The sequence below is a fragment of the Alexandromys fortis genome, unplaced genomic scaffold (assembly GCF_014885135.2).
Source record: "Alexandromys fortis isolate MF-2015 unplaced genomic scaffold, M_Fortis_MF-2015_v1.1 scaffold_81, whole genome shotgun sequence".
Lineage (NCBI taxonomy): Eukaryota > Metazoa > Chordata > Mammalia > Rodentia > Cricetidae > Alexandromys > Alexandromys fortis.
The window spans coordinates 8,173,456-8,390,204 of NW_026067960.1; the positions used below are offsets into that span (position 1 = coordinate 8,173,456).

At 48.4% G+C, this 216,749-nt stretch overlaps 7 protein-coding genes and 1 long non-coding RNA gene across 71 annotated transcripts; 6 read left to right on the top strand and 2 right to left on the bottom strand.

The window, feature by feature from the left end:
- Positions 1-22,582: 22,582 nt before the first annotated feature.
- Positions 22,583-26,045, top strand: Mrgbp (MRG domain binding protein). 4 transcript variants are annotated; one of them, XM_050153051.1, is made up of 5 exons: positions 22,583-22,818; positions 23,224-23,345; positions 24,202-24,283; positions 24,593-24,667; positions 25,180-26,045. In XM_050153051.1, the coding sequence occupies exons 1-5, from the start codon at positions 22,671-22,673 to the stop codon at positions 25,323-25,325; spliced, it is 573 nt and encodes a 190-aa protein (XP_050009008.1). In that variant the 5' UTR covers positions 22,583-22,670; the 3' UTR covers positions 25,326-26,045. The 4 variants fall into 4 exon arrangements, 2 of the variants coding, with proteins under 2 accessions (XP_050009008.1, XP_050009007.1); XM_050153050.1 differs by having other exon boundaries at positions 22,588-22,818; positions 25,035-26,045; XR_007593709.1 differs by having other exon boundaries at positions 22,585-22,818; positions 24,202-24,667; positions 25,180-25,253.
- A 4,080-nt stretch (positions 26,046-30,125) lies between these two features.
- On the top strand, positions 30,126-37,039 carry Ogfr (opioid growth factor receptor). Of its 50 annotated transcripts, none has more exons than XM_050153002.1 (9): positions 30,126-30,319; positions 31,780-31,848; positions 32,287-32,365; positions 33,666-33,744; positions 34,379-34,445; positions 34,770-34,918; positions 35,469-36,381; positions 36,436-36,489; positions 36,571-37,039. In XM_050153002.1, exons 1-9 carry the CDS (start codon positions 30,179-30,181, stop codon positions 36,745-36,747), a joined length of 1,728 nt encoding a protein of 575 aa, XP_050008959.1. In that variant the 5' UTR covers positions 30,126-30,178; the 3' UTR covers positions 36,748-37,039. The 50 variants fall into 50 exon arrangements, with proteins under 50 accessions (XP_050008959.1, XP_050008961.1, XP_050008946.1 ...); XM_050153004.1 differs by having other exon boundaries at positions 35,469-36,354; positions 36,409-36,489; XM_050152989.1 differs by having other exon boundaries at positions 35,469-36,354; positions 36,409-36,462; positions 36,517-37,039.
- A 2,405-nt stretch (positions 37,040-39,444) lies between these two features.
- Col9a3 (collagen type IX alpha 3 chain) lies at positions 39,445-63,843 on the top strand. The gene is made up of 32 exons (XM_050152953.1): positions 39,445-39,512; positions 40,045-40,113; positions 41,183-41,218; positions 41,755-41,826; positions 42,545-42,598; positions 43,620-43,655; positions 43,855-43,878; positions 44,103-44,156; positions 44,925-44,978; positions 45,240-45,281; positions 46,262-46,318; positions 46,750-46,803; positions 47,991-48,044; positions 48,290-48,343; positions 48,569-48,622; positions 49,084-49,137; positions 49,834-49,887; positions 51,001-51,054; positions 51,165-51,218; positions 51,627-51,671; positions 51,773-51,826; positions 52,199-52,252; positions 52,790-52,843; positions 52,965-53,036; positions 54,812-54,847; positions 55,403-55,447; positions 56,491-56,523; positions 56,707-56,853; positions 57,014-57,068; positions 57,560-57,742; positions 61,658-61,735; positions 63,151-63,843. Exons 1-32 carry the CDS (start codon positions 39,447-39,449, stop codon positions 63,339-63,341), a joined length of 2,043 nt encoding a protein of 680 aa, XP_050008910.1. The 5' UTR covers positions 39,445-39,446; the 3' UTR covers positions 63,342-63,843.
- Positions 63,844-63,979: 136 nt separating this feature from the next.
- Tcfl5 (transcription factor like 5) lies at positions 63,980-89,588 on the bottom strand. 3 transcript variants are annotated; one of them, XM_050152950.1, is made up of 6 exons: positions 88,984-89,588; positions 87,974-88,157; positions 87,399-87,561; positions 78,898-79,141; positions 75,746-75,887; positions 63,980-64,603 (listed from the first exon to the last, which is right to left on the bottom strand). In XM_050152950.1, exons 1-6 carry the CDS (start codon positions 89,586-89,588, stop codon positions 64,481-64,483), a joined length of 1,461 nt encoding a protein of 486 aa, XP_050008907.1. In that variant the 3' UTR covers positions 63,980-64,480. The 3 variants fall into 3 exon arrangements, with proteins under 3 accessions (XP_050008907.1, XP_050008908.1, XP_050008909.1); XM_050152951.1 differs by having other exon boundaries at positions 78,898-79,144; XM_050152952.1 differs by lacking the exon at positions 88,984-89,588 and having other exon boundaries at positions 87,974-88,370.
- Positions 89,589-104,347: 14,759 nt separating this feature from the next.
- Positions 104,348-158,344, bottom strand: Dido1 (death inducer-obliterator 1). Of its 7 annotated transcripts, none has more exons than XM_050153083.1 (17): positions 158,200-158,344; positions 136,686-136,811; positions 135,333-135,444; positions 133,782-134,613; positions 132,622-132,943; positions 130,740-130,952; positions 129,550-129,778; positions 121,289-121,715; positions 121,012-121,171; positions 119,818-119,934; positions 119,571-119,675; positions 118,587-118,722; positions 117,856-118,384; positions 117,327-117,480; positions 116,872-116,961; positions 116,086-116,281; positions 104,348-108,985 (listed from the first exon to the last, which is right to left on the bottom strand). In XM_050153083.1, the coding sequence occupies exons 4-17, from the start codon at positions 134,609-134,611 to the stop codon at positions 105,720-105,722; spliced, it is 6,774 nt and encodes a 2,257-aa protein (XP_050009040.1). In that variant the 5' UTR covers positions 134,612-134,613; positions 135,333-135,444; positions 136,686-136,811; positions 158,200-158,344; the 3' UTR covers positions 104,348-105,719. The 7 variants fall into 7 exon arrangements, with proteins under 7 accessions (XP_050009040.1, XP_050009036.1, XP_050009037.1 ...); XM_050153079.1 differs by having other exon boundaries at positions 136,626-136,811; XM_050153080.1 differs by lacking the exon at positions 158,200-158,344 and adding an exon at positions 157,842-158,107 and having other exon boundaries at positions 136,626-136,811.
- Positions 147,364-149,848, top strand: LOC126508104 (uncharacterized). Its single transcript, XR_007593712.1, has 2 exons — positions 147,364-148,228; positions 148,330-149,848. It is a non-coding gene; the product is annotated as an uncharacterized lncRNA (long non-coding RNA).
- Positions 158,345-158,475: 131 nt separating the features above from the next.
- On the top strand, positions 158,476-165,411 carry Gid8 (GID complex subunit 8 homolog). Of its 2 annotated transcripts, none has more exons than XM_050153086.1 (5): positions 158,476-158,641; positions 161,605-161,734; positions 162,782-162,978; positions 163,478-163,675; positions 164,495-165,411. In XM_050153086.1, the coding sequence occupies exons 2-5, from the start codon at positions 161,617-161,619 to the stop codon at positions 164,666-164,668; spliced, it is 687 nt and encodes a 228-aa protein (XP_050009043.1). In that variant the 5' UTR covers positions 158,476-158,641; positions 161,605-161,616; the 3' UTR covers positions 164,669-165,411. The 2 variants fall into 2 exon arrangements, with proteins under 2 accessions (XP_050009043.1, XP_050009044.1); XM_050153087.1 differs by lacking the exon at positions 158,476-158,641 and adding an exon at positions 158,716-158,932.
- A 6,431-nt stretch (positions 165,412-171,842) lies between these two features.
- On the top strand, positions 171,843-186,340 carry Slc17a9 (solute carrier family 17 member 9). 3 transcript variants are annotated; one of them, XM_050153033.1, is made up of 13 exons: positions 171,843-172,011; positions 176,568-176,765; positions 177,116-177,255; positions 178,440-178,539; positions 180,421-180,551; positions 181,338-181,434; positions 181,601-181,697; positions 182,235-182,322; positions 182,996-183,030; positions 183,832-183,947; positions 184,501-184,556; positions 184,666-184,695; positions 185,276-186,340. In XM_050153033.1, the coding sequence occupies exons 1-13, from the start codon at positions 171,944-171,946 to the stop codon at positions 185,437-185,439; spliced, it is 1,320 nt and encodes a 439-aa protein (XP_050008990.1). In that variant the 5' UTR covers positions 171,843-171,943; the 3' UTR covers positions 185,440-186,340. The 3 variants fall into 3 exon arrangements, with proteins under 3 accessions (XP_050008990.1, XP_050008992.1, XP_050008993.1); XM_050153035.1 differs by having other exon boundaries at positions 171,854-172,011; positions 176,568-176,695; XM_050153036.1 differs by lacking the exon at positions 171,843-172,011 and having other exon boundaries at positions 176,623-177,255; positions 177,521-178,539.
- The last annotated feature ends 30,409 nt before the right edge of the window (positions 186,341-216,749 follow it).

Here is a 216,749-nt window from a genome sequence, read left to right on the forward strand (position 1 = left end):
CCCCCCCCCCCCCCGGGATAATCACCACTAACAGATGGGTGAGCATGCTGCCTGGCGTTCTACACAGCTGCAGAAATGTATATATATATCTATACACACATATATATCTAACTTGGAAGCAGCTCACACACTTGCTTGCCGAGGCTCAGACTCTTCCTGCCAACAGCCCCGTCGCGGTAACACGCAAGGCACGCTCCTTCCCGGTGTGCACAATCACAAACCCTCATTCAGATCCTGGATAAAATGACTTGGTGACATCTGAAAGCAAAATAACCTGTCTTGCCAGGCGGGGTGGTGCACACCCTTAATCCTAGCACTTAGGAGGCAGGGTAGATGGATTTCTGTGAGTTTGAGGCCATCCTGGTTTACATAGCAAGTTCCAGGTTACATATTGAGACTCTAGTCTAAAAACAAAATAAAACAAAAAGCCTGTCTCAAAGATCTCTGTAATCTAATACAGAAAGGCTTCCTGTCCCCACAACATCTAAGCAGAGAACCACGCCTCTTTATTTGGGACATAATTTGGGGACACAATTGAGCAGCAGGGGCACTCCATCATGGTAGTTTGTGCATTAAAGAGCCACAGGGAAGGCTGGGGAGATAGCGGAGTGGGAGGAAAACCCTTGCTATACATGTGTAAGGACCTGGGAGAAAATCTGTAATCTCAGTGCTAGGATAGATGGGAAGCAGGATTTCAGGAGGATCCCCAGAAGCTTGTGGCCCAGCGTCAGCGAGACTGACAGGCACAATGGTGAAAATATCAAGGTGGAAGGTGAGGACCACAGTACCTGAGGTTGTCCTCTGGCCTCCACATGTGCACTATGGCATGCATACGTCTACATTCACATACAAGCACATACACAGGCATGCATGCATATACATCACACACACACACACACACACACACACACACACACACACACCACTACCACAACCACTACCAAATAAAAAGGAGGTGAAGAAGGAGGGGCCATCGAGATGGCTCTGTGGGTAAAGGCTCTTGCCTCCACCCGTACTATTGATAAAGTGTTTGGCTAGTGTGATCATAAACCAGGCACGGTGGCCCGTGCCTTGGGAGGAGGATCAGGAGGATCAGAAGCTAAAGGTCACCTTCAGATATACAGGGAATTGAGGGCCAACCTGGGCTGCAAGATACTCTGCTCCCTATTTTTTTTAAATTTCATAAAGTTACAAATGTAGCTGGGTGTAGTGGTGCACCCCTTTAATTCCAGCACTCAGGAGACAGAGACAAGCAGATCTCTGAGCTGTTGGCCAGCCCGGTCTGCAGAATGAGTTCCAGGACAGTCAGAGAAGCCCTGACTGTCTTGAAAAAACAAAAATAAATAAATCAATAAAAAATAAAGTAAAAATGTAACTATCCAGTCAGCAAGGTGACCAGACTTCCCATTCTTTACCCTTCCCCTCTGACAATCCTGGAAGACAAGGTCTTGCGGTCAGTGTGAGGTCACCGCCTCTGCCCGTACACCACTTTTCTTTTGTGTGTGTGTTGTTTATTTGTTGAGATGTTGAGACAGGATTGCGCTCTGTAGCCCAGACCCGCCTCGAGCTTGCCGTTTGGCCCAGACTGGGCTCAAACTCATGAGTATCCTTGTTCTTCACTCCCTGGGTTCCAGGGTTACTGGTCTAAGCAACCCTGCCCAGCTCACTCTAATTTTAACTTTGTTTCATTACGAGGCTGCAGACCGTGGGAAGTACCGGGCTCTCACTCACTTGCTCAGTCATCCGCTCCCCTCAGTCCTGTTACCTAGACCACAGCTTCCTCTTCCTTTCAGAGGAAGAGACGCCCTGATTGTCCACTGGTCTGCTCGGCACTAGATCCTAGGGATCATGAATGAGCCACAGTCCGAAGGTGTCCTCTGAAATCCAAGTCCTACCCCACACACCTGAGACGGGGGTCTCGTTAGAGAAAAGGCTTTGCAAATAAGAAGGGCTGGGATATCAGGATGAGTTCCCCATGGTTGCGGTGGCCCCTAAGTCAGAAGACAGACATTACTAGAAGACTAGAGGACACAGACTTCGAGCACGTGGGGGCAGCAGCAGGAGAGCTGCACCCTCCAGCCCGGAAGCAAGGATTGTGGCACCTGAAGTGGAGAGAGGGAGGAAGAGACACCCTGTTTCTTCCCTGGCTCGCCAAAGAAACTGACCTCACCGGAACCTTATTAGAGATTGTTGACCTTCTGAACTTTAAAACTGTAGTAGTAGGGCCTGTAGAGATTGTAGTGATATTTTGTTCATAATCTAACAAGTAAAGCTTGCCTGAAGGTCAGAGGGCAGAGCTAAGACTCTAGTCACCCATAGAGAGGCCAGGCAGTGGTGGCACATACCTATGGTCCCAGCACTCGGGAGTCAGAGATAAGACAGATCTCTGAGTTAAAGGCCATCTGGGCCACCCAAAATTGATCCAGTCTAAAAGAGAAACAGAGCCAGGCAGTGGTGGCTCACACCTTTAATCCCAGCACTAGGGAGGTGAAGACAGGAAGGGATATGGCTGGACGGAGAGAGGAATACAAGGCAGGAGGAGACAGGAGCTCAAATGCCATCTGGGGATGCTGTGCATGGGGAGGCAGTCTGAGGACAGGATCACCCTTTTGGTCTAAGGATTCGGTAGACAAAAAAGGTCTCTCTAGTGGCTGCACTGCTTCTCTAGTCTCTCAGCTTTCACCCCCTAATATCTGACTCTGGGTTTTTATTTAAGACCAATTAGAATTCGTGTTACAAGAGATGGCTCAGTTATTAAGAGCACTTGCTCTTTCGGAGGACTGGGGTTGGGTTCTCAGCAGCCAGATGGTGGTTCACAACCATCCTTAGCTCCAACTCAGGGGATTGGGATCTGATGACCTCCACTGACTTCCATAGGCACCAAGCATGCATGTGGTGTTTGTACCTGAATGTAGGCAAAACACTTACATATAAAATAAAATAAATCTAAAACAGAAGAAAGGAAAACTAACATATTTCTGTTGTTTCAAGGCTCCTAATTGGTGATGCTGTATCTCACAACACCAAAAACCTCAGCCAAGGTTCAAAGACTCATGAATTCACTGTACCGTCGGCATGGACATGATCTGCCTGGGCCTGGCCATAACCGCTTCAAGAGCTGCTGACACCCAACCTAGGTCACCGCTGACCAGGCTGGGGCCACAGTCTCCTTGAGACAAGCCAGACACCTCCCTAACTGGTTCACACTGGCTTCATTTGTCATCCAGGAGCCAACCTCTCAGGCTTCCATGGCCCATGATGTTCTCCATGGCCGGTGGACACTGGCCCTCTGGTCAGCAATGCCTTTTCCTGGTCACAGGCTCCATCATCCACCAAAGTAAAGCCCTGTCTGTGTGTTCTGGGACCAGCTCTGAGGCCGACCTGGGCTCTTCCTGGTGTATCACAGAGGCCTCTTTCCTCCATTGACAAAGCACATTGTAGGTGTTGAAGCCACCAGGTGCATTATGGGCTGATGGATATAACACTTTTTTGTTTTGTTTTGTTTTTTTGTTTTTGTTTTTTGAAACAGGGTTTCTCTGTGTAGCTTTGGAGCCTGTCCTAGAACTCGCTCTGTAGACCTGGCTGGCCTCAAACTCACAGAGACCCGCCTTCCTCTGGCTCCCGAGTGCTGGGACTCTGGTTTAACTCTCTGAGCCTGATTCCTACTGCTCTTTGCTCAGCTAATTCTATGCTCTGAAGACTGCAGGGCTATAACCTGCAGCTAGTGTTGGCACAGAAACATCCTCTGCACCTTGATCAACAGATGCCAGACAGACAGCATTCTCCAGGACCCTGGAGCAGGAGTCAGAACACAGTCCCAGATGCACCTGCTCCTCAGAACTACGGAAGACATTGGTTTTCAGACCTAAGGCAGCTTGGCCTAGCATCATGGCACATGCCTGTCATGCCTGCACTCAGAAGGGTGAACCCAGAAGACTGTGAGTTTGAGGCCAGTCTGGGAGTACAGGACTGTCTTTGGCCCACCCCCTGTGCCTCCCCCTTACATAACCCAGGCTGGCCTCAAGCTCAGGAGCTAAAGAGACCCTTTTGCCCTGGCTTCCTGAATGCTGAGATGTCAGGCATGCACTACCTATAGGCTTTGTTTTTATTTAAATCTTCTTTTGGGTTACATCCCTACAGGTGCAATGCTCCCAGGTGTGCATTCAGCAGACGGCCTTTAAATCACACGTGTAATTAATTTATATGTCTCCATTTGAGGCCAGCAAGATGGCTCAGTGGGTTAAAGCACCTGGTGACTGCTGATAAGACAAACAGCCTGCATTACAATTTCAAGAATAAAAAAAAGGCTCAATAATAATAGACCAAGAATAAAAAGACACTGGTAGAATTCTATTGACCCCTTTATTATTTTAACTAGGGATTTTTTTTTACTTACAAAATAACAGGTTTTCATTTTGACCTTTTTTTCAATATTTTATGTATTTGCATAGATGTATGTGCACCATATGCATGCAGTGCCCACGGAGGCCAGAAGAGGGCGTCATGTCTCTGGCGCTGGAGTTGCAGAAGGTTGTGAACCACCCAATATGGGGCTAGAAGCTGAGCTCAGGTTCTCAAATCCACTGAACCGTCACTCTAGCCTCCACATTACGGTATTTTTGTTTGTTTGAGATTAAAAGTGTGTGCCACCATGGCCTGGCTTCAGTATGGCAGCTTCATACACACATTTGATAATATATTTCATCTAGCCTGATGCATCCAAAGTGTTAGTCCTTTGACATAGACTAGGAATAAGAAATGTCTATTTTCCTACAGAGTCTGAAATCCATCATGTATTTTATTCTCCCACACACTCAATTTAGACGTGAAATTTGCATTGGTAATACTCGATCCGTATTTAAGGATTTGTAAACTGCATAGCTCAGAAGATAAACTCACATATGTTGTTCCAAACAACAGTAGTTTACTGAAGTTTTCCAGTTACTGGATGAAGTATGAATTCTTTATTTAAATGTTTACTCTTATTTAGTGATGTGAGATGTCCAGCTGTGTATGTGTTGTTTTATTGGTTGATGAATAAAGCTGTTTTGACCAACAGCTTAGCAGAGTAAAGCCAGGCAAGAAATCGAAACAGAGATATATAGAGAGAGTAGGCAGAGTCAGAGAAATGCCATGCAGCTGCCTAAGGAAAAAGACACCAGAACATTATCTGGTAAGCCACAGCTTTATGGTGATACACAGATTAATAGAAATGGATTAATTTAAGATGTAAGAGTTAGCTTAAATTATGCCTAAACTATTGGCCTGTTGCGGTAGTTTGAATGTAATTGGCCCCATAATCTCCTAGGGCGTGGCACTATTAGGAGGTTGTTGGGGTGGATATGGCCTTGTTAGAGGAAATGCGTCACTGTGGGGGATGAACTTTGTGGTTTCCCGTGCTCAGGAGTCTGCCCATTGTCCTAATTAGCTTCCTGTTGCCTGTGAGATGTAGGACTCTCAGCTACTACTCCAGAACCATGTCTGCCTGCATGCCACCATGGTAATGGACAAACTTCTGAGACTGTAAGCAAGCCAGCCTAATTAAGTATCTTCTTTATAAAACTTGTGGTCATGGTGTCTCTTCACAGCAATACAAACCCTAACTAAGACACCTGTATATACGCCATGTACCATGTTAATGTGCTGTCCACAGAGGTAAGAAGATGGTATTGGATCCCTGAGACTAGGGTTACAGATGGTCGTGAGGTGCTGAGAAACAAACCTTGGTCCTCTGGAAGAGCAGCCAGTACACTTAACCACTGAGTCATCATCTCTCCAGTCCTGGCTTTTTGTTCGTTTTCATTTATTTGTTTGTTTGTTCATTTTGGTTCTTGACACAGGGATTCAATCTGTAGCCTTGGCTACCCCAGAATTCGCTCTGTAAACCAGGCTGACCTCAAATTCACAGAGATCCTCCTGCCTCTGCCTCGCAAGTGCTGAGATTAAAGGCGTGTGTTAAGACTGCGCAGCTTTGTTTTTCTTTTAAGTTAATTTATTTAAAATAATAGTTTAGGGCCAGGCATGGTGGTGCACACCTTTAATCTTAGCACTTGGGAGACAGAGGCAGGTACATCTCTGTGAGTTCCAGGCCAGACAGGGTTACACAGAGAGACTCTTGTCTCAAAAAGAATACAATCTGGGGAGATGGTTCAAAGGTTAAGAGCACCTTTGTTCTAAAGAGGACTCGGGTTTAGTTTCACGGGGTTCACAGTTGCCTGTAACTGCAGTTCCAGGGGATCTAGTACCCTCTTTTAGCCTCTGCAGGAACTGCATACATGTGGTGCACATACAGACAAGCAAGCACACACACATATACATAAATACAAATAAATTTTAAAATTTAAAGAATATGAGACCCGCTGCTCTCGGGCCGACCAATTTGGCTATTATCTGGGCCCAGATCCAGCACTTTGAGTCAGTGCACCCAACATCTCCATCGACTACTGATGGAACAAGCAGAGGACCTGGTGCTGCAGAACCAGACCCAGGAACAAGTTATCACCATCAAGGAGGAAAGCCTGAAGCATGGCTGCTGATGAAACTGCTGCAGCCACCGCAGAGCACCTCCGAGGAGCCTGGGACATCCCGGAGGCTCCGAAGGGAGGTGAGGCGGCGGCAGAGGAGTTTGCAGAGCCCACACTGTCCCCGGAAACACTAGAGAAGGACAGGTCCATGGGAAGACGCTTTTAAAAACTGGACTCATGAAACTGGAAGGAAAGATGGCGGACAGAGCGGATGCACAGGGGAGAATGGCAAAACTACAGACGGTGATGCCAGCGATCCAGACCGTAGCCGGAAACCTTGCAAAAGTCCACGATCCGTGCAGCCGGTCACTACAAGGGGCGAGTAAGCTTCCTTAGCGTGGTGTGGTTGACGGCAGACTCAAAGTTGAGAATGAGAGACACAGAGGCTTCTGTGACAACCTCTCCCCCCCAACCCCCCCACAAAAGAACCAGTCTAGGCAGGAAGCCATTCAAGAGAACTCTTAAAAATCGCAATAAGGATGCTGAAGTGTAGCGCTTCACAGTTGATGGCTTCTGGCGGTAGGGGGGGAAGGGGGTTGGAGGGAGGACTCACTAATCTTTAAAGCACTGGCCACTGTGAGTTTGACCATGCTACAGTGAGCATATGGGCAACACAAACTAGACTTGATATTCTTTTCTATTCGTCTTTTGTTTGCGGGGAGGTCGTAAGGGTTGGGGGGTGGACCTGAGAGGACTGGGAAGTGAATGGGATCAGGTGCATTCAGTAAAATTTTCAAATAATCAATTAAAACATTAAGTTAAATAAAAAAATTTAAAGAACAAAATAAAATGTTAAAGTCTAGCCCCTCAGCTGCACAGGCCCCGTTTCAAAGGATCTTCACAAGGCTGGTTGTGGATTAGGAGCTGGCCTGAGGAGGAGGCCTGTCATCCTAGCTTCTTGGGATGCTGAGGTAGGGGAATTGCAAGACCAAGGTCAGCCTGGGCAATTTAGCAAGCTCCTATCTCAAAATAAACAAACAAACCAAAGAAACCAAAGCAATTTGTCAAAAAGTGAAAAGGAGGATGGGGGATATAGATCAGTGTAACAGCCTCAGCCTGGCATTCATAAAGTCCTGGTTTTGATTCCCAAGACTGGCACAGAAAATCAAAATAAGACAAATAAACAATGACAACAACAACAACAAAAAAAACCCACAACTAAAGAGGTTGTCTTTAATCCCAACATTTGGGAGGCAGACCCAGGCAGGTCTCTGAAGTTTAAGGCTGGACTGGTCTACAGAGCGAGTTCTAGGGCGGCCAGGGGATACACAGAGAAACACTGCCTTGGAAACAAACAAACAAACAAAAAGATTATGGATGACTTGAAGCCTCCTGAAGTGGAGCGAAGCCCCACAGAGCAGAGCAGCTCCCTCCTGGGGCATTTCTAGCGCTGCACAGGAAGCCTGCTGCTTCTCACTGCCGTCCGGTTCACTGGCCATGCTTAGTCTACTTCTCTCTATACGTACTCTGGACTCTTCCGGGTGCCTCTGGATGTCTCCTATCTACAATAAAAGCTTTCCCTTGCCAGGCATGGTGTCTCACACCTTTAATCCCAGCCCTCAGGAGGCAGAGGGAGGTGGATTTCTGTGAGTTCAAGGCCAGCCTGGTCTACATAGTGGACAGCCAGAGCTACACAGTGAGACTATGCCTCGAAAAAAAAACAAAAAGAAACAAACAACAGCAACAACACTTTTCCTTCCCCTTAGCCATACCACGGAGTGATCACATCAGTTTTTACACTAGGCAAATGTGGACGGGGGATGAACGCACACCACGCAGCCCCTTACCCCAAGAGCCACCTCTACCCCCAGTTACCCTGGCCCAACAAAAGGGATTCTGACGTTACACACGGAGCCGGTCAGTGTGGCAGCCAGTGTCACTGGCTGTTTGTCCGAGCCGGTCATTTCTCTTAAGCTCAAATTGCCTTTAATCGCCTCATTCTCTGTCCGGCAGTCTGGCTCCTCCAAGTGGCCCGGTCATTCATCTGCATTAGAGAACCACGCTTCCAGCAGCGCAAGAGGATAGAGAAAAGCACCCATTCGTCAGCTCGCCGGTTCTGCAGGGCCACACTTCTAACTGATGCAGAGTGGACAGCCAGTGCTGTCCCGTGGTGTGGTCCCTAGCCTGTCTCTGCCTGATGATGTAGATCATGACTTGTCTGGTAGACCTGGCCAGTCTGACGGACCTAGGATAGCACAGACCCTGAGCTCCTGGATAGTGTGAATTCTAGCACGTCCCATGGTACACAGCCTGCCAGAGGAGACACCAGTGCTGAAGGGAGCAGCATGTCCCTCCTCTGGCCACCATGAATTCATATATACCTGTTCCTGATATATTCTCCTGGGTCTCCCTACCTGTGCCCACAGCCCTACATCTGCAGATCTGCTCACATCACTCAGCACACATTTAATGAGTTCCTACCATGTGTGCAAAGTCAGGCACTGGACAAATGAAGAGGTCATGGGGGCAGGGAGGCAGCAGGAACCCTCAGTGCAGGTAATGCCGTGTGTCTCTCTGAGAGGTAGCCTAGCAGCCCTCACTACACCAGAGGCTCTGGCAGCTCTAGGGGCTGTGTGCCCTGTCATCCCTTTGTAAAAAAAAAAAAAAAAAAAAAAAAAGGAGGACTCCCATCCCCTGAGCTCTTGTTCCCCAGGACCCAACTGCTGCAGAAGGAAGGAGACTCAGCCAGGGTCTCCCACCTAGACAGAGCATCTGGGGTCACAGGAGACCTGACCTTATGTGAGGCAGCGTCTGTGGCCAGGAGAAATGGTCACACATAGTCACATCATGAAGTTTCTTGTTTTGACCCTGGCCTTGTCCTGCATGCTCTTCCGCCCCTTCAGCCTGCCTCTACCTGAAGTCCCACTCACTATCCCCGGGTCACTCACCTCATATGCCAACTTCTGTAGGCTCCAGGGAGATCTGGTGTTGGCATTCTGCAAGTGTAACCAGGAAGTATGATAAAAACACAAGAGAAATCAGAAAAGAGAGAGATTAACTTCCCTGCTTCAAAAAGGGAGAGGCTTGCCTTCTTCAGCTTTTACTTTGAATTTGTAATTGAGATGTACTTGACATGTGTGTAGACCTTCTTAAACGCTAACTAAGCCTCTAGCGGGCATTCAAGCTGGGAGTCTTTCGGGAGAGTGGGGAGCCGTCCATCTCTTTGAAATTAACACCAGGGAAGACTGTGGCGCCTACCCCACAGTCCCTGCCTGAGGAGGGGGAGCCTGACTGCCTCCTGTCTGAGAAACACCCGGAAGTTTTGCTTCCCAATTAGCAAGCACAGATGGGCCCCACAATCTCCAGGTGGGTTTGGGATGACATGCCCGTGACAAATGGTGCTGTCAAGTCCTCCCACTAGAGGAGCTGGTAACTGTTTACTCTGAAGACATGTTTGTGATGCCTTGTCTGCGGGGATGAAGGCAGAGAGATGCTCTGTCATTGCAGGCTGTCAGCCGTCGCCTGGGATGCACTTTGCAGACTGGACTAATAGTCATCGGTCATCGCCTGCTGTAACTGGTTTCTTCCTTCTGCCTCATGCACAGGGGTCTCTGTGGAACTGGAGGGTTTGTTTTTTTTTTTTTTAATTATATTCAACATGCACAAGCCTCCTCAGCTCCATGTGACTTGAAGAGCCCTGTAGAGACTATTGGATACCATCAGATGCCCCTCCCGACAGGTTTCTAGCTTTGTGCCATGGACAAGGCACCTTCAAGCACCACTGAGCAAGGGAGATGCTGGATCCCAAGGTACTGTGCTTGTCAAAAAGGCAGTTGGCCCTTTTAGTGTCCACACCCATCCCAGCAGCCAGACACGCTGCCTTCTACCCACCAGCTAAATGTATCTGTGATTCTGCTCCCTTCCAATCAGAAGACCAGATTGATCCATAATTTAAGGAACAACTGCTGGATTCCGTGATTAAGAGCAGGCAGTGCTCTTCTAGAAATCCTGAGTTCAGTTCCCAGCACCCATGTTGGATGTCAGGTCCAAAGGAAACTCCAGTTCCCCAAACTCCAAAAGGCAGTCCATATATTCAGAAATGGGCTCAAACTGGACTACAGGAGGATTCCTGGCAGTTAGATAAAAGCCAGCATTGCTCAGGAACTTGTGAAACCAGTTCCCATCTGCCAAAAGAGTCATTTCCCTTACTTCTGGCAGAAGGGACATATGGTTCCATTGACATGTACCTGTGGCTGCGTGTCAAAGCCCATGACAGTCTCTAGGCTCCCCATGACAGTCTCCAGGCTCCCCATGACAGTCTCCAGGCTCCCCATGACAGTCTCCAGGCTCCCTCGGTGCTTGTTATACATTTCAAAGTCCATGCTACCCTCCCCGGGCTTCCCTCCTCCCACATACTCCGTGTGTGTGTGTGTGTGTGTGTGTGTGTGTGTGTGTGTGTGTGTGTGTTGTTTACAACGGCAAGGTTTTTCCCTGCCCTCGCTATCTCTTGCTACCCCCCCCTACTCTGAATATTCTCCCTTCTCTTACAGGTAGCCCTGGCCATGTCCAGTCTGCTCTCTTTTCTCTCTGCTCTGGACCCCTTCTAGATGCCTCTAGGCCTCTCTCTCTCTCTCTCTCTCTCTCTCTCTCTCTCTCTCTCTCTCTCTCACACACACACACACACACACACACACACAATAAAAACTTTCCCTTAACCACACCATGGGGCGATGTCTTAGTCTCCTGGCCATTTTGAATCCTTGGGCTATTTTGTGCTGAGTCAGCACCCCAATCGCCTATTTACTTTTATCCTGGGTGTGTGTACTCGCGCTGCAGGGTGAGGGTGGCATGTGCACGCCACCGCGTGTGTGGAGCTCAGATGACAACTTGCTCTCTGACGTTGTTGAGTCAGGATCTCTCTTGTTGGAGGCCGTGAGAGAGTGACAGCCGGTGACAACTCGTGCTCAGACGTCCTCCGGCCAGAGGAGTGGCTCTGGATGGAGGTCAGTCCTGTCCAGGAAAAGCCTGCCGACTCTGGGAACTGCTGCTCACACTTGCTAAAGCAGCCTGGGGTCTCCCCATACCTGCGCTGTAGCGTGTAATCTCCTGCGATGTGTAGTAGGTGGCCTCTTGTTTGTTCCCTGCTGCCCAGAACCGGAATAATCACACAGAAGCTGCATTAATTACAGCACTGCTTGGCCTATTAGCTTATGCATATTTCTAGCTCACTCTTATCTCTTAAGTTAACCCATTTCTATTATTTTATATTTTACTAAGAGGCTCAGGGCCTACTGGCAAGGTTCCAGCTGGCTGCTTGTGTCTTTCTCCTCTGGAGGCTCCATGGAGTCTCACTGACTCCGCCTTCTTTCTCCCAGCATTCACTTTAGTTTTCCTCTTTTCTGCCCTGCTATAGGCTCAAAGCAGTTTCTTTATTCATTAACCAATAAAAGCAACACACCGACAAAAGGACTTCCCACATCAGCGATGTGTATATGTAATCTTATGATTACATCTCAGTCGTATAGGCACGCATATTTGTAGGTGGTCAGGAAGATGACTTTTCATTGAGATGTATAATTTTGAAATATAGAAAATATACCAGGACATGCTTCATAACTAGATCTATTGTCCTATGAGGACTATGACACTTAAAAGCTGCTTTGTTCCTTTTGGTCAGGCTGACTGCCCACAGTTAGCTCACTTTCACCTCAGAGCAAGTTCAAACTGGACTAAAGGTTTTTTGTAAATAGATCATAAGTTTAAAACCTTACAGCTAGGCACAAGGTCAGAGTCACAGGTGTCCAACCAAGGTCGCTACACAAACCACCCTAAGAAAAGCATGCCAGCTCTTTGCTTGCCAAGCCTAGCTGACAAAAGACCTATGTCTCAAAGTTTGCCACTGAGTACTGTGCCATTGGACTCTGATTACTGTCTTACTACCAAAACCTTGAAATCCGTGTTGCCACGGCAAATGGCTCAGCTCCTTATCACCCTAGGAATGTGCTTTTGTGGTTACCTGAGACTAGAGCCGTCCTAGGTTCCCTGTGCTCTGTGGCTTCTCACCAGACTCTGGAAGGCAGTCTTGTGAAGCAGGCCTCCCAGACAGCCAGTACCTTCTGTCGTTCTACCATGTTACATACTCCAGGCTAAGTAGCCCAAAACTCCTGTGTCCACCTCCCCTCTCCCTGTAGGCAGGCTGGAACAGGGAGTTCTGGATTTTTTAATTTGTATTTGTATAGGTGCTTGGCTTGTATTATAACTGTGTACTACATATGATGGTGCCCCAGGACGGCAGAAGAAGACACTGGAGAGTCCCTGGCACATGGAGCTGCCATGTGGGTGCTGGGAATGAACCTGGGCCATCTGGAAAAGCAGCCAGTGTTCTTAACTACTGAGCCATCTCTCCAGCCCTCCACATCTGGTTTTTGTTGTTGTTGTTGTTGTTGTTTTTTAAGACAGGGTTTCTCTATGTAACAGTCCTGGTTGTCCTGAAACTAGCTCTGTAGCCCAGGCTGGCCTCCAACTCAGAGATCTACCTGCCTCTGCCTCTCAAGTGTTAGGATTAAAGGCATGCAACCACCTCCCGGCATTTTCTGGCTTTATAAAATACATTTTGGTTCCAAATTCAGATCTTCAGGCTTGCTACTTAGCCTACCTAGTACCCCAATTTTGAAATCTAAAGACTATCTGGGTGGTGGTGGGAATCCAGAATGGAAAGAAACATCTTAAACATTGAAAGTCACCTTGGGTGTTGCCTGGTCTCGGGTTTTTACTGAAGAAACACTCCCAACAGTCAAAGGTGATGCTGTCTGTAGTGTAGATGATGTTTGTAACCATGCAGCCATATTGTGGAGACAGAAAAGTTTCGGGAGGCAGCACCAGGGATCACGCCTCCATCACCCAGGACTTAAGGAAGCTGGCCTTGGGATCAGCAAAGACCTGAACGGTCGCTATGAGTTTGTTAGTGACACCCACCATGATGCTGTCTTTGGCCGAGACCTCCTTGACTTGGATGTTGAAGATCTGATTTTGAGATTTTGGGGTCTGGATCCCCAGTAGTTACTGATGAGCCACTACTGGTCTCTGGGGCTCCCAGAGCAGTGAAAGTGGTTGAAGTCAACAATGGCCTAGGGGGTGTGGTACCCAAAATTACCTGTGGCTGCAGGACCAGAGGATCCAACAGCCTCTTCTGGCCTCTGTGGCTCACACACATAAACTAAACTTCTTCCCCTCTTAACGGGCTCCCTACCGGGACCGTATCTGTATCTCTAACAGACTTCTTGGAGCCAGGATTTCTCATGGAGACAAGAGGGTTCACATCAAAGAAGGTGTTTGTGGCCACACACCCTGCTTCCCACCCTCTGATTCCTGCCTGAGAATCAGAGAGCCTAGCTACAGGCTTGTGCTGTGGATTCCCTCATCTTCAAAGAGGCATAAATAGAGACCCCACTTCTGCCATAAAAGCCCCGATTTCCTCTTCTCAGAGCTCCTGCTGTGCTGCCTGTCTCTGGTGCTGGGGCCTGAACTCCTCAGAGCCTCTGCCATGCTGTTGTCTGTCAGACTGTCCATGAGGGACTTAACTCTGCTAATAAACTCCTTGCCCCCAACAATCCATCCCAGCATCCTCTTGAGCCCGTATCAAAGGACCTTTACCTACGTCTGAGCTGTGACCCCAGGGACACACTGTGCTCTGGAGGGTTTCTGCTCAGTGACCAACAGAAAGCTGGAAACTGGAGGTGGGCTTCCTCCTAGTCAGAGTTCACAGGAACTCTGTCCAAAGGATCCTTGAGGCTTCATCATCGCACATGTGGTCTCCACAGGAAGAGACTGGTGTTTGCCGCCTCGAAAGCCACGGGCATACGTGTGGGAACAGGTTTGGTAGCCTTCGGGGTGAGAATGGGAAAGAGTGGGCAGCAGCTTTGGTACCTACCCTAAGCAGGGTAAGGAGACAGGAGGCCAGGAGCCAACGGCTGTGTTCAAAGGCAGCTTACTCTCCCCCGGGGCTCAGGCTGGCCCCGCGCCCACACTTGCTGCTGACACTGGGCCTGAGACTCCTGCTTGCCAGCCTTTCCCCACCCCCAGCCTGCTCAGCCTCAGGGAGCTGAGAATATGTCAGCTGTCTGTTGAGATTTCATAAGCAATTGCAATGTGTCAAGCTTTGAGGGAAAACATGATAAATACTTGCAATTTTCCTTAGTCAAAGAGAGAAAGCACACACCCAAGGAAGAAAAAAAAAAGGGCCTCAAGTCTCCTGCACCCACACTCCTCAAGCTTGGGAATCTAGAGAGCGTGAGAGAGCCTCTTGCCTGAGACCCCAAAGCTGGCAAAAGGCCAAGCCCTAACAAGGCAGCCAGCTAGTTAACATCAGCCAAGCAGAGAAACCTGGGACAGCTCACTGCCAAGAACAAAAGAAATTCCTGGGGCCTCTCAGTGAACCAGCTAGTCAGCCCCATTTCCCCATGTTCACCGCAGCCCTGAGGGAACCAAGCAACAGCAGCCTTGTGTAGCATTCCCCTCTGTACTCTGTGAATGTGTTTTGTTACTATTGGTTAATGGGTTAATTTGAGATGTAAGAGTTAGTTAAAAGAAGCCTGAGCTAATAAGCCAAGCAGTGTTTTAAATAATACAGTTTCTGTGGGATTATTTCGGGTCTGGGCAACCAGAAAACAAGCAAGCAGCCTCTGCCTACAGCAGCCTCAAGTGACGAGAAACTTCAAAGAAAGAAAAGCCCACTAAGGGGACTGGCCTCGAGTCCCTAGACAAGACAGACCAAGACAGTGCTTTTCTCAAAGCTCACAGCAAGCTCTGTTCTCTAACTGTCTCACGTCTGGAAGCTGTGAGAACCTTGTGGCTCTTGGAATTAGTTTGGCCACAGCCTAGGCAGGTGCAGTAACAGGCATGTTGGGTAACAGGCATGTTTGAGCTTTATCAGACATATCTTTGCTCTGGTTACCAAGAGACAGATGAGCAGCCTGTGTTACAGTGGGTTGGACAAGTGAGGAAGGCCCCTCCTCCCTGTAGGAGCCCAGGTGCCAGGGATTGTTTACACACACACATACACACACACATACATACACACACATACACATACTCACACACATACACACACTCACACCACACTCTGAGACCCAGATGATCTGTGGTTCTGAGAGTATAGCCCTGAGCCCCTGGCTCTCAGCCCAGGAGGGAGGGAAGGGCTTATAAGGCTGAGTATAAACTGGATTGATCAAGGACAAGAGGTCTCTCACTCTGAGAGAATGCTAGCCTACATCCCTGGCTTAGAGTTTGTCTGTCTGTCCTCTCTCAGCCTGCTGTGCAGGGGTCACCATAGCCTGACCACACAGACCCTAGAAAGATAAACTAGTGGGGTGCTTATCCTAGCAGGTGGCAGAGTGTCTGCCCCAGGTCCATATGGGTCATTCCAATGGACCAAGATAGGATGGCAGGATAGGGCACAGTGACCAAACAAGACCCTAACCTTCATAGCGTGGAGTCACAATTCCTGTGCAAAGTCAAGGGTAGGGGAGTCCCAGATACACACTCCAGAGAGCTGAGCCAGGGATATCTGCTCCCAACAATCTGGGATTGTCAGGGTTCAGTTTGGGAGCCCCAGCTACAGGCAAAGCGGCCATGAGCTCACAGCTCCTAGTCTCCGTATTTGCCATCCACACCCTGTTTTCACCAGACACTATCTCTATCCTGTGAGCCAGTGTGGAGCCAACCAGGTTAGGTCCACATCCTCCATGGGGTGTTTAGCATTGTTTGGTGAGTCATGGATCCTTCTTCTCCCTAGAAGCACCTCATCTTACTTGATACATGATTCCTTTCTCCCTGAGAACCATTGGCTGAGCCGATGGCCCCTTATGGAGAGTATAGATTACACCTAAATATTCCTACACAGGGATATGGTCCATGCCAGCCCCCTGGGGCCCCTGCCTACACCTACACCCGTTCAAGGCCGTAAATTCTTTTTGTTCATTTATTTATTTATTTAAGATTTCTGTCTCTTCCCCACCGCCGCCTCCCCTTTCCCTCCCCCTCCCCCAATCAAGTCCCCCTCCCTCGTCAGCCCAAAGAGCGATCAGGGTTCCCTGCCCTGTGGGAAGTCCAAGGACCACCCACCTCCATCCAGGTCTAGTAAGGTGAGCATCCACGAAACTGCCTAGGCTCCCACGAAACCAATAGGTACAGTAGGATCAAAAACCCATTGCCATTGTTCTTGAGGTCTCAGTAGTCCTCATTGTCCGCAATGTTCAGCGAGACCGGTTTTAACCCAGGCTTTTTCATACTCAGGCCAGCTGGCCTTGGTGAGTTTCCGATAGAACATGCAAACTTGTGCAACCACTCTGGAAAGCAGTGTGGAGGTTCCTCAGGAAATTCGGGATCAACCTACCCATGGACCCAGCAATACCACTCTTGGGAATATACCCAAGAGAGGCCTTATCATACAACAAAAGTATATGCTCCACTATGTTTATAGCAGCATTGTTTGTAATAGCCAGAACCTGGAGACAACCTCAGCAAGAGTCTGGGAGGAAACAGTGCTCTCCAGGTATAAAAAGGCGGATACACACGTGAACTCACAGAGCCTGGGAGAACACACACAGAACCGGACAAATCCCAGCACGGAGAATGGGAAGTGAGCAGGAAGTCACTGCTTTATAATTGACAGCTGCTTGGAGAGAGAAAATCAGCTTTTTTTTTTTTTTTTTTTTTTTTTTTTTTTTTTTTTGCACTGGGGTGATGTTGGGTGCATCAAGCACTCTCCAGGGCAGGCCCAATGCTCAGCATTGTTGGCCAACACAAGACAGACTCCATGTTTGGTGTGTGTGTGCGTGCATTGTCTTTGTTGCATGTGTGTTTCCTTTGTTTTCTTTTCATTTTTTTTTTATAGACAGAGAGAATGAAGTTGGGTGGGGGAGGAAATCTGAGAAGAGCTGAGGAAAGGTAAAGAATATGGTCAAAAATTCACTGCAAGAAATCGGGAGCATGAGGGTCACAGGAGAGGGGAGGAAGGACAGGGGGCAGAGGGAAATGTATAGTACAATTAAAAACAGTAAAGAAAGAAAACCATTTTAAACAGTATTTAAATTATTTTACATATTAACCCTGTAACTACACTTTCAGATGACAAAAGACATTTACTAGGATAGAGAGGAACATGCAGGTTCAAAATTGACCCAGAAAAGCAATTTGTTTTCTCTCTGATCCCAACCTCAAATATACCGAGGGCTCCCAGTGGGACCCATTAAAAAGAAACACTTGATTCCCTGAGTTTTTGTCAAAAGACATGAGAGGTACTATTTTGTTTTCTGTTCCCTTTTCCATGAAGATATTCCCTTTTAAACGTCCCTTTCCCCCACTTTTATAATGTTTGCCCTCTCCTTTCTCTCTGGAATCTTTCTCCTCCATTGGTCCCATTGAGAGTCCCTTGATGACCTGGACCTTAAATTCATGAGTCTTTGGTTTACCCTCACTGCTTGGTTTAGAGTCGCTAATATTGTCTTTGCCAGAGGCACCAGATCCCCCTAGAACAGGAGTTACAGGCAGTTGGGAGCTGCATGACCTGGTGCTGGGAACTGAGTTCAGGTCCCTTGAACAAGCAGTGTGTTCTCTTAACCACTGAGCCATCCCTGGTGCTGGGAACTGAGTTCAGGTCCCTTGAACAAGCAGTGTGTTCTCTTAACCCCTGAGCCATCCCTGGTGCTGGGTACTGAGTTCAGGTCCCTTGGACAGGCAGCGTGTTCTCTTAACCACTGAGGTATCCCTGGTGCTGGGAACTGAGTTCAGGTCCCTTGGACAAGCAGCATGTGCTCTTAACCCCTGAGCCATCCCTCTGGCCCCTTTGTTCTTCTTTTTCTTCATCTCTTTTTATGTAGACCAGATTCTGGGCCTCTCTCAATAACTCTTCTTTCTGTTCCTCCAGCCTTCAGTCATAAGATTATTTCTCACTGTGTCTGTCCAGCTATTAGTTATAAAACATAATTTTAGCGTCCCTCCTCTCAAGGGTTCTTCTTCTAATCCAGGGCACTTTCTCATCTGCTCCTTCAACCTTTCTAGGAAGCCTGCAGGCCTTTCTTCCTGTCCTTATTGTACACCAAAGGCTCTATTCATATTCCGGGACTGGGGTGCTGATTCTCTAACCCCCACCCCCATGGTTGAGTCTCAAAGATCCTGCATGTAGCCTCCATGAGACCTGCTTCATTGTCATCCATATGGGCTGGGGGTTGGAGAGTTTTCAGCTGAGCCTCAACTACACCCCCACTTAACCTTCAGAACAACACTGCCAAGGGGTAGCATGTCCCAGAGTGGTCCTGAATTCTCACCCCCCAAAACAAGCCAAACCCTTCTGGGTATCATGGCAATCCCTCGTGGACCCCTTCTGAAGAGCTGGGTTCTGTTAAAAACGCCCAACGAGCCCCCTCCCTTGGGTTCTGCTGGCAGATTTCAAAGCGAGAACGGAGGTTTGCATCCAAAGAGTTGGTGGACAGCGCCCCCTACAGGCAAGACTCGGCAGCCTGACTGCAGCAGGTCCTCGCCTGACGGCTTTGTAGGTCCAGGGAAGCCATGACTTTCAAAGACCGCAAACAGCTTTGAGAAGAATGGAAGTAATCACATAGGTCCTTAATTACATCAACTTACCATGGACAGGAAGATAGCAGAGATGGAGCTGAGCTGTGCTCATCAGACCATGGGTTTCCTTCCTGGCTGCAATCCCTATAGGAAAGAACTGGGACTGAACTGGAAAGTCCAGGTCCTAGCTGATGGCCGCTTAGCTCTAGGTTCCCTGCTCCCAGAGCTCCACAGCCTGCAGAAAACAGCACTGCTGTTCAGGCGAGGCCCAGAGAACAGTCCATGGTCATCAGATGAACTCGTGTGAATAGCATCCACAGGTAGATTGTCTCCAATGCAGAACTGTCCTCTAGAGTCCTGAGTCTCCAGAATTCTGTAAGGGAGCAGAATGGGGCCAGCCATGCTGTGGGAAATTTCACTACTGCAGAAATGCAGTCTGCAGGGAGATAGTGTGGCCAAAGACAGGTGGACAAAAGGCTTCATCTGCCCCGAGCTTTTACAAATATTCCTCCCTCTGGATCCTAGAGCTAAATGTTCCTTTGGGAGTGGGGGCAGGCTCCTTCTTGTTAGCAGTGACCACCACCATCAGATCCTCAGACCAGAAATGTCATTTGGGGTAGATGACATCCGTTAGTAGACTGCATGAAGCCCCGAACTCGGTCCCCAACGTATGTATCAGTACAACCTGTTAGCCTCCACTTAGGAGGTGGAAGAATGAGGACCCAAGTGCATGGCAATCTCTGGCCATTTAGTGAGTTCGAGGTCAATCTGGGACACGTAAGAATTTGAATGAATAAATAGAAAGAGATGATACTGGGTTGAAATCCAAAGGTAATCTGGAGAGTAGTCCACACTGGTCAAGCTTATACAAGACTGGCGTATAAACTGTAAGGCTGGCATACTCATCAAACAAGGTAGCGCCTTCTTAGGGACTTTGTTTCTCATCCGGGCCCAGTCTGAACCCTCCATCCCTGGGATCAAGAATCCCAGCGCTCATATCCACCTTGAGCAGCAGGGACCTCAACAAATGAGGAAAGGGCTGACCAAATGGCTAGGGAACCCATCAGCAGATATCACTGTCCACTTTAAATGCTGACACCCTCTGGGGAGTAGAGAGCCATGCAACGAAGCCAGTCACACTCCTGAGCAGACAAACGTAAGCAAAGCACACCAGGGATTTCCACAGTGGGTGAAGTGCAGCCCAGACACATGCTCCGGGCCAAAGGGACTCGTCTACAGACTCGGAGGAGCCTCCCGGCTCCCCACAGGTACGAGTTCACCTTGAAGTTACTTACTGTATTGGGATGACTCGCTGGACACCCAGGAACCCAGGCTGCAGGAGCGCACACACAGCCAAGGGCTAGAAGTTTCTCTGCAGCTCCTTGTTAGAAAGCAACCACGGGAGAGCTACAAAATGAACAAGTACGGCTTCCTCTTAAACTTATGGGATTGGATACAATCCTACATGTGTCTGGCTCCAGCTGTCTCTTCTGTTCATGAAAATAGGAAAGCCAGATGGCTCATGAGACAGTAGGCAGAGTCCTAACAGCTGACCTCAGTACTCAGCTTCTTCCTATTACCTGGCATGGGGTCTGTTCTGCAGAGACCTACTGCGGCTTCTTCTCCCCCACAGCATCCACCCTGTCTACAGGCATCAAGTCTGATCGTCAGTCACACATTCCAGGTATGGCTGGATGACAGTCAAGTGTTTGCAGATGCCATGTCTACTAGGCTATGGTCTGAGTGCAGTGGCAGACATGGGCCACACAGAATGGAGGACCAGCTAGGACAGAGGACGTTGAGGGTTACACAAAGGAAGCTCCCTGTGGAAGGAGGTGCTCCAGATTGAAAGAGGATCCTACCTGGGGGAGAGACTATGGTGAACCACAGCCAGAAGCTGTCAGCAGCAGGGTCCCCCACGCCCCAGGCATTCAGAGAATAACCAGGATGTTATTCTGAACACCTGCTCCTGGGCATTTAATGTGTGTGGGGAGTCTCAGGCTGGGAACCTGTTTAAGGCGGGTCACAGTGATAACTATGCTTCACCCAAGCCTTAAAACAATTAAGTTAAATTCTGCATGCCAGGCAGACAGAGGCAAGGGAGCAGGCTCTGTGTGGACTTAGACTCCCAGGTGCATTACAGCTCCACACAGCAGCACTGACCCCAGGCCCCCAATGAAGTTTCATTGGGCCATATTCCCCCATGGCATTGTGGGGGCTCTTCTCCCAGCCGCACCTCCACAGTGGGAAAGCTGAGACCTGGCTATGGACTGCTGGTTGGCTCTGAGTCCTGAGCTGTCCCAGACAATGAGGCTGGTCAGAGCCTGCACCCTCCACGGTACCCTGCACACTATCGTGAACATTGTCTAGTTTCAGGCCTGAATGAAGGGCAGGTACAGGGCCAGGACTGGATTCCAAGGCCAGTGGCAACCAGAAGACGATTCTTATCAGTACTGAGAGTCCGGGAATACTCCTGGCACAAAGGAAACGGTCTTACAAAGGTCTCAGTGTCTCACTCACACTGCTGAGAGGCAGCAGCCTGAAGCCTGAACGTGGAGGGTATAGCCAAGGGATGAGAGACACCCTATGGGTGTCAGGGAGGGCCCATGCACAGCTGACTGGGGTGACTCGGACCTCAAGGAGGGACCACATTCTTAAGGCTACTCGGCCCAGCCCTTGGCCCCGCCCAATCCTGTGTAGAGCTGTGACCAGACCAGCAACTCATGCCTGCCTGAAATCTGACAGTCTGAATTAATCAACCAACCCATCTCTGCAGAAGTAGATAACAAGGCTGGCAGGACCCAGATTTCCGATGCCAGGAAGCACTGAACTCCTGGGTTGTCACGCACACCCAGGCCAGGGTCACTCAAAGATAAGCAGAACCTCACTTCTACAAGGTTTGGTTGTCAGGCTTTTATTTTTATTTATGGTGTGGGTGTGGGTGGGTGTGTGGGTGTGTGCACAAGTGTGCACATACCGTGGTATAGATATAGAGGTTAGTGTACAGCTCTCGGGAGTTGGTTCTCTCCTGCCCCTCCAGGATCCAGGGGTGGAGCTCCAGATATCAGCCCTGGGTTATAAGCATCTCTATTGAATGAGCCATCTCACTAGCCTCTAACTTGTTTTTTTTTTTGTTTTTTTTTAAACTGTTTAATTGAGATGTAACTTACATACTGTATAATTTATCACTGGCGGGGGAGACACAGCCTGTAGTCACTTTTGGCTATGTAACCAACTTGAGTTCTTTTCCAAGTCATCATCTCAGGTGAAGCGGGATCTTTTCCATCTTTTAACATATTTAACTTTGGGGCCTGTGTATCACACTATGCAGATCTGGCTGGCTTGGAACTCTCAGAGACCCTCCTGTCTCTGCCTCCCGAGTGCTGGGATTAAGGGACTGTGCCACCATGCCCAGCTGGTGCCCTCTCCCTCGCTAGAGGAGTCGAAGGCAGGGAAAGGATTGGACACCAGAGGGCGGTGCCGGCACCGGAAGCCCGCCTCTGTTGCGCCTGCGCGGACGCGGGTGCCCGGCGTTCCCGAGCCCGGCAAGTGCGCGCCCTCGGCATCGAGTGCGCCTGCGCGGAGCCTGTAGCAAGCCTCCTTTCGCCGGGAGCTCGTTGCTCGCCGGCGGCCATGGGGGAGGCCGAGGTGGGCGGCACGGGCGCCCCAGGTGACAAGGGCCCAGGCGAGGCAGCCCCGAGCCCTGCTGAAGAAACGGTAGTGTGGAGCCCTGAGGTGGAGGTGTGCCTCTTCCACGCCATGCTGGGCCACAAGCCTGTCGGTGAGCGCCGCGCGGCGCCGCGCACCCGCGTGGGGGTGGGGCGGGCGGGCAGGCGGGCGGGCGGAGCCTCGACCTCTCCCGGGATGGGAACTCCCATTTCGGGGTGCCCTGCTAATCCGAGACCCCATGACTTTCCTGTCGCCCTGGGGACACTCCTGTCCTTGAGACACTCCTTCCCCAGGGAATGCCTCCACTCTCCCCGCTTCTGCAGCCCCCTTGACCGGGACCCGCCTGCTGTACACCCTTGTCCCTGGAACACCCACTTGCCGTGGAACACCTCTATCCCCTTTGACACCTCTGAGTCCTGCAACTTCCCCCCACCTGCCATCTCCTATTGCCCCTCCGGCATCCATGCTCTGCACAGAGGTGCCGCCCTGTCCCTTAACCCACTGTCCTGCCTGGCAGGAGTGAATCGGCACTTCCACATGATTTGTATTCGAGACAAGTTCAGCCAGAACATTGGGCGCCAGGTGCCATCCAAGGTCATCTGGGACCATCTGAGCACTATGTACGACATGCAGGCACTGGTGAGTTGGACCGTGGCCCACCCATTTGGGGGCTGAAGTGAAGACAAGCCCCGCGTTCCTGTCTTCCTAGGATCAGCTGCGGTACAGGACAGAGCCCACTGCTCACTTGGGGGTTTGCTATGCAGAGCAGATGTGACCTCAGTAGCCGAGGTCCCTCCTTCAGGAAAGCTCAGGCCCTGCTGTGAAAAGCACTAACTAGGAACCTGCTTTAGATTTGGGGTGGTCCAGGGAGATAGGTAGGTGCAGAGAGAAGCATCAGCCATAGTGAAAAAATACTAAGTACTTTAGGTGGAGGGTGACTGTTCCTGAGTCCCACGGAGGTGAATTTGATATCTCTGTGGGGGCCAGACACAGTCCTTCTCATAGAGCTTAGAGGTAGCTGTGTCTGTGGGAACCTAGGTAGCCAGTTTGGAGAGCTGGCAATGTGTGACAGGTATGCAGGGTAACTGGTAGCCGGGCTGGTCAGATTTGTCTATAGTGTCTGACAGGCGGTGTAACTAGGTACCAGGATGGGTGGAGCTGGAGGCGCCTGTGGTCACGGTGCCCCTGGAGAACACTGTCCTGGTGCGATGCTACCATGGTGAGCCAGGTCAGGTCCTGGTGTGCATATCAGCAGGGCTGCCGTGTCTTCAGGGTCCTCTCGGCTGCATGAACCTGATCCTGTCCTCTGGTTTCACTGGGCTGATGCTAGCCCGGGCCTCCCTAATCATTCGAAAAGCCCAGCTGAGGTGGACTCTGCAAACCAAAGGATGGAGCCCCTCAGCAACCAGCCTCCAGCCTGCTCCTCCCGTGCGTCTTAGTGCGCTGACATCCTGTTTTCTGTTTCTTGAAAATACAAAATGCTTTGTGCCGGCAGCACGAGTCTGAGATTCTTCCATTCCCAAACCCAGAGAGGAACTTTGTCCTTCCCGATGAGATCATTCAGGAGGTCCGAGAAGGTGAGACGCGGCCACCATCAGGGCTGGGAATAAAAAAAGCCGGACCAGGCCAAAGGTGGGGAGGTCTGGGGCCTCCAGGGAGGTGGAAGGATCCTGCTCAGACCCTGCCTCCAGTGGCACCTGGGAGGTTTTGGGAGCCCAGGGCTGGGGAGAGCGGTGCTCAAAGGCAGTCTCCTGATGGATGCCATCTCGTGATGGACGCCGAGGCCTGTGTGGGCAGCGAGAATCGGAAGCAGTCATGGCCAGACCGTCCCCCAGCGCTGGCCACCACCGTGGGTTTCCAGTGAACGGCAGCTGTCTCCTCCACAGGAAAAGTGGTCATTGAAGAGGAAATGAAGGAGGAGATGAAGGAGGATGTGGACCCCCACAGTGGGGCTGACGATGGTAAGTGTGGAATGCCCTTAGGAGCACAGCCTCCGATCTCCTCACTCCTGAAACCTGCCTCGGGCAGAGTGAGATCAAGAAGCCGTGGGATCTGAGGGATGGAGGATCCACTTAAAGATGAACTCAGTGCGGATCCCCTTAGGCAGGAGGGGCCAACTGTTCAGACTAAGGCCAAACCGGGTAGCATCAGGGTGTGCTCAGGAGACCCCTCGGGAGACTAGGTTTCTCTTGCAGCCCAGCTGTGCAGGCCTCCTCCCTAGGGGACATGAGGAGCAAAGAGCCTGATGTGCATCTGATCCCCTAGCTGAACAGGAAAACGGAAGGAGTTTCTGTATATTGTTTTCAGCCAAATGATTTTGTTTCTCAGTTTTTTCATCTTCAGGGAGCTTGGGGAGAGCATTAGAAAAATCCAGCAAAGACAAGGAGAGGAACTCCTCAGACTTGGGGTGCAAAGAAGGGGCAGACAAGCGGAAACGCAGCCGGGTCACTGACAAGGTCCTGACTGCCAACAGCAATCCTTCCAGCCCCAGTGCTGCCAAGAGGCGCCGGACATAGACACCTCAGCCCCAGGCGGCCACAGCGATGCTCCAATGCTACAAGCCCTCACTGCCTGTTCTCAGGGCCCTGGGTGAATGTGACCATCCCGCAGAGATGCTAGTGGGGGCTTCTCCTGTGTCAGCAGACCGTCAGAGCACCTGATGGGTCCAGCGTCCACTCTGCTTGGATGGTGAAGCCTCTGAGCCAGCCTCTTGCTTTCTCCTGGTTGGTTCCCTCTGTGTCCACAGTGTGTGGAGAGGAGCAGGTGCATCGGACCAGAGGACCGAGAGTCAGCAAGCAATAAGCAGCCACCCTCACTGCCCTTTGATGAGGGAGCCACTCATCTTCCCTGGATGCCCACTCTGCATCCGCTTGTCCTGTGCGGTTCCAGTGTGCACCAGCATCAGGAAAAGGTGTCTTTGGAGTTCACCCAGCACACACTGTGCACAGAAGGCCTCCCCCATCTGGGAAACAGAACTGGATATTTTGCCTCATTCACTTGTACTGTAACAATGTATATAATTTGGTTGGTATTTCACTATTTAATTTTTAAGAAGCCTATTTTACTAGTGTTTTGTATGAAGAAAAATACTGCAGAAGTTAAACTTGTGATGTGTTTTTTCTGAGATGTTTTGTTTTAAGGTAACTACTGAGATACCTCTGGCCCCATTTTTATATGCCAGATACAGAATTTTTAGCGGTTATTTTTGTAATTTTAGTAACTTGGAAAAGACCAATTAAGGACATGGAATAAAGGCATAGCCATCAGACTGAAGAGCCACTGGCCTGATGGTTGAAGTACACTTTCTTTGCAAAACATTAAATCATTTTAAAAAAATCATCTTGGCAGTTGTGTGATTTGCTACTAAAATAGATGTTTTCTACAGAGGAAAGGACTCCCCACAGGATTCATAGCTGTAGAGTGCACTTAGCTTCCCGGCATCACAGACTAGCGGGACACCCACCCCTAGCCCCAGCCCCCACCACTGCCTGCCCAGCTGCTGCCTGTACCAGCCCACTACCACTCCCAGTCAGGACAGGTGGGTCACCAGGAATAAACCACTAGTCCCTCCCTGGCGCTGAAAGCATCTTGAGAGGATACAGAGGAGTTCATCTAGGCTCCTGTCCTGTCCTCTCTTCTGTAGGGCCTGGACAAGGTCATAACAGTTTCCTGCCTCCTGGGATAGGGCGGAAGAGGAGCCTACTGAAATGACGCCCTGATACTATAGACTGCTCGGACCTGGAGCGGTGACATATATGTCCCAGTGCAAGAGACAGGGAAAGCAGTGTTACAGCATGTTTGGGGAACTGGCTTGGGGCCACTCCATGCCCAGTGTTCACACTACTGGAGTCTTATTTGGTGGGAGAAGCCTTGCTGTTGAATCCACCACTAGCAGGACAAATGGGGAGCAGATAGTGCCCCTGAGGAGCACTGGGTTATGAGCAAGAAGGCAGTCTTCTCTCCTGTCGGGTTCATCCTTCTAAAACCACCTGAGAACAATCTAGGGGCACGAGAGCAGCAGGAGGGTCAGGTCAAGACATTTGTCCTGAGTCGTTTTCAGACTGCACCCAATGACTCAATGTCCCATTCTGGCCATGTTGTCTCAAACCTGTTGCCCTCCTGAGTCCCTGTGTCCCTTAAGAGAGATAGATCTAGGTAGCTGGGCAGTGGTGGCACACGCCTTTAATCCCAGCACTCAGGAGGCAGAGGCAGACAGATCTCTTGTGAGTTTGAGGCCAGCCTAGTTTACAAAGTGAGTTCCAGGACAGCCAGAGCTGTTACACAGAGAAACCCTGTTTTGAAAGAACAGATCACACACACACACACACGACGGGGAGGGGTCTAGGTCATGCTGCTGGCATGAAGTATGTCACAGCCTGGCAGTATAACCTGGAGTTCTGCTTACCCTTCCCTGGCCTAGGCTGGGATCTGTGCACCCCTAACCAAGAATAAGCTACCAACAAGAGCTGAGAAGGAAACCAGAGTGCAAAGGAGGCAAGGGTGCCACGTACAGATACAAGAGTGCTACAAGCTGTAAAACAAAAGGAAATGGCTGAACAAACGTTCAGACTTTTAATAACCGAAAAGCCACACTGGTGCTGAGACTGACGACCTCCACCATAGATGGCATCCTTGGTTGAGGACACACGGGACCACAAGGACACCTATTCTGTAAAGCATAGGGAGGCATTTTCTTTCTCTGCTCTGGAGAGAATTCAGTATGGATCCTTCAGGTAGGTGTGGTCCTACCTCTCCCAGTCTGGCTCAGAGGTGGTGGAGAAGGGAACCAGGAGCGAGTTCTGCACAGAAAACAATGAAGAACACTGAGTAGCAACAGCAGGCTACAAAGTGTTTGTGGCAGTGGGGGAATCAGAAAGGGCAAAATAAGAGGGCTGTAACTTGTTATTCCCTGACTTCTAACCTGAGCTCACCCCAGCCAGACACCTGTGAAGCTCAAGGCAAGCAGTACTACCTCCTATGTGGACAGAAGTCTCCTTTTCTTCATGACTCGGGGAAATATTTTGACTCTCCTTGTAGGTGAGGCAGCACTGAGCCACCCTGGGCATTTTCAGACCAAAGACACTCAAGGAAAGAGCAGCATGTGGCAGACTCTCTAAAGCAGCTAACAGGCTATTCAACATGGCTACAACAGAAACACTGGTGTCAGTATCTTTAACACTGACAGCACAGGCCTGCAGCTGCTGCACTGGCACCTGCCTTGTGCAGGCAGCCACTGCCTTGTGCAGATATTATTATCAGCCCATGGCATGTCGATCTTTGAACTTTCTGGGGCAGTTAGGGGTGGGTGTTGTCCATCCAAGGGATGGCCAAACCTTGAGGAGATGTCCCCAGCACCCACTAACACCCCACCTTTAGCTTCCCTATCTAAAGACATGTTTTGTTTTTGTTGTTTCAGTTTGGTTTTTCGAGACAGGATTCCCTGCGTAGCTTTGGAGCCTGTCCTGGAACTCGCTCTGTAGACCAGGCTGGCCTTGAACTCTCAGAGATGCGCCTGCCTCTGCCTTCCTAGTGCTGAGATTAAAGTTTAACAAGGTCCAGCCTGAGCAGGGCTGGTATCAGAAACAGTGGAGCAGAGGTCAGACACAGCTCTATGCCGCCACCTACAGCACTGGAAATGTGTTGGTTTTTTTTTTATTACATTTTTATTTACTTACTGTGCGTTTGTATTTGTGTGGGAGTACATGAGGAGGTCAGGGACAACTTTCAGCAGTCAGTTCTTGTCTTTGACCATGTGGGTCCCTTGGAGTGAGTTCAGGTTCCCAGGTTTGATGGCAAGTTAGTGCCTTTACCCATTGATCGTTCTACTGGTCCATGAGTTCTTTCAGAGATCACTCAGATAAAGCCAGGATTCTTGACTTCCCAGGGTGAGTCGGTGTGAGGCACATGGGTCGATAGAGGTGTTTGGGAAAAGCAGAGCACATCCAAGTGGACGAGCTTCTCAAGAGAAAATGGCATATGCGTCTCTACAGTCGTCAGTCTGATTGTGGTGGTTTCTGAAGTTTAACTCAAGGAGTTGCTAGAGAACTTAACAGATCATTCCACAGTCTCTACTGTGTACTGGGCAGTCGCTAGAGACAATGTATTTTTACTGTGAGATTCCCAGATAATTACAGATTCACATCTGGTCAAGGAGTAAGGCCACACTTTAAGGTTATATACACATAAGCCTGAAGTACAATCATTACTATTTTAATATTGGGGGGCGGGCTGGAGAGATGGCTCAGCACTGGCTGCTCTTCCAGGGGTCCTGAGTTCAATTCCCAGCCCCCCACATGGTGGCTCACAACCATTTTTAATGAGATCTGGCACCCTCTTCTGGCCTGCAGGCATACATGCAGACAGAACACTATATACATAATAAACAGTGTGCCACACCTGGCTTTAAATATATATATTTAATATATATAACATATATATTATTTGGGATATGGTTATATAANGTTATATAAAAGGAATATTTTCTCTATGTAGGTAGTCTTCAAAAAAATTTTATTAACTGTCCTAGAATTCCTAACTCTCAACTGGTGAGAAACTTCAACCATACTGGAATGAGGGTCCTTTCCCCTGCATCCCATTCATGTCCCCTTAATTTTCCCTATCTTGTCTCAAACAGTATGTTACTTAATGAGGTCAGACTCGTGGCCACAATCGGCAGTGGAATTCCAACTAACATCCAAGGGCTACCTATCCACATGATCCCAGGAAATTTGCAATGGACATAGCGGGTTTCCAGAACTCCCATAGCTTCAGGCGTTCACTATTGTTCTTTCAGAAAGTAGAGGGTGTACGGACATGGCTCAAATGGTTTTGTTGTTGTTATTGTTTTTAAATGCCTGCCTTACAAGCATAAGATTACCTGCCTTTGAGCACAATCTAGAAGCTGGAGTTGGTGGCATATACTTGTAATGCCAGTAGGGGAGGCAGAGACAGTAGGATCCCTGGAATTTGCTGGATAGCAAGCCTCACGGAATCTGTGAGCTCCAAGTGAAAGAGCCCCTGTCTCAAAACAATAGGGTGGACAACGCTACTGAGAAGCTATTCTCAACACCGATGTCTGGTGTCTATGTGCATCCAAATACAAATACGTACAGAGTGAGCTATTATGGACACAGAATCCAGACAGAGGATACCGCAGTTAGACACCTCAACCAAGATTAGAGACCAGCACCCAGCAGCCCTCACAGCAGGCGGAGAGGCACTTCCCGCAGGACTGGGGAGAAGCCTCCCTCTATCCTCCGGGAGACGGTGGGGGGCAGGGATCCCCGGTGCACAGCCTTCAGGGGTTGCCCTTCGCCGGGATCGCCTCCTCTTCGCCCCCAGCTCCCAGGGAGGCTGGGTACCTCGCGTAACGGCGGAAACTGGGCGGTGGGCGGGACCTGGCGCCGCCCCGCCTCCGCGCTTCCTCCTCTTTCACTTTCCTTTCCCCGGAAAGCGGGTCCTGCCTCTCGAGCATGGACGACCTGAATTGCGATTCCACTTGGGAGGACGAGAGCGAGGAGGATGGCGAGGACGGCCAGGAGGATGATACGGGCGATGCGGACACGGGCGACGAGGACGACGACGCGGAGGAGACACGGCCAGGCGTGTTCCAGGTGCAGGAGGGCGGCAGGGCGGCACCAGGCCGGCAGCGCCTGGCCCTGGCCGCTGTCCCGAGGGGGCGCCGGGCCCAGGCCGTGTGGTGACGTCAGGGCAGCGACTGATGGGGGGGGGGTCGTGCGTGGTTGACGTCAGAGAGCGCCCCAGGTCCCCGTCCTGCGTGGGTGGCCTTTCCTCTGGTTGTCCTTCCTCCGCCCCACGTTCGGGCCCCGACTGCAGACGGACTCCACGGGCTCGGAAGCGACCCCGGCCTAGGAGACCTGGGGCAGGGGGCTGTCTTGTCTGCCTCTAGCTCTGGTAACTTTTGTTGCCATCAAGAGCTTGTCTCCGGGTATAGTTTTGTAGCAACCAGCAAATAAGTCGCAGTGTCATTCTGTAAGATGCGCTGTCCTAGTTATAAATAAATGTGGTTTCAGGTTTGGTGGTAAGCCTAGAAAATGAGAGTAAGGACTATCACCATTCTCTCCGCTGCTACAATCTCTGGGTGTCTGCTATTTTGGGAAGGTGGCCCAGAATCTGGAGAGGCAGGCTCTCAGGCCGGCCTTCCAGGCAGGCCAGCGCAGGCCTCTGCCTGACTACAATGGAACAAAGCTGAGGCTGGGTAAAGTCCAAAGGCCCTGACAGGAATTGTTTCCCCCTGCGAGCTCTTGGATCATATCTGAAGGGGTAGTCACCAAAAGCCAGGCCCACCAGGCGGTGGTGGCACATGCCTTTAATCCCAGCAGCAATTGGGAGGCAGAGGCCGGTGGATCTTTGTGAGTTCAAGACCAGCCTGGTCTACCAGAGGTAGTTCCAGGACAGCTAGGACCTGTCTCCAAAAACCAACCAAACAAAACAAAACAGCCAGCCCCAGCTTGGAGGCATAGTGTCTTCCAATACGTTAAGCCAGGGAGGAGCATGGGTGTGCAGGGAAGGGGCCTCATTCATCCCCCCCATCAGACCCATCCAGAGGCATCTGGGTTTTCTCTTGAGACTGTGGCTGGCAAAGTAGCTGCCCTTGGGGATACAGCCCAGTGACCATTCATAGCATAATGTGGGGGAAAATACTATAGTACTCAGGGAAGGGGGACACACATAGGACTTAGACCCAAACAAGGTTGGCCAACAGACCAGAGAGGACATGCACCTGGGGCTGGGGACAGAAAAGCACCAGCCATGCACACCTTGGAAGTATGCAGGCTAGCCTGGGCCAGAGCACCCTAAGGAGAAAGGGGAGTCCTGAGAGAGGCAGGAGTGGTAGTTGAGGCTACTCCAGTTCCTCTGTGTTGACATGGTGTGTTTCTCTAGTGTCTGGATCGGCCTTCTCAGAACCCCTAACATGGATGGGTGGGGACCAGAAGAAAAAACCAGAAATACCCATTCCTCTTGCCTAGAGCTCAATGGTGGTTGGCCCAAACCCTGCTGCCTTCATCCTGGACACTTTCCAGGTCACTTACTCCTTTTATTCTCTCTCCAGCCCAAGATGATGGGGTACCGAAACTGGCGAGCTATGCAGGACATGCAAAGGTACCGACACCGCTATCCGGTAGGTACACATGGCCCCTACCCAAGTAGAGTAACCCCTGGCCTGCTAAAACTCCAGCTTTGGGTTCTGGGGTGTGTGCTTCATTGCCAGTGCAGATCCGTGCCCTTCCCCTAGTCATGGGTGATAGAGCATGTTGTCTTAGCTGAGCCTCAGAGAGTAGCTTTAAAATGAGGGACCGTCTTCTGACAGAACACGTGACTCAGTGCTCACACGGGCTCCCTGGCTGGTACAGGGGATCTCCTCAGTCTCTCCTCTGAACCCATGAGTACTGGCAACCCCTGTGGTATTTTTGAGGTACAGAAGGGGAGTAGGGGGCTGAAGGTAGTGCTGTCCTCTAAACCTACCCTTGCTACCCTTTGGGGTCTGCATGAGTTGGGGGGCCCTCAGAGACAGCTCGTTTCTCATGAATCCTCACTCATCCTTTCTCTGGCTCTTCAGGATTTGGCAGATCAAGACTGTAATGGCGACATGTCCAACCTCAGTTTCTACAAGAATGAGATCTGCTTCCAGCCAAACGGTACCTCCTCACTCGGCTCCAGCCCTTCTGCCCTTGGCCAGTTGTCCATTCTGTTAGGCTGTCTGTGTCCTTAGTCCAATTTTGGCTTTTTTTTTTTTTTTTAATTTTCAAAACAGGGTTTCTCTGTCGCTTGGGAGCCTGTCCTGGAACTAGTTCTTGTAGACCAGACTGGCCTCGAACTCACAGAAATCCGCCTGCCTCTGCCTCCTGAGTGTTGGGATTAATGGCCGTCGCCACCACTGCCCAGCCAATTTTGGCTTTCAATGTCTCTGCAGTGCCCCCTTGAAGCTGCCAAGGGGATTGGAGCTTAGGTTGAGGGGCCAGAGAGTAAGCTTTCGGGGTTTTAAAATGGTCTTTCTATGTATCCCAGGCTGGTCTCAAACTCAAGATTTTCCCACCTCAGCCTCCCAAGTGCTAAAATTATAGACTTGAGGTGCCATATCTGTTGTGTGACATAAGCGTTATTTGAAACTAAACGGTAGAAGTAAAGTTTTGTGGTGCCTGCTCACACCCATCCATTTACACGGTTACTCTTTCACTGTAGCATGGAAAAGGCCATGCAGCTACATAGCTAAGGTGTCTGCTGTCTGGCCTTCAAAGACACCTTCCCTAGACCATGTTCCGGTTTCTATGGGGATTTCTTCCTAGCTGATAGTAAATATATATACACACACATACACACACACACACACACACACACACACGCATGCATGCATGCATGCATACATACATATGCATACATACACACATACACATACATATACACATACATACACACATATATACATGCATACCTATATATGTGCACATACATATACACATACACATGTATACACACATACACACATGTACATATACACACACACACATACATGCCCACCCCAGAGAGGAAGTAGTGCACCCCTCACATACAGAAGTAGGCTGAGGGCTGGAGAGATGGCTCAGAGGTTAAGAGCATTGCCTGCTCTTCCAAAGGTCCTGAGTTCAATTCCCAGCAACCACATGGTGGCTCACAACCATCCGGAATGAGGTCTGGTGCCCTCTTCTAGCCGGCAGACACACACAGACAGAATATTGTATACATAATAAATAAATAAATATAAAAAAATCATAAAAAAAAAGAAGTAGGCCGAGTTACCTAAAACTAGCACATTTTATATTTGATAAGCTATGGGTAGCTCCACTGAGTCCTGTGAACCCTACAGCAATTGAGGGTAGGCAGTGATTTTTGACATAACTCTGGCCCCTGAGCTGTGTCACAGAGACCTCTGTAGCTGACTTTTCCCCATGGGACTTCCAGGTTCTTTCATTGAGGAAATTCTTCAGAAATGGAAAGACAACTATGAGCTCCTTGAAGAGAATCACTCCTACATCCAGTGGTGAGTGGAACCCAGGGAGAGGGGGGCCTGGTCTCCTGGGTGGGAGCTGTTGTGTGGTGTGTAGGCTTAGGTGTGTCTGAAGCACTCCTTCCTTCCGTAAGCCTGTATGTATGTGACAGGGATCCTAGTCAGTGTCCCTGTTGTTGGGCTCTGTGGGGGCGTTGTGTGCAGGTCTGTGGGCAGCTGGAGCGACCTGCCTTGGTTTCAGCAGGGCTCGAGTGAGGTGCCACATAGCAGCCATTTCCTGGCAAGTACACATCCCTTGCCTGAGGATCTCTCCCATGACTGCTCCCAGTGCCCTCTTGGCATGGTGTACACTGTGGCAGTAACTCTACAGGACTGAGGACGAGAAAGACCAAAATAGGAAGGCATAGGAAAGAAAGCGCTGCTCCCCGGAGGTGACAGACACACTGGTCTTGCCCATTTTGACTTTACACTACACAGCCCATGAGCACAAAGGCTGAGGCTCCAAGCGGGCACCTTAACTGCTCTCAGCTGACTGTCATCCTTACCCAGTTCCTTGGATAAGACAGATGCCAGCCAACGCCCCCCAGGGATGAGAGGGAGGCACTGAATTCAGGACAAGGAGTTGCTGCCTGATACTAAAGTACCTGTTTCCTCACCGTCTTCACAGGCTGTTTCCTCTGAGGGAACCGGGAGTGAACTGGCACGCCAAGCCCCTCACACTCAAGGAGATTGACGTAAGTTCCCTTCCTGGGCCCAGCTGGAGCGTTAGGAGAGCTACCTCCGCCAGCAGAGAGGTCACGGACAAAGGTGCCCCTTTGGCATATAGAAGTCTGCCTGATAGGAATGATGCCGCCCATTGGGGACATCACAGAAAGGGGGCATCCCTTAGAGGCTGAGTAGTAGAAAGAAGGGTCGGGAGGCCCTGGACAGGGACAGCAAGGAATGCCTTGTGCCAGGTGACAGCTTTCCTGGAGGTGGAGGCTGAGTCGGCCTAAGGGAAGGCCTGTGGCCTAGTGACCAGTGAGGGTCACCTGAGCCCCCAGGGGGTTGTTTTCTAGGCATTCAAAAGCTCCATGGAGGTCAAAGAGCGTCTTGTCCAGGCCTATGAGCTCATGCTGGGCTTTTATGGGATCCAACTTAAGGACCGGGACACAGGTGCAGTCTGCCGTGCACAGAACTTCAAGTCACGCTTTGACAACCTGAACAGGTGAGCGCAGGGCCCTGCTGGCATCCTCCCATCCCTGCTGCTCCCCTTTAGTATCTGGGACTGGGCTTCCAGCAGAGAAGCTTAATACAGCCACAGTGTACAGGTCCGCCATGTGGCGGGGATTGTGGGATTATAAGGAACCATTCCCTTGGTTTGGGAGTTTTCATCCCCTCCATCCATGCAGACATCTCAGTCACTCTGGTCTGCCGTCAGCCCCTTCTAGCTTTCAGCTGTGTACACAGTCCAATTTCCCAGGTGGGGGCCTGAGAAGACCCTGAAATTTGAGATGAAGCCAGCTGGGGATGCCTTGACCAAATCTGTATCCCCCAGGTCCAGTTCCATCCAACCTCCTGTCACCACCAGGGGTGGTGGCGCACACGTTTAATCCCAGCACTCAGGAGGCAGAGGCAGGTGGATCTCTGTGAATTCGAGGCCAGCCTGGTCTACAGAGTGAGTTCCAGGATAGGCTCCAAAAATACAGAGAAACCCTGTCTCAAAAACAAAACAAAACAAAAAAGAAACCAAAACCTTTTGTCACCCACTTTGACAGACACAGCCACAACAACCTGCGTATTACGCGCATCCTCAAGTCACTGGGTGAGCTGGGCCTGGAGCACTACCAGGCACCGCTGGTCCGCTTCTTCCTGGAGGAGACACTAGTGGAGAACAAATTACCCAGCGTGCGCCAGAGTGCCCTGGACTACTTCCTGTTCGCCGTGCGCTGCCGGCACCAGCGCCGAGAGCTGGTGCACTTTGCTTGGAAGCACTTCAAGCCACGCTGCCAGTTTGTCTGGGGGCCCCATGACAAGCTGCGGAGATTCAGGCCCCAGCCACTCTGGGCACTAGGGCAGGCAGATAAGGATGAGGGCTCCAGAAACCCCTCCCAAGAGGCTGGCACACGGGGTCGGACCTATGGATCTGGAAGGAACCTGGGTGGGGACAGGGGAACAACTGAGGATCCCCGGCTGCTGAGCACAAAGACCCAAGATGATGTGGGAACCTTGGATGGGGACCAGAGGGGTGAGGCTGAGTCCCTGAGCCCCAAAGAGAGCAAGAAGAGAAAGTTGGAGGGAAACAGGCAGGAGCAGAGCCCATGGGAGGCAGATCCTCAGGTAGAGAAAATTGTCCACAACCTTGAGGGGTGTGCCCTCAGCCCCAGCAGCCAGAAACCTAGGGAGGCTGAACAGCCCTGTCCTGTTACCCACGGGGCCGAGGTGACTGATGAGGTAAGAAAACGTAGGAAGTTGGAGGAAGGGACTGGGGGTGATGGAGTAGCCAGTAACCATAGCACTGATACGTTATGCCCTGCCCTGCCTCCTACACCTTCAGAGTGTCCTGAGGCCCAAAAAGATGAGAATGGGCCAGAGGACCCAGAAAGCCAGGTGGGGACAGAGGACCCAGAAAGCCAGGTGGAGTCAGAGGACCCAGAAAGCCAGGTGGAGTCAGAGGACCCAGAAAGCCAGGTGGGGACAGAGGACCCAGGAAGCCAGGTGGGGACAGAGGACCCAGGAAGCCAGGTGGAGTCAGAGGACCCAGAAAGCCAGGTGGGGGTAGAGTACCCAGAAAGCCAGGTGGGGGCAGAGGACCCAGAAAGCCAGGTGGGGGTAGAGTACCCAGAAAGCCAGGTGGAGTCAGAGGACCCAGAAAGCCAGGTGGGGGTAGAGTACCCAGAAAGCCAGGTGGGGGTAGAGTACCCAGAAAGCCAGGTGGGAGTAGAGCAAGGTACCTTTGGGAACTTGGTGGAACACCCTGACACCACAGAAGTCTCAGTGGGTGAGTCAGAGAGGTTGGCAGGGATGGGGACTTCTGCTGAACCCCCAAAGCCTTAGAGGTGCATCTCAGTCCTGCTCCACCCACTGCAGGGGTTGTCTTGTGTCCTAGAGCCCTGTTGTTAGCTCTTCTTGGTGCCCCACAGTGCTGGCCTCTCCCTGGTGGCCACTGAAGCAGCCACCAGGGGGACTGAGGCTCTGCCTTCAGAACCCTCCTTACCTCACTGTGTCCTCCCCCACTGCCCTCTGAGCCCCGTGTTTGTGAACAGACCCTAAGGGTCTCGGGGGAGGGGCCTCTTTTCTTAATCTGGTGCCAAGTGAGGCCTTTTCTGAATAAACTCTTTGGACTTTGTTTTTTGGTTGCCTGTGGGTTCTGTGAGTTTTTCCTCCAGACTGCCCTCTTCCCCCAAGTTGAGAGCAGCCTGGCCAGTGCCACACACATGCCGCTTAGCCGGTACAGAGCCTGGCAGATACTGGCTGCACAGCTCTTTCTGGGCACAGGCGCCTATCCTAAAATTGCATACAGCCCTCCTGAATACAGGGTTTGATCATCAGCACTTTACCTGCGGCTTGTCACCTGGTACATCGCTCTCTTGGGTTGGCTGGGGACCGTGCTGGGTGTCATGCCCCTCTCCGCTGATCTTCAGGGGCTAGATGTGGCCTATCAGACCAGCATTCCACTGCAGCTTCTCTCTGCTGGGGCTCTTCCTCCTTCTAGCTCCCTAGTGCCTATCTCTCACGTAAGGAGTTTTGTGAACCTTGAGGACAGGGCCACACACGTCTCGGTGCAAGTGAGTTGGCAACCAAGTCCAGTCCTGGGTGTTCTGGGGGAGAGGATTACAGTTCTCCCTGAGTTGAACATAGGAGTCAGGTGCCATTTCTTAACAAGGTCACTGTATGATGCTGTGGACAGTGCCCTCCCAAGGTTAGCTCCAGGCTGTGGGCCTCCGGACCTTCAGCTGTGGTTTGGCTCATTGGTGAGGCTTCCACCATGAAATGGAAATAGATGTTCTGAGATGGAGAGACGGCATCTCGTTACTCCAGCTGGGGTCCCTCTTGGAGTGCCCAGGCATCTTTTACTAAATGGCCGAGACTCAGGTCAGATGGGGAATATCAATACTTGAAAGTGAGGAGAGGCTCTAGGAGTGGCTGGCTGTTTTGACTCACTTGACTTTCAGGACAATAGTGTTCCAAAACAGGTAGATAAAGCTTCAGCTCTGCACAGCTCCAAGGCAAGTGCTGGGCGGTCTGGACCCTCTCAGGGTCTAGGATGTGAGGCTGGGGGTGTGAGGGTGCTGAAGACAAACCCTGCTTCAAGTGCCAAAAATGCTCCCCAGGCCCAACCCAAAGGTCAGCTTGCCACATGTTGGAAGCTGAGGGGGCAGGAAGACCTAGACTGTGGTGCCCCGAGGAACCTGGGTTAGGTAGGAGGTCCTTTACAGGAGCCATGACATCCTAGTCTCAGGCCATGTGGGTGGGCCGTTCACGGTCCTCCAGTGCCTGAGTTGCTCTCTCCCCTTGTCAAGGCTTCCTCAGTTTATGTTCATTCACAAACTCCCACTGCAGGGCTGAGAAGGCAGTGGGGTGCCTGTTACTGGAAGGAGAATCTCCTGTTACCTCACTTGGCAGGTGAAAGCCACAGCTTCTGTTGGGGCCATTTTTCTCTCCCTCCCTCCCTTGTCCGCTCTATTCTTGTTCATTTCTGTCACGTGATCCCTGCCTGCTGCTGGAGCTTCTGCCATGTCCTGTAAACCCAGGGCAGTGTTACTCAGGAAATTCAGATTCCCAGAAAAGGACAGGTAGGCTGGGATCCTGCAGCTTTGGCAAACCCCATAGGTGATTTAGATGTCTGAAAGATGAAGGAAGGGGCTGGAGAGTTAGCCCAGCTAGCAGTTAAGAGCACTCGCTACTTTTGTAGAGGGCTCAGGTTCCATTCCCCGCATCCACATGGAGGTTCACAAACATCTGTATCTTCCTACCTCTGGACACCAGACACGCACATGACACACATGCATACACCATACATGCAGGCAAAACACTCATACATAATTTAGTAAAATAATCTGAAGTTAGGTTAAAGGACAGACCACCAATGTGGAGACCTGTTTCCAGGCGTGCCCTAACACTGGGTCCTTCTCTCTGCAGCCCTGATCGCCTTGATCTTCAGGCTGCCGCTTTCCTCTTCCTTCTTGCTCCCTCCTGGGGAACGGGGTGCAGCATAATTATGAGGCTTTCCAGTGGTGGCTGAAATGAACTGGCCCACCCCTACCCCAACTAGAGCCTGGATCCAAGCTAAAGAGAGAGGGCAGGGATGGCTAGCCAGAAGTGCTGGGCTGTCTGCCGTGGTAGGCATCCTCAAGGGAGATTTACCCACCGTGATCCTCTTAGGATTTGGGAAGCTTGGGCGTGCCCTTCGCAGTTCTCAAAAGATGCCCTTTACTGTGGCGCTTCTTCCCGGCCACGATCTGGCAGAGGAGTGGGAGAGAAAAGAGTCTTTCTTGTGCGCTGAAAGGTGCGTGTGTGTAACGCGCTGTCCTAGGATAATTTTAACTCAGAGGAGGGCCGGAAAATGTTTCTGGGTTTTTTTTTTTCTTTCCAGCCCATGTGGCGCCCCGCCGGCCCAGGTGGGCCCAGTTGAATGGGGGTCTTGTGCGCGGGCGGGGCGGGGCAGGGCGGGGCGCTCGGCCTCGCACCGCCCCCAGCCCCTCTCCCCACCCTGCTGCCTGGCGCCAGCCGCTCAGAGCGCCCGCCAGCCAGCCATGACCGGAGCTCCCGTCCTAGCCCTGCTGCTGTTGGGGCAGCTTCTGACGGCCCCCTCCGCGCAGGTGAGCGCGAGCCCACGGGTGCCGACCGGGTCGGGGATAGGGCTGTACGTCGAACGTCATTACCTGGGCCAGCTCGAGCCTCCTGGGCCAAACCCTGAATTCCGCTGCCGCGGACCTTCGAGGATATCTCTGGCAGCCTCCTCGCCGCCTCGCTCTTGCGAGCGACTTCTAGAGATGCAGCTGAGCCTCCTGGACATTAGAACAAGAGGACCATGAACCTGGACTCCCACTGTCTTCGCCCAACCGGGTCAGGCTGCTGCCGGCGCTACCACCTAGCTCAGGACAATGTTGCCTTTGTTCCTGGAGACTCTCTGCGGGCCCGCAGCCACTCGGAGCTAGCGGGGATAAACTGTACCTCCGCGCCAGGCGACTTTGGAGACTTTGGGATTTTCTAGCGGGCAGGAATGGAGGTCAAGGGCCACTGTCACAGGCCCCAGAATTACTTGGGCTGGGGAAGATGAGACGGGGGGCGGGGAGGGGGAGGCTGACATGGTGGAAAGGAGGGCTACCTAATAACTTATCTTAATTTCAGAAAGTGGGACCTCGAGGCCCCCCTGGTCCACAAGGGCCTCCTGGGAAGCCCGGCAAGGATGGCATCGATGTGAGTTGGGAGAGGAATGGGGAAGGTGCCCTGAGACTCATGGCCTTGTGAACACAAATGCAAGCCCCTCCTCTAAGAGCTAGGGTGATACAGGGTACCCCTAGTGGAGCTAAAAAGACCTCATTTGTCTTTGGGGTAGATCCTGGGGTACCGATAGCAGGGTGGCCCTTGGCTAAAAGTATGGGCCCTACGGTGCATGTGCTCCCGTATTCTAGGGTTTACTCTGGGGGACCTGGGGTTGTTATTGGGACTGAGAATAGAGCTAGTCTTGGATGGGGCTGGGAGCCAGCTTAGGCTCCGAGATGGTTCCAGTTACCGCCCAAACAGTTTGGGGAGACAACTGAAATCGTCCACCCCACATCCTCCCATCATCTGGCATGAAAAGCTTCTCATAGGGTCTTCTCCAGGAAGGACAGCCATGTTATTCTCCTGGGGACGCCATAGAGGGGTATAGGAAGCTTCACTACGAGTGCCCTGAGCTTTTCTCAGTATCCCCAAGAGTCCCAGTATCTAGCTCAACCAAAATGACCATGGGCTCCCTCACACCCTTCCTGGCCCGCCATGTTGGACCTGGGTTGCCTAGGACCGTACCCTCTGAACCCCCTCTGTTGTAGCTGAGCATCCAGGCTTTAAGGCTCCTACTTAAAATAGTCATAAAGTCTCAGTTGAAAGATTCAGCCACCCTAGTAGGTATCCACAGGCGATGAGGCTCCCGGGGACACTGGAAAATGGGGGAGGAACTGCTACCTCCCAGACAGATGGAGTCAAAGACGCTTAGCTGCCTTATCTCTAAGGCCGTTAGGTCAGTGCAGAGGAGCCCTGTGGAGTGTTTCCTCCCAAGTGATTCTCAAATGCTGTGTGGCTGAGCCTGTTTCTAGCTCATCCCATCCTTGCCTGCCTGCAGAGGAGAGTCCTCCAGATATAAACGAGAGGGTCTGGGGATCCCCTCCCCATAATGTCTCCAGGGGTCCAGCTTCCAATACTGGATTGGAGAATGGCCCAGCTCTATCTAGGTGGGTTTTCTATTCTTGGGAGTTACATGTGGTGTTTTTTTTTTTTATTTTTGCAGGGAGAAGCTGGCCCCCCAGGTCTGCCTGGCCCTCCAGTAAGTGTCCCTGGTTGGAAAAGGGAGGCTTTTCCAGTTTGCGAGGAAGAGATGAACACAGAAAACAGAAGGGCATTGATGCCCTGCCCTCATTGCTATAAGCCTGTGTTGCCCCAGGAGAGACCTGAGAGCAGAGCCTGGCAGTGTGTGTGGGGGGGGGAGCATAGGGGACTCTGTGCTGGGTCTGGCTGGAAGCTTTCTTTGTGCCAGTGTCCAGATAAACCAGGGAAAGGAGATAGTACAGCCCCATAGGTCTCTCTCCACTGTGTCTGGGTAGGTTGAAGATTCTGAGCCCATTGGCGTTCCTATATGGTGACCTGCTGGTCTTTTGCTGGGGAGGCTGGATCCAGTCGGTGAATATTCAGTAGATGCTATGGGAGTGGGGCAACCTCCCAGGGCCCAGTGGAGCAGCAGAGCGAGGAGCCCATCGCCGTGGCTGGGCAGCAGCTGACACAGAGAGGACTTGACTTCCTTGATGGAGGCTAGAGCTTAGAGCCAGGTACTTCCTGCATAACTCTGTCCTTTCCTCCTACCAGGGGCCCAAAGGGACCTCAGGGAAGCCGGGGAAGCCAGGAGAGGCAGGACTGCCAGGACTGCCTGGTGTGGATGTGAGTGTTACCCCCTACTGCATCCCTACCTCACCTCACCCCTGTCACAGCCCAAACAAGGGTCAGGCTTTCCTTGCTGTTCTGCAGCTGGGCTTATTCAAGCAGGAAACCTTGTCCTGACAGAAGTTGCAGTAGTTCCCAATAGGGGTCCCTGGCCTTCATCCCAGAAGCTGCCAGCTCCTGGCTTGGACAGACCCAGCTCCCAGTGACTGGAAGTCGCATCAGGTCTTACTGATCCAAGAACAAGCGCCCATTGTCAGGCTTCTTGCTCCGTGTTGGCCGCACGGGTGTTCCTCCAAGCCCCCCTGACGTCTTGATGGATAGTGGTGTACTCAAGGCCCTGGCTCTGGGACTAGCCAAGCAGGATCTGAGAGCTGGGCTGCTGGACCTATTTGTTTTGTCATCTTGGGATTTGGTAGCAGTACTGGCCCCACGCCCTCCTCACGCCCTGGGTGCATCATGTGCACCGGGGACCATTAAAAGTGGTCTCTGCCTTCTGGATTCATAGTTAAGAATCCAGCACTCCAGAGGCAAAGGCAGGTGGATCTCTGTGAGTTCATGGTCAACCTGGTCTACAGAGTGAGTTCTGGGACCGCCAGGGATACACAGAAATCATATCTTTAAAAAATAAAAAGTGTCTGTGGCTCACTCTTCCTGGGCATGGCATGTGCTTCTCATTTGGTGGTTTCTTGAGCCCACCCCCTCCCTACCTCTCCAGGGCCTGACCGGGAGGGATGGACCCCCAGGACCCAAAGGTGCCCCTGGAGAACGGGTAAGTGTTTGAGTTCCAATGGCTGCAGCCCAGAGGTAAGGTTCCCAGATGGTCCTCAAGGGCCATCAGGATGAAGGTTCTGCGGAGGACGTCCGTGACTGCACTGGCCCGGCCCTATCCCGTTAACTCCACTTCAGGGGAGGATGCCGAGTGGACAGCCCCTAGCTCCCCGTCTCCAGCAACCCCACAGCCCCTGGTTAGAGTCATCATGGCATTCAGACCCTGGCAGGGAGAGCTGGTGTAGTGTTGGGGGCACAGGTGTGGATGAGCCCCAGATGTCCCTCCTCTCAGTGTCTCTGGACGCCAGGACCCTGGGTGAATCAGCCCAAGAGGAGCCGCTACACATCCCCTGAGTCTGACCGCCTTCACCGAATCCCCCATTTACTAGCAAATTGGCTCTCTTTTCCCGGTGCTTCTGAGGGCAGATCCGTTCACAAGTTCTTCACCTCGGGAGAGGGAGCCATGGGCACAGAGCTCAGAGAACTGGAGGTGTGGGTGGGACACGCGCCCATAGCTAGCATAGGGTACTCAGATGTGTGGGTACCTGAATGAAAGCTAGTGGCCACCTAGGCTGCGACTGCGGGTCAGCGGGGGTGGGCTGGTGCCAGGCTGTCTGGGGGAGCACTTTGACTGCAACGTGAGGAACAGAGTGTACCCCACTCTTGACAAACCAGTCTTTTTAGACCCTCTCTGCCCAGCTCGTGATCTCAGCAGCTTTGCAATCTAGTGTTGGTTCAGCTTCCCAGAAGACAGTCCAGGGGACTAACTGTGGCTCACACCTGTCTTTGTGTCTTACCCTCCTGTTGGTTCTGCCCACCCACTAGCAACTTTCTTGGCCGTGCTTTTCCTCCACACTCACCCGGGTTCTAGGACAGCAGAACCCTTCTTTCTATGCAGGTTTCCCTCCCTGCTCCCCACCTCGTGAGAGTTATGACTTAGGCTCCAGAGAGGGGAAAATGGGTCTGCAAACAAAGGCCAGAGTTTCTTCCCTGTGTATTCAGACCCCTATTTTCCTCTTCAGGGAAGTCTGGGACCCCCAGGGCCACCAGGACTTGGGGTAAGTACCAACCCCTCTGTATATAGTCATTGTGAGGTGGCATCTTTGGGGGTCTCTTGCAGCCTCCCCTGGGCTTTATCTAGGCTATGGCCTCTGCGTTAGTGGGTGTGGTTCTCCCAAATCAGGTACCTCCCTCTCTCTAGACCTCAAAATTGCCTTGGGGGTGGCAGGGCCAACATGTGCATTCTTGGCTTTGCAGGGCAAAGGCCTCCCTGGACCTCCTGTGAGTATTCATTGCCCCCTTAGCCCCTCCCAAGAATGTAAGTTCCCAGAGCAGCCCTTGCTGAAGCCCACCTTGGGATATCCCAGATCTCGGCACAGTGGTCTTCTTAGGGCGCGACCTGACCACTTCACACTTCCTGGTCTTTCAAAGGGCATACAGCCCTGGTGGGATTCCCTCCATCAGGGTCACAGGCTGCCCATCTCTCTCTTCTTTACCTCCTCCAGGGAGAGGCAGGAGTGAGTGGCCTCCCAGGTGGAGCTGGTCTGCGAGGTCCCCCGGTGAGTGACTGCTCCCTGTGTAACTACTGCATGAATGCATATAGCCTTAGTGCCCACACTTAACCAGAGGCTCCCTGTTACCCCTACTTACCTTCACCCTGTCCCTCCATTTTTCCTGTACACTCTCTCCTCTCTGTTACCTTCCCCGCCCCCGCCCCCGCCCCCCATACTTGGTGGGCACTGGCTGAAGATCAGGCAGAGAGGCACCCATGACTCAGGGCTGCAAACAGACAGATGGATACCAACACAGGCTTCATCCACGGAGGATAAAGGGAGCTTGGGCTGGAGAGTTGGTTCAATGGTTAAGAGCACTGCCTGCTCTTCCAGAGGTCCTGAGTTCAATTCCCACCAACCACATGGTGGCTCACAACCATCTGTAATGAGATCTGGTGCCCTCTTCTGGCCTGCAGGGATACATGCAGGCAGAACACTGTATACATAATAAATAAATAAAATCTTTTAAAAAAAATACGGGTGGGGGGACGGGGCTGGAGAGATGGCTCAGCAGTTAAGAGCACTGGCTGCTCTTCCAGAGGTCCTGAGTTCAATTCCCAGCAGCCATATGGTGGCTCACAACTATCTATAATGAGATCTGGTGCCCTCTTCCGGCGTGCAGGCATATATGCAGGCAAAATGTTGTATACATAATAAATAAATCAATAAATCTTTTTTTTAAAAAAAGGGGGGGAGCTGTAGTATCCTCTACTTTGGGTGAAGCTGGTGCCCTCAGTGGGGCAGGCTCTGCTCTGAGCCATGAATCCTCTGCAGGGACCCTCGGGACTCCCAGGCCTGCCTGGTCCCCCAGGACCTCCTGGACCTCCTGTAAGTACTGAGGAGGGGTGTGTCTCTGTCAGGTAGCCTAGACTAACTAGGCTGGACCCCACCTTCATCCCTGCCCAGGGTCTGTGCCACTCCCCAGAAGCAAGTGAGAGGTGGGCTGTACAGCATTCAAGGTCACCTTGCCCCAAGGAGAGATGGTTTCTGTTGTCACCTACTCTGCAGCGGGGTCAGCAGTGCATCGCACTGGGGAGACAGAGTGGGTGGGGGGTGGATGGACACCGACTGCTTCTTTGTATGTTCAAGGGAAACCCTGGAGTCCTCCCTGAAGGTGCTACTGATCTTCAAGTAAGCTTTGGGGTAACTATGGGGGTTGTGAGGGATGGTTCTGCTTTGGAGGAGGAGCCTTGCTGGAAGCCACTGCTAGGGGGCGGGGTTCCAAGACAGCTTTCCTATCCAGAAAGGGACCTGCTTCCCTCCCTATCAGTAAAGCCCCAGAGAGAGTTCCCTGGGGACTCTCTGCCGATGGCTCCAGGCACAAGCCTGGCCTCATCTTCTCTGCTTACCATCTGCACCTGTGTGGTCCCCCACAAAGCTAATAGTCACGGGGAGGTGACAGCTAGGCAATACAGTTCCATCGGGTGGCAGCTCTGCGTCCTCTCAGCTCCTCTCAGTTATATGTGGTAAGTAGCCACTGCCCTGGGGAGCTAACAGGACTCGTCGGCTGCAGGGCGTTTCTAGTCCCTAGGAGGTGGTTTGTGTCTGGTTTCATCCTCATCCGATGCAGTTTCGCTTGACCCTGATGGTCACCTGCCCTCTGTTCTTCGCCCTCACTCAGCATCCCCTAGAAGGGGAAAGGAGGGTTCTTCTAGATGAGGACAGTGTTGAGCCTCTGAGATGGGCTGGAAGTCAGTACCACTGTATACCCAGGCTTGCCCTGGCCAGTTCAGCGTGAAGTGAGCTAGAAAACTCCAACAGTGTCTTGGTATCTGGCGCAGGATTTGCTGTCAAACCAGAGCGGTGGTGCTACTGGTTGGGTTCACGCAGCATCCCTGGTCACATGAAGGCCCCTTTGTGGAGCCTACAGCCAGGATGTAAATAGCTGCTTTGAATCCGAGAGTCTGTCTGTAGGGAGTGAGGGAAGGTGACTGGCTGCCCTCCAGCCCTCCACACTCACTCACCACACCTCATGCCCAGCACTGAATGGGGCCCTGTTGAGGCTCGTCCACGGTCCCCCTCACTGAAAAGGTCCTTTTCAGCTCCCCCACCCCCTGCCACTGGTGTCCTGCCCCAGTTGTCTTGGGTCTAACCCTTCTGTTTTTCAACAGTGTCCTGCCATCTGCCCTCCAGGCCCTCCTGGACCCCCAGGAATGCCAGGGTTCAAGGTGAGTGGGAAGCTGTAGGCAGAGCACACTTCTCCACTGACAGAGGCCATTGGGTCCCCTCATGCTGTGGAGTTTGGGGTTTTAGGAAGTCTGAGCCTAGTCTCAGCCTTGTTGTGGGGGGAATATACTCATCAGCTCATCCTGTCTTCTCTACCCAAATGACACACTGGAAGCTGGGGTGACCAGGCTGGGCCTGGTCTGAGAGGTCAGAAGAGGCAAAGAGAGAGATGAGCGAGGGCTAATCCTAACCCTACTCCTTGGGGGTCCTGGGAAGCATAGTCACAAACCCTCCCGGGCCTCAGTTTCCCTGTCTGGTTCTGGCCTTGGATTCTGAATCTCACGCCTGACTGGCCATATAGTCCTTGGTTCTGCATAGGCAGATCGGGGGCATCCACGGGTCTAGGGACGGTGACTTCCATGCTTGTTTTCAGGGGCCTACTGGCTACAAAGGGGAACAAGGAGAAGTTGGCAAAGACGGTGAGAAGGTAAGATGCTGTCCACACAGGTTTACTGACCTAGAGGTGGCAGCCATAGGAGGAAGAGGAGGGGAGTTGAGTTGGTGGCTTGTGGTCCTGAAAAGCGAAGGGGAAGGTGCTGGAACCTTTGGGAAGCTGGTATATCCTCGGTGGGGCCTGACTAGTCAGAACTGGGTGGCCTGGAACAGAGTCCTTTCACATAAACAAATCCTTCCCTATCTGACCTCACAAAGAAACTCCTGGTGTGCTGAGAGTCCCTGAGAGTACTTGGCTCTGGGCCTAAAGTGTTTATAGGAGCTTCTGCCACTCTGACGCAGTAGCCACTGTCCTAGAAGGCCCCTGCCTATTCTTACTGCATGCTGGGAAGAGACCTGAGATGCTCTTCTGGTGGCCGGAGTGGCTGACTACAGACAGCTGGGTGTGCAGTGTGCAGACTGCTGGGTGTGCAGTGGGCAGAATGCTGGGTGTGCAGTGGGCAGAATGCTGGGTGTGCAGTGGGCAGACAGTTGGGTGTGCAGTGTGCAGACAGCTGGGTGTGCAGTGTGCAGACTGCTGGGTGTGCAGTGTGCAGACTGCTGGGTGTGCAGTGTGCAGACAGCTGGGTGTGCAGTGGGCAGACAGTTGGGTGTGCAGTGGGCAGACAGCTGGGTGTGCAGTGGGCAGACAGTTGGGTTTGCAGTGTGCAGACAGCTGGGTGTGCAGTGGGCAGACAGCTGGGTGTGCAGTGGGCAGACTGCTGGGTGTGCAGTGTGCAGACTGCTGGGTGTGCAGTGTGCAGACAGCTGGGTGTGCAGTGTGCAGACAGCTGGGTGTGCAGTGTGCAGACAGCTGGGTGTGCAGTGGGCAGACAGCTGGGTGCAGTGTGCAGACTGCTGGGTGCAGTGTGCAGACTGCTGGGTGTGCAGTGGGCACTTCCCTCACTTGACCAGGAGGGAGACGCCTAAGAAGGTCTGGGGACTTTGCTTGATCACAGACCCCTGGTCCTTCCCAGGGGGTGTTGAGGCCACCATGACTTATGTGGCCTATTTCCAGCTGTAAGCAAGCACCGCCCCCCACTTCACTCAATATCCGTGGCTCAGCTGTGAAGGAGGAGTGGTGCCCCTCATGGCTCAGACTCATGGGAGAGGACCAGTGGACAATCAAAGATGCTAGAAGAACTGGGGTGAACTAGCTGACTACTGTTTTCTCTGTTGTAGGGTAATCCCGGCCCCCCTGGGCCTCCTGGCATCCCAGGCACCGTGGGGCTGCAGGTGAGGCTAGGAAGGGAGCAGGGTGGTGAGGTGGAAGCCCCTTTGATGGTCTCCAAGGGAAGTCAGTTTAGACTCCAGGGACTGTTAAACCAGCTCTTGAGAGAGGTCCTATCCAGGCTGACACCAAGGCTAGTGTTGCTTGGTGAGAGACACCAAGGCCTTGCGGGACTCAGAGGCCAGGCCTATGGTGACTGTTGGGGTAGGTGTGCCATCTGGCCCCTGTAGCTCTGGTTCTGTTCTCTCAGGGCCCACGAGGATTACAAGGACTTCCAGGGCCACTTGGGCCACCTGGGGACCGGGTAAGTGCTGCTGGCTCCATGAAGGGCTGTGGCTCAGCTGAGGTCAGTCCTGGTAGTTGAGTGGCTGGGGTTGTCCTATCCCGACTCTACTAGGGTTCAAGATGAAAGAGCCTAACCTCCAGGATCTCAGGCTCTTCCTGGCTGGCAACTTGAGGCTGGGTTGGAGCTTCCCTCTGGGTGTATGTTTCTGTGGAAGGACTGCAAATGCCTTCTCTCTTCTAACAGGGTCCCATTGGGTTCCGGGGCCCCCCTGGGATCCCAGGAGCACCTGGGAAAGTGGTATGTATCTGTCTGGGCTTGAAGGTTGACCTCACACCAGCCCAGACCATTTGACTCTCGACCCCACCATCCTGCTACTAATTCACTCAAATGCTACCCTCTGTCCACTGGGTTTCCCAGAGCCCCGTCCCAGGATACATGGGGCATCCAGGACATACCAAGGGGTGGGTGTATCTGTGAGGTCCAGGACATGTGAGAAGTAGCATGTGGCATGCCTGAGTGCCTGCACAGCTGGAGCATGGGGCATCCGACCTTCGTGGGAGATCTGCCTCCTTCACCGTCTGGCTGTGAGCTAGGGATGGGGGTGTGTCGCTGTCCCATGGGACCTTCTGCAGCAGCAGGCAGCCTCTGCCTAGGTCTAGAGGCCTAAACCAGGCAAAACCTGGAAGGGGCTCAGCCGCTATTGACAGCTTCTTAGCCTTCTCTGTGTTGCTAACACTGGCCCTACCCCCTTTTTATAGGGTGACAGAGGCGAAAGGGGTCCAGAAGGGTTCCGAGGCCCTAAAGGTGACCTGGTAAGTGAGAAGGAGCTTGGTTCTTTGGACCTGTCTGCGAAAGAGCCCAATCTAGTTCCTAACTAGAGTTGGGGGTGGAGGACACTTAGAGAGCCCCTGCCAGGAGCACGGGGGCTCCTCATGCTAGACCCTCTTCTGAAAAGGGGTGTGATGCTAGAAACGTAGACATGAAGGGTCCTAGCCCTCCTCCTGCCCCCTATGGGAGACTCCAGAGCAGCTGGTGGTGAGAAGCTCTGGACAGAGGCTGGGGCATGGACCACTGAACTCAGATCCTGGCTCCAGTCCAGCCTAGGAGCTAGGCAGGTAGCTTCCTCCCTCCACTTTACTAATCTCAGACTGCCCAGCTACAGAAGGAGACTCTGTAGTGAGGCCTGTGGACAGGAGCTATGGGGAGACCCAGGCTTTGCCTGAACAGAAGGGGCTGTCAGCACACATTGGCCTCTGGAAGCCTCCAAACCTCTTCTTCCCCACCTAAGACCTCCAAATTCTAAGGGTACCCCTTGTCTCCAGAAGCCCTGGTAATGGAGCCTCTCTACAGTGACTGGGATGAGCCATGGCACTTGCCAGTGGAAGCGTATTCTATCTGATGTCCTGAAAGCTGGCGTGTGTGGCTGAGCCTCTGGGGACATCGTGAGGCAGGATAGGATGTTCCTCAGGGTCCCAACTTCAGCTGTTTCTATCCCATGTTTCCTTTAGGGCAGGCCTGGTCCCAAAGGAATCCCTGGAGTGGCCGGACCGGGCGGAGAACCAGTGAGTACCTCAGGTATTCATGGCATCAGGATGGTGTCATGGCCACATAAACTGCCCTAATGTTGCGACTCCTCTCAGGTTCTCTTTCCACAGTCCCTTCCATACACAGGGCCCGGCCTCACAGGTGAAGAGTACCTGTACTGTATGTAGACTAACCTGCCACGCAGGACCTCCTTGCCATTTAAACTGCTGTGCTTCGGCAATTCCCAGCAGCCCCAGAAGCTCCCAGAGACCCACAGCAGCACCTAACCATCCCCAACAGCTCTAGCACCCACCAACTACTCTGCAGGAGAAGGGAGCTGCTTGTTTGTCCCGGCCACTCAGCCCCAAAATAATCACACAGAAACTGTATTCATTAAATCATTGCTTGGCCCATTAGCTCTAGCTTCTTATTGGCTAACTCTTACATCTTGGTTTAACCCATCTCCATTAATCCGTGCATCACCACGAGGTCGTGGCCTACCAGGAAAGTTTCAGCACGCCTGTCTCTGGCAGTGGATCCATGACTTTTCTCCCTGGTTCCGCTCTTCTTTCTCCCAGCATTCAGTTCTGTCTTCCCTGCCTACCTAAGTTCTGTCCTATCAACAGGCCAAGGCAGTTTCTCTATTCACTAATGGTAATCACAGCACACAGAGGGGAGGGGACTCCCACATCACTACTCTAGCAGCCCTAGACACCTGTAACCTCTCCAGAAGACCTCCCAACATTTCCAGTAGCCCCAACAGCTCCCAGAAACCTTCAGCAACACCTCACAGCTCCCAGCAGCCTGAAACACCTCCCCACAACAGCCCACGTCTTCCTCTTGCTCCAGCCTGTAGTTCTGCAGCTGCAATAGCCCTACAGAAGGTGGTAGTCTAGGGTCAGGCTTACCTGACACTAAGAAGGAAGGATGGTAGACTAGGGCCAGTAAACATGTATGTTGAGGGCTCTGGGCACACCGTCTACCCACTCCCTTGCAAGGTCTCTGAGGATAGCCTATAGCCACCTAGCCAGGAAAACAAAGCCACTCTTGGGGGCTCGAGAGACATTTTTAGTTTAGAGGGTAAAGAAGGGGTTTCTCCATGGGACAAGGTGGTTCTGTCTGAAGTGCCTAACCCTGTCATCTGTCCTTAGGGCATGCCAGGCAAGGATGGCCAGGATGGCGTGCCAGGGCTTGATGGCGAGAAGGTTGGTGCCTGGTGGGATGCTTGCTGGGAGGAGGTGGGAGAGGAGGTCAGCTTCCCCAGGCCTGGGCATCATTATCGTTTTCTCTCATACCCCACTCACTATCTTTGCAGGGAGAGGCTGGTCGCAACGGTGCCCCAGGAGAGAAGGGCCCCAATGGGCTGCCGGTGAGTGCCCAAGCTGGGGAGCTTAGCTGTTCTGGGATTAGCTCCTGTGAGGCTCTGGCACAACGCTGGTGCAGGAGGACAGGGACCACTTGAGCTTATCTGTACTCTTGTGTGGGGGACAAGTGCAAACAAGCCTGTATTCATCCTGGATATTGTGGGGCCAGCCTTGTGGACCCTGCCTGGGAGTGCCGGCAGGGGCTCTGCATCAGACTTTACCCTTGGGGGCACTTTGTCTGGCCTGTGCACACTGCCCAAACATTCTCTGCACGCATGCCCTCCCTGGGCTCAGCAGTCTTGGCTCTGACCCTATCCCTAGAGCTATCCCTATCCCAGATCCAAACTCCAGCCTTGACCTAGACTGTTACCTTAACTTCAACCCTGAGCCTGACCCTGATCTCTGTCCTGCAGGGGCTCCCTGGCCGAGCTGGGTCCAAAGGCGAGAAGGGAGAACCGGTGAGTGGCTCCTTTCCCCAGAGAAGGGAGGAACAGCAGGCAGTGCTCCGGTGGTGATGGAGGGAGGGGACATAGCATTCTCTGACTCCTCACTTCTACAGGGTAGAGCTGGGGAGCTGGGTGAAGCTGGCCCCTCTGGAGAGCCAGGAATCCCCGTGAGTATCCAGAGCCCTTCCCTGTGTACATAGGAGGACCATGCCCTCTCTCCTCCCCTCCTCTCCCTCTCCCTATGTTGACACAAGAATTCTACCCCTTCGGTGTGTGCACAGTGAAACCACGCCCCCTCTACGTTTGTGCAGGGGACCTTGCTCTTTCCACCATGTGTACACAAGGCCCCTGTGTATATGGAGTTTCTGCCTTGTCTGTGCACGCTGGGGACCTGTCCTTCCTTCCACGTGTACACAGGAACTCTGCCATTTTTCTATACGTACCTGGGGACTCTGCTCCTCTCTCCATGTGGACACAGGGGTCTTGTCTCTTCTCACACATGTCAAAGGATCCTGCCCTAACCTTTTCTTTCCTGGCAGGGAGATGTTGGTGTTCCAGGGGAGCGTGGTGAGGCTGGTCACAGGGGCTCAGTGGTGAGTGACGGGCACAGAGAGACATAGTTTATGGGCAAGAAGGGGTAGGGTAGCGTTTGGATATATAAATGCCCAAGTCCATGAAAGCTGAGAACGGTTGGAGAGGAGGCACTCTTTCTTTATCCCTCACCCTTTGGAAAAATGGTGCGTTCCTGGTTTAGCCTCAGATTCTTCAAGCCACAGTGCAGCTGAGATCCTGGCAAGTTTAGATGGAAATTCCCAAGCCTTGTACTGTAACCTGTGGACTCGACCTTCTCTTGGGCCCTGTGGAAGGCACAGGGCATTGGTACCTAACACTGAGCCAGCCTGACAATTTGGGTAGAAACTGTGTACAAGCCTGAGATCTGCTGCCCACACTTGATTGCCCCAGAAGGCAGCTGTGCTTGTGCCCTTCAAACCTCATAACTCAGTGACATGGCTCAAGACTCATTCGCTGTCCACACAACACCCTAGGGAGGCATAGCTTGGTTTTCAGGGCTGCAAAGGCTGCTAGGGCCTCCATGGACCTCACAATATCCATTATACTTGATCTTTTAGGGAGCCCTTGGCCCACAAGGTCCTCCTGGGGCCCCTGGCGTGCGTGGCTTCCAGGTGGGTAAAGCTGGAGTAAGGGTTTGAGCCAGGGCAGTGAGCCCTGGTTGACTGGGCGGAGGTGGGATCCTGACTGGGTTCTAACAGGTGCTGACCAGCTGGGCTGTTATCCAATCCACAGGGCCAGAAGGGCAACGTAGGAGACCCTGGCCTTCCAGGCCCTCAAGGCCTACGGGGAGATGTGGGTGACCGGGTAAGTGTCTTTGTCTTGTGCCTCCCTGCTCTAACCAGTCTCTACCCCTTCCACACGGGTGGCAGGGACAGTACCATCAAGTCTGTGAAGAGGTGCCCCTCGTCCTTTTATTGCTCATTCTTTTGGTGTTCTTCTTGGGCAAGAGGGGATCTAGAACACTCACCGCTCTGTTGCAAGCTTCACATGCAGGCTTAGAAGAACTAATAATTGGGGCAAGGGTAGAGGCGGCGACTTGTGACTCTAGGTCCCAGGCTGTTGGGTATGAGCAGAGACCTGAATGACCCCAGTGTTTGACACATGTAACTTTCTAAGACTCTGTGCTGCTGGTTCTAAAGGCAGCCAGTGAGTAACCTCAGTGTTCTACAGGGTCAGGGCCCAGGGGAGTTGTGTCTTACTCAGGTCCTCATTGGTTAGTAGGTAAGGACTGGGATCTCCTGGGAGGAGGTTAGGAGTCTGGGCTGGGGCCATACACCAAGTCCTTAGGAGCAATATGATTGCTTTCTTGGTCCCTACTGGGCAGAGCCAAGCACTCTGAGTATGTATATATTCAGGCATTGGAGGTTCCCGGGCACCTCTACAGACACAGGGAGTCACAGAAACCACCACCACACAGCAGGCACAAGAGGTGCTTTGTTAACATCCAGACAGGAAATTCCAGGGCTTAGGGAGCTTGCCAGCAACTCCAAGGACCCGAAGCTGATGCTAAGTGATAGCAGTGCTAATGCCTGCCCAGTCCTGGGAGGTTGGGGTGCATCTTTCTGACTTCCTCTTCCTTGGATAGCTCTTGCCTTTCATGTTTGAATTCTCCTTTTAAAAAAGTTTTATTTTTATTTTATGTGTATGGGTGTCTGCCCACATATGTGTATTGTGTGAGTGCAGGAGCCCAAGGAGATCAGAGGTGGGTGTCTGATTCCCTGGAGCTGTGCTGTGGGATGGTGCTTTGAACACTATAAAGATTTGTCACTCATATTAGTTTAATAAGACACTGATTGGCCAGTCACCAGGCAGGAAGTATAGGCGGGGCAACCAGACTAAGAAAATTCTGGGAAGAGGAAAAGCAGAAACACAGTCACCAGCTAGACTCAGAAAGCAAGATGAGAATGCTGCACTGAGAAAAGGTACCAAGCCAAGTGGCTACACACAGACAAGAATTATGGGTTAATTTAGTTGTAAGAGCCAGTTAATAATAAGCCTGAGCTAGTAGGCCAGTTTATAATTAATATAAGCCTCTGTATGCTTCTTTGGGAGTGAACAGCTGCGGGACCAGGCAGGACAGAAACTTCCATGCTACAGAGCTACCTGTACCTGTGGTTCTGGGGACTAAACCCAGGCTTCCTACAAGAGCAGCCAGTGCTCTTAACAGCTGAGCCATTGTTCCAGTCTTTACCTTTAGATCTTGAGGAAGCCTCATGCTTTTTGCCCACTAAGCACATACTCCACCATTTAAGCAAATCGCTGTGGTGAGAGAATACCTGTACAAGTCACAGGCATTAATAGCTGATTTAAAGGATTCGCTGTTTACTGGGAGTGACAGGCAGTGGCTATCCTGAGAAAACTGGCCCTTGAAGGACCTGTGAGGCATGGGGGTCTGTGTGCTGCTGTTACCTGTGGACTTGGGCTTGGCAGCTGGGGCTGGGGTCTGGTTCTGAGCCCCCTGCCTGAGGATAAATTTTTATGCCTACTCTAGGTGAGATTCCTGCCTCTGCTCTGCAGGGCAGTGACACCCTGTAGGCATCCCCAGGGGTCCTCTAATCTAGAACCTTCTCTCTGCCCAGGGTCCAGGAGGTGCCGCAGGCCCTAAAGGAGACCAGGTGAGCAGCAGACCTAAGCCATCTGGCTGTGGATTCACTTTCTAAACCCTTGAAATGCTCCTTGAGTTCTTTTTCTCTCCATCCCTGCTTAGCACAGCCCTGGGCATGAGAAGGGACAAAGTCAGCTGCTTTACTGGGTACAAGTAGTTGTCTAGATGATCACTATAGAACCCTAGGTGGGGAAAAAAAGTTACCTTTGATTAAGGAAACTGACTTTTTAAAAGGGGTGAAGAGAAGTGAAGTCTGGGCTCTAAGACTTGTGTTGCAAAAGCAGGCTAGAGCTGTGTGGCTTCTCTGAAGCCCTTTTCCTCCCTGAAACAGCTCAGAGGACAGGCTGTGGTGGCTGCTGCAATCCATCCTTGCAGCAACTGCTTCCTCTTCTCTGGGTGATCCAGGGCTTCTCCATACAACACCCTGGAAGTGCTACCTAGCAGGAAGCCTCTCTTTGTTGCTTTGGGAGCTCCTTCGATCCCGGCCTGGACTCCAGCCTCAGTCTTAGGATCAGTGGCTTCAGGTGGGGAGGAGCCAAGAGTAACTTTAGTGTGTCGTCCTCAGGGCATTGCAGGTTCTGATGGCCTTCCAGGGGACAAAGGAGAGCTGGTGAGTATGTCTGAACCCCTTACTGCCACCTAAGAGCCACCTGATCAGTTTGGGTGGGAACTGTCCTGTGGATGAGGTATCTGAAGAGGTCAGAATAGCCAGGCCTTGCCATCCCATTAGAGTATATGTGGTGGGGGTAGGGGTCCAGGCACAGCCAGAGAGGTCAGGACTCTCCAGGGGCCTTGTTACATTCTGCCTAGGAAAGTCACCCTTGCCAGAATCAGCCACTGCTAAGGTCTAAGTGAGAAAACCCCACTGTGATAGCTGGAACTTGAACCAGCTTTGACCAAGTCACTCACAGCTCTCCTGGAGGCACCAGGAATAGAACTGCCTTGGAACTCAAATGGAAAGGCCTTTCTGGCTTCAAGGTGGTCAGGGATTTCAGCTCTGAAGTGACGTCTTTCCTTGTGGTCCAAGTGAGACACAGAAAGCCTAGATCCGGGGATCCTGCCTTCAGGTCACAGTCACTGGTCACTGTGAACCTCTTATGCCTTTACAAACAGTCCCAGTTGATTGTACTTTGTTTTGGCAAATTCTTGACAGAGCCTTAGAATCAGCCCCACCTGATCACTCTTAAACTGATGGAGTGGTACGCAGAGCCCCCGGCAGCTAGAAACCTCTGCGTGGTGAGCCAGGTGGGGACCTCACCCTCTGTCCTTCCCTGCTTCAGCTGTGGACAGTCAGTTCACAGCTGTGAGCAGAGTCAATAGATGGGCCCAGTCAGTCGTTTCTGAGGCCCCAGCTAGGGAAAGGCCCAGCGTTCCAGGGAGGAGATGGCCCGCTCAGCATTTTTAAGACTGTAGTAAAGAGATGGAGGAAGCAAGCCAGACTAAGCAGATACCACGCAGCCACTAAAATCAAATGTCAGGGAAAAGAGGTGTTAAAGTAGCATCGGTAGGCGAAGGGGACGTAGTGCCGGTGTGTTCATGTGTGGGGGGCCTGAGTGTTAGTTTGAGTACTGTTCTCCACTGACCATGATTAGGTCAGTTTTTAGAGCCACTCCCAGATACCCCACAGTTAAAGCATACACTTCCTCTTTACAGGGTCCCAGTGGCCCTGTCGGACAAAAAGGAGAGGTGAGTACCTGGCAGATACTTCAACAACGAATCCAAGGAGCCCACAGGCTCCCATCCACCTCCGGGTAGGTAGTTGCCTGTAAGGTACTGCCTACATCTGAGATCTGGTGGCCACTTGCTCCTGAGGTTCAGGCCTTCCCAAGGAGGGCTCACTCTGACCCCCTTCCTCTTGTTTTTCTGCAGTCTGGCAGCCGAGGGGAACTGGGCCCTAAAGGTATCCAGGGCCCCAATGGCACCAGTGGAGTCCAGGGCGTACCTGGTCCCCCAGGTCCACTGGGCCTCCAAGGCCTGCAGGGTGTCCCAGGCATCACAGGAAAGCCCGGAGTTCCGGTTTGTGGCTTTTCCTTTCTCTTGTGTTATGGGTGTTGGACTTGTGCTGTGTTTAGATCATGTTCTTTGTGAACTATCAGTTATTTTGGGGGTGAGGTGTTGGGTATGTCAGGGCTACTGGTGCACTGCCCCACCTGCTGATAACCTGGGTGAATTTCAGGGCAAGGAAGCCAGCGAACAGCACATCAGGGAGCTCTGTGGGGGGATGATCAGTGGTGAGTCTCCTGTGCTTCCTCCACCCCTCACAGCTTCTGCCCTTGGCCGCTGTCCTCCCACCTCAGGGAGGGCTACCCACTTCCCAGGGCTTAACACGACGTAGGGTACTCAGAAAAGCCCCAACTAACTATTGAGAGCAACAGTTACAAGGAAGAAGTTGGGTGGTGGTGGTGGTGGCGCACACCTTTAATCCCAGCACTGGGGAGGCAGAGGCAGGCAGATCTCTGAGCTCAAGGCCAGCCTGGTCTAAGAGAGTTCCAAGACAGACAGGGGAATACAGAGAAACCCTGTCTTAAAAGCAAGAACCAAAAAACAATTACAAGGAAGAAACAAACCACTGTGCCCTTTGGCTGGGAGGTACGCTTCCTTCCCTGACTGGCTTTGAGCTTCTCATCCCAGCATGTGAGGTGTTCCGGGAGAAAGGGGCTCTCGTGAAGATATTTTGATAATCCTCTCTCAAGTACTTACTTGGTACTCTGTTTTCCGAAAGAGCAAATCGCACAGTTGGCTGCACACCTGAGGAAGCCATTAGCACCAGGCTCCATCGGCAGGCCTGGTCCAGCTGGCCCCCCAGGGCCCCCAGGCCCTCCAGGATCCATCGGCCACCCTGGTGCTCGGGGTCCCCCTGGATACCGGGGTCCCACTGGGGAGCTGGGAGATCCTGGACCTAGAGGTAAGTAGAGCAAGACATGGCCCTGCCTCAGCCACTTGAGGAAACCCCAGCTTCCTACAGCACTGAACAGCACAGCCCTGACCTCCCATGCTTCGATGTCTCTCTCCTGGGGTCCAGGGAGACGTCCACTGTCACCTGAATGAGAGACTGCCATTTCTGCCCTTGATTGGTCTCACGGTTGTGACACCCGAGAGCAACGCACACTTATGCTGGCCTGGTGCTCCCCAGTTCTACTGTCTACATGGCTCACCTAGAAATGCTAAGAAGACACCAGGACCCATTCAGGGAGACTCTGAGAGGGCTGGGCCTTTGTGCTTTTGAGGCCACCACAGATAATTTCTTACTATTCTGTGGGAAGCACAGTAATCTGAAATGTGATATTTTTCTCAGACACCACCAGGACAAAATGTGTTGGAGATGTGAGCAATAAATAATAGGAATCCATTTCCACTCACGGGTTCAGACTTTAATGAAGACTGACTGGCAGGACATAACAATGTCAGTTGCAGAAGTTAAAAAAAAAACTCACTCACTGTATTTAAGATGATATGAATCAGGGACCCTTTGAAAGGAAGAGACAGGCCAGTCTCTGCTTGTCCGCCGGTGTCACAGCTGTAGCACACACTGTAGACATCTTGAAGAAAGCTGGGGCACCAGAGGCGAACTGGGGGTTGTGATGACACACTGACCTGACCGATGGACACCAGCCTTCCCCAAAACCCTTTGGGATTTGTGTATTTTAAAATGAAGACCTCTCAAGCCTCACCTCACCCTGGTGACAAATTTGAAGCCTGATTCCACCTGGTTCTGACTGATTGGTCAATAGCTTCCTGCTTCCCAAAAGAAGTTTTTTTTTTTTAATTGATATTTATTGAGCTCTGCATTTTTTCTCTGCTCCCCTCCCTGCCTCTCCCTTGCCTCCTTCAATCCTCCCCCAAGGTCCCCATGCTCCCAATTTACTCAGGAGATCTTGTCTTTTTCTACTTTCTACTTTCCATGTAAATTATATCTATGTAAGTCTCTCCTAGTGTCCTCATTGTTGCCTAAGTTCTCTGGGATTGTGGTTTGTAGGCTGGCTTTCTTTGCTTTATGTTTAAAAACCACCTATGAGTGAGTACATGTGATAATTGTCTTTCTGTGTCTGGGTCACCTCACTCAAAATAATGTTTTCTAGTTCTATCCATTTTCCTGCAAAATTCAAGCTGTCGTTATTTTTTTCTGCTGTGTAGTACTCCATTGTGTAAATGTACCATATTTTCCTTATCCATTCTTTGGTCAAGGGGCATTTAGGTTGTTTCCAGGTTCTGGCTATGACAAACAATGCTGCTATGAACATAGTTGAACACATGTCCTTGTGGCACAATTGAGCATCCTTTGGATATATACCCTAAAGTGGTATGCTTGAGTCTTGAGGAAGGTTGTTTCCTAATTTTCTGAGAAAGCGCCACACTGACATCCAAAGGGCTTGTACCAGCTTGCATTCCCACCAGCAATGCAGGAGTGTTCCCTTTATCCCACAACCTCTCCAGCATAAGTTGTCATCAATGCTTTTGATTTTGGCCGTTTTTTACAGGTGTAAGATTTCTCAGAGTTCTTTTGATTTGCATTTCTCTGATGACTAAGGATGTTGAACATTTCCTTAAGTGTCTTTCAGCCATTTTAGATTTGTCTGTTGAGAGTTCTCTGTTTAGGTCTGTACTCCATTTTTTTAAATTGGATTAGGTGATCTTTTGGTGTCCAATTTCTTGAGTTCTTTGTATATTTTAGAGATCAGACCTCTGTCTGATGTGGGGTTAGTGAAGATCTTTTCCCATTCTGTAGGCTGTCATTTTATCTTGTTGACTGTGTCCTTTGCTTTCCAGAAGCTTTTCAGTTTCAGGAAGTCCCATTTATTGTTTCTCTCAGTATGTGTGCTGCTGGGGTTCTATTTAGGAAGTGGTTCCCTGTGCCAATGCGTTCAAGTGTACTTCCCACTTTCTCTTCTATAAGGTTCAGTGTGGCTGGCTTTATGTTGAGGTCATTGATCCATTTGGACTTGAGTTTTGTGCATGGTAATAGATATGGGTCTATTTTCATTCTTCTACATGTTGATATCCAGTTATGCCAGCACCACTTGTTAAATATGCTTTCTTTTTTCCATTTGATATTTTTTGCTTCTTTATCAAAGGTCAGGTGTTCGAAGATGTGTGGATTGATAGCCGGGTCTTCTAGTCAGTTCCATTTGTCCTCCTGTCTGTTTTTATGCCAGTACCAGGCTGCTTTCAGTACTGCAGCTCTGTAGTAGAGTTTGAAGCCAGGGATTATGATGCCTCCAGAAGTTCTTTTATTGCCCAGGATTGTTTTGGCCATCCTGAGTTTTTTGCTTTTCCAAATGAAGCTGAGTACCGTTCTTTCGAGGTCTTTGAAGAATTTTGCTGGGACTTTGATGGGCCCCAAAAGAAGTTTAAGAAAATAATCTGTATGGGAAATAAGTGTGGGCCCCTCGTCATCTCCAAGGTTATGCTTAAAACTTTGGTAGGTGGATGGACTCGGTGTAATTTGCATATCATTTTTACCTGTTTTCAAACTCTTGGAGATTGAGGAACTCCAACACTGGAGAGCAAGCATGGAGAACTCATCTTGTCTCGGTACAGTGTCTGTCCAATCAACTTCAAGTGACTGTTTTCTTGGCCATGCCTCCAGAGTGTGGCCTTCTCAGGCAGTCTATGCCATCTGGTGTCATGTGACTGCCATCTTTAAAAGCACATAGGATTTCCTCCAAATAGAGATCTGAATTCCTTCTAGACCGAAAATAAAATTTAGAGCATTATGTGCCTGTATAGATGATCTGAGTAAAACAGTTGGACATTAAAGGCCATGACTGAGACACACAGGTCCCAGGAAGCCTGCTGGGACGGCCACACAAACCTGTTTTCTATTTGAAAGTGAACATGTCACACTGCCCACTCTGTGTGAGGCACTGGGCACCTTCAATCCTAGGTGTGCACCAGATCCATGAGCCCACTGTAGAGAATGTACATACCTGATTAGGCCCTCACAGACACCAAGCTCAGGCCATGGTCACTGCTGTACCTGTTCTTCCCTCCCTGAAAACACTGCTGAGCCCTCTGTTGAGGTTCATCATATGGAACCAGTGGGTGTCCCAAGGCATTAAAGCCCTTCCAGGTCACTAGCGACTGCAACCACAGCACCACTCTAACTGCTGTAGTATAAAATAGTCCAGCAAGCAGCAACAGCTTTAAACCTGCACCATAATCACACCTGCATGGGTGTCTGGTCCTAGAATCAAGCAAGATACAACCAGTGCTGTATCTGTGTCCCTGGAGGCTGTTTGCCTTTTGTTGTTCCTGAGGTGCTAATGGGCCCTGTGCATGCTGGGTAAGTGATTTACTATGGCACTGTTGCCCCAGCCCTGTGTGACCATGACCAGACCAAAACAGAGATGAAAGATTTGAGGAACACTTAGGTGATATTTTAACACTTGAACACCAGATGTCTTCCCAGCCCTGAAGCAGGAGGATCACTGTGAGCTGGAAGTCAGTATGGGCTGCACAGTGAGTTTCAGACCTGGATCACAGACTAAAACCTTGTTTCATTTAAAATAAAATGAAAACAAAGTGTCCATTGATAAACCGTGGACCAAAACTGATATTGAAAACAGGAACACACAATAACACAAACGTTTCAAACAAAACTAAATTCCACTAGTGATTTGGAGGGAAGGATAGTGTCAGCTGATGTGCTGGGGATGCAGGTGTGCTTCCCTGATCAGACTTCCCCTAAGCTGCACCTTGGTGAGCAACCTCACTTCAGGAAGTGCTTAAAAGCAGCAAGCTCTGTGGAAACACGGTGGAAAAGGCCATCACTGTGGATAGGAAGCTGTTCTAACATGCCTGTGTCTTTTCCTCACTGCAGGAAGCCAGGGTGACAGAGGAGACAAGGGTTCAACAGGCACAGGGCTGGATGGGCCTGCTGGGGACCAGGGGCCCCAAGGTAGGCCGCTGTCATTTCACAGGTCTGGGGGGGAGGGGAGGACTAGAAATGTTTTTCAAAGGCAAAGCATTAAGGACCTGGCTAGTGACTGCTTTTATAATCTCTTTAGTATATAGAAATAATGAATAATCAATAATGAATAATTTTCTGTATCTAAGTAGGTTTGGTTAACTTCTTTCTTACCAAATATATGTCTATTCCAGAAAATCATCTCTTACTGACCACATATGCATTGATTTTCTTTTTACTTTGTGTGAGTGCATGTGCCTGTGTGCATCTGTATGCACATATATGCATGCATAAACACGTACCACAACACACACGTAGATACCAGAGTCCATTCTCCTCGACTTTTACATGAGTTCTGGGCATTAATTTCAAGTTACCAGCTTATAGGCAAATACTTCTACCTGCTGAGTCATGCTGACTGTCATGCTCCAGTGTCTTAATGTACAAAAACTGAATGCTGGGGGCTAGGTGTGGTGGCATACACTTGTGGTCTCAGCGTGGAGGCGGCTGAGGTAGGAGGATGAATTCATCCATCTGCAGGCCCCCTGAGGAATTTCATCTACAACTGTGTATCCACTCTGGGTTCCTCTACCAGACCTGCGCTTGGGTGACCCTCCCTGCCTCCTCTACGAGGCACAACCCCTCTCCCTTATAGGGTGCCCCCACCTCAGAAGGCTCCTTACCCTCCTCCCTGAGGGACAACCTCCCTTCTCTTCGTGGGACCCTTGTCCTGACTGTTTAATTGCTGTCCTGACTAGCCTGTTGGCAACCCCAGGCTACCGTTCCTCCTACGTGGTCTTAAGTATTAGCTCTCAGCTGCCACTCCCAGCTGTGCCCTCACATTTGGGTCATATCATGTTGGCAAATGGCTATGGTCTACCACCTCTAGTTAAAGCTCCCCAACTTCCTCCTAGGCTGCCTGCCAACCCCAAATATGCTTTTTTCTTTTTTAAGATTTATTTTATGTATGGAGGTGCTTTTGTCTGCATGTGTACCTTCACACCAGAAAAAAGGCATCATTTCCCAAGACTATAGTTATAGACTGTTGTGAGCCACCATGTGAGTGCTGGGAATTGAACTCAGGACATGTTCTTAACCTCTGAGCCATCTCTCCAGCCCCTCCAAATATGTTCTTGACATACACCCTACAAGCCCTCCTGAGACCACGTGCATCATGTCTTCAGGACACGAGATTATCTGTGGCTAGCCTGGCCTCGGCTGTATCTGCCCACCTCCTGCCCAGCCACCAGTCCTTGCCTCTGTTCTTCTAGACTTTGCCCAAGTGTCCCATCTCTGACCTTTTGAAGGGTTCAGAAGTAAGCCAGTAGATACTCTTCCAAGTCGATTGTGAGTGGCTGCTGCTTTGGAGTTCTCATGGCCTCTAACTGCACTCTCCTGGTTTCTAGGGCCTCAAGGTGTGCCTGGCGTCAGCAAAGATGGTCAAGATGGTGCTCATGGCGAGCCTGGCCTTCCTGGTGATCCTGGCCTTCCTGGAGCTGTTGGTGCTCAGGGAACCCCAGGGATTTGTGACACCTCAGCCTGCCAAGGAGCTGTGTTAGGAGGGGGTGGGGAAAAGTCAGGTCCTCGGAGTTCATAAACAACAACTTTAGGAACTGACTGAAAACGCACTCCAGCAGGCAGCAGTCATATGGTTACTAGAAATGGACAGTACGGCTAGCTACAGTCAGCTAGTCCTTCCCGGCCTGCTGCCTGGACCCCCAAGAGCATCTGCAGGATTAATGGCAACCCATTCATCTGTGACAGCATACCTCAGGCACAGGCCCTAGGGATGGGGACTTAAAACCAAGCATCTGGAAGGGATGGTGTACCTAAGAGGTTTTGTTTTGTTTTTTGTACAATTCCATGAGATAAAAACACTCAAGAGACTTGTTTACATAACATTTATATAAAGCCTATGACAGAGTACCAATAAAGCAACCTGCTAACCTTCAGATGAGCACTGGCTACAGTGATGAAGGTGAGGAACTCGATGTCTGTTTCACCTGCCTTCTATTGCAAACGGAACATCTGACTCCCAGTATTTATTGAAGGAACTACACTGCACCGTCTGTACAATAAATAAAGCTACTCACTGGAAACCTGTGTTCCAAACATGCAGTTTATTACACGAAAAGCAATGACTCACAATATGGAAATGTGGGCATTGAAGCAATCTACCGAGAAAATGTTTATGGGCAAAAGGAGCTTTAAAAGAAGTCCCTGGAAAATTCTTAGCAAAAAGTTTTAAAATGGCACTGCATCTTCCAACACAGAGTACCATGAGACTGGAAGGGGGGAGACAGAACAAATGAAATAAAGTTTCCAAACCTCGTCTAGTTAAGAACAATTTACCTTCTTCCAATTGCTAAAGGGGCATATTTAAAATGTAAACAAAATAAATAAACGGCAATGGTTTCTTCAGTCTTGAGACTCAAGAAATTACCAAGGATGTTAATTTTTTTTATGTTATCATGTTAAGAACACATGATGGTGTTGGAAAGGTAATTGAAAAATTACTAATTATCAAGATGTCTTCATCCTCAAATGTTCATCCGGACATAGTGGGTATTTTGTTTAGATAATACTTTCGCAAAATGTGCTCTCAAAGTCCTTACTGGAGTCCCACCAACTGGAGCCACATCCCTCTCGAGGACTCAGAGCTGAGCTCTGGGATGGCAGGCATGTGTACGATGCCGAAAGAACAGCAGTTCTTTCCCAGGTCTTGGGTCAGTCCAGTCACTTGATCTCCATGGCGGGGCTGCTCTGCAGACTGCCCTGTGCAGGGCAGGTCACCAGGGATTCGGGTCTGGTCAGCTTTAGCCTTCTGCCAGTCTTACCGCAAAACACGCTCTCAAATTCCTAAAGTCAAGAAGTGATCATTAATGCACTGAGTTCAAAGATGTGAATGCTGCTAGTTTCAAAAGCACAAGAGGCTGAAATTAGGAGCCATGTGGTTTCTCAAAGTACGAGGTATGTGAGAAAACAGGAAAAAAAAAGTCCTAATATCAGTTATACTGTTTTTTTTTAGATTTTCCAAAAAAATTCTCAGTGTCTGAGTATGTGCCAAAAATGGCGTTTTTATGGTAAAAAAAAAAAAAAACATAAAATATACCATTTTCATCATTTGTTAAATGTCCAGGTCAGTGTTGTCCCTTCACACACACTGGTGAGGATCCTTGCTTGGTTAGTCAAGGACTAGGTACAGTCCCTGAGGTTGCTCTGCACACAGTGAGACCAAGAGCAACTCCCTGCAGGTGGCTAGTCTCTGCTTATTCACCCAGCTTTCCCTGCCCTGTAAAAGGCCATAGGACCAAAGTCTAGACAATGCTGGCCCCCTAAACACAGAGTTGGCATCAATGTCACCAGATAGCTACCAAGTCTGATGGCCAAGCATTGTGTGAGGGAGAGCCACTCAGGAAGGCTAGTCTAGAAGATGCAGGAAACAAGTAGTTACCCATTTCCATGAATTTGTGAGATTCAGAATGTGGGAATTCCTACAAGGTAAGTGATCTTGAGAGGAAAGGGACCAGTATTTGGTTTTCAACTCAAATACACAAGCTTAGAGACCTGTGAGTGCAGAGACAGACATTGGGATGGCTGTCTACAATGAAAGAAAATAGCTGGAAGTGCTCTAACTCACTAAAGTGGGAGGAGGCTAGGCTCAGGGCCTTCACTGTTCTATTGTTTTTGTTCATATTTAGAAATTTAAATATATATAAATATGAATATATATAGTGTTCTAGATTAATAAATCTGGGTTTGTAAGTCCCTGCTTTGGTAAATATGTATAGTAAAATTTGGTGTTTTCATCACTTGCAAGTTTACAATTCCATGACATTAAATACTGTGTCTGTCACCAGAAGCTTCTTCCAAATGTCTCTTATCATTCCAAAGAGCAATTCTGTCCTCATTAACCATGGGATCCCACTGCCTGCTCTGACATACACCAGTAAGTTTCCATCTTTGAGTTTGATCTATTCAGGGACCTCACACTGGGGACTGGCCTATCTCACTCAGCTTGTCAAGGAGTGTCCACAGCAGGTGCCAGAATGCTGAACATTGCTGTGTGTCCACAAAATATTCTGCTCATCCACTCTCTGCTGATGAGCACTGGGACTGCTCAGCCAAATGTCAATTTGATTCTAGTTTTGTGGAACTGCTGGGTCATATGGTGATTCTGGGAATGTTCTGAGAACTACCGTACTGTTCTCCAGGGGCTATACCACTTCACATTTCACCATCAGGGCACAAACAAGTGTTAAAATTTCTCCAGATCTTTCCTAACTCTGGCTATTTTCATTTTTTTTTTTGTTTTCCTGATTGATATTGAAGTGGTACCTCACTGTTCTGTTTTTGTTTTGCAGCACTGAAAATCAAACCAAGGACCTTGCAAGTACTCTACCAATGAGTCACATCCTTGGTCCCAGGAGGGTGATGTCCTAGAACCCAGTGCAGAAAGCCAAGGGATGTCTTGAGGGCCCACATGGGCCCATCTTTGGCTGAGCACTATGGGAGTGGCAACTAAATGCTTCTGGGAGACCTGAGAGGGTGGAGCTGAGAGGGTACTCATGCCCTGGGTTCAATCCCCAGCATACACTGGGCACTTGAGGGGGAAAGGCAGGAAGACCAGAAGTTCAAGATCAACCTGAGCTACACAGAGTCTGAGGCCAGCCTGGGCTAGCTACATGAGCTATGTATGAGGACTTGTTTCATAATCCTAATACAAAGAAAAAAATGCTTTAAATGCACTTATTAGGAAGAGACTTAAAGACATAAAATTTTAATTAGAGGACAGAGGAAGGATGGGTATTCAATTAATAAAAAGCAAACATGACCAAAAAATACTAATGCATACAGAATAATCAAGGAAGCTAGAGCATGGCCCTCAACAAGGGGGGCCCAGAATGGCCAATGTGCAAGGCAAGCATAGAGCAGAACAAGGAATACAGTTATTTTGTGCAAGACACTTTATTTTTAGAACAGAGCATTGCACAGTTTTGGCCACTCAGTGACACACAAGTCACAGGTACTTGCTGGATGGCTGACAGGTACTTCTGGTGGCATGTTCTAGAGAGGGAAAGAACCTCTACAACAGCAGCTTCCCTGGAATCTGAGAGTATTTGAGAAGTGTGACTCTACCTCTTGGCTTCCTACTGCTCCCTGTGCCAACCATGCTCTCATGAGGACATTTAGAAACTTGCAGTCATCAAGCTACAAGTTCCAACCCTGAGGCCCCTGAACATAGGCTATGCTGTCGCAAATGGACCTATGTCAGCCTCAGCAAAACCTCTAGCTGTTGGGTTCGTCATCCACACTACAGAGCCCATCCAGGGCTAGTGGCAGTCTTCTCTGGGAAGCTGTGTTTACTGCCTGCTGTATCAGCTCCACATTGAACCCCAGTTCAGGTGAAGTCAGTGGTAGAGAGGATACAGCTTCCCAGGGCACCAGGCAGATCCACCCCACAGGCTGCATGAATGACACCTACCTGGTATGGGCTGTACTTGGATGAGAGCATAAAGGATGCAGTTTAATGGATCACATTATCCATCATATATACAATACAGCTTCTGGTTTATGCATATCAGCATGGGACACTGCAGTACTGGTAGGCCAAGGGCTGCAGTTATCAGTGGCAGGCACAGATCCCCAAGAGTTTTGCCATGAACCTCTGCACGGAAGATGGTACTCAAAATGACTGAGCGCAGTCTCTGCAAGGGGCATCTTCTCTACCCTGAGAGCAAAAGGCTGAGTCTAGGTTAGAAAGGATGATGGAGGGTTCTGGACTCAAGAAGGCACACCACTGTCTAGGTTAGAAAGGATGGATGGTTCTAGACTCAGGAAGGTGCGCCACTGTCTAGGTTAGAAAGGATGATGAAGGGTTCTGGACTCAGGAAGGCGCACCACTGTCTAGGTTAGAAAGGATGATGAAGGGTTCTGGACTCAGGAAGGCGCACCACTGTCTAGGTTAGAAAGGATGATGGAGGGTTCTGGATTCAGGAAGGCGCACTACTGTTTAGGATAGAAAGGATGATGGATGGTTCTGGACTCAGGAAGGCACACTACTGTTTAGGATAGAAAGGATGATGGAGGGTTCTGGACTCAGGAAGGCGCACCACTGTCTAGGTTAGAAAGGATGATGGAGGGTTCTGGATTCAGGAAGGCACACCACTGTCTAAACAGTGAACACTGTATATCAAAGGGCAGATACTTCACCTGCCTCGGCTGCTTAGCTGTAGGCTCCCACACTGAGCCAGGGGAACCCCATAATTAGGAAGCTGGAAAAAAAAGACTCAGAGGAGTGGACCCCCAGGAAGGTGATGTCCTAGAAGCCACTGTAGAAAGCCAAGGGATTTTTCCAGGGCCCCCCAAACTCCTCTCTGGCTGAACACTGTGGGGGCAGCAATTAAAGGCTTCTGGAAGGAGACCTGAGAGGAGGGTGGACTTTAGAGAACTCATATGGTCTCTGAGCTAGCAATAAGGAAGACAGCGCTAGCAGGGGACAACGAAACCAAGGAATTCCCTAACACCAGGAGAAATAACAGCAGTTTTCATTAAATTGGGGGAGAAGGCCTGGGGCTGAGACCTATGTGTCCAGGAGAGGGTCTGGGAGTACTCAAGTGAAGGTAGGACTTCATAGCAAAGAGGACCCCTCCCTTGGTAACAAGAGGAAGGCAAAGCAGATGAGCATGGGATGGAAGTAGGGCTCAGCAGCCTTGAGCACCTTGCTGAAATCCACAGCCACGAATCCCTAATAGCCTTTCACACCATAATGAAATGTTACCAGTGACCCTGGACTGGATTCCAACCAGGGAAATAGCTGTGGAGATGGGCATTACTGGGAGGAGAAAAATGTAGACATTAATTGTTCTAGGTAACAGTGCCCACCAATGTTTCACACACAAATCTTGACGTGTTTTGCTTATCTAAGACAATGCACAAAAAGCAAACACTGGAGAACTAAGGTATAAAATGGCATCTGTAATTCACTACCAAATCATTCAGACATAAGCAACCTGGGACACTGAGCAAGTCCAGATTGGTTCTTATGATATCTATGTCTGAAATTACTTTACAATTAAAAAATCATCACCAATAATCCAAATCAAGAAGGGGACATTCCACAGACCACTGGCCAGATCTCTTCAAACCTCAATGCTACTATAAATGGGGGGTGGGGTGGGATTTTAGTTGCTTGGTTTGAAGGGCAAGGCAGAATCAAACATGACCAATCAAAAAGTTATGAGCCACGGCTGGATAGTGAGGTGAGAGGGAGAAACAGGATGAACAAAACAAAACTCCAAGTCAGGTGATGATAATATGCAACATGAAACCCAGCACTTGGGAGGCAGAGGCAGGCAGTCTCTGAGTGTGAAGTCAGCCTGGTCTACACAGTAAGTTCCAGGACAGCCAGGGCTACACAGAGAAACCCTGTCTTGAAAAACTTAAAAGAATCCTTACATGCCGGGCGGTGGTGGCGCACGCCTTTAATCCCAGCACTCGGGAGGCAGAGGCAGGCGGATCTCTGTGAGTTCGAGGCCAGCCTGGTCTAGAAGAGCTAGTTCCAGGACAGGAACCAAAAGCTATGGAGAAACCCTGTCTCGAAAATCAAAAAAAAAAAAAAAAAAGAATCCTTACAGAAATTTAGAAGGTGGTGGTGCACGCCTTTAATCCCAGCACTCGGGAGGCAGAGGCAGGCGGATCTCTGTGAGTTCGAGGCCAGCCTGGTCTAGAAGAGCTAGTTCCAGGACAGGAACCAAAAGCTATGGAGAAACCCTGTCTCGAAAATCAAAAAAAAAAAAAAAAAGAATCCTTACAGAAATTTAAGACACTGCCACCAGCTTTGTGGGGATGACATGGGTAGAGATCAGTCTTTTGGAGCCTGTATAGAAATCTTTCTAGAAGCTCTCTTTTCCATCTTCCTCTCGGAGAGGCAGCTTCGCTACTGCCTCTCTCCCCACTTCTCCGCTTCCCCCTTCTCTGTCTCTCTATCTCTCTCTCTCTCTCTCTCTCTCTCTCTCTGTCCTCCCTTCACCCTTCCTCCTCCATAACCCCCTGAATAAACAGTCAACCTCACCCTGAAAAAAAAAAAGAAATCATTCTAGAGGAAGATACAAACCTGTAATTGTCTGGGGGGGGCGGCTCAGTGGTTAAGAGCACTGCCTATTCTTCCAGGACCAGGTTCAATTCCCAGCACCAATATTGCTGTTCCCAAACATATTAACTCCAGTCTCAGGGGATCCAATGCTCTCTCTTGGCCTCCATGGGCACCACGCTCACACATGGTTCACAGACATACATACAGGCAAAACACTCCTACATATAAAATGTAAAATGTTTTTAATTAAATATGTGCATGGATGAAGTACTAGCATATCAGCTGAGAGGTTAGGTGATGGCCACACATGTATTCCTGGTTCTACACGTCTGGCTAGAACACTGCTATGTAATGATCATCTACCTATATCATACTCTCTTCTGCCAATACCGCTGCATCTCCAGACCCGAGAGCTCAGCATGCCCAGCTAAAGATGGGCTGTGAGCCGTCCCTGCACCTTCCCACTGTGCCCCACACTCAGTACACCACAGCAATGCTGAATTGGGGCCATTCCCTCCACTGCCTTCTGACTGAGTCTGTTTCCAGGGCTATAGCTGCAGCCTCCTCAATAGCAAGTAATGAATATAAAATGTGCTCTGACCATGTATCTCCCAGCCAAAGTCCATTCAGGGGTTCTGATTCTTAGGAAGGTCCCATAACCACTGCACTCTGGGCAGACAATCGTGTGTCCCCTCCAGCCCCAGCAGTGAGGCTGCGGACACTGCTGGCCTCAGTCATGATATGTGTGTGGCGCCTCCACTTGACAATCTGTGGAACTGCAGCTCCCAGCCTCTACATTCTGACTCAAATCCACTGGCCTCGAGCGGCTTCTATCCTGAGCAGATCTGACTGCCACTCCTTGTCTGTTGTTCCCTTTCTCCCTGGGAAGCCTGTTACGTTAGGACAGATCTGAATGAAATTGGTACTAACAAAATTGGAGGGGGGGGACATTTAAAATCTCATTACTGAATCCTAAAGAACAAGAATATACATGCAAATAAGAGGGGGAAAGTTACTATCGAAATAATCAAACCTGAATATGTTTAGGCAATGATAGCCCAATAACCTGGCCAAGAAATCATTTATAAATTTAGTGAGACAGAATTTCAAAAATAGCCTAGAAATGTAATAGTCTCCCCAGGGAAAAGGACATCAATTGGTTATCCAATACCAAATGGCCAGCCCTGAAAACATATATATAAATAACATTATAAAGATTAAGCAAGTTATATACTTAGAAATGTATATATTATACACACACATGTAACAATTAACAAATAAAAGAGGCCATGAATTTGAAAGAGAGCAAAGAGGGGTATATAGGAGGGTTTAGAAGGAAAGGTAAGGGGGAAATGATAACCTCAAAAGGGGGATATTATAACCTCAAAAAGAAAAGAAAAAATTTAGTTTTAAAAGCCTCATCTTTTTAGTATATTCTAAAATTTTACTTCAAAAATTTTAAATACTTTTTTGAACTAGACTATATCGATAATTCACCACGAATAGGTACACAGAGGCAAAGACTAAATCTTTTTAACAAATAGTAAAGCTTTATTTTAAGACAGACCAGTGGTCTATTCTAGCAAACAATGTTACCAATAACCATAATGATCCAATTAGAGTAAACAGCAGCGCTCTAAGTCACTCCAGGTGTACTTAGAAACAGTTCACAATGCTGCATTACACCAATGTAAACGCCACTCGGACACAGGTGCTAGAAAGGGACAAGGGTAAGCATGGCAAGGTCCAGTCCAGTGTGACTGGGTCCTGGGCAGGCACTCACGAAGTCCAGTCCAGTGTGACTGGGTCCTGAGAAGGCTCTCACAAGGCCCTTGCCAAGGTTCCAGGTTTGCTGTACCACCTGAACCCATTCCCCAGGACACTCCTGATAGGCTCCGCGGAACATGGGTCCAAAATCAGTACCCAGGTGTTTTTTTTTTTTTTTTAAGATTTATTTATTTATTATGTATACAGTGTTCTGCCTGCAGGCCAGAAGAGGGCACCAGGTCTCATTACAGATATCTGGTTGCTGAGAACTGAACTCAGAATTGAGCAGCCAGTGCTCTTAACTGCTGAGCCGTCTCTCCAGCTCCTGTGGTTATTCTTGATTGTCAACTTGACTACACTTGTAATTAACTAAATCGAAGCAGCTGGGTACACTTGTGAAGGCTTTTCCCTTAAATCATTCAATATGGGAAGACCCACTTTTAATCTGGATCTTTTGCGGGGAGAAGGTACACCTTTAACCTAGACCACACCTCTGCTGGCAGCCTATACAAAGGACACTGAAGAAGGAAGCTTCATCTCTTCGCCTGCTGGCTCTTACCCTTGCTGACAAGTCCATTCTTCATGGGCATTACAGCCTACTTGTTGGGGACTTCAGTGTGTACTGGAGACTAGCTGAGACCTCATGGACTGAACGACTACTGGATTCTTGGACCTTACGCTGGTAGACAGCTATTGTTGGACTAGCTGGACCACAGACAGTAGGCCATTCTAATACATCCCCTTTATAGCTTTAGAGTGTGTGTGTGTGTGTGTGTGTGTGTGTGTGTGTGTGTGTGTGTGTGTGTGTGTGAAGACTCATTCTATCAGTTCTGTGCCTCTAGAAAACCCTATTACAGATTTTGATGTCAAAAGTGGTTCTAGACCCTGATTGCTCTTTGGGCTGACGAGGAAGGGGGACTTGATTGGGGGAGGGGGAGGGAAAGGGGAGGCGGCAGTGGGGAAGAGACAGAAATCTTTAATAAATATATATATTTAAAAAGTGGTTCTAGAGCAACAGAAGTATAAGGATGAATTTTTAAAGTATCTGGAAATCTGGAATATGTTTTCCAATTTGTCAACACCTACAGTTACTGAAGTCTCTCCAGATACTGAAGCCTCTTCTGGAAATTTGGAGAGTACTGAAAGCCCACCGTGTGACTTATTTTGCAAACTTAAGGAGACAAATGCATTTGATTATCCTGAATCACCAACTGGGAGAGGTAACAGATTTGTGGAAAATAAGGAAAATGATGATGGTGGTTGGTTGTTCCTAGCATCTCTGGATAAACTGACGAAGAAAAAGAATGAGCTCTGTGACAAAATTAGCCAACTGCTAGCATCTCAGAATACGGTGAGAGACAAGGAACTCAGCGAGAGAACTGACCTGCTCCAGACGTGCATATGCCTACAGGTTTCTAAGGAGCCCAGAAAGGAATCTTCTCTAGCAGTCACAGAACTTAAGATGTGGCTGAATTTCAGAGAAAATCAAATCCCAGCCTCAGACAGTGTCGGTGTTTGGAGAGCATTAAGTGGTACAGAATGGAACTCTGTAACCTGGAATGGGGATTGGTGGGGGAGAACTCTGAGCCTTCAGGTTCTCAAGGGTTTATCTCATTTGAGGAAGTAGTTTCTCCACCCTCTGCAGAAGACAACATACACCCCCACCCCGAGACACACTGCCTTTTCCACCTTTGACTAAGGAAATCAATCCTTCATCGTCTGTTAAACCAGCAGTAACTTTTTCTGAAGGAAATGCCAGGCAAGATAATGATGTCCTCCAGGGCCCACCAATGGGTGCCTCTAGACCCATAACCAGACTGAAGGCTAAAGGCCCCCGGTAGAGAGTATAGTCCATGAGAAGGTACACTAGACTACTAAAGAGCTTCCTACTAGTGAGTTTCCTAGTTCATTCAAGCAGAAGTCTGGGGATATCTGGGGATATGGGGAAATGGATTCTTAGAGTGTGGTATAATGGTGGAAGGAACATGAAACTGGATCAGGCTGAGTTGAATGATATGGGCCCTCTGAGTGAAGAGTCTAGGTCTAATAGGGAAGCTCACAAAATTGAAAAAAAAAAAAAGGTGTTGGGTGGTGGTGGCACATGCCTTTAATCCCAGCACTTGGAAAGCAGAGGCAGGTGGATCTCTATGAGTTCAAAACCAACCTGGTCTACATAGGGAGTTCCAGGACAGGCTTCAAAGCTACACAGAGAAACCCTGTCTCGAAAAACTAAGAGAATATCAGTTGCTATCGTATTTGAGATATCAAAAAATGTCCCTCAAGGAACATTGCCACCTATTCTAAATTTATAATGCATTTGTGGTTATATGAGGATAAATTGTATCAGGCTAGGCATAATTATGACCTGGTTAAATATATGATGCACTTGCAATTATACTTGGGAATAGTTATATCACGTTAGGTCTAGTTATGACCTGGTTGTTTTCATTTGGAAATTAAGCATGACATAACGAGATATGGTTGTGTGTCAAGCTGACAAGAGGAGGATCTGTGATGGCTGTTCTTGGTTGTCAACCTGACTACATCTGGAATCAACTAAAACCCAAGCAGATGGGTACACCTGTGAGGGATTTTTTTTAACTAAACCCACTTTGAATCTGAATCTTTGGGAAGATCCACCTTTAACGTGGGTCACACTGCCTGCTGGCACTCTACAGCAAGAACATAAAAGAAGAAAGTGTGCTCTTTGCCTACTTGCTGTTGCTGGCAATTCCATTTCCTCCCTGACATTAGAGTCTATTTCTTCAGGAGTCCAGCATGTACTGAAGATTCTGTCTTCCATTGGTAGACAGCTATTGTTGGATTAGCTGGACCACAGCCTGTATGGTGGTTTGAAAGAAAATGGCCCCCAAAGGGAGTAGCACTATTAGGAGGTGTGGCCTTGTTGGAGGCAGTGTGTCACTGTGGGAATGGGCTTTGAGGTCTCTTACTCAAGCTTCCCTCAGTATGACAGTCTGTTGATTTTCCTGCTGCCTGCAAGATACGGACTCTCCACTATTCCTCCAGCACCATGTCTACCTGCATGCCGTCATGCTCCCTGCCATGATGATAATGAACTGAACCTCTGAAACTGTAAGTGAGTGACCTCAATTAAATGTTTTCCTTATAAGAGTTGTGTGGTCATGGTGTCTCTTCACAGACAAAAAACAAAAAAAAAAAAACAAAAAAAAAAACCCTAAGACAGCCTGTAAGTCATTCTAATAAATCTCCCTTTCATTCTTTCAGTTCTGTTCCTAGAGAGAACCCTAATACACTAGGACTTCACTATCCCTCAAGGACAAAGGCCATATATAGGTGTGACCACCAGAACTCTGCGGTCAAAATCTAGCACAGGAGTCTCCCAAGCCCAGCACAGAACCCACCACAATTGCTCCCCTTCTTCCACCAGCCCATTCCAGGACTAAGACAACTCCCAAACCAAGCATCAGTCCTTGCAGAACCAAGAAGACTGGCCAGCTACTACAGCCCACGTGTAGAAAGGAAGGAACAAAGTGCCAGCAGCCCCCAAGGAACAGGAAGTGTGTGAGCATCAAAGGCTTAGCCTGCACTGTTTACAACACACAGAAATCTAATAATCTGCCTTTCAACCCACCTGAAGGCGGAAGTCCAGACTACTGATTGGGCATTTATCTACTTCTTGTAGCCCCACTTCAATTGTTGCTATTACTTTAATTTCTTTCAAAGCTTTCATTTTCGCCCCTCCCCAGGTCTTAACAAACACTAGGCTTGTACCCGACACTGAGCTAATGAGAGGAAAATATCATGTCCTGGATGCCATTCAGACCCAACACAATATACTGAACATAACAAGTACTCAATTTGGTATCTGACAATTGATACTTGACAATCATCCATATTTCATAAACAAATCTGGGCTGTGATTATTACTTTAGTAAGTGACATCAACAGGCAGAACTCCCTTCATACTGGACTTCATATCTGACCTCAGAGTCCAGGATACCCAGAGCAGTCTAAAAAGAAGGGATCAGAGGCAACACTGACAACTGCAACAGAAAATTCTCAAGTTTCTGCCCCCTTTTCAGTCACTACATCAAGAAGACGCCCATCTTCACTGAGCACAATTTAGGAACACTGAAGTCTACTTCATGAATACTTACCTTTTTAAGAGAATCCCCATGTCTTTCCTGAATGTACTTCAGGAACGCTGTGGTCCACTGAAGGGTTGTTGCTTTATCTGTCTCCGCATTGCAGAACGGAACTAAAAGATTCAGCTCATCACAGCAAATGCGGATTCTGCGCCTGCAGTCAAAATCCACAGTAATCACACAGGATGGCTGGTGAAGTACAGGAGCAACAGAGTTGCTCATTCAAAGAAAGCGGAATACACAGAGCTGACCCTGAAAGCTAGGAGGTATGTCCCACCTGGAAGCCTCAGGTAAGCTAGTGGGCCCTTTGCCGCTGCTGCCCATGGCCACCAGAGAACCTGTAGTGGCCCAGCGGTCTCCAGATCCCTACACCTTCTCTATTTACTTCTCATGGGTCAGCTCTCCATAGTAGGGATAGCTGCAAATCCCTGAACTCAAGAACAAAATTTCTGGGCAAGTATTTTTTGTTGTTGTTCACTGTTTTCTCTTTTTCCTGCAGTGCTGGGCACTGAACTCCAGAGCCATCCCCAAACTGTTATTTAGGAATCATGACTTGCTTTCGACACACAGAAATACGTGCTCAGGCACAAGCATAGCTTTCAGACTGAGAGGGGTGTGATGAGACACACCTCTAATAAAGCACCTCAGAGACGGAGGTAGAATTATCATGAATTCGAGGTCAGTCTAAGCTGTGTAATGAGACCCTGTCTCATAAAAACAAACTTGTCCATTTTTAGAGAATTTAGGGCTAGGGCTGGGGATGACGCTCAGAGGTAGAGTGCTTGCCTATTATTCCATCACCAGCACTGAAAAAAAAATCTTGAGAGAATTAAGCACACCTGTTTTAAGCTTTACACATTATATCCAGCATAAGCAAAGCCCTCACTGTGCCGACACAAACAGTCTCACGGCACGGCACACTCCACACAGCTTCACACCCACACCTAAAGTCAAGGGGCAGCTGGCGCTTTCTGCATGTGCTCTAATTTCTAGTTGAGAGTCTAAACTCCTTCCCTATCAGCTCAAGTAGTTCTGACTCAAGTCTGTGCTATAGGGAGCAACCATATCCTATAAGTGAGAAACTCAAGAAGCACAGAATTCATTGGAAGCCATTAAACTAGGAGGTATTGAGAATTCCGCAGAGCAGCAATCCCATACGTCTCATTAGCACACATCAGGGGAGCAGTACTCCATTTACAATTCACAGTAGACTAAACAAGTCCCTCAGGTACACCATGATCTGCGTACAAAAGTATAAGAAAATGTCTGGGAAACCCTGCCTCAAAAAAAGAGAATGCCTTTAATCCCAGCATTCAGGAGAAACAGGCAGATCTCTGTGAGTTCAAGGCCAGCCTGACCTATAGAGCAAGTTCCAGGACAGGCTCCAAAGCTACAGAAAAACCCTGTCTTGAAAAAAACAAAACCAAACGAGAGAGAGAATGAATGCTGAATGCAATGAGGCTGGAGAGATATCTCAGTAGTAAAAAGCATGTTTTTTTTAATGATGTTTTCTTTTTTAAAATTATTTATTTTTTATGTATACAATATTCTGCCTGAATGTCTGCCTACAGGCCAGAAGAGGGCACAAGACCTCATTACAGATGGTTGTGAGCCACCATGTGGTTGCTGGGAATTGAACTCAGGACCTTGGGAAGAGCAGGCAATGCTCTTAATCTCTGAGCCATCTCTCCAGCACCCCCCCAAAAGCATGTTTTGCTCTTGCAGAAGACCCAAATTCAATAACCAGCACCCACATGGTGGCTCACAACCACCTGTAACTCCAACTCCAGGGATCTTCTGACACAGCAGTCACCAAGCGCGCACTTAAGCAACTCATCAACAAAGAACACAGCTGGAGAGAACGCTCAGTGGCTGCTCTTCCAGAGGACAGAGATTCAACTCCCAGCATCGCATGGTGGGCCACAACCATCTGTAACTCTAGGCTTAGAACCCAATGCCTTCTTCTGGCATCCACAAGCACACAAGTAATGAAAAGACATATTTTTTTTTTTTGATAAAATGAAGAAGAAATCCCAGCACTTGGGAAGCAGAGGTAGGCAGATCTCCATGAGTTTGAGGTCAGCCTGGCCTTAAAAAAAAAAAAAAAAAAAAAAAAAAAAAAGAAAAAAAAAAGGAAGGAAGGAAGATAGGTAGGTAGATATCTACTTAGTTTTAACACATCCCTCTAAAAAGCAATAAATCACCTTGGCTTATTAAATAATAGAACTTCAATACACAATACTATTTCATTAAATACTATTATTCCTGAGCGGAAAACATACATGAAATACTCATAAATGACCAAATTGATTATTACTATTAAATAATGTAATAAAAACCCAATCTCAATACAGAAAAATTACCCTTTTATACTACCTAGAGGAGCACATATAAAATCCACAGGCAAACTCATTTCAGTAACAGTTTAACCTCCTCTTTCCCAACATTGTTTTTTTCTTTTTCCTCCCTGTTCTTTTCTCTCTCTCCCTCTCTCTCTCTCTCTCTCTCGACTAATCTATAATTCACTGTATACCCCAGACTGTCCTCAACTGGAAGCAATCCTCCTACCTCAGCCTCCTGAATACCCCAATCACAAATGTATGCCACTATACCTGGCTTCCCCAAATAAAACAGAAGCCTATGATGTTACCTACTGTGCAGTTAACCTGAAACCCAATACTCACCTTAAGGACCTGCTGACAAGTGATCTTCTAGTGTCTGGAAACTTGGGCTTGGGGAGATTAGTGAATAATAGCCCACAGAACCTCAACTCTGCAAGCAACACGGCTCACAATGGGAGCCTGGTATTTAGAGTGTGCCTGATAAACAGTCATGTGATGGGCACCAACACAGTCTCTGAGCCTCTGATGAGCCCTCCTGTTTGGTGGCACCTTGTTGGTGCCCGGAGAACACAACACTGCAGTCATCAATTAGGAGGTCCTGTGTACCCTTCTGGGAGAAGACACTGGGGATTGTGCTCCCTAGGTCTTCCCACACACCTTGGGTCATTTTGCCTTGTACCCTGCCACTGTAGTCAGTCAGAGCATGAGTCCGCCAGAGATCACTGAGTCTCCAGATAGAGGGTGAACTATCACACAAAGAGCCAGCACACCTAGGACAACTGCATGGGTGTGGGTGGAGCCCACGGTCCATCACCCTATTACCTTCTATCTCTTTCCATTCGGTTATGCCTCTCCCGACGCTGAGACCTTCCTCCCTGGGGTCCGCTTTGCGTCTGCTCCCCCAGGTTTGACTGTGAGGACTCAGAAGACTGCCAGGTACCCTGTGAAGCTGTAGAGCCGTCACCCACATTCTGAATCTCTCCAAGGGCTCTTCGCTCCACACTTGTGTCCAACTGGCGGATTCTACTCCGATTCCTCTTGTTGATTGCTTGTTTACATAGCGCTTCTTCTTTGCAAAAGAAGAAAAAAAGCCGTCATTTAGTATTTTTATTCTTGTTTTTCAAAACAGGGTTTCTCTGTAGCTTTGGAGCCTGTCCTGGAGCTCACTCTGTAGACCTGGCTAGACTTGAACTCAACAGAGATCCACCTGCCTCTGCCTCCCAAGTGCTGGGGATTAAGGTGTGAGCCATCACCGCCCATCTAGTTTTTATTCTTAACTCATACCCATTAATGTGGAATATTTTTGTTGGGTGTCTTTTTTTTTTTTTTCCTGAGAAACCCAGTACTGCCTTAACTCACATTGTAGCTGAGGATGTCTGTGAATTTCTGACCCTCCTAGTACTGGGACTAAGGTGAGCATCACTATGGGTCATTTTTCTTTTCTCTTTTGACTGTGTGCACCTGTGCACTCACCCATGCATACGCGTGTTTTGCATTTCAATCACCATCAAGTAGGAATTAGAGAAACAAGGAGCTATGACGACAGAGACTCTGGGCACTAAGCAGTGACTCTAATCCTACAGCACAATTAAATTACCCCCTTCTGACTGGGCGGTTAGTGGTATATGCCTTTAATCCCCACAGAGACAGGTGGATCTCTGAATTCAAGACCAGCCTGGCCTAAAGAGTGAGTTCCAGGAGAGCCAAGGATACACAGAGAAACCCTGTTCCAAACAACAACAAAAAAGCCAACCCACAAACCAAACCAAACCAAACCACCCCACCCCTTCTGAGTGCAACTAACAACAACTAGGTCAGCTGCTCCCTCTTTTTCATGGAGCTACAGGGAGCTCAGAGCCTTAAGTCCTTTAGCACCGACCAACACTGAACCTAAACACCCCACTCCTCCCTTTTAATCAACAGCTGTTACTACCCATGAATGGAGAAACTAAGACATTGTTTTCTTTTTCTAGAATTTAGGATGAAAATATTTTTTCTTTATATCCATTCTAATGAGTATAAAATTCTAATATGAAAATTGATACTTTACCACACGTGAGAATAAAACTTAAGTGGTTCAGTTAAATGTTTTCATGTTAAAGTGATTCCACAAAAAAGCAAAGAATAAAACCATAGATTTTGCACTTTATTGTGCACACATTGTACACACAGTACAGAAATACGTCAACTTCAATCAGATAAAAGAGTGGGCCGGTGAAGTGTTCTCCCACTTGTCACAAAAAGTCAACTGTCCTTGACACCAATTCTGGACAATACTTAAGAGAGACAGAGGAAGAAATTCAGAAGTTCTGGTGCTTCTTCCTTAGCCTGAGCAGTGGGCACAGGCCATCTTAGTGTTCACCTATATTCACTCACACAACAAAACTGAGGGCTGACAGGAAGCAGCAGTGTCCATCTCATCCTGCCTCAGCAGCTCCGAAAGCTTCAGGAGCAACAGCAGCAGCAGCAGCTTCCAGCAGTGGTTACAGAAGCTATCCTAAGACGTTCCTCTGGAAAAGGGCACCTGTGCCCCAGCCAGCATCCACTGCCTTTCTCGATATGAGCTATCCCGCTGCTGCAGTGGCCACCAGAACCTCAGCCCCACCTACGTCTAGAGGAGCAATCACCAGAACGTCAGCCCCACCTCCACCTGCATCTCAAGGAGCAACCACCAGAGCCTTGGGCCTGTGTGCACCTAGAGAAATGATCGCCAATGGAGCCACAGCCCCCAACAACACCAATTGGAGGAAGAGGGACCTTCTGAAGCACAGGCTTCACCTACACCAACTGGAGCAAGAGATGGGTAGATAACAAGGTAAGAATACACTCAACAACATAAAGAGCAATACAGCACCACCAGACACTAGTTGCTCTACAACAGCAAGACCTGAACACCTCAACACAGAAGATGCAGAAGAAAACCTTAAAAATAATTTTATCAAGATGATTAAGATGAAAAATTCCCTTAAAGTGTAAGAAAACACAACAAAATTGGAAGAAATCAACAAGCCCCATAAAGAAAATCAAGAAAAAGCAATCAAACAGGTGAAGGAAACAATTCAAGACTTAAAGACTGAAATAGAGGCAATAAAGAAAACACAAACTGAGAGAATTCTGGAAATGGAAAATTTGGGTACACGATCAGGAACCACAAATGCAAGCATAAACAACAGAATCCAAGAGATATAAGAGAGAATCTTAGGTGTTGAAAATAGAGGAAATAGATTCATCGGTCAAATAAAATGTTAAATCCAACAAATCCTTAACAAAAACTAGTCAGGAAATCTGGGACACCATGAAAAGACCAGACCTAAGAATAACAGGGCTAGATGAAAGAGAAATCCAACTCAAAGGCACAGAAAATATATTCAACAAAATTATAGAAGAAAACTTTCCCAACCTAAAGAAGGACATGCCTATGAAAGTACAAGAAGCTTACAGAACACCAAATAGAATGAGCCGAAAAAGTCCCCTTGCCACTTAATAATCAAAACACTCAACAAATAGAAGAAAGAATCTTAAAAGTTGCAAAGGAAAAGGCCAAGTAACATATAAAGACAGACCTATCAAAATTACACCCAGTTTCTCAATGGAAACAATGAAAGCCAGAAGGTCCTGGACAGGCATTATACAGACACTAAGAGACTACAAATGCCAGCCCAGACTATACTATATCCAGCAAAACTTTCAATCACTATAGATGGAGAAAAAAGATATTCCATGACAAACCAGACTTAACCAATACCTAGCCACATATCCAGCCCTACACAAAGTACTAGAAGGAAAACTCCAACCCAAGAAAGACAGCTATATCCACAAAAAAAAAATAGATGATCTCATAGCAACAAATCCCAAAGAAGGGAAAAGCACATACAATGGCACCGCCACTACCAAAAATAAAAATAACAGGAACTAGTAATCACTGGTCATTAATATCCCTTAATATAAATGGACTCAATTTGCCTATAAAAATACACAGGCTATGAGTTCGAGACCAGCCTGGTCTACAAGAGCTAGTTCTAGGACAGGCTCCAAAACCACAGAGAAACCCTGTCTCGAAAAACCAAAAACCAAAACAAAACAAAAATACACAGGCTAACAGATTGGATACAAAGCAGAAACCACCCTACTGCTGCATACAAGAAACACCTCGACCTCAAAGACAGACCTCACCTCAGAGTAAAGGGTTGGGAAAAAATTCCAATCAAATGGACCTAAGAAATAAGCCGGTATAGCTATCCTAATATCTAACAAAACACATTAAACCCCACATACTAATAGTGGGAGACTTCAACACCCCACTCTCACCACTGGACAGGACTGCCAGACAGAAACTTAACAGAGAAATAAGGGAACTAACATATGTTATGACTTAAATGGACTTAACAGAGATCTACAGAACATTTCATCCAAACAAAAGAACATACCTTCTCAGCACATCATGGAACCATCTCAAAAACTGACCACATACTCGGTAACAGAGCAAACCTCAACAGCTACAAAAAAATTGGAATAACCCCATATATCTTATCGGGTTACCACGGCTTAAAGTTAAAATTCAACAGCAACACTAATTTCAGAAAGCCCACAAACACATGGAAATTAAACAAAGCTCAACTAAATCACCACCGTATCAAGGAAGAAATAAATTAAAGACTTCCAAAAATGTAATGAAATTGATTGCACAACATACCCAAACTTCTGGGACACAATGAAAGCAGTGCTAAGAGGAAAGTTCACAGCACTAAATGCCTACATAAAAATCCCACACTAGTGAATTAACAGAACACCTGAAAGCTCTAGAACAAAAAGTAGTAGTCAGGAAAGAATAAAATTGAGGGCTGAAATGAAGAAAATAGAAACAAAGAAAACAATACAAAGAATCAATGAGACAAAGAGCTGGTTCTTTGAGAAAATCAACAAGGTTGATAAACCTTTATCCAAACTAACCAAAAGACAGAGAGAGAATATCCAAGCTAACAAAATTAGAAAAGAACAACATAACAACAGAAACTGAGGAAATTCAGAGAGTCATCAGGTCATATTTCAAAAACCTGTACTATACAAAATTAGAAATTTTAGGGAAATGGTCAATTTCTGAATAAGTACCACATACCAAATTTAAATCAAGACCACATAAACAAATAGATCTATAACACATAAAGAAATAGAAACAATCACCAAAAGCCTCCCAACCAAAAAAAAGGGGCCAGGGTCAGATGGTTTCAGTGCAGAATTCTACCAGAATTTCAAAGAAGAGCTAATACCGATACTTCTCAAATTGTTCCACACCATAGAAACAGAAGGAACACTACCAAATTCTTTTTTTGAGGCTACAGTTACCTTAATACCCAAACCACACAAAGATGCAACTAAGAAAGAGAATTACAGATCAGTCTCCCTCATGAACATCAATGCAAAAATATTCAATAAAATACTGGCAAATTGAACCCAAGAACACATCAGAAAAATCATCTACCCTGATCAAGTAGGCTTCATTCCAGAGACGCAGGGATGGTTCAACATACGAAAATTCATCAATGTAACACACCATATAAACAAACTGAAAGAAAAAAACCACATGGTCATTTCATTAGATGCTAAAAAGGCTTTGACAAAATCCAACACCCCTTCATGATAAAGGTCTTAGAGAGATCAAGGATACAAAAACCATTCCTAAACATAACAAAAGGCTGGGTGGTGGTAGCGCAAGCCTTTAATCCCAGCACTCGGGAGGCAGAGGCAGGCAGATCTCTGTGAGTTTGCGGCCAGCCTGGTGTAAGAGCTAGTTCCAGGCCAGGCACCAAAGCTACAGAGAAACCCTGACTTGAAAAAACCCTAAAAAATAAAATAAACATAACAAAAGGAGATCAAGGGGATACAATTTGGAAAGGAAGAAGTCAAACTTTTGCTATTTGCTGATGATATGATAGTGTACATAAGTGACCCAAAAATTCTACCAGGATCTCCTACAGCTGATAAACACCTTCAGTGATGTGGCAGGATACAAGATTAACTAAAAAAAAATCAGTAACCCTCCTATATACAGATGATAAATGGGCTGAAATCAGAGAAACATCATCCTTCACAACAGTCACAAACAACATAAAATATTTTGGGGTAACTCTAACCAAACAAGTGAAAGACCTGTATGACAAGAACTTTAAGTCTTTGAAGAACAAAACTGAAGAGGATATCAGAAAATGGAAAGATCTCCCATGCTCATGGATAGGCAGGATTATAATAAAAATGGCAACCTTACCAGGCAGTGGTGGCACATGCCTTTAATCCCAGCATTAAAAAAATTAAAAATAGGGAGGCAGAGGCAAGCGGATCTCTTTGAGTTCGAGGCCAGCCTGGTCTACCAGAGTTAGTTACAGGACAGGCTCCAAAGTTACAGAGAAACCCTGTCTTGGAAAAAAAAATGGCAACCTTACCAAAAGCAATCTACAGAGTCAATGTAACACCCATCAAAATCCCAGTACAATTCTTCACAGACCTCTAAAGAACAATACTCAAGTTCATGTGAAGAAACAAAAAACTCACAATAGCCAAAACAACCTGTGCAATTAAGGAAAACCTGAAGGCATCACCATCCCTGATTTCAAGCATATTATAAAGCTACAGTAATGAAAACAGCTTGTATTGGCATAAAAACAGACAGGTGGACCAATGGAATCGAATTGAAGACCCTGACATTAACCCACACACCTATGAACGCCTGATTTTTTGACGAAGAAGCTAAAAATACAAAATGGAGCCCGGCGGTGGGGGCGCACGCCTTTAATCCCAGCACTTGGGAGGCAGAGGCAGGCGGATCTCAGTGAGTTCGAGACCAGCCTAGTCTACAAGAGCTAGTTCTAGGACAGGCTCCAAAACCACAGAGAAACCCTGTCTCGAAAAACCAAAAAAAAGAAAAAAAATAGAAAAAAGAAAGCATCTTCAACAAATGGTACTGATATAACTGGATGTCAACATGTACACGGATGCGAATAGATCCATATATATCGCCGTGCACAAACTCAAGTACAAATGGATCAAAGACATCAACAGAAATCCATTTACACTAAACCTCACAGACAAGAGTGGGAAGTACCCTTGAACGCATTGGCGCAGAAGACCACTTCCTGATTATAACACCAATAGCACAGACACTGAGAGCAACAGTTAGTAAGCAGGACCTCCTGAAACTGAGATGCTTCTGTAAGGAAAAAGACACAGTCATAAGACAAAATGGCAGCCTACAGAATGGAAAAAGACCATCACTAACCCCACATCGGACAGAGGACTGATCTCCAAAATATATAAAGAACTCAAGAAACGGGGCTGGAGAGATGGCTCAGTGGTTAAGAGCACTGACTGCTCTTCTAGAGGTCCTGAGTTCAATTCCCAGCAACCACATGGTGGCTCACAGCCATCTATAATGAGACCTGGTGCCCCCTTCTGGCTTGCGGGCACACATGGAAGGAATGCTGTACACATAATAAATAAATAAATATTTTTGAAAAAAAAAAAAGAACTCAAGAAACCAGACCACCAAACTTCCAAATAATCCAATTAAAAAATGGGGTAGAGATCTAAACAGAAGTCTCAACAGAAGAATCACAAACAGACAAAATCACAAACACTAATGACAGCTCATACTGGAGTGGATGTAGTAAGGGGTACACTCCTTCATTCCTGGTGGGAATGCAAACTTGTACAGCCGCTGTGGAACTCAATATGACAATTTCTCAAAAAATTAAGAATCAATCTACCTCAAGACCCAGCAATATCACTTTTGGGCATATACCCAAAGGAGGCACACTCACAACACATGAACATGTGCTCAACAATGTTCATAGCAGCATTATTCATAATAGCCAAAACCTGGAAACAAATTAGATGACCCTCAAGCAAAGAATGGATGAAGAAAATGTGGTCCATTTACACAATGGAGTACTACTCAACAATAAAAAACAATGACATCTTGAAATTTGCAGGCAAATGGATGGAACTAGAAAAAACATCATCCTGAGTGAGGAAACCCAGATCCAGGAAGACAAATATATACTCACTCCTAAGTGGATACCAGACATAAGGCAAAGGATAACCAGCCTGCAATCCACAACCCCAGGGAAGCTAGCTCCCTCTTCCAGAAACAGATGGAAGCAGATACAGAGATCCACAGCTAAGCACTGGGCTGAGCTCCCGGAGTACAAAGAGTGGGAGGAACGATAATATGAGCAAAGGGGTCAAGACCATGATGGGGAAACCACAGAATCAGCTGACCCAAGCTAGGGGGAGATCACTGGCTCCAGACTGACAGCTGGGGAACCTGCACAGGACAGAAGGAGGCCCCTGAAGGCAGGGGACAGTGGCAGGGCAGTAATGGGGTCACTGGCAGTGGACCAGGACCTAATTCTAATGCATAAACTGATGTTGTGGAACCCATTCTCTATGGAGAGATACCTTGATCAGTCAGTCTCAGGGTGTGGGAGCGTTGGTCCTGCCTTAATGAGGTGATGGGACAGACTTAGTTGACATCCCAGGAGAGGTCCTACCCTCTCTGAGGAATGGATGAGGGTTGGAGGAGTTGGAGGAGAGGAGGGTTGAGGACTGGGAATGGTGTGTAAAAACTAAATAAAATTAGAGCTGGAGAGATGGCCCAGTGGTTAAGACTACTCTTCCAGAGGACCTGGGTTCAATTCCCAGCAACCACATGGCAGCTAACAACAGTCTGTAACTCCAGTTCCAGGGCACCCAACACCCACGGCAAAACACCAATGTATATAAAGTAAGAATAAATAAATTGGAAAAAACTAGATAAAATTAATTTAAAAAAAAGATAACCTTTTCCAAGGAGGGAGAGGCTGAACTGACCATCAAGGAAGCAATCTGCTGATGGTAGCTTCTTTACCCCAGACCTCTGCTCACTCAGTGGCCTCTGCTGAGTCCTGCCACCCCCACGACACAGTGTTATTTCTATCTCTCTGGAGCTTTCAGCTGATTTTAGGCTCCATCATCACCCACAAAGTATGAAATAAAATAAACTACAAAGTACTTACAGGGTTACGGCACCTTGTGGTGTGTCTGTCGTTATTTTACGGTTAAGAAAAAGCTTCCAAATTTAAAGTGTCCAAATTTGAGTAAACCATGATGTTCAAAACTCAGAAGGAAGTTCAAAGAGGAGACTACTGAGGATGGGAAGTGTAGAGTAAACCCCTAAGACCTCTTAGGCGTACAGAAAGGGCCTCTCCTGTCCGCACCACCAAAGCCTAAACACTCTGCAGCTACAGACTGTCAAGCGTACACACACAGCCACCACCTGATTTATCACCTACCTCCCACCTTAATCCAAACCTGCTCGGGTAAGGCTTTGTTTCTACTACCACCTGTCTGTTTGGTAGACTCAATCTCTTGCTGGTAACAGAAAGAAAATGCTCTAGGCAATCCAATATCCTGGTGCTTGGCAGCTTCCAGTATAGAACATGAATTACTAGAACTCTGGAAAATATTAAGTAACAGGAATTTTATCAATACAGGTAGCTGTGTCAGCTCTTTACAGAACAAGTAAACTGTACTCAATAGAATTATGCTCAGACTTCTGAAAAACTTCCCTTTTTAAAAGATTTTCACTGTGTATATGTGTGGGTTGTGCACATGACTGTAGGTGTTCTGGATGCCAGAGGGATCCCCTCCTAAAGCTGGATATAACAGGCAGAACCAATCTTGGATCCAATACACTCTTAACCACTGAATCATCTCTCCAGCCCTTTCACTAGGCTTCTTAATAACGCTCAACAATACAAATATTTCAACCTTAAGAAGGTCACCAGTTCTATTTAAAAATAAAAATCCTGGGACAAGGTGGCACTAAACTACGAACTCTGCATTTAGCACAAATGAAAGGCTTTACCTGTGTCTGTGCAAGGCTGGCATTCCCACCAGTGGAGCAGGCACTTGTAAACAGCGGGTAGGTGAACTGCAAAGCAGTAGTGGCAGCAGCAGTTTTATTTTTCACTAAGGTCGTACATTTGTTTTGTTGCTGGTGAAGAGGAACATTCATTAATTCAGATGGATGCCGAATAAGAGTTACCAAACTGCCAAGACAAAAGAAAAACCCAGAAACCTGAGGAATAGGTGGTGGAGAGGCTCCCAAAACACTGCCATCACCCACTCCACCTCTATCAGGTCACGCTAGACTCCGCCCTGCTTCTCAAGCGGTCCTGGACATGGCCAGTATGATCCACTGGCCAGCGGTGATGGTGGAGTTCACTTGCCTCCTCCCCGCCTGCAGCACTCCCTGACACCAATCTCTGTCATCCTCCAAATCTGGCAAGGATAGGCAAGACCAGGACAGCCAGAGCCTGAGTGAGTGGAAAACTGCCGAGTCCGTGTCTTCAACAACTACCTGGAAGGGCACTAAGTGGGCCAGGAACTGCCACAGGTTTCAGCTTAATCTTACAACTCCTGCCTTTCCCTTCCACAGGTCCAAGTCTGCACCGGAGGTCAGAGCAGCTAGCTTTCCATGGTACTCAGGAAGGAGACAGGAGAGCAAAGGGAACCGTCCCCAAACTCTTCCTCTCCTTTTGGGAGTGCAGCCCCAAGGTACTCCTTAGAATTGTCACTCAGCGCGTGTATGGTGTGCAGCTTTCAGAATCACCCTCAGGTGAAGTGAGAGCAGGCGGGCATAAGACCTCTCTTGCACCCAGAGTGCCTGCCCCTTTGCACTGAACTTCCCAGAGATCTTTGGGGAAAGCTGGTGTCCACGCAGCCACGGCAAGTAGCCCTGTGGATCCCGTCCAGGTATCCTCCCAGACCCAAGAGGTGGTCCTGAAGGAGCCCCTTCCAGGTACCACCCAGACCCTGCAGGCGCCCAGAAGGACCCCTCAGACGGCTCTGTGAGCCGGCCCCTCCCGCACGCACTTGTTGAGCGCCACGCCCGACTCGCCGGGCTCGGCACCGCGAGGCGCAGGCGGCTCGGCTGGCATGCTGTTGAAGCGGTCCTCCAGGCGGACGCGGACGGTCGGCTTGGCCCGGCCCTCGGGCGCGCCGTCGGGCCCCGCGCCCTCCTTGACCGCGCCGTCCGTCCGCGTCCGCGTCCCGTCCGCGCCACCGGGCGTCTTCTCAGCGGCGCCCGCCTCGCCCAGCAGCATCATGCGCAGCTCCTGGAAGTCGACGTGGCCCAAGCACGGCGCGTCGGTCGCCAGCGGCGGGCAGAGGACTGGGTACACGGGCGGCGCCGGCGCCAGCGAGCCCGCCGCGCCCGAGCCCGCGCCCGGGCCGGCTAGCAGCGCGGAGCCCAGGCGTGCCTCGAGCTCGCCGTCCGCCGCCTCCATGTGCGAGTAGAGGATGTGCTGCAGCTGCGTGTACTCCACTTCCGTCATCTCCACCAGACTCAGGTCGGTGGTCGTGAAGCTCAGTCCCGGCTCGCCCAGCGCCGCGTCCCCGCCGCCCGCGCCCTCGGGGCCCGCCTCGCCGCCTGTCGTGCCCGCCTCAAGCGGCGGCTCCCGCGGCCCCGGGCCCGACATGCCGGCGCGGCGCGGCCCAACGGCGGGGCGCGGGCGCGGGGACGGCGACGCAGACGCGGGCGGGCGGCGAGGCGGGGTCGCGGCCTCCGCAGACGACGCGCCGGCCACCGCGGGCGCGCCGTTGGGGGAGGGAAACCGCTTAACACTGCCAGAGCAGCGCGCCTGCGCAGTCCCGCCCACAACGGTAACCCCACCCCCTTTTAGCCACGCCCCTCCGTTACCCGCCGCCCCCTGCCAACTGCCCGCCCGCTTGCCCCGCCCCCCCAGGTCCTGGGTGCCCTGCACCTTTGTGCTCAGACCCTGGCCAAATGTCATGCCCCGTGTGGCCACGCCCAGTTTTGAGCCCTCCCTCTTAAGACACGCCCATTGGCCCAATGTCTGGCTCAGGCTCGTCCCCGCCCCCCCTCCCCCACTGTCAAGGCGCTAGCTACTTGGTGCCAGCTCCTGCAGGCATGCTTGCACCAGTTAACCCTGTGGACCCAATCATGCCCCTTCCTAGTCATGCTTCTGTAGTGCGCCCAGTCTAGGCCTTGGAGTCCACCTACTTTGGGTGCTTTATATGCAGTACCATGCCACATACACTCCAGTTTTTTATTTTTTAGTCAAGTTGAGGATTAAGAGCTTGGGCCTCTTACCTGCTGAGCTACTACTCTTTTATACCCAGCAAAGATTGCATCACTGTATTCTATACCCAGTATCTTAGTTAGGGTTTCTATTGCTGTGGTAAAACAGCATGGCCAAAATCAGCTTATGGAGGAAAGGATTTAATTTCATGCTTCTAGATAACCATCAATGAGGGAGATCAGAGTAACTTAAGGGAGCTGGGATCACCCACATCAATTGTCAATCAAGGAAGTGCACCACAGGCTTGCCCACAAAGTTATAGCATCACCTCTAGTTCTATGCCTAGCAAAGCTATCTCTTGAGAAACAAAGTTAAAGTAATCCTTCCTTTCCTATTTCTTGTTTCATTTTTAAAAACAAGATTGACACTGTACCCAGACTGGCCTCAAACTTAGTGTGATCCCCCTGCCTCACACTCTGGATACTGGCTTTAGAGACATGTGCTACCACACTTAACACAATGATGACTTTTTCTAATATATATAATTTTTAAAAATGTAAGCCAGGCAGTGGTGGCACACACCTCTTTGATTTCAGCACTTGGGAGACAAAAGCAGGCAGATCTCTGTGAGTTCGAGGCCAGCCTGGTCTACAGAGCTAGTTCCAGGACAGCCAGAGCTGCTACACAGAGAAACTCTATCTTGAAAAAACAAAACGAAAAAAAAAAAGTAAATGTAAATAGGGCTGGATTAGAGTTCAGTGATAGATGTATAAGGGCCCAGGTTTGATCTCTAGCACTGGAAGAAAAATGTTAAATAACCATCTATTACTAGTAGACTTGAATTACAGGAGAAGTTAAGGCAATCCATATCGTATACAGGGAAGGTATAAATTTGGATCTACACAACTCAAGAAAGACCTGGATAGGTTAAAAATGTTCAACAAAAGCCTTAAAGCACCACTGACAAGAAAATGACAGAAAGAGCATGGGATTGTAGTGTAAAGAGGCATAAGAGGAAACTAGAAAGATGGGCACAGGAGACAAATGTGGAATAAACAGATGGAAGGTTTATTTCCAACAAGATCACACAAAACAGAAATGGCTTAAATGTGGAAAAGCAGACTGGAGAGATGGCTCAGCAGCTAAAAGCACTTGTTGCTCTTGCAGAGGACCTGGGTTTGGTTCCTAGTACCTACATGATAGTTCATGTCATCCATAACTTGAGTTTTGGAAATCCGGTGCTCTCTTTAGAATCCCACAGGCACCAGGTATGCACATGGTATATGTTCTTCACATGCAGGCAAAACACATACGTGACTAAATCAAAAAACCACTAAATTTGGAAAAGCAGTGATTACCAAGATGGACACAAAGCCAAGCCCTAGGGTGCCTATGTATAAAATCCTCTAGGCTGTTGTGTGATGGCACATGCCTTTAATTCCAGCATTTAGGTGCAGAGGCAGATGGATATCTATGAGTATGAGGCCCGCTGATCTCCATAACGAGTTCCATAGACTCTGTGTCAAAAACTACCCCTCTAGGGACAGACATATCTTACATCTGTCATCTCAGCACTTAAGGTTGCAGGGAGGTTGTTAGGAACTTCAAGACAGCCTGGGTTACAGAGTTCCAGGTACGCTTGACTACAGAGTTAACTTTTCCCTCAAAAACAAAACAAAGAAAGTAAAGGTTTGTTCACTCCAATTAGAGGGGTATCAGCAACAGACCTGTGAGACCAGTCCTCTCTCCATGAGGGAATGCCCAATTTTGGGAGACTCTCACATGGTGGTCACAGCTGCTCTGCATCTGTACAGGAATGGTCATGTCAAGCTTAGAGAAAATAGTTATACTACACATTAAGATGCAGGGTGGAAACAGCACCTGGTCTGTGTAAACAATTCCATGGAATCTGTTAAAGGAAAAAAAAAAAAAAAACAGGAAACCCAACCAGGTTGCAGAATCCAAGGACATGGAAATACCAGTATATTTCTATATTCCAACAACAAACTTGTAGATGCTGAATTTAAATTCCATAACATGTATAACTTTTCAAAAATGCACTTAACTATAAATCTAGAAATATGCATTAGGAACAAGGATGTTGGAAGTTACTCTTAGAAACTGGGGATCTAAGCCGGGTGGTGGTGGTGCACGCCTTTAATCCCAGCACTCGGGAGGCAGAGGCAGGTGGATCTCTGTGAGTTCGAGACCAGCCTGGTCTACAAGAGTTAGTTCCAGGACAGGCTCCAAAACCACAGAGAAACCCTGTCTCGAAAAAAAAAAAAAAAAAAAAAAAAAAAAAAAAAAAAAAAAAAAAAAAAAAGAAAGGGAGGGAGGGAGGGAAGGAGGAAGGAAGGAAGAAAAGAAAGAAAGAAAGAAAGAAAGAAAGAAAGAAAGAAAGAAAGAAACTGGAGATCTAGACAGTTACTGTAGAAAAACCCAACAGTAACCATACAGTCTTCCTGAAGTAATAGATCTGATGAATTTATTAAAACCCAGCAAAGTTTGTTGTAGATACAAACTTTATTCTACATTTAATGGAAAGACAAACTTGAATAGCTATGAGTTCGGTAAGAGGCTGTCAGCAGGAAAGGTGCCTGCCAGCAAGTCTGATGACCAAATTCAATCTCTACGTTCCATCTGGCAGAAGGAGAAAACTGATTGCCACACTGGTCCTCTGACTGCCATACATGCCCAGGGTACATGCATACTGACAAACACTCACACCAAATAAATATATTTTATGTTTGATAAAAGACTGTGTAGCATTAGAGAAGAACTAGGTATGAGATCAAGGAAACAGCAGAGCTCTACGACCCGTCTTCCACAGGCAGGACCAGTTGACTACAAAAGGTGCAAAACCAGCTCAGTGGAGAAAGAGTGGGCAGCAAAAGGAAATCGCTACATCAACCTTGAGTCTTAACTCAAAAGGAAGACTGAAAGCTTCATTTATAGGAGAATGAAGGTAAGTTAGAGGTGGTGCCACATGCCTTTTCAAGGAGGAGGAGGAGAAGGGGGGAGAAGGGGAACGAGGAGGAGGAAGAAGAGGAGGAGGAGGAAGAAGAAGAAATAATAAAAGTGAAGGCAAACCCCTTCAGAACCTAGGGCTAGGTTCTTAGGCATGATACTGATATCCAGACCTACTTTTAAAAATAGTGATCTGGGGACTTAGAGATATGGCTCAATGGCTAAGAGCACATATTGCATTTCCACAGAACCTGAGTTTGGATCCCAGTATCTATGTCAGGTGGCTCCCAAACACCCCTAACTACAGCTTTAGGGGGGTCTGATGTCCTCTGGCCTCTGCAGACAGGTACCACCATGTCTGGTTTTCTACTGAAAGGAGATGCACCAAGTGTGATGGTTTTATTCTCAGTGTGAGATGACGTTGGGAAGGGCAAACAGCACCCAGACCTGTCGGAAGCTGTGAATCCCCAGATCCTGAATTTCTTGTAAACAACTTGTTTTCCTCTGCTGTGAGACAGCCTGCAGCTGCTCTGAGCACGAGACCCTCAGGAGTTCCTCACGGCAGGAGAGTGGTTTCTGGTGGGTTTGGCTGGGGCGTGGCTCAGTTAAGGATCCATATATAAGCGGCTCTGGTACACAGTAAAGGGAGCATTCTCTGCCTGTGAGTCCCCTTGCCCGGTTCACGAGCTGTATGGCAGCGCATAGAGCGCAGACGGGCATGGTGCACCGCACAGAGCAGCAGGATAGAAGGATGGAGAAATCATCTGACGTGAGAAGGGAAAAGGACTTCTCACCTCTGCGTGAGTAAAACCTCTCTCTCACTGCTGGGCATACGTCACATTCCTTTAGTCCCAGCACTTGGGAGGCAAGTGGATCTCTGAGTTTGAAGCTAGCCTGGTCTACTACAGAGGGTGTTCTAGGCTATCCAGAGCTACATAGTGAAACCCTGTCTAAAAAACAAAATAGGAAGCCGGGCGGTGATGGCGCACGCCTTTAATCCCAGCACTTGGGAGGCAGAGGCAGGCGGATCTCTGTGAGTTCGAGACCAGCCTGGTCTACAAGAGCTAGTTCCAGGACAGGCTCCAAAGCTGCAGAGAAACCCTGTCTCAAAAAATCAAAAAAAAAAAAAAAAAAAAAAGGAAACTCTGATGACCAAGAATCAAGAATTCCAGCATCATAAATCACATTTGCTATGAAAACAGCCAACATAGAGGAAACACTCCTTCCAGATAAGTATTGTATGTTAAAGAAGTGATAACCCAGGGTTGAGGCTTGACTGTGTATGACCTTGGGCAGTGCCTCATTTCTTTCTAGAGAATCTTAAACAAAACTTTCCTACATCAACTTTTACCTCGTCAAATGTACTCCAGACAGATGCCCCTCAGAAACCTAAGTGACAGGGGCTGGAGAGATGGCTCAGAAGTTAAGAGCATTGCCTGCTCTTCCAAAGGTCCTGAGTTCAATTCCCAGCAACCACATGGTGGCTCACAGCCATCTGTAATGGGGTCTGGTGCCCTCTTCTGGCCTGCAGGCATACACACAGACAGAATATTGTATACATCATAAATGAATAAAAAAAGAATGTTTTTAAAAAAAAAACCTAAGTGACATTACTAAGAAAGAGAATTACAGACCAATCTCACTCATGAACATTGATGCAAAAATACTAAATAAAATACTGGCAAGAACACATCAGAACCATCATCCACCATGATCAAGATGGCTTCATCCCAGAGATGCAGGGATAGTTCAACATATGTAAATCTGTCAATGTAATCCACCATATAAACAAGCTGAAAAATAAAAGCCACATGATCATCTCATTAGATGCCTAAATGCTTTTGACAAAATACAATACCCCTTCATGATAAAGGTCTTGGAGAGAGCAGGGATACAAGGAACATAAAGGAAATATACAGCAAGCCATCAGCCAACATCAAACTAAATGGAAAAAAACTCACAGCGATCCCACTGAAATCAGGAACAAGACAAGGTTGTCCACTCTCTCCATATCTATTCAATATAGTTCTTGAGGTCCTAGGTAGAGCAATAAGACACCAAAAGGAGATCAAGGGGATACAAATTGAAAAAGAAGAAGTCAAACTCTCACTGTTTGCTATGATATGATAGTTTACATAAGTGATCCCAAAAATTCTACCAAAGAACTTCTACAACTCATAAACACTTTTAGCAATGTAGCAGGATACAAGATTAACTCCAAAAACTCAGTAGCCCTCCTATACACAGGTGATAAGAGGGCTGAGGAAGAAATCAGAGAATCAACACCCTTCACAATAGCCACAAATAGCATAAAATACCTCAGAGTAACTCTAACCAAGCAAGTGGAAGACATGTATAACAAGAACTTTAAATCTTTGAAGAAAGAAATTGAAGAAGACACCAGAAAGTGGAAAAATCTCCCATGCTCTTGGGTAGGCAGAATTAACATAGTAAAATGGCAATTTTACCAAAAGCAATCTACAGATTCAACGCAATGCCCATCAAAATACCAGAAAAATTCTTCAAAGACCTCGAAAGAATGGTACTCAACTTCATATGGAAAAGCAAAAATTCCAAGATAGCCAAAACAATCCTGTACAATAAAAGAATGTCTGGAGGCATCACAATCCCTGACTTACAGTACTGAAAACAGCCTGGTATTGGCATAAGAACAGACAGGAGGACCAATGGAACCAAACAGAAGGCCTGGATATCAATCCACACATCTTCGAACACCTGATATTGGACAAGAAAGCAAAATTATCAAATGGAAAAAGAAAGCATATTTAACAAGTGGTGCTGGCATAACTGGATATCAACATGTAGAAAAATGAAAATAGACCCATATCTATCACCATGCACAAAACTCAAGTCCAAATGGATCAAAGACTTCAACATAAAGCCAGCCACACTGAACCTTATAGAAGAGAAAGTGGGAAGTACACTTGAACGCATTGGCACAGGGAACCACTTCCTAAATAGAACCCCAGCAGCACAGACACTGAGAGAAACAATAAATGGAACTTCCTGAAACTGAAAAGCTTCTGGAAAGCAAAGGACACAGTCAACAAGACAAAATGACAGCCTACAGAATGGGAAAAGATCTTCACTAACCCCACATCAGACAGAGGTCTGAACTCAAAAATATACAAAGAAATCAAGAAATTGGACATCAAAAGATCACATAATCCAACAAAAAATGGAGTACAGACCTAAACAGAGAACTCTCAACGAGACAAATCTAAAATGGCTGAAAGACACTTAAGGAAATGTTTGACATCCTTAGTCATCAGAGAAATGCAAATCAAAAGAACTCTGAGATTCCATCTTACACCTGTAAGAATGGCCAAGATAAAAAAAAAAAAACACTGATGACAACTTATGCTGGAGAGGTTGTGGGATAAAGGGAACACTCCTGCATTGCTGGTGGGAATGCAAGCTGGTACAAGCCCTTTGGATGTCAGTGTGGCGCTTTCTCAGAAAATTAGGAAACAACCTTCCTCAAGACTCAAGCATACCACTTTAGGGTATATATCCAAAGGATGCTCAATTGTGCCACAAGGACATGTGCTCAACTATGTTCATAGCAGCATTGTTTGTCATACCAAAACCTGGAAACAGCCTAAATGCCCCTTGACTGAAGAATGGATAAGAAAAATGTGGTACATTTACACAATGAAGTACTACACAGCAGAAAAAAAATAACGACAGCTTGAATTTTGCAGGAAAATGGAGCTAGAAAACATTATTTTCAGAGAGGTAACCCAGACACAGAAAGACAATTATCACATGTACTCACTAATAGGTGGTTTTTAAACATAAAGCAAAGAAAGCCAGCCTACAAACCACAATCCCAGAAAACTTAGACAACAATGCGGACACTAAGAGAGACCTTACATAGAGTTAAACTACATGGGAAGTAGAAAGTAGAAAAAGACTTAGGGGCTGGAGAGATGGCTCAGAGGTTAAGAGCACTGAGTCCTCTTCCAGAGGTCCTGAGTTCTATTCCCAGCTTCCACATGGTGGCTCACATTCATCTGTAATGAGATCTGGTGCCCTCTTCTGGCATGTAGGCACACATGCAGGCACAATACTGTAACAATAATAAGTAAATCTTTAAAAAAAAAAAAAGCGGAAAAAAAGAAAAAGAAAAAGAAAAGATCTCCTGAATAAATTGGGAGTATGAGGACCTTGGGGGAGGACTGAAGGGAGGATGGGAGAGGCAGGGAGGGGAGCAGAGAAAAATGTAGAGCTCAATAAATATCAATTAAAAAATCATTAGGAAACATTTTATTGTTTATTTTTTCTACCATTGGTCTCTGGGCTACCCAGCCTCCTGTGGCTGGTTATCCAGGCAGTGTAGGGCATGGGCTCCTTTTGCCGTGGGCCTCAAACTAGACCAGTCATTGGTTGGTCACTCCTACAAGTTCTGCACCTCTATTGCCCCAACACATCTTGAAGGTGGGATAGATTACAGGTTGTAAGTTGAACCTGCAGAAGAGAAAGTGAGGAATACCCTTGGATGCATTGGTGCAGGAGACAACTTCCTGGAGAGAACACCGGTAGCACAGACGCTAAGACCAACAGTTGATAAACCGAACCTCACGAAGCTGAAAAGTTTCTGTAAGATAAAGGGCATAGTCAATAGGGCAAAGCAACAACCTGCACATTGGGGAAAGATTTTCATCAACGCCACAGCTGATAGATAACATCCAGAATATATAAAGAACTCAAGAAACTAGATATCAAGAAAACAAATGATCCGATTTAAAATGGGGGTACAGGGGCTGGAGAGATGGCTCAGTGGTTAAGAGCACTGACTGGTCCTGAGTTCAATTCCCAGGAACCACATGGTGGCTCACAGCCATCTATGATGAGATCTGGTGCCCTCTTCTGGCATGCAAGCATACATGGAAGGACTGTTGTATACATAATAAATAAATAAATCTTTTAAAAAAAATAAAAAATTAAATGGGGGTACAGATTTAAACAGAATTCCCAGTGGAGAACCAGTTCCCACAAGCTGTCCCCTGACCCTTGACGTAGACATACCATGACAGTACATAGCTGCAGCACAGATGTTCACCAATGTGTGTGCGAGTGAATAAGTCAAATACAATAAGGAATTTAAAAATATACAACACTCCTGAAATCCTTTGTAGCCTAGAAGCCATCAATCCCAGTTGCGAACGCCTTCTGTAGCCTGCCGTGATGTCTCCTGGCAGGACAGATGGGCTGTGCCTAGGCTCTCCGTGTTGTCTTAGTCCTGCTTTTGCTGCTGCCTGGGAAGGTTTGGCTGTGCCATCCCTGGACCTGCTCAGGTTCTCTGCCTTAGTGTCTGTGCCTAGGTATGAACACGTGTGGGCGGGTACGCACTTGTTTGGAGTTGGGACTCCACTCTGACGTGGACCGCGTGGCAGCCACTGCTGCTTGACCAAGTTCTTACATTTTGATCTTGTGGATCCCAATTCTCCAATAACAGATTTCTGTGCCAAAGCAGTACTCCAGATCAAGCGGAATTGAAAACATATAACAACAGGTTTGTTTGAGCAAAGCAAATCCCTCCTAGGGGATCTCCAGTCCCAGAGATAGAGACTGGAGAAGCTGTGTGCCTGAACTAAAGGAGATTATATAGGTTAGAGACGAGGTGTGGCAATGTGTCTCCACAAACTGGGTCAGCAGCTGACTGCTTTAGGTGGGGACTTGGGTGGCTGGCAACTGCAGGGAAGGAAGCTGCCTTAGCTGCTAAGGACGCCTTTGTTTGGAGCTACACTGAGTGGGCGGGGTTTATTTGGAGAGATAGGACTGGGACTTCCCAGATGGTGCAGGAGGGAGTTGGAGGTTCCAACTGAACCCTCACCATTTTGCCTTTCCCGTGGGCTTCAATGGAGGGTGAGGATGTATACAATGGTAATTGCTTTAAACAAAATAATTATTCTGTCTATTGGGAAAAAGTCCCGGTCACCATGGAACCATATAGCGTGATAACTCTGCCTGCTCCCCACAAGTGAACACCGAGCTGCTAGAAAATCTAGGTAAGCAACAGAAGCTTGATAAATAAGGTGCACACGATAATCAAGACTTATGAATTCTAAGGTCTATGCAGGCTCACGGTGATATTTCTCTAGCTTCATCTTTGCTCACTTTTAAGCTTCAGCTATTTGGATAAACTAAGCCACGTAAGAAACTGCAATGTTCTGTGATGGAGTGGCTGATTCCCCCCAGGAAGTCCCTTTTCCCCAGGCCAGGCATTTAGATTAAAACAAACAAACAAACAAACAAGAGATGTTCCTATCTCCAGCAAGAGGAACTTGTGGCCCTTCTTCCTTTAGCACAAAGGACTGGAGCCTATTAACTTGTTAAGGTCAATGCTAACTCCTCAATACCCGGTCACAAGCCACACCTCATCTCACGTGCCCCCTTTCTCCCACTTAACCTTTGTGCAATTACAGAGTGGAAATAGATGTAGCCTTTTTTCTATAAAAGAGCAGCCATTCCAATCCACCCTCAGACTGTGTGGAAGAGCCCAGGAATATGAAGACTTGTATGCCTATAGCCTATAAGCACATTCTAGAGATCTTGGGGCTGATCGCTGCTGTAAACAAGCTACCCGACCCTTTGCTCTACATTCTCCCCAGAGATGGGAAAAGCAGTTAAAACAGACCCACAGCTATGTAAACATCTTGAACTAATACCCTGTAATCAGAGGTTGTAAATCTCTACTTCAACTTGGGGGTGCACTCCCCAGTGGTCATAAATCCGGACCACAGGAATGCATTCTCCAGAGACTGTAAATCCCATCTCCAGGGATGGACCCCCCTGCTGCTTACTGTCTTTTGTCATAAAAAGACACTTATGGTCCCTTCTTGGGGTCACAGAGCCAGATACCTACCTATGACCCTAACTAGTTAAAAGTTTTTGTACCCTGTGATTATGAAATAAAGTTGCTTCTGGTTAATAGACTTGGGTGTTATAGAATATTATCCAAAGATGTGTTACATTTGTTTACGCTGTGGAACATTTGTTTAATGATGCAAAGATGTATTGCATTCTTTTATGTTGCATTTGTTTAACTCTGTGAAGCTGTGATCCTTTGCCTGCCTAAAACACCTGATGGTCTAATAAAGAGCTGAATGGCCAATAGTGAGGCAGGAGAGAGGATGGGCGGGGCTGGCAGACAGAATAAATAGGAGGAGAAACTGGGAGGAGAGGAGGCCATCAGGGGCCAGTCACCCAGCTACACAGCAAGCCATGGAGAAAGAAGCAAAGAAAGGTATATAGAAATAGAGAAAGACAAAAACCCAGAGGCAGGGGGCTGGGGAGATGGCTCAGAGGTTAAGAGCACTGGCTGCTCTTCCGGAGGTCCTGAGTTCAATTCCCAGAAACCACATGATGGCTCACAACCATCTGTACTGAGATCTGGTGCCTTCCTTCCTGACTGTAGGCATCCAAGCAGACAGAATAGTGTATACATAATAAATAAATAAATCTTAAAAAAAAACCCAGAGGCAAAAGATAGATGGGATAATTTAAGAAAAACTAGCTAGAAACAAGCCAAGCTAAGGCCAGACATTTCTAATTAAGAATAAACCTCCACATGTGATTTATTTGGGAGCTCGGTGGTGGGCCCTCCTAAAGAGCCAAAAGAGTAAAAATCAACATTTTGGCATTCCAGCATGAGGCTAGAGTAAAAGAAAATCCAACAACACTCCAGTGGTCTGATTCCTGTTATTTGTGCATCCCCAGGACCTAACAGCGCCAGTCTCCTCCTTCCCCTCGCGGACTCCATCCTCCTGAAGCCTGCAGGAGCTGCCACCCACTACTAGATGGATGTTCATGTCTGGAGCCTTTTCTTCGTCACATGATACAGAGCAGTCCCAGTTCCCCAGGCTGTTCCCTGTGCTGTCCTTTATCCTTGTCCCAGCCCGGCCACCCTGATCTTCCTTCTGTTCTCAAAGTATCACCTTACAGAGCCACTCCCTGACAGACTCAGGTGGGTCCTGGCCTCACAAACGTGGCTGTCACCCAGCTGTGATCATGAACAGATGTAGTGACCTCGGGACTTGAGGCCATTCCTGGGCCGGGCAGATCTGAATGAATCCACATCATTCCCTCAGGGCCGTGCTTCTCAGAGCCTACCTTCTTGCTTTCCCCAGTCTCCATCTCTTCATAGCTCAATCTCTGCTCCCAGGAGCCCTTACCCCCTCAGAGGAAGCTGGCTCTGGTTGTTGCAGGGTGAGTGGTGACTGTACGGGTCATCCGAGGAGGGAATAGGTGTTTTGCTTGCTACCTGTTGCGTCTTCATGGCCCAGGACTCTACAGCACTGGTACAGACTGTAGAACAACACACTACACTCAGGTTTTCCTGTCCTCTTAGGCTCTGACTTGCTCAGGGACAAAGAAGCCAGGCAGCCTTGCTTCTCTTGTGTCCGGGTTGTCAGGCTTCACAGAGCTAAGAGACGGCCACAAGTCTCCTGAGGGGCATGGTGCAGCAAAATGCCTACGAGGCCTATTCTCTCTGTCTCTCTCTGTCTCTGTCTCTGTCTCTGTCTCTCTCTCTCTCAGCTTTATCCAACAATGGTACAAAGCCTGGAGCTCAGTCTTCTGACAGTTGTGAGGGCAAAGGTATAGCAGTAGCCAGCCTGAGCACCGCACACTGACAGAGGCCAGACCCTTTATTGCACCAGGCTTGCATGGAGCCACACACAAAGCCCCCAGCCAGTAATAACAGCAGGCAAACCATTACAGTGCTGTCCCAGGCAGTGCACTGTAGCTTTGGGCTTTCACACACACTTCACTTCCCATTTTCCCTGCCAGGAGCGTCAGGGACTTCACGAACCTACAAGGAACATCTATTTTATTTTATTATTTTTTAGCTGTTTCACTATGTAGCCCAGGCTAGTTTTGAATTCCTGTCTTCCTACCACACTCAAGCTCCCAAGTGCTGGGATTACAGGTACACCAGCACACCATGCATGGTGTGAGCTTGTACCCTGTTAACTTTTCCTGGGAAGACATGAATATGTCTGTCCACTCCAGATAGGGTGCTGGCGACAGAACAAAGAAGTAATTCCACCAAAGTCATGGTCAGCCCATGGAGGTGATGAGGCCTGCTTGGCACAGGAGTGACCCCTGAATGGCTGCAGCATGGTGGATGGGGACCTCACAGAAGCTACCATGGGAGCCCCACTTGTAGCAGGGAGTGTCCAGCAGGGAGTGCAGCACCATCACCACACACCTGCTATTCTTGCATTGTCCTGCTTAGTTTAGTTTGCCATGGCGACCAGGCCAAGTTAATCTGTTCTCTCAGATGGCTTCATGCTTATGCCAAAAAGAAAAAGACCTAATATAGCTCCTTTAAAAAAAAAAAAAAAAAGTAGATACAAACCTTTCAAACAATGCAAAAATGCAAACAGAACTGGTTTTGAGGTAACCTGGCCTTAAACTCACAGATCTCTGCCTGCCTGTGGAAGCACAGGCCACCAAGCCCTCCTGTAAACGAGAGTTCTGGTGAATGTGTGATGCCATTCGGAATTATCCAGTTTACTGACAAAAAACAACAACAACAACAACAAAAAAACCCATACCAATAAATGCATGATACCATACGATCCAAATTTTATTAATAAAAAAAAGATAAGCCAGGCAATGGTGGTGCACACCTTTAATCCCAGCACTCAGGTTCTGAGTTCAATTCCAATCACCCACATGTTAGCTCACAACCTTATGTAATGAGATCTGGTGCCCTCTTCTGGCCTGTAGGCAGACATTCAGGCAGAACAATGTATACATAATAAATCTTCAAAGAAAAAAAGATTAAATATGGTTGGGTCTGAAATGTCCCCCACAGGTCCAAGTGTTTGAATACTTGGTCCTCAGTTGGCGGTGCTGTTCTGGGAGCTAATAAAACCTTTAAGACTGTGGACCTGGCTGGAAGACACACAGTCACCAAGTGTGGGGGGATGGGGGCTTTGAGGGTTACAGCTTTAGGTTCTGAGCAAAGCTTCTTGACTCATTAAGATGTGAACAGGATACATGACAGCTGCTCCAGGCTCCATGATGGACTGACTCCCCCAAAAACTGCTACTTAGGATAAATCCTTCCTTGTTTTTGTTAAGTATCCTGTCTCAGCAACGAGGAAGCAAACATCTGAGGGTATATGAAGCATTACTAGTTGTTTGTTGGGTGTAAAACTATGGCTGGGACACCCCCCCCCACACACACACACATGCACTTTTACCAAGAGCCATACAGATCTATGTTGCTGCTGTAGGGAGCAGGTATGAGATCAAGTTACCTTCCCAGTGACTGCGGCCCTTGGTTTGACTGTGGACAGCTCCCCTCTAGGCTCTACAGGTTAGGCCCTTCCTGGGCTGCAGTGTCTACTGCTTTCCAGGGGACACAGATACTATTGCTTGCTTGCTACTGGACTTGGTAATGCATGTCCTGGCTGATGTTGCCAGGGCTCTAGAATGGGTGGGAGGCCCTGACATCTCTTTTCCTTTCCCTGTAATCTGCCCTTTCTGGTGTCACATGACCCTGCAGTAGGTTTCAGAGTTGTGAAGACAAGTGACATTAACTCAGGAGGCTGAAGGAGAATTGCTGTGAACGCGAGGCTTTATCGCAGGACTATCTCAAAACAAAAAGATGCTATGGGCTGTCAGAGGCTTTTTTGGTGAGGGAGTTGCAGTCAGCCTCCAAGCCCCAGCTGGGTCCGGATCAGAATCTTCCTGCCAAGTTGGCTTTTTTTTTTTTTTTTTATTTTGCCTCCTGAGTGCTGGGATTAAAGCATCCCACCATTGCCCGGCCCTGCCAAGTTATTGCTGCACTGGGTACGTACGTGGAGATACAGCACCCAGATTTAGGTTCAATTCTGACCAGCAGGTGGCAGTCAAGGGCAGGGCCACAGGCAGGCAACCTGGGCCACAGACTCCGCTCCTTTTAAAAAGCTAGCAATGAAGGGCTGGACTCTATCCAGGACACCTGGGCATTCCTGATTCACTACTTCCTGCTCCAACACAGGCTGCCTTCAGGGACACCCTCAGGCTTCCTGCAAGGCCATACATTGCAGTCTGGGTTCTACATAGGATACCAGCCAGCACATTACTCTCTGGGTCCTGACACCATGCAGCAGGCAGCATCCAACACAGGGACTAGGGCTGCTAGCTGGGAATGGGGGATGGGGTGGTGTGATGTGTGTGTCAAGGCTGAGTGAAGAGAGAAACAAGAACTCTGTAGATATTTATTCTACTTCAAGTAACAAAACCTATGAAGTCCTGTGTTTAAATGGACAGTGATATAACACTCTGCAATACAAAATACAATGTACAGAAATTTCTACCAAGTAAACTTAAAAGAAACACACTTGATTTGTATGCTTGTGCATTTAAGTTAGAAAATTTTACTTTATGTTAAAAAAACTTCACATCTTATTAGATGTTGAAACTGACAGTTATGTAATTTAACCTACTGATATTTGGTTTATAATAGCAAATATCCCAAACTGCTATTTTTCCATGTCTTCTCAACTTAAAAAATTTGTGCTATAAAGTGAAAAAAAAAAATCTGTAGTGATGTACAATGAAATAAAAGACTCCAAAGAACAAATGAAGCTCTCCAATTCTCTATCTGAAAAAGGAAGTTTATGAAAATATAAAAGGAACTATCAAACATATTTGCACAGTCAAATAAGTTAGCCGGCCTTCTCGGCATCTTCAGAGGGCCTATGTGGCAGCAGGGGAGTAGCCTTTCTCGAAGCTGTCTGTTTCACCACCATCCTCCTCTCTTCCAGATTTGGTACAAACACTGCCCCACCCCACTGAAGTTCCCAACCCCATCACCTGTCCGGAGTCCGGGGTCTGTGACTCTGCGGACAGCCACTCAGAGGACAGCATTGGGCAATTGACTCCTGCCTCCTTTCTCTTAAGCTACTCTGAACTGCTTTGCTTCTTTCTTTAGGCTGATAAATTTGAGCATTTAAAAATAAACTGTTATTTAAAATGTAACAATTTCCACTAGGACGAATTATTTCTAATTATGTTCTGAAAAAAAAAACTTGTAAAGTGATGCGTTGTGGGGAGCCGGCTGTAAGCACACCCCCCAGCTCACCCCTTGACAGTGCTTTCCACCCAGGACAGCACCGAGAGGCCCTGGGCAGGTCTGGGTCTGCGGAAGCAGAGATGACAGTACAGGGAAAGCTAGCTCTACAGTCCACTGAAATCCCCTTAAAACTTACACCAGTCAAATTATTGGAAAAGATAACTTTATAATCTGAAAAAAAGCAATATGCTTTTGTAGATATTTTCCCATTTCTGTAATTTTAAATGGAAATATTAAGTTATTAAAAAACATCAGAATTGTAAAGTTGGGAAATTTTGTAACAAACCATTATACACAAAATTACAGTAATTCCTGAAGTCCAGAATATTATATCCCGTTTCTAATTTCATAGCTATTTCAAAAACTCTTTGCTCAACACATTTTATGCACTTGGCTTTTAAAGGGGTCTTTGCCAGGCTGAGCCTATATTAACAATAGCGGACACGAGGTCGTTGTCCTCACCAGTGTCTGTCTTGTCACCAGCCCTGGGTGCAATGGCCTCTAGGCCTGGGCTGCAGCAGGGCCCGCATCAGAGGTCCTAGCCTCAGACTTCAGGTCCCGTGGGCTCTCTCTGCTCTTGCTGCGGTCTTTCCGGTCCCGACCTCGGTCCCGATCTCTGTCTCGGGTTCTCTCACGGTCCCTGTCCCGGTCTCTGCTCCGGGACCTGTCTCGGTCTCGGTCTCGCCGCCTTTCCCGGTCACGGTCGCGATTCCTGCTTCTCTCCCGGTTCCGATCCCACTCCTTAGCCCGGTCGGCATCTCGCTCCCTGTCCCTGTTGGAGCCTCTATCCCTGCCTTTGTCCCACTCCCGATGTCTGTCCCACTCCCGGCTCCTCTCCCAGTCTCTTTCTCGACTCCAGTTTCTGCCTCTCTCTCGCTCTCGCCTCCGATCCTCAAATGCCCGGCCCTGCCGATTCTCTAACCCTTGAGCTTCAGGCTCATCCAGAGGCTTTTCTTTAGGTCCTGATTCAAACCGCTCCCTCTGTCTCCCTTCAAAAGCCGGGTTCCTATACTCATGGCCTTTGCCTTCTCGGAACTCTGATGTGGCCCACTGTCCATCAGTCTCAGGGCCCTGCCCAGGTCCAGCATTGGAAGGCAAGGCAGTGGCTGGGCCTGCCTCATCCCATCGGTCCTTCCTATGCTGAGGGTGGTGGCTTGGCAGCTCCAGCAGGGGCCGAGGGGGAGGCTTCACAGGCTGTGAAGATGGGCCTTGAAAGTGAAATCGAGGTGGCTGTTCATTTTTCTCAGCAAAGGGTGCAGGACCCCTTGGTCCTCCATATGGCAGGGGTGCAAGTGCCCTCTGACCCGCAAACCGTGGTGGTGAATTCACCCTCTGCTCTTCGAACTGTTGGGGCTGAACACCCCGGGGGCCAGGCATGAAACCCGGTGCTTGGCCCCTGGGCCCTTCAAATTGGCCAGGGTGAGGGCCCCGGGAAGTTTCGAACTGACTAGGATGGGGCCCACGGGGGCCCACAAAATGGCCAGGAGGTGGACCCCTTTGACCTCCAAACTGAGATGGTGGAGGTCCTCCACGGGGCCCTTTCATCTGAGTCAGAAGTGGCCGTCTCTGGCCTCCAAACTGGAAGGGTGCCCTGTTCCCCATGAACGGAGCCTGATCTGGCCCTTCACACTGAGCAGGGGCCCCCGTCATCTCATTGTATGAAGCGTCCTGGAATTCCCTGTTCTCCCCATGTGGATCCTTGCGTTCTTCAAATTGGGCCGGTGCTCCTCCTCTGGGCCCACCGAGATAGGAAGGTGAAAGTCCCCTGTTGTCACCATAGGGAGGTGGCCCATGTTGCCCAGAGAATAAGGAAGGGATTGGTGGTTTCTGGGCCCCAAATTTGGCAGGTGAAGGGCCTCTTGGTCCATCATTGTTAGGAACAATATTCTCTTCTGAAAATGGAGGGACTGGCCCCCTAGGTCCTGGGAAACCAGGGCCATGATGCCCTGACATCCCAAAAGTGCGTGGTAAAGGTTCACGCTGGCCAGGAAACTGGGGCTGAGGGCCCCCTCCCCTCTGCCCAGATTGGGGGAATGGAGTAGTGCCCTCACCAGGCCTGGGCTGCGGCTCTCTGCTGTCCTCATTATCAGCTACTGGGCTCTCACTCCTCCCAGCAGACTGTGCACCCCGAGGGTCCTCGAATTGGGATGAGCCAAGAGATGTTTCCTGAGACAGAAACACGGGTCCTGAAAAAGGCTCCCTGCCTCCAGAACTAAAATTCTGGGCTTCTTCAGGGTGCAAAGGGAAGCTGGGTGGAAAGGCGGTGCTTGGGGGTGTGGGCAGGAGCACTCTGCGGGGTGCTGCTGGCCTGGCTGTGCCATCCCCAGCAGTAGGAAGGTGACTGCTGTCCAGGGACAATGAGACAGGGTTACCAGGGTGCTCACACTTCTGAATGTCATGTTCAGGTCTCAACACAGTGTTTTCGCCTGGAGCCCAGGGAACAGCCACTGGTTCCTTGGCTTCTGGAGCCAGCCCAGGCCCCTGGGCTGCTGCAGTCCCAGCAACAGTAGTCTCCCTGGCAGGCAGGGTACCTTGTGGGCCAGGTGTGCTTCCTGTGGGGGCCCTGGGGAGAGGTTCATTCTCAATGTTCTCAGCAGCCAATCTCCTGGCCTGCCTTGGATCCCTACTCTGTCTTGAGTCTAAGCTGTGGTTGGCACCCAAGGCCCCATGACTTGGGTCTGGGGCCTGTTGTTCCTGGGAGAACAGGTCTGTCTTGGCCAGCGAAGACTTGGGAGGTGGTGACATCAATGCATCTGACACAGAGAAGTGTGCCATGGAGACACCAACAGCAGCCCTCTGCTGCCGAAGGGCTTCTTCTTGTTCCTCCAGCTGCCTCTTTTGCTCCTCAATCTGCTTATTTAGCTCCTCTAACATTTTCTGTTGCTCTACCAGAGAGGCATTTGTGGCATCTGTGGTAAAGTCAGCAGGCCTCTCCGCGGAGCTGGCTTTCACGCACATCCGGTTGGGCAGGTCATCAATGGTCACCTTAGCTTCTTCTAAGATGGTCTCATCTTCTGGATCATAGGCCACCTCTTCCTTCTCAGCTGTCTCAGGAACATTTTCCACGTCATGGTGCCTCCCTGGCTCAGCAATCAGGGTGTGAAAGGCTCGCTCGGGGTTGTACTCTTCCTCTGGGTCGTAGGGCCTGTCATCTTCCTCCTCCTCCTCCAGAGCCTTGTCTTTTGAGAACTGACCAAACTGTTGAACAATTGGATCCAACAAAGGAGCTGCTGACACGGCATCCTCCCCCTTGGCCTTGGAATCCTGGTGTGATGTGGAATCCTGGGACACAGACCCAAAAGATTCTTTTGTGGAGGGTTCAAATGATTTCTTTTTCCCAAACAGAGTCTGCAGGATGTGCTCCAGAGGCGAGGCTGTTTTTGAAGTGGCAGAAACAACAGGGGAAGCTGTGGTGGTCATCACTGCTGATGTGGTCGGTGCTGTGACAGTGCTGGTGGACCCTGGCTTGAGGGAAGACAGTATTTTCAGTACTGGGGGTTCAGGAAGAGGAGGAGGGGGTGGAGGAGAACCAGGGGGTGTAGTGCTGCTGGCAGCTGTGTCTGCAGAGTGCAGGTGGTATTTGGGAGTCTTCTTCTCAGATGGCAAAGTTGCAGTTACTTTGGGATACACTGAAGTTTCTACCTCTTCTTGTTGGAGTCGAGTCCGTTTCTCATCTATTTTGTCTAACTCTCCAGCATTTGAAGGACGTTTGACTTTCTGACATATTACTAACCCAAGTATTATATTTGGACGTGGTGATTCAAGACCTGGAAAACAAAATATTTATACAAACTTTAGAATCTAAGCCTAGCTTCCACCCTTCAGAGGAACTTTCACTAATGGGGAACTTCAAAAGAGATTCTGTGGCAAAATAAAATCCCACGTTTAAGAAGCTTATTGTAGAAAGCTAAGGGACTGTAGTCTTTGAATGTACCAGCATATCCACCTAGTTCCAGCTCTAGTGGTCTGAAAAGGACCCATAACAGCCCAATACCCATCAGAAACCACAAAACAATACCGTAAGCCATGAGCAAACCCACCCCACATCAGAAAGCATGATGTCTTTCCAGTTGCTAAAATGCCAAAGCTACAGAAGGTGAAGAGACAGGCATCTACTGGTTGTTGGAACATTTGACTGGCAGGGTTGGCACACAATGGTGTTTTTGAGACAGGGTTTCTTTGTGTAACTGTGGCTGTCCTGGAACTCACTCTACAGATCAGGCTGGTCTTGAACTCAGGGATCCACCTGTCTCGGCTTCCTGAGGGCAAACAGTGTTTAAAAGTTTCAGCTGTGCTCTCTCATTTGCCCCCACAGCACACCAGGGGGTTAACATACAAGCTGCACAGGTTAAGTTAAATATACTAAGTTAGCAAATAGTTAGGGACCAATTCAACTCAAACTAAAATGAACAATGACAGTGAATTTAGTGTCAGAATTATAGTAATGAGAAAATAAAGCTCAATTAAAAAAATTCACTGGGCATTGACATATCACATTCCTACTGGGCCGTGGATGGTGGCACAACTGCTGGCCTGGAACTTGAGAGGCACCAGCAGCAGCAGGATTGTGAGTTTAGGGTCACCTACTGCTCAAGTCTTCATAAAGACTCCTAAAGACTCCCGTGAATCAGTGAAGCACAGGGCATCTGCAAATGGTGGTAAGGAACACACCCCAGGGACGAAGCACTAGGGAGACTCAAGGCACACTGCTCTTAAAGGCAAGGACCTCTCTAAGACAGTGTGGCCAAGTCAGCTCAGGAATGCCAGTTTTCATTGCTGCTTCCCAATCCTCTGTATGTAGAACAAAACAATGAAAAGTCTAGTCCCCAAACTAGTAGCGTGGGCAGGGGTGCTGGGCACGGGTGGGGGGAAGAGTACAAAAGGTAAAATGAAGCCGGGCGGTGGTGGCGCACATCTTTAATCCCAGCACTTGGGAGGCAGAGGCAGGCGGATCTCTGTGAGTTCGAGACCAGCCTGGTCTACAAGAGCTAGTTCCAGGACAGGCTCCAAAACCACAGAGAAACCCTGTCTCGAAAAACCAAAAACCAAAACAAAACAAAACAAAAAGGTAAAATGAAACAAGCTATCAATCTGACCACACTATTCAATTTATTGTTATAAAAATACAATCGTATGATTTTTAAGCAATTTTTAATCACTACCAAAGATTTTACTTGTTTTAAGCTACTGTAAACAACTGCTTCTAGACACTTATATAGTTAGTTTGAAGGGTGTTACAAATCCTAAATTCCAGTAAGGCTTAGCACACAATGGGGGATGGAGGTCAGACTGGGCCAGCCACTGAGAGCTGACCACCCAGCCCCCACACCTAGACCTCCTCCCTCTTTTCAGGAATCTCTGCGCCAGTCCCCTGCTTCTTGGAGGGTTGCATAAAAACTAAATAGTGCTGTAACTACCTAGTGTTTCAGGGAAAAGAGCTACGCAGTAGGGGAAGAAAAAAAAAAGGCGCAAGCAGATTCCACCGAGCACTCAGAATGTGTGGAAGGCTATCAAGTTCTAAGGAAAAATTAAGGGGCTTTTAAACTTAAAACGGCAGCTGCTAGCTGCTTCCTGGATACTATAAAGCTTAACATCTATAGTTTGGATTAATTGCTAAAACAGGGTTTTAGGCTTTCTGGAAGAACCTGTAGAAAATGGCCAGAGCTTACAAGTTTGAGCCACAAGCTGAAGTTTTATTGGACAGCTCTGTGAACCAGGCTCTTTTCAGAATCTGACACTAGGAAACTGGCTGGGGGTGTGGGGTTGCAGAGGAACGCGGTGCTAAAGGCTGGGGGTCCTGGTGTGAGGAGGCAGGGTTGACAGAGGACTTTCTGCCTCACTCCAGAAAGGACTTCCAGACCACCCAATTGCAGATGGGTCCTCTACTGTATTAGACTCCTGCTTCCACTGCAACCAAAACTCGGGTGGTCCAGGGTACTGTGTCCCAGCACAGCAGGGAGCTGTTCAAGCAACTCACGTGCTGGCTGTGCGCTCAGTAGGCTGCCTAGAACGGCATCTCACTAGCAGCTGTTTCTAATCACCTGGTTATCCATGTGCATACTGCAGGGCTCCAAGACTGGTCCGTGTTCTCTAAATTTTTGGCTTACCTCCCCAGAATACACAGCCCTATTCTGAAACAACCTTTATTGCCTGTCTCAAGTATACCTACAACTACATAAATATCCACGAGGAATGGTGGCTCATATGTATGAGGGCAGTCAGATCTTCATGAGTTCAAGGCCAACTTAAGACTATTTGGTGAGTTCCAGGACAGCCTGAGCCAAAACCAAGCCAAAACAAAATAAGACAAAGAAGAAAAAAAAAACAAAACAAAAAACCACCCACCCAAATCCAACCATAGCTAGTACCCTGGAAGCAGCAGCATCTTATGAACAATCAAATTCAATTATCCGTCATAGGTCTTGGAAGTATCTTCGCTGAGGAGTGAGGGGCATGTCCCAAAGTTAATGATGCTGCTCCATTGTGTTTGCAAGGTATGTCATGTAACAGGAAATGTCAACGAAGGTCAGATGCCTCTAGGAGGGGCAGTGGAGATCCAGGTTTCTTGGGGTCCACTTTCCAGGCTTGCTGCATTTTGTCAGCCATCAGGTTAAGAATTCAGCTCCCCAGAGTGTGGGATGTATGGTCTGAGAAGCAATGGTCACCCCAGCTGCAGTGCTGACAGGGGTTCCACAAGAGCCAGCACTAGACAGAATGGCAGTTGCTTACACACCACCCTCTCTGGGGCTCTTAAGAGGCTGTCGATTCACACAGACACAAAACAAGCAGTGGGAATCTGACATAGCAGATGGCAGTTAAAATGTGCTCTTCAACTACAAGGGATACACTGTTTAGTGTGTATGAAGGCAAGCTCTTTAAGCTCCACCTCTGTCCCCGTTTTTAAGGTGCAAATGCCTACTTAGCCTTTGGACTCAGTGGGTATCAGACAGAAGATAAACCAGACTGAAAAGGTGTGCCAGTTAATCTCTTGGGACCGGTACCCAGACTTGTTAGCAACAGAGTCTGCAGATGTGGCTGAAGACAACCACCTGCTTCTACAGATATGGGAGGTGGTGCTGTGAACGGTGTGCATGTTAGTGCTCCCATTTATTAACAGAATCTCCCCAAAGTAGACTCCTGCTGATCTCACACCTATCAGACCAACAACTCTATTCCCCAGTCTAACAGTATGTTCAACATGTTCAAGATGAAAACTCTTTTATGGTTTGAATCTGTCAAAACAAAATGTACACACTTGCTGGATCAGAAACTGTGTTTTTAGGTATGACTTGGACACACTTGGCAACTATGAGGGGAACTGAATACTTCCCAGCCCACTTAACACACACACACTCACGCACATGTCCTCCCTCTTCAACTCTGAAGCTGTAAGACTAGGGTAAAGCCACTGCACCCAGTGCATGCTTGGGGTAACAAGGGCGCTGTCCATCTTCTTCCAGGTGCCCGAGTACAAAGAACACCATGGAGCATGTCAGTCTGCATGCCCTCTGCTGTGCACCACTTGGCAGGACAATGGGAGCCCCTGTACTACCAGAAGAGTTATTATGCTGGCTTACAAGAAGCAGAGGTAGAACTAGGGCAAGTGGCCCTAGCTATCGCATGGTTCCAAGTCAAACAAACAATGACCAGTTTCCATGACATATTTTTATTGATTTAAGATAGACAAAGTAGTACATTCCATTCAATACTGTATTTGACTTTGATTACAGTTTCTATGCAAAGCTTTGATACATACACAAGAAAACTGGAGTGCTTACCTGCTAATATTTCAAAGCATAGAACTTGCCAGCTAATTGAACTGTTTTTGTGTAAACACAGACACTGGAGTGTGACACTCCCTGAGGGCGGTTTGGAGAGGAGACTGGCTGCATGCTGCTGTGAGTGCAACAGGCACCAAAACCAAATGAAGTGCCTTGGTTTTCTTCAACCTGGCAGTTGGCCCTGATGAGTATGAGGTAGGTACATGGGTTTCAGACTCAGTGTTGTCAGGGCCAGGCAGAAGGGAAGTTTATTTCCTGTAAATAAACTAGGCTCGCTCCCTTGATTAAGGTCACAAGTTGCCTGAGAACCTGTTGGTGGATTTAAAATAGCATCTAAACTAGTGTGGAGAGGATGGACAGTGGGGTCAGAAGGATCTAGGCTTTTTAGCTGTCCTTTGAAGTAATCATAGTATAAACAGTGTCTAACAGACCAACAGTATTTTTGTGTAAAATCATTACAAAAGACAAGGGCACTAGAGTCAATAAAAAACACAGCAGTTCAAGATGTACTGACTGGGTCTGTGAATTTTACACATGCTAAGCCAAGAATCAAATGCTGGCAGTAGGTGTTCTCAAGTTGTGGCCTAAATACTTTTGAGGTCTTGTCATTCTTAAAGTCAGACTAGAGTTCAAAAGGCCAATGTCAGAAAGTTCTGGGCTCTGAGTCGGGTGGAGAGGAGCTCCTTGTGTAACGTCCTCTCCACTCCCATCAGGATCTGCACCACACTACCTGGGGCTGACTTTACCTGAGCCTATGAGGACAGCATCTCAAGGTGAATGCTGTACCAATCTTACAGAGACTACAGGCAAAGCCTTTGTATTGAGAGAAAGGCTTTGGGAATGCAGGCCCTAGGTATGTGGAGAGACCCCCAGCTTGTTGGGTAGCTGGTACTCAGATGGGGCCATTGGTTGACTGAGGGGGCCCAAGGTGTCCAAGGCTTTTGGGAAGATTACATGCTATGGGTACTGGGGGGAAAAATAAATAAGACAGGAACAAGGCTCCAGCCCAGTCTTACACACATAAAGCACACATAAGCATAAACACACACACTCACACGCCTACACCTAGAAAATGCCAAGTCAAACCATCAGTATGTAAGGCAGGTCCAGCCACAAGCCTGGCCTAGGCCAAGGCTGTATGCACTGATAGTGTGCAAACACCACACATGTAATTGTGGCAACAATATCATTAAAAACTGTATTTTTCAGTCCTTAAGTTAAAAAAAAAATCTTTAGGAGTCTATAGGTAATACTTCATTACTTTTCTAATTTCTTATTTTAACAAGACATACTTATGACTTCTGTGGAGGAAAATTTGCCTGTCTTTTGAGCGCAGCCTTCAGTGCCACGGCCTCAGCGAGTGTGGCCACCTGGCCAGCCACTGCACATGAGTCTGGATGGGCAGTGCCTATCTCTTAGTGGGATACAATATGTCAACCCCCAACCCCTGTCAGCTTGGAAGCCCAGTGTGGCCTTATCCTGTCCTGGCTGGCTATCCCAAGACCCTGCATCTAAATGATTATGTAGCCACAATGGATGGTACCATTCCTTTGGTTGTCTCCTTCCTGGCCCTGGCCACTGGGAACCTCCCCCAAGTCCTATTTGGGAAAGGGCTTCATGTACCCCAATGCCCATGTACTCTGCAGGTTTCTCAACACTGGCCTCATTTGGTAATGCTGACGAAGATGGGGAGAGAGAGTACAAAGGATGAAGCACTGCTTTTTCTAATAAGCAAACTGGAGGCAAGGGATCTAACTCACACTTCTGCAATAAATGGTATGCTTTTCTGCCGGAGAGGAGGGCGCCCAGGGGCAATTCCTGCCCTCACTTCAGGCACCACCCATAGACACTAATCCCTACCCGCGAGCTGAGACAAATCTAAGCGACTGGGCGCTCTTCACACAGGTGCCAAGGGTCAGCTTCTGGATCTTCACTTCCAGGAGAAATGGAGCCTCTTTCCCCTTGGTCATGGAAGATGCTGGCCAGAGCTCTTCACATGGCTGTCATCGAGCACTTCCAGGGCACTCTCTGCCACCCACAGTGGTATTTTCTTTTTCTTATCCCCAATATGGCTTCACAGAACACACTAATACACTTTGCTTTTGAAATGTGCTGGGCACTACAATTACCTACCGCATCACGCCCATTAACATTTAACCCCTGTATTATGACACCAACCAATACCTTAATGTGTATGTATGTTGAAACTGTGGGTACAGGTAGGAACTCAAGCCATGAACTAGGAACAGGCTGTAGTTGGCAGAGGGCTGTCCTTCAGCATCCCAGCCAGTTTAGATGCAGTGCAAGTGGTGTGGGGTCCAGGGCTTGGGGCATTCATCAGCTACTGCTATGACAGCATTTTAAAGAATGTTTAGCAATGTCAAACCCACTGGAATTTAGGTAAGATTAATCCACTGGGGAAAAGAGACCAATTTAGGCAACTAGTGCCAATTCCCTAATTGAAGCCATGAGAACTCCTTGAAGGTGCTTAGCAGAGCAGGATATCACTGGACCAGAGCCCTCCATGTCATCTGAAGTCCAGTTTGTGTTTCTTTATGTGTAATCTGCTAAGTAATACTTCCAAGGAAAGAGCAAATCTAAATAGTTTGAAAAGGTAAAAGAACTTACTACAGTGTGCAGTGATTGAAAAGTAGTCATTTTGAGATGCTTCTCCACGGCACTGTTACAAGACCCCTTAGGAATCAGTTCCTATGGAGAAGCACCTTAGAATGGAAAAGGTCAGTTCACCTTGAGCAGAGCAGAAACAGTAATAATCCCCTGGATCCAGGCAAACCCTGTCCTCCCTCTCTGGGTCTGGTTCTTGGTCCTGGCATTTGAACAATGCCCTGCCCTGAGGCAGCAAACAATCTGCTTGTAAGGAGCGAGTCAATTTTCACATGAACTGAGATACTTTTAGAGCCGTGAGCCTATATCTCCTGCCATGCTTGGTTCCATTGGTTGTCCTAATCTAGATCCGGGGCCAGGTGGCAGATGTTCCTGTGACAACCTGAGAGGACTGTGTCAGTGTAGAGGACCGTGTGAGATTGGCTGGGCCTACACCTCCCAGAAACTGGGTGCTTGCTTACCTGGGCCCTCAAAGGGCAAGAGTTTGGACGGCACAGGGTCCTTAGCACTCAGTGGAATCAGGTACAGGTCCTTGACATGCCTGTTGTTATTCGCTACAACCCCAAACCGGCCACGGCTGCTAAAATAGGAGTAGAGGGAGATGTAGGCAACCTCCTCCTCCTCTGTGGCAGGGTGGAAGCGAATCAGACAGAGCTCCTGAAAGACAAACAGAGCACAGGGAAGCTGTACCTAGGCTGCCCTAACGGCCCCGCTTCAGATGCAGACCCTGAGACATGCTGCCTAGAGTTCTGTGACATCTACTGCCTGCACTAATTCACATCAAGTGTGAAGGACACAGGTTTTGGTCAGGCTGCTGGGCTCTGCCACTTCCATTCCCAGGACTTTGAGATGATGGAGATCACAGCACACAGCAGCAGCAGGTGCCATCTGGGTGTCTCCACACTAGAAGGCCAGTCTATATGGTCTACTCCTCTTGTGAGTGGTACAAATTATGGACCATTTTCAGTAGAAACCTCACACATCACCTGCAGATAACTTGAGGGATTTTTAGGAAGCAAAGCCTGTGTATTTACTAAAATCTGAATACATCCACACCATTCTAAATCAGAAGCAAACGGCTACCAGGTATAGCTTCACACCTTGATGTGTTTCTCAACACTCTTAACATCTAGGAAGTTATAGCTGATGTTTCAAACCTTAGCCCAATAAAGTGAGAAATTAAATTAAAAAAGGTTTCAGCAAACACAATTGCCCACTGTTGAAGAGACCACATTGTGAGCAGGTACCTTAGACACGGATGACTTGAGCTTGCCAACATAATCCCAAACTGTCTTTGGAGCAATCCTTCCACCGATGTGGATGGTGTCTGGCAAATCCTACACAAGAAGAACATGCAGTCAACACCAGAGCTGCAGATTGACACAATTAATCCCAAAACACCAGATCACACAACAGAAACAGCACCACTTTAGAAGTGTCCCCTAAAGTCGGGTGGAAGGAAAAAACTGTCCTCCCAAAGATATTATGTTCAGAAGCTGAAACAGGCCAAATACATGGAAATAGCACACCTAAGCGGGGAACTGGGATGCCCGATTGCTGGTACACATTTCTGTCTCTGGCCATACAACAGAGGAACAGCATGAACCTGACTCCTCTAAGACACACTCACACACCCACTCACACACGGAGGAAGAGAGGAGAGGAGAAAGGGAGCGGGAGAGATTGATTTCTTGGTTCTAACCTCACTGAGATAATCCAAACACCCAGAGACAGGATATGCCTTAGTGACAAATTTTGCTACACTCTGCATATTAATAAATCCTTTCCAAATCGTGTTGAGCCGAGACAAAAAGAGGGTTGTGTCTCCTTCTGGCGGGGATCGTGATTCTGAAATGCTGTAAAACCAAACCATAAAAAGTGTTAATTTCTTTTTGTACAATAGATATTTCAAACCATGATGACTTCATACTTGGGAGCAAAAGAGAAGCCCAAGGTTAGTGGCTTCCTTTACCAAGCAACTATTTAAGACATAATGACTTAGATATTTGGTCAAGAAAATAAGTTGTTCAGGCAACAAATCAATGGCCATTAAGTTAATTAAAAACTTTGTACTCAAGATCTGAATGAGACCAAAATATTAATTAGGCATCCAAGAGATGGAGCATCTTAAGGATAATGAAGCTGGTTTCTGATAAATCTAATCACCAGACTTCCTTGTCAGTCTAAAGCAAGAGTTTGAGGTTTGCTCAGGCCCCATGCTAAACACACACCTCGTATTTGGTGATGGTGGTACTGACAGGTATCTTGGGTCAGGAGAGGAGGATGGCTTTGCCAGTATGGACTTAGGCACCACTGCAGGAGTCAAAGCAGGCTTTATCATGTCCGGTTTGGCTTCTGAAGTATGAGAGTTATCCAGGTGGGCTGCCATGGAGGTTGTGACTGTGCATGACCCACTCAGGGCGGTCCTGGGGTCTCGGCCAGACACAGTGACTGTGGTGACTACCCCATTGCCACCAGTGGCAGAGCAGGGAGAGAGGCCATCCAGTGGGGAGGGGTCAGGCTGGCCGTCACCTGGAGGCCCAGGGAAACCTTTTCTCTCCTGGTTCAGACTAGATATACTCTCCAGGTCTGGCTCACAGGCATTTTCAGGCAGTGTCTCTGCAATTCCTTCATCAGCAGGGGTAGGAACTGGATCGGATGGGGAACTGTCATGCCTGGGCTTCAAGTCTTCTTTCTTAGCAGACGCTGAAAGCTTTTGCTTTTTAGGAGCTGGTTCATCCTCCAGTGATGGAACCTGACCTGAAGAGTATGAGGTACGAGGAAGACACATTCAAGGCAATGCCTTATGTTAATCAAAAGATATTGGGACCAGGCTACATAAGCACCAGAAAGCCACCCTTGTCTAAACTGGGCTGGAACACTGCTACCTTTACAAGAGTGACTTTAGACAAAGCCCAGTCTTGTCTCATTGCCAAAGTTTCAGGCCCTAGATTATGCTCACCTGTACAAATTTTACAGTTTAGATCAAAAAGATGAGCCCGATGCTGACTTGTGGTGTCCTTTAGCATGCTGCTGAAGACATCTAGAAGAGGAGCCGTGTTCTTTTCAGGGGCAGCTCTCACTGACTCCTGCTGTTCCTACAATTGAAAGCAAGCAAGTCTTACCTTTGTTGTTTTCTTGAGACAATGTCTCAAAATGTAGTAGAGGATGACCCCAAAATTGATTCTCCAGCCTCCATCTAGCACAGAGGTTCTCAACCCTCCTAAGCCGCCATCCTTTAATAAGGGTCCTCATGCTGTGGTGACCCTTAATCATAAAATTATTTTTTGGCGTTACTTTGTAACTGTAATTTTGTTCCTGTTATGAATTCTAACGTAAATATCTGATACGCAGGATATCTAATCTAATGACCCCTGTGAACGGGGTGCCCTACCCTCCTTAAAAGACTCACAACCCACAAGTTGAGAAAAAACATATTTAGTAAGTGCTGGGATTACAGGTAAGTGAGAACATGCTTGGCTCAAGTAGATAATTTCCTTCCCAAATTCAATCTATCTCTAAGTTAATAGCACAAACCAATGGAGAGTCAGGTGTGGTGGCCAAGGCACTTGGAAGTGGAGGCAGGTGAATCTCTGAGTTCAAGGCCACCCAGATCTACATAACAAATTCCAAAACCCTGTCTCAAAAAACAAAACAAAAAAAAATTAATGGAGAAAAAGCCCACCAAGACAGGTCTATAATCTATAATCCCCAGATTCCAGAGGTGACATATTTTAGGCCAGATGAAGAGAGATTATCTCAAAAAACTAAAGGAACCCAAATAGTCCCAATGAAGAGAAGCACTTGGGAAATACTACACCAGGTATATGTATATGCTTATTCAAAGGTCAGTGACTTGCTCAGTGACTTAAGACACCTGAAAGCAGGTAAGTAAGAGATGTTAGACTTAGTCTCTGTGTAAACACTGGACACCCCAAATGCTCACTTCTGAATCTGACACTGGTGGAGAGTCTTCCATGTCAGGAATAGTTTCTGGCTTAGCAGTGTTCTTCTTGCTTTCAGTAAGCAACTTAGTCCTGGACTCCATTACCTACAACAAGAAGGACAGATACGAAGGCTTCAGCCTCGGGTTCTAGGTAGAAAGAATATTCATCCAGCCTATAAATAGCTCAATTGATTCTAGAAAAATGAAACCTTCAGGGCCTCAGGCAGTCACCCTCCTCAGCACTCACAGATTTTGTAGGCTTCTCTGTCCACATGGAAAGTTCTTTAGATACAAGTTCTTCAGGTTTCATTCTGACAAGTTTTGCCAAGGAGATTTCTTCTCTAAGAACTCGATGGAAAAGCCCCTAATGGAAAAAAAAAAAAAAAAGCCCCTTTCACTTCCTCACCCCTAAGTCTTTAGTGTTATCTTTACTCTGGGTCAGTACGAAGAAACAAAGCAGCACAGTGGAGAGCGGAGGGACAGACCCTGAGTCTCCAACAACTTTTACCACACACCCTGCAGAAGCGTGCCCTCCACCCACTATCAAATAGGCAACAGTACAAGTGAGAGCCGGCTTCAAGATCATCTGCAGAGTCTATGCCTTCTCAGGATTACAAATCACGTACTTGAAATCCAGTTTAAAAAGTTGGAAGCCAGTAGAGGTGATACACACCTGGGAAGCAGAAGCACAAGACTGCCTCAAAAACAGTAGTTAGAAGGCCAGATAGTACATGCCTTTAATGCCAGCACTGGGATCTGAGCTTGAGGCCAGCCAGAGCTACACAGTGTGGCTGTTTGCCCCGCAAAAAAAGTTAGAAATAAAGGCAGGAATATGTATCACTTCTACCATGGGATTGCAGAGCATGCGATGCAGCCAAGACACTTGATTCTGGTCCTAGAACTCAGAATTGTGTGTGCTTAGAGTCTAGAGAACACTATAAACAATCCCAGCAGTAGAAAGGAGAGGCATCATTGAGAACTGCAGGGTGCCTCATATCATGTGGCTGAGGAAGAGAGGGTAAGGCAAAAAAGGTTGCTTGAACCTTTAATCCCAGCACCTTAGGCAGAAACAAGTGGATCTCATAAGAGTTTGGGGCTAGCCTGGTCTACAAAGCAAGACCCAGGGCAGCCAAAGCTACAGTGAGGCCTTGTCCCAAAACAATCAAACTAAACCAAACAAGGTCCACCAGATATCCCTGAAAACTGGGATGGAAAACTTTTAATCTTAGGGCAATGGGCATGTGATTTTTGCAGCAATTTAGGCTAACCTAGTAAAATGGAAGGTGAGGAGTTATAAAATCTTTTCTAGCAGAGATGACCCACAAAGACGGAAAGGATGCTCCAAATGTGATGTGGTATGTTACCGTGAAGCTAAGAGAAAAGAAGGCAGGGCTCTATTCTGGGTCAAAAAGTCCCAACATCTAGTTGGGGGCACACAGACCTGATTCTTAGGATCCTTAAGGTTGAACATGATGCTGCGATATTTGCTCTTATAACGATTATCAGTAACCTGGAACAAGTTAAACATCTCCTTCTCAATGTGGAGGGCAATTTTTCCTACTTCATTTTCTGTCATTATTAAGTCATCGCTGTCATTGACTCTGAATAGAATGAAAAGAGGGATTATATAAATCGGGGGGCACTTGCCTAGTGGGGAAATCCAGAATACTATCACCAATGCTTTCTCTGCGAAAGGTATGACATGTACAACAGCCCACCTTTTCCACAAAATCTCTTTCAAGGAGCGCCTTATGTTTTGCCGAATTTGTGAATTGGGCTGTGCCGGGGCTGGAGAGGCTGCAGAGACATTGGCAGCCACTGGCTTCCTCATCACTCCCATCACAGCAGCAGCACCAGGCAACTTTTTGGAAACAGCTGTCATAGGTGTTGGTCCTGCCTGCCTGGAAGTGCCTGAAGGGGTGGCCGAGGGCCATGGCCTCTTGGGGATGGTACCCTTGAAGCCTGAGGGCAGCTTCTTAATGGCTGGTTTGGCTCCTGCCATGTTAGCATAAGGAGGAAGCTTCTTTGGTACTGGATTTCTAGGTGAAGTCTGTCTGCCCATCAAGGAACCTGGAGGAACTGTCTTTTTCGGGGCTGCAGCTGCTGCCACCATTCTGTCCTCCATCCTTCTGTCGTCCTTCATGGCTGGAAGGCAGAATGCAGAGAGTAAGACACGGGCAACACATACAAACCAGGTCGACATTGTATCATGGCCACCCTGGAAAGAGCCACTGCAACCTAGGCATTAGTCAGACACATTTGCAGATAAGGTTTTAAAATCTTGAAATTCAGAAAGATTTCCAACAGTATTTCATGGTGGTGATTATTATTTAGAAAGAAAAGGCTTTGGTGTCTCATTACATTAAACCTTTTACTTAAGTCAATTATCAAAGGCTCCAATTAATCAAACTAGCTAAGCTCTAAAACTAAAGTACAGGCTTCCCATCAAAATAGAGCAGATTTACAAGATAATTTTTATTAACAAGTCAAGGTATTTTTGTATAAACTTGAATTAAAAAAAATCTCAAGAGGAGTATCAAACTCTTGCCACGAACAGTCACCCCTTAGTGCCCTGGAGACTGACACCTTCCTTTAGCACAGGGAACACATATTACTTCATCATCCCTCTGCAGGAGTCCCCCGGAGACACAATTGATAAAAAATACAGACCAGTGACGTCTGCAATACAGGGAACATCAACCTATTTTCACACCACAAGTCAGAAACCAAAACAGAAGACTCCAGTGGCTGTCTATTCCTAACAACTCTCAGCTCCCAGGGTATTTAGCATTTCACCTGCATGTCTGCACAGAGGTCACATGAAATGAAATCAGAACTGACTCCTTTTCTTGAGAGAAGGAAGCAATGAACATCAGATGCCAAACCTCCAACCCCCTCTCCTCAATTCAGTCAGCATGGAATAAGATAACCTGGTGTTTGTCCAGCACGATAACCAGTGGCACAGGGGTCAGAAAGGCAAAGAAACGTCTGTGAACATGTGGCTCAGGGCTGGTCTTGTCAGGCAAGGAACTATGAGATGGCCATTTAGACAGGCAATCTAAACAGTGTGTGCTGGCAAAACGCACACTACACAGGCAGTTCCAGCTATCCCTGAAGCATGATTTCAAGATACTTCCCATCTTCTGTTCCCAGGAAGCCCAGAGAGCTCAGGAAGAGTGGAGACCCCACATACAAGGAAAGCTCATTTCAACGAACTACTCTAGGTTCTAGGGGCCCCACCAAACCCTGCCAGACCTGGCTACCACCCTATCATTGGTAGCCTGTACCACTGCCATATGGCCAATTACAAAGCGGCACTAAAAAACCTAGAAGACTCAAGTCTTGCATTTCATCTGAAATCCTTCCAGTTTCACCCCAATGGCCCTTTGTTGCAAGTGTTCTCAGGATGACACCAAACCCCAGCCTTAAAGCACTTTAGGGGCTCTGCAGAGTGAAGTCACATCTACCAAAACTGCATTTTTCTAGATGAGGACAGAAAATATCCAGAGGCAGATCTGTACAAAACAGAAATTAGGAGCACACTCTCAACAAAGGAATATACTATTTTTTTTTTGGTCAAGAACCTGTTTGTATAATACAGTGTGTAAGACAACTGGTTTATTAGAAAAGAGCACATTCTTAGCCAAGTTTCCCATAGATCAAGGTCAAAATCCAAGGACTCAGCAGTGGATGTCTTATTTCTAACTCTCAGCTCCAGGGGGTCCAGCAATTCACCTGCATGTCTGGCTGCTGTGTTACATGGAGGAAAATATAACAAGTGCAGATTCCTTTGAGAACAGTAAGGACCAAGTGCTACATAAGGCACTGACACTGGGCAGGGGTATAATAAACGTGTATTAGATTGCCAGCCATCTAACACCACAACAGTGAAGTGGTAACAAAAGCGGGACCTAAAGCCAGCTGTCTTCCCCTCTGTAAAAGGCACTGCCAGCTCAACCAAGCCTCTCCAGTCTCAAACACCTGATAGCATTTTCTTGCTTCTGGTTACAAATGTGAACCTCAAAGCCACAGATCCGATCTCTCTGTCTGACTGCATTCTAGCTATTTCTAATACTTCCAGGACGTACTTGGTGACCTAAGAACAGGGATACATAAATGTCACTCATCACTAACCATCACTGCAGACTTACAGGTCGTTTTTGCCCATTTAAGGTCAAAAAGTCAAGACCCTTTAGTGATACTTCCAGCAGTGTGTAAAAGGCCATGTTATATAATTATAGATTGGCAAATATGTCGCACAAACGATGGGTGTCACTAGTCATCTGCCAATCAGCATCTTGACACTTTCGGAGGGGGTCAAACCTGGCAACAGTCATGTTCTGCCACTGCTCAAGGAACTGACATGCTCCTCTATCCCTAGAGACAGAAAAAGCAGTGACGCTGATTTAGAGCAGCAACTGCTACAATGCCAGCAGCAGAGACTCACTTTCATTTCTAAGTAGAGCAATAAATTTGTAAATCCTTGTTCCATTCCCTTCCCCAACTCCTGGGTTTAAAACCAGTGCCTTATTCAAGTCACTTCCTCAGCCCCAGACTCACTTTTAGCTATATACTGTATAAAAAGTGGTTGTTACAACTTCTGTGTGTTTTCTCTGCTGGCAAGCAAAGAGCCATACCTGGTGCTGAGTTCCCATTCACATGCCCATCCTGCTAGCTGAGACATTCTAACATCCTTCTCTGCCCTCTTGTGGGGTAAGAAGGCGCTGAATAACAGAGTAGCAGGAAGGTTGTTTGTTTCCAGTGCTGTTGTTGACCACTATCTTAGGGGAACCGCTGCTAAGGCCAGTTCTTTGTATTGGAAACTCAGTTGTTTCGAGTTTGATGGAGTACCGGCGGATGCTCTGCCCAGGCTCACAACAGCTGTACTCTCATCACACCATGGGTTCATTAGCAAGGCTATAGCACTGCTGGCCACCAGATGGCAATAGTGACCCACAGTGGAGGTAAGGATAAAGGAATCGGGGAACAAACTCTGGGCTTATGTCCTCCCCAGGCAGAACCTTGGAACAGTATGTTGAAGCCTAACAGGGAGTAGGGTCCACACACAGGGAAGGTGTGTCAAATCTACAGAGTGCCAACCACCCCCCAGACACCCTGTCTGGTGACTGTCCTTGCAGGAGGCTGCTAAGCTTGTCCCTATGCAGGTATTTCACCTCCAGCACCTTAAGAGAACTGCTTTGTGGAGTGACCATAAGCAGCACCAAGTTGAATTCTGCTCCTTAGCTGTGGATTTCCCATTGTGTCATTGCACCTCTTCCAGGCAAGATGGCAGTAACAAGTGGAAATGTTTCTGCTGTTGCTCCCTAACATGTTGAAGTATCTTCAAATTAACACCCTTTATAGAGGCTGAGGCAGGACCGAGGGAGAGGTGACCAGGGGTATTGAAACCATCTCCAAAACAAATTATCTTTTTAAAAGCAGGTACTTTTATATAAGATCTGGACAAAAGCAGGTGCTATGTCAGAGATGCTCCTTGGTTGCCCACTGTGACTACAATGACCCTGTAGAGGTCCACATCCAGCTGCTATGTTCGGGAGAATGAAAACCAAATTTTTATTTCTTACTGATGTCCAGTATTTAACTTCCATCTTAATGCAGAGATCAAATCTAAGAAACTTGCAAATTATCTTAATCATTTCACTTAGTATCTTGAAAATTTTAACTTAAATCACATTGGCATGGTAATGTTATATATTAAGTCACTGGAATGCAGTTGGTGAAGGCCGTGTAGGTGTTGTCTTGCCCAGCTATGTGGAAACTGAGTTGTTTCTCAGATTTCTCCAAACACTGGCACAGATGACTTCAATAAAGTCCATTTTAACCATTATATCTTTGTACCTATTGTTTACTGAATCCAGTAAGACAGGAACATGTTAAAAATAGTCCATGTGCCTTCCTCGGACCCCTACACCTTAAGGGTCCAAAGCTGGAGGCGCAGCTGAGGACAGGTGAAGAGTGTGCAACATCACCTTAGGTTCTTGCCAAACTCGTCCAGGTTTGTGGCAAATCAATGTTGCCCAAACCCTCATTAAAGCAGCAAAGAATCTCATCTTTCACGTTCACTCTCTAACTTTTGGACCCTAACATAGCAACTACGTGCATGTCGGTGTGTAGCAAAGGCATTTTACCACTCTATACAGACTAAGAATATACTAATGATGAGTCGTGGCAGGCTTCTTCAGAGGTGACCTTTGTACTCTTGACAGCAGCAATGCAATCAAAAGGATTTTCTTGGAGTGTTACCCCTGGGATCCACAGGAAGGTAATTCAGAGAGGTGAAGGACACACACAGGGATAGTTGCAGGACAGACGTGTTATTCGGAGGGGCTCATTTGGCAGGTTCAGGTTAGTGCTATGATCCAATTTTTAATAGTAGGCTTTTAAAAGATTTATAAAAAAATGATTTAAAATACCAAAAGAATTTAACTGACAACCTAGTAAGTTTCTGCTCTCTGTATATTATAAAATGGCTGCCAAGTTTAACCCCTTTGGTACAAATTTTGTTTTGGGAGGGGCTTTTAGACATGAAAGCTGCCTCCCTAATCCCCATTTTATTGCCATTAACAACTCTGGAGGAGACAAATAAACGGCTCATACAGCTGATAAAACACAGGTTTCCAGTTTCCTCCATACACTAGAGAATTAGTCCTTCATGATCTTATCACATGTGCTTCTGGAGCCCACACCTTGAGACAACCTGGTAAAAACCTACTTCTCCCTGCTCCACCCACTGCCCTACCTAGTCGCCCGTGCAGGATGCAGGCGTCAACAAGAAAAATGTTTCCACATGGGTAGGATGCAGTCAATCTCCAAGATGTGGGTTTATAGGCGGCTGGGGTTTTCTATTAATCCCCCAGCCAGATGCAGTGTTGTCAAGACCTATGCAAACACCCAGTGTTTTAAGTCACTTGATGAGCCATTTAATGAATCCAAAATATTAATTGTGCATAAGTATAAATGCCAAATTCTGTTTCAAAACTAATAAGCCAAGAATATTTTAGGCAAGTGTTTAGCCCATTTCCCTCCCCTGACAATGGGAGGTGTCAGTGAAAATAAGAAACAGAAGGAAACAAAGGAGGGTAACAGCAATATCAGGATCTTTAGGTATTTTAAAAATGACAACTGTTTCTATAATTGTACAGATATCCTAGAAAAAAAATTAGAGGAACAACTGTGCGTGAAATGGAATCACCTGCATGTGGAGGAGTGGCTTCCTGTGCAGGGCAGCATGCTGCCTGCCTGCATTCACCTAGAGGGCGGCGGCAGCAGGGCTCGGCTCTGCCATGCAGTCTTCTCAGTCAGTGAACATGGTGAGCATCCATTCAGCAGATTGGAGGATGTGTTCCCAGCACTGGTTTCACTTTGTACCCCACCCCCCAGTCCCTCCCCATCCCCTCATATGTGTTCTGCACACAGGCAGTGGGAGACAGGGCCAGAGTCCTTGAAACACGTGCGGACTGTGTGATGGTGCCTTACCACTGTGCAGGCAGGGCAAGAGGGGTCAAAAGGGGCCAGGCCCTGTTTGACAGCAAGAGGCAGAAGGGACATTGCTCCCCACTGATGACACCACTCTTCTTCTTAATGTTTGGAAGATAATATTTGTGGAATACAGGGGACGGGGGCGGGGGAGCAGGGGCGGGGGACAGGCAACTGGTTCAGAAACATGTCCCTAATGCATGCTGTATTTTGAATGCCGGTCAACTTTGAGATGCTGGTTTGTTGGAAAGAGTAATCGGTTGTTAACTTGTCCCACCTTCCTGCACCTGGAGCTTATCAGCTCTACTAAAGTGCCAATGTGGAAGACAAGGCAAGACAGGACAGAGAAGAACCTGAGAACAGAAACTGGTAACCAGCTGGGCAGTGGTGGCACACACCTTTAGTCCCAGCACTCGGGAGAGGCAGGTAGATCTCTTGAGTTCGAGGCCAGCCTGGTGTACTAAGTTCCAGGACAGCCAAGGCTACATAAAGAAACCCTGTCTCAAAACAAAAATAAACTGGTCACCTTGTCGACCCCTGGGAAGCCTTCCATCTCTCCCAATGTCGCGGAAAGGAGAAAGAAGACAGCACTCTCTTAGGTCCACTATTCTCCATCTCCCTCACCAATATACTCTCTCTCCAGGACACAGGAACTTCTATGATGTCACACAGGCAATATACTTACCAGGGTCTGAAACTGAAACTAGAGGTTTAATTGCTTCTAAAGTGAGACCCTGAGCCAGAATTTCAAGAGCAGCTTTCCCATTCCGGGCTCACAATAAAGGTGAACCGAGTTGTTATCACTCTTCAGGCCCCAGGTTTCTGTCCTTTATTGTTAGGTCGACAGACACTTAAGAAGCACGTGAGCCCTACAGGTGACGGGCCTTTCCCTGTCTGAGAGGGATGCTTGGCTCTAAGTCTACTACTCACTGGCTCACCATGCTGCTGCTGTAGAGATGCTGTAACTCAACACCTGAGACCAGACATGTCCTCTGCAAACATAAAAACTCACTACTGGATTGCCTGAAGTGCACAGGGGCTGCCATAAAACAGCGGGGTGCGCCAATTTACTCCTGTTCTTGGATCTCTCACATTCCTTTCCCTCCTCCTTGCCCTAGAGACTGGTTTTCACTCTGCAACCTAGACTCAACATTCTCATCTCAACTCTGGACCCACAACTCCATGCAAAGCTGCATTCTCATTTTGTGAACCTACCTGCAAGAGGTCCCTCCCTTAGTGAACTTGCTATAAGAAATGTAGCACGTTTATACATGTGAAATTCAGAGTGTGGTACTTTTTAAAGGTTACAAATGCACTAATGGGTTAGGGTACAGACTGGTCAGTAGCACTTACCTAGTCATGCATGAAGTCCTGGGTTTGACCCCCAGCACCACATGCCTGTAATCCCAGCACTCAGGAAGTGAATACAGGAAGATCATGAGCTAGGAATGTGGCTCAGCTGGTAGACTGCTTCACTAATATGCCCCAAGTTCACGCCCCAGAACATAAATCAGGTGCGTGCCTGTATATCCCAACACTCTTTACAGGTGGAGGCAGGAAGATCACAAGTTCCAAGTCATCCTCAGCTTCACAACAAATTTACGGCTAGCCTGGGCTATAAGAGCCCCTATCTTGGGCTGAGGGTGGGCAAAGATGGAACAAACACTATCAAGAACACAACTGAGAATTCACTTGAAACCATTGCACAGTGTACCTTGTAGAGCAGGGGGCTATGAACCAAGAATGGCTTCAAATTCTGTGATCTAATCCAGGGTTTCCAAAAATTTACTCAAACTATTGGCATTACAATTATTTGAAATCTTGGGGCAGACTACTAATCTAAACATCTATAAAAGGAACCTGGAAGCCACTACCCACAATTCTCCCTTTGATGAGGACACTCCCTCAGTATAAAGGTCAACATAATTGCTCACATTAGGGTCTGAGCAGCAATGATGAATGACCTTCAAACTGTGAACCTGTTTGTCATGTAGGTATGTAGTGTGTGAAACAGACATAAGCAAATTATCTACCTGTCCTTTCAAATGTCCTAGCTCCTGGAAAAAAAAAAGTTTTTGCTATAGACAAGCAATGATGCCTGCGTGTGCAGAAAATAGGTAATGTGCAGATTGTGCAGAGCCGTCCTAGGAGACATTGGTGTCTGCACAGCACTGAGCCTGGAATCTGAAAAGTGTACTGATGTAGTCCCATCTTGAGAGCAGTGAAAATACTTACCAAAACCTGAAACTGAAATGAAGAATTGCCTCCAATGTGAGACCTACACAGCTCTTTAGGAAACACCCAGAGAAGCTCCACAGGCTAGACAGGAATACCTGGGGTCCAAAGGCAAATTGGCATTTGTTTCTGGCTGGCCATGAGCAGCTAGCTACCAGTTTACCCATGATTCCATTCCTAGACAGCCCCAAGCAGCCATCCAGACGATGGGAGGGGCCTGTGAAGCCAGCCTTTGGGTGATACGTACATTTACTCAATAGGGTGGGTGAGAGTGCAGTGGGCTTCTCAGGCTTCTCGGGCTTCTCGGGCTTCACAGCATTGTAGTTGTGGTCACTCGCCCAGGATGGGGTGGTGCTTTCGCAGGTTATCTCTTTCCCTGAAGCTTCACTCCTAGGAGCCACCATCACTTTCTTCACTGGGTTTTCTTTTTTTTCTGAAGCTAGTCTCTTGTGCACAGAAGAGATTTTAATCCCCACCTGGATAATCAGTGAAATCCCAATTATTAAGGTCTGAAGTGACACCTCTGCTTCAGTGACCAATTAAGAGACATGATGCTGCTTTTTATTTTTATTTTGGCACCCGAAGGCCCTTCACCCAAGCTGAAGCAGACTCTAGAATCTTGTGGTTCCATATGGCTATGTCTACACACCCAATAACCCTTAGCACTCCCACCTAACATCTGGGTAAGGTCGTGGTCCTGACCCAGACTGGTCTGTAACCCAGTGGAGGCATGAACCCCTCTCGGCAAAACAGCAAAATAAGCTAAAAACAAATTGAAAAGGGTCTGCACGTGGGCATGAGGACGTGTAGAGGAGAGATGGCATTGGCATTCCCTGTGGCCAGACTCCAGTGCTCTGCACTATTGCCCCCCCTTCCCCCCCCCCGCACTGTATAGAGCAACTACTTTTCTGGGAGTTCAAAGATGCAAGGTGACAGACAGCCTTGAAAAACAAACTAAAACAAAAAAACCTAGTCAGGCTTGATGGCACAGGACTGTAATCCCAGCTGAGTGGGGGGCTAAGGAAAGAAAACCAAGTTCAAGGCCTGCCTGGCTACAGAACTGCCTTTAAAACAAAAGAAACACTCTCCCCATTGGATATGTAGAAATCCTAGGACTGGCCAGGCACCAGTGGTACACGCCTTTAGTCCCAAGCACTCAGTAGGCAGAAGCAGGAGGATCTCTGTGAGTTTGAGGACAGCCTGGTCTACACAGTGAGACCCTGGCTTGAAAAACAAAACAAAAAAACAACAGCCACATGCTCGTTTTACTATATTCATGTCCTCAGCAAATGGGAAGATAGATAAGAAAAATGTGATCTAGATTTTGTTGACATCTCTTGTTCCCTGCACTCCTCATGCAAACACCAACAAATCTATGAAGAGTTCTTTCAAATACTTTCTGTTTCAATTGTCCTGAAGGTAACTTCGTCAGCTTACCTGAACACTGCACTTTGGAAGATTGAACTTTTCTGGCTTCATCTTGACCTTCTCCTTGGGTTTTTGTTTTTGTTCTTTACCTGAACTTAGAAATTTCATAGTAGCTGCAGCGTGTTTGAGAATGCAATCATTACTGCAGTACACTGAGTCAGGCTGTGCTACACTGGAACACCCAGGGCCAATGCATTTAGCAGCACCAGGAGCCTCTACGACCTGCAGAATGAAACAGGTGACTTCAGACAATATACGCGCCAACACTAGTATTGAGCACTGTGACAGCTCTATTGATGGTATTGATGGCTACTGTGATCAAGACACTAGTAGTGTTTTTTTTCTTTTTCTTTTCTTGAGAGGATGTCTCACTAACTCTGGCTGGCCCAGAACTCAAGAGAACTACCTGTTTATGCCTCCCAGTGCTAGGACTAAAGGCACAACAAAGTCTATACCGCTATGACTGGCTCTAACAATATTTTTTTAATATTTATTTATTTATTATGTATACAATATTCTGTGTGTATGCCTGCAGGCCAGAAGAGGGCACCAGACCTCATTACAGATGGTTGTGAGCCACCATGTGGTTGCTGGGAATTGAACTCAGGACCTTTGGAAGAGCAGGCAATGCTCTTAACCTCTGAGCCATTTCTCCAGCCCCTCTAACAATATTTTTGATATGAATAAAACATATTTTTTTCTTCGTAAGCTATGCATGGTGACATCTTTAATACAATTCTAATACTTGGAAAAGGAAGGCAGCAGATTCTCAAATTCTAGGCCAGCACAGGCTACATAGTAAGACCCTGTCTTTGTTTATGTGAACTACACAAACCCATTTCCCCCTTAACTACTGTCCTGACAAACTCTGTATACATGGGAGCTTCAGATCAACATGCCTCCTACAGAAAACATGTGCAGGTCCCAAATGATAACTAGAGTTAGAACGGGGCTGGAAATATGGCCTAGAATGCTTTTACAGAAGACCATGTCAGGCAGCTCACCACTTGTAACTTAGACTTCTGACCTCTGAGGGCACTGTATACATTTCCCCCTCCCGACAAATACCTTAAAATAAAACATAAAAAAGGTCAAAATGTCTACTTAATGAGGCACAAATTATGTCCTTAAATGCTTATTTTGTGCGTTTTGTGTGTGTAGAGGTGCACACACGTGTACAGATGGGAGTCAGCTCCCTCTTTTTATCACATGGGATCTGAAGATCAAACTAAGGTCATTAGTTTTGTGACAGGCGCCTTTACTCAATGAGCCACCTCAGAGGCCCAGGTAGAAACTCCTTTATGAGCATGAGTGTTTTGCCACCGAAGTCAGAGTGGGCATTCAATTCCCTGATGCCTGAGTTACTTGAGATGGCAGTGAGACATCATGTGGGTGCTATGAACTGAACCCAGATCCTCTGGAAGAACAATTAATGTTTTTAGTCACTGAGTTACCTCTCCAGGCCCCCAGGAGAAAGAAAAAGGTCTCCTAAGGTAGTCTTCTTTCTTGCCTGGCCTGGAACTGACTGTATAGACCAGGTTATGCCAGCACTCAAAACATGAAACACAACATGTGAAAAGGCTAGCCCCCCCCCCCCCCCCCCCCAGTCAACAGCAGCACGGAGAATTTTTCCCTCTAAGGACCATTCGAGTGTGGTGTTGGTGGTACAGATCTGTACTCCTAGTACTAAGTAGGCTAAGGCAGAGGGGTCACAAACTGGAGGCCAACCAGAGTGACACAGACACACGTGAGCTGAGCTAAGACGGAAGCAGTAGCAAGATGCCCCCTCAAAAACCTAACCACTGCACAGGAACACCTTCCTAGTCTTGGTGTTTTCACCAGCAGTGAGTCTGACATTTGTGCTTGTCATAACAGACAGATAGATACTTACAGGCTGGAATATCTTGAGTTTTTTCTTGCCGCTGGGGTTTGCCGCCTTTTCAATTCTACCCTTTATCCCCTGGTCTTCACCAGACTTCTGTTCTACTACCCCTATACTTGTACAGTCTGTGCCGTCAGCACCTAGAGGCCTGCACCCAGTGTCCTGCTCATCAGTGGCACCGGCACTTGTCTCATCCTGCACCTGCAGAATGGTGCAGTTTGGGCAGATGTAGTCTTCCCCATTCCTCTCCAGCAGTCGCCCTCGGGCCTCAGAAATACCCACACAGTCACCATGAAACCACTCCTCACATCGATCACAGCAGATCATAAACCTGAAATTGGAAGATTATGTGGTCACTGTCTAACATATTACCAAGTCAAACTTTTTAATATTCTATTATAAAAACATGCAAATAAAGAAAAACGTGAGATCAGAACTAAAACATCCATGTACCCTTCCTTCTGTTACCAGTGTTCCAAATCTGATTCCTATTTTTTTCTATTTACTTATTTATTTTTTGAGACAAGGTTTCTTGTGTCTCAAACTTCCTAGGTAGCCAAGGATGATCTTGAATTTTTGATCTTCCTGCCTCTACTGAAAGCTGAGATTACAGGTATACGCCACCACACCACTTTATGAGGTACTGGGGATCAAACCCAGAGCTTCTACCCATTGCGCTACTCCTTAGCTCTTCATCTTTTGGCCGGACCACTTTAAGAGTGAACTAGAGGCTTCAGAGCATCTCTACGCAGCAGGAGCAACAACTTCATCCCCTAAGAATCCCACAAGGATGCCCATCACCACCTGGCAGCCAACTCAAGCAAAGGACCACACTGGATGCAGTCATGTCCTGAGTAACACTCTCCCATAGGATCTTTGGAACAACAGCTGGCTCTCACCTATCTAGTGTCCACTGGCTGCACATGGCTTGTCTCATGCTGGACATTTTGTGTCTGCCACAGTGGAAAGGGTGGCTGCTCTAGGTAGTCCACATGGATCCACTCCTTTTGTCTCTTTTTTCACAGGACTCATTCATCCTTTTTCAATAAACCACTGCCTGGCAAGCCCAGCTTTAAGCTCTTTGGCATCAAAGCAATGGGAGTCCTCTCGCTGTCTCCATCCCTTGGCTCTTTCTGAAAATGGGCACAGGCCTCCCTCCCTCCACCTACCTGTTGTTGTGAGGCTGGCGGCAGATGCAGTACAGGGCATTGGGGTCGTAAACCTCACACTCAGGCTTTGGTTTGCCCGCATCCCTGGGGCCTTCCTCTTTACTTCCCTGAGTTGCTTTCCCCTCTGACTGATTTTCTCTGTCATCTTTCTCTGACTGGGACACTGGTCCCTGACTAGCCTCAGGCTCCTGCTTACAGAGAGGTGCATTCTCATCAGCACTGCCCGCTAGGGCACTCCCAGTTTCAGCAGGGTCCTCCTCTCGGCGTTTCTTCCTTAGGCGATTCTGAGCGCCTCTCAGGGACCTCTCCACGGGTTCTTGTTCTCGCTTCCTTCGAAGGCGGTTCTGAAGTTCCTTCAAAGTTAGGCCATCACTGTCACTGTCAGAGGTGTCTTCTTCCTCATCACCTCCTTTTGCCTTTTCAGAAGAGGCAGGATGTTCTTTTCCTGAGGAGCCCGGTGCAGGGCCACTTCTGATCTCAGAACTACTCTCCACACTCCCCTCTGAGGCTGTTTCCACATCAGTGACTGTGGAAGATGTGGGTTCACTGGAATCCTCCAGGGAGACTGGCACATTCTTTCTCCCTCGGCGGCGAACTGTGGTTAGGAACTCTTCTACTCTCTCGGTGCGCTTTGGCTGCCGTCCACTGCGGCGCAGAGAGAGGCTATGCTGTTGTGGTGGCTGCTCACTGGGGTCCACCTCGGTGTCTCCTGCACCCTCACGTTTGGCAATCGTGGTTCTTCGAAACCCCCAGGTTTTTCTGAACTCTTTACTGGTGGGTTTGATAGCCTTGGGTGCTTCCTCATTGCTCAGGTGCCCTTTATCATCCATACCTAATGATAAAAGGCAATTACACCGTGACCAGCAGACTACCAAGCCACCACACCATGTAGTCCTGGATGGCAAGCTAAGGCATTTTCTAGAGGAGCAGAACTGCTCTGATCACTGTTTCCCATGGTGTGTGAGACGACGTGAAGTAACTTATAAAGAGATTCTAAGTTATGCAGCAAATGTCGAAGAGTGAACATAAACAAACACGGTAGGAAACTAACAAGGGAGGGCAGTCCAAGCAGCATGAAAACACATTCAACCAGTGAGGCCAACAGAGCCAGACTATTCTCAAGCCTTCTGTGTAGAGTCAGGCTGCTCATGCTGTGTGTCACTTCTGGGCCCAGTCTGACTGGGGCTTTGGCCCTGACTTTTTTATTCTCATGCAGGGCCTAGACTGGGAGGGACAGTGTCTTGAACACTGTAGCCAACTGAGCATGGAGTAACTCTTGTGGACACCAAGTTAAGAACAACTACTGCCCAGATCCTTGACCTACTGGTACAAGCAACAAGCTTTAAGGTATATTACTGACTGCCCAAGCATTGCCATGTGTGCATCCCTCCCTACGGTCTTTAAACTTGTGGCAGCCCTCATGCCTTAGCATCCCAAGCGCTGGGATTATAGCATGTACCACCACACACTCAGGTCTTTCACTTTCTTTCTAACAGATGAAATTTTTATTTATTCTTGTTTAAAATTGATAAAATTGGAAAAGGTATATACCTTGAGAATTCTTTTTCTAGCTGTCCAAACTTCAATAGCATTTAAATGCTAGTGATGAATGATTTTATCACATGCTCCATCTTAGGGAAAGGATTGGTATTAAACGAAAACCCTAAAAATGCAAACACAGAAAATTTAAAGTTATCAGTATCCTAAATAATGTTTCCCTTCCTAGCAGTTTAGTAGATAACTGTCACAGGCTGCCTAGCACTAATCTTCCATCACCCTGTAACCTTGGCCTTCAGGTCACGTGAAGCTGCTGAATGAAGGAAGAATCAATTCTTTAGCCACCTTAGGTGTCTTCTTCCCAAAAATGGTAAAAGCCAGAAGTCAACTAAGTCAGGTGCCAACCCCTCACCTGGACACCAAGAGCAGAAACAATGGCATTAAACTGATGTCACTCAGAGGTGGGGCTGGCCTCCTAAGGCAGAGGTGTGCTCCCTTCTTTATCCTTTTGGAGACTGGGTCTCACCACGTAATGACTGGCCTAGAACTCAGAGATCCACCCACCTCTGCCTCCCCATTGCTGGAATTAAAGACATCATCACCAGGCCCACCTAATGTATTCCTTTTAAATACACATAGCTAGGGCCAGAGAGATGCTCAGCAGTTGGAGCTAAACTCGAGTCCCAGTACCCACAGAGAGCTAATAACTTATTCTACTCTCAGCCCCTCTGGCTCTGTGGGTACTGCATACACATGGTGCAGTCACGCACACAGACAAAATAAAATGTCTATACACATAAAAGTAAAACATTTTTAAATGTAGAAAAAAAAACCCTAAATATACACAGCCAAGTAAATATCAAACTATCTAATACAATGGCTTGTTCATTCTAGTTAGAAAATCTCGGGGAGAGAAGTATGGTCTTTCCATTTAGGCAACAAAACATTTTTTACAGTAAGCTCTTCTATTTTACCACTGAGGGACACTCCAGACAAGCTGAAGCAAGACAGCTGCATCCTAATTTCAAGCAACAATGCATCTCTACTCAGAGTGCAGTTTAGAGGCCAGCCTGCCTTCCTAAGTCGTCTTCCTGCTCAGAACCCAAGAGGCAAGGCCACTTTTTCTCTACAAAACTGTTTTTTTTTTTTTCCATTTAACAGAAACTACACAATTAAGGCTTACAACCTGATAACATAGTCAAAATGAAAAAGAAACAGTAAAATTCTTAAAAATGGCCATTCATTGAACACAGCTGTGAAGGGTCTAAAATCTGGTAGTTTAGATTATTAAAAATACATACAAATGCTACATTATACTCTTTTATTTATACAAATAATGCCACTTACCCGTCCCCAAACTGAAAGCTTGGAAATCTTTGGCTGAAAATCCTACATATAACAACGAACCTGGGAACCAGGTCCAGCAGACAGCCAGGCCTCACCACACCTCTGTCAGCCTCAGTCCATCAGTGAGAAGATTCTGGAGCTTCCAACAACCAAAGGGACAATGTGGACTGCTTCCCGGGCAAGCTCCTATAGGAGGGAAAACATATTACAGATCTTAAGCAACAGTGACTAAACCACGCACCAACAACCAAGAAAAAAAGCAAATTCTACCTAACCTATTCTGAGTGACCTACAAAGATATCTGAAGAACAGAGAAGTAGTGATACTGGTATAGGCTGAAAGACGGGGCCATGCAGGCAAGAGTCAAAGGCAAGGTGAGAAGAAGGCTCAGGGTATCAACCGCTTTGGAATTCAATTAAGAACCTATCATGAAGCAGACCCAGCACAGAGAAGAAACATCGAGAGAGAAAAAAAAAAAAAAGTTATGGGCCTGAATAAAAAAAAATTACATGTTTTTCTTTAAAATTTAGTAATGTAGAAGTTAATTTAAAATCTAAGCAATTTAGAGAACTAAATTCATATTTGCTAAAAAAAAAAATCAATGTGATGTGGGCATCTATGTATATTTGGGAGCCAGGCAAGGTGGTACCTATCTATAATCCCAGCACACAGAGGCTGAAGTCTGGAATATACAAGGAGACTGTATATTCCAAAATAAGTAAGTAAACAAATAATCATTTTGATTTTGCCCAGTCTTCCTGGTAAGGTCCTAATGACACTGTTCTCAGGCTCTATCTCAGAAAAGCAAAATACCTTCCATCCTCAGCCCCTAACAAAAACCAGCCCCCTCCTTTCCTCTTTCATACAATCATAATCTAAACACCCTCTCCAGATGTCTTTGTTTCTAGACAGGTCTTTTAAACCATAAGGGCCAAAGCCAGCAATTCTGAGCAGAACCCACCTCTTACCTCCTCTCTCTGCCTGGCTCCAACTGCTTTCCAGCTAACTGTGGTCTCCCTAGTAACTAAAGACAAAGGGCAAACATTCCATGTACCCTTAAAGTGACAATAACCTTTTAGACCTCATGTTCAATCCATGTAGCTACAGGGAGTGTCATTACAGTTTCTGTCACATGGAGAGCTAGCCACAAAAAGTCAACTTCAAGAGTTCAGAAACTACTGGCTGGACCAGGTCACAGGACCTGGGTTGGATTTATAGCACCCCCAAAATTAAACAGACAACAAGAAGCTGAAACTATTTCTTAGGAATGAAAAGCATAAAAAACAAACCAACCAACAAACAAAAACACTTATAGGGATTAGAGGGATGGCTGCTAAGATCATTTGTTGCTTTTGCAGAGGACCCGGGTTTGGTCCCCAGCATCCATAATTCCAGTTCCAGAGTATCCCCAGAAAATCCAACACACTTATCTGACCTACACAGGCAACAGGCACATGTGTGGTGCACTGACATACTTGCAGAAAAAACACGAGTTAATTAATCAAGGAGACTGTAGCTCACTGGTAGGGTGCCCGCAAAGCACGGACTGGATCCACAATATGGGTAAAAAGTACAGGTTAAGATGAAAAAAGAAACGTGTTTCTAAGGATTTAGAATAATCCTGAATACTAAGAAGTAAACATGCAGTGATTTCTGCTAAGAGATAGAGGTCATTTGTAATAAATTGTGGAAATCTATATTTCCAAGATTTTTCATAACTCTGACAATGCAGAAAACTATTGAAAATTCAGTTTGTGAATAAATGCACATAAATGTATCAAGATAAAAGTACAAACAAAATGAAACATTCATAAGCTATAAGTAAAAAAGTTATTACATGACAACAGGCATGTAAATCTCAGTACTGAGGCGATAGGGAGAACAGAAGAATGGCTAGTTCGCGGCCAACCTCAGTTATATAAGACCATTTTATAAAACTAGGTAAGAGCTGGGCTGTAGCACAGTAGTGAACTCTTGAAGTCCAGCTTCAATAAAGAATAAGTAAAAAATTATATTACATTTCTATCCCAAATTAGTATATAATTCCACACATATATAGCACAGTCCATATAAAAAGTAGTCATGAAATTGTAATCACATTAACAATTCCTCCCCAAAGAAGAAAAAGTGGCCATTTTCTGAGTGTGCTAAAGTTACAATTAACTTTGCACATTTCTAAGTGTGTGCATGATCTGTCAGTCTCTGAACAGGGTCTGATTTTAGGCCAAAATGCCCTGGAGCCTGTGGAAGTCCTACTGACTTTAGTCTCCTCCTGAATGCTAGAACTAAAGGTGTGCAACACTAAACCAGATCCTATAAAGGGCACCCCCCTCCTCAGTTAAAACCCACTGTTTCCTATTAGCCAGAAGTACAGATTATACAGTGAAATTACAGTATTAAAATATTATGTAGGGGGCTGGGGAGATGACTCAATGGGACTCAAGTTCAAATCCCCAGCACCCACATATGAAGCTTATATAGCTCCATGCACTACACTGATAACTACATTAGAAAAGTGCTCAGAAAGGCAGATCCTGAACACTTGAAGGCCACCATCAGTCCAGCTAAAATGCCAAGCTTCCAGTTCAGTGAGACCCTGTCTGAACAAGTAATGTAGAAAGCAACAGATTAAGAGACAGAATGCCAAGTACACAGACATGCACACTCACATGTACACACCATATACATACAACACACACACACACAACTAAGCCAGTAAGGTGTGATGGCATCCACTTGTAATCTCAGTACTCAGGGAGCAGACAGGAGGACTGTAGCAAATTCAAGACACGGGCTATACTAGTGTCCTAAAAAGAGCTACCATCTCTCAGCAGTGCTGTAAAGGACAGAGAGTCTCCAGAGATTCAATGCCAAGTACATGCTGAAGAGTGAGAAACAGGTTATATGGCTGACCAGCATTCTTAGGTGGTAGGTTTCAAAGCTTTTGGTCTCAGCGAAGTATACACTGAAGACTCCAATATTTTTTTTAATGTGGAACACAATACTTAATATCACTCTTAGTTATTTCCAAAACCATACAAGTATTAAGAATGGTAATTCTCTGGTTTAACAAAAGCTAACAGGATTTCCAAACATGCATCTATCATGTATGGTTTTGTGTGAACTCTATGAAGAAAGCCCATGCCTTACAGAGGCATGTCATTCATTTCACATAGTTGTGGATATTCTTTGAAACTGCATCAAATCAACAGCAGCAGTTTCAAAAGTCAGCAGCGCTGTGGACTGTAACCCAATCAAGGTCTCTTTCTTGCATTAATCCACTGTCTTGTCTGGCATTATGTGAGTCTTTTACCCAAATTGCATCTTCTGACCCATTAGAAAACACTGGAGCACAGAAGACAGGCAGAGTTGAAGACAGGTACCTGTTAATTACTGGAAATCTGTCAAGCTCACGCTGACAGATACCAGTTTCCAAAATTCTAATTTTCTCTTGGAAGTGCAAATTTTATGTTTTGCAAGAAATCCTCAGTTGCTTTTCTTGAGACTTACATCATTTGTATTGGAGAACTGACAGCTGCAGTGCCTTATCATCCAAGGAGACATTCTACAGGAATTACAAGTATCAGCTCCTCACAGGAAAGTGATATAGTGTGCACCTGAGGACTAGGCCTAATATAAGCGGCATGTAGATGTACATTTTGTTTGAGGATATTAAAATGTTTTAAATTACACTTATTTTCTCTGTATGCACATACACATGTCAGAGGACACCTGGCAGAGTCCTTATCTCCTTTCTCCATACAGGTCTCAAGATCAAACTCGGGCTAATTAGGCTTGGCAGCAAACACTCTTACCCACTGAGCGAGCCATCTTCCTTGGCTTCAAAGATATTCTAAAGGGAAATGTGTATTTTACAAACCCAGTCCACAGGGGGAGCACAGGGCCCTTTATGCATGAGTGCACAAATCAGCTGTCAGGAAAACTCAGCATGTGTCTCTATTATTTCAGAAAGTTTTGACCACGCAAACGCAAGTCCAAGGCAGGTTTCAGGCATCCCACAGAAGCCCACGGAGCAGAAAAAGAACTTTAGCTCTGTGCCATTTCTACTAATTAAGATCATGCTGGACAGTGCAAGGCAGTGAGAAGCAGCATCTACAATGCATCACCTTTCATCCTATGTGCCCCACAACAACCTCTAAAATCCCTTCCCATTTCCTGACTCAGCAAAACATCATTACCACTGCAAAGGAGAAATTAAGCAAGACCTACTCTCCCAAAATGTTAAATATCACTTTTAAAAATTTTAGAAGATTCGATTATCACTATTCGAACAGCTGTGCACTTAAAGCTATCTACAGTCACAGACACAAAACCTAATTCTTAGCTCTCAGCAGGAAGCACTTTAAAGTGTGACAGACGGTCACATGAAGCTCCTACACACATGCCACTGCAATTCTAGAAAAACAGTCATGACAATACCCAAGTGTACATGCACGTTCTGCCCGACTGAAACACAAAATGTTTGCAAACTTCAGTTTTTCTTGAAATGATATTCAAAACTATTTTATTTTAGACAGGCTCTCATGTAGTCTAGACTGATCTCCAACTCCCTATGCAGCTAAGGATGACCCTGACTCTACCTCCTGAGTACTGTTAGGATTGCTGAGAAGACTCGGGCAATGCTGGGGGGTGCTGGGGCTGAGCACTCTGCAGAACACCAGCAAGAGTCGAGTTGTGAAGCAATTCTAACTTGTTAGGAATTAGATGGTTTGGCTCTAAGAATTTGTTAATGCTAACAGGTCAGGACAGTTTATCATTACTGATATTTTCTATTTTTAATGATTTTTTATCTGGGCAATCTCTTGTTAAGTAAATGGGGCTTTAGAAGGTGCTAACCCAGTTTATGAAAAAAAAAATAAAGATTATCCAAGAAAAGGCTCTTTTTAAACTCAGTTTTAATCCCATAAAGCAAATTAATAATTAGAATGTGCCTAGAAAATTCAGCTTGTTCAGAAAAGGGAAAACTTCCTCTCCTCTTGGCCTCAGTGGGAGCAGCTTGCTGTCCATAGATTCTTACCCAGCAGGCTGCAGGGTCTGGTTCTTGTTATTGAGCTCCAAGGTTGCAAGCTGCAAAAAATTTTCTAGCACACATGTTGATGCTGGGGCCCATGAAGAAGCCCAGGTTTTATTTCTCTCAGTATCTATTACTCAACAATACAAATGATATTTACCAAATTACATGTTATTAAATTATTCTGGTTAGGTGAAAGAAAACTATGAGGAAATCATTAGAAAAAGCTGGGAATTGGTGGCACATACCTTTAATCCCAGCACTTGGGAGGCAGAGGCAGATGGATCTCTGAGTTCGAAGCCAACCTGGTCTAGAGTTCATCAGGACAGTCAAGGCTACACACAGAAACCACGTCTCAAAACAACAAACAAACAAAAAAAAAAATCCTTCACAGCTATTACTGCTTTATAAAAACGCGGAGACAAACAGCAACACTTGTCAAGAGAAAAGCAACTTTGAGAATTGTTGAAACTAATCCTCCAGTGTATTCTACATTCACCCCTTCCAATATCTAGTTTTAAAAAAATTACACACACACACACACTTTTAAGTTTGGTAGAAATTCAGGGAGGAAATTTCAACTCTTCTAGTGGTGGCTAGGAACAAGAAACTGTGGCAGTTCTGCCTTGGTTGGAGCAGGACGCCATGTTTCTTAAAACAACTACATAGAGGGTGGGCTCCCCTCCTACCTCTTTCCATTCCCAGAGACAGTGGGACTCTTTATAGGTAACTGTTGCTCTTATGGTCACCACCACGTGTCGTTTCTTGGGCTCATCAGGAAACCTAGCAGCATCCACACTGCACTCCGAGGCTGACTACCCGCTTGGAGGCCCTCTTTTAGTGTTTCCAGGACAATCCTACAACCTGGAGCTGGTAATACTCCCTTCCAAAGCCCCAGATGAAGGTTAGTTTTACCATCTTATGTCCCACTGCCTACAATGAAAGCATATTACATTCTGTGGTAAATGCAAAGGGCTGGTCAGACACAACCCAGGTTTCCTTTCCCATGCTGACACCTTCAGCTGAATGTGGTGCTGTCCTAAGTGTCGTAGCAATGGCAGTTCCTAACTCACATCTCTTTGGAGAAGCATGAACTGAACGAAAGCACAAGAAAATCATTTGTTTCACACCTTCCCCCAAAGAGAAGAACCTAGTTGAGACAATAAAAATAGTTCAAATTGTCTAACAGTATAAAGGTGATCTGTTTTTCTAGGTGTTTAGAGTCAACTATTCTTTGAACTCATTTCAATAACAAGAGCACCCTTTTTGAGAGAGCTTCTCTGTGTAGCCCTGGCTGTCCTAGAACTTGCTCTATAATCCAGGCTGTCCTCGAAGTCACAGAGATCCGCCTGCCTTTGCCTCCAGAATGCTGTGCCGCCTCATCTGGCAATAAGGAGGCATAGGCAGGCTAGCCTGGTCTACACAGGGATTAACAGAACAGCCAGAGCCACATAGCAGACTCTTGGAAAACTGAAACAAAACAAAAAACCAAAATGAACACTTTTAATTGTTATGAACAGTAATGGTCACAATGGCTAGTTGGACCCCCAGATCCAAGCTATCTGCACAGCAGTAAGGTATCATATGCCCTCTTTATTGTCACTGAGAACTAATTCACACTTTTTCAGAAGCTCAGTGATGTGCCACTTGAAGTAGAAACAGATGGAAGAAACCAGTCGCTGTGAGATAAACAATTTACAAAAAGCATAATCTTTACTTTTCTCATGAAGTGGTCTTAGACTCAGAAATCAGTTCCACGATATATTTATTAGCATAAAGGCAGGTGAGTTTAAGGATTTTAAAATGACTAAAATGTTTAAATGTATCAGTTGTAAAATCAAACAATCAGGATCAACAAAGCCTAAATCAAAAGTTCTTTAGTGTAAAGACCCTGGAGTCTGGGCTGAGCACAGAGCCCCCACACTGGCTGCTACCCATAGAAAGCACCCTTTCTATCTAGCCAGGATTCACAAGGACAGTAACTACATCCAATCTGATTCCACCTCTTTCCCTCCTCGCTGAGGTTCTGTTATTATGCTGAGGAGGCGGTAAGGCTTGGGAAACTCCTGCTGGAATCTTCCTTTCCTCCTGAGACTAGGGGGAAACAATGCATGGGGTTTTCTTCCCTTTGGTTTTATGGGGGGGGGGGGAAGGATATTGAAGTCTGGCACTGATAAAGCAGAGTTTCCTGTATTGTCTTGTGCAGATCCATGCACAGCTGAACTCCATTCAAGCCAGTTAAGAGCAACAGCCAGTACTCACTCAACATTAGCACAAGTAAAAACAGATAAAAAGAAGGCTCTACCAATTCAAAGATACATGACTTTCTTAAGTTACAATCTAACAAATCCTGACAGTCCCTGGCTATCAGGCTTCTCAGGGGATAGCTCTCTAGATATAGGCTCCCAATTCCTGCTCCTATCCCAATAGCCAGTACTTTTTATCCTCAACAGTTAGAGAATGATTCCCTTGTAAGACATTTGGGGGTTAGGGTTAGCTAAGTGTGGGTGGGGTAGAGGCTCAGGAATAACCAAGTGTGAAAAGGAACTTGGCTGCAAATTGTGGACTTTGCACTGGGCTGTTACCACCTCCTTCCTGAAGTGGGGTCAACACAGATCTCAAGTTTCCTAAAATCCTTTCTGAAGTCCTACCAGGTCAGCACCCCACTTGGCAAATGTGCAAGAGATGGTCAACGTCACCTACCAAATGACAAGTGTCCACGTTTCCTGAAGGATGTAGGGAGGTATTTAGCCAAGAGCACCAAAGCAGTATTATCATGCCTATGCTCATGCTGGGAGTCTGCCTCCATTTAACTCAGTAAACTAATGTAAGAGTACACACAGCCCTGTGGTCACAAGAGGTAACTAATTTGAAATTTCAAGACATGGAAAGTGCCACTGAGCGGGTCTCCACAGCACTGGGGAAGAGCACCAGCAAACAGCCGCACTTCTGAACACACAAACAGCTTTAACATAAGCTACTCGCAGTGTTTCCACTTTTTCTGTACTGTTTTACGATTTTTCTATATAAATATTATCCTTAAAATTTTTATGAGGCCGGAGAGATGAATGATTGCTGAATGCTGTTCCAGAGAACCAGTGTTTGATAACCAGCACCCACATAACAACTTATAACCACCTGTAACTCCAGTTCCAGGGCATTAGTTACCCTTTTCTTGACATCTGAGGGCACCAGGGACAGGTGGCACAGAGACACACATTCAGACAAAACACCCATGCATAAAACAAATTATTCTGAAAATTACTTATTTTTGTTTTAAATTTTGTATATGTGCATTTGTATGGGCACAAGTGCAGGTGCCCATGGAGGCCAGATGTGTCAGATCCCTGAAGCTGGCGTTATATGCTGCTGCGAGCTGCCTGGCATGGGTACTGGGAAATGAACTCTGTAAAGCACACATGCTCCTAACACCTGAGCCATCTCTCTAGCCCACTCTGAAGTATTACACCTCCTAACCCATGCACAATAAAGCCACCTTCATTTTGGAAGAAACTGGCGTACCCTTCATGGTATATTGTATTACATACCACTTCAGTTTTATTAGCACATGAAAAACATACCCCTAGCACTCTGACCCACAGAAAGAAGTATACGCCCTACAAACAGTGCAGAATTATCAACTCCTAGGGATAGATTGTATAGAAACAAGCGCAGAATCATTCTTCTAAGAGGGCATAGGATTTCCTGGAACTGGGGTTACAGGTAGTTGTGAGTCCTCCAGATGACACAGATGCTTGGGAACCCAGCTCTGGCCCCCTAGAAGAGAAACAGGAGCTCCTAATAGTTGACCCACCTCTCCAGCCTCAACTGCCTACTCACCTCCCCTATCAACTTCTCGAAATGACTGCTCAGAAAATAAACTAAAGTCTGGTCAATAAGGTCTGTCTCACAGGTGAGCTTGCACACTCAGATCAAAAAAGGACAACTTAGACTTTGGGCTTTGACCTCTTTCCTAAGAGCACTGTATCACTGTCTGTTAATCATATAACCTTCGTAACTGAACCAACACACATCATTTGATACAATCATAGAAACTAATGGGCTTTTGTCTACATAGGACCCAGTCATCTAATTAAGATTCAAAAGAGACTCTGTTTCGGGACAATTTATTAATTGAGACTTGAGCATGAGAAACTGATCCTAAGACATGGGACACTGTGCAGGGATCTAAGAGCAAGGTGAAACAGGCTGGTTTACATATGGACATCTGACATTGTCGTACAGGTGTATAACACGGTAAGACAAGTCCTGCTGACAGATGTGTAAAGCCTGGCACAGCACCTACACACTGAGAAGTCATTCCTTGAGCTGCTCACCACTGACTGAGGAATTAAGACTCTAGCCTATTAAGGCAGTACCTTCCAGAGGCCCAGAGAGCTTTAATGGCAATAGAAAACTCCGGCGAATGAACTGCCTCACAGGAAGACATGCCACCTCACCTTCAAGACCGACCTGGGCCTCCCTCAGCCCCCTAGCACAAAGTCTCAGCAAGCCATTGTGATGCTACTCACGCCCTGAATGCCAGGAGGAAAGTGCTGGTCATGGGTGCTGGCAGGGGCAATCAGTTGCACAACCTTTTTTGTGTGCTGTTTCTCTTCTGTACACAACTGAGTTTGCCTGACAGAATCTCCAGCTGATATAATAAGAAACCTTTTTGTGGAAAATTAAACATACACTCCCAATCAAAACCAGGGTCTTTTACTCAGTCACTTAAGATCCATCTACATTAACACGCACCTGGCCACCAATATCGGTACGAGGTAATGCGGGGGGGGGGGGGCAACGCCCAGGCGCTAAGTCACACACGAGACCGGGACTAAATCTTCCTCAAAGCACCCCTCACCGGCCCGCACACCCGCGGACGCGCGTCCAGGCCCAGTTCCGTCCCCGTCTCACACAGTGCTCGACCATAGTGCCGAGGACCTGCGGCCGCGGGCGGGCGGGCCCGCAACTCCGACTCGCACTCATGGGCTCCACAGCCTCCGAGGCCCGGACCGGTCTGGACCACACAATTCAACCAGACGCAGACCGCCCGGCCGGCCTCGCGCGCTCCTCTGCGACTCCTCTGTCAGGGGCCGGAAAGGGCCCCGCGGGCCGCGACGCCATTTTCTCGGCGCGGTAATGCCGCTCGCAGGAATTGGGCTGCGGGCAAGAGGCCGCTCCGACTAGTCCCGATTCCAAGTGCCGTCCGGGTTCACACGGCTCCCACCCTCCTTCGTTGCACAGAGCCACTTACCGCGGCCGCCGGGGTCCCGCAGCCATTTCCAGAGCAGCCGCGGAACTAGAGCGGAGGAGGCCAGCGAGACTGCCGGCCTAGAGCGGCAAGCCGCACAGCAAGCGGAAGAAATCAACCGGCCACCGAGACGCCGCGAGGATAGAGTGCCTATGCCGTCCTGACCGCACGCATGCGCCACTGCTGCTACCCAGGTTCCCGGGAGCGCCCGCCTGGTCCTGTGTCCTAGACACGCTAGACATTTTCCCGCGTCTCGAACCAAGGGGCTAAACTGGGATCCAAAGCCACCGAGAGATTCCTCGGGCTATCCTGAGGCAGTACTCGCCGAGCATTTCAAAAGCTGTAAAAGCTCACTGCGCCAGCGGGGATGGGTGCTTGGGGTGAACCTGCGTCCGATTCCGTTGGGGGCGGAGCCAGGAAGAAAAGACCCCAAAGTCCTTCCGCAGGGGCACGGCTCACTTGGCCTCTGGCAGGGTGTGTGCAGGGCAGGGAGCGGCGTCCGCCCAGCAGGAATTCCCTAGGACTTGACCCGCTTCACTTCTGTACTAGAAGCACCACTGCCCCGTGACCGTTCCTTCCTGGAATTAGTTCTCAATGCCTGGGTGTACGTGAATACGAGGGTCGGACCCCCAGCCCAACATTACGTATTTTCCCCTAGTGCTAACTAGAGTGACATTCCTTCACTGTACCCGAAATACTTCAGGAAAGCGGAGGTAGGTCGTTATTCCCTCGCAGGACCATGAACACTAGCCGCTCGTCCTGAGAGCAGTGAACACCAGGGTCTATACAGCTAGTTTTAAATTTACGTTTGCACACAGGCACGTCGCTTGGAAGTCAGAGTCTTCTGCCCTCTCGAAGAACCAAGATGTGTCCTTGTCTAGTAAAGCCTCACCCACACTGCGGAGCGCTCCAATGCCCCATCCAGAAGCCCAGGACTTAAGTAGGTTTGTTTTCTAACAGTTTCAAGGTTACATGCTAACTCCTGGGAATTCCAGTGAAGTAGGAAGCTGGGATCCTTCAAGACCACTTTTCTGACTCTTGTCAAAGAGTCTACTCTGGTTTCTCAACTCTGCCCTTGAGTTGAAGGAGGCTTCTACCCTCAGACACGACACAGAACCAGACAGGGTTGAATCCAGTGTGAGCCTGTGCAAGCGGCAGAATGGGGGCACTCACATCACAGGCCACAGCAAAGGCCCAGATATCACAGAACAGGAGAGAAGCAGGAACTCAGCCCCAGTGGACCACCCTGCAGTGTGCTCGGGGAGCTGTGCCGGAGTGACCATCTACACTATCAGCTCACTGTTCCTGTCATTTCCAGTAAGTCCTTGGTGAAAAACATCTGTAGTTTGAGTGTTTTTTTTTTTAATATTTATTTACTTATTATGTATACAATATTCTGTTTGTGTGTATGCCTGCAGGCCAGAAGAGGGCACCAGACCTCATTATGTGGTTGCTGGGAATTGAACGCAGGACCTTTGGAAGAGCAGGCAACGCTCTTAACCACTGAGCCATCTCTCCAGCCCTAGTTTGAGTGTTTTTAAGTTGGATTCTACTAACCAAATAATCATTCCTATTTTTTTTTTTTTTTGGTTTTTCGAGACAGGGTTTCTCTGTGGCTTTGGAGCCTGTCCTGGCACTAGCTCTGTAGACCAGGCTGGTCTCGAACTCACAGAGATCCGCCTGCCTCTGCCTCTCGAGTGCTGGGATTAAAGGCGTGCGCCACCATCACCCGGCATTCATTCCTATTTTTTAAAAGTAAAAACCAGAAGACAGAAGAACAGTCACCAGTTAAGATCTTGTTCCAATCACGAGCACCCACATAACAAGATGGCATCCTGGCAAATGTCTGTAACCCTGGCTCCAAGACGGGAGGATCCTACCGCTTTCTGGCTTCTAGCCTAAGAGGACACACCACCCACCATGCTTATGTGCGTACACAGACGAATTTAATTAAAAAGGAAAGGAAAGGAATAGCAGGCCTGGCAAGATAGCTCAACAAGACCCAAGTTTGATTCCCAGAATCCATGTAGCAAAAAGAGAGATCCCACTCCGAGTTGTCCTCTGATAACATCCACACAGACACCTTGGCAACACATACAATAGAGTGCAATACAAAAGTTAAATCCTATGGACAGTGCCACTTAAAATTCTGCTCTGAAACCCCCAATCCAAAATTTCAAGACCCTGGAGATTTGCAGCAAACATTGGAAACTTGGTAGGTAGGACCACTTTCCAACTCAGCCCATGCCTGGGACGGAGAAGGCAGAAAGATGGCAGTTTCAGGACTGCCCAGACTACTCACCCAGCAAGATCTTATCTCATAACAATATGAGATCCAGACTTAAGGAGTCTGGGCCCAAAGCACTGCTGGCCTTCCAAGTAGGCAAGAATAAACCATCCCAAGGGTGTATGGACCCTGAGACAAATCAGGGTTTGAAAGGAGGGAAGGGGGGGGGGGGATAAGGCAAACCAGGCTGGCTTGACTTGCTTCCTCTTGTCCCCTGCGCCCTAACCTACCCTCAGATAGGGTTTGTTTATGCTCCCTTTGGAGAGTCCCTGCCTACACTGCTGACAGGTCATGCACAAGGGTGGTGGTGCTGTGCACCTGCACTTGGCCAGCTACACCTGTGGCACACTCTCATCCACAGAAACTAACAAGTGTACAGACTGATTTATGACACAACTCCTGTTCTACAGAGACAGAACGCAGACTCCCAGAAGAGAAACCTGGCATAGCCCTCCCTCCTCAGGGTGATAACATTCATAGACCCTCAAGTCCTTTATATCAATTATTTCCTTAGAACCTGCACACACAAGTCTCTGAATGACTTACACCAGATACGATGCAAATACTACATAAATGGTATGCTGTACTGTCTAGGGACCAAGGACAAGAAACGAGTCGGTACTTGTTCAGTGCAGCTGCACCCCCCCCCCCAGCGCCACACACAATCTGTCTATGTAGCCAACCATCCTAAAACTTAAGCTCCTCTGCTTCAGCCTCCAAACTGTTAACATCACAAGCTTGTGCCACCAAGCCTGGCTCCAGAGCACTACTGACCCTAAGCAGCTGAGTCTACATGTCCAGAACATGCAGATACACTGGTGACTGAGGGGAGGGAGAGGGCATGCAAAGATGATGAATTTTCTTATTTCTAAGAAAAGCCTAAATCACTGAGTGTTTCTTTTTTTATTTTGCTTTTTGAGAAACTAATAAATCCTATATAAAAACAACTGGAGAGATGGTTCAGTGGTTATAAGAGCACTTGTTGCTCTTACAGAGGACTTAAGTTCTCAGCATTCCAAAAGAGGCAAATAACTACCCTTAACTCCAGTTCCAGGGGATTCACTACCCTCTTCTGGTCTCCTTGGGCACCAGGCACCCACTGCATGTGCACATACATACAAGCAGAACACTCATACACATAAAACAAAAATTAAAAAAACTGAAAATCAACAGTTAGCTTCTAGTTCATTTTATTATGTGCAGTACTAGGGATTGAACCCAGAGCCAACCTAGAAAGATGCCAGACATGAGTGATCTGGTAGCCCCAACAGTTAACTTTAGATACAACACATTTATTTACACAGCACCAAACAATCCATTAACAAATCACCAGCTACTTTGCACAAAGCAGAGCAAAGTAAAGCAGAAGCCTTTGGTTCTTCTTTAAAGACAACAGGAGATTCAGATTTGCAGCAAATCTTTCTCTGGTAAGGCTACATCCATACACAACTGAGAACCAGCATCACCAGCCATCACAGTAAAGAGCATAGGGTAATGGCAGAACAGAAGAGCCAAGAAAACAATTCACAGACTTTGTAGACATGTGTGGTAACATTTGTATTGCCAGCACAGAAGAGACTGCCGCAGGAAGGAGTGAGTTTCAGTCTAGCTTTGGCTACATACTGAAACACTGTCTTTAAAAGCAAAACAAAACAAAAAAACCTTGGTAGTGCACACCTTTAATCACAGCATTGGTGAGGCAGAAGCAAGTGGAACTAAGTTTTAAGCCAGCCTGTTCTACAGAGTGAATTCCAGGGCAGACAGGGCTAGAGAAACCCTGTCTTTTAAGATAGATGATAGATAGATAGATAGATAGATAGATAGATAGATAGATAGATAGATAGATAGATAGATATCAAAAAACCAACCAACCAAACAACAATAACAACAACAAAACCAGCCAGGGAAACACTGTGAGACCCTATCTCAAAAACAAACACACACCAAAGCTTGTACGTGTGTTACAAACTAATGTGTCCAAAGGAAAACAGAATCTATGCAAAAATACCTATAGAAGGTGAAAGGTCGGGCGGGGCTGGAGAGATGGCTCAGCAGTTAAAAGTACTGGCTGCTCTTCCAGAGGTCTTAAGTTCAATTACCAGTACATACATGGTGGTTCACAACCATTCATAATGGGATCTGATGCTCTATTCTGATATAAAGTCCACAAAGTACTCACATACATTAAATAAATAAATCTTTTGTTTTTTAAAGGGTGAAAGGCCAATCATAGTCTCCTTTTGGGATTTATTTTATGTATAGAAGTGTTCTGATTGCATATATGTATGTGCACCATGTGTGTGCCTAGGGCCCCCAAATAAGTCAGAAGAGGGAGTCAGATCCCCTGGAACTGGAAGGAAAAGTTCCTTCCTTCCAACAGGAAAAAAAATTTTTTTTTTGAAGAGTAAATGTGAAGCTGTTTTGCAGATTCTTTTTTTTTTTTTTTTTTTTTTTTGGTTTTTCGAGACAGGGTTTCTCTGTGGTTTTGGAGCCTGTCCTGGAACTAGCTCTTGTAGACCAGGATGGTCTCGAACTCACAGAAATCCGCCTGCCTCTGCCTCCAGAGTGCTGGGATTAAAGGCGTGCGCCACCACCGCCCAGCTTGTTTTGCAGATTCTACAAAAGCCAAAGACTCCAGAAGTCAGGGTTTATGCTTTTGTTGAGAGTAAAAGTATATACAGGGACAATGTAGTTCTGGCCATGCCTGGTGGCACACACATTTAATCCCAGAATTTGAAAAGCAGAGAGGCAGGATAGTCTCTGCGTTCAAGATTAGCCTGTCTACAGTTACACCCTGTCTCAAGGTGGGAAAAACGCCATTCTGTACAACATGGCTAGCATCCCAGCATCTGAACATTAACCTACTGGAAGTGTTCTGTATTTTATCCTCAGAATGCTTTTCCCTCTTATAAAAAAGCTCTATGATATTTGATTATTCAGCGCAGGGACCGAATCCACTATGGTTTGTCTGTGCTAGACATTTGCTCTACCACTGAGCACCACCTCAGACCCTTGATAACGTTTTTTCAAATTTTATTTAAAATTGTTTATTATTGTGCTATGTGTATAGCCATACCACCACCAGCACAGGTGTGGTGGAATCTTCTGTCCTTCCACCTTTACATGGGTTCCCAGGGACTAGAACACGGGCCATCAGGCTCACAGCATCATGCAGCTAGCACAAACACCTTTTACCTGTTGAGCTACCTTACCGGTCAGTTCTTTCAAGCCCATATACTTTTAGTTCTCTCCAGAGCTGCTACTGTTTCTTTTTCTTTTCCTAAGACAGGGTTTCTCTGTGTTGCCTTGGTTGTACTGGAACTCACTATGTAGACCAGTCTGAGCTCAAACTGGGGAGATTCACCTGTCTCTGCCTCCCAAGTGCTGGTATTAAAGCTATGTATCACCAACACCAGGCTTGAGAACTGCTACTCTTTAACAATGAAACAATTTCAAATCCCTTCCTGTCTTGGCTTGCAGAACAGTGGCATCTTTGACCACAGGGTAGCCCCTCCTACTTTAGGGCCAAATCTTATGGCTTTTCTCCCTTAGGTCCACCTAGTACACACACGAAGTTTGGTTAGTTACTGATTCCACCAGGCCGATGATATTCCTGTCGATTTGGCAGCTGTCTCTGGACATGCCCACCTATTTCCTACACTCCGACAGCCTTAGTACCACTGCACATAGGTCTTCATTGCTCTCCTCCACTCTCCTATCTGTTCCAGGCGTACTGCAGAAATCCACCTCTACTCATCTAGATCTACCCTTTCACCTGCTCCCCAGAACCTTCTCTTGTATACCTCAAACTCAAAAGCATTTCAAAGCCTAACACACAAAAATTGGCTCACAGGGGTTGGAAGATAGCTCAGTGGGTAAGGGCATCTGAGTTACCCCTAGCACCCACATAAAAAAAGCCAGAGTTAAGCATGTGCCTGTAACCTTAGCACTGTGTGGGTGGTGGTGAGGGGGCAGACAGGATTGCTGGCTACAAGTCTAGCTTTAGGTTTAGTGAGAGACCTTGTCTTGAAGAAATAGGTGAAGTGACAGAAAACACAGGCCATCTCCTCTGGCCCTTATGCATTCCTCAATGTACCTATCCCGACACAAAGAAAAAAATGAGCTATTATCTTCAAACCCTCTCCCCTTTGCTAGTATTCATCCTGGGGAAGGACCTCAGTAGTATTCACTCATTTATTTCCCCATCTACTCAACAGATTCATATAAAGTACCTAAAATGTACTGAATACTTTCATTAACTGAGATGCCCAATACACAAAAGCCTTACTTGTCTTTGTGTGTGCTCACGTGTGTATGTGTGTTAAGATGCACATGTATACTCAGGCAGGTAGCAGGCTAGGTCAGTGTCAGTTAGATGTCTTCCTCAATCTCTGTCTTACTTTTGAGAATGACCCTCATTGAACTGGGAACTCCAGTTCAGATAGGTGGGCTTGCCAGAGAGTCTAGGGGATTCTCGAGTCTGCCTCCTAGCACTGGGATTACAGAGAGAAGCTCCAGTGTCAGTTTTCAGGTTCTTATGTCCATGTAGTGAGCACTTCACTAAGTCATCTCCCCAGCACAGTGAACCTTATGGATTTAGGGACTCATGATATAAGGCACTAGCAATATGAGGGTAGAATGTCGAGACCAAGAAAAAAAAAAATAGTAGTTCCCCTCTTTTTTCTTTGAGACAAGGTCCCTATACATAACCCTGGTTGACCTAGAACTCACTATGTAGATCGGGCTGGCCTCAAACTCCTCTGCCTCTAAGTGCTGAGATTAAAGGTATGCACCACCATGCTTATGTGTATGAGTGTCTTGCCTGCATAGACAGGTTTATGATAACATTATATTACATGTATTATTATTCTAGACACTTTATTTATGAGTGTCTTGCCTGTATCTATATGTATATGCACCATATGCATGAACAGTGCTCATGGAGGTCAGAAGAGGGAACCAAATTCCTTGAAGTGGGAGTTACAAGCAGTAAGTGCTCTTAGTCCTGAGCCACCTTTCTCAGACTGGGAGTTGCCATCCTCTATGGGGTCACATAACTGAAATGGGAAGAGTAGACCATGAAAAATTTGGTAGCCACTATGGGTTTCTAAGCGTGCAACAAATAAATCAAAATCAAACATATACTGAATCCGAGATGTTTCTAGCAAGGTTCACCCTTCACCCATGCTGCACTGATCAACTGCTTTCTGGGTTCTTTTTAATGTTTTGTTTTTTTGAGACAACGTTTCTCTGTAGCTTTTAGAGTCTGTCCTGGAAATAGGTCTTATAGCCCAGGCTGGCCTGGAACTCATAGAGATCCGCCTGCCTCTGCCTCCTGAGTGCTGGGATTAAAGGCGTGCAGCATCACTGCCCGGCTAAAAATGTTTTTCATTATTTTAAAATTATGTGTGTGAGAGACTATGTATGTGTCTGTGCACACAGATGCAGATGCCTGCAGAATTTAGAAGAGGATACCAGAGCCAGGTGGTAGTGACACATTCCTTTAATTTCAGCACTTGGGAGGAAGAGGCAGGCGGATCTCTGTTAGTCTGAAGTCAACCTGGTCTACAGAGTGAGTGCCAGGACGTGTTCCAAAGCTACAGAGAAAAACACTGTCTCAAACAAACAAAACAAAACAAAAAAGAAAAAAAAAAAAAAAGGAAGAGAGGAGAAGATCACATCCCCTGGAGTTGGAGTTGCAAGCAGTTATAAGCCATCAGATGTGGGGGCTGGGAATCAAAATGCCAAGCAAGATCAGCAAATACTGAGCTATTTCTCTGGGCCCTGCAGTCTTGGTTCTGAATACAAAACATGAATACTTTATATGCCACGAAATACCTACAAAAGCACCTTGCTCAAGACTATTACTTGATATGAACTGCAGTGTTTTTGCTTTACAGTTTATTTATGCTCTTAAACACAACAGAATCCAGATACAGTGGTATACACCTTTAATCCCAGTACTTGGGAAGCAGAGGCAGATAGATTTTGACCCTGTCTCCAAAAAAAAACAAAAAACAAAAAACAAAAAAAAAAAAACCGTTAGCCGGTGGTGGCACCCGCCTTTAATCCCAGCACTCTGGAGGCAGAGGCAGGCGGATCTCTGTGAGTTTGAGGCCAGCCTGGTCTAGCTCCAGCTAGTTCCAGGACAGGAACTAAAAGCTGCAGAGAAACCCTGTCTCGAAAATCAAAAAAAAAAAAAAAAAAAGTTAGTAATTTTGAAAACACTCTCGTATGGTCATTCTTCAGCATTTTAATTTGAGTGTTAAATTAGGAACTTTGGATTGTGTATTAGAATATTAATTTTAAAAGTTGCTGTTGAATTTATTTACTTGAGTTTTGTCAATAAATAGATCAGAATTGGGCTGTTGTTAGCTGGTAGACTGCTTGCCTAGTCAGCACTAAGCTCCAAGCTCACACCCCAGCACCATATAAACTAGGTGTAGCGGCCTATCTATGTTATGGAATAGAATATTTGTTTAACTATGTAAAGATGTGTTGCCACTTTACCTTGCCTGCCTAAGGCACCTGATTGGCTTATTAAAGAGTTGAACAGCCAATAGGTGGGGGGGGGGGTTGTCAGGCAGAAACTAAAGGGAAGCCAGTCAAGACATAGAGGAAACAGAAAAGCAGGAAAGACAGTACGTAAATGAAGTAAGCGAGCCTCAGGGCAGCAAACAGATTAATAGAAATGGGTTAAATTAAAAAAAATTCTAGCTAGAAATAGGCAGTGGTGGTGCAAGTCTTTAATCCTAATACTTGGGAAGCAGAGGCAGGCTGATCTCTGTGAGTTAATTCTAGCACTTAAGGTCAAGACAGGAGATCATAAAGTCACTGTCATTCTTGCCTACACATACATTTAAAGCCAGCATAGACTACACAAGACCTTGTCTTTCAAAAAATAAAACCCCAGGCTGAACTAAGGGGCTCAGATCACTTGTTCTTTCAGAAACAGAGTTTGGCTCTTACAACCTCTGCTACCAGGGTTCTGATGGTCTCTTCTGGCCTCCAGACCCACATGCTCAGGCATGCACACACAAAAATAAAATAAATCATGGAAAAAAAACTCAGACTTTTTTGACACAGGGTCTCTCTATGTAGGCCTGTCTGACCTGGAACTCTCTATGTAGATCAGGTTAACCTTCAACTCAAATACTGAGTCTGTGCCACTTCATCCACCCAAATTTCTTTCTTTAAAAAAAAAAAAAGAAAAAAAAAAAACCAAAAATAAATAAATAAATAAATAAATAAATAAATAAATAAATAAAAAAAAAAGATTTATCGGCGGGGCGGTGGTGGCGCACGCCTTTAATCCCAGTACTCAGGAGGCAGAGGCAGGCAGATCTCTGTAAGTTCCATGACCAGCCTGGTCTACGGAATAAGGCCTCGAGTTCCAGAACAGCCAGGGATACAGAGAAACTCATTATCTGGAAAATCCAAAATAAAAAAAAAAAAAAAATAATCACCCGAGCAAAAGACATAGACAGAACCTACTGGTTTTAGGAAAAACGGCCCAGGAAGTCCAAGCAGCTGAGGGGAAGCGTTTCGCATGGGAGTTAGGATGAAAGGAGTAAGAGATTTTTAGCTGGGCTTACAATAGGCAATCAACTGAAGAATGAATGCCTTACCTAAAGGAGGCCAGGTAAGAGAAATAATGTAAGTGAACAGGCCTGTCACATTAGGAAAGACGCTGGTGGCTGAGGAACAGTGTGGAGGAAGGACTGCAGAGAAGAGAGCCCTTGGCACTGGCCGGCTGCTTGGGAAGACACTGAACTTCCAAGTGAATCATTCTCTTTAGGATACTGGCCTCTTTCCCTTGCACTTTAACCAGGGTTAAGCAGTACAAAGTGTTTACTGCAGTACTTCCTCAACAGCTTTGGTCAGAACTTTGGGGCAGCAGCTTTAGCGCAGGTAATAAAACATTCACAGCCCGCGAAGTCATTATCCAACATAATCTGCTAAATTGGATTTACTTTCGGTGATTCAGTAAGTTGCTTTCTCTATAGACTCAGTTTTTGGTTCCCCCCCCCCTTCTTCTTTTAAAAGTCACAGCTTGCTGTGCTCGGTCTTTTTGGTTTTCCGAAACAGAGTTTCTCAGAGTAATAGCCCTGGCGGCTGTCCCCGAACTCACAGAAGTACGCCTACCTCTGCCTCCCGAGTGCTGGGATTAAAGGTTCACGCCACCATCACCTAGCTAACTCAGTTCATTTTTAAGCAAGTACACTCAACCACCTCAAAGCAGGCTGTCCAACATTCCAACCAGAAGCATTCCAGAATACATTTGCATTGCAATGACCGAATTTGCATTCTCCTCGGGTAGACAATAAGCATATAAACATGCAAATACCTATCTACAAACTACAGCGAGACAGTTTTCTAGGGCCTCCAGCTACCCCCAGCCCTTACCGCGAGCACTAAGGACCCATCCCCAAGGCAAGGAAGAAGTAACCGCGTCTCCCAGGGCATGGGGGTCCCTTCTCCGGCGGCAGGGATTCCCTCCGCCGGAGTCTCGAGCAGGGTCCCCACCATACGCAGTTACACTCCGTGAACGCCCCAGACGTAGGAAGTCTCTCTGTGCCCGGGAGAAAGGAGTCCCCACCGTGAGCGTTTCTGAAGCATGGATGCGCTCCGCTCCATGAGTACCTTAGAAGCCGGGAGTCACTTCCGTGCATGCTCCCATTCCTGCGAGTCCCAACACTAAGGAGTCACCTTCGAGGATGCCCAGAAACGAGGCGTCCCTGCCCAAAAAACAGGAACCTCGTGGTCCACTCCCGAGCTCCAGGCAGTGCTGTCCCTGACGCTGGTCGGGACTCGGTTATAACGTTCGCCGAGTAAAATCCGGAGGCCTTGCCTTTGGGACCAGAGCCCGGTGGACTACAGGCCGGAGAACGTCCTTCCCTTCTCGCGCATTCCCGCGGTCCCACACACCTATTCCCCTCCCCCAGCTTCACACACACACGCAAAAAAAAAACAAAACCAAAACCAAGAAGAGACCCGGAACCTTTGCCTCGAACTCCGTCTACAGGTCTCCATTCCGGTGCTAGCACTCAGGACGCAGACGCCCCCGCAGCAGCCATCTTGCGCAGGAGGGGCATAGCTCTTTTGACTCTCGCGCCAACCCGTAGAGCTAGGGCACCGCCGCAGAGTTATGCGCAAGAACGGAAGTCGCGATCCAAGCGTCCGGTGACCGTCCGCCCAGCCCCTTCGCGAAAGGATTCCATTGGTTGCCGGTTCGCATCGCGAGATCTCGCGAGAGGTGTCTGAGAGGCGGACGCCGGTGTGTCTACCTCCGCTTCGCGCCCCGCCCCCGCCGCCGCCGCCGCCTCCACCTCCCCGTGCTTCTCCTCCCTATCTCCCGCTATCACCGCCGCTCCTCCCCGTCCCCGGGAGCGGCCGCGGAGCCGCCGCCCAGACCGTGTCGCGCGGGAGGCGGGGTCCGCACGGTAAGATGGCCGCAGCAGGCCCCGGCGGCCGTGCCGAGCGTCTCCATGGGGCTCCGGGGTGGGCCGAGGTGCGGAGGTCAGAGGTCGGGGGCCTTAGCTGACCCGCCCCGGGTATGCTGAGCCTGCAGCGGGAGCCGGGGTCAGGGAAGTCGGTCCTGCCCTGCACGGCCTTGCCTCGGACCGGGAGGTCCGGAGGCTGCGCTCGGCTAGGGTGCTGCCGGGACCGGAATAGTTACTGCAAATGTTCACGTGTGTCTGTGAGGAAAGCCGCTGTAAATCGGAGACTGGAAGGTGAAGATGCAGTTGCTTCGTTGAAAGTCATCTTCAGGGCTTAGGATGCTCCCCTGTCGCCTGTGTAATCGCTGGATTTGGGATCCCCGAGTCCTACAGAAACGTTGTCGCCGGGTCTCTGTCCGCAGTCCGCTTTGGGCTGCAGAGTGGAAATCGAGAGGAAGGGGCACCAATCAGGGAACATCTTCCCAGACTTGCTTATGTATCCAGAATAAAAGTTGAATAAGAGTAAATTCTGCTGTTACCCTGTGGCTGTGGAGAGGCACAGCCCTATGACAACCCTGTTTAATTTCACTTCCCTCCTCCGCTGCTACTTTTCAGGCTGCTGGGGCCTCCAAGTCTGCCAGAACTGGAGGTCCTCCTATGCCTCAAGTTCAAAGCGCCTCCTCATTCCCTGCACACATTCTCCGAAAGTGGGCTTTGAAACTTTAATATCTTGTGGTTTTTATTCTTGGACACTCTTGCTTAAATAACTTTCCTCCTTCAGGCGTGTGCAAATGTGTGTTTCCCTAATTGCTGTTTCCAGCGTGGGTCCCAGGACCTGTAATCCAGAGGCCTACCACACCTCTCTCACTGCCTGAGTCCTCTGCACCCAGACTTGCCCTGCTCCTCCAACCTGTTCTACTCATCCCTCCCACGGTGTTGTGGTCCCATTTCTAAGGCTTGACACCTGAAATCTCTGGTTGCCCCGTGCCAGACTTTTCTCCCTTCATGTTCAGTCCAGCGACAGCTGCCATTGGTATGGAGGCTAGAGCGTGACGTCCCCTGTAAAAGTCCTAGGATGTCTCTTTGTTGGACTGCTTAGCTCTCTCCACCCAGTGTGCATTCCGGTCAGCCCAGAAACCAGAGCTATCTTTCAGTTTTATGATCCATGAGGTATATGTTGGTAACAAAGTGTGAAAAACGGTCCAGCTGGTGCTCCCAGAGCTACCCCAGCTGCCTTACTGTGGCTCTGCCATCCTGCCTTCCTCCCACATGAAACAATTCCTGTCAGATTCCATGTCATTACTTTAAAGTACTCAATGTTTAGTGCTAAAGACTTGCCATGTAGTTCGTTTCATGTTGGATTTTGCAAATCTCAGCTCACAGTTGGACTTTTAGCCCCCCCCCCCATTCAGTGTTGTTTATAAGTGATACACAGCCATATTTCCTTCTAAGGTCTAAATGCTCTGAATGTAGAAGCAGTTTTTTTAACTTTAATTTTGTTTTTTGTTTGTTTGTTTGGTTTTGGTTTTTTGAGACAGGGTTTCGCTGTAGTTTTAGAGCCTGTCCTGGAACTAGCTCTTGTAGACCAGGCTGGCCCTGAACTCACAGAGATCCGCCTGCCTCTGCCTCCCGAGTGCTGGGATTAAAGGCATGCGCCACCACCGCCCGGCCTGAATTTTGTTTATTTTTAAGACAAGGTCTGACCATGTAACTCTGGCTGGCCCAGAACTTGATCTGTAGACCAGAATCAGTTTAGAGAGATGAGATCTTTCTGTCTCTGCCTCACAAATGCTGGGATTAAAGTTGTGTGCTGCCACACCCAGCCAAAACAATTTTCTAAAAGCTATTTGTTGGCAAAACTTGATAACATGTTTCAGCTTCCTTTCCACTGAATGTGAATATGCATGCCTCACCAAATGATGTATGCTTGTCCCATGCTCCCGAGTCTCTGGGGAGGCTGTGATGCATAGAGCAGACCAGAGTGTGTGCCATCTTATCTGTGCCAGCTGCAGAACACACCTACCCAGGGGTTTGGGCATGTCATCTATATCTCAGAGTTCCTTTATTCAGACTGGAGAATGAACGTTTTGGGGAGTAGTGTCCATCCTTTTGCTATTTCAAGGTGTGCATTGGAGAACAGCACATCTTGAGTGCATGTTAGACACTTTCTGGGATGCAGGAGGCATCGTGTGTCCTTATAAGGAGTGTTTTCACCATGTGTGTTCCAACAAAACAGTTGGAGAAGACTCCATTCTTCACTAAGACTTGTCTTCATTTTGCCTGTATGATTGGTGTCTGTTTTTTTACATCATAGCATGTAATTTTTAGTATAGAATTCTCCAATGACTGCCCTCTATACCTAGCTTCAAAACTAACCACCTCCTTCAAAGTCTGATGACTTTTCTGTCTGATACAGTCTGATGTCTTGGCCTCTTCATTCTAAGACTTTAGACTCTTTGCTTCATTAACCAGACTTCCTGCTGGAGGTGGAAGTTTCTGTCCTGCCCAGTCCCATTGAGTCCCAAAGAAACACACAGGCTTATTATCAACTAAGTCTTCTAACTTAAATTAACCCATAATTCTTGTCTGTGTTTAACTGCATGGCTTGGTACCTTTTCTCAATGAGGCATTCTCATCTTGCTTCCTCTGCATCTCTGCCTTTTCTCTTCCCAGAATTCTTAGTCTGGTTGTCCCGCCTATATTTCCTGCCTGGCTACTGGTCAATCAACATTTTATTAAACCAGTATAAGTGACAAATCTTTGCAGTGTGCAAAAGCATTATCCCACAGCATCCTACCCTTGACCGTGTTACCTGGACATGTTTTTCTCAGATCTGTTTTGCCTGTCAGTTTTATGATTAAAAGTATCCTCCTATTCTTCCACTTCTTACTATATTGCTATGTTTATTTTCTGAAATGATTATGATGGGCATATAATTCTTCCTCAATTGTATCTTTTTCCTGTAGAAGTAAATCATAATGAGTTATGCAGAAAAACCCGATGAAATAACCAAAGATGAATGGATGGAAAAGCTCAATAATTTACATGTTCAGCGAGCAGACATGAACCGTCTCATCATGAACTACCTAGTCACAGGTAAGGCTGGCTGTGACCATAGCTCTCCCGTAAGTAAGTAGCCCTTTACCCGGGAAGCATTATGATAATGTTAGGTTATGCTGAGAAATCATAAAAACACAAAATTAACTTAATGCTTGTAAATCAAATAGATTTGTTAAAGATGATCTTTTTCTAGCCCTGGGTGGTATGGGTCACACCCATGATCCCCACTTGGGAGCCTGGACTGTCATGTGAATGTGATACGTTTTCTCCACTTTCCTATTCCCTAAAAAAATATTTTTCCTGTTAATAAAATAATTGCTCCAGATCTCTGAGCCCTTAATACAACATCCTTTCTAGGCTTTTGACAGTTTTATAGTTAAGCCTTCATGATCATTCAGGGTCTTCTGACTCAGAAGGCTGAGGCAGGAGGATTCTAAATTCTAGGCTAGCCTGGACTGCGCAGCAAGACCTTATCTCAAAATTAAAAAAAAAAAGTTTTAGAGTAGATTTAAAGTCTAAGTAATTGATGCCTCTGGCCTGTTTCTAGGTGGAGGGGATGCAGAGAAGCAGCACCCTGGTGCTCCTGTCGCGGGAGTGAGAGTCCGCTATCTCTGCCCAGTTCTCACAAGTGAGGAATGGAAGTTTCCCAGTAATCCATATCCTCCTGCACCTCTCCACTTAATTTCTGCTAAAATTTCTTAGAAAGTGGCTACAGAAATCTTAGCCTGCCGTATCACCAGGCTAAGCACCACTAAAACAGCTGCCCTGTGAGGATCCAGCAAGACGTCTGCTTCACCTGGGCTTGGCTCTTTGACTCTGGCATCCTGACCTACAATCAGTTCCTGTCTGAAGGTGTTGAATCACAGCACACAATGGCCAGCAGTCTGTAACCTCCAAGTTGAGGCTAGGCATTTTGGATAGCTGCAAAAGAATGACAGGATTGACTACTAATCACAAAAATAAATAAAGCCCCTGGGAAAGTGTGCTTTCTGTGTAGGGTCAGTTGGCGGTGGTTGGCTCTCTAGAGCTACAGAGCCTTCATTTCTGATCCTTTCCCAGCAGTGAAGGTAGTTTTCTTTTCAGAGGGCTTTAAGGAAGCAGCAGAGAAGTTTCGAATGGAGTCTGGGATCGAACCAAGTGTGGACCTAGAAACACTTGATGAGCGAATCAAGATTCGGGAGATGATTCTGAAGGGTCAGATCCAGGAGGCCATTGCCCTGATCAACAGCCTCCACCCAGAGCTCCTGGACACAAACCGATATCTTTACTTCCACCTTCAGGTGAGTTCCAGAAAGACGTTGGCAGTGTGTGTATTAGTAGAAGAAGATTGCTGAGTGTTGGGAAGGGAATAACAGGCTTTGAGGTAACTGCTCAAAAGTATGTACTGTAGAAACCAATACTTTTTAAAGGTGTGTGTGTGAGAGAGAGAGAGACAGAGAGAGAGAGAGAGAAAACACAGAGTCTTACCCAGGTTCTGGGGATCAAACGCTTCACTGCAGCAATCTGACCTAAAGGAAATGCACTGTCTGAGAGATGCTAGAAAAGTCTTTTTTTCTTTTTGTGGCAGTGTTGGGTAGAACCCAGGGCCTTGACTACGCGCTAACCAAGGGCTTTAACACTAAATTACACCCTCAACCCCGTAAGATAAACTTTTGACTGGGGCCAAGTGTTTATCTAGGTGTGTGTCTGCCAAACTTGGCTGTCTTTGCTGCTGGCCATACTGGGTGTCCCCTACAGGGTGGGTGCTAGTTCAGCTTGTCTGTCTTTGCTGCTGACCAGCAACAGCACTTGATTGAGCTCATCCGTCAACGTGAGACAGAAGCAGCTTTGGAGTTCGCCCAGACGCAGCTGGCAGAGCAGGGTGAGGAGAGCAGAGAGTGCCTCACAGAAATGGAGCGCACGCTGGCTTTGTTGGCCTTCGACAGTCCTGAGGAGTCACCTTTTGGGGACCTTCTCCACATGATGCAGAGGCAAAAGGTAAAAGGCTGGTAAGGGAAGAGCTGTGGTCATGGACACTCAGGGGACCTGTGTAAAGATGGTACACGTGTTGCACTTGTGAGGGGGTGAGACACAGAGCCCTGGGTGAGGTACTCCAGTGGGGTACTGCAGCTCCTCTGCTCTGTACCCCTTTATCTTGTACAGTAGGAGAGGCAGCGTTACAACTGTCGGTATTCAAAACCCTTTACCAGTTTTTATTCTCTTCATCCTCTTAGCCTTCTTCCCGTCAATTTAGAAATGTGTATCCTAAGTATTTCCAAATAAGATCTGTCTATTTTCCTGAAACTTTTTCTTGTTCTTCTGTGTGCTGTAAGCATTACAGCACATTGCCTCCCCAGAACCATGTCCTTTCCCCATGTGCTGGATCCCTCTCTCCTAGGCCTCCGTCCTCCACATCCTATTAGAAAGACTGCCCCTCCTTGAAGATGTCTCGTTAAGGCTTCTGTTTTAAAGGGCCAGGACATTTGGCTGACCTCACTGTGACATTGCAGAAAGTGCAAGAGCCCCTGCAGATGAGGACCTTTTAGGGTCCCTGGAGTGGCTTCTACTCACATGTTTAATGTGTTTTTAAATTAGTGACAAGCTTCTTGAGTATGAACAGTACCCAAATGGGCTGGACTACAGTGTAGTGGTAGAGTGCTTGCCTGATGGGCATAAGGACCAGGGTTTTATCCCTAGCGCTGAAAGAAGACGTCTTGGGCCGGGCAATGGTGGAAGAAAAGATATCTTAAGTATAGTATCAGACTTGCTGGTAGAGCACATATGTGGCCATCTCTATTGCATTTGTTTCTTTTCTAGGTGTGGAGTGAAGTCAACCAGGCTGTTCTGGATTATGAAAATCGAGAGTCCACACCCAAGCTGGCAAAATTACTGAAACTGCTACTTTGGGCTCAGAATGAGCTAGACCAGAAGAAAGTAAAATATCCCAAAATGACAGATCTCAGCAAAGGTGTGATTGAGGAGCCCAAGTAGAGCCTGTGCACGGACCCAGCACTGTCAACCAGCACAGGACTCATTCCCTTCTGGCTGTGACTGGCAGATTTGTCACTGCAGTAGAGAACCTTTCCCCCTGTAATTTTCTTTGGCCCTTATTGTTTAAAAAGGGGAAATGGCCTTTTTAAACACTGGCAAACCCATGATGGAAGACACCACCTCTGCCTTGCCCTGCATCCCGAGGGCTGCACACTGCAGTTGACTCTCCCAGTGCTTCCGGTGTTGCTGACTCTAGAAGATCTGGTTTGCCAGATGTGTGCTGTGCTGCTAGAGAGTGTCACTCCAGCCGGTGGCTCAGGCTCAGTCTGTGAAGAGCGCTGACGTCCGTTTGCTTCTGCTAGTGTGCAGGCAGGCAGTGTTTATTCTCCTAGGTCTTCACAGGCCTTCAAGTTTTCCTTACCCGTTTTCTTCTTTTCTTTCTTCTTCCTCCTCTTTTTGTTCCTTCATAGGAAAGAATATATAAATTTGTAAATCTTAATTCAAAGATAACTTGTGTGTGGGTATTGAGTTTGGTTTGGTTCTTTACCTTTTGGTTCGGGCTGTGTGGCTTTTGGGAGGGGATATGTGTGTATTTGCGTGAGGGATGAGGCTGTGTTTCTTAATTTTTTAAATATATTTTTTGGTGCTGTATGTGATGAGAGACTCGTTCATAGTGAATCAATGAACTATCTCTTGTAGGCAACTTTGTTGAAAATAAAGATTTCTCTTTACTTCCAGAATGACCACCATGGCCTTTAAAGAGTTCTCATCCACACAGCCCTTGTTTGGGTGTCCTTCCCCTGTTGGCACAGGGACAGTACCTGTACTCGTAGCTGAAGGACTAATTGAAGAGCTTGTCTGCTTAGAGAGTGCCCTCCATGACAGCATGGCAACTGGGTGCTGGTGCGGGTGGGGTGCACAGATCTGCAGAGCCCTCAGTTATCTGTGGATGTGGATGGTGGAGATGGTATGGGTGCCGTCCCAGGCTGAAGGCTGGGTGGGGATGGGGTGCACAGATCTGCAGAGCCCTCACAGTTATCTGTGGATGTAGACAGTGGAGATGGTACGGGCGCCGTCTCTTGCTGGGAGTTCTTGCCTGTCTGAGTTACAGTGCCCAGTGCTCACAAGCAGTGTCCTTACTGACTGCTGAGTTGGGATTGTTTGCCTGGTTCTTGAGCAGTCCAGTGCACACTGACCAGCTAGGTCAGCCAGGGTTTGTTCAGCTTGCTGGCACCTGGGCAGCAAGGTGACACAACTAACCAGCTGTCTCGTGTCCCTACTTGAGTGTTGTTCATTGGCATCTATTTTCCTCCCACAGGAGACTTTCCTTGTTGGGATGGAAGTGTCTTCCAGCTCCCTGCCTTGGCTACAGAAGGCAGGTGCTTTGGCAGTATTCCTCTCAGGATCGCATTAGTGACAGGCTCGAGGATGCAGTTGTTGCTGCTCTCCTGGTTTGTGAGTGAGGAGCGAGCAGAGCTCCCCTGACCTAGACAGGTGTCCTTCAGCGTCACTGGGTTTGGAGTCACTGGGGAGATGGGTCCTTGGTTAAGAGGACATGAGTCTAGCATTCACATAACAAGTCAGGTGTCTCCCAGCTCTGAGGGATCTGATGCCCTCTTTGTCCTCCACATACACAGACATGCAGGTGCATATGTGTACTTTCACAAAATATTCTTTTTAAGGTAGAGGGAAAGGAAGCTTTAATTTTCAGGTAGTAAGTTAAATGAAGCCGTGGCTGGGGAGGGGGTATCAATAAAGATGCAGTGTTTGTTTTTAAAACACCACATAAAGCTAGGTGTGGTTGCTCCTGCCTGTAATTACAGCATTCATGAGGCTGAGGGAGAATTTTTCTAGTTCAGCCTAAGCTGTATTATGTATGAGATCCTCTTTTAAACAAACAAACAAAAAAAGCACCAGATAACCAGAATATTTGTATCTTTTGTTAATATGTATAAGATTTTTCTTATAGCTATTGAGTTTGATATGTTCTTAAAATTACAGTGCATGCAATGTATAGTAACGGCAAGTTTCTTCTGTAGGGATTATCCACATGTACACAAAAGAGCCTTGTTACATGCATGAAATGTTAAACAGCTCTAAATCTTAACCACTTCAGTCAGTAGCTTAATCAGCCATTGTCACAGATGTCAGTGAAGCTGAGGACTTCAGATAGAGCTGCTAATTTATCCATGGTCTGCCAGTGTCCAGAAATCCTCTTGCAAGGGGGTGCATGTAGACTCTGTTGCAGCAATAAATGAAGTTAAGCTACTTGCATGCAGGATAGATTAGGTTTTTTTCCACTTGTCTCCTTTGAGTCTTACTCAAAAAAAGTAGTTTTATTTCTTTTTGCACCTTTTGATGGAAAGTGCCTTGAAATAAATGAAACTTGAGAATATTCTGGTACTCTGTTCCAGCATCATAGAATTGTGCAAGGGGTAACCCCCCCAGTTTGAAATCTCCTAAAGCATGGTGATTATTGCACACTGAAAATGGGGTGTATTCCTAAAGCATGGTGATTTTTGCACACCAAAGATGGGGTGTATTTGTTTTGTTACTTGAATTGTAGCTCAAAGTTGATATTTGAGACCTCTGTAGTGTATGTACCAGAAAAGTAGTGCCTTTGAGGTCGGGCCTGTGGACAAGGTGGGCAGTGTGATGTCTTTATTTTCTTCTGTGCCATAGTTTAGAGAACCAGGGTTCCCAAAAGACTCTTAACTTGTTCCATGATGAAGACACTGATGTCATCAAGAGAATGAAATGGGATTTCTTTATAGGTTGTTGCTGTCTGGTCTCAGAATGAACAAAGACCAAATCCCAAGTGTCATGTGAACAGCATGGTCTGTCTACACTCCTGCATCTGCACACTGAACTGTGTGCAGTGGACACCACACGTGGGTATAGTCTGACCTCAAACCTTCACTGTCTACACCCCTGCATCTGCACACTGAACTATGTGCAGTGGACACCACGCGTGGGTACAGTCTGACCTCCACCCTTCACTCACTGTGTTTTGTTCATACATCTCATTCTGGCACTCTGTGTGTATTTCTTTGTTGTACAAATGTATTGCTTTTTTATGATGCTTAGTAAGCTGATTTGGCAGCAGTAGAGATATAGAGTCTGTATAAATCCTTAGCTGGGTAGCGTACTTATGCATACTTAATTGTAATTCTTCATTCAGGGGCATTTGTGCCCCAGCCACACATCATCTGAGAACTTGGGTAGCTTCTGGCTGCCTGCTGTGGATTTGCTAGTGAAAGTTTATAAGTTTTTCACAGACGGTTGTCTGAAAGCTCTCCCCCCGCCCCCACTTCCCTGGAGAGGTACCCGTGCAAGTCGGTGTATTAGACTTGGAAGAGTTGGAAGATGTAGCTGCACTTGGTTTGCTGTGTCCCCACTTCAGCAGTATTTACCTTGTTATATAAGAAAGCTTCCAGAAATGAAAAATACAAGCACCACTGTGCCATAACATGGTGCCAGTCCACTCCACTGACAAGGGCAGCGTTTCTGGGCCCCAGAATGAGGTGGCTGTGGGTGCCCTGTGTAGTATGCAGTGGCTCCCATGCTGCTGGCCGTGTGGATGGACCTCTCCATTGCTGTTTTCTCCGCTGGGCTTGAGAGAACTGCAGGGAGAGAGAGGAAGCCTCCAAGGGCCCTGTCAGCATGCTACAGAGGCATCCTGCATTGGGTGGTGGGTGGTGACTGTACCGGAAAGGCCTTTGCCATCCCTGGGCCTTCATGGCACTGCCATCATGTAGCACTCTTAGCCATCGCTCACAGCTTCCTCATGCTCCAAGAGGGTACTGCTAAACTCTCAGTGGCAGAGATCTCTGGTATGCTTGCACGTGAACTCTTGCATGCTGAGTGTGAGGGGTTTGGAGGACCACCTTCCTATCATTGAATACTTTCCCTCAATTTTGGAATATTATCCTGACTTGAGACTTTATATTTACATGAAAAAACACAGGATTTGAATGGCCTCTGATGTCATACCTATCGTAGATGCTGACATAGTTCTGTGCACTGTAGGTAATATGTCCTGAGATAGGCTGCCTCTTTTGGAAGCAGAATAGCTCTGGTGGTATTAAGTCCTGGGCAGCTGCCCATCAGTGGTGTCATATGTGAATCTGGTGGACTGGTGGCCTCAGGGTGGGCATGAGTGTTCAAAGGGTTATGGAAGTGTACTAAGTGTACTGCATCTGCAGCTCATCCATGCCCCTAGATGAAGACCAGGTTAAAGGCCCAGTGTGACCCTAACACAGAAGAAGACTGCAGACCTGTCTGTGCCCAGCTGTAACCAGGAGATGTGACCACTGAATGCTGCCTGTATATGATTTCTTTTTTTCTTTAGGTTTTTTAAAACTTTTCTGTAGATGATTGTTCTGCTTGGGTGCATATCCGTGCACCATATGTGTGCCTAGTGCCCACAGAAGTCAGAAGAGGGCATCAGATCCCTTGAAACTGGAATTATGGACGGCTGTGAGCTGCAGTGTGGGTTCTAGACTTCAAACTCAGGTCCTCTCTTAGAACAAGGGCTCTTAATCACTGAGCCATCTCTCCAGCTGCTTGCGTGTAATCAAGGGAATTTCCTCCTGAGATGCAGGTCCTGATGAAATTTCTCTTGCCTGGCTTCTTTGGAAGTTTGGTGGAGATCCTGGATTGAGGGCTTTTGGACAATAGTGTGGTAGCTAATTCTGCGTGCGACTGTCCACTTGTTGAATCTACTATGCCATGCATGACTACCCATCTCCTAAGGCATGACCTGCAGTGCCTGGTAGGTTGTTTTACAGGTTTCACCCACGTGCACACACACAGGAATTATCTCTCTTGTAAGCCAGATATCTGGCAACCCCTCCCAACTGGTACTCAGATGTAAAACAGGCCATCCTGTGGTGTGGACAGGGAGAGAGGGAGTAGTGGAGGTTGTGGTGCTTCTCAGCACTTTGGGTGTTTATAAGGTTCAGCAGAAGGCATCACCCAAAGAAAAGCTGTTCCATAGCCCCAGAAATCATTTTGTGAAGAGAATTGACCACACATCTTTGGTTGTCATGATGTCCACTGTGTAGGTTCCCATAGACTCGGACCTAACTGCTTGAACTCTGTTCTAAGCACATTCAGCTTAGAAGGTGACTGCAAATTATGTTCAGTACGAAAAGCTTTTTTATTTTTAGATTTTACTTTGTAACCCAGTCTGTCTACAACTGTGCCGCAGGCCTGAAACACTGATCTGGCTCCTGAAGTCTTATTTCTTACCATTTGCTGCCAGTTAACAGTGGAGTAAAGTCTAACTCAGTCTGGTTTATTTGGACTTCTCATCTTCAGAACTGTGTATGTTGGGTTACAGAGGAAGCAGGGGATAAATGGAATCTTGGAGGACACTTAGGTCCAGGGTAAGGTCTGGGGATTGCTGTTATTCATGAACCCAGTCATCTGAACCACACTGCCTTGCTTCTCAGTAGAAATAGCCAAAGAAAGCCAGGATGATGTATAAGCAGCAAGGTGTGAGTCACTCAGCTCAAGGAAGCATGGCATGGGTCCCTGTGCCAGATTTGTATAACAAAACATAACCTGGGGCAGGCAGATGTACCCAAAAGGCCCAGCACCCCTACAGAGCAAGAAGCCTGCCTGTACAAGGCAGACTGTGACACGTGGAGTCTTCCAACTTTAACTGCAAAGATGGTTTTGTCAGTTGGGCGCGGGGCAGCTCACAGTATCAACTAGAGAATGTCCACCCCAGCTACTGCCAGCTGCTGGTGTTGCTCACCTCCCAGCCAGATGTGATCTTTCGGGCAATTTTGGCTGTACCCATACCTTCTCCTTTAATGACTGTGGGAGCCTGGGGAGGAATGCCCTCAATTCTTACCCACAGCCTAAGAACTCAGACCTGGGTGTTGCTGGGGTCTGTACCCTTCACTCCTCCCCCACAACCACCACCACCGGCATTACCTTGGCTACTCAGCTATTCACGTGACAGCAAGGGTGTCCCAGCATTGAGGGGGTGGGGACTCTGTGCTCAGAATCTGCTGTTAAATCCCCTGCACCTTGGCCTCACCTGCCCTGTAAGTCTGGCAGTGTAGCTCACTAGCTGATGCTCTGGCCTTAGGCGTCTCCAGCACCCTGTGGCTGCTCCTGCTTTAGGGTAACATCTCTTCTCTACTCTTGTCCATCTGTCCCCAGAGCAGTGACCCCTCAAGAAGAAATGCTAAACGGCCGCCCGCACTGTAATTTTGGATCGTCCATATACAGTTTCTGAAGAACAATCACATAATAAGATGGCTAACTAGAAGATAACAGATTAGTACCCTACGCCAACAAGCCATCCCTGGGCTGCTAGGGAAGCATACCTTTCTCCGTGTCCTACAGGATAACAGGTGCAGACGGAAGATTAACCTTGCTTTTAGGTCCTGATTAGGTTTTCTCCGGTACTGGGAACTGAAAGCAGGGCCTCAACTATGCTGAGCACACCCTAGCCTCAGGTCCTAATATATTTTTTCAATGCAATATACCAAAGTGAAGACCTGTGGTGGGGCTGGGCTGTTGAAGGCTCAGAAGGCATCCTGTGGAGGGTGGAGAGAAAGTGGAGATTCCAAGCGCAGTGGGAAGCCTTTATAGTGAGGGTGTCCCAGGTGGCTTGCAGCTGTGTGGGGGAGGGATTTATTTAGGAAGGCTGGATGGGCGGTATAGGAAGGAGCCTCAAGCCTGCGGGTGGGGCGTGGCTGGTACCCACCCTAGTGCCTAGCAGGTGGTCAGGGCTCACTTGGCCCAAGATTTCAAGGTCAATGATTTCACTGTCTTTAGTGATTTTACCAGCTCAGTTCTGTCCCCACAGATCCATTTTTAAAGTTTTACTATCTTTGCATTTGGTTATGGATTGATTCCTAATTTTTCTAGACCATAACACAGCCCTATGAACTTTTCCATCACTACTCCCCCACGACTTGTAGACAGGACCAGAGATCCCCGTACGTGCTTCGCTGAAAGTTACTGCTGGCGGGTTTGGGGCCACGGCCCCCCAAGGAATTCTCTTCTCCAGCAGGAAGTCCCAGTGGTAAGCCTGGGGCTTCGGAGCTGGGAGGTCCCTGGCCCTGCCTCCCCAGACATCAGTGGGGCGGGACTCAATTCCGGGGGCGACACGTCCTAGGAGAGCTAGACGGAAGCACTGGGACTGACACGTGGACTTGGGCGGTGCTGCCCTGTGGGTTGGCCTAGGCCTGAGGTGGGAGGGCACGGTACAGGGACACAACGGTGCCCAGGCCATCTCAGCTCCCCAGCCTGATGCAGTCAACACCGGAGGAAGCCCACAAGACCCCACCTGCAGCAGCAGAGGATACACAATGGTCCAGGTGAATGGGGATGTGGGTGGCGCCCGAGCAAGGAAGACGTTTACGTTTAGGGAGGGAGACGCTGCTTCACGGGACCTGAGTTCAGGGAGCACCAGACTTTAGGGGTACCTCCCAACCTTCACTTCTGGGACTGACATGCTCCTCCCTGGGCGGCCTTAGCCCCCCAAAAGAGGGAGGACACAGATGCTCAACCAAGTAAAGGGACCCTCCTCTTCTAGTCAAGTGCCAAAATCTGGCAAATGGCCTTTCGCTCTTCTCCCTGCCAGTTTTCCGGGGTCTGGGACGCTCGGTGGGAGCGCTGGGCTAGACAGATGCTCACAGCCTGGCGATCCAGGCAGCACTTCTCTCACAGAGACAGGTCTTGAGTTCACAAGGCTTCTAGACTAAGAAGGAACACAGACAGCAGTTACCCACTTTCCCATTGTTTCCACGGCCCTCCAGGCAAGTAGCCCCACAGAAACCAGGTGCAAGAAGGTGCAACCAGGTGCAAGAAGGTGGCATCTGGCCAAGGGACCCCCGAGAGAGGGTTCAAACGGGAGCCCAAAAGCCCAAAAGAAACTCACCCTGCTCTGGTGGAAGTGCTGGACCCCCAGAGCCAAACCTTGGCACCTCCCAGTCACCTGGGGCAAGAGCCCTGGATCTACAGGGAGGAATTTCTGGGTCCTCCTAGAGCAGCTGAAAGGCACAACAGGAGGTCGTGAAGAGGGCAGATCTCCGCGCGAGGACAATTAGGGGAGGGCCAGAAGAGGAGCATCACGTGCCTCCTCTCATTGGCTCTTTGGTTTACTACCTCTCACCCTACCCCACGCTTGTCCCAAGGCCTCTGCATCACCTGGCCCCTGGAGGCACCACCCTGGACTTTTTGAGAACTCTAAACTGTTCTGCCAGTTTTGCTGTAGGTTATAATTTAATGGCTCTGCCTGGCCCTTTGCTGCTCTCCTTGTAAACTTGCTCCATTACTGCTGGCCGAGGCCATGGCTGAGAATTTTGGGTGGGGGGAGTAATAAGTGCTCTGTCTACCCACCATCTCTTCCAGTCCTCTTTGTGACTTGGGAGGCAGTGCAAATTTTGGGGTGTGGAGAGGTCGGTGGAGGCTGAGTTAGGGAGATATGGTTCTAAGGTACGCTCTGGTCTCTCTGATGCCAGCACATTTCCCCTTTCTGAACCAAGGGCATGTGACCACCCTTTTGCTCAGCCCCGGATGCTCTGCACAGGCGGTCTACAGGAAGCCAAGGCTTCAGAAGTCTGAGAGGAAGTGCCATGCCTGCTAGAGTACCAGCCTGAGCTCTGGTGCCAGTTGGGCAGGTGGGGCTTTTCAGGCAATCCTGACTCAAGCTCTTAACAAGATGAGGGATCTTGTTTTTTGCTTTGATGTTGTTGTTGGGTGTTTTGTTTTGTTTTTAGTTTTTTTGAAACAGAGTTTCTCTGTGTAGCCCTGGCTGTCCCGGAACTCACTCTGTAGACCAGGCTGGCCGCAAACTCACAAAGATCCGCCTGCCTCTGCCTCCCAAGTACTGGGATTAAAGGTGTGCACCACTACCACCCACCAGGGTCTTGGACCTGAGGTTCTAACTAGTCCTCAGGCAGCTGGCCCAGCAGGGCCCCTCCAGAAGGACTTAAGTGTTGCCTAGGCCTTTTCTAACCGGCCACCAGGAAGTCTGAGACTCCTCTCATTTGGAGGGTGTGGGTCTAGTTGACGTCCTGCTTCTAACTGGTCTCCAGCAATAACAGGGCTGGGCAACCATAGATGCACCTGGGGAAGAATGGCATGCTGTGTGGCTCCCTCTTGAGCACAGGAGACTCTTCCGTATTAGTCACATTTAGTGGGTGAGTAAGTGTCGCTCCCGTGCTCCTGCTGAGACCCTCCAGTCAGCTGAAACAAGCCACCCATTCTGCTGTTCTGCATGTAGAGTCCTCACCTAGGGCTGGGCTTCTACAAGTAGGACAACACTTCAGGGCTAGCAGAACACCCTCCAGGGCAGCAGTGTTCTGACTGCATGTATGCCTGCAGGCCAGAAGAGGGCACCACGTCTCATAGATGGTTGTGAGACTCCATGTGGTTGCTGGGAATTGAACTCAGGACCTCAGGAAGAGCAGGCAGTGCTCTTAACCACTGAGCCATCTCTCCAGCCCCTCCAGGGCAGCTTTAATGCTTTACTGGTCGTCCCGTGTTTTCAATAATCCAGTGGTGATGTTTGCTCAGGACACTGCCTGACAAGAAATGAAAGAATTGGGGGGCAGGGGTTGCTGTGTTCTGGGCTCTTATGGGAAGAGTTCTGTCAAATCCAAGAACAGAGTCTTGAGGAGATAGGAGGGGCAGACTCAGAAGCCCAGCTCCTAGAGGCGTGGACTAGGTGGCACCAGCTAATGGGGACTTGGACCAATTGTTGGCAGTTTCCCCAGCTAATACGCTTCAGACCCACAGATATCACATGGAGTCTCACCAGACAACGATCCCTTCCTGCCTGCTGTCCATGCCTTGTCTTCTCTGACTATGAAAGAAAGTATTTTCTCCAGATCCCAGCCTGAAAGTAGCTTGAGGTCTGAGTCTTCCTCCTCAGCCAACAACAGACTTGTTGACATATTTGCTAAGCTTACAGCTTGCTGCCCTCTCCAGTGCTTGGGGTCCCCAGATAGGTGGCAGAGGGCTTAGTCCTTGGACCTACTCAAGAGATTCCTTCCTGGGGGCTGGAGAGATGGCTCAGTGGTTAAGAGCATTGCCTGCTCTTCCAAGGGTCCTGAGTTCAATTCCCAGCAACCACATGGTGGCTCACAGCCATCTGTAAAGAGGTATGACGCCCTCTTCTGGTCTTCGGGCATACACACAGAATATTGTATGCATAATAAATAAATAAATATTAAAAAAAAAAAAAGAGATTCCTTCCTAACTCTGGGGTTCAGAGGTTCCTTGCCACACAGTATACACCATGTTGGCCATAGCCAGGGCAGACCTCAGAAGTTTCCACCTCCCCTGAGCTCTCTGGAAGGAGCCTGCGGCTGGTCCCCAGGATCTCACACATCTTTCTGCTGCCTGTCTCACTGTGACTTCTCCTCTGTTCTGCCTGGTGCTCTTTGACACCCACGCCACCTTCTTCCCCCACTAGACAGGGATCACACAATTTAGGTTCCTGGCTTGTGACTCAAAGTCTTCTCTCTGCCATTTTGTTTTGACTTTGCTGCTCCCATGGGCTGTCCATTCTGCCTTTTGGCCTTCACCTTTGACCCGGCTCCTGTTTGCCTGTGACTATCCAGCACTTACCCCTTATGGGGTACTGGACTCAGTCCAGCTGCAACCTTGGGTACTCTAGCTGGTATCTGCTAGTTTGTCTCTTCCCTGCGCTGTCTGTGCCTGTGTTGAGGGTGTGGGAGGTATCACCTGCCTCAAAACACCACCCCACCTCCCAAGAATTTGTGTCCAGTCTTGCCCTCCTGCCTGCCCTCTCCCAGAAAGGTGGTCCTCCCTCACGCCCTCCCTCCTTCTCCTGTATTGGGCACCCACTTCCCCAGAGCTCAAACCCATTTCATATTTAAAAAATTTTAACTGTGATTTCTTCCAGAATCATCATGAGGATAGTCGTGCAGATTCCCCAAACGTCCCAACCCACTTCTCCATTGCTATCCTAGATGGATGGTACGCTCTTATGAGTCAGTGTGACATTCTAATGGCCAGTGACTGACCGGCCAGTGCTGTGCAGAACATCCATGTTGATATTTGTTGTATAGGGTGTCTTTAAGAGGAGTGTCTCATGGGCCCAGGGCCACTCTCCACTGCCCTGTTGTGGCAGAATCGGGCCAGGTTTGCCTACCATAAACTATATCAGTCACTCAAACAATGAGCTCTTACAAAAGAGAATCCTGGTGTTGTCCTGGCAGTCAGAAGCATAGACCCAGGCTCTGAGCCTTGTGAATGTGCTCTCACGTGTTTGCCCTGCCCTGTCCCGAGGGCTCTTGTGCTGTTCTCAGTCCCCGAGTTTAGTACTGGCCTTATCTTCTAGAAGTCAGTGGACTCGGTGCCTTTAAAAGTTTATTAATCAGGCTGGAGAGATGGCTCAGAGGTTAAGAGCATTGCCTGCTCTTCCAAAGGTCCTGAGTTCAATTCCCAGCAACCACATGGTGGCTCACAACCATCTGTAATGGGGTCTGGTGCCCTCTTCTGGCCTTCGAGCATACACACAGACAGAATATTGTATACATAATAAATAAATAAATATTTTAAAAAAAGTTTATTAATCTGCCCAACTCCCCCAACCAAAGAGGTTATCTTAATTCCCACCCTTACGTAGGCACAACTTCTCCGTTCCCTAGCACTTGGGACGGTATCTGAGTAATCAAGGTTGTCTAGGGGCTCTCTCCGGGTCCTGACCCCTCTCTCTCTCTGTGTCTGTCTCACAGGCCCGAGTGCCAGGCGTGGACGGGGATGCTGTGTAGGGGTCCTCTCCAGGTCCTGACCTCTCTCTCTGTGTCTGTCTCACAGGCCCGAGTGCCAGGCGTGGACGGGGATGCTGTGTAGGGGTCCTCTCCAGGTCCTGACCCCTCTCTCTGTGTCTGTCTCACAGGCCCGAGTGCCAGGCGTGGACGGGGATGCTGCTGCTGGGCACCTGCCTGCTGTACTGTGCTCGCGTCACCATGCCCGTCTGTACCGTTGCCATGAGCCAGGACTTCGGCTGGAACAAGAAGGAGGCTGGTATCGTGCTCAGCAGCTTCTTCTGGGGCTACTGCCTGACTCAGGTGGTGGGCGGCCACCTTGGGGATCGGTAACCAACCCCTTCTCCCCATCGCCTGGGTGCCTCAGAGAGGCAGTATGGTCAACCCTGCCCTTGTACGCAGGAGAGGAGGGGCCGGTGGAGGAGGAGATCAACAGATATTTGGGAAGAGGCTTAGCCTTTGGGAAGAGGAGGTCGGGTGTGGCAGCTCTAAGGCAGTGGGTACAGAAACATGACACAGACAGGTCGGGCTCAGCCCCGTGGGCTGCACTCAGCCCCAGGCTCCTCCTTGATAGGACAGGTCACTGCACTGCTCACTTCAAGGCTCTGTACAGTGGTTAGTGGTGGTGCCCCTCAGCCCTCTCGAAAAATACTTCATCCTGCCCCCACGTCTGCTCCAGCATCGGAGGTGAGAAGGTCATCTTGCTGTCAGCCTCCACCTGGGGCTTCATTACGGCCGTCACGCCACTGCTTGCCCATCTTGGCAATGGTCACCTGGCCTTCATGACATTTTCTCGAATCCTCACGGGTCTGCTCCAAGGTAAGGGCCATCTCCAGTTTCCTCTCTCTAATGTTGCCATCCAACCTTGGGAAAGGGTAGACAGAGCGCCATACATACCCGTGGGCCTGTGTGCTACCCTTTGCTCAAAAGTTTGTTCTGTATAACTAAGATCTTCATTTGAATGACAGCCTGTGACTGTTGACTCCCGGGCAGGGATGGGTGTGTGTGTCTTGCCATATCTTTGTTATCTGTGTGCAGAGAGAGGTGATGGAGTTCCCCAAACCCATGTGGTTCTCCTTCACAGGGTGGTGGGTCTTTGGCCTCTGGAAAGGTCCCAGGTCCTACACTCTTCAAGAACTGCCTGCCTTCTGAGGAGCCCATTTATTGACATGGTGATAAAAAGGTCCAAAGGGGGAAAGGCTGATGGTTCCCTAAGAACAACAGGGAAGCTGTGGGTTCCTATTTTCACACCCCCAAAGGGACTTCTCGAGGAGTCTCTCCAGACTGGGGTTTAGCACACTCTAGAATGGAGAGAATACTCATGCTTTTCATTTACTTTGAGATAGGGTCTTACTATGTGCAGCTCTGGCTGTTCTGGAACTCACTGTGTAGACCAGATTGGCCTCAAACTCATAGTGATTTGCCTGCCTTTGCTCCCCGAGTGCTGGGCTTAGTGTTGTGTGCCCCGCCATTTCCAAGCTTTTAAACTGCCTACAAACCAAAGGAGGGAACTGTCTATAAGAAGCACAGGTAGAGGTGCTTTCCTGGAAAGGTACATGTATGTACACAGCTCACATGTGTCTTAAAGTGCCAGAGCACAGCTGAGAATCTGCTGTGTAGACTCTGTGTGCACACATAAATGTGTAAATGTGTTAGTGGGAAGGCTATCGAGTGTCTCCGGGGAGCTGACATGGAGCGTGTAAGCATATATGTGCATACATAACACCCTGGGTGCAAGGTAGTTTGCCTGGGGGCAGAGGTATTTTGTTTTGAAGTAAAGTGTTCTTCAAGGGATGCTTTACATTGTAACTCTCACCCTGAATTAGTTTGGTTCCTTCCCTAAATGTCGCCAAAAGCCCAGCTCTTCTGGTCCCTACAGCCCAGTGAGGTAATGGAAAGGAGACATGGACATCCTCTGGATTCACAGCCCGAACCCAAACGGTGTCCTGGCCCTCACTGGCTGTCTCTTGGCACCCAGCAGCATCATTCTCTGTTCATTTCAGGTGTTTACTTCCCAGCCCTGGCCAGTCTTCTGTCCCAGAGAGTACCGGAGAGGGAAAGAGCCTTTACCTACGGCACTGTGGGTGCTGGCTCCCAGTTCGGGTAAGACCTCACCTACCAGGGATTCAGGAAGCTTTCACTTGAGCCCTTAAGGGTCATCCTTCAAGTCCAGCAGTGATGGTCAGAGTAGAGGTGCTTGAGGACTCTGTTGGCTACTGCTAGGTTCCGATGGCTGGTCGCTGTCCCTTGAGGACTCTGTTGACTAGTCCTAGGTTCCGATGGTTGGTCGCTGTCCCTTGAGGACTCTGTTCCCTAGTGCTAGGTTCCGATGGCTGGTGCTGTCCCTCAAGTCTGTGACAATTGCTGCATTTGTTGCTTCGACAAAACAACTGACAAGAAGCAGATTAAGAAGATAGGATTTACTTTAGCTCACAGTTTGAGGATACAGTCCATCGTGCGGGGTAGTCATGACAGCAGGAAATGAGGCAGCTGGACACACTGCGTCACTGTCAGAAGCTGACAGATATGTGTTGGTACTCGACTCACTTTCTCCTTTTGGGGGGGGGGATGTGTTTCTTTGTTTTGCTTTTGTTTGTTTGAGACAAGGTCTCAGTTTGTGCCCTGGCTGGCCTGGCACTCACAGAGACACCTCTTGCCTCTGTCTCCTGAGTGCTGGGATTAAAGGTGTGAGCCACCACACTGGCCCACTTTTTTTTTTATTCAGCGCAGGACCCCAGCCCGTGGCTTGGTGCTGCCAACACTCAGGATAGTAGTTCTACCTCCCTCTCTGCAGTTTAACCTTTCTGGAAATACCTTTGTAGACCCAGAGGTGTGTTTCTATGATGATTCTAAATCTTGTCAAGTTGACAATAAAGGTTAACCATCACAACACGTCTCTGCCTTTCTGGATGCTGTAAGCCGGGGCTCTGGCATGTGGACCGGTTGAACACCTGCTTTCCCTAGGGGAGCCATAAGCTGCCCCACCCTCGGCAAGACATCCCTCTGTGAGCATGCATGGAGGAAGGGCCACTAACTATTACACTGGGTAGACTCCTGGGAGGTTAATGGGGACTTCCCGGATCATCCAGGCCTGGGTCTACAGTTGCTGAGTTCTGGATTGGAGTTGGGGGTGGGAGCACAAAGGCCACCTGTGTGAGGGGCCAACTCTACTGATTAGGGTGACCTGATTTAACACTAAAGGCACAGTTCACACTGGGAGGTATGGATGTCAAAGACACACCAGGGCTCAAATTCTGCAGAGGGGTCCAGGATATATCGTCAGTTCCAGTTCTGGTGGCCTGCACAGCAGTCAGGGTTCTATGCATGGCCAGGAGGGATGGGAGAGAAAGTGCTGCCCCCACCAAGGGTAGTTTACTGCCCCGGGTGCTGTGCCTGGGACACAGATGAATGCCCAGGAAGAAGGAAGACCGCTCAACCTCACCCCAGAGCCCAGTGTTCTTGCTCTCTTTCTTGGCTGAGTGCACAGGGTGGTAAGGTTGAAAGGTGAGGCGGAGGTGCCCTTTACTGCATCTGGGACCATAGTACCCTGGAGTCAAGAAAGAGGAAGGCTGTGGTGCTTGGTGTTCGCAGCCATGTTTTTGCACTTGGAAGTTTTTCTAGCCTATTATCCTCTAAAATATATGGGGGGGGGGGAGAAAGGAAAGAAAGAGTGCTTTCATTTCAGTGTTTCCTAAACTCCCCTTTCATTATTGCCGTTTTTGCTTCCAAGCATCGACATGACAAATTGTATGTCAGTTTGAAGGTCTAGAAGAAAGAAATTAAAAACGCAAGGGCAGCAGTTCTTGTGCTGAGTCTCCTTACCTGCTCCCTAACTCCCCTTGCCCCAACCGTCCCACCCCCAGTCTCCCTGAAGAGCAAAATAGGCAAGGCAGGCCATCTGAGTAGCTCCTTTCCCTTGGGGTTTAACACGTTTGTGGATGGCCACCTAGGTCACTGCGGCCCTCCCTCCTCTGTATCTCTCAGGACCCTGGTGACTGGGGGCATAGGCTCGGTGCTCCTGGACTGGTGTGGCTGGCAGAGTGTCTTCTACTTCTCCGGTGGTCTCACCCTGCTCTGGGTGTACTATGTGTACAGGTACCTGCTGAATGAGAAAGGTAACTACAGCCGCGCGGGCCAGTCCTTGTGCCTCCTCCCCTGTCTGTCGTGTGAACCTTTCCTGGGAAGTGCGAATGAAGACATGCTTGCCCCAAACAGGCCACCAACAGCAGATCAAAGAAACAATTCCATTCAAGTCTAGCTTGGTCTCACCCCAGCGTGAATGGAGTCTCCTTCTCACATAACTGCCGTAGCTGGAGCAATATTACAAAAAGCATGGGTAGTGGGGGTGCCTACCTACAATCCCAGCACTTGGGAAGCAGAAGCAGGCATATCTCAGAGTTCCAGGCCAGCCTGGTCTACAGGACACAGGGCTACACAGAGAAACCCTCTCTTCAGGGTGGAGGGAAGCAAAGGCAAGAGTGGCTGGAATCTTAGATGAGGGTCTGATGCCAATAGGCTCAGTATTGAGGATATCTTTGTGGGTAGGCGTAGCTGCCTGGTCAAGTGCTGATCCCTTAGCCTGCCTCAGCCCTGGATTCTCGTCATATTGCTCCATCGAGGCTCAGGCAGACATGGAGAATCTAGCAGGTTAAGGCAGGTGGTAGGACTAGGTTGAGTCTTCGGGTAGCAAGAAGAGGCTCCAGAGGGACTCCAGGCACGGGTTCAGGTCAGACACAGAACTGTACTCTCACGGGTGTTGGCACCTGATAACCACTCCTCAGAAGGGATGATAAGAGCACCCTGACTCCTGCCTAGCAGCTCCTAACTGGCTGCTGTGTCAGGGACAGATGTGGGGCGCCTGGTCCTGAGAGCTATCGCTGTGAAATCATTTGTTCCCCCAGACCTTGACCTGGCCCTGGATGTCCTGACACAAGACCTGCCTATGGTCAGGCCCTCCAGAGTGCCCTGGAGACAACTTTTCCGGAAGCCCTCTGTCTGGTGAGCTAGGGTTGGCATGGAGCTGGCAGTCCTGACACTCCAGCAAATGTCCCAGGTTTCAGAGGGTAGAGCCGTAGTGTCTTGGGGGAAGGACTGGGTCCCACATGGAATCGGTGTCAGGAGGGACTGGCAGTGGGTGGAACCCTGAGACCGGTGCCCCACACAGGGCTGCAATCTGCTCCCAGCTGTCCTCAGCCTGCTCCTTCTTCATTCTACTCTCCTGGTTGCCCACCTTCTTCAAGGAGACCTTCCCCCACTCCAAGGTGGGTAATGCTACCTGGGTCCTCAGGGTAAAGAGGGCTAAGCCTGGGCTGTGAAGGTCCTGGTGTGGGCGGGGTAACACCTTTGCTGGGCAGCTCCATCACCCTATGACAGTCCATCTGCAGACAGACGTTAGTTCAAGGCTACCTTAGCACAAGACTTGGACTTATTGCCCAGAAGAGCCCCCTCTCTCAGGGCTGGCCGGCTAATCTGCTGATGCCACGTCCAAGGGAGATCAGTGAACACCGGAGTTCTTGGCTGTACATTCCCAGGCAGACCCACTTGGCTCTCGCCCTGTCACATGTGGGAACATGTGGGGAACGTGGCTTCAGGTGTTAGCCATTAGTGTGGACTCAACACTTGCCAAGGGGGCTGGTAGTGAGCTGCTTAAGGCTGTCCTCCCAGGACCCTGCTCTTAGGCCCAGCCTGGTGGGTGGAGCTCAAATGACATGATGAACTGGGGTGGTCTCCTTGCCTGGCTATCATCCAGAGGCTAGGTGCCATTCTGGCCACCTTTGAGGCTGCACCTCTCCCTGCAGGGCTGGGTCTTCAATGTAGTGCCCTGGCTGCTGGCAATTCCCGCCAGTCCATTCAGTGGCTTCCTCTCTGATCGTCTCATCAGTCAGGGTGAGTGTTGGGGGAAATTGTCCCAGGTAAACCACCGCCTCAGGGATCTCCCTCCTCTCTGGCAATGCCACTGCATCACTGGGGAAAGGCTGTACCACAGTCTTGGGACAGACAGACCTTCCTTCAGAGTCAGCTCAGGAATGGATGCAGCCTGGGGCTAAGGAGTCTCCCCTTTAATGGGTAGAGGTTGGGGTCAGCAAGGGGATCCTAGTGAACCCTCTACAGGGAAGGCATCTGATGCATCAAATGTCACAGGTAGCCAGATTTGCTCTTCCAGAGCTCCAGGGGCCACACTGCAGCCCTGTGGGGCAATGTCCTTACAGACTTAGGTATGGAGGACACATGCATGCATGTGAAAGTCTCACATATTCGCTGTGGTAAGATCAGATTATTTGAAGACACTCAGAGGAACTGGACTAAGCTTGCCTGATAGCTGTCACTTTTGCGATGGCCCATGGGGCTGCCTTTCCATATTTCTACCCAAACCACACCACAGGAAACCCTCTGGCACACGTACTGAACAAGGAAGGGTTCAATCCATGATAGGAGATCTCCTATTTTGAGCCCTGAGTGTTGCCCTGGGCACCCCAGTTCCTCTTCTGTGACTTTGGACATCTTCAAGGGTCACCCGGATAAGCTGATGGAAACTATTCTGGGTCTCTCTCCCTCTTAGGTTACAGAGTCATCACAGTGCGTAAGTTCATGCAGGTAGGAAAATCCCTGGAATCCCTTGTCCACTTTTTCTATTGTTGTGATAAGGCACCATGACCAAAGCAACTTACAGAAGAAAGAGTTTGTTTAGAGCGGACCCAGTTTCACAGGGCTGGGGTCCGAGACCATAATGGCGGGGAGTGTGGCAACCATCAGGCAGTAGCTGAGAGCTCACATTTTGAGACACAGTCACAAAGCAGGGAATGGTGTGGTCCTTTGAAACTTCAGAGTCCACTCCTAGTGACACCCCTCCTCCAACAAGGCCACATCTAATCTTTCCCGAGTGGTTCCACCAACTAGAGGCCAAGTATTTAAATATATGAATCTATGGGAGCCATTCTTAGTCAAACCACCACATCCTTCTATGTTCATCCCTACTGTGTTATGGACTCCTAGGACCTGAGAGCTGTGTACTCCACAGGCTGAGGTCAAAGATATGGGCTGGGAAAACTACACCAAAGGTTTCATGGCTCCAGATACAGTACCTGCCTCTGGCAGGGTCAGCTCAGATTCGAAAGTCTGGGATATCAAACCATCGGAGGTCGATCCACATCAATAGGACCTGGGAAGGGGCTGCTCTAGGTGTCCCCTGGAAGATGCTCTGGGGTCAGTATTGACTGACCTGAGAACCTCTGAACATGTCTCAGTCCCCTTTTGTGCCAGGGCATGTAGAGCCGGGAAGCCCCAGCCTGGGAGGGGATTTTTAGGTAGAACCATCCTGATCTTGTTCAAAACACTAGGGGTATTTTGGGCGGGGCCGAGACAGAGTGAGCCATATTGACCAGCCCCGTCCTGCAGGTGATGGGGCTTGGACTGTCAAGCATTTTCGCCCTGTGTCTGGGTCATACCACAAGCTTCCTCAAGGCTGTCGTCTTTGCGTCAGCTTCCATTGGCTTGCAGACCTTCAACCAAAGGTAAGAGTCTACAGTCCCATCCCACAGGGCTGCCAGGTTTTAGTGCATTCTGGCTTAGGGGCTTATGAAGGTGGAGTTACAGTGAGCAGATCTGGGTACCAAGCCAGGGTTATTCATGAAAATAGGAAAGCCCCCCCCCCACCCATGCTAGGAGGAGAGCCCAGGAAGATGAGTGAACATAAATACCAGCTTGATATCACTCGGCAGTCTGTCCCTTCTTTTTGTATCTTGTCTGTTACTCTGAGCAATAGCAATCCCAATTAAGCATCTCAGGACGTATTAGGAGCCCAGTTCAAAGATGTTTCGAATGAACAGACAGTGAGCCTACTGCGAGCCTGCTTCTCTGGCCTTGCGTACATTCTCAGGAGCAGCTTCTGGGGTGTGGGGTAGATGGCGTCAGAAGCCTAGCAGTGCCCAGGAGGTAGAGGCAGGGGCAGGTCTGGGTGTCTTTGGTGACTTATAACCCTCTCTTACGCTCTAGTAGCCCCTTCAGGCAAAGTGGCAGTGGCCATGCCTGTGGCCATTCACATGCCTTCTTTCCTGTTTCCTACAGTGGTATTTCAGTCAATATTCAGGACCTGGCCCCATCCTGTGCTGGTTTTCTGTTCGGTGAGCCGCTTGCTTATCCCTACCCATGCCAGTGGGCTGTCCCAGGTGGTTGGGCTGTAGGAGCAATAGGGGATCTTCTCATGGTGTCTCTCTCAATGTCTGTTCCCAGGTGTGGCCAACACTGCCGGGGCCTTGGCAGGTAAGGGATGGCTCTAGGTCCAGGCTAGAGGTTCTCTTGTCTTAGGTTTGGGGCAGTCAGGAAATGAGCTCAGAGTGGAGCTTATATGGGGTTTGCCCCCATCTCACTCAACCCAAGGGCTACCGAGTGGGATCTCAAAGCCAATGTGATCCAAAGGTCAAAGTCAACGGGGGTCCCAGACTCAAGGTAGAGCACAAGCCACAAGATGGCCCAGGGGGATCACAGATATTTCAGCTGAGGTGCCACTTGACTTGGCTGATGTTGGGGGACTTACAAGCCATTCTCCCCTGACTCACCCCCAAGTCCCATAGTTTAGGGCACTACCTGGTCCCTCCACTGAGTACCTGGGCTAGCAGGCTCATTCCTGCCTTCTTTGTTTCCCTTGGGTGGGACACGGGATGGGGACACCATCAGTGTGTGACTCTGTCCTCTGAGACTCCTGTGGCCCACAGTTCAGATTTTGAAATTTATCCCAGGGTTTTCAGGGCATCTTTGCCTTGCCCTGCTCTGCCCCTGGAGCTCCCGGATGTGTGGGACCAGCTTCCCTGAAGTGTCGTCAGTCTCTGCCTCTCTTGTCCAGGTGTGATAGGCGTGTATCTGAGTGGCTACCTGATTGAGGCCACTGGCTCCTGGACGTGTATTTTCGACCTGGTGGCCATCATCAGCAACCTGGGTCTGGGCACCTTTCTGGTGTTTGGGAAGGCCCAGAGGGTGGACCTGACCCCTGATCATGAGGACCTCTAGCTCCCTGACGATCCGGTCCCATCCAGGACCCTTAGTCAGCAGCCTAAGGAAAACAGCTCTGTTGGTGAAACCCTGAATCTGCACCTCACATGTATGAAGCAAACAACAAAGACCATAGTCTCCTGGAAAAGCCCAATGAGTTGGAGAGATAGGTGGAGACAGCCACCTGAACCTACACGGGCCTGTGTCAGGATTAGGGTCGTGGCCTCTCTGGACATCAGTGTACCCATCTGCCAGTCAGGACCATCCTGCCCTCCTCTCAGACTCAGAGGGACTGCTGCCTGCTCTTATGGAATCTGCACTGCTGACAGGGTTCTTCCCAGTTCCCGTCTATGTGGGTTGTTTCTCTTGTGCGCTGGAAGATGTTCAGAAGCAGCTCTGACACCCCCTTCCAGGCATCTTCCAACCTCCATCTCTCCAGTAAAGATAATCCAAGGTGTGTGTAGACATTCAGCCATGGCCCTGTGGTAAGACGGGCCCACAAGAACCACAGCGCTGGAGAGGACATGGTTCCCGTTTTCCCCCAGAAGGCAGACTGCCACTCCAGCTGGACCAGTGTGCAGGAGCTAGAGGTCCTTGCCTGCCTCTGCAGACCCTGCACAGCCCCTAGTTCCCTTCCTGTGGATTCCTCCGCACTACTGATGTGTCCTGGGTGGGTAGGTGCCTGGTACTCCTCGGGCTCTGCCTGGACACTTCAGCTATCACAGATCCAGGACTCTGTGAAACTTCCCCCTACTTTCTGGCCTTGTTTTTCTACCTCCTCTTTTATACCTTGTGGAGCTGGTGGTTTCATGAACTGATCATGAACTCTCCAAGATGCCTGTTAGAGATTATCTTTATAGATATGGTAAGTCTCACCAAAGCCTTATTTAAGTGAAAGCTATTAAACTATTTAAAAGAAGATCATTGTTTTATTCAACACCTTTTGTTGCATGAACTTTTACTGGGGAGACAAACTTCCATTCACCCCGCGTTAGATCACCAATGGCACACACACAAAAAAACTGGTTCTACATAGCCAGGCACAGTGGCACGTACCATTAATCCTAGCACTTGGGAGGTAGGTGAATCTCTATGAGTTAGAGGCCAGCCTAGTCTACATAGTGAGTTTCAGGACAGCCAGGGCTATGTAGAGAGACCTTGTTTCAAAACAAAACACAAACAAAAAATGGTTCTACCCAAGTCTAATGAGTTTTGTTTTGTTTTTGGTTTTTTTTGAGACAGATAGCTCTGGCTATCCTGGGAACTCACTATGTAGACCAGGCTAGCCTAGAACTCACAGAGATCCTTCTGCCTCTGCCTCTGCCTCTCAAGTGCTGGGGTTAAAGCTTTGTGCCACAAAGCCCAATTTACCAGTGAGTTTCATTGGAGTTATTTGTAGGAACATAGAGCAACTTAAGACAGCTACACCACCAAGAAAAGTCTTCCTCACCCAGCAACCATTGTGGGAGGGCCTTGCGTGGCTCAGCTGCCTCATGTTCTCCTCTCCTCTGTGAGAACATGGTAACAGACTCAGTCTTGTGAGGGCCTCAGGCCATGTCTGGCCTGGAGGAGAGCATTTCATAATTCCCTTGTATTTCTAAGAATGAGCATATGGGGTCAGGGTAGAAGGCTCCATGGGTAAAATGCTTGTTGAACAAGTATGAGGGCCCGAGTTTGGATTTCCAGAACCCATATACAAAAGCCAGGTACTGTGGTGTGCACATGTAACCCCAACAAATCCTGGGGATCACTGCCCAGCCAGTCGAGTTTCACTGGCGAACTCCAGGTATAAGGAGAGACCTTGTCAAAAGATGGAGGGGCACTATTGAAGACAACATCCATGCCTGCCTCTAGCCTCTACACGCTCCAGCATGGGCAAACACACATACACACATACAATTAAAAAAAAAAAGAATGAACACGTTTTGAGGATGTTTTATGATCTGCTCAGAAGGAAAGCAGCGAGGCGTCAGGCAGTCAGAGGAGCTCCTCAAAGACATCTGTGATTCAGGAGCACTGGTATGGATGTGAGGCCCCAACTGCTTAACTGGTAGCCACAGCGCTCGCTTGCCTGGCTATACAATCCTGTCAGCACTGTGCACAGATTTCCAGAGAACCAGACCACCAGAAGTGCCGTAAAGTGACATACGAGCATAAAACTTCCCCATAGTCTCCCAGTTTTGATAAAAGCAATATTTTAAGGTTTATTTTTATGCACAAATGTGTGAATGTATGCTACATGTGTGGGGCATCTACAGAGGCCAGAAGAGGACATCAGATTCTCTGGAGCTGGCCTTATGGACAATTAGTTGTAAGCTGTCCAGAGTGGGAGAATCAAACTTGGGTCTTCTGAAAGAGCATAGTCTCTCTAGCCTGCCCTGTACGATAGGGAACTTCCTAAGAAGCTCAGGCCGGGCTTAGTTCCTGAGGCTGGGGAGCTATACCCAAGAAGACCTCTGCTGACTCGAGATTTTCAGTTTAACACAAGTGAGAGCCATTTGGGAAGAGGGAGCCTCAGTTGAGAAAATGCCTACAGGCAATCCGGAAAGCATTTAATTGGGGCTGGCTTACAGTTCAAAGGTTCAGTCCATTATCAGCGTGGCAGCAAGAAGGCAGACATGGGGCTTGAGAGGAGTGGAGCGTTCTACACCTGGATCTGCAGGCAGCAGGAATAGACGGCAGCCACTGGGCCTGGATTGAGCTTCTGAAACCTTAACCCCCGTCCCCATAACACACTTCCTCCAATAAGGTCAATGCCCCCCCATAACACACTTCCTCCAATAAGGTCAATGCCCCCCCATAACACACTTCCTTCAATAAGGTCAATCCCCCATTACACACTTCCTTCAATAAGGTCAACCCCCCATAACACACTTCCTCCAATAAGGTCACACCTCCAACAATGTTGCTTCCTGTGGGCCTATGGGAGCCATTTTCATCAAATCATCACACTCACCCAATGACCAATGGAATATTTTAAGTTGGCTTTCCTTCTACCCCTGTGGTGCTGAAACTGACTGAACCCAGATACTCTCACATATGAAGCAAGAGCTGGAGTAGTGAACTCCGTCCTAGATCCAGACAATGGAGTATTATCCAGTGTTGGAAAGGTAGGAACCTTTTTTTTTTTTTCCAAAACGGTTTCTATGTGTAGTCCTGGCTGTGCTAGAACTCACTCTGTAGACCGGGCTGGCCTCAAATGCAAACGCAGAGATCCACTTGCCCCTACCTCCGAAGTGCCGGAATCAAAGGAGTGTATCACCACCGCCTGGCTAAGGTAGGGAATGTTGATGCCTGATAATTTCTACACAGAGGTACAAAAGGAGTCAAATTCATCCATAAAAAGTAGAGAGATGGGTGCTAGGAGCTGAGGGTAGGGAGGGGAGTTAATATTTGACAGGGACAGTTTGTTTTGCAAGTTAACAAAGTTCTTAGACGCTGGTGTGATGATTGCACAATGCAATCGGCTTAACATCGCCCCACTACGCTTTTTTAAATGCAAGATAATAAATGTTACATTACCTGTGAGCAGGTGGGGGAGGAGGAAGGAGAAGACACTGACTTGAGGCAGGCTCCACCCCTCGCACCGATAGGATGGGGGCTGTTTTAGGATTTTCTTTGCTGTGATAAAACATGATGATCAAAAGCAAATTCAGGGAAAAGGGTTCTTTCACCTTACAACTTCCCCTCCTCTCAAGCCCCATGTCTGCCTTCTTGCTGCCATGCTGATAATGGACTGAACCTCTGAACTGTAAGCCAGCCCCAATTAAATGCTTTCCTTTATAAGAGCTGCTGTGGTCACGGTGTCTCTTCACAGCAGTATAAAACTGTAACTAAAACAGTTGGAGAAGGAGGGTCTTGCTGTGTTGTCTCTTGACTACTGGGTTCAGTCAGCCTACCTCAGCCTCCCGTTAGCTGGGACTGCAGGGATGGGTCCCCACTTCACTCATCTGTTCATCCGCCTGTTGACAGGTGATGGGTTGCTTCTGTCCTTGTGTGAACCGTGCTGCAGCCCGTGTGGGTATAAAATTGGCACTGTAGGACTTTGTCTGCAACTAGCTGGGCAGTCTTTCCCTGTGGGGGAAAGTTCCTTTCTCCTGGAGGCCCTGGTTGACACGGCCTCTCAGTACCTTGAAGCCGCCTGAAGTGATGCAGTCACCTTCAAAGGGTAAGCAGAGGCTGCTGCCTGGGCGTCAGGGGTACCATCTCCTCTCATCTGGGCCATCAGCTCAGACCCAGGTTCTGACACCCTCAGGCTGTGTCTTGTGGACGGAGAGTGTAGAGGCTACAGCAAAGTGGGGCTGAGTGTCTGTAACCTCAGGCAGCCCTAATCAGGGTAGGATAGGCATGCTTCTGCCACAGCCTAGGATGAGGTGGGCCATGAGAAGGTGAGCGTGCAGTAGCTAGCCAAGTGCCGATGGAGTCAGCTGGCTAATTTGCTTGCTGGTAAGTTCTCAGCAAGATCCTATAACCTGCTTCTCACAGTTCCAAGATCTAGAAGCAGTCACTGGGATGTGGGGTCCTCTGGCTGTCCCGAGGAGTTTTGGGTAGGAAGTATTGGCCACGATGGGCAGGGGGCCTTTCAGAGGTAGCTAGGAGGGCATAAGAGGGAGCCTTCCTGGGGAGAGCTGGTAGAGGTGTTAGGATCTTACTGCGATGATGTACAAGCTGCATTTGTCTTGAAGAGGGGTCTTCACAAACAGGGCAGTGGGTTCAGGAGCTCGGAGCAGACCCTGGAGACACCAGAGTGAGCGGTGAGGAGAAGCTTGACTCCCTTCCTTCTTCCCTCACTTGCCAGATTCCCTTATCAGCTCCTGTAGCCCAGCTAGGTCCACCTCCTCAGCCCTGCACCGTGCACATAGCTCGTCTGGCTTTGTTTGAAGGTTCTCAGATCCTTAGACTGATCGATGCCAGACCCTTCCTCCTGATTCAGCGTCTGGAAACATGTTTTCAGGATTCCTGTTGCTGTCTATGGGGTCTCTCTCCTGTAGGCCTGGAACACTGAGGACATATCTTCTTTGCTTTCGCTTTCCAGAAACAGAGTTGGTACAAGAGTGTGGGCATGAATGTGTGTGGGTGCCTTTGACCAGGCTGGGAGTGTTTTGTCTGCTCAGCCCACCGCCTTGCTTACAGTCATTGACATTCCACTTCTGGCCAAAAGAGGGCACTGCCGGACAGAGCCGCGTCCACCTCGGGATTCTGTGGGGACTGGTACCACCTAGTGTTCTCAGGATAGAAGGGGAAGGGGGGCCGGTCTTCTGCTGTGTAGAAGAGAAGGGACGGAGAGAATACTGGAGATGGCAGGGGAGAAGTCAAACCCAGTCCATATGGAGGCAAAGATAGAGATGATACCGAGGAGGAACCTTCTCTAGGCCTTCAGTCCTTCCTTCTCCAGGGCTGGGATAGGCATGTTGGGTGCCGGGGAGGAGCCTGAGTCTGGGACATCTGCAGTGAGTATCTCCCGCTGGCCAGCAGAGCTGGACATGGGTTCTCGACTCCATCTTTGACGAGAAGATGCAGAACACTGGAGTGGTCCCCAGTGATGCTGCGGTGTGGTACTTCACCACCTGTCCTCCCGCATCCTCCTCTCCACATCCTAGGCACTTTGCTGCCCCGGAAACCTGTCCTCAACCCCTCTCAGGGCAAGAGTAGGCGTGAGATGCTGGGCTCAGTGTCGGTGGTGAGGGCTGTCCTACACCTGGATGCATGTGGATCCACCCTGGGCAGGTTCTCCTGGGAACCCAGCCTGGAGCAAGAGAGCCAGGTTAGGGCTAGAGCGGGAGGCAGCAGCGCCCCCCCCCTTTATACATGGTTTGTCCCATGTGACGATTCTGGGATTGACCATAATCTACGTGATAGTTGTTAGAATGTTCATAAGGGAGTGGGGAGGAGTGGACACATCTCCTGTTGTGGCCCTGGAGGCCTGTCCTGGTCATGGCTACTGTCTCCCTGAACCACCTGCCTGGAGTCCTCCTACCTCTTTCTGCCTAAATGTCCCTCCAGCTGAGACTGTGCCTACCCAAGCTGCTGAAGCCCTGTGCAGACCTCCCTATGGGTCCCCCACCCTCTAGCTCCAGCTCGGGTACAGGGCTGCCCCCTCCTAGTTACCTTAAGTGAGACTCTCCTGTCATTTCTTCAAGGCAGAGTCTTTAATGGCTGTTTAATATTCACAATTAGTATGTTAATGTCCCCTCCACATCTCTGGGTTCTCCCCATGCCTGGGTTATCGTCCTTCAGCTGTAGGATAACAATGCCTTGAGGTGCCCACTCGCTCTCTTGGGAACTCCTGGACATCCGTTTTCTGGGTGAAGCCGCCAGACCTGGGATGTGCCCTGGCCTGAGGAGACTCCCAAGACCCCAGGGTACTCTCCTTCCCCCAGCCACCAGCTCCTGCTAGGTGAGGTAGTGAAGGGAGATGGTTTGTGAGCTAGAAATATACTTTTGACGGGATTTATTTTATTGTGTTTAATTGAAAAGCACTGAAGTTGAGTCATGAATATTCAGGTTGGAGTCTCTGGAAAGAAGCCAGTTTTTGGTGATTCAGGGACTCACCTCAGCATGGGGTCTGTCCAAGGGGGAGTAGTGGTGGAGAAGCTATTAATTGAAATAGCTTCATTAATTAGTGATTAGCAGCAGGGTAATGACCATGTCACACGTCGTATTTCAGTGATGCCCTTCCTGTGTTACGGGGCCTTTAATTAAAGGATGTGCATTTTAATTAAGGCAAGCCGGGCCCTTTGGCCTTTGGAATACAAAAGACCCTCTTGATTCAGCGAAGTTAGGGGGAGGCTAACGACCATGAGGGTCATAGGCCAGTGCCGGAGAGGACCTTGGCCGAAGGCTACCGCAGGGAGGGAGAATGAGAGTCCCCTGAATGCTGCACCTTGTGCCCACTGATGCCCCAAGGGCCCAGAGCCCTGGAGGGGAGGCCTGTCTTTAGGGACACAAAGCACCTGGTTCCAGCTTAATTCTCCTTTATTGTGAGCAGGTGGTAGGGAGGCTACAGTTACTCATCCAGCTCAGCAACACGCAGAAGGGCTTCGCCTTCTACACAGGGGTTTCCAGGGCTTTAAGACACAGGTGTGAAAGGGACATCTAGAGCCCAGCGGGCAGCACCCTAGCCCCGGCAGTGGTGCTGGGCCCCAGAAGGGAGAAGGAACAGGAGACAGAAGCCCCGCTACCTGCTTTGATGAACAAGGTCGCCTGTTGAGATTAGTGCTGTGCCCAGCTTTCCTCTCCCTGCTGGATCACCTGATGCAGGCGACCAAGCTGCTCTCTGCCTGGAGAAAGTGACTGTGGCCAGTAAGGGGGGACTTCCTGCTCAACCCTTGACACACAGCAGCAGAAAGTTCCTGCCTGCTTCAAAGCTACATACAGGGTCCTCTCACTACCCCAGCTCCTGCTGGACAAACACTTGAGCAGAAAGCTGCTGGCCCTGCCCTGCTCTAGTTCCACTCCATCCCTGCCATGCCCACCTTTCTGTCTCTACCTGTCTTTGTCTCTCCACTTCTCTGTTTCTGTCTTACACAGGACACGGTCACACATTGCACACACACACCAGTCAGTATTCACTTACATTCGTGTAACATGGAACAACTCATACACTCGGACGGACACATGCATATACACATTTGGAATACACGGGCATATCAACACATCACCACACGAGCACATGTCTGCATACACGTACATGCAATGTATGTGTGACTGTGTGTACACATGTATGGGCTCGGGTTTAGAGGCAAGGAAGCGTTCACCGGTTTTTAACAGCTTGGCACACGCGTGCACTTTCCATCCTAAGGTGCCCTAAGAGGTCCGTGTTGGGGTCCCTGTTTCCTGGAGTCCTTTATCAGTGCTCAATTGGTACTGAGTCGCACCAGCTGGTAGGGATTAGTGACTGAGGAAAACTCAAGAGCCCCTCCCCTGGCCTGGGAAGCAGAAGTTGAAGGAGGTTCCTGGGAGTCCTTGTCTCCCCTGAGAGGGCAGGAGCTCCAGGTTGGGACCCCTCTCTGCCGAGACCATTGAACATGTGACTGCATGTCTCTCAATCCCCCTGATTCTGGTGGCCTCAGAAGCTAGACCACAGCTTCTGCAGCTTCCCTGTCCTGCACACGTCTGGGACATTTAGTGTTGGATTCCAGCTGCTGTGCTATGCAAAGATTTTTTTTTTAATTGTCTGTTTGGTTTTTTGATACAGGGTTTTTCTGTGAAACAGTCCTGACGGTCCTGGAACTCACTCTGTAAACCAGGCTGTCCTTGAACTCACAGAGATCCGCTTGCCTCTGCCTCCCAAGTGCTGGGATTAAAGGTGTGCACCACCACCACCCGACTGTGCAAAGATTCTTATTACCCCATGCAGGAGCCCCCTGGAAAGCTGGCTCAGGCCTGAGTGCCTGACTGAGAGATCACAGGGTTTGGAGGAGGCTTCTTTTTTCTTTTCTTCCTTTTTTTAAAAACATAATTTTTGGTTAAAGTTTTTTTTACTTATTTTTATGTGTATAAGTGTTTTTTCGTTAACCCTAACCCACAGAGGCCAGAAAAGAATGTTGTATCCCCTGTGGCGAGGGTTCAGATGGTTGTGAGCAGCCATGTAGGTGTTGAGACTTGGACCCTTGTCCTCTGGGAGACAGCCAATGCCCTTAACCATTGAGCCAACTCTCCAGCCCAAGGGGTTTAGTGGCTTGGTTTTGTCTGTTTGTTTGTTTTGCTTTTGAGACAGGGTCTCTCTGCACAGTCTTGGCTGTCCTAGAACACACTCTGTAGACCAGGCTGGCCTTGAACTTACAGAGATCCACCTGCCTCTGCCTCCTGCGTGCTGGAAATAAAGGCTTGCGCCACACACTTGGCCTTTCAAGGGGGTTGTTTCTTAAGTAGCGGCCACTTCCACTGTAGATTAGGAGGAGAAAGGAGTCTACAGGAAAGGAATGGCCAAGCCCAGCATCCTGGTATCAGACCAGGTACTGGGGTTCTGAACCGAGATCACAGGCTGCGAACGGTAAGGAGTGTGCAGGACCAGGTAAGGAGTGTGCAGAACCAGGTAAGGCACTGGGAAGAGGGTGTCTGAGCTGGGACAGTGACAAGCTCTGAAGGAGGGACAGGGGACTGCTTTCTAGAGTGACCATTTCCTGGGGAAGCATGGTGGCCGAGAGCTTGGTATGAACGCTAGGTGTTGTTGCCTGAGCATCCAGTTTGGTCCAGTGGCCACCCTCAAGAGTCTCTAATGCTTCATGCCTTAGTCTGCTCATGGCTGTGGCTTGGAGGGGTTTTGACCAACATTGACAGCCTGCCTTATCTCAAAGCTGTGCTCCATCTTATCAGAGTGGACAGCCAGACCTCAGAGCTGCTTCAGGAAGAAACCTTTAGTTGGGGGAATCTGTGTCAAGGTCATGCTGGTAGAGACATATGTGACATAACCCATAGCCTGTCCAATTAAATTATTTAATGCATTTAGTATTACCATCCTCCAAACGCATGGTTGGTACCCATGCTCCCACCTCTTTTGGGCCAGGATGCAGGCTGGAAAGATATCCTAATATTTCCCTGGTTTCCTCAAGAAGAGCAAGACTGGCCCCTGCCTTGATTAGGGCCACAGGGAACCTCATATCTGACTGCAGAGGTATTGGTGCCCACACAGGCCAGCTTACACCTCAGCTCTGGCTGTACACAGCAGGGGCTTTCTGGGATTCTTCTGGTCATCTGGTCCCCCATCTAAGAGCCATGTGTCTATTCTGTAAACAGAGCTGAGAACGTACCTGCAGGCATTCCCAGTGCGTCAGAGTTGATATTCCATCTCCTCCGCCCATTCAGAGTCCCCACATTCTCCGATTTGATACCTGTTGGGGCCTGCAGTCCCTGACCCCTTGACTTTCTTTGCCTGCTGGAGTGAGACAACTTGTTTACCTGTGCCTGCAGCTGCTCTGAGCACAAGACCCTCATGAGTTCCTGATGGCAGGGGAGATAATTCTGGTGGGTTTTACAGCTGGCAATCCTAAGAGCTGGGGAGTGGCTACCAGTTAAGGATCCCTATATAAACTTCCCTGGAGCACAATAAAGTTGGCTTCTTGTATCAAGGATGACCTGTGTCCCTGTGTCTGTGTGTGTTTTTAAGTCTCTGTCTAGTTCCTGGCTTGCGTACTGTCCCGTAGGGCAGGCGCTACAGATGTCCTAGCTGATTTGGAGTCTAATTGTAATCTTGCTGTTTGTTCATCCATTTGCCTTTAGTGGACAGCAAGTGACCCTCCAGCCTAATCCAAGGACCAGGCAGCCAAGAACAGGCAAAAAAATCTTAGCTAAGGGTAGCATTCTTGGAGCCAGATCTGCTACTGACCAGAGTCTCTTAGGAATCTCTCCTGGTGGCTTGTGGGATTCTGTCCCTCTGGCCAGCATCAGTCACGGATGTAGCCCCTCATTCCTCACTGACCTTTGCCCATGGTGAAGGTTCTTGCCCCTCAAACCCAATGTTCTGTCCATATTGAGTAGATTGCCGAAAGCAAGTGCCTTGGGCCAGTCTTATAGTGATATTTTGTTTCTATTTTAATAAATAAAGCTCGCCTGAAGATCAGAGCTAAGCTACTTGAGGCCAAGAAATAGTGGCACACACCTTTAATTCCAGGACTCAAGGCCTCCCCGGGCTACACGAGATTGAATCTGTCTAAAAAGAGAAATAGAACTCGCACAAAGGTGATCCCAGGACTTGGGATCTCACGCCTTTAATCCCAGCATGAGAGAGGTGGAGACAGGAGTGTACAGCTGGTGAAGAGAGGAATATAAGGGGGAAAGACACCAGAGCTCCCTGGAGCCTGAGGTTGGGTGGAGACACAGTGCAGTCAAGGCAGTCTGAGCACTGGCAGAGGTAAAAGGTCTCGTTAGTGGCTTACTGCTCTGCTTCTCTGGTCTTCAGTTTTAATCCCTATATCTGTCTCTGGGTTTTCATTATTCGTGTTCTTGGGAGACAGATGGACACTTGCATTAACCTCCAGCAAAGGAGACCCTCTGCCTCTTTAATTAGTTCCCCTGCTTGTCTTCGTGACCTCACCCTGGGCCTGGGTCTGTCAGGAGGCATCTTTGGAATTGGCCTTAATTGGCAGCCTCTTGTACTTTTACAGAGAGAGAGAGAGAGAGAGAGAGAGAGAGAGAGAGAGAGAGAGAGAGAGAGAGAGAGAGAGAGAGAGAAGGGGGGCGCAGCTGCCTCCTGATGTGTGGAGAACCAGCCTACCCATGTTGGTGAGGACAGGGCCATGTAGAAGCACTGGGGACAGCCTTTGCCCAACCCTGTGAGATCAGCTGCTCTCTGGAGCTGGCCACTGAAATCCGTCTCCACGGCAGGGAGAAGACTCTGAGCACGTCCACAATCACAGTATTTACTGTTTAGAGCAGTGGCCCCGGGAAGCAATGGCCATGCTCCCACGCCCATACCACGTGTGTGGCCCACTAGGTCCTGCCCCAGGGGCTCTGGCTTCCTCTCATAGCCTTGTCCTGCTATTCACAAAACCCCCGCATCTTCCTATCACAAAGACAGGGTCGGTGTCTGTTGGCTCGCCGGCAGGATTCAAAGAGGTTTGAAGAATAAATGTTTTCCTAAGTTTTAGCTGACATTTAATTTTAATGACTTTCTAAACAAAGTAACTACGGGTTGAGAGCCTTTTCATGGCTTGCTGATGTCTGACAGGTGTTTTGCCCATGTGGGAAGCAGCTGTGGAAAGCGTTTTCCTAATAGCTCATAAATAACAAGCACTTAGCATCTCTCTTTGTAGGTGGCGCTGCCAATGGCCAATTTGTTCCTCAGAAGTGCCCACGTTGGCCTGTCAATCAGTTTTTGCCGTAGGCACTTTTTGGTGATTAGAAGCCCCTTGGAGAGTGAGGGCTCCAAATTAGTTTTAAATAAAAAATAAGAATATTCATGTTGCTGAACATCTAAAGGCAGGGGAACAGCAGAACTGGGCCAGTGGCTCTGGTCCCAGTGCCACAGGGGAGAGGCTGTGGGCCCAGACCCACTGGGGCCCCCAGGGAACAGATGCAGGCAGGTGACACAAAAAGCCACCAAAGTGGGGGTGACAGGCCCAGGACTCTCTCAGATGGAAGGAGCACCATGGGCAGTCGTACATTGCTGTCTCGAAGCACAGCAGCCACAGGAGAGGGTAACACTGTGTCTCAGGACAGGACATAATTGGCAGGCTCCAAGCAGGAGTGCTTCATGTCGCTGAGCCTTTGCTGGGACTTGAAAGCTCATTTGAGGAGCGGTGCGGGAGCAGCCCCGTCTCCTTGAAAGAAGAACAAATGTTCCTTTTGAAGAAGTTGCACTGAGCAGGGCCAGCTCCTGCAGCGTGATGGATCCTGTCCCTTCGGAACAGGAACCCGATTCCTGATGCAGAGGCTAAGACTCAGAGGAGGTTGGCCCCTGGCCAAGTCTGCAGCTTCCAAGATGCAAACAAGGACTTAAGGCCAAGTTTGGGTCCAAACACTCCGCAGGGCTGCAGTGCGCCCCCAGGGCAGGAAAGAGGAGATGGGGTCAGTCTGAGCCAGTCCTGAGAAACCAGCTCAGGAGCTGTTGGGTGCCAAGGAGGCCAAGGGCCCGCAGCTTCAGGATCCAGGTGCTTTGAGTGTGCCTGCTGCATTTCACTTGAATTAAGTCTTCTCTGTTTTTGTCCCTTTTGCAGATGAGAGCTCCCCGCTGCTCCCTGCTGTGTATGTGGAGGCTCCAAATGTGTTAGCTATGGAGAAGTTCTGGAATCCCCTGGTCTTTTGTGGTTCTGCGCAGATTGGCTTGGGGACTGAGGATGAATGATAGGAAAACAGGGGCCCATCTACCATGGGGTTGTTGAGGGCTACTGTTTTTTCTCCCCAGGGTTGTGGGTAGTGGGTACAGGCAGGCGGGATGCCAGGGAAGGCAGGACTTGCTGAGGACTGGCTAACTGAGGCCATACTTGGCAGCAGTTGACCTGAGAGCTCACTTGGCACAGCGAACAGGCCCTGGAGGGTTGGGTACCAGGAGAAGGGGACAGGTTGAAAGAGATGTCAGGGGCTGGAGAGATGGTTCAGTGGTTAAGAGCATTGCCTGCTCTTCCAAAGGTACTGAGTTCAATTCCCAGCAACCACATGGTGGCTCACAACCATCTGTAATGAGATCTGGCGCCCTCTTCTGGCCTTCAGGCATACACACAGAACATTGCACACATAATAAATAAATGAAAGAGATGGCAGGGGCAGTGGGAGCTGTCCAGGCCCACAAGGGCCTAGAGGCAGGGAGAACTTGGAGACAGCAATATTGGTTGTTGAGTATTATTTAGAAGATATAATATGCTCTGTGACAAACCAGTCTCTCTGAGAATGGGACATATTGGTGTGTATCAGGCATAGTCTTACCCCAAATGTCCCCCATATGTCCTAGGCCCCTTCCTATCTCTCTGCTTCTTTCCAGAAATGTCCAATACCACCGTCGCCAAACCTCGTAAGGATTCTATCTCCTTAGAGTCCAGTCTGCCCTGTGTCTGTGCTCCTGGTGAGAGGTGGACTCTCAGGTCCCAGGTCTTGGAGCAATGGGACTGGAACCTGGGAAATGCTTATGAATATTCAGCATCAGGCTCCACAGCCCCGCTCACTCCACCATAAGGTTTTTGTCCTCCCCAGCTTCCTAGCTTACAATTGTTAATGAAGAGAGATAATCCACGCTATAGCCATTTTGTGCTGACTTAGAGGACCAGTGGGCACGGAAGCTGGTAGTTTAGGCCCACTCTAAACGAATAGCTGAGGTAATCAGGCCTTGTGATATACCATGAAGCCAGCGGTAGCCTCTAAAGGTGGCTGAGGAGAGCAGCGTGTGAGAGCTGGCATCTTCCAACCTGTAGCTCGGAACTCTGAGGAATCAGCCCTGAAGCTGCAGGCCCTTGGCCGCCTTGGCACCCAACAGCTCCTGAGCTGGTTTCTCAGGACTGACTCATGCTGACCCCAGTCTCCTCTCTCTGGGACCCACTCTGGGGCGGCAGAGCTACCGCCCTTCTTCCTGCCCTCCCAGGTGGCGCACTGCAGCCCTGCTGGGTCCTGGACTCAAACTTGGACCTAAGTCCTTGTTTGCATCTTAGAAGCTGCAGGCTTGGCCAGGGGCCAGTCTCCTCTGAGCCTTAGCCTCCGCATCAGGATCGGGTTCTGACAGACAGATGCTCTTCAGGAAGTGGGTAGGTGGAGGCACACAGGTGTCTCGTTGGGAACTGGGTAGGGTCCCAGGAAGTATGTGAAGGCAAATGCTGCCGTGTGAGTCTACACCAGGCATCTGCTGGCAGAGCTGCCTTCTGGGATGTGTTTACAGGCTAGGTTTCCAATCACAGTGATTCCAGCTGCCTCAGTCCCCCCCCCCCTTTTTTTTTTTTTTTGGTTTTTTGAGACAGGGTTTCTTTGTGGCTTTGGTGCCTGTCCTGGAACTAGCTCTTGTAGACCAGGCTGGTCTCGAACTCACAGAGATCCGCTTGCCTCTGCCTCCCGAGTGCTGGGATTAAAGGCGTGCGCCACCATCGCCCGGCTCCCTTTCTTTACTATAGCAGTTCTCTGCCGGACAAAGACCAGACCTGAGTCCATGTCCTCACTGCCTCTCTCCTGGCCTCCACCCTGGCCAGAGCTCCTTCCCCACCCTCCCTCAGCTTCCTGTGTCCCGCTAAAATGTCTTCTTCTCCTCTCCCATGTGCCACTGTGCCTCAGCCCCTCTCACACCCTGTTCCCTTGCCTGGTGAGCCTCTTGATTCTACCAGAGTTTGGCCACTGTGGGACACAAACCAGTGTGTGACCTTTGCCCTCCAGCAGGTTGCAGCTGCTATAGCCAATATCTTACCCTCTCTACTCTGAAATTACTTAAAAAATTGCCAAACTTTTTGGATTTTTTTCTGAGATGACATTATAATTGCATTCTTTCTTCCTCATCTTTACTACCTCCTACGTTTTTTTAAAAAAAGATTTCATTTTGTATGTGTGCATGTTTACTTACATATGTGTACGTGCACCACGAAGAGGATGTCGGATCACCTTCAGCTGGAATCACAGATCATTGTGAGCTGTGGATGCTGACAACTGAACCTGGGTCCTCTGTAAGAATAGCAAGTGTTCTTGACACCAGGCCATCTCTCCAGCCCCTCCTGTTTGGATTTTAGAAACATAAAACCATAGCTCTGGTTGTCACGTAACTCACTATGTATATAAAATCAGGCTGGTCTTGAACTCACAGAAATCCACCTGCCTCTGACACCTGATTGCTGGGATTAAAGGCGTTTACCCAGCTGTTTTTTTTTTTGTTTGAGTTTTTTTTTTTACTTTATTGTGTGTGTGTGTGTGTGTGTGTGTGTGTGTGTGTGTGTGTGTAATATAATAATAAAACAAGCCAAATCACTTGAGTGTTGTTAAGGCTCATTTCAGCTGAACCAAATGCGTTGTAATTGTGCAACTAGCGCACTTGTCTCCACATCTTTTTCACAGAACATTCACTACTCAGAACCAGTCACCCTCATCCCCCCCTTAACACAGTAGGTCCTGGTGGCCCCCAGTGGCCATTCTTGGTCCCTGTGGGTTCACTATTGTCTGCTCTACATAGAAAAGAAATAACCGGAAACGTATGTAGCCTTTGTGGCTCTCCTCCAACCACAGTTCAAGTCTCATCTGTGCTGTAGCATGTCTGAGCTCTGAGCTCTTCATGACCGAGCGATCGTCCACAATGGGCCATGGCTTGTCTGTCTAGGCATTGGCCGATGTATTGTTCCTGTGGAGGCCTGCGCAGAGTTAAGTGCACCAAGGAAGGGTTGCTGTTGTGTGCTCAGCATTTGTCTCAGTCTGTGTCTGTTTGTGACCCTTGATCTTTGGCTATAAACACTATAGACAGAAGTCCAAGAGGACCATCCATCTTGCCTCAAGATGCAACAGATTCTGATAGGTATAATACCAGGCTCCTACCAGGCCAGGGCTTGGGGATCATAGTGGACCCCATTCGGTCTGGGGTCCCCAGTTGCTAGTGAGTACTTGTGTTTTGCTAGGCATGAATGTCTGTATGGCAGCCGGAGTCTCCAGCTAGGCCCCTGCTAGACCGCTAAATATTTCAGCAAAGGAACATTTTTTTTAACGGAGTGGCCAGATGTCCAAGTTGACAAAGTGCTTAAGGCGTTTGCCTGATAAAAAGCCCGAGCCCCCGCTAGACGGAGATTGAAAACTCGCCTGAGGCAAGTGTGTGATATTAAAAACATCCCCGGATCCTTTGTGAGGGCTCTGTGCACGGAGGTTTGAAGTGGGCATCCATCTGTCGCCACAGTGTGGCCTGATACTCAACAAAGCCTGATCGATCTTGGAGCAGGGCACTTTGCAGCAGTCTGAGTAGGACCATGAAGCCAGGAGCTGGCTCCACACCGAGGGAGCATCATCAATATGTATGAGCCGGGCTGTGCCTAGCGGAGCTGAGCCTGGCTTATGAAGAGGGCAGAGGCCGGCCTGTGGAAGCCTCTCCCCAGCTTTGTCTCCCAACTCTGCTTGCTGGAGATGTTTGCTTCTTGGAGAACTATCTCTGGCAGCCAGGAGACCCCAAAGAACAGGAAGGACCTATGGGGACCACAGTTCTCTCTCCTGTGCAGAAGTGGACATGGGCCCAGACCCTGAGCAAAACCAGACGTCAACCCAGACAATAAGGGAGAGGAAAAAGAGAAGGCCCTGGGAGGGGCTAGGGCCACTGAGGTTTCCCAGGAGCCAGGGACAGCCCACACTACCACATGGTACAAAGAGAGAGCTAAGAATGCATCCCATGGGGATCAGTGGAGCTCCTGACCCCAGCTGTGATTTAGCATCCAGGGGGCTGATTTCCAAACCACTGCATGCATATGATTACATGGAGGTTCCTAGCACTGACATGGATCCAGGACAGGCAGTGTGACTGACATGAAAGACATTCTATGACAGGTCTGACACTGCTTCCTGAAGCTACTGAGGGCTGAGGCTACCCTCCTGGCTACTGGGATTCAACCTGTTACAGAAAGCCTGGCTACTATAGTCTGTTCCTTAGGGTGGCCCTCTGCAGTCTTAGCATTCTTAGGGTGGCTCACAACGTACCTCTAACTTCTGGTAGCTCTCCATGCTGTGTGCCTAGGATGTCTTTCTGTTTTTGTTTTTGTTTTTGTTTTTTTCTTTTTTGAGACAGGGTTTCTCTGTAGACCAGGCTGGCCTCGAACTCACAGAGATCCACCTTCCTCTGCCTCCCGAGTGCTGGGATGAAAGGTGTGAGCCATCACCGCCTGGCTATGGCTATAATGTCTTAAAGTAAGTATCTAGAAAACCAGAGTTCAGGGAAATGTGGATGGAATCCCTTTCCAGAAATGTTCCAAGGTGGCACCCCAACCCTGACTGGACTAGGTAGGGCATGGGTCTTATGTGGGTGAGGTTGAGTCACAGAGACCTTGGTTTATGTACTTGTAGGCAGCAACGGAAGGACCTGTGATGACTTTGTGACCTGGCATCGGCCAGGGCCTAGCAACTGTAAAGGGATCTGAGCATGGTTCAAGGCTCTGCTGTCATCGTTCTAAGATCCTTAGTGGTTTCGGAATAAGAGTTCTTATTTCATTCTGGGCTTGGACTGCAAACTCTCAGCCCTGCTCCCAGCAGCCCGGGAGCAGGAATGTCCGTCATCTTTCAGGAGAAACAGCAGAGCGTTTTTCCTGGGGGCCCCAGCGGTGCAACTTCTCCTGATTTCTCGGTCTCGTTTAATATGTCTAATGTGTAGAGAAGCAGGTCAGTGCCCAGCACGTAACGAGGGCAGCTGCTTCTGTCCATCTGGAGCCTGCCTGCCCTGGTATTCCCATCCAGGGCTCAGCCACAGGTCTCGCCCACCGACGTCTGCTGGTCTCTTCTTAACGAGCGATTTTGGATTAAAGTGGGAGTCCGCGACAAGGGCACCGATCTATATTAATTCTCAGCGAAATGAAAATTGCAAAGATTTACTTAGGGTCATTACAGGAGGAAATTTAATCACAGCTTCATCTCTGCCATCCATTGGCTGGATGCATAACTGTTACCACTGGGGATTTTAAATCCCCATGTGTGCTCTGCCTCAACGCAGGAAGTGGCCCTGAATAACCCTCCAGGGCATGCGTGTGTGCGTGTCCTGTCACCTGAGCAGTGAGTGGCTCAACTCTGACAACTTATTTTACTTATTAAAGATATCTCCTGATCAAAGAAGTACAAGAGGGAAATCAGGAGATGACGTGTGAGCTGGAAACTCCCCCACCCCCACTTCTGTCTCTGGGAGGCAGCCAGGTTCAGTGGTGTCTTCCCCTGGAGCTCATTAAGGATGGTTTCAATGTATCCAGGGCTTTCTTCCTTGCCATTCATAGGAGCTTTCTCTCTCATAAGATCCCTCCGGGCTGGGTTAAAGTCTGTGGTTGCTTAGGTTTCCAGCCACGAGAACCAAATGCTCAGCTGCAGCTCCTGGCCCACACACTCTCTCTTAGGTTGCCATTTCTGCTTAGTCAGCTCATGGAGACTTCCCTCACTCAAGATGCTCAGGCTGACCCTGACTCTCCCTCCTGTTTTATCTCTACCTGCTGGGTGGATCTGCAGCCCTAGCTGTGCTTGAGCCATAAAAGCCTCTCTAGGAATGCGGGAGCCAAGCTCACTCAGAAGGGGCTTTCGGCAGTGGTCCTTCATGGTGGGGTTTCTCTGTGTATGCTATTTGGTGGCTAGAAGCTGCGAGCAGAAACATCTTTCTTGGGATAGACTGTGGGATCTTTCCAGCAAGATTAAGTTCAAGCTGGGCTCTTCATCCCCAAACGTCTCTCTTACCCAGAGGCTCCCTGGTGGAAACACCTATAGAAATCAGGGGTGTGGACTCTCTAAGGGTGACAGCTGTGGTAGTTGCAGGCAGGCAATGCATGTCTGAGGTCAAGGCTAAACTCCCAATCTTGTCCTGTTTTCTCAATGCCAGATGTAGATCGGTTCTCACCCTGGTGATGGGTTGAGGCCCAATAAGGAATCTGGGTTGGTCTGTGCTGAGCAAAGCTCCTCCCTTTTAATTGCTGAACTGAAGCAACACTTTGGAGCCATAACCTACACAAAGGAAGATCAGAGACACAGGGTCAGAGTGTTGGGGGGTTGGGTAGGTAAAGGCAATATTTTATAGCTTGTGATGGTAGTGGTCACAGGTATTGACTGTGTAGTATCAGCACCCACAGAACTATAGATCTCAAAAGGGGACATTTTTCTGTACAGATATAATACCTCAATAAATGTGCCTTAAAAATAAAATTGTGAGGGGCTGGAGAAATGGCTCAGAGGTTAAGAGCATTGCCTGCTCTTCCAAATGTCCTGAGTTCAATTCCCAGCAACCACATAGTGGCTCACAACCATCTATAATGGGGTCTGGTGCCCTCTTCTGGCCTGCAGGCAAACACACAGACAGAACATTGTATACATAATAAATAAATAAATATTAAAAAAATAAAATTGTGAGCTGTAAAAATATTTTGGAGAAAGATGGGGGTTGCCTGATGTTGTGAACATCTTTAGTGTTGCTGGATGAGACACCTAAAATTGGCTAAAATTGGGCTGTGTGTAGCTTGGTGATAGAATTGCTTATTTAGCATGTGCAAGACTCAGGTTTGTCTCTACTATCACACAAGAAAATGTTTAGGTGATATATGTTATCATATTTTACCATGATTAAAGAAGAAGAAGAGGAGGAGGAGGAGGAGGTGTGGGAGGAGGGGGGAGGAGAAGGGGAAGGAGGAGGAGTAGGAGGAGGGACTGGAAGATGTTAGTGACTCAGCGCACTGACTGCTCTTCCAGAGGACCCAGGCTTGATTCTCAGCACCCACATGGTGGCTCACAGTTGTTTGTTTCTCTGGTTCCAGGGGATATGACGCCCTCTTCTGACATCATTTGGAAAAACACCCATATGAATAAAATCAATTAATTTAGAAAGAAAAGGAAAGAATCCTATAGTGGGAGACTGATCTACTCCCTTGAAGAGCAATCATGCATTCTCTCACTTTCAGACCTTCCAGAACAATGATGTTTTGTTTTGTTGGCCACAAATATTCTTTCAGTGGGAGTCCAGGTCCTGGTTTTACCCAAAAGTCCCTGACCAGGGAGTTTTACCAAAGAGCCACAAGGCTATGTCACTTATGCCTGAGCAGAAGCCATGTGACTCTCGGCTGCCTAGACAGTGAGTGTGGAGACCTGGGGAACATGACTGTCCCATTTAACCCTCAGAGCATAAGGCCTCGTCACCGTCACTCCACAGAGTGGGGGGGGGCAGGTGGGATTCAGGGGGAGGCCTGAGTGCCCATCTCAAGCTGGTCTCTGGGGACAGGGTCTGAGGAAAGAACTCACAGTGACAGACAGAACTTATTCACCCGAGTGATGGGGCAGAGTGCGGGGTAGGAACAGCTGAAGCCCAACATCCTCTTTGTGGGCCTGTTCATCTTATGGATGTGTTTGGAGGGCTACAGGTTGCAGCGAGATTCCTAAGAAAGGCAGTATCTTTGGAGTCTGTCTGTTCTGCCATCTGTTAGCATAGCCATTTTCCAATGAGATATCACACACTGTGTTCCTGTTCCTTAGAGTGCCGGAAGTCTGTCCTTCAATTCTAATGAGCAGGTACCACATCTTTTCAAACTAGAAGCCACCCGGCCCCACATGGCCCTTTTCTGGGTGTAGCTCAGATTCTAATTGGTCTTAATAATAAAAACCCGAAGTCAGATATAAGGGGATGAAAGCTGAAAGATCAGAGAAATAAAGGTGCCAGTCACTGGAGAGACTTTTTACCTCTACCGAATCCTCAGACTCACAAAGGCAAGATCCTGTCTCCACGAATCCTCAGACTAAATGCCCTGAGATCCTGTCTCCTCCTGCCTTGTATTCCTCTCTCTGCCCAGCCATATCCCTTCCTGTCTCCACCTCCCTAGTGTTGGGATTAATGGCCTGTGACTCCCAAGTACTGGGGTTAAAGGTGTGGAGGCACCACCACCTGGTTCGGTTTCTCTTTGAGACTGGATCAATCTAGTGTAGTCCAGGGTAGCCTTGAACTCACAGAGATCCACCTCCCTCTGCCTCCAGAGTGCTGGGATTAAGGGTGTGTGCATGTGACACCACTGCCTGACTCTAAGGCTGACTAGTGGCTTGATCCATACACTGATCCTCAGACATGCCAGGCGGTGGTGGTGCATGCCTTCTAGAGGAACCAGGCCTTTCCACAACCAGATCCACTAGCACCTCATCTGTGGGCAGTAAACACAGCACGGAACCCAAAAATGCATATGGGATACTTCGAGGAGAACTCGATGGTTGGGGGAAGGGCTACCCACAGAGAGGCATATGTGGACAGGACCCACGTTTCTTCCCAACTGGCTGCAGGAGGCAGTGGCTTGGTTCGGAGAGGAAGCTTGAGGGGTGAGCCATTTTCTGGGAATGGACACGGACCAGACCCTGCTCTGGGTGCAGGCCCACCTGGAGTGGTTTTGTCCCTTCTGGTTGATGTTTTTCCTCCTTCTGGTGCCCCGAGTCACTAAGGCAGAACAGACATCATCTCATTGGTCCTAAATATTGGAAGTTACGATTTCCTGGTATCCTCTATGCGGTGTGTGAGGACACACTGGGTGGGAACAGCTCTGTCCAGAGGCCGCCTGAGGAGTGTACTTGTCCCGACAGTTCTGCAGCAGTCTGTGGCTGACCCCTTGGTGCCAATTGGCTGATGGATGGTGCATATGTGCATTCCTGACACTGTGGGCCATTCCCGCTTGAACATGTTAAACCCTGAATCTGGCATGCAGTTCATGGGCCACGTTCCGCTCTACGCAAGGCACACTCAGAAGGTCTGTAGACTTTGGAGTCCTGGTTCCCACCCACGCCATGCCAGTCAGAAAGGCAGGTCATGGCGTGCTCCTCTGGGGTGGCCTCTGACCCTCACCAGACCACGGTACCACGGCACAGACCAAGGCAGACTGAGAGTCACGTGATACCTCAGGGTCTGCTGGAGCTATATGAGATGGAATTTTCCCTGTGCACAGAGACCATTTGTTTCCGGGGTTTTAGAACATTGTTGCTGTGAGTCGTCAGAAAGCAGAAAGTGCTGAGTGGGCTGGGCACAGCCATGGATGCTGACAGTTTGCAAGGGCAGCAGAGAACAGCATCAAAAACATACCATGTCAGAGGCCTTGTGGCTACCAAAAGCATCACAAATCTCATGTGTGTCTTAGCATTTTGGCCAAAAATCCTGGCTGGGATCTCTTGAGGACAGTAAACGTGGTCCTTGTGGAACTAGGGAAACCAGCCTCTTGTCAGGCTAAATCAGAGGCCCTGGGAGGGCGAACTGTGGGTTAATTGCTTTGGACAAAGTGGGAATCGGAGATAGAAACAGGACAGAAAGATGGAAGTTCTCTGATGTGCTGGCTGCTATTCCGAGCCCCTAAGCTAGTAGCCCAGGGTGAGGTGGGCATGCCAAGTAACCTGAGAGTCTTGGGGTCACACCCAGCTAACATTACATTGTGATGGCCATGGCTCCCAAAAATCCAGACTCTGGCTGCTTGAGCCCTGGAAGTATACAAAGGTGTACTCGTGGAGAAGAGAGATAGTGAAACAGAGCAATGCTGGCCTGCTCAGAGGCCCTCTTCCATGTGTGCAACCCACAACTGTCACCCTCCTTTCTGGTGGCCACTCAAAAACAGCTTTTCTACACGACATAAGTAAATACCCCCCAGGGGAGCTTCGGGCTGTCAAAGCACCAACCTGGATCACTTTTACTGCAGGGACAATACTGGCTTTGAAGGTCAGTTAGCAAACCGTTTGAACCTTTCTGTGCTCGTGGCAATGTGGGTTCTGTTCCTGTGGGGGTGAGTTTGCATTCATGTCAGTTTTTCAGAAAAGACTGTTGTTGAGGTGTTGGAACAGAACGGCTGGTTACAAAGAGGCAATTGTTAGAGAAATGGTTTAATACATTGCAAATCCCTCTATCTCCATCCCTTCAAAAGGGAATAAAGACTAAAAACAGATCACAAACAAATTTACATTATAAAATTGCTGTCATCATTCTCTGCCGGATTAACCCAGGCTTAGGAGCCTCTGCTCAGCAATGCACTGCAGGTTCTTTCCGTCTGGCCCAAGTGACGGTGGGGCTGAGGCTTTTCACTTCTTATGGAAAATTACAAAAACAGTATTTGTCCTTTGTGAAGAAGTACCTCCTGTGCTGGCAGGAAAGGCACCTGTCACCAAGGCGGCGACTTGGGTTTGGACCCCTATGGTAGAAGGAAAGAACCAACCAACTCCTGAGCATGTTCGTGATGTGCATCCCTCCGCCCCCCAACACACACAAAGTAAGTAAAAGTGTAAAAGCAAAAGTGAAAAAATTTCTAAAAGTGCCTCTCAAGGCTGGAGTGATGTCTTAAAGATTAAGAACACTGACCGCTCCTCCAGAGGATCCAAGTTTGTTTCCTAGCGCCCGCACCAGGTGTTCATAACATCTGTAACTTCAACTCCAGGAGGATCCAATCCCTCTGGTCTCTGAGGGCGTCTACACGTGTGTGCACATGCCTTCACACAGATCACACAGTTACAAAGTCTCTCCTGTTAATATTCTCATTTGGGCTGGAGATGTTTTACTTGGTTCTCTAGTGACTTGGGTAAATCTGCACGAGAGAGTGGTTACATTCAGCTCTGAGATGAAATGAACAAAATGAAGCATCTGGAGGCCTACCTGCCTCCAGGAGGGTATAGGAGAAGCCAGGAGAGCGGCAGAGAGTTGGAGGGGATGCTGGAAAGGGAGCACCTCAGGTCACCTCACCTCCACTTTTCTGCGGCTGGAGCTGGACTTTCAGTAGTATCCAGAGTGGCTGGATGCCCCCACAGCCTGGCTCTGTGGTGTGTGTGTGTGTGTGTGTGGTTCAGGCCTGTGTATTTCTTAACTTGGGAGAAACAAAGGCCTTTGTGTATATGGAACCTGGAGGTCTGTGGGGACTGAATATCCCACAAGCCCCAGGATTGGTGGGAGAAGCCTCAGCAAGCAGGTTTGGTGCCTGCAGTGTTTCAGCTACTGGAATCACAAAGCGTGGAAACTTAAGGAGAGACTGGTCTGTGTGTGATTTAAGAAAGGAGGAGAAGAGAGGTGACGCTGAACTTAAGATTCTGGCCCTTAAATTAGGTCACCTTAAATCTCCTGACTTACGTGGCGAGCTGGATGCCCTGGGGAGAGTAGCAGACCAGCAACAGACGTCCAGGAGTGGATATGACAGTTTGTGGTTGAAGATGGTGTAGGATCTGACTGGGCAACATGGTTCCTAGGGAACCATTGGACCCATCATACCGTTGAGTTCCCGTAAGCTGGACTTCCCCAGACCCTTCTCAGAATAGGCCAGTGTCTTTGAGGTGTTCAACCAGCACCCACCAAAGCTAGCTTCACCCATGAGTCAGCAGGGGAAAGTGGTACTGAGTCAAGACTACCTGTCCCCAGGTGGTAGGGACCTAGGAACCTGTTTAATTGTGGGCTCCTCTGGCTTGGGTGTGGTCAGTCAAAGTGAAGCAGGAGGACCCTGGGCCAGAGACTCCTTGCCCATCCCCTCTCTTGGCAGACAGTTGACGGTGGTTCTTCTCGTTGGTCCCACCCCAGCGTCTTGAGGGAGAGTCTATGAGTAGGTGTTGGAAGAGAAAATGAACAGAGCATTTGTATGTTTGCATGGCTTTAGAATCTGTTCCCTAAAGTGGTGGCATTTCCTGGAAGTTATTGGACAAAGGGAAGCACAGGGCATTTCAATGCTCTCTACACAGCCTGGAGCTGTGCCAAGGCCACTGTGGCCACGAGCCACGAGTGTGCACGGAGTACCGGAAACATCTCTGGTTGAACAGAGATGAGCTTTGTGAGCAGATGGCAGCTTGAAGGCTGTCATGACTGCATGTGGAGACATAAGCATCACCAGTAAAAGTGATTTACCCTGTCTCTGCCCATGTTTTATGCAGCCACTTAGGAAAAACGTAAGCTTCACATACCACCCACTTCCTGTGTGGGGCACGCTGACTCAGCGTGGAGAGGAGAGCCTAGGTCTGGGGACACTGCTTTGCACCTTAACAGAACCACACCTACATACAAACAAGCAAAAAACAAAGAAAAAACAGCAAATCACATCAAGATAAAACAAACAAGGCGATGAGCCCTGCAGAGTACTAGTTCAAATCCCAGGTGTAAATGAAGTGTTTCCCCAAGGACTCAGTGATTCCTACCCACATGGACTTAACCCTTTACTCCCGTGGAAGAAACAACCAGAGCCCCCACGAGCTGCTTCAAAAGAGCTACACTTACAACAGGCGCCCTTGCTGGCTGGATTTTCCTGTTCCGTGCAGAGGCTGTGGAGGGTAACCTCAGAATCGAAGCTTGCCATGTAAGTCCAGGATGCTTTATTAATGGCCACAGTTGTTTTTATTAATACCACATTGCTTTATGAATGGCCCCAACTATAAGAAAGCTATGAAGTTTCACTTCAAAATACCCCACCCTTACTCATTTATCCCACTGAAAGTTTTGCTGATATTTGGAGAACAGCCTGCAGTGTTAAAATGTTCTGATTTAATTTGAACTTTTATTTCATATTAGTAATTGGAGATGTTTTTATTAGAAAAATGGTTAGAAATTGTGTTTTTTTTTTTTTTGTGGAGGAGAGATTGTTATTCCTTTGTTTAGACAAGGTTTTATTCTAGTTCAGGCTGAGGCGGAATTGAATTGAAACAACTCTCCCATTTTCACCTCCAAGTGTTGAGGTTATGGGCTCTTAACAGCCACTACTCCCAGCTCCTTAAAAGTTGCTTTAAAAAAAAAAAGTTGCTTTCATTCTAGGGGGAAGATTTTCCCCTTTTCTTTTTTTTAAAAGGCTTTTTTTTCTTCTTTTTTTTTTCTAAGAGGGTCTCCCTAAGACTGTCCTCAAAATTTCCCCCCTCTTGCTTCAGTCTCCTGCAGGTAGGGATCACTGGTGTGTGGACCACCCCACTTCACTTTTCTCAGATGCACCCATGTATCTGTTAATGGTGTTTTGTTTTAAAACCTCAGAGATTTCTTGGGGCTCTAGAAGAAGGATCCCAGGTCGATAGATACTATTGCCTGAAAATAGATATTATAAATCAAGTCAAAGATGGACACTTAATTTGATATTAAAATTTAATAATATTATTTTTGTAAGGTGAGCTGAAATCGAATACTTTACTCTGCACCCCATCCTCAGTCTTAACAGATATAGAGGACTTTTTCAGTTAATGATGTACCCAGAACTAACAACACTTGAGTTTCCAGTTTTCCCTGCTCATTTTAAGAGAACTTGAAAAACAGTCTGTTTTGAAATGTGCAAAGCAGATTAGTTTAGGGGACGGAAAAAGAATTAAGAAATAAAAAATGGAAGTGAGCAGAAACCAGTATTGAGCATACGTCTTTATGAATAAGACTTAACCACACACGTCATTTTGCAAACACAAAAGGGCCTTTTCAAGCGCATGAACTGAAGTTAAGCGCCATAGACAGGCGCTTTGCAGGGCGGCAGCCCTCTCTCGATTTGCTTTACCTCTAAGAAGGCCGAGATAATTGGGTAAACAGAGGCGGAAGCTGCCGAGGGCCACGCAGCGAAAACCAGCAAGCATCTCGGGCACCGGGCTAAAGGCTCCGGCTAGAGACAGTGTCAGGATTCTGGGTTGCGGTTCTACTTTGTGAGCGACCAAATTCAGTCCAGCGCCGGGTACTCACCCGTAGCCCGGCTTCCTCCTGAAGTCCCCGAACTGGAGCAGAAGGGCTTCACTGACCCTGAAACTAGACTGAAGTCCTCGGCTGACCCTCAAGTAGCCCCGTGCAAGTTGTGAGGACCTGCACTCCACCTTGTAACAAACAGCACGAAATGACGCCCTTTCCAGCCCGCGGGAGGCAGGCACGGGCGATTCGGGCGTATTTAGGGACGAGTCCACAGACTTTGAGGCCAGAGTGGGTTTCCTGAGCCTCTGGGCAGGAAAGAACATTACAGAACACGTTTATACTTGGAAAATGCTGCAAATTTCATCTCTGGGCTCCCACGTCTGCCCTCACTTCTGTTGCAAAGTACCGCGGTGGAACCTCTCTCAGCAGTCCGGTCCGGAGTCTTGGGGCCATCAGAGGTCCCCCGGTGAGGAGCCACACCTGTCCTACGGAACACGCCTAGTTGGAGCAAGGCCCTGCAGATCGGCCTAGAAGGGATTGGGGCAGAGGACGATCCCTAGTGCTAGGAAGTGCTCGGTGTCTGCGCTCCTGAGCCTTGGGCCAAGTCACCTGTCAGAAGTGGGACCAGCCACTACCTGTTTCCTACCGTGGCTTTCTTTTGGCGCACAGCTGGTAACCTGTCATCCTCACCCCTACCGCGCTGGCAAAGCCTAGCGGACCCTGAGAGAGCTCTGTGGATGCGGCGGTGTCTGGAGAGTCCTCTGGCTCTGCCAGGACCGACTTCGGGTTCTACACCCAACAGTTCTGCAAACAGGGTCCGGGGTCCGGGTGCCTTCTCCCCATAGGGTCCCGCCAGTGAGGACAGGGGGTAGTCTAAATAGAAAGGCGGCTGCGGAGGGGCTCGGCACGGTCAGGCCTTCTCGCCGCAGTGTTTGCAAAGCGCCGAGGGTGATCCGGAGAAGGCGGCGCACTTGTCTGGGCAGGGCCCGAGCGCCGAGCTCGCCGAGAATGGGTAGACCGCAGCCTGGCCGAAGGGCGTCAGAGGCGTGGCGGCCACAGGCGCAGCGAGCCCGTGGCCTTGGTTGAGGTAGGCCACCAGGCGCCGCATCTCCTCCAGGGCCTGAGCCTGCATGAGGATGTAGTTCTTGGCCAGCAGCAGCGTAGCGATCTTGGAGAGCTTGCGCACCGACGGGCTGTGCGCATACGGGATGACTGCGCGCAGTCCGTCCAGCGCGTCGTTCAGGTCGTGCATTCGCCGCCGTTCGCGCGCGTTGATGCTGAGCCGTAGTGAGCGCTGCTCCCGGGGCCGGCGCCGTGCGTCTACCGAGACCCCGGGTCCTCGCCGCCGCCGCCGCCTCTCGAAGGCATCGTCCTCGTCGCCGCTCTGCTCCCCGCTGCTCTCGACCGTCGCGGTGGGGACGCGGGAAGCAGGCGTCGCGGGGAGGTCGCTACCTGGACCGGATGCACCAAAGCCGCGTGTAGTCTCTGGTCCGCGCGCCGCTGCGTAGGCGTGACCGGCAGCGGTGTAGCCGTGGCTCAGTGCCAGGTACGCGTCCCCGGACAACGACTTGAGCTCGGCCATGACCCGCTGGAGCCTGCTACCTCAGTGCGGCTTCCTGCCCTGCGGGCACGTCTGGGAGCTCGGCTGTCTTTCGGTCCCTGGGCCTCCGCGTGGCCTCTCCGGCCTCCAGCCACCCCTTCTGCACTTCCGCGCCAAGGCGCATGGCCGGCCGGGGCCGCTCTAACTCCTACTTGGCCGGGCTTCGTTTTTAAGCTGCTGAGGTGCCGGCTGGGACTTCGCGTCGTCCAATCAGAGGGGACCTGCTGTCCACATCTTCCCAGCCCTACTCCGTCTGCTACAAGCCCAGAGATGGAAGATGGAAGCCTTGGGACCCGGGAGAAGCTAGCCTGCTTCTTGGTGTCTCAATTGCCATCTCTTGTTTTCATCGGGGTGCGGGGGGGGGGGGGGAAGAGTGGTCGCCTCCCCAAAAGTTCTGGTCCTGGGATACCGGTTTCAGTCTTGCCTTGTTTTGGGCCTCACCCGCAGGAGCCGAGCGTTAGCTCTCTGCCAGGTTCTCTTCTGGCTCTCCGGCGGGGCCGGCCGACACACAGACTTGGTAAGGCATAGCCTGCTGCAGGTGCACAGGTCTGGCCCTATGGGTTCAGTTCTCACCTTCCTGAAGGCGTCCATCCTTTAGCCAGGTCTGTCGCTCCACCACCAAGTGTGTCCCAATGTGGCTCCCGCAGTCTCCTTAAGTTCTGGTTTGAGGTGAGGACCAGCATTGGGGATGAAACCTTTTGCTCAAGACAGACAGCCTCTCGTTTCCCTCACTTGTCTTCTCGGGTGAAGGATTCTCAGTCTTGTCCTGGGGGAAGAATAGGACAGATTTTCTCAGTTTTGACTGGGAAGAGGAGTTAGAATTTGAAGGCCGATGGAGAGAGAGCACGAGCAAGGAACTCAGGACCGCGAGGGGTGCACCCACTCACTGAGTCAATGGGGATGTTCTATCGGGAACTCACCAAGGCCAGCTGGCCCGGGTCTGAAAATCATGGGATAAAGCCGGACTCGCTGAACATAGCGGACAATGAGGGCTACTGAGAACTCAAGAACAATGGCAATGGGTTTTTAATCCTACTGCACGTACTGGCTTTGTGGGAGCCTAGGCAGTTTGGATGCTCACCTTACTAGACCTGGATGGAGGTGGGTGGTCCTTGGACTTCCCACAGGGCAGGGAACCCTGATTGCTCTTTGGGCTGACGAGGGAGGGGGAAAAGAAGGGAGAAGGGGGAGGGAAATGGGAGGCGGTGGTGGGAAGGAGGCAGAAATCTTTAGTAAATAAATTAATTAATTAAAAAATAAATAAAGTTATCAAAATTAAAAAAAAGAATTTGAAGGCCGATCAGAGGTCACTGCAGAAGGATCCAGACTCCTTATTGGTGAGCGAGTGGGGTTGCCTTCACCTGTGGAGGCCTCAATCTCAGCCCAGACACCTCTCCACACAACAGGTAGCCTAAATCTGAGTGCTTCGTGTGCCCCAACCGGTCTAGAATGTCTGTTTCCAATATTGTCTCCCCCACTCAGAAGCAGGGGCTGTGCGGGGCATTGGTTCATCTTTCCTCTAGGGGTGCGAGCCTTGAAGCCAAAGTCCGCCCTGGGTCTGGAGGCTCAGACTGTCTGAGACTGGGAGGGGCAGAGCAGGAGGTAGGAGGCTAGCACCCAAGGCTCCCTTTCTGCCTACAGAACATGAGGAGAGGCTGCTGGCTGGCCTTCCTCCATGTGTGCCAACTAAAGCCCCATATGTGAAGGCTGCTGAGGGGCTTAGCGCTTTGACCAGAGCCTCCCAAGGTGTGAAACCCCCTAGGGCTCTGTGGTTTCAGCAGGATTCTCTTCACTAAGGTGAGAGATGGGGCCACTCTGGCTTCCAGCACAAGGTGGAACCACTCAGAAGGCCATGCTGTGTGACTTTGGCAGAGTCAATTAACCTCTCTGTTCTGAGTTTCACCAGGAAGAGAGAATGATTCAGTTGCTGAGCATCTCCAAGAATGCACAGATAGATGATGCACATCTGTGAAGTGAATGGGTGAGAGCCATGCATTTGCCGGAAGGTTCTGGGGCTCTAGGCCATTGCAAGAACACAGAAGAGCCAGGCATGGCGGCACATGCCTTTAATCCCAGCATTCAGGAGGCAAAGGTGGGTGGATCTCTGTGAGTTCCAGGACAGCCATGGCTGTAACACAGAGAAACCGTCTTAACGCTCCTCCCCAAAAGAACACAGATAGAAAGATGAGCATCTATGCTTCAGCCACATCAGGGTTTACTCTGCGTCTGAGAGAGCAAGAGGCCAGACAACCACTTCTTGATTGCTCTGAGCTGGCTCGCCATGTGGCCAGCTATGTTGTGGAGAAGGGCATGCTGGCCCAAAGGATGATGTGTCTCTCTCTGTGAGGCCTTTTCTAAGAGCCTGCCCCTGCGCCGATGGCGGGGAGATGTGGGAGTTGGTGGAGAACCAGGGTAATTGGGCCCAGATCTGGAAATGAGGTATGGGTTAGGTCCAAAGACTGGGACGTAGGACAATCAAGTCATCAGAAGAGGCAAAGGCCACAAGACGAGTAGCAGGGGCCACTGGGATCCAGAGTGGAGGCACGTAGCAACAGCACCAGATGCTGATGCTGTCCAGGGGAGTCTGTCCTTTTGGAAGACAGGGAGGTTGGTGTGGCACCATTAATAAAAACCCAGAGACAGAAATTGGGATTTAACCTGAAGGTCAGAAAAGCAAAACAGCAGCCACTGACTCTCACCTGTACCTCAGTATGAAATGGTGACCCTGCCTCCAAGAATCCTCAAAATGAGACTGAGTGAGAGCTGTCTCCTCCCATCGTATAATCCTCTCTAGGGCTGGGATTAAAGGCATGCACCACTGCTACCTGGTTTCTATGGCAAACTAGTTTGTCTACTGGGATTAAATGTGCGTGTCACCACTGCCTGGTCTGTAAGGCTGATCAGTGCGGCTGTTTAACTCTCTGAACTTCAGGCAAATTTTATTTACTAAAATATGCCACGGACCATCCCTCTTTCATCTTTATTTTATTGGTTAAGCCAGACATTTTTAGACAACCCCCTTTTATTATTATTATTATTATTATTATTATTATTATTATTATTATT

Bases quoted from the DNA above. Each gene is read 5' to 3' on its own strand.
- Mrgbp (XM_050153050.1), top strand. From the start codon at position 22,671: ATGGGGGAGGCCGAGGTGGGCGGCACGGGCGCCCCAGGTGACAAGGGC. The intron at 22,819-23,223 runs GTGAGCGCCGCG...CCTGCCTGGCAG, and splicing joins GCTGGGCCACAAGCCTGTCG to GAGTGAATCGGCACTTCCAC. The intron at 24,668-25,034 runs GTAAGTGTGGAA...TTTGTTTCTCAG, and splicing joins CCACAGTGGGGCTGACGATG to TTTTTTCATCTTCAGGGAGC.
- Ogfr (XM_050152973.1), top strand. From the start codon at position 30,179: ATGGACGACCTGAATTGCGATTCCACTTGGGAGGACGAGAGCGAGGAG. The intron at 30,320-31,779 runs GTGCAGGAGGGC...TTCTCTCTCCAG, and splicing joins CACGGCCAGGCGTGTTCCAG to CCCAAGATGATGGGGTACCG. The intron at 31,849-32,286 runs GTAGGTACACAT...CTGGCTCTTCAG, and splicing joins GGTACCGACACCGCTATCCG to GATTTGGCAGATCAAGACTG.
- Col9a3 (XM_050152953.1), top strand. From the start codon at position 39,447: ATGACCGGAGCTCCCGTCCTAGCCCTGCTGCTGTTGGGGCAGCTTCTG. The intron at 44,979-45,239 runs GTAAGTACTGAG...TGTATGTTCAAG, and splicing joins CAGGACCTCCTGGACCTCCT to GGAAACCCTGGAGTCCTCCC. The intron at 54,848-55,402 runs GTGAGCAGCAGA...TGTCGTCCTCAG, and splicing joins CAGGCCCTAAAGGAGACCAG to GGCATTGCAGGTTCTGATGG.
- Tcfl5 (XM_050152951.1), bottom strand. From the start codon at position 89,588: ATGTCGGGCCCGGGGCCGCGGGAGCCGCCGCTTGAGGCGGGCACGACA. The intron at 79,145-87,398 runs GTAGGTGATAAA...TCTTTTGCAAAG, and splicing joins GGTTTGGATTAAGGTGGGAG to AAGAAGCGCTATGTAAACAA. The intron at 75,888-78,897 runs GTAATAGGGTGA...TTTTGACTGCAG, and splicing joins CGAATGGAAAGAGATAGAAG to GCGCAGAATCCGCATTTGCT.
- Dido1 (XM_050153083.1), bottom strand. From the start codon at position 134,611: ATGGATGATAAAGGGCACCTGAGCAATGAGGAAGCACCCAAGGCTATC. The intron at 119,935-121,011 runs GTCTGTGTGCCC...TTTTTCCATTAG, and splicing joins TTAAGGATCCTAAGAATCAG to GGGCTTTTCCATCGAGTTCT. The intron at 116,962-117,326 runs GTTAGAACCAAG...CTTCTTGTGTAG, and splicing joins GTTTGGATTATCTCAGTGAG to GATTTGCCAGACACCATCCA.
- Gid8 (XM_050153086.1), top strand. From the start codon at position 161,617: ATGAGTTATGCAGAAAAACCCGATGAAATAACCAAAGATGAATGGATG. The intron at 161,735-162,781 runs GTAAGGCTGGCT...TTTTCTTTTCAG, and splicing joins CATGAACTACCTAGTCACAG to AGGGCTTTAAGGAAGCAGCA. The intron at 162,979-163,477 runs GTGAGTTCCAGA...GCTGCTGACCAG, and splicing joins ATCTTTACTTCCACCTTCAG to CAACAGCACTTGATTGAGCT.
- Slc17a9 (XM_050153033.1), top strand. From the start codon at position 171,944: ATGCAGTCAACACCGGAGGAAGCCCACAAGACCCCACCTGCAGCAGCA. The intron at 182,323-182,995 runs GTGAGTGTTGGG...TCTCCCTCTTAG, and splicing joins TGATCGTCTCATCAGTCAGG to GTTACAGAGTCATCACAGTG. The intron at 183,031-183,831 runs GTAGGAAAATCC...CCCGTCCTGCAG, and splicing joins CAGTGCGTAAGTTCATGCAG to GTGATGGGGCTTGGACTGTC.